Below are 262,132 nucleotides of genomic sequence, written 5' to 3'. Positions count from 1 at the left end.
GAACCTGTTCTGCTTCTTGCTGGAGAGAAAAAAGGAAACACAATTCTAAAAAAAAAGTTTAGTAAACCTTAACCTCACACTGTGGTAGGTAAATGTATTATATACAAAAAATATCACCCTGGAGCGAGGGAATCTCATCGAGAATACAGAAACTGAGAATTTAAAAAATAATAATTTACCAAGATACCTCCCCATGGATTATGTGTAAGAAAATCAGAAATATGTTAATTTAAAATGTGTTTATAATTTAATCACACATATCACACAGAGAAAAATCCCCCCCTTTACAACACACATATACATGCACACACACATTATGTATATATATAATAATATATACACACACATATATATACAACAACAACTTGTATTTATATAGCACCTTTAACGTAGTAAAATATCACTAGGTGCTGCACAGGAGTATTTTAAGACAAAAAATTTGATATCGATCCACATAAGGATAAATTAGGGCAGGTGACCAAAAGCTTGGTCAAAGAGGTAGGTTTTAAGGAGCGTCTTAAAGAAGGAAAGAGAGGTAGTGAGGCGGAGAGGTTTAGGGAGGGAATTCCAGAGCTTAGGGCCCAGGCAGCAGAAGGCATGGCCACCAATGGTTGAGCGATTATAATCAGGGATCCTCAAGAGGGCAGAATTAGAGGAGCGCAGATATCTCGGGGGGCTTTTGGGGCTGAAAGAGGTTACAGAGATAGGGAGGGGGCAAGGCTCATGGAGGAATTTGAAAACAAGGATGAGAATTTTGAAATCGAGGCGCTGCTTAACTGGGAGCCAATGTAGGTCAGCGAGCACAGGGGGTGATGGGTGAACGGGACTGGGTGTGAGTTAGGACATGGGGCAGTGAGCACAGGGGGTGATGGGTGAATGGGACTCGGTGCGAGTAAGGACATGGGGCAGTGAGCACAGGGGGTGATGGGTGAACGGGACTGGGTGTGAGTTAGGACACGGGGCAGTGAGCACAGGGGGTGATGGGCGAATGGGACTGGGTGTGAGTTAGGACACGGGGCAGTGAGCACAGGGGGTGATGGGTGAACGGGTCTTGGTGTGAGTTAGGACACGGGACAGTGAGCACAGGGGGTGATGGGCGAACGGGACTCGGTGCGAGTTAGGACACGGGGCAGTGAGCACAGGGGGTGATGGGTGAACGGGACTGGGTGCGAGTTAGGACACGGGGCAGTGAGCACAGGGGGTGATGGGTGAACGGGACTGGGTGCGAGTTAGGACACGGGGCAGTGAGCACAGGGGTGATGGGTGAGCGGGACTGGGTGTGAGTTAGGACATGGGGCTGTGAGCACAGGGGGTGATGGGTGAACGGGACTGGGTGCGAGTTAGGACACGGGCAGCAGAGTTTTGGATGAGCTCAAGTTTACGTAGGGTGGAATGTGGGTGGCCGGCCAGGAGTGCGTTGGAATAATCAAGTCTAGAGGTAACAAAGACATGGATGAGGGTTTCAGCAGCGGATGGGCGGGGGCGGAGACGGGCGATGTTACGGAGGTGGAAATAGGCGGTCTTAGTTATGCCGCGGATATGTGGTCGGAAGCTCATTTCAGGGTCAAATATGACACCAAGGTTGCGAACAGTGTGGTTCAGCCTCAGACAGATGTTAGGGAGAGGGATGGAGTCAGTGGCTAGGGAATGGAGTTTGTGGTGGGGACCGAAAACAATGGCTTCGGTTTTCCCAATATTTAATTGGAGAAAATTTTTGCTCATCCAGAACTGTATGTCGGACAAGCAGTCTGACAATTTAAACACCGTGGAGAGTGTTTAATCGCGCACATATATGTACACACACATATACATACCCACACATATATATATACATAATACACTCACACATGTATTTATATATATATATATATATATATATATACACACACACACACATATACCTGTTTTTAAATCAATGTGGGAGGAAATTGTATTGATTGGTACTTCGAATGTGCATAATTAATTAATCCCAACAATAGTTTAGGAAAATGGGAGGTGCTGTGGATTATATACAGGGCTACATTTCAAACTCAGCCCAGGCTGATGTGATGAAAGTCTCCCATGTGTGCTGGCACTTAAGGTCTTTTGTGAAATGAATTCACACAGTTCCTAGTGGCCCCGTCAGCCCACAGGATAAGCTGCAACTAATCGGCTCTCAATTAGCAATGGCACTTGGAGGAGGTCATGGGGTGGCTGGTGTGGGAAATAGAAAAACGTGCCCCTGGTGCAGTAGGAGGCGCTGTTGTGAGGCTGGGCCCCAATTTTAACTCCGGGCGGATTCCCCGCTCAAGCCCGAGTTAAAATTACAGTTGGGTCTCAATGATGTCATTGGGCCGCAACATGCATGTGTAAAGAAGGACCCCGTTGGCTCCGGGCGTGTGTCCTTGCTGCCTGCTCAGGACAGCAGGTTAAAATTGCAGATGTTGTGATCATGGCGGCTTTTGGACAGGTAAGAGCCAGGGCGATTTTAACTGCCCGCCCGCCAGGTTTCTTCTGAGCGGGGGCATAGAGGCATCTTTACTCTGCATTGCACAGTACTATATTTGACTTAGGAATGCTTGATGCTGACACTGGGGGCTCGATTTTGACAATGGGGTCAGGCTGGGGCGTGTCAGGTGGTTTTCGTGTCAGGACCCCGACTCCGATGTGAAGTGGGAAAAAAGTGCGATTTTCCCCTAATTGGGCACTTGATTTCCAGCGTGTGGGAACCCCTGGCCCAATTAGTTTTTTTTCATCCTGAAAGTTGCCTCTGATTACGTCATCAGTGCTGCTGGATTTAAGGCCTGCAAGCAGCCTTGCTTCTTCTGGAGACTGGAAAAGCTTTTGACAAAGTCCCGCATAGGAGACTGGTCAAGAAGGTAAGAGCCCATGGGATCCAGGGTGCCTTGGCGCGTTGGATCCTAAACTGGCTGAGTGGCAGGAGGCAGAGGGTGATGGTCAAAGGTTGCTTTTGTGACTGGAAGCCTGTGTCCAGTGGGGTACCTCAGGGATCGGTGCTGGGTCCCTTGTTGTTTGTGATCTACATAAATGATTTGGATGAGAATGTAAAAGGTATGATCAGTAAGTTCGCAGATGACACGAAAATTGGTGGGGTGGTAAATTGCGAGGAGGAAAGCCTCAGGCTACAGGACGATATAAACGGGTTGGTCAGATGGGCGGAAAAGTGGCAAATGGAATTTAACCCTGAAAAGTGCGAGGTGATGCATTTTGGACGGACAAATAAGGCAAGGGAATACACAATGAGTGGTAGGACCCTAGGAAGTACAGAGGGTCAGAGGGACCTTGGTGTATATGTACATAGATCCCTGAAGGCAGCGGAACAGGTAGATAAGGTGGTTAAAAAGGCATATGGGATACTTGCCTTCATTAGCCGAGGCATAGAATATAAGAGCAGGGAGGTTATGATGGAGCTGTACAAAATGCTGGTGAGGCCACAGCTGGAGTACTGTGTGCAGTTCTGGTCGCCTCACTATAGGAAGGATGTGATTGCTTTGGAGAGGGTGCAGAGACGATTCACCAGGATGTTACCTGGGATGGAGCGCCTCAGCTATGAAGAGAGGCTGGACAGGCTGGGGTTGTTTTCCTTGGAGCAAAGAAGGCTGAGGGGGGACCTGATTGAGGTGTACAAAATGATGAGGGGCATAGATAGGGTAGATAAAGAGGAACTTTTCCCCTTAGTAGGGGGGTCAATAACAAGGGGGCATAGATTCAGGGTAAGGGGCAGGAGATTTAGAGGGGATTTGAGGAGGAACTTTTTCACCCAGAGGGTGGTTGGAATGTGGAACTCAATGCCTGAAAGGGTGGTAGAGGCAGGAACCCTCACAACATTCAAGAAGCATTTGGATGAGCACTTGAAATGCCATTGCATACAAGGCTATGGACCAAATGCTGGAAAATTGGATTAGACTGGACAGGGAAGGATGGGCGGCGCAGACACGATGGGCCGAAGGGCCTCTTTCTGTGCTGTAAAACTCTATGACTCTATGACTCTATGACATTGTATGAAGGACTTCATTTACCGACCATGTCCACCAGCAAGCAAAAGTGTGCACCTCGCTTTGATGAGCCCTTCCTCCAAGCTCTGGTGCAGGGAGCAAGATCTAATAAGGAGGTGCTCTTCCCTTCCTCAGGGAGAAAAAAGCCACCACAACAGACTAAAGCTGTGTGGTTGCAAGTGGCCCAGGAGGTCAATGCCATCTCTATGTTCCGCAGAACCTGGCTGCAGTGCAGGAAGAGGTCTCATGACCTCCGCACAGGAAAAGTGAGTATGAATTTCTCATCACCCTCAATAATATCCCCATCGCCTCTCCTCACCAGCACTCTGCTTTGCCAAACTCTTCCTCCATATCCCACTTGACACTGACATCCCTGCACCCTTACCCATTCCCTCTCTCTCTATGGTCACATTCACTTAACTATTCGACCATGCGGCCCTCACACTCCCTATCACTGTGATGCAATGACAACAACTTACAACACACAGGGAGGGCCCTTTGTCTCCTTCTAAGCAACTATGCTATGGATTCTCTACACTGACTCCTTCATTCTCACTCAAACTCCACTTGTGTCCCTCATTGCAGGAAAAGAGAGCCCACAATAAGAGGGAAAGAGCCATGACAGGAGGAGGGCCACCCTCAGTAGCCCAGCTCACCGCCTGGGAGGAGGTGGCCCTGGAAATTGCCGGAGGATTCCCAAGTGGGCGACGGACAGGCGGGCACATCACAGCAAGCTGGTGACAGAATAGTTTGGCATCTCTCTCATTGACATTGCATGAGTCACTGATAATGATTCTGATGCTCTAACAGATTGATGTATGATCATCTGCACAATTCAATGTGCATGCAACCTTTACCTCACATCTCTAACTCTTTCCTTTACTTCCCCACAGGACCATCGAGAGGTCACCTGGTGTATCACAGCTCACAAGTGAGCATCAGCAGATGGTGGAGACAGGGACAGCAGTGGAGAGTCCTTGTCGCAGTGGAGAGGATGCTCCCAGCTCAGCTCCGCTGCATGTCGACCCTGTGCCTCCAGGTCCATCCAGAAGGAGAGCGGTGCTGGAACTCTAGGAACAGGTGCAGGAATCTCTGGCAGGTTTTGTCTCCAGGGTCGCTGCGAGTGTGGAGCGAATGGAGGAGTCCATCGCTAACATGAGCAGAGCCTTTGTGGAGGCGTTGGCACATGAACGCACCACCATGGAAAGAATGGCAACCTCCTTGGAAAGGATGGCTACCTCAATGGTAAGGCTGGCTACGGTAGAGGAGAGGATGGCTATGTCCATGGAGGATCTTAGTCACCAGGGTATAGAAAACATGATAATTGTTCAGAATAGACTGACATCTCTTGAGGAGCAATGGTCAGCTATTGAGTAAACAAACCAGACCTTCATTCAAGTCCTCTGGAGTAGGACTTCCAGTGCAGAAATGGGTCCTCATGGCCCCCCTGCAGTGCAGCAAGTTGCTGTCCAGCCACTTGCTAGCTCTGAAGTGGGGCTGACCAATGAGAAGGATGTTGGTGGCATACAACAAGGTAGTGGGGGCTCCTCTCCAAGCGCTCACACGACCATGCCACTGCAGAGCCCTCGGTCAGAGCCCCACCAGAGTCCACACCCAACTGAGATCGGCATCACAACCCCTGCACAGCTGCAGGAGCAGCAGACTGTTGCCGAGCCCTCACAGGTTCACAACCCCAGAGGAAGCCCGCCAAAGGTGTCGAGACAGGAGCAGCAAGAAAGTGAGCAAGGGGTCTCCACATCTGCTGAAGCCACAGGGGAAGCACCACGTAGGAGCACGCATAAGAGGAAGATAATGCACAAGTAGTCACAAGGGTAGTCACTTGGATGTAATGTTGTGTTTAATTTTGAAAAGCCATCAGTTGCTTATTGTCATAAAAAATTCTGATGGCAAACTGTTGCAGTTGTGGCGTGTGTCATTTCACTAATGGGACTTCCACATTGAGGGCTTAGGGCGACTTGCAATTGTCAGTATGGTGGTCAGAGTGATAGGAATCCACAGGTTCTTGGCCATTGTCGATGGTCTGAAAAGAAGGTGCGAGGCAAAAGTGTTTGATTGTGCAGGCTAAGCAAATCTGGCCAAGATGAGTGCGTCCCTTGCATCCCGGGCAGCAATGTGGTTGCGCGCTGGCGCCTTCTGGCCTGTGCAGCTTCAGGTGGGTGAGCAGCAGCTTGGCGCTCCTGTTGTTGCTGCTGCTGTTGGTGGTGCTCTTGTTCATGGTTCTGCTGCTGCCGCGGTTGGCCTTCATCCGAATCTGATGTCCAGGAGGTAAGGAAATAAATGGTTCCCATACTTCTGGTATGTGCCTCAGTTGAGGAAGTGCTCAGTCAAGGTGGCGAGAGGAGTTTCCCAGGAGGTCACACTGGAGATGAGTGTCAGGTTTCAAACTTCCACAACAATGGGTATGCCTGCTAAAAGTTCCCCCAGACCTGAGACAACAAAGTTCTGCCACCTGCAAATGATGATTGCTGAAAACTCCTTTTTAATGGTGGAGCTGCAGCTGTTAGTAAGCAGTCCACTTGTGAGGCCGCCAGGATTCACTGGCGTGTTCCAGAGGAGACGTGCAGGACGTGGGAAAAGTGGTAAAATCAGAAAGGCCTCTCAAAATGGGATTATAGAGGCTATTAAGTGGTTGTTAAGGGCCTTAAGGGCCTATCCCGCCTCTTGGAGGCGGGATGGAAACGGGATCAGAAAACACACATTTGGGAAAATTGCTTGGAGGCGAGATGGAGGCGGCATTTTTTGCGATTTTACCACCTCACACGCCTCCAATCCCGCCTCCTCGGGCTTGGCAAAATCGAGCCCTGGGTGACTGAAATAGAAAGTGCTCCATTCCTCAGGACAAAGCTCCCTCACTTTGAAGAGCAGAAAGGACCATACAAAATAAATTATTGACTGACATAATAGATGTTGTTAATTTCAACAAATGATCTCTAGAATAACTCTAATTATATCAATGACGCAGATAGTAGTTTAATTCTTTCAGAATCAATAACATTTCTTTCAGGTACACCATGGCTGGTAAATGGGTGAAATAGATGGTGAATCAATTTTTATTTCTGTTCTTTAATGGGGCGAGCTTTAGTGATCATAAAAGGTAATCAGTGCTGCTTGATAGAATATTCTCCCATCGCATTGTCCCATCCCAATACCTGGTAGGACTGGACCACTAAACAGCCCTGTCAGATTGGTGTCATGGAATGTGAGCTCACAGATGTAGTCAATGAAAATATACCATTATTTTACAAAAGCTGGCTGCTTGCACTTTGTGTCATTATCAACAATTCTGATGCAAATGCTGGATCTCAGTGCTCACTAACAAGGAATGCGGGCATCTCCCACCATTGTATCTGAGGTTTAAGAGGGTGTCTGGAGCAAGGTATATTTACTGTATCTGTTTGCCATATATTTCGTTTATGAGGTGCGGCAATATTTCCATGTCGCTGTTCCTACATTACAACAGTGACTACACTTCAAAACTATACTTCATTGGCTGTAAAGCACTTTGGGACGTCCTGAGGTTTTGAAAGGCGCTATAGAAATGTAAGTCTTTCTTTTTTCTTTCTGTAGTGAGATGGAACTCTGTGCAGGCAACAGTGCCCTCATTGTAGCATCATTTGAGGATGTTATTTTAAGGACACTGAAACAGATTCTAAAAATTCAAGCACTTCTGTTATTTTGATTCCGAAAGTATCAGTGGAAGTTAAGCACTGTATTACTCTTTATTTTCCTTCTGTATAAATTTATACCTTACAATAAATACGATGGCCCTGAAAATCCATGGGCCATCCAGTGCTGACCTCGCTTGAGTTTTCGGGGCCACTGGGTAGATACCTCAAGTACAGGCAAGTACAGGCACATCTCCAGTACCTGACTGCCACATATAGCTGGAACATCGAGGGGCACCAAGACCCCCTGGAGGCCCTATTAAGCTCCCCCTCAATCTCCGTGTAAGGGAGGGGTGATCCAAATTTTTTTTTAAAATCCACTAACCTATCTTTGGGGGTCCTGGTTGCTACGTTGGCCAGGACATGTCCCGCTCCCCCCACCAGGTGAGACCCACATGAGCCCATCTGGAGGTTGGGTATGTTTCCTCTGTCTCAGCACAGCAGCCTCCTGTGATACTCTTTTAAACCGGGGAAACCGAGAACTCAGTATAGGAAGTCCCTGCCCTAGCTCTGTCCCCTTGGCTTTGTAAACATAGAAACATAGAAAAATAGGAGCAGGAGTCGGCCATTCGGCCCTTCGAGCCTGCTCCGCCATTCAATATGATCATGGCTGATCCTCTATCTCAATACCATATTCCCGCTCTCTCCCCATACCCCTTGATGCCTTTTGTGTCTAGAAATCTATCTATCTCCTTCTTAAATATATTCAGTGACTTGGCCTCCACAGCCTTCTGTGGTAGAGAATTCCACAGGTTCACTGCCCTCTGAGTGAAGGAATTTCTCCTCATCTCAGTCCTAAATGTCCTACCCCGTATCCTGAGACTGTGACCCCTCGTTCTAGACCCCCCCAGCCAGGGGAAACATCCTCCCTGCATCCAGTCTGTCTAGCCCCGTCAGAATTTTATACGTTTTATACGTAAAAGTGTGTGCAGAGGTTTCACCCTTCCGATGGCTGACTGCGAACTCCCGGAGTCAGTGGGTTCCCGGGATGACCGGGGTTCCCTTCTTTATCCGGTGGGTTCTGCTGCACTCTGACCAGCATTACAGCGTGAGTGTGGCAGAACGCCCGAGGAAATTGAGGGCCAATTTGTAGTATCACATTGCTTTATGTGGGAGCTTGCTGTGCACAAATTGGCTGCTGTGTTTCCCTACATTACAACAATGACTACACTTCAAAAGTACTTTATTGGCTGTAAATACCAGAAGTGACAATCTGGGGACCACATGCTTTAGAAGTCTCAAATCTTGTTGTTTTGACACCATGGAAATTTTCACTAATTTTTCTTTGCTGGCCCTTTAAGTTTGCCCTGTATAACATAGATCCCGTGCCCCTTTTAGTATTGCCATCAAGAGGTTGTCTACACAGACGATTTGGCAAAGCGTTCAACCTTCCCAGGCTTGAAGGCTTGGAAAAGGCTGTTTTTTGATTGGCCTAATCTCGACCAATGAAGAATCAGCATTTTTTTGAACCAATCAGGAAGCAGCCCACTACAATTGTAAAGGTTGAAACTGGCGAGCATGTCCACAGCAATGGAGCGAAAGAATAAAAGAGCCGAAAAAACAGAGGGCAAAGAAGAAAAAGCAAAGAAGCAGGAGGGAACAAACGGTGGCGTCCCAACCAGGCAGTCGAAGAGGATGTCGGGGAGCATAGCATACCAGGCTAGGGAGATCAACAAGGTAAGGAAGGTGCAGTCTAGTGGAGAGGCAGGACAAGTTTAGATTTTTAGTGTTTGGTGAGCATAGTGTTTTGTTGGAGGGAGGGAGGGGGAGGGCGAGGGGGAGGGATTAGATTTTTAGTGCAAGGAGGGCTTGGATTTTTAGTCATGGGGGGCCACTCAATGGCTCATTGTGTGTATCTGTCGCCCTGCTCTGAAGGATTGGATAACCCTGCAATGAGTAATTCTCCTCAGTCCAGTGGGCTACATGGTTTGGGATTTCGGAGTCCAGGAGCAAGATACATTTTACCATGTGATCCATATTGTAGTATAACTGTAGCATGTGATTCACACTGTACAACAACAACTTGTATTTATATAGCACCTTTAACGCAGTAAAACGTCCCAAGGTGCATCACAGGGGCGATTATCAAACAAAAATTTGACACTGCGCCACATAAGGAGATATTATGGCAGATGGCCAAAAACCTGGTCGAAGAGGTAGGTTTTAAAAGGAGCGTCTTAAAGGAGGAGAGAGAGGTAGCGAGGTGGAGTGGTTTGAGGAGGGAATTCTAGAGTTTAGGGCCTCGGCAGCTAAAGGCATGGCCACCAGTAGTGGTGCGATGAAAATCGGAGATGCTCAAAAGGCCAGAATTGTAGGACTATTGTATCATGTGATTCATACTGCAGTCGTATTTTACTATGTGATTCACACTATCGTGGGTTTTACCCTGCATGATTGTATTGCCATTGTACAATATGACTCATGCTGCATTTGTACAAACTGCTGTGGAGGATGGTGAAATAACTCGGTGTCCAGTCAGGTTCCATATCACAGGTACATATACTGTCAGGTCAATGTTCTGGCCCAAATTAATGAAAAAAACTTCACATATACATATCATAAAAAATACTGAAAATCTGGTAGTAATCCAGCCTTGGGTTTCAGCTCACAATCAAAGCACTTAAGCTTTGCTCTCATGGCTGATGAACATTACCTGAACTCTTTATATTGCATTAGTGCTTTGTAATTTACTGCCAGCAGTTATTCTCCATTCATTTGGTTGGATGAACAAGGCAATAACATGGCATTAACGTGTGTATGTGTGTATATATTCTCCCAGTTATTATTTATTTAATAACAGTTTTTTATGCATTGAAGGGGTCCCATTGTTACCGGTGTTTATGTAATTTCTGGGAACATACCAAAAGAAAAGAAAAACTTGCATTTATACAGCACATTTCAAGACCTCAGGACATCCCAAAATGCTTTACAACCAATGAAGTACTTTGTTGAAGTGTAGTCACTGTTGTAATGTAGGAAACGCAGCAGCCAATTTGCGCACAGCAAGATCCCACAAACAGCAATGTGATAATGGCCACATAATCTGTTTTAGTGATGTTGGTTAAGGGATAATAAATATTGGCCAGGATACCTTCAAAATAGTGCCATGGGATCCTCTACACCCACCTGAGCGAGCAGACAGGACCTCGGTTTAAAGTCTTGATCGAAAGACGGAACCTCCAACAGTGCGGCACTCCCTCAGTACTGCGCTGGAGTGTCAGCCTAGATTATGGTGCTTAAGTCTCTGGAGGAGGACTTGAACAGATTTCCACCCCCCACCACCAAATAATATAATTTTTAGGTGGAGGGGCGGGAGTGTCAGTGGGTGCTAAACCTTTCTCGAACCTTGGTTCGACCACACTTGGAGCATTCACAATATATATTAATGAGCGCAGGGTAAGCGCTCTCCCTGAGTCGGTCGGCCCACTCCCGCTACAGACGCTGTGCATTGGCGCTGATGAGCTCGGCGAGTCGGCGGGGAGGCAGCAGAAGCAGCGATGGAGGCCACGACGACCCGCTGTAGCACGGCGGCCGGCAGCTCCTCGGCGGGAGGCACGGAGGTCGAACCGGTAGGAGGGGAGGCGGCCAGCGGACCGAGGGCGGGAAAAGCAGGCCCTGGAAAGTCGGACACCGCGGGAGGCTCGGAGGTCAGACCAGGTGGAAGGAAAGCCAGGGAGAAGCAGGCCCCGGGACGTCGGTACCACGGCGGCTGAAGATTGTCGGGCAGGAGTGCGGGAAAGGCGGAGCGAGGCGAGAGCGGACCCGATTGTGATGGCGCCGATGAAGATGGCTGCCGTCCTTGCGGGCTCCGTGCGTACCAGGCAGCTAAGTGTCCTTTGCTGCTTGGTGCGCTCGGCTCGTTAAGAAAAAAGCATTTCACTGACTGGATTTCATTTGTTGTATTTGGTTATATGACAAATAAAAATTGAAATTGAAATAAAAAAATAAAAATTGAAATTGAAATTGAACCCACAACCATCCTGACTCAGAGGCAAGAGTGCCACCCACTAAGCCACAGCTAAAAGTATGAGATACCGAACAGGGTTAAGAAAAAGTAAATGCCAAATCAATACTTTCAGATTCTCAGCAGACTCTCTGTAGCCTATCCCCAGATTCTATCCCCCTCTCCCACTGCTTGCAGTATTCTATCTGGGCCTTAAACCCCACACTCAGTCCATCATTGGCAATGCTATTTTCCAATTCCACTTGCTTTGGCTCCCACCTCACACCAGCTGCCACTGAGATCCTCACTTCAAGGCTCGATTTCTCCAACACATTCCTGGCAGCATCCCCAGCCCCACTGTAAATAAACTCTAACTCCTTCAAAACTGTGCTGTCTGCTTCCTATCCTGTATTAAATCCCGCTTGCCTGTCACAATTTTCCAATTTCCACTCGTTCCCCATCTCCTACCATATTGACTTCAAAATCTTCGTCCTTCACTACGAATTCTACCATGGCATTACTTCACCCTACTTCTGCAACCATCTGAAGCCCTACACGCCATTTGAAGCATCTGCTCTTCTCAGTCTGGACTGCTGTGTATATCCCCTCCCTTTGCGCTTTAGTGTCATTGCTTTCTGCCATTTTGGCCTTGCCCTCTAGCCCTTGAGATCGATACATTTTTGGATATTAAGCGAATCAAGGGATATGGGGATAGTGCAGGAAAGTGGAGTTGGGGTAGAAGATTAGCCATGATCTTATTCAATGGCGGAGCAGGCTTGAGGGGCCGAATGGCCGAATCCTGCTCCTAATTCTTATGTTCTTAAGTTCTTAGAATTCCTTTCACTCTGCTTTATCCTTGGCTTGTCAAAAGCTAGCTCTTCAATTTCACCTTCAGTTTCCTCCCCTAACTCTGCTCTCAAGCCTGGCCCAGTGTCCGATTCTCCTGTCTTGTGAAGTGCCTTGGACTATTCCGCTACATTAAAGGCGTTTTATATGTGTTATATTTTTACCCCCAATATGCAGTACTTTGCATTTGTCTGTATTGAACTTCATTTGCCATTGATCAGGGCAGATGAAACCTTCCCATTGTAAGATCTTGGCTGCGTCATTTGAGTTCCCATTCCTGGGAATTTAAGTACCTTGCACTGAGACTGAGCTTCCAGGTCATTTATGCATATTAGGAACAGGAGGGGTCTCGGAACTGTTCCCTGGGGCTGAATTTTCCCACCACCCCAGCTTCCTTTATAACTACCATTTACGTCCTTCCCTTTAGCCAGTTACTAATCCATGTCCACGTTTTACCTTTGATACTCTTTTAGTTTGTAAAGGAGTCTCTCATGTTTACTTTATCAAAGGGTCTTTTAGAAGTCTAGGTACATTACACCATATGGCTTTGATTTGGGATGTCACTTCTTCAAAAAGAAACAATGGCGTTGAAATTAGACCGTGAGATACCAGTGCAATGTGCTTGTCTGAAGCTCCTCGCTCCACTCCTGTAGCAGCTGCACTTAAAAATAAATGGGTCAGCACCTTTGCTAAACTAGATTAGAGAGGAATTTCAGAAAGATGTGTTGAGCATTCGAATGCTAGAATCCCAAGGCATTATTTCAGGGCCTATGAAATTAGGATTACATAGATTACACCGGATATACGGCACAGAAACAGGCCATTCGGCCCAACCAGTCCATGCCGGCGTTTATGCTCCACTCGAGCCTCCTCCCGTCTTTCCTCATCTAAATCTATCAGCATAACCCTCTATTCCCTTCTCCCTCATGCTTGTCCAGCCTCCCCTTAAATGCATCTATACTATTCGCTTCAACCACTCCCTGTGGTAGCGAGTTCCACATTCTCACCACTCTTTGGGTAAACAAGTTTCTTCTGAATTCCCTATTGGATTTCTTGGTGACTATCTTATACTGATGGCCTCTAGTTATACTCTTCCCCACAAGTGGAAACATTCTCTCTGTATCCACTCTATCAAAACCTTTCATAATTTTAAAGACCTCTATTAGGTCACCCCTCAGCCTTCTCTTTTCAAGATAAAAGAGCCCCAGCCTGTTCATCCTTTCCTGATAGGTAGAACCTTGCAGTTCTGGTATCATCATTCACTGGGTAAGAGCTACCTCTTCTCAAGCCCGGACAGCTCCCATGTATTAGGTTATTTTCATACTTTGGCTCCATTGCTTTTCTTGAATATGTGAACTGCATTTGACTTTTTCCAATCGGTTGGAACTTTGCCAGTGTTCACGGGACTGTTTAAAGAATGCAATAGATTTAGAGGTTCAGATGATGTCATTTGAGCCCCTCAATGTGTTAGAGTCTTGAAACTGTGATATAGTTTTATAGCTATTATTATATCTGCAAGTTCAGGTGGATGTTAAAGATGCTCTGGCAATATTTCAAGGAAGAGCAAGGAATTCCTCAGTGTCCTGACCAACATTCCTCCATCAACCAATAAACATAGAAACACAAGATTAGCTGGTCGTTCATCTCATTGCTATTGGTGGGATCTTGCTGTGCACAAATTGGCTGCCATGCTTCCCTACATAACAGCAGTGACTGCACTTCAAAGTAATTCGTGTGGCGCGAGATGTGTTAAGGTGCTACATAAATGCAAGCCCTCTTTACTCACCAGACCATGTCTTTATATTGTGGTGAAGTAATGATGGCAAGTCTGAGGGGCTTCACAGTGAGTGGGAGCTGACTAGAGGGAGTGAGCCTCCCCGTAGCCTCAGCATAATGGTATGTCATAGCACCTAACCTTGGGTATTGGAGAGGGTGCAGAAGAGATTTACTAGAATGGAACCAGGAATGAGGGGCTTGAGTTACGTGGAGAGACTGGAGAAGCTGGGGTTGTTCTCCTTAGAGCAGAGAAGGTTAAGGGGAGATTTGATAGAGGTGTTCAAAATTATGAAGGGTTTTGATAGAGTAAATAAGGAGAAACTGTTCCCACTGGCAGAAGGATTGGTAACCAGAGGACACAGATTTAAGGTAATTGACAACAAAGCCAGAGGTAAGATGAGGAGAAATATTTTTATGCAGTTAGTTATTCTGATCTGGAATGCACTGCCTGAAAGGGTGGTGGAAGCAGATTCAATAGTAGCTTTCAAAAGGAAATTGGTTAAATACTTGAAAAGGAAAGATTTTGCAGGGCTATGGCAGAAGAGCAGAGGAGTGGGAATCACTGGATAGCTCTTTCAGAGTCGGCACAGGTGCGATGGGCCGAATGGTCTCCTTCTGTGCTGTATCATTCTATGATTCTACAGTGTAGAACATAAGAAAACATTGAATAAGAAAAGGAAGTTCAGCCCATCAATCCCGCCCTTACACAAACCACAATCTATCCTATCATTCACTCTACCCTACTTAATTAATTTCCCACTGGAAAGGTTCTACAATCACTCTCCGAGACCCCCATTGCCAATATTCAACTTGGGTGGTTCCTTACTCAGATGTCAGCCATGGTCCTCAGGAGGACAAGAAGCAGTGTGCTCTGTAGAGTATTTCAGTCGTTACCAATGTGCACAGAGTTTTCTATAGAGCTGGTTTGCGAGTGTATCACATGTGAGGTACTAGATAGGCTAAAGTGCATTGCAAGGTTGTAACACAATTGAGGGATTCTAATGAGGTTGTAAACTGCCAGTGTTTAGCTTGAGTTCAGTCAGCTGTGGCTCAAGGATACAGTGTGGGAATAAGAAATCTAACACGAGCGCAGTCAGAGATGCCCTTTGGAGTGCAAGGATAAGGCTTGTTGTCAGAGTAATAGAGAGGTGCTGTGAACTGTATCTGACCCAAATTATACAAAAGAGCCTTTCTCTGCTAAATTGATGAATTTTCTTGAATCATTTCTGCCCTTACATGAGGTCCATTGGTTGTTCATGTTAAGCAAGACATAAATGACACACCTTTGATCGAAGTTTTCGAGGTATTAAGGGGAACAGATAGGGTAGGTAGAGAAAAATTATTTTCGCTGGTTGAGGAGTCTAGGACTAGGGGGCATAGTCTAAAAATTAGAGCCAGACATTTCAGGAGTGAAATAACAACAGAAAATGCTGGAAAAACTCAGCAGGCCAGGCAACATCCGTGGAGAGAAATTAGAGTGACGTTTCGGGTCTAACCCTTTTTCAGGAGTGAAATTAGGAAACACGCAAAGGGTGGTAGAAGTTTGGAACTCTCTTCTGCAAACGGCAATTGATGCTAGATTAATTGTTAATTTTAAATCTGAGATTGATAGAATTTTGTTAACCAAAGGTATTAAGGGATATGGGGCAAAGGCTGGAATATGGAGTTAGGTCGCAGATCAACCATGATCGCATTGAATGGCGGAGCAGGCTCGAGGGGCTAGGTAGCCTACCCCTGTTCCTAAGTTCCTTTGTTTGAATACTTATAATGCATTATTATATTAAAGATCAGTTCCAGAAATATTTGCTGAGGTTACCTTCTTAAAATGCTGAGAGATTGATATTGTCAGAACAATTAATAAAATTGCACTTTAACAAAGGTTAGCGGGTGAGCCTGATTTTATAGCTTGCCATAAAGATGAGGAACATTGTCAGGGTTAAAGTGGAGGCAGCTTGGCTCAGTGTCCCATCTGCATTATATAGCATCTGGCCTTGGTGAGCCTGATGCTGTCATTGGGTATAAAAGTGAAATGCGTTGTCTCAGCGATATCCAGGAAGCTCTCCACTGCGGTGATGAGTAACATGAGAAAAGTTGAGCTCCGATTCTGTCTGACCTGTGCTGAATATCAGCTCACCTGGGAGAGCTTGATGCTGTCAGTGGCTCTGATGAGAAAATGTAATCATCTCAGTACCTCAATGAAAGCCCACGTACAAAATAGAGGAAGAGATAGTGGCAGTAAAGGGCTGGAGATGTTAATTTGGAATTACTGGTTCAGTGAGCTATTGAGTAGATGAATTTTAACTCACAGCCACAAGACACCCTTTTCCTATTCTCTAATCATTATTCACAGTCCAGAGAATTTGTTCAATTTAACCAGGTTATTATAATCGCCTTGATCTCAAAAAAAAGTTGAAACATACAGTCATAGAATGGTTACAGCTCAGAAGGAGGCCATTCGGCCCGTCGAGCCCGTGCCAGCTCTCTGCAAGAGCACCTCAGCTAGTCCCTTTCCCCGTAGCCCTGCAAATTTCTTTCCTTCATATACTTATCCAACTCCCTTTTGAAAGCCACGATTGAGCCTGCTTCCACCACCCTTTCAGGCAGTTCATTCCAGATCCTAACCACTCGCTGCATAAAAAGGTTTTCCCTCATGTAGCCTTTGGATCTTTTGCCAATCACCTTGATTCTGTGTCCTCTGGTTCTCCACCCTTCCACCAATGGGAACAGTTTCTCTTTGCTCTGTCCAGGCCCCTCATGATTTTGAACAGCTCTATCAAATCTCCTCTCAACCTTCTCTGCTCCAAGGAGAACGACCCCAGCTTCTCCAGTCTATCTACGTAACTAAAGTCCCTCATTCCTGGAATCATTCTCGTAAATCCTTTCTGCACCATCACTAAGGCCTGAAGAAAAGATTTACAATTCAAGTACTCTCTCTCAATAGATATTTTTAATGAGCTTTTTTTATTTTTAACACAATTTATGCTAGATAGTTAAATATGATTATATGAAATTAAGATCAGAAACAGTAGAAAGAAAGTCTGTAATGGGTATGAAAGTGGTTGGTTATAATCAGACTAGACTCATTTCTAGGATTCTTCTTCTGCCATTTTCCATCTTCATGGCTCCTGTTTCTTTTCCAGATTTTCTTCGGTGTTGCAACTCTTTTTCCTGATGTTCTTCCCAATTTACTCTTCACAACCTCACTGTTACTCTTCCCACATCCATATCCCACTTCATAACCTCGCCATTGTTCTTCTCAACATCCATGTTACTGTTCACTACCTCGCTGTTGCTCTTCTCAACGTCCATATCACTCTTCACAACCTCACTGTTACTCTTACTGGCGTTGCTGTCACTCTTTAGGACATGGCCTGTTACTGCTCCAAGTTACCATTCCTAGTAACCGTGTTACCATTCCTAATGTCCAAGTTATTGTTCTGGGTATTCATGTTACTGTTCCTGAATTGCTGTTACTCCTATATTCCAAGTACGCTTTCCAACATCACTGTTACTCTTCAGAGTGTTGCTGGAACCCTTCCCAATGTCATTCTTACCCAGCTCACCACTCCACTATCAGTAATAGCCTCCCAAATGCCTCTGCCTTTATAGGAGAAAGTAAGCAAGGTTAGCATCCAGTATCAAAAAGAGTCAGCAGAGAGGCTCACGATTTGTAAAACAAACACAGACCAAAATGAATATTTTAAAACCTTACAATTTTTTAATGAACTGTTGTGGTTATGAAGGATGACAGTGCTGGGCAAGGAAATATCTCCTACTTTTGCCACCCAGTGTCAGTATCAAGCACGGCCAGCTGCAGAGTAAAGCTCCCTCTCCTCTGCTCCAGCGAGCTGCCTTGACCTCAAAGGAACATCCCTTAGTGTGAATATTTCAGTTTTCTACATTAATTTTCCACATACCTTGCTTCAGCAAGACACCCCATCTAGCCCCAGTTTGTGCTGAATTATGAGTAGTTTTGTGGTGCAGACCAGTGGGAATCCATGGATGAAATGGCAATTGTACAGGGTTTTGGTGAGACCACACCTGGAGTACTGTGCACAATTTTGGTTTCCTTACTTAAGGAAGGATATACTTGCCTTAGAGGTGGTGCATTAAAGGTTCACTAGACTGATTCCTGGGATTAGAGGGTTGTCCTATGAGGAGAGATTGAGTAGACTGGGCCTATAGTCTCTGGAGTTTAGAAGAATGAGAGGTGATCTCATTGAAACATAAGATTCTGAGGGGGATTGACAGGGTGGATGCTGAGAGGTTGTTTCCCCTGGCTGGAGAGTCGAGGACTAGGGGGCATAGTCTCAGGATAAGGGGTGGGCCATTTAAGACTGAGATGAGAAGGAATTTCTTCACTCAGAGGGTTGTGAATCTTTGGAATTCTCTGTCCCAGAGGGCTGTGGATGCTGAGTCGTTGAGTATATTCAAGGCTGAGATAGAGATTTTTGGACTCTAGGGGAATTGAGGGATATGGGGATCGGGTGGGAAAGTGGAGTTGAGGTCGAAGATCAGCCATGATCTTACTGAATGGTGGAGCAGGCTCGAGGGGCCGTATGGCCTACTCCTGCTCCCAATTCTTATGTTCTTATGTTACAGTCATTTAACATTGGCTCTTAATAGCACAGAGTCTGGGCTGAATTTAGACCTGGGTCCAGATGGTGACGGGATGGTGACCTTACCTACTGTATGTTGCAGTTCTTAACCAAAACAGCTATAAGACAGTCGATGCTTTAGTGTCCTTCTTTATGTCCAAAAATTCATCAATTGTCTAAAATATTTTGGATATATACAAACAATGTTCGCTTTTCTTGGGTGCACGACCCCTCTAACGGGCTGCGCGGCCCATTCAAATTTCCGCGCATGCGTGGTCTTTCTATTCAAAAGCCGATGACCAACCTGCAGGGAACCTCCAGACCTCTGCGCGGCCGTGCAGCTTAACGGGAACATTGTATACAACAACTATATAGAGCCTTTAAAGCAGTAAAACGTCCCAAGGCACTTCACAGGAACGTTATCAAACAAAATGTGACACCGAGACACGTAAGGAGATATTAGGACCGAAAGCTTGGTCAAGGAGGCAGGTTTTATAGTTGAAAAGGAAAAATTTGCAGGGCTGTGGGGAAAGAGCAGGGGGGAGTGGGGACTAATTGGATAGCTCTTCGAAAGAGCCGGCACAGGCACGATGGGCCGAATGGCCTCCTTCTGTGCTGTATCATTCTATGATTCTATGAATGGGACTAATTGGAGAGTTCTTTCAAAGAGCCGGCACAGGCACGATGGGCCGAATGTGCTCCTTCTATGCGTTGTATGATACTATTTTTTCTCTCTTGCTCTCCAGCTCAGTCCAATTAGTCTGTGCTGGAAAATAGTGGGGAACATGAACACAGTGAGACAGATACTTATTAAAAATGGGGGAACATGTAAGCAGAAAATAAATTAAAATACACAAAAGCAGTGTTAAGCCATAACTAACTAGGTTAGTATATTTCAGTGGTGAGGTCAGTCCCTTTAGATCCTATTACTCACTTTCTCTCTTGCTTAAATTGTATTGGTGCCAGTCCTTAATGACCCTTGTCTCTATATTTAATCTCTCACACTCTCACTAGCTTGACTAAATGAGCTGGGCAAGTGCCAGTCTCTTATGAAGCCTGCCTCAATAGGCCCTATCTACACTTAAAAGTTTGACTAAATGAGCTGGGCAGGTGCCAGTCCATAATGAAACCAATCTCTGTAGGCCCCATCTACTCCCTCTCTCACTAGCTGAAGTAAATATGCTGGACATGGTGTTCCCGTCTCGGTGGACGTATTTATTCTCTTTCTCTCTCTGCCTCTCAAACAAACAGGCTGGACAAGTGGGCAAACTAAGAAACCTGTTTTCTAGTTACTCTTAGATGCAGAGCACATTTGCTGCTAGTAATAATAAAAAGCAGAAAGTGCTAGAAACACACAGCATCTGAAAAGACAAGACAGGTCAACATTCTGGGTGTAAGCCTTAGAAAGAAGAAAAGAAAGACTTGCATTTCTGTAGCGCCTTTTGTGGTGTATGTGCCTTTAAGAGCAATTGTGGTGTATGTGCCTTTAAGAGCCCCAGGTGTGCGTACTGCCGGTAATTGCCACTTGGGCTATATAAGCCTGTGTATTGTGTATATCCTTTAGAACCCCCCCCAGACTTGCTTAGTAAATACCTATGAACCAACTCCTGTCTTCAGTGTCTTTATCTACACACGGACACTACAGTGGCGACGAAGTGGAAACGGACTTACCTGCAATTCGGCAGCACCTCAAGGACATCGATTCCTCCAGCGTCCAGAAGACTCAAGGAAGTAATAGAAACTGTGGTTTCACCAGCTGGCCAAGCTGGTGGCAGGTACTGCGCTAATCCTTCCTGGGCGTCAGGCTGGGGCTCCAGCGGCGGGCTCTACAGCTGAGACAGGCAGCGAAATCGGAGGCAAGCAATAACGGACTGGGAGGGTGCACTCGGGAGACGGCCGGCACGGCAAGCAGGTCAGCGTTTAGACCTCCGTCGGGAACGAGTCTCCAACAGTGAATAAACGGAAACCACAGTAAAACAGCGTTGTTATTGGTAGCAGCGGCGGGAAAGCGCAGGAAGCGCCATATCGTTGCTACAGAGAGAAAAAAAAAAAGCGCGGGAAGCGCCATATCTTTCTTGAAATGCCTAAATCTGGCAATATTGATGCTTTTGATAACGAAACAGAGCCTAACTTTGGCAATATTGATGTTTTTGATAACAAGATAGAGGATTGGACCACATATGTAGAAAGAGTGGAGGTGTTTTGCACCGCAAATGGAATAGAAGATGAAAAAAAAGCTTCAGTGCTTCTGGATCTAATGGGCGCAGAAACATACAAGCTGTTACGCAACTTAATCACTCCAGCCGAACCAATGGACAAGAATTTTGAGGAGATTGTTGATACCCTACACTGCCAATTCGAGGCAGGACTGGCAGATTCTCTGCAAGACAAATTCATCTGCGATCCCCTAAGTGTAGAAACACAAAAAAAGGTATCTTCTGGAAAAGATTTAACACTGGACAAGGCTTTCAGTGCAATAGGAGCGGCAAAGATACAGCAAAGGCCACAGGACTTCGGCACCCATGAAATGACACGGGGTTTCGAGAGATGTTATCGCTGCGGCAGATCCAACCATGACCAGAGGGATTGCTGGTTCAAAGAAAAAGCATGCAGGCGATGCGGAAAGATGGGACACATTCCACGTGTATGCCGATCTGAAAATAAAAAATCCACTAACGGGAAAAGAATCAATAAGGAAAAGCACAGAAAGGTACAAATGATGACGGACAGTAGCTCCAAAGACCAGAAGAGCGATAGCGACTCCGGGAACAAGAGACTAAGCTCTCTCAAATTACATAATGTAATTGCCAATGAAGATTACCAGACCATTTGGGTTACCCTCATAATAGCAGGATCCCCAGTTAAAATGGAGCTAGATACAGGATCAGCTCTAACCGTAATAAATCGACGAGATTACGAGAGGCTATTTTCGCATATACCTCTAAAAGACACACCCATTATCTTAAAAACATATACGGGGCAGAAAGTATACCCCAAAGGAAAAATAAAGGTGCCTGTGGTATACAACAGCAAAGAAATACAAAAGTTGTATTTATACATTCTACAAGATGGTGGTCCACTGTTGTTGGGACGTGAATGGATAAGGAAGATACGTTTAGACTGGCACTCCATTCAGGCACTGACGGTGACCAGTAAGGAAAAAAACAATGATGACATCATACCTGAACGATTAAAAGACATCTTGGCCAACGCCAAAGAAGTGTTTCAAGAGGAACTAGGAACCTTGAAAGGCATCACCGCCTCAATAAAAGTGGAAGATACAGCAATTCCAAAAATTTTTAAGGCAAGACCGGTGCCATACGCAATACGTCCGGCAGTCGAGGCAGAGCTGAAGAATTTGGAAAAGGCAGGCGTATTATCCAAAATAGATTGGAGCGAATGGGCAACACCCATCGTTCCAGTCATGAAAAAAACATTGAAAAATAACTCTGAGGAACAGAAAAAAATTCGCATCTGTGGGGACTTTAAGGTGACTGTAAACCCGGTCCTTCACACGGTACAGTATCCTCTTCCGAGGATAGAAGATATTTTCGCCTCACTATCCGGAGGGAAACGACTGGTTTTTGGAATAGCATCAGCTCCAGCTATCTGGCAAAGAGCTATGGAGCAAGTCCTGCAAGGGATTCCGGGGACTCAATGCTACCTAGACGACATCCTTATAACAGGAGAAAACGACAACGAGCACCTTGCTAATTTGGAGCAGGTGCTCACTAGGCTGAAAGAACGGGGCCTACGAGCAAATCGCCCCAAGTGCGAATTTTTCAAAAATCAGATATCATATTGTGGCCACATAATTAATAAGGAAGGGTTGCATAAGTCACCTGAAAAAATTGAAGCAGTTATAAAAGCCCCAGCACCTGAAAATGTTTCACAATTGAGGTCATTCCTGGGATTAATAAATTACTATCATAAATTTTTACCGAACCTATCAACTATTCTACACCCTCTTAATGATCTTCTACACACAGGAGTGATTTGGAAACGGAACGAAGACTGTAAACGTGCCTTCCATAAATGTAAAGACTTAATCACATCCGAGAAAGTTTTGGCTCATTACAGCCCATCACTACCAATCAGACTGGCGTGCGATGCATCCCCTTACGGCATAGGAGCGGTATTGTCCCATAGATTCCCTGATGGCTCGGAACGGCCGATAGCTTTTGCATCACGCTCATTGAACTCAGCTGAGCGTAACTATTCCCAGATAGACAGGGAAGCACTCAGCCTGGTATGGGGAGTGAAGAAATTCAACCATTACCTACACGGACAAAAATTTACCTTGCTGACTGACCATCAACCCCTCATCTCCATATTCAACCCTAAGAAAGGTGTCCCCATTATGACGGCACAAAGACTACAGAGGTGGTCCCTTTTTCTAGGGGCACACCAATACAACATTGAATACAAAGGGTCAAAACAGCATGGGAATGCTGACGGTTTATCGCGCCTGCCGTTGCCAACGATAGAAGAGGCACCTACAGTAGACCCAGTAGAGATATTCCACTCTACCATAGTGGAATGTCTACCGGTGACAAATTCTGCCATTGAAAGGGAGACCAGAAATGACCCTACTCTCTCACGGGTCTACGATTTAACAATGAAGGGATGGCCAGCACATGGCGAACCACTGTTGCCAGCATTCTCGCAAAGAAGAGAACAGCTGTCAGTGTGCCGAGGAACCTTGATGTGTGGATCCAGAGTGGTGATTCCACCCAAACTCCAGGATAAAGTGCTAAAGGAGCTTCACGAGGGGCATCTGGGTGGAGTGAAAATGAAGAACTTAGCTAGGGCGTTTGTATGGTGGCCAGGTATCGATGGAGACATCGAAGACATGACCAAGAGCTGCCTAGGATGCCAGAAGGTCCAAAATGCTCCGCCACAGGCCCCTCTACATCCATGGGAGTGGCCCTCATCTCCCTGGCAAAGGGTGCACATCGACTTTGCTGGTCCATTTATGGACTCAATGTTCTTAATCGCAGTTGATGCACACTCCAAGTGGCCGGAGGTAATAAAGATGTCCTCCACCACCACGGAAAAAACCATCACAGTATTAAGGACCATATTTGCCAGGAATGGGCTGCCGGAACAGATATGTTCTGATAATGGACCGCAATTTGTGTCCGAAGAATTCAGAAAATTCTTAAAGAACAATGGGGTAAAGCACTACACGTCCGCCCCATACCATCCCACCACCAATGGATTGGCTGAAAGGTTTGTCCAGACCTTTAAGAAGGCCATAAAGGCCATGGGTAATGAAGACATAAAACTTCAGCACAAGGTGGATAACTTCTTATTTGCATATAGGAATGCAACACATATGGTTACAAACCAAACTCCCGCCATGATGTTCTACAATAGAAACCTAAGATGCCGGCTGGATTTGGTCAAGCCCAACATCCGAAGGGACGTGGAGAACCGGCAGTTTCAGGGCATGAATGAAAGGCCAACTAGGGCCTTCCAGATAGGCCAACCGGTTTTGGCCCGGGACTACCGTACTGAGAAATGGCAGCCTGGAACTATCTGCACACGACTAGGACCACTGATGTATACCGTGGACGTCGGAGAGAGCATAATAAGGCGTCATGCTGACCAAATCATCAAGTCATCCGAAAAGGGACAACCTACACCACCATGCTATACATCTAACGATGAAGTAGAGATACCCATATCTACCTCCGATCCGGTGATACTGGAACCCGATGAACCCGACACTGGCCTTCAAGCCGAATCAGCCTTACCAGAAGAACCTACTACACCACCAGAAACTACTACACCCCCGAGGCGTTATCCGGACCGAGTCAGGAAGCCTCCTGAGAGACTAACTTATAATTAATTAATACAGCAATGTATATTATTTTGCATATAACATGTAATTAATAATTACTTAAAATATGATGTACTAGTTAGCTAGAAGGGGAGGAATTGTGGTGTATGTGCCTTTAAGAGCAATTGTGGTGTATGTGCCTTTAAGAGCCCCAGGTGTGCGTACTGCCGGTAATTGCCACTTGGGCTATATAAGCCTGTGTATTGTGTATATCCTTTAGAACCCCCCCCAGACTTGCTTAGTAAATACCTATGAACCAACTCCTGTCTTCAGTGTCTTTATCTACACACGGACACTACACCTTTCACAACCTCAGCATGTCAAAAAGCACTTTACAGCCAATGAAGTACTTTTGAACTGTAGTCACTGTTGTAATGTAGGAAACACAGTAGCCAATTTGCGCACAGCAAGCTCCCATATACAGCAATGTGATAATGACCAGATAATCTGTTTTTGTGATGTTGATTGAGGGATAAATATTGGCCCCAGGAAACCGGGGATAACTCCCCTGCTCTTCTTCAAAAATAGTGGCCACGGGATCTTTTACATCCACCTGAGGGAGCAGACGGGGCCTCGATTTAACATCTCATCTGAAACACAGCACCTCTGAGAGTGCAGCAGTCCCTCCCTGGAATATCAGCCTAGTTTTTTGTGCTCAAGCCTCATGGAGTGGGACATGAACCAACAACCATTCTGACTCAGTAGGCAAGAGGGCTACCCAATGAGCCACGGCTGACAACTCTGATTGGACGTATTACCTGAAGGTTTTGCCACATGACCCCCTGCCTCCAACTGCCCCTACCCAATCAAACAGCCCTTCTCCTCCCCACCTTTCTAGTATTATCAACCTCCTTAGAAAGGGGGCCAAAGGGGTTGGAAAATTGTCTTTCAGGGGTGGGGAGGGGGGGAAGGGGAAGGAGGACCAGGCGCTAACCCCACCCCAGGATGGCAGCAGGTGCAGACTGGGAAAATATCTGAGATGCACTCCTAGTGGGACTGGTACCCGTTGGTGTCATGCAGAGTAGGCGCTCACCCCCTCAGAATGGGTCACCACTGGAGGGCATCATTGGGCAGAATATCGCCAAGCAATTCTGGGGCATATTGATGAAGAACATAATAACATAAGAAATAGGAGCTGGAGTCGGCCATTCGGCCCCTCGAGCCTGCTCCGCCATTCAATAAGATCATGGCTGATCTCCATTTTGGTCTCAACTCCATTTTTCTGCCTGTTCCCCATAACCCTTGACTCCCCTGTAGTTCAAATATCTGTCTATCTTCACCTTGAATATATTCAATGACTCCGCCTCCACAGCTCTCTGGGGCCGAGAATTCCAAAGATTCACGACCCCCTGAGAGAAGAAATTCCTCCTTATCTCCGTCTTAAATGGGTGACTCCTTATTCTGAAACTATGCCCCCTAGTTCGAGATTCCCCCATGAGAGGAACCTCCTCTCAGCATCTACCCTGTCAAGCCCCCTCAGAATCTTATGGGGGAAAAATTTGGTTGATTAGCGCCTCCCATTAGCACCCTAAGAGGGCGCTAACGGGGCGCAAAGCAACTAGCGCCCAAGCGTGGCGATGTTTGCGCCGCTCGCAAAATTGACCAGACATTTTGCGGCGGCGTTAAACACTGCCACCACGATCTCCTGCGCCCGCAGATCGTGACGTCAGTTGAGCGTGCAACGCCCCGGTAGCACCCCGGACTGGATATTGAGTCACACCCCCTGCCTTAGCGCCTGTCACTAGGAACGACAGGTAGAGGGGAACGTTATATGTTTCAATAAGATCACCCCTCATTCTCCAATGAGTATAGGCCCAACCTGCTCAACCTTTCCTCAGAAGACAACTCCTTCATCCCAGGAATCAACCTAGTAAACCTACTCTGAACTGCCTCCAATGCAAATATATCCCTCCTTAAATAAGGAGACCAAATCTGTACGCAGTACTCCAGGTGTGGTCTCACCAATGCCCTGTACAGTTGTAGGAAGACTTCCCTTCTTTTATACTCCATTCCCCTTGCAATAAAGGCCAACATTCCATTTGCCTTCCTAATTACTTGTTGTACCTGCATGCTAACATTTTGTATTTCATGTATGAGGTCACCCAGATCCCTCTGTAGCGCAACATTCTGTAGCCTCTCTCCATTTAAATAATATTTTGGTTTTCTATTCTTCCTACCAAAGTGGATAACCTCACATTTTCCCACATTATACTCCATCTGCCAATATTTTGCACGCTCACTTAACCTATCTATATCCCTTTGCAGACTCCTCCTTACAACTTGCTTTCCCACCTATCTTTGTATCATCAGCAAATTTGGCTACAGTACACCCGGTTGCTTCAACCAAGTCATTAATATAGATTGTAAATAGTAGAGGCCCCAGCACTGATCCCTGTGGCACCCCACTAGTTAGAGTTTGCCAACCTGAAAATGACCCATTTATCCCGACTCTCTGTTTTCTGTTAGTTAGCCAATCCTCTATCCATGCTAATATATTACCCCCCAACACCGTGAGTTCTTATCTTGTGCAGTAACCTTTTATGTGGCACCTTATCGAATGCCTTTTGGAAACCCAACTACACAACATTTACTGGTTCCCCTTTATCCACCCTGCTTGTTATATCCGCAAAGAACTCTAATAAATTTGTCAAACACGATTTCCCTTTCATAAAATGATGTTGACTCTGCTTGATTGTATTATGATTTTCTAAATGTCCTGCCACTACTTCCTCAATAATGGATTCCAGCATTTTCCCAATGACAGGTGTTAAGCTAACTGGCCTATAGTTTCCTGGCGGTTTCCTCCAATAATATTCAATGGTATTATGGAGCCTGAGATTCAAGAACTGGAACTTTGGTTGAGGGCACCTGCTACTCTCCTAAACGTGCCTTGGTGAACAAAATGGGAGACGATTCTGACCGTGTCAAGTAAACGCACAAATCCTGTCTTCTGTAGCAATCCAATTGGACCCACCAATGGCAGCTCAGTGAGAGCAATTGGAGATAAAGGCCACGATTCTATGTGTGGAGGCGGGTTGGCATCGGCAACAGAATTTGGCGGGTTCCGGACCCGCTGTCGGCACCAGCCGGCGACTGACACAATTTCGGTTTAATTGGGCTAATTAAGCCTGCCGTGTGGGTTACCCGCCATTGACACAAAGTGCGGGAGTGTTCATCTGATAGCCAACATCATTTTTTTTTAATTCACTTACGAGATGTGGGTGTTGCTGGCAAGGCCAGCATTTATTGCCCATCCCTAGTTGCCCCTTGAGAAGGTGAGCCGCCTTCTTGAACTGCTGCAGTCCGTGTGGTGAAGGTACTCCCACAGTGCTGTTAGGGAGGGAGTTCCAGGATTTTGACCCAGCGACAATGAAGGATCGGCAATATACTTCTAAGTCAGGGTGGTGTGTGACTTGGAGTTGGTGGTGTTCCCATGCGCCTGCTGCCCTTGTCCTTCTAGGTGGAAGAGATCGCGGGTTTGGGAGGTGCTGCTGAAGAAGCCTTGGCGAGTTGCTGCAGTGCATCTTGTAGATGATACACACTGCAGCCAAGGTATGCTGGTGGTGGAGGGAGTGAATGTTTAAGGTGGTGAATGGGGTGCCAATCAAGTGGGCTGCTTTGTCCTGGATGGTGTCGAGCTTCTTGAGTGTTGTTGGAGCTGCACTCATCCAGGCAAGTGGAGAGTATTCCATCACACTCCTGACTTGTGCCTTGTAGATGGTGGAAAGGCTTTGGGGAGTCAGGAGGTGAGACACTCGCCACAGAATACCTAGCCTCTGACCTGCTCTTGTTGCCACAGTATTTATGTGGCTGGTCCAGTTAAGTTTCTGGTCTATGGTGACCCCCAGGATATTGATGGTGGAGGATTCGACGATGGTAATACCGTTGAATGTCAAGGGGAGGTGGTTAGACTCTTGCTTGTTGGAGATAGTCAATACCTGGCACTTCTGTGGCACGAATGTTACCTGCCACTTATCAGCCCAAGCCTGAACGTCATCCAGGTCTTGTTGCATGCGGGCATGGACTGCTTCATTATCTGAGGAGTTGTGAATGGCGCTGAACACTGTGGAGTCATCAGCGAACATCCCCATTTCTGACCTTATGATGGAGGGAAGGTCATCGATGAAGCAGCTGAAGATGGTTGGGCCTAGGACACTGCCCTGAGGAACTCCTGCAGCGATGTCCTGGGGCTGTGATGATTGACCTTCAACCACCAGAGCCATCTTCCTTTGTGCTAGCTATGACTCCAGCCAGTGGAGTGTTTTCCCCCCCGATTCCCATTGACTTCAGTTTTACTAGGGCTCCTTGCTGCCACACTCGGTCAAACAAACGCACAGAAACCTAACAATGAATTCTCTCAGAACACCCAAGTGAGTGCAGTCCACATATCAATGTTAAGTTTCTCATCTTTTATTATGCTGAAATTATTTAATCTTGTATGAACAATTGACATTGTTGCCATTTGTGTGCTGGCAACTTGAGGTGGCACAGTGAAGGGTGAAGGCGCCTTTTATGTCCAGCAATGCAGGTGACAGTAGATATAGAGTGAACACCACATACTTGCAGCCTAAACACAGAATGTGTCTCCCAAATTGTTCAATCACCAACCTCTGACATTTGAAACTGACCAGATTTGAGTGCAGCTTTTAGACTGCGGTTGCAGCTGTGAAGTTTCCAGCTCGTTGGTCGTCCCGATGGGCCGAAGGGCCTCTTTCTGTGCTGTAAAACTCTATGACTTACCTGGCGTGTTCTCCGAACGTCGTGAAACCCGACCCAAAAGTAGGAAAATTGAAAAAATGGTGTCCAAATAGCTCTAAAACAAGCACTTATTAACAAGCAGTTAAGTGCCTTTAACCCCTTACCCGACGCTTGGTGTCGGGTCTGCTATTAAATTGTAGACCCGACACTTGGGAAGTGGTGTGGAGGCGGGTTTGCAACCCGCTGTCAATCATTTTGGAATTAAACCCTGGCCCGCCTCCGAACCCGCCCTCCGAGCATCGGCAAAATCACGGCCAAGGAGACAGAAAGCTAATGAACATACTGTAGATTAAAGCTATCCTAAAGCTGCTGAGTGAACCATAAGAAAAACAATTAGCATCAATAAAAAGACCTACTGAAGTCTAAATGCCCCAGGAATGCTTCATACTGTCACTTGGTGCAAAGAGAATATTTAATTTCCGAGCACTGTCAACCCATTATCTTGATGAGCACAAACGCACAAGGGATAGAGCAAAAAAATTACAGGTCTAGAAATTTTAATTTGCAATCATTGAGTGCAAGAGCTACTTTATTATTCATTGTTTCAACTTGGGATTCACGAGTTTAGCCCAGGTTGGTTTGCCATTCAGAGCATGAAGCATCAGCGCATGAAGAAAGAATGAATGTGCATTTATAAAGACTCTTATCATCATCCCAAAGCACTCCACATCCAATTAATTAATGGCATTTGGTGGACAAACATGGCCACCAATTTTCACACAGCAAGATCCCACAGACAGCAAATGAGTAGCCAGTTAACCTGTTGTTGTTTGTGCCATGGGAGGGTAGAATATTGGCTCGGACAATGTTATCCAATACATTAGCCACTAGCCACATGTGGCTCATTGCGAATCCAGATGTGGTTAATTGCATTTTTGGTTAGTAAATTTAAAAAATGAGTCATAGACATCATAGGCCTTTTAATTGGTGCTAATTATCTTTATTTTGGTACACTCAGCAGCTTTAGGACAGCTTTAATCTATGTACATTTGATTTCATTTTCTCCACCATCCACTGCTTTCGATGAGCTGCCATTAGTGGGTTCAATTGGATCCCGACAGAAGACAGAATTTGAGAGTTTACGTGAAACAGCCCGAGTCATCTCTCATTTTGATCTCCAAGGCAGGCTTAGAAAATATCTCACTGATTAGGCAGAGTAGCAGGGCGTTACACCTGATCCCATGGGAGGCCCGCATGGCTAGGTGAGATTAAAATGACCCCCTTGCTCTTGAAATCCCGGTGACGTCATCCCATTGCTGCGTCTTTCTGTGATTGATGGCTTAGCACATTATCTCTGTTGCTGTATACTCTCACTGTGCTTTGATTGGCAACTGACACTGTCTTTCGGAAGATAGGACAAAGTGTCGAGGGAGTGTACCAATATTTATAGGGGGTTGCTGCGAGTGTCAGTATTTACAGGGGGTCTCTGGGAGTGTGTCAGTATTCACAGGGGGTCCCCAGGAGTGTGTCAATATTCACAGGGGGTAGCTGGGAGTGTGTCAGTATTTATAGGGGGTCTCCGGGAGTGTGTCAATATTTGCAGGGGGTCGTGTGTCAGTATTTACAGGGGATCTCTGGGAGTGTGTCAGTATTTACAGGGGATCTCTGGGAGTGTGTCAGTATTTACAGGGGGTCCTCAGGAGTGTGTCAATGTTTACAGGGGGTCACTGGGAGTGTGTCAGTATTCACAGGGGGTCTCTGGGAGTGTGTCAGTATTTACAGGGGGTCTCTGGGAGTGTGTCAGTGTTTACAGGGGGGTCCTCAGGAGTGTGTCAATGTTTACAGGGGGTCACTGGGAGTGTGTCAGTATTCACAGGGGGTCTCTGGGAGTGTGTCAGTATTTAGAGGGGTTCTCTGGGAGTGTGTCAGTGTTTACAGGGGGTCCTCAGATGTGTCAATGTTTACAGGGGGTCACTGGGAGTGTGTCAGTATTCACAGGGGGTCCCTGGGAGTGTGTCAGTATTTACAGGGGGGTCCCCGGGAGTGTATCAGTATTTACAAGGGGTCCCCGGGAGTGTGTCAGTATTTACAGAGGGGTCCCCGGGAGCGTGTCAGTATTTACAGGGGGGTCCTGGAAGTGCGTCAGTATTTACAGAGGGTCCCCGGGAGTGTGTCAGTATTTACAGGGGGTCCCCGGGAGTGTGTCAGTATTTACAGGGGGGTCCCCGGGAGTGTGTCAGTATTTACAGGGGGGTCCCTGGAAGTGTGTCAGTATTTACAGGGGGTCCCCGGAAGTGTGTCCGTATTTACAGGGGGGTCCCCGGGAGTGTGTCAGTATTTACAGGGGGGTCCCCGGAAGTGCGTCAGTACTTACAGGGGGTCCCCGGGAGTGTGTCAGTAGTTACAGGGGGTGTCTCCGGGAGTGTGTCAGTATTTACAGGTGGTCCCTGGGAGTGTGTCAGTATTTACAGGGGGTCCCTGGGAGTGTGTCAGTATTTACAGGGGGTCCTGGGAAGTTTGTTAGTATTTACAGGTGGTCCCTGGGCGTGTGTTAGTATTTACAGGGGTTCCCCGGGAGTGTGTCAGTATTTACAGGGGGTCCCCGGGACTGTGTCAGTATTTACAGGGGATCCCCGGGACGTGTATGCCAATATGTACAGGGAGTCCGCCACACAGAAAAATCTGAAGCCTACAGAACAGGCTGCCTTTTGGTTGGTGAACAATATGTAGCACAGGAAGGGAAGCCTTGTATAAATGGAAGGGGGAATGAAATGAAGGCAACATTTTATTTCAAAATCAAAGGTGGGAATTTTCTGGGGGGTCAGCGGGCACGATCGGTGGCGGGTCAGGTGGGAACATGGATTTTTTTGACCGTGGGCTGGTACCCCGCTGTCAACCCGCCGCCACACGCCTTTCCCAAATGTCGGGTCTGTCAGCGCTGAGCAGACCCGACTCGCAGCGGTGGGGGAGGCAATTAAGATCATTATGGCCTTGTTAACAGAGCATTAAGAACTATATTTCAGCTCACCTTTAGAGTTTACCAGATCGCCCACGCTGCTCGGGGATCACGTCAGGTAAGCAGGGCGGGAGTTTAATGGTGATTAAATCATCTCATTGCATGACAGCTACAAATGTACTATAAAAGCTCCCATCTCACAGCTGTTCACTTTCCAAGCTCAGAGGCTGTTGCTTACTGCATTTGGTAGACAGATTGAGCTTTGTGCAGGTTGCAAGTGTTTGGAGCAAACCCTCTATCCAGTGTCACCTCATTGGAACAACCTCGCTCACCATTGACAGATCGCTTCTGTCATCTCTACTTCACCTGTCATCTATTCCATCGGAATGGTTATGGTTTATACTGTCTCACCTTGGTCCTCAGAATCTGACCACGATCAGTCACAACACCAGCGGGACCAGGCACACCAGTATCACCAATAACAACACCAACCTTCTCCGCAATCAACTGATGCTGTACAGGACACAGGGCATCACCACCCAACCACATTGCTGCCCGGGCGGCCAGGGATGGCCGCACCATGGCCAGATTTACTTCACTTGACGCTGCACACATGATGCGCCAGGTTGGCACCACCCCACACCAACATCATAAAGCATCCCTACAATCCCCAAGCCATTCCTTTCACACTCATCACCATTGCGGGGGGGGGGGGGCGGGTGGGTACCATTATGTCTCGCCATTCACTGCAACTCGGCCTAGAGAGCTGGAAGAGATACATCTTAACATAATCTATGGGCTGAATTTTGCCGGCGCTCAGAGGGCGGGTTCGGAGGCGGGCCCACTGTCAATATCCAAATGATTGACAGCGGGGCGGTCTCCCACTCTAAACCCGCCTCCTTGTGAGTTTCCCAAGTGCTGGCTCTGCCTGCGCTTTGCAGACATGGCACTAAGCGGTGGGTCATTCAATTGTGCTTGTTAGGAACGTGTTTAAAGTAATTAAATCACCATTTTACCAGTTACAAAGCATTTTGCCAAGTTTTCCATGAGGTTCCCGTTGCTCGGGGAGCACGCCAGGTAAGTATGTCGGGTTCTGAACAACTCTCCATTTCTTTCATTAGGTCACAGCTGCAAAGGCGGTATAAAAGCTACCATTTTACAGCTGGTCACTTTTCAATCTCAGAAGCTTCAGCCTTCAGTATTCGGAACCCATTTTTGAGCTTTATACACTTTGAAGTGTTTGGAGTAATCTCTCTATCCACTGTCACCTCCTTGAAACAACCTCTTTCAACATTGACAGATTACTTCTGTCATCTCAACCTCACCTGCCATCTATTCCATTAACATCGGTGCCCTTGAAAAAATCTCACCTTGGTCCTCAGAATCCTAAAATAATCAGCCCCAACACCAGCATCACCAACATCCACACCAACCTTCTCTGCAATCAACTGATGCTGCACTGGGCACAGGGCATCATCACCCGAGCACATTGCTGCCCGGGAGGCCAGGGATGGCCTCACCATGTCCAGATTTGCTTCATTTAACACTGTACACCCTGGCTGCCATATGATGCACCAGGTTGGCACCACCCCACACCAACACCATAAAGCTTCCTTACAATGTCTAAGCCATTCCTTTCATACTCATCACCATTAGGGGGAGGGGGACTTTCAAAGGTGCACACAAATCTGTTCAAGAACGCAAAGTGTTGAAAATAAAGATTTCAATGTTTGACAGAACATTACCAGAAACTTCACATGAACATTGGCTAAACCACCCAAGTGGCTACCCACTGTGTTGTTAGTTGGTATGCTTGTAGTAGGATGGGGGTGAGTGTGAGGGGTGGCTAGTGAGATGGGGAAGTGATAATGTAGATAGAGAGGGATGGGTGGAGGTGCAAGGTAAGTTGGTGTGAGTAAGGATGTGCAGGAGTAGGGTATGGAAGGCAGAGTGATGGGGATGTGATGAGTGGCACAGCAAGATGAGGTTGAGTGTGGCATGGCAGTAACATTTCGTGATCTACTGAGATCATTGAAAGGTTTATGCCACTGCAGGCTGGTCCTCCTGACCACATCCCTGCTTGTGTCCTCCTGTGCAATGTGCAACCAGGCTGCGCTGGAAGGGAAGAGAACCTTCCTCCGTGCTGTGATTCCTTCCATAAGTAGCTGTGTACCTTTGTGCAGTGCTTGTCAGTGTTTGCAGTACCTCAATGCTGTAGAACACTGACAGCACAAATGCCAATATTAATTTGTGCATGGTCCCTTTAAGAAAACCGGCTGATGATATGTTATCAAATGACATCATCAGACCTGCTTTCTTTAATTGGCCGGCAAATGGGCTGGGCAGGGTTTAACAAGCCCATTCAGGGGAAAATCATTTTGGACAGCGGGCTGGAGCCGGCAGCGAGGCCGGGACCCGTCACCGATGTCGACCACCATGGAGCTGCCGAGGTTGGTAAAATCCAGCCCAAAGTAAAAAACAGTTTCCCATCAAGTCTGGGTCAGAATGAGTTCAGTTTGGAACAGGCCCTTGAACGAACCTGGGAAGTAACCACAGTCCCACCCCTTCCCTCCTACCTACCCCTACTTCACCTCCCTCTCCCACCTCCACCCCTTTCTCCCCCTCCACCTCTTTCTCCCCACCTTTCCCCCTTCCACCTTTCCCCCTCCACCTTCCTCCCTCCCACTTCACCTCCTTCCCCCCTCCACCTTCCCCCCTCCACCTTCCCCCCCTCCACCTTCCCCCCCCTCCACCTTCCCCCCTCCACCTTCCCCCCTCCACCTTCCCCCCTCCACCTTCCCCCCTCCACCTTCCCCCCCTCCACCTTCCCCCCCTCCACCTTCCCCCTCCACCTTCCCCCCTCTACCTCCACCTTCCCCCTCCACCTTCCCCCTCCACCTTCCCCCCTCTACCTCCACCTTCCTCCCTCCACCTTCCCCTCCTCCACATTCCCCCCTCCACCTCCCCCCATTCCAAACTCCATTCCAGATGGAGAATGAAGTAGTTGACTCAGAGACAAGGGTCCTCAGTTTAAATAAAGGAAACTACGATGGTCTGAGGAGCGAGTTGGGTAGGATTGATTGGGGAATGGTACTCAAAGGGTTGACGGTGGATAGGCAATGGCAAACATTCAAAGACCGAATGGATGAGCTACAGAAATTGTTCATCCCAGTTTGGCATAAAAATAAAACAAAAAAGGTGACTCAACCGTGGCTAACAAGGGAAATTAGGGATAGCATAGGATCCAAGGAGAGGACATATAAATTGGCCAGAAAAAACAATAATCCTGAGGATTGGGAGCAGTTTAGGAGTCAACAAAGGAGGACAAAGGGATTAATTAAGAAAGGGAAAATAGAATATGAGAGTAAGCTTGCAGGGAACATAAAAACTGACTGTAAAAGCTTTTATAGATATGTGAAGAGCAAAAGATTGGTGAAGTCAAGCGTCGGTCCCTTACAGTTAGAATCAGGGGAATTTATAATGGGAAACAAGGAAATGGCAGACCAACTAAATACATACTTTGGTTCTGTCTTCACAAAGGAGGACACAAATAACCTCCCAGAGATGCCGGGGAACATAAGGTCTGATGATAGGGAGGAACTGAAAGAAATCAGTATTTGTAGGGAAATGGTGTTAGGAAAATTGATGGGACTGAAGGCCGATAAATCCCCAGGGCCTGATGGTCTACATCCCTGGGTACTTAAGGAAGTGGCCCTAGAGATAGTAGATGCATTGCTGGTCATCTTCCAGAACTCAATAGACTCTGGAACAGTACCCATGGATTGGAGGGTAGCTAATGTTACCCCACTATTCAAAAAAGGTGGTCGAGAAAAAGCGGGGAATTATAGACCGGTAAGCCTGACATCGGTAGTGGGGAAAATGCTAGAGTCTATTATAAAAGATGTAATAGCAGAGCACTTGGAAAGCAGTGACAGGATCGGACAAAGTCAACATGGATTTACAAAAGGTAAATCATGCTTGACTAACCTACTGGAATTTTTTGAGGATGTAACTGGTAAAATAGATAAGGGAGAACCAGTGGATGTGGTGTATTTGGACTTTCAGAAGGCTTTCGATAAGGTCCCACATAAGAGATTAACGTGCAAAATTAAGGCACATGGGATTGGGGGCTAGGTATTGACTTGGATAGAGAATTGGTTGGCGGACAGAAAGCAAAGAGTTGGAATAAACGGGTCGTTTTCCGAGTGGCAGGCAGTGACTAGTGGGGTACCGCAAGGATCGGTCCTAGGACCCCAGCTGTTCACAATATATATTAATGATCTGGACGAGGGAATTGGATGTAATATCTCCAAATTTGCAGATGACACAAAGCTGGGTGGGAGGGTAAGCTGTGAGGAGGATGTCGTAAAACTCCAGTACGATTTGGACAGGTTGGGTGATTGGGCAGAAACATGGCGAATGCAGTATAATGTGGATAAATGTGAGGTTATCCACTTTGGTGGCAAAAACAGGAAGGCAGATTATTATTTGAATAGCAATAGATTGGGAGAAGGGGAAGTGCAAAGAGACCTGGGTGTTCTTGTGCACCAGTCGCTGAAGGTAAGCATGCAGGTGCAGTAGGCAGTTAAGAAGGCAAATGGTATGTTGGCCTTCATAGCAAGAGGGTTCGATTACAGGAACAAGGATGTCTTGCTACAGTTGTACAGGGCCTTGGTGAGACCGCACCTTGAGTATTGTGTGCAGTTTTGGTCACCTTACCTGAGGAAGGACGTTCTTGCCATGGAGGGAGTGCAGCGAAGATTCACCAGGCTGATACCTGGGATGGCAGGAATGACGTATGAGGAGAGATTGTGTCGATTGGGCTTATACTCACTGGAGTTTAGAAGATTGAGAGGGGATCTCATCGAAACCTATAAAATTCTGTCAGATCTGGACAGACTAGATGCAGGAAGGATGTTTCGGATGGCCGGGGAGTCCAGAACCAGGGGTCATAGCCTAAGGATAAGGGGTAAGCCATTTAAGACTGAAATGAGGAGGAATTTCTTCACCCAGAGAGTGGTGAACCTGTGGAATTCTCTGCCACAGAGGGCGGTGGAGGCCAGTTCATTAAATATATTCAAGAAAGAGTTGGATATATTTCTTAAGGCTAAAGGGATCAAGGGATATGGGGGGAGGGCAGGGACAGGGTACTGAATTTGGATGATCAGCCATGATCTCATTGAATGGTGGAGCAGGCTCGAGGGGCCGAATGGCCTACTCCTGCTCCTATCTTCTATGTTTCTATGTTTCTATGACTCCCTGTCTCAGCGGCTGGAGGATGCTGTCGTTAGCCGTGTAAATGCAGGCCCGCTCTGATGCCAGAGTGAAGCTTTGATCACCCAGTTTTGTTGCCAGGCAACGGAGGTTGCCAGCTGTGTATGCATTCGATGTCACCACACCTGTTTCTCCTTGCTCGGTGTCTTGTGTGATTGGAATATCAATCTCTGCAGAGGTCACACTGGTACCTGCAATGAGTCTACAGAGCGGGAGCTAATAGACGCTCCAGACACAGGGCACAGCGTGCACACATAACCGACAAACCGCTCACAATTGGTTCGGTGCAGCTTGTCCCTGGCTCCCGCACAATGCGTCGCCTCACCCGATTAAACTGGATACCGGTAACCTCTGACGAGGGTTGCCGACCCTCCAAGATTGCCTTGGAGTCTCCACGAATTAATGACTAATCTCCAGAACACCGGCCATGCGCAAAGTGTCAGCTGAATCTGAAGGTTGTGGGGTCAAGTCCCACGTGAGCACAAGAAATCTAGGCTGATGCTCCAGTGCTGTGCTGACGGAGTGCTGCACTGTCAGCAGTGCCGTCTTTCAGATGAGATATTAAACCATGGCCCTGTGTGCTCTCTCAGGTGGATGTAAAAGATCCCATGGCACTATTTCAAAGAAGAGCTAGGGGAGTTATCCTCGGTGTCCTGGCCAATATTTATCCCTCAATCAACATAACAAAAACAGATGATCTGGTCATTATCACATTGCTGTTTGTGGGAGCTTGCTGTGCGTAAATTGGTTGCTACATTACAACAGTGACTACACTTCAAAAGAGTACTTCATTGGCTGTAAAGTGCTTTGGGACATCTGGTGGTTGTGAAATGTAAGCCTTTCAAACTCAACAGGAAAAATTTTAATGGCAATAAACAAAAATTGAACACTGGTTATTAGTAATGAAAATGTCTGAGATGGGGGAAAAAGGCTGTTGTCTAACAGACAAAAAATATCTAATTGGGTAATGAAGAGTCTATTTGCATACATACATAATATTTACAGCACAAAAACAGGCCAACTGGTCCATGCCAGTGTTTATGCTCCACATGAGCTTCATCCAACCCTATCAGCATTTGCTTCCATTCCTTTCTCCCTCATGTACTTCCCCTTAAATGCATCTATACTATTCAGCTCAGCCACTCCCTGTGGCAGCAAGTTCACAGCTCTCACTTTCTCCTGAATTCCCAATTGGATATATTAGTGATTGGCTGTGGAATGGCGGTGCACCCCAAGTATGGAGACGTTGGACCAGCGAGGGTTGAGTAACAATCAGCAGGACAAACCCTGGCCTGGTTTAACATAGAAACATAGAAGATAGGAGCAGGAGTAGGCCATTCGGCCCCTCGAGCCTGCTCCGCCATTCAATGAGATCATGGCTGATCATCCAAACTCAGTACCCTGTCCCTGCCTTCTCCCCATATCCCTTGATCCCTTTAGCCTTAAGAAATATATCTAACTCCTTCTTGAATATATTTAATGAATTGGCCTCTACTGCCTTCTGTGGTAGAGAATTCCACAGGTTCACCACTCTCTGGGTGAAGAAATTCCTCCTCATCTCTGTCCTAAATGGCTTACCCCTTATCCTTAGACTGTGACCCCTGGTTCTGGACTCCCCCGCCATCGGGAACATCCTTCCTGCCTCTAGTCTGTCTAGTCCTGTTAGAATTTTATAAGTTTCAATGAGATCCCCTCTCATTCTTCTAAACTCTAGCGAATATAACCCTAATCGACCCAATCTCTCCTCATACGTCATTCCTGCCATCCCAGGTATCAGTCTGGTGAATCTTCACTGCACTCCCTCCATGGCAAGAACATCTCCTAAAACCACGGGCGCCAAAGGCCAATTTCTGAACCTCCACTGTTACCCTAGCTCAGAGCATCTAACGTCGCACACAGAGCAGGGAGTGAAGCCTGAGACCTTTGTGATCTCCGCGGCTCACTACCACAATCAGAAGGTGAAAAGCAAGTGTTAGGCACTGCCCCCTTTACCAGGGCAGGTAGACCGAAGCACGAGACACACCAATGGCTGCTCTTGAGCGCCTCACACTGACGGTCTCAAAGAATGACAACAGCAGAGGGTTGTGAGTGAGTCACCTGGCTTCCCTCTCAATGGTGGGTGGCGGGAAGGGAAATGGAGAGGAAAAATGTTATAAATAGAAAAGATTTATTATATAAAATGACAGGCGCCTCAGAGGGGAGCTTGAAGGGTTAAAAACTCTAACACCGCCTTGGGATTTTAGCTGACATTCGTAAACCACTTGAGCTGAGCTGTCCTCACAAAACATCACCCACCTCCTGTGATTGATTTGCAGCATTGTAATTATCTCCCTGTTAGAAAGTTCGATGACGAGAATACAAATCGAAGAGGGAATTCAGAACTTTGCCATTGTGCCTGAACCAGACAGCTTCACTCATTGAAGTAAATAGCATAATTCACAGGAATAGTCTAAGTATTCCCTGTGCAGATATCTGTCTCTCTGTACATGGTCTAGCTCGCCATCCATCTCTAACACAGTACCACCATATTTGGTCATCTTCCTGTTGTTTCCATAGCAATGTATTGCTATGGTTTACAAAGAAGCAGTTGGAAGCACTGTCTTATGTCATCGCTTATCTAGATTACAATGGCATCATTTTTTAAATCACAGTTTTGTATATTATCCTGGGTATTCCACACTGCATACAGAGAGAATGAAATCTTGCCTGCAGACTGGGTATATATATATAGATATATATATAAAAACACAGATTATCTGGTCATGATCTCATTGCTGTTTGTGGGAGCTTGCTATGCGCAATTTGGCTGCCGCGGATCCTACTTTTCAAACAGTGACCACACTTCAAAAAGTACTTCATTGGCTGTAAAGCGCTTTGGGACGTCCTGAGGTTGTGAAAGGCGCTATATAAATGCAAGGTCCCTGCAGACTCCTGGACAACCCTGGAGGGTTGGAAACAGTTCCTGGGTGGCTGAATTTCTAGGCCTAGGCGTGTGGATGCCAGCCTCAACTGTGGTAACGTAACCCTCCCCACTCTGGGTCCAACAACCTGCCGACACTGACTGACTGCATGAAGAAAGGTTACTTGGGTGCGATACTGCAGGGCACCCCGTGGAATTGTACCCCCAGCAAGGAATCCTATGCCCTCAGGACAGAAGGAAAGAGAAAAGGGGAGTGTTATAAATCTCATCATCATGAAGAAACGACTCATGAAATAACACTGGACGGCCAGCTGGTGGCGCCGTCCAAGGAGTATAAATACTCGGGCGTGGGCCCAGCTTGCTCAGGGACATTTTGTAAGACAGGAACTAGTGAAGTACAACTAGTACAACCATGTTTTGAAACAAGTTGATTAAAGCCTTGCTTTATACTCAAACCAAGTGTGTAGTGAGTTTTATTACATCAGAGAGAAAACTGGGAAATACACTTCTGTGCATACAAAATTGGTTGAGTGTGTGAGGGTTGAGTTACCATTGACACACCAATGCTTTGACCCGTACCCCATGAGAACTATACAGGAAAAAGATTATGCACAACTAAACCAGCAGTTTGAAAATTTCACTGTACTGTGCCTGGGGAGTTCTCCTGGTGCACTGACCAATATTTATCCCTCAATCAACATCACTAAAACAGATGATCGGGTCATTATCACATTGCTGTTTGTGGGAGCTTGCTGTGCGCAAATTGGCTGCTGCATTTCCTACATTACAGCAGTGACTACACTCCAAAAAGTACTTCATTGGCTGTAAAGCGCTTTGAGAGTCTGTGAGGTTGTGAAAGTCGCTATAGAAATGCAAGTCTTTTTTTTTGTATCAGAACTCTATTTTTTACAGCACTCAAAAAAGGAAAAACCATCCTTGGCAGTTAACAAAACGTGCGAGTTCCAAAAGACATGGTCCTAGAAATTTGTCTCGGGTGGTGTGGAAAACGGGCGTATCAGATTGGCCGCCCGCTAGACACAGCGCTGGATATCGAGTTCAGTTGACTGCAATGGAACTGAATATCAGGTGGTGGCCCGTAATGGACAGTCGATCCGATAGTGTCCGTTTTGCGCTATTGCCCAAGACAAATTTCTAGGCCATTCGGTTCTCAAAAGGGTTACTCTGTGCCCTTTCATTTCATTTAGAGTACAAATGCAAGGAAGTTATGATGAACCTTTATAAAACACTGGTTCGGCCTCAACTGGAGTATTGTGTCCAATTCTGGGCACCGCACCTTAGGAAGGATGTGAAGGCCTTAGAGAGGGTGCAGAAAAGCTTTACAAGAATGGTTCCAGGGATGAGGGACTTCAGTTATGTAGATAGACTGGAGAAGCTGGGGCTGTTTTCCTTCGAGCAGAGAAGGTTAAGAGGAGATCTGATAGAGGTGTTCAAAATCATGAGGGGCCTGGACAGAGTAGAGAGAGAGAAACGGTTCCCACTGGCGGGAGGGTCGAGAACCAGAGGACACAGATTTAAGGTGATTGGCAGAAGAACCAAAGGCGACATGAGGAAAAACTTGTTTACGCAGCGAGTGGTTAGGATCTGGAATTCACTGTCTGAGAGGGTGGTGGAGGCAGATTCAATCGTGGCTTTCAAAAGGGAATTGGATGAGTACCTGAAGGAAACAAATTTGCAGGGCTACGGGGAAAGGACAGGGGGAGTGGGACTCGCTGAAGTGCTCTTGCAGAGAGCCAGCACGGGCTTGAGAGGCCGAATGGCCTCCTTCTGTGCTGTGACCATTCTATGATTCTATGATTCTAGTGGTGGGTGCCAGTGGCAAAACACTTGCTTTGGGTGTTTTTTTTTTATTGCAGTTCACTGCTGTCGTGACTCTTTGAACATTCTCCCTTTTTGTCAATTCTGAATCTGTTCCAGTGCCTCAGTGTGGCAATCATTGTTCTAAAGACAAAAGAACCCAGAGTTGGCAAATCACCACAACTTACATAAACATTATTAAATTCATTAGCTTGGACTCTCTGCACCTGTGACACACACCTCACTGAGATAGCCTAGAATCATAGAATGATACAGCACAGAAGGAGGCCATTCGACCCATCGTGCCTGTGCCGGCTTTTAGGTAGATCTATCCAATTAATCCCACTCCCCCTGCTCTTTGCCTACAGCCCTGCAAAGTTTTTTCACTTCAAGTATTTATCCAATTCCCTTTTGAAAGTTACGATTGAATCTGCCTCCACCACCCTTTCAGGCAGCGCATTCCAGATCACAACAACTCGCTTGTTAAAAGAAATGTTTCCTCATGTCGTCTCTGGTTCTCTTGCCAATTACCTTAAATCTGTGTCCTCTGGTTCTCCACCCTTCTGCCACTGGAAACAGTTTCTCCCTACTCGCTCTATCAAAACCATTCATGATTTTAAACACCTCTCTCAAATCTCTTAACCTTCTCTGCTCTAAGAAAAACACCAGCTTCTCCATTCTCTCCACGTAACTGAAGTCCCTCATCCTTTGTACCATTCTATAAAATCTCTTCTGCACCCTGACGTAAGAAAACTACGAGGCACTTGGTCTGAGTATTAAACAAGGCTTTAATCAACTGTTTTACAACATGGAGATCTAGTTCCTGTTAAAGAATGTCCTGAGCAAACTGGGCCCATGCCCGAGTATTTATACTCTGCCTGGACAGCGCCACCAGCAGGCCGCCCAGTATCATTTCATAAGTCATTTCCACATGAATGGCAAGATTCATGTCACACCCTTTCCAAGGCCTTGACATCCTCCCTAAAGTTTGGTGTTCAGAATTGAACACAATACTCCAGCTGAGGCCTGATCAGTGTTTTAAAAGATTTAGCATAACTTTCTTTTGTACTCTATTCCTCTATTAATAAAGCCAAGAATCCCATATGCTTTTTTAACAGCCTTCTCAACTTATCCTGCCACCTTCAAAGATTGGTGTTCATACACCCCACAGGTTTCTCTGTTCCCGCACTCCCTTTCAAATTGTACCATTTAGTTCATATTGCCTCTCCTCATTCTTCCCATCTATAGTGCCTTTCACAACCTCAGGATGTCCCAAAGTGCGTTAGAGCCAATGAAGTAGTATTGAAGTACATGGACCATGTACAGCAGGCACCTCAAAGCACTGGAGAGGTACCACCAACGCTGCCTCCGCAAGATCTTGCAAATCCATAGGCAGGATAGGTGCACCAACATCAGTGTACTTGCTCAGGCCAACATCCCCAGCATCGAAGCTTTGACCACGCTCGATCAGCTCCGATGGACAGGTCACATTGTCCGCATGCCCGATACGAGACTCCCAAAACAAGCGCTCTACTCGGAGCTCCGACACGGAAAGAGAGCCCCAGGTGGGCAGAGGAAATGCTTCAAGGACACCCTCAAAGCCTCCTTGAAAAAGTGCAACATCCCCACCGACACCTGGGAATCCCTGGCCCAAGACTGCACAAAGTGGAGGAGAAGCATCTGGGAAGGCGCCGAACACCTCGAGTCTCTTCGCCGGGAGCAAGTGGAAGCCAAGCGCAAGCAGCGCAAGGAGCGCACGTCAACCCAAAAACCCCACCCAACCGCCCCTTCAACCACCGTCTGCCCCACCTGTGACAGAGACTGTAGGTCCCGCATTGGACTCATCAGTCACCTGAGAACTCATTTTTAATGTGGAAGCAAGTCATCCTCGGTTCCGAGAGACTGCCGAAGAAGAAGAAGAAAAGTATTGCAGTGTAGTCACTGTTGTAATGTAGAAAACGCGGCAGCTAATTTGTGCACAGCAAGCTCCCACAAACAGCAACGTGATATTGACCAGATGATCTGTTTTAGGTGTTGGCTGAGGGATCAAATGTTGGCCAGGATACCGGGGAGAACCCCCCTGCTCCTCCTCAAATAGTGCCACAGGATCTTTTACGTCCACCTGAGAGGGCAGATAGTTTAACATCTCATCCGAAAGACGGCACCTCCGACAGTGCAGCGCTCCCTCAGTATTGCACTGGGAGTGTCAGCCTAGCTTTATGTGTTCAAGTCTCTGGAGTGGGACTTGAACCCACAACCTTCTGACTCAGAGGCGAGAGCGCTACCCACTGAGCCACAGCTGACACAAAACAGTCTCTGATGCGCTGGTAATCTCCTTTTCTAAATCATGCTTTTTATATCTTCAAAACCATGGAATTTCTTACCTCCTCCGTCTTCTCTTGCTATAATCTTCAGGCTTTCACGGCTTAAGCTTGGCATTAACTCAGCGATACTTCTAGATTTACTTCACCTTCTCCCCTCCTCTTTTCACCTTCTCCTGCACTTGTACTCTCAATAATTACAAAACGAAACGGCCTATTGACCAGGAAAGAGAAAATAGAGAGAGGAAAAAAAATCAGTAGTCAATACAATACACGGAATAATTGAGGGACAAGTGCGCACACAGTCTTCTGTTTAACTCATCTTGCGTACCTCTTGGGTTACCCACCCTTCAGAATTGTCTTGGAGTTTTCAGGAATTGAAAATTAATCTCTCGGGCACGACTGCGAGCAACACCCGGGAGAAAAATCATAGGGGCAATAAAAAAAATTGTTTTTTTTTCATTTTCTTTGAACACTTTCATTTATTAGTTGTAAAAATATTGGAGAGGGGGGAAAAAAAAGGCTGTTTCACTAACAGTGAAGGTTAATCCAATTGGGTAACAAAGGGTCTGCTCGCTTTCCAATTGGCCGGAGGGTGGCAGTGCGCCCAGAGGATGGACCAATGGCGAGAGAGCGGGAGGTCATGTGACAAAACCTCCAGGAATACACCCAACCAGAGTTGGCAACCCAATGTGTAACTCATACAAGAAATTGCTGGTTACTGCTCTGTCCTATCCCACACACAAAAGAAAGGAGAAGGTGGTTCTCTGTATCATGCTCCGTCTCCTACCTCTATGATCCTATTAAAGTTTAACTGAAGGTAGCCGAGCAGATCGAACCACACCAACTAAAAATTGTTCGGGCCTGTCGAGCCTCGCAACAAATACCTCCAGCCTCTGAGAACAGCCACCCCACACACACTGAGCAATCTCTGCAGGAGCAATGATTAGATCACTGCCGAGCCCTCCTCCTAATGCCTGACTCACAATCTAGCAGGTTGTGTCAGGGGAATAAGAGCGATATAAAGTTAACTATTTACGTCCTGTGTCCTAACATTCAAGCATCTCTTCATTTTTTTTTGTTGCATTTTTCCCCTTCTCCACTTTGCTCCCCTCCTACTCCCCTGAAGGGACTGACTCTTGGTGGGGTACAGCTCAATGAGAGCTGGTAAACCATGGCCACCTCAGCCCAGTGGTTATACTTTGTGCACGAGCCCAGAGAGTGCCATCAAGCTATTCGACAGCGAGGGCATCAGAAACACACGGTTACCAACGGGAGTCACTGGATAAAGACCGGGAGCAGGAAAATTACATTAATGGATTATACAGAGTGATTTAGATTACATACGAACATACAGATTAGGAGCAGGAGTAGGCCACTCGGCCCTTCGAGCCTGTTCCGCCATTCAATAAGATCATGGCTGATCCAATCACTCCACATTCCCGCCTACTCCCGATAACTTTTTACCCCCTTGCTTACTAAGAATCTATCTACCTGTTGTGTCCATGTGTTAATAGAGACACTGAAGGCAGGAGTTGGTTTCACAGGTGTTTACTAAACAAAGTCTGGAGGTGAACTAACTGATACAACACAATATACAGGCTTATATAGCCCGAGTGGCCATTACCGGCATTACAGTACACAGGGGGCTCTTAAAGGCACATACACTACAATTCCTCCCCTTTTAGCCAACCAGTACATAATATTTTAAGTAATCATTAATTACATGTTACAAGAACAATAATCTACACATTGCTGCAGTTAATCAATTATAAGTTAGTCTCTCTGGAGGCTTCCTGACTCGGTCCGGATAACGCCTCGGTGGTATAGTAGTTTCTGGTGGTGTAGTAGGTTCTTTTGGCAAGGCTGATTCGGCTTGAATGCCAGTGTCGGATTCATCTGGTTCCAGTATCACCGGATCGGAGGTAGATACTATGGGTATCTCTACTTCATCATTAGGCGTATAGAGTTGTGGTGTAGGTTGTATCTTTTCGGATGACTCTATGATTTGGTCAGCATGGCGCCTTATTATGCTTTCTCCAATGTCCACGGTATACATCAGCGGTCCTAGTCGTGTGCAGATAGTTCCAGGCTGCCATTTCTCGGCACGGTAGTCCCGGGCCAAAACTTGTTGACCTATCTGGAAGGTTCTAGTTGGCCTTTCATTCATGCCTTGAAATTGCCGGTTCTCCACGTCCCTTCTGATGTTTGGCTTGATCAAATCCAGCCGGCATCTTAGGCTTCTATTGAAGAACATCATGGCGGGAGTTTGGTTTGTAACCATATGTGTTGCATTCCTGTATGCAAACAAGAAGTTATCCACCTTATGCTGAAGTTTTATGTCTTCATTACCCATGGCCTTTATGGCCTTCTTGAAGGTCTGGACAAACCTTTCAGCCAATCCATTGGTGGTGGGATGGTATGGGGCGGACGTGTAGTGCTTAACCCCATTGTTTTTTTAAGAACTTCCTGAATTCTTCGGACACAAATTGCGGTCCATTATCAGAACAGATCTGTTCAGGCAGCCCATTCCTGGCAAATATGGTCCTTAATACTGTGATGGTTTTTTCCGTGGTGGGGGAGGACATCTTTATTACCTCCGGCCACTTGGTGTGTGCATCAACCGCGATTAAGAACATTGAGTCCATAAATGGACCAGCAAAGTCGATGAGTACCCTTTGCCATGGAGATGAGGGCCACTCCCATGGATGTAGAGGGGCTTGTGGTGGAGCGTTTTGGACCTTCTGGCATCCTAGGCAGCTCTTGGTCATTTCTTCGATGTCTCCATCGATACCTGGCCACCATACAAACGCCCTGGCTAGGTTCTTCATTTTCACTCCACCCAGATGTCCCTCGTGAAGCTCCTTTAGAACTTTATCCTGGAGTTTGGGTGGAATCACCACTCTGGATCCACACATCAAGGTTCCTCGGCACACTGACAGCTGTTCCCTTCTTTGCGAGAATGCTGGCAACAGTGGTTCGCCATGTGCTGGCCATCCCTTCACTGTTAAATCGTAGACTCGTGAGAGAGTCGGGTCATTTCTCGTTTCCCTTTCAATGGCAGAATTTGTTACTGGTAGACATTCGACTATGGTAGAGTGGAACATCTCCACTGGGTCTACGGTAGGTGCCTCTTCTATCGTTAGCAACGGTAGGCGCGATAAACCGTCAGCATTCCCATGCTGTTTTGATCCTTTGTATTCTATGTTATATTGGTGTGCCCCTAGAAAAAGGGACCACCTCTGTAGCCTTTGCGCTGTCATAATGGGAACACCCTTTTTAGGGTTGAATATGGAGATGAGGGGTTGATGGTCAGTCAACAAGGTAAATTTTTGTCCGTGTAGGTAATGGTTGAATTTCTTCACTCCCCATACCAGGCTGAGTGCTTCCCTGTCGATTTGGGCATAGTTACGCTCAGCTGAGTTCAATGAGCGTGACGCAAAAGCTATCGGCCGTTCCGAGCCATCAGGGAATCTATGTGATAATACCGCGCCTACGCCGTAAGGGGATGCATCGCACGCCAGTCTGATTGGCAGTGATGGGTTGTAATGAGCCAAAACTTCCTTGGACGTGATTAAGTCTTTGCATTTATGGAAGGCACGTTTACAGTCTTCGCTCCATTTCCAAATTACTCCTGTTTGTAGCAGTTCATTAAGAGGGTGCAGAAGAGTTGATAAGTTCGGTAAAAATTTATGATAGTAATTTATTAATCCCAGGAACGACCTTAATTGTGAAACATTTTCAGGTGCTGGGGCTTTTATGACCGCTTCAATTTTTTCAGGTGACTTATGCAACCCTTCCTTATTAATTATGTGGCCACAATATGATATTTGATTCTGGAAAAATTCGCACTTGGGGCGATTTGCTCGTAGGCCCCGTTCTCTCAGCCTAGTGAGCACCTGCTCCAAATTGGCAAGGTGCTCGTTGTCGTTTTTTCCTGTTACAAGGATGTCGTCTAGGTAGCATTAAGTCCCCGGAATCCCTTGGAGGACTTGCTCCATAGCTCTTTGCCAGATAGCTGGAGCTGATGCTACTCCGAAAACCAGTCGATTGTACTGGTACAGGCCTTTGTGTGTATTTATCGTGAGATACTTTTTAGAGGCCTCTTCAACCTCCATCTGTAGATATGCCTGTGCCAAGTCAATTTTGGTGAAACGTTTCCCTCCGGATAGTGAGGCGAAAATATCTTCTATCCTCGGAAGAGGATACTGTACCGTGTGAAGGACCGGGTTTACAGTCACCTTGAATTCTCCACAGATGCAAATTTTTCTCTGTTCTTCAGATTTATCATTATTCAACGTTTTCTTCATGACCGGGACGATGGGTGTTGCCCACTCGCTCCAATCTATCTTGGATAATACGCCTGCCTTTTCCAAATTCTCCAGCTCTGCCTCGACTGCTGGACGAATTGCGTATGGCACCGGCCTTGCCTTATAAAATTTGGGAATTGCCGCATCTTCCACTTTTATTGAGGCGGTAATGACTTTCAAGGTTCCTAGTTTCTCTTGAAACACTTCCTTGGCGTTGGCCAAGATGTCTTTTAATCGTTCAGGTATGACGTCATCATCATTTTTTTCCTTACTGGTCACCGTCAGTGCCTGAATGGCGTGCCAGTCTAAACGTATCTTCCTGATCCATTCATGTCCCAACAGCGGTGGACCACCATCTTGTAGAATGTATAATTACAACTTCTGTATTTCCTTGCCGTTGTATACAACAGGCACCCTTATTTTTCCTTTGGGGTATACTTTCTGCCCCGTATATGTTTTCAAGATAATGGATGTGTCTTTTAAAGGTATATGCAGAAATAGCCGCTCGTAATCCCGTCGATTTATGACGGTCAGAGCTGATCCTGTATCTAGCTCCATTTTAACTGGGGACCCTGCTATCGTGAGGGTAACCCAAATGGTCTGGTAATCTTCTTTGGCAATTACATTATGTAATTTGAGACAGCTTAGTCTCTTGTTTCCGGAGTCGCTATCGCTCTTCTGGTCTTCAGAGCTACTGTCCGTCATCATTTGTACCTTTCTGTACTTTTCTTTATTGATTTTTTTTTTCCTGTCCGTGGATTTTTTTTGTCCAGATCGGCATACCCGTGCAGTGTGTCCAATCTTTCCGCATTGCCTGCATGCTTTGTCCTTGAACCAGCAGTCCCTCTGGTCATGGGTGGATCTGCCGCAGCGATAACATCTCTCGAAACCCTGTGTCATTTCATGGGTGCCGAAGTCCTGTGTCTTTTGTTGTATCTCTGCAGCTCCTCTTGCGGCTGCTTCGTATGATACAGCCATACTGAAAGCCTTGTCCAGTGTCAAATCTTTCTCAGAAAGCAGCCTTTTCTGTGTTCCTTCACTTAGGAGACCGCAGACGAATTTGTCTCGAAGATAATCTGCCAGTCCTGCCCCAAATTGGCAGTGCTTTGATAGCTTTCTTAATTCGGTGAGGTAATCAGCGTTACTTTCATTCTTGTGTTGATTCCTCTTGAAGAATTTGAATCGTTCCGCTATCAGCAGCGGTGTTGGGTTTAAGTGCTCCTGTAGGGTATCAACAATTTCCTTAAAATTCTTGTCCTTTGGTTTGGCTGGAGTGATTAAGTTTCGTAACAGCCCGTATGTCTTTGCGCCCATTAGGTTTAGAAGTACTGATGCCTTTTTATCATTTTCTATTCCATTTGCGGTGCAATGTACCTCCACTCTTTCCACATATGTGATCCAATCCTCTATATCGTTATCAAAAGCATCAATATTGCCAGCCTTAGGCATCCTGGAAAACAAATGGCGCTTCCCGCGCTTTTCTTTCTTTCCTGCAGAAAAGATATGGCGCTTCCCGCGCTTTCCCGCCGCTGCTGCCGATGACAACGCTGTTTTCTGCGGTTTAAAAAAAATAATTATTTACAGGTGGAGACTCGTTCCCACCGGACTCTCTCTCTGCTAGGTCCAAACGCCGACCTGCTTGCAGCGCCGGCCGTCTCCCGAGTGCTCCCCCACTGTCTGTCACTGCTTGCCTCCGCCTTCGCTGCTTGCTACAGCCGATGGAGCCCCAGCCCGCCGCCCAGGAAGGATTATTGCAGTACCTGCCACCAGCTCGGCTAGCTGGTGAAACCACAGCTTTTTCTTTTTCTTGCTTTTCTTCGACTTTGGACGTCTGAGGAATCGATGTCCTTGAGGTGCTGCCGAATTGCAGGTAAGTCCGTTTCCAATTCGTCGCCACTGTTGTGTCCATGTGTTAATAGAGACACTGAAGGCAGGAGTTGGTTTCACAGGTGTTTACTGAACAAAGTCTGGAGGTGAACTAACTGATACAACACAATATACAGGCTTATATAGCCCGAGTGGCCATTACCGGCATTACAGTACACAGGGGGCTCTTAAAGGCACATACACTACACTACCTCTGCCTTAAAAGTATACAAAGGCTCTGCTTCCACCGCCCTCTGAGGAAGAGAGTTCCAAAGACTCACAACCCTCTGTAAGAAAAAATGTCTCCTCATCTCTGCCTTAAATGGGCGACCCCTTATTTTTAAACAGTGATCCCTAGTTCTAGATTCTCCCACAAGAGGAAACATCCTCTCCACATCCACCCTGTCCAGACCCCTCAGGATCTTATATGTTTCAATCAAGTCACCTCTTACTCTTCTAAACTCCAGCAGATACAAGCCTAGCCTGTCCAACCTTTCCTCATAAGACAACCCGCCCATTCCAGGTATTAGTCTAGTAAACCTTCTCTGAACTGCTTCCAATGCATTTACATCCTTCCTTAAATAAGGAGACCAATACTGTACACAGTACTCCCGATGTGGTCTCACCAATGCCCTGTATAACTGAAGCATAACCTCCCTACTTTTGTATTCAATTCCCCTCGCAATAAAGGATAACATTCTATTAGCTTTCCTAATTACTTGCTGTACCTGCATACTAACCTTTTGCGATTCATGCACTGGGACACCCAGACCCCTCTGCATCTCAGAGCTCTGCAATCTCTCACCATTTAGATAATATGCTTCTTTTTTATTGTTCCTGCCAAAATGGACAACTTCACATTTTCCCACATTATACTCCATTTGCCAGATCTTTGCTCACTCACTTAACCTACCTATACATATCCCTTTGTAGCCTCCTTATGTCCTCTTCACAATTTACTTTACTACCTATCTTTGTGTCATCAGCAAATTTAGCAACCATACCTTCGGTCCCTTCATCCAAGTCATTTATATAAATTGTAAAAAGTTGAGGTTGAACAGGGAATGGGATCGGAATAAAATCTTCGGATTAAAAAGAAGCCATACAGCTTCGTGACCTGATTAAAATTTTCAGCATTATGAAGTAAATTGACTACGTTTTTCCAGACAAATTGTTCTCAATAGTGAAAGGTATGAATACCAGGGAAGGTTATTAAATCAGATACATTTCTGGAGAGAGAACAGACCGAGGGGCGTGGTGAGAGGGTAGATAGTTGAGTTAATCTGTCGAGAAGGGACAGGCTTATTGGGTCTTATGGCTTTCTCTTGTTCCAAGACATTCTTGTATTAGGTGCTCTCAACAGGGAGAAGCCTCTTTGCCCTAACAGCACTTTAAGGCTGCATATAGTGATGCCAGTATCCCCGGCCAGAATGGAGATTCCCTCATCAATCGCACCTGGAGTAACAGAGATTGATTTTACACACATAATTTGTATGATATTAACTATCCTCCACTCACTGCATTTTGCTGGAGAAATCACCCTGTTTTTATCGGGAGACGTTGCTGTAGTTTCAGTCATGAGTTCTGTTTGCTGTAGTTTGTGGAGGTTCTTTCTAAATAGACACTGTAGACTGGTTGCTGTAGATCGTTGCTTAATCAGACTCTGTTTGCTGTAAAATAGACTGTTTGCTGCGAGCCCTTGCATAAGTCTCACCCCGCCTCCAACTCATTGACTGACACAGTGGTGTTAAGAGACAACTTTGACATTTTAATTAATCGATTGCTGTATTTCTTTGTTAAGGGGAAAATATACTGTGCTGAGCTGTCAAAGGGAGCCATCAGCAATTTTGAAATGTACGGTAGCTTAGGCACAATAGAGACACCTCAGTAAGTGTACAGATATTAAGCTTTTGGGACTATGTGATGGCTCAATGTTTTTCACTTGGTTAGTGACGTAAGAAAACTACTAGGCACTTGGTCTAAGTATTAAACAAGGCTTTAATCAACTGTTTTTCAACATGGAGATCTAGTTGTGTCCTTCACTAGTTCCTGTTGAAGAATGTCCTGAGCAAGCTGGGCCCATGCCCGAGTATTAATACTCTCCCTGGACAGCGCCACCAGCAGGCCACCCAGTATTATTTCATAAGTCATTTCCACATGAATGACAAGATTCATGTCAGTTAGCACCCTCGCCTCAGAAGGTTGTGGGTTCACAGTCCCACTCCAGAGACTCGAGCACAAAACTGTAGGCTGACACTCCAGTGCAGTACCGAGAGTGTGCTGCACTGTCTGAGGTGCCGTCTTTCGGATGAGACGTTAAACCAAAACCCCCGTCTGCTCTCTCAGGTCGACATAAAAGATCCCATGCCACTATTTCGAAGAAGAGCAGGGGAGTTATCGCCGGTGTCCTGGCCAATATTTATCCCTCAACCAACATCACTAAAGCAGATGATCTGGTCATTATCACATTGCTGTTTGTGGGAGCTTGCTGTGCGCCAATTGGCTGCCAAGTTGCTTACATTACAACAGTTACTACACTTCAGAAATACTTCATTGGCTGTAAAGCGCTTTGGGACGTCTGGTGGTTGTGAAAGGCGCTATATAAATGCAGCTCTTTCTTTTTCCATCTAAATGGACTGGGGTGAAAATAATTTGGCCTTGAAGCTCCTAAAACTTGGTTATTTGGAGCCAATGATCTATTTCCAACCCAGGCATTGGTTGGTACACAGATTCTTCCTGGGCTGCAAGGGATCACTCGATGTCGGCTCAAAGTCTCTGGAGTGGGACTTCAACCCAAAACACCCCGGCTGAGAGGCGACAGCACTACGACTGAGCCACGGCTGACACAACAGAATAGAAGGATATGTTGATGGGGTGAGATGAAGAGGGGTGGGAGGAGGCTCGTGTGGAGCATAAACGCCGGCACGGACCAGTTGGGCCGAATTGGCCTCTTTCTGCACTGTAAATTCTACGTGAGATGTAAAAGCAATTCAGCAACCAGATCCTCCTCGCGTAACCTGCGATATCCAGATGCTTCCAAGAACATGCCAACAACCATAACAAATGCTGAATTTGTCATTCATTAAGTTCCGTTTGCACGATTACATTTAGAATAACAAGACCACAGGCCTCGCATCCGCAGCTTCCCTGGGACCCATTCTCTTAAATCCAGGGTTGACAATCTATATCTATATTTCTTCATTAAGGGCTGAAATATTGGCTGACTGCAAATAAAAAGCTCAGCAATGGCATAAATAACCTGGTATTACAGAGCCCGGTGATATTTTCCTTTCATTGGAGCAGCTTTGGGAGCAGAGCGGAGAGCGGCTCCTGCAATCCATCTCCATTACCATCACTGAAATAGGTTCTGCCACTTTACCGTGTAGAGATAATCAATATTTCTGCCTGACCCTAAAGGCCACTCGGCATGTTAATGTGTCTGAACTGAAATTTCAGCGATGGAAACAAACAACCTGTCATTGGCACCAAGGGTGTCTCTGTGTCTGAAAGTAATCTTTATAAAAAAACAAAATGCAGAATATTTCAGATATAAAAAAATTCTATAGTGTCTTTCTTTCTTTCCTTTCCTTTCCTTTCCCGTTCATTCGTCACCCCTGTGCTCGCTGACCTACATTGGCTCCCAGTTAAGCAACACCTCGATTTCAAAATTCTCATCCTTGTTTTCAAATCCCTCCATGGCTTCGCCCCTTCCAATCTCTGTAATCTCCTCCAGCCCCACAACCCCCCCCGCCACCCCGAGATATCTGCGCTCCTCTAATTCTGCCCTCTTGAGCATCCCTGATTATAATTGCTCAACCATTGGCGGCCGTGCCTTCTGTTGCCGAGGCGCTAAGCTCTGGAATTCCCTGCCTAAGCCTCTCTACCTCTCTCTCCTCCTTTAAGACGCTCCTTAAAACCTACCTCTTTGACCAAGCTTTTGGTCATCTGCCCTAATTTCTCCTTATGTGGCTCGTGTCAATTTTTTTGTCTTATAATACTCCTGTGAAGCGCCTTGGGACGTTTTTCTACGTTAAAGGTGCAGTATGAATACAAGTTGTTGTTGTTGTTGTTTCTCTCTCTCTCTCTCTCTCTCCATGGTGTACCAGACACTAGTGAATTGTTCCCTTTTAGCCAGTGTGTAATGCAGTCTGTTAACTGAGTACAGGGACAGGAATCTAAAAGCTCTACATGATTGTGCTGGAGAAACATCTGTTTTTTTTCTCCATCTGAATCTCCTTGAAGGCAGAACAACCAGGGCAGACGGTGAGAAAATCTGCAAATGCCTCTAATAAAGGCTCTGGTAGCTCATGGCGGCTGTCATCACACATCTTTGATATTTCGTGAGATGGAGAATAACCGACAGACTCACCTCTAACCGCAAAAAAATCCTTGCAACCGATCTAACATAGCCTTCCAACCAAGGAAGGAAAAGATCTAGCAAATCAAAGGTCCAGTAAGGTCAGTTCTAGCCATCAGACCTTGTAAATATCAAAAAAGTGACAAAAGAAAAGGTTGAGTCATCAACTTTTTCAAAATGATTTCATGAGGTAAATATTCTTGTACTCAAAAGAAACAAGACATGGGAGAATACAGGAAACATCAAAGTGTCCTGTAGGTATTCTCAAATCTGGTTTTCTAAATATTTCATTAGACCCTTTAACACATGAGTGAAATCTGTTGGATGTGAAATGTTGATACTTTGTAAAAATTGATGATTCAGGGATGTTCATTCTTTTGCTACAGTAGATTAGGATACTGGTTTGTTCTTCATTGAGTCATAGATTGATGAGCGGGCCCTATTTTTTTCTTTATTGTTTACGGCCCCACTGTGTGACATTTACTCTGCACTGGCCCCACATGCTCGACCAACATTTTCCACGTGGCGATGGCTTGACTACGGTTTCCATAATCAGACCAAAGCCCCTAAGAACTGAATCTTGCGACTTGCTTCTCCACTGTGTACGGATTAGCCGGCCTAGGTTTAACAATTGACCCCAGCTCTCGATAAATCACTTGCTGGAGAATACGAACATACGAACAACGACGGACAGGTAAAGACCCCCTGGTCCATCCAGTCTGTCCCACACTATTGCGATACCTTGTGCATCACAATATTTACACTCCACCCCACCCGAAACCCGGTCTCCTGGGAGAGACAGAAAAAAAGATAAAACCCCAGGCCAATTTGGGGAAAAAAAAATCTGGGAAATTCCTCTCCGACCCATCTCGGCGATGGAAACTAGTCCAGGAGATCGCTCTGGTCCTGAATTTCCTGCAGTGCCCACCTTCTGTAAGAGGTGATCTCTGCCCCAGCCAGAAACAGGTCCAGCTCTCGCTTGAAGGTATTCAGCGAATCAGCATCCACCGCACAAGATGGCCGCCTGTTCCAGAGGTCCACTATTCTCTGGGAAAATAACCACCTCCTGACATCTGTTACATCCGTGTATAATCAGACACAGACTGCGGAGAACGGTACAAACGGTGTTTACTCAACGTTATATACAGGTGTGGTCACTGCCAGTACTACAGTATATATGAGCTGTAAAAAGTAGTTCCCCCCCTTAAAGGTACATACATTACAATTCCTCCCCTTTTAGATTAACAGTACCATAACACTCATTTAACAATTAAATATCAAACTAATTACAATTAACACTTTTAACATGCAACATTAGCTGAAAATAGTCTATTTATAAATTCAGTCTTTGGGGAGGCTTCCTGATCCTTTCTGGATAGCGCCTTGCCCGAGTGTCTTGCTCTTGGTGCGGAGGCGATTCTGACCCCCTGTCGTCGGTTGGTTCATCATAATAACAATCATAATCAACTTTATTGTCATTGTTAGTGCACAAGTGCAGTACAACGAAATGTAGGCTTGCGGATCCCGAGAGTGTACATTTAGATTAAGACATTTAAACATTCAACATACATTTGGCTTGTAATACATTAACATAAACATAACCATAATAAAGTGCATTGGCAGATGTGCAGGCTTTAGAGTTTATTTGTGGAGTTCAGTAGGATGACAGCCCTGGGAAAGAAGCTGTTCCTAAATCTGGTCGTATGGGTGCGAATGCATCTGTAGCATCTCCCAGATGGCAGGAGGGCGAACAGACTGTGGCTGGGGTGGGTAGGGTCTTTGATGATGGACCGTGACCTCCGTAAACAGCGTTTCTGGTGTATGTGCTCTATGGTTGGTAGCCGGGTGCCGGTAATGCGTTGGGCAGTTTTGACTACCCGCTGCAGGGCTTTCCGGTCATAGTAGCTACAGCTGCCATACCATACTGTGATACAGTTCGTCAGGATGCTCTCTATTGTGCAGCGGTAAAAGTTAGAGAGGATCAGGGGTGACAGGTTACATCCCTTCAGCCTCCTTAGGAAATATAGGCACTGCTGGGCCTTCTTCACCAGAGAGGAGGTATTGAGGGACCAGGAGAGGTCTTCCGTGATGTGGACTCCGAGGAACTTAAAGCTGTCCACCCTTTCCACCACAGCCTCATTGATGTGGATGGGGGTGTGACTTCCGCCTTTAGACTTCCTGAAGTCCACAATGATTTCTTTGGTTTTCTTGATGTTAAGGGCCAGGTTGTTATCGGCGCACCACTTCACGAGATGCTGGACCTCCTCCCTGTAGGCTGACTCATTGTTGTTGGTGATCTGGCCTACTACCGTGGTATCATCCGCAAACTTGATGGTGGTGTTGGAACCATGAACAGCCACACAGTCGTGGGTGAAGAGGGAGTAGAGGAGGGGGCTCAGCACACATCAGCTTCCGATGCTACTGTTTCTGGGGTAGATGCTACCTGTACGTCGGGTTCATCACCAGGTACGTATGGACGAGGCATGGGGTTGACTTGTTCCTGTGACTCTAGGATCTGGTCAGCATGGCGTCTCACGATGCTCTCCCCAACGTCCACTGTGTACATTAGTGGGCCCTGCCGTGTGCATATCGTTCCTGGCTGCCATTTTTCTGTTCGGTAGTCGCGGGCCAAGACTGGCTGCCCTACATTGAAGCTCCTTGTTGGCTTCTCATGGATGTGCTGGAATTGCTTACTCTCAACATCTCTTCGTACGTTTGGTCTGAGCAAATCCAGGCGAGATCTTAACCTTCGGTTAAAGAACATCATGGCTGGGGCGTGGTTGGTGACTGCATGTGTCGCATTCCGGTAGGCGAACAGGAAATTGTCCACCTTGTGCTGCAGCGGAATGTTGTCATTGTACATAGCCTTTATTGCCTTCTTAAAGGTTTGTACAAACCTCTCAGCCAATCCATTTGTGGCTGGATGATACGGGGCGGATGTGTAATGCCTTACCCCATTCTTTTTCAAGAACCTCCGGAACTCTTCGGACACAAACTGTGGTCCGTTGTCGGAGCAAATCTGTTCTGGCAAGCCATTCCTGGCAAAAATGGTCCGTAGGACTGCAATAGTTTTCTCTGTGGTGGTGGAGGACATTTTGATCATCTCAGGCCATTTCGAGCGCGCATCCATGGCTATTAAAAACATTGAGTCCATGAATGGACCAGCAAAATCAATATGCACCCGTTGCCATGGAGATGAGGGCCACTCCCATGGGTGAAGATGGGCCTGTGGTGGTGCATTTTGGACTTTCTGGCATCCTGAGCAGCTCTTGGTCAGGTCCTCGATTTGTTTATCGATTCCTGGCCACCACACATAAGCCCTGGCTAGGCTTTTCATTTTTACCCCTCCCAGATGACCCTCATGAAGCTCATTGAGCACTCTATCCCTTAACTTGGGTGGAATTACCACTCGGGATCCACACATCAAGGTCCCCCGGCACACTGACAGCTGTTCTCTCCTTGTCGAGAATGCTGGCAACAGTGAGTCGCCATGTGCTGGCCATCCCTTCACCATCAAATCATATACCCGAGACAGTGTCGGGTCATTTCGGGTTTCCTTTTCGATACAAGCGTTAGTTACCGGTAGGTATTCAACTATAGTCGAATGGAATATTTCAACAGGATCCACTGCTGGTGCTTCCTCTGCAGTAGGCAGTGGCAGGCGTGATAGCCCATCAGCATTTCCATGCTGTTTCGTGCCCTTATATTCAATCTCATAGTGGTGCGGCCCTAGAAAAAGTGACCATCTTTGTAGTCGTTGCGCAGTCATCATCGGAACGCCCTTCTTCGGATTAAAAATGGAGACAAGAGGCTGGTGATCAGTCAGCAAGGTGAATTTCTGCCCACGACCCCGGGGAGGGGATCCTATCCCTGACCCTGGGTTCTTTGTATGGAGAGGTGTGGTGTGGGGGGGGGGGCGTCTGATGGTGGGGTGCTTGTTGGGCAGGGGGGAAGCCTGCTCTTCCTGGCCCACAAGCAGTGCTGAGAAGGCCCTTATCTTCTCCCCGAAGCTGTCCTCGCCTCCCTTCAGCTGCCGGGTTTCCCGAGGCCTGGGAAACCCGGCCGCCCACTGTAAAACCTGCAAAGCAGGTTAAATCAGAGGCTGCCAGCCTCATTATCATATTTAAATTGCCAACCTGGCTCCTGGGAGAGGGTTGGCTGCCCGGCCCTTGTCCCGCCTCCGTAAAACCTGGAAGTGGGCGGGTTGGAGGGGGGTTGGGGTCGGGATTGAGACTTTTAACATTTTTACCTCTGACCCATCTGTTTTTGGGTGCTCACCTTGGCCGACATCTGAAGAATGGCGAGATTCTGGTTACTATCCGAGTAACAGTTAGAGGACTGCAGATGACAGAAGCTGGAGGGGGAGGTGAAACAAACTTATAATATAACCAAAGTGTTAGCTGCGACATTTCATTAGGGATCCGGTAGCATGGATGAACGACAAATACTCAAATCTGTTTGTAATGAGATAAACATCATTGTTAAATTACAATTCATTAACAGAAAAAAAACAATTACAGGTTTGAATGCAGGACATTTGAAAGATTAATTATGTAACAACTGATAGGGAGGGCCCATTCACACTGATTATTGCTCAGCGCTAATTCAGATCTACACTTACAATAATTGGTGTCACTGTGCGACCAAAATAATATCCATCATGATCCCGAATCAATGGAAGATGAAGCTTTTAATTCTACAAGGTTATGCAGTGAAGGCAACCAAAGAAATTTCATAAGTTGCCAGAGCAAGTTTGCTGCAGATTGCGTGTCAAGTTATTAACATGTTAATCAAATATTGTAATTTATCAGCTAAGTACATTTAAAAAATATAACAGCAAGCTGGATGAACAGCACAGGGTGTTGGGGTGGGGTGTTGGGGTGGGGGGTGGGGGGGGGAGGGGTGGTAGTCAACGTTCCCCGTAATTTGTTTTTTGGGCCGCGTGGCCCGTTCAAAAGTCCGGGCATGCGTGTTTTTTTCCATTTTCAAAGCGGGCTCGCCGGCTGCACGGGGCCCATGGAGCGCTGCGCGGCCACGCAGCTTAAAGGGAACATTGGTGGTAGTTGTCATGAATCTTACCATTCATGTAGAAATGACTCATGAGATAACACTGGGCGGCCAGCTGGTGGTGCCGCCCAAGGAAAGTATAAATACTCGGGCGTGGGCCCAGTGTGCTCAGGGTGTTTTTATAACCAGGAACTAGTGATGTAACTAGAAACTCATGGTTGTGAAACAGTTGATTAAAGCCTTGTTTTATACTCAAATCAAGTGCTTAGTGAGTTTTCTTACGTCAGTAGTCATACAGTTTTGTTCCTTTAGTGAGAAGTGAAGTTTCTTCAATGTGCTATAAATATTTTTTTACTTCCCTCTTTAGTGAGCAGGGGTAGAGATTTTTGCGCTGATCAGCATGAAAGATACGGAATAGTCAGTAACACAATGCCCCACACCAGGTATACTATAACAATTAGAGCAGAGCTAAGCTCTCTCTATCTCCCAAACCCGTGACCTCCACCACCTAGAAGGACATGGGCAGCAGGCGCATGGGAACACCACCACCTCCAAGTCACACATTATCCCATCTTGGCCATTCCTTCATCGTCGCTGGGTAAAAACCCTGGAACCCCCTCCCTAACAGCACTGTGGGTGTAGCTTCACCGCAAGGACCGCAGCGGTTCAAGAAGGCACCTCACCACCACCTTCTCAAGGGCAACTAGGGAGGGGCAATAAATGCCGGCATTGCCAGCGACGCCCACATCGCAAGATATAATTTTTTTTAAATCTGCTCCAACAATGGAGAAAGATTATAAGTAGAAATACATTCATTAAGAGGAAATCAGTCCCAGATGTACCTTTGACCATAACCTCTGATGTGTGCACTCCAAAGTACTTAGTGTCCCATCTGTACTTTGTGTTCTGCCCTGGAGCAGGTCCTAATTCGAGTCACATACATGAGATTCTTGAGCTCCTTAATGGGGTAGAGTAGCTGAGGTGGTTTCCCATTGCCTTCCTCATGATTTTTTATCTGCAGAGTGGCTTCTCCTAGGGGGGCTGCAGCGAAGGTTAGAAAGCCCTCACCTTCTCTTTACAATGGGGGGGGGAGGGGGAGTGGGCACATGCACCCATCGGCCACAACTACCCTCACTAGACATCAATCATTTTATTTTAGTGGCATTGGAATAGAGCTGCTAATTGCTGGGGGCATTGGTTCCATAGCATCTTGTTAGCCTCGTTGGCAGGAACCTGGCCAGTCAGGACTCACCTGCACTAATACGCATTTTTTGCATCTCAAATGTCTTGGCAGCCACTTAGCTAGTTAAGGCACTTTTAAAGAGCATTACTAGAGCTCCAGAGAGGGAGAAACTGTAGGAAATTAAGCAGAGCAGCAAATATGTCCCATTGGACCCATTGGTTGACCTGACTAGTTCTAGATTTTGAAAGACTGATTTATAAACCCATCACATTAAAACTAAATAGGCGTAAACATTTTTTTTATTCATTCACGGGATGTGGGCGTCGTTGGCGAGGCCAACATTTATTGCCCATCCCTAATCGCCCTTGAGTAGGTGGTGGTGAGCCACCTTCTTGAACCGCTGCAGTCCGTGTGGTGAAGGTGCTCCCACAGTGCTGTTCGGGAGGGAGTTCCAGGATTTGTGACCCGGCGCCAATGAATGAAAAGTGACCCTGAAAATGTCGGATTGTCATAAAAACCCAAATGGTTGATTAGTGTCCTGCAGGGAAGGAAACATGCTGTCCTAAACCGGTTTGGCCCCATATGTGACTCCAGTCCCATACCAACGTGATTGACTTTTAACTGCCCTCTGAAGTGACCTAGCAAATCACAGCCACCTTCTCAGGGCAACTAGGGATGGGCAATAAATGCCAGCCTTGCCAGCAACACCCACGCCCCGAGAATGAATCAAAATCAATTTCAGAAGAAAAGAGTAAACTACAATTCAAGTTTGTATTGAAAATTATATACAGGAATCTCTCGATTTACCGGCACCTAAATAACCGGAAATCTCTGTTAACCGGCAAAATTCAGGAGTAGGTTCAGGTAAGTTTTACTTCATATTAGTGGCCGTTCCTGGATCTGTGGCCGTGTAACCGGGGTTCGTGCACTTGTTGCTAAGCAACAGGGACGCCTGGATCTTGTGGCCAGGGTTCCTGCACCTGTTGCTAAGCAACAGGGAAGCCTGGATATGTTGCTGTGTACGGGGCTCTCGTACCTTTTACTATACCTCTCTGTAATCCGGACTCTTTGATAAACCGGCAGCACGCCGGTCCCGTCGCTGCCGGATAAAAAAGAGTTTCCTGTATTTAGATTAATTTCTCAATTCGTTCTTTATACTTCCAATGATTTGTTTTTAAACTTCAAGATTTTCAATTTCCCATGCAGGTGAATGAATATAGATCTGAGCAGTAATAACAACAGAAAATGCTGGAAAAACTCAGCAGGTCAGGCAACATCTGTGGAGAGAAATTTGAGTTGACGTTTCGGGTTTGACCCTTCTTCAAAACTGGAGAGAAAAGGAACTAGATCGAAGGCAGGGCTGCGATCGGACAAAAGAATAAAAGAACCAAAAGAAGTAAAAGAGATTAGAAGCTAGACGAGATGGTAATAGGCTGGGATTAGGTGTAAAGTGTGCTGGCAGGGCGAAAGATAGCTGCCAGGTGTGAGAGAGAAACAAAAGGAAAGGGGGGGGGGAAGGAAAGGAGTGGAAAAATATAAGTAAAAATGAAATAGGGGCCGAGGTTATGATCTGAAATTGTTGAACTCGATATTGAGACCGGAAGGCTGCAGAGTGCCTAATCGGAAGATGAGGTGCTGTTCCTCGAGTTTACGTTGAGCTTCCGTGGAACAGTACAAGAGGCCAAGGACGGTGAGGTCCGAGTGGGAATGGAGCGGTGAATTGAAATGACAGGCGACCGGAAGCTCGGGGTCACCCTTACGGACTGAACGGAGGTGTTCCGCAAAGCGGTCACCCAATCTGCGTTTGGTCTCCCCAATGTAGAGGAGACCGCATCGTGAGCAGCGAATACAGTATACTAGATTGCGAGAAGTACAAGTAAATCGCTGTTTCACCTGGAAGGGGTGTTTGGGGCCCTGGACAGTGGGGAGGGGGGAGGTATAGGGGCAGGTGTTACATCTCCTCCGCTTGCACGGGAAGGTGCCAGGCGAAGGGGAAGGGCTGTTGGGGGTGATAGAGGAGTGGACTAGGGTGTCTCGGAGAGAGCGGTCCCTGCGGAATGCTGAAAGGGGAGGGGAGGGGAAGATACGTTCGGTGGTGGGATCACTTTGGAGGTAGCGGAAATGCCGGAGGATGATCCGTTGAATGTGGAGGCTGGTGGGGTGAAAGGTGAGGACAAGGGGAACCCTATCGTGGTTCCGGGAGGGAGGGGCAGGGGTGAGGGCAGAGGTGCGGGAGATAGAACTGACACGGTCGAGGGCAGTGTCCACCACGGTAGAGGGGAATCCTCGGTTGCGGAAAAAGGAAGACATGTCTGAAGCACTGGTGTGGAAGGTGGCATCGTCGGAGCAGATACGGCGGAGGCGTACCTTGTGGCCTTTCAATAGTTTACTACATGGTTTCAGCTTATCTCGTAGTTTTCTGCCACTTTTAATGTTCTGCCCACCCCAGCTATCACGGTCATTAAACAGCAGAGTGGAAAATATTCCCATAGCATCAATTAAAGGTGGAACTGCAACCACGAGATACCCATTAATCTGAGCTGGATTCAGACCCTGGATGAAGAGATACAGAGGGTAACTTTCACCTTCACTGCTTGGGTGGTAGACTGACGGAGCAGATCACCCGCCCATTAGAGAACCCCAACGATTTTTATTTCCATTGATTTCAGTATCTCTTTATTCTATCAGCCTTGACTTATTTTGCATTTGCCTTCATAACAACAGCGACTGCACGTCATGAAAAAGTAATTCATTGGCTTGAAGAGCTTTGGGACACCCTGAAGATGTGACAAGGTACTTTATATATGCAAATTCTCCCTTCCTTCCTCTCTCCCTCCCTCCTTCCTCTCTCCCTTTCTCCTCTCCCTCCCTTCCTCCCTCCCTCCTCCTTCCTCCCTTCCTCCTTCCTCTCTCCCTCCCTCCTTCCTCTCTCCCTCCCTCCTTCCTCTCTCCCTCCCTCCTTCCTCTCTCCCTCCTTCCTCTCTCCCTCCCTACTCCCTCCCTCCTCCCCCTCCTTCTTTCTATCTATCTATCTATCTATCTATCTATCTATCTATCTATCTATCTATCTATCTATCTATCTATCTATCTATCTACCAGATTTCCCTCTTGAGTATTGTTACATTTGCTGCTGTTAAACCCAGCATGCTTTAGAGGCTTTATATTATTTACTCTGTAACTCAACATTAAGAGCTGCTGTACTTTCATTCATTGTGGAGCTATAATGTAGTTTCAGAGTACGACAGGGTGACAGCTACGTCTAAAAATATCTCTCACACCGTTCCTCTTTCTTTCAACACAGCTAAGGTTTCATTATAGATTAATACTTATTAAAGCACAGCTCCTCTGTTGCCGTGGTTACGATTGGGACAGTTTCTTTTCATCATCAAGGCTCCCTGTCTGCTTGTGTCAGGAGCAAATGTTTTAATAAAAGCGTGATTACGAGAAATAGCAAGGGAATCAACCCCTCAGCTGCATTCATTGCACAGATATTAGAGGGAGACTCAGACGGATACTATGGGCACACTCAACAGACACTCTCACCTCAGCCATTCCACGCCCTAGAGCTGCCCAATCTACGGACAAACACTGTGCCATTGCTCCAGAGATGGGTGTTGTTTGTTGGTGTGGCTCGTTCCCAGCAGTGAAACCGCAATTAAACGGCAGGATTTAAGGGGTACGGTAGTATAGTGGTTATGGTTACTGGACTAGTAACCCCTGTGTTCTGATGAAAGGTCATCGACCTGAAACGTTAACACTGTTTCTCTCTTCACAGATGCTGCATGACCTGCTGAGTTTCTCCAGCATTTTCTGTTTTTATGTTAGTAATCCAGAGGCCTGGACTAATGATCTGATGAGACATGAGTCCAAATCCCACAAAAAGCAGCTGGGGAATTTAAATTCAGTTAATTAAACAAATCTAGTGACAATGAAACTATCGGATTGTCGGAAAAACCCATCTGGTTCACTGATGTCCCTTAAAGGAAGGAAATCTGCCATCCTTACCCGGTCTGTGACCCCAGACCCACAGCAAATGGAACAGGCTCGAGGAGTTAAATGGCCTACTCCTGTTCCTATGATTTAGGAGTTAGTTTAAAAAAAGTCATCAAATCCCATTTTGATTGAGTCAGACTTTCCCCATTTGGAGGAGTTGAAGTTTTGGAAATGGGGGTAACATGCCGGGCGGGAAACCCATGGGGCCGGGTGGAACGCCGGTGACATGAATCAACTGAGCGGCCTGCGGGTGGCGCTATCCAGGGAGAGTATAAATACTCGGGCACGGGCCCAGCTTGCGCAGGACATTCTTAACAGGAACTAGTGAAGGACACAACTAGACCTCCATGTTGTAAAACAGTTGATTAAAGCTTTGTTTAACACTTAGACCAAGTGCCTAGTAGTTTTCTTACGTCAGCCGGTTTTACACCCGCTGCCCGACATTGCTCTCCATTGTCTACAATGGATGGGGGGGTAAAACCAGCGATGCACCCGATCTCATTAGTCTCCCAACTGGCAAATTAGGGTAAAATTGCCCTGAACTGTATAAGAACATAAGAAATAGGAGCAGGAGTAGGCCATTCGGCCCTTCGAGCCTGCCCCGCCATGCATGGCTGGTCTTTGACCTCAACTCCACCTTCCCGCACTATCCCATTATTCCTTGATTCCCTTAGTATCCAAAAAACTATCGCTCTCTGTCAACGACTGAGCATCCACAGCCCTCGGGATAGAGAATTCCAAAGAATCACAACCCTTTGAGTGAAGAAATTTCTCCTCATCTCAGTCCTAAATGGTCGACCCCTTATTCTGAGACTGTGACCCCTGGTTCTAGACTCCCCAGCCAGGGGAAACATCCTCTCAGCATCTACCCTGTTAAGCCCTGTAAGAATTTTACATGTTTCAATAAGATCAACTCTCATTCTTCTAAACTCTAGGGAATATAGGCCTAGTCTCCTCAATTTCTCCTCATAGGACAATCGCCCCATCCCAGGAATCAGTCTGCAGAACCTTCGTTGAACTCCCTCTGTGGCAAGTATATCCTTCCTTAGGTAAGGAGACCAAAACTGCACACAATACTCCAGGTGTGGTCTCACCAGGGCCCTATATAATTGCAGTAAGACTTCTTTACTCTAATACGCTAATCCTTTTGCAATAAAGGCCAACATACCATTTGTTGTCGCATCGGACCCGCTGATCTGAAGTTCTGTTGTTGAAAACCAGGAATTCTTGGGCAGTTTCACCTCTATAAATGAAGACCAATCCCAGTGTCCCACCATGTCCCTGATTGGTCCTCGATCCAAAGCTTTTTAGCAATAAATATAAATATTTCCTTGTTTTATTTCTACCTCTTTTGTAAATATTATCACTTGTATTCCTTTGTAGAAAGTAGGCACTGTTGTACTTTACACAGCTACCAATGTACTACATACATGAAACATATGTTAAATATAGAACACATAGGCTGGATCATATTCCATACAGGATAACACGTAGCTTGGAATGTGCTAAATGTAGAATATTGTGAATTCCATTTTGCATGTGTATTTATGTTACTAATTAGTGCAAAGTGTACAGTGACAGCTGCTGTGACACTGTGAGGGGAGAACTTATTGAGGTGTATAAAATTATGAGGGGCATAAATAAATTGGATAGAAAGGACCTATTTCCCTTTGCAGAGGGGTCAAAAACCAGGGGGCACTGATTTAAAGTAATTGGGGGAAGGTTTAGAGGGGATTTGAGGGGAAATTTCTTCACCCAGAGGGTTGTGGGGGTCTGGAACTCACTGCCTGAAAGGGTGGTAGAGGCAGGAACCCTCACCACATTTACAAAGTACTTAGATGTGCACTTGGGATGCTGTAACCTGCAGGGCTACGGACCAAGAGCTGGGAAGTAGGATTAGGCTGGAGAGCTCTTTGTTGGCCGGTGCGGACACAATGGGCCGAATGGCCTCCTTCCGTGCAGTAACTTTCTATGATTCTATGATTCTACAATAGGCTTGTTAGCAAAATCGAAGCCCACGGGATAAAAGGGGCAGTAGCAGCATGGATACAGAACTGGCTAAGGGATAGAAAACAGAATTGTGGAGTATAGCTTTTTTTTGACTAGAGGGAGGGATACAGTGGAGTTCTCCGGGGTTCATTACTTGGACCACTGCTGTTTTTGAAATACATTAATTCCCTGGACTTGGGGGGTTGGGGCACAATTTTGAAATTTGCATATGCCACGAAACTTGGAAGTGTATTAAACAGTGAGGAAGATAGTAATAAACTTCAAGAGGACATAGGCAGGCTGGTGGAATGGGCGGACACATGTCAGACGAAATTCAATGCAGAAAAATGTGAGGTGATACATCTTTGAAGGTGGCAGGGCAGGTTAAGAAAGCAATTAATAAAACATTTGGGATCCTGGGTTTTATAAATAGTGGCATAGAGTACAAAAGCCAGGAAGTTATGCTAAACCTTTATAAAACACTAGTTCGTCCCCAGCTGGAGTATTGTGTCCAATTCTGGGCACCGCACTTTAGGAAGGACGTGAAGGATTTGAAGAGGGGGCAGAAGAGATTTACTAGAATGGTTCCAGGGATGAGGGATTACAGTTACGTGGATAGACTGGAGAAGCTGGGGTTGTTCTCCTTGGAGCAGAGAAGGCTAAGAGGAGATTTGATAGAGCTGTTCAAAATCATGAAGTTTAGATAGAGTAAATAAAGAGAAACTGTTTCCAGTGTCTGAAGGGTCGATAGCCAGAGGGCACAGATTTAAGGTGATTGGCAAAAGAACCAGAAGCGACATGAGGGAAAACTTTTTTACACAACGAGTGGTTAAGATTTGGAATGCGCTGCCTGATAGGGCGGTGGATACAGATTCAATCGTAGCCTTCAAAAGGGAATTGGATAAATACTTGAAGGAGAAAAAATTGCAGTGATATGGGGAAAGAGCAGAGGGTAGTGGGGCTAACCGGATTGCTCTTCGAAAGTGCCAGCGCAGACTCGATGGGCTGAATGGCCTCCTTCTGTGCTGTACTATTCTATGATTCTATGAGTGACGTCCACATTGAGATAACCACAAATTTAATCAAATGAAACCCAGCAGAACCAGGATTGTTCCAAATCTTGCCCCCCACCTCCCCAGTGTATGCCCCCGCGGGATATTACCTTCCCAGGCCCTGGAATTTCGGGGTTGGGCTGTGTTGTACATTTTTACGTCCATCACAATTTGTGTGTCATACTTGCACTCCATTGGCTGAAATTTGATATTCAGAAAACAACGTCAAAATCGGAACCAATGTTTCCCGAGAGCGGCGCGTTGTTCTGCGCGGCCTGTTTCTTTTAATGCGCAGTCCCTTCAGATTTCTGCGCATGCGGGGTGTTTACAGTGTGAAAGCTGGAGAGCGGCCCGCATGGGACCTTTCCCGTTACTGTGCAGTTGCACAGCTTAGAGGGAGCATTGGTCAGAACTGCAGACGTACAGAATGTGCCAAGTAGCACATGGCAAATGGGAATGAAAACCACCAATCAGCAATCGCAAAAAAAACCCTCCCAATCAAAAACCGTCAGTCAGCAACCGTTACCAATAGCAAGGAACAGAATAGGAGCCAATCAAATTGTTCATATTTATAGAAACAGGCCATTCGGCCCAACTGGTCTGTGTTTATACTCCACACCAGCCTCCTCCTGCTCTAATTACCTCTTCCCAGCCTGCCCCCTGTATCCCTCTATTCCCTACTTTATGTATGTGTTTGTTTGTGGATCTATATAAAGACTAGTGTTAAAACCGAATCATTACAGTGCTTTAAGTTTTTGGATAATGCTTATTCTTTATTTATATATTAATTAAATTTGAAAGCTGCACTGAGAGTTCTTTTAAATAATTTATTAGTAAGTTATTGTGCTGTCAAGTGTACAAATAATAATCCAAAATCAACAGAATCTATTTCAGACAATCAAATGTGTATTTGGAGCCCGTCATGAAGATATAAGTTTTCAAGGCCTCAAAATTCATGCATTATAAATAGTGAATGTAGGAATCGGTGTATCGATATTTGTGGGCCAAATTATTATAGCAATCAGCTTTGAAGATGTATCTTTCGGAGTGAAGTCTTGCTGTGTATAAAGGGGCAATTGGTGTGGTCTTATTTCTGGTATTGAGGAGAAGTTTCCTGGTTTGTACATTGACGTAAGAAAACTACTAGGCACTTGGTCTAAGCATTAAACAAAGCTTTAATCAACTGTTTTACAACATGAAGGTCTAGTTGTGTCCTTCACTAGTTCCTGTTAAGAATGTCCTGCACAAGCTGGGCCCGTGCCCGCGTATTTATACTCTCCCTGGACAGCGCCACCCGTAGGCCGCTCAGTATTATTTCATAAGTCTTTCTTTCATGAATGACTGATTCATGTCATACACCACAGGGCAAGTTGGAGATCTTGGCTTTCATTCCGCTGTATGCAAATCAGCTGCCACATTTCCCACATTACAACAGTGACTACACTTCAAAAAAAATTAAGTATTTCATTGGCTGTGAAGCACTTTGGGATGGTCACCCATCACCCCTATGCTCGCTGACCTACATTGGCTCCCGGTCCAGCAACACCTCAATTTTAAAATTCTCATTCTTGTTTTCAAATCCCTCCATGGCCTCGCCCCTCCCTATCTCTGTAACCTCCTCCAGCCCCACAACCCCCCAAGATCTCTGCGCTCCTCCAATTCTGGCCTCTTGTGCATCCTGGATTTTCATCGCTCCACCATTGGCGGCCATGCCCCCAAGCTCTGGAATTCCCTCCCTAAACCTCTTCGCCTCTCTCTCCTCCTTTAAGGCGCTCCTTAAAACCTATCACTTTAACCAAGCTTTTGGTCACCTGCCCTAATATCTCCTTATGTGGCTCGGTGTCAAATTTTGTTTGATAATCGCTCCTGTGAAGCGCCTTGGGACGTTTTACTACATTAAAGGTGCTGTATAAATACAAGCTGTTGTTGAGTCATTGACTCATACAGCACAGAAGGAGGCCATTGGAAAGAGCGATCCAATTAATCCCACTCCCCCAGCTCTTTCCCCCAGCCCTGCAAATGTTTCCTTTTGAAGTGTTTATCCAATTCCCTTTTGAAAGTCACTATTGAATCTACTTCCACCGCCCTTTCAGGCAGCGCGTTCCAGATCATAACAACTCACAGCATAAAGAAAATTCTCATAATTTCCCCTCCGGTTCATTTACCAACCCTCCCACCAGTGGAAACAGCTTCTCCCTATCTACCCTCTCAAAGCCCGTCATCATTTTGCACACCTACGCTGAGGTTTTGGGACCTGGGAAAGAATGGTAAGATGCCAGTCTCCCAGACTGTGTGGTGGAATTTTCAGTGGGGGCGCAATCGAGAAGTTACACCCGTAATTACGTCCATCCATTCTCCCATTTTGCCGATGTCAATTTATGCCTAAATTTCCTGCTGATCTCATTAGCATACGCCAGCCGTAAATATCAGTGTGAATGACGGGGGCCTGAGGAAAGGGCTGAACTCACGCCATACGTTCCTCACTTAGAGTCATGGGGTCGATTTTCATTGACCCATGGAGTCGGGATTGGAGGCGTGCGGGGGGTTAAAGTCCCGAATTTGGGGGTCCCGACATCATCCCGTCCCCAACCCGCCTCCATGTAAGTTTCAAAGGAGGCGGGTACCCGCCCCGCACTGGGACCCGCCAACCCGAGGCGGGAAGGGATTAGCGCCAATTAACTGCCTGTTAACAGGTAGTTAACAGGCAGTTTTTAGCCTAATCCCTATTTTAAAGCTATGGGATTCCCGACGGCTCCAAACCACGCCAAGTTAGAGGAGTCGGGCCGTCGGGTTGAAGGACTTGGAGGGGTCGAGATGTCGGTGTTCAGGTGAGTGATGTGTGCATGAGTGCAAAGGTAAGTGTGTTTGGTGTGTCTAAAGTGTGTAAAGAAGTTTAAATTACCTGTACTTACCTTTACAGCCTTCCTTCCTTTAGGTTTCGGGAGTCCATCATCTAATCGGCACAGAAAGCAGAATGGCTGCGATCTGTCAAAAGTGACAGCCTGCAGCTTTCTGTGCCGGTGAGATTTCTAACTAAGTCTGTGTAGAAGGACTCAGGTTAGAAATAAGACTGTCAGTGTTTGACAGCTTCAAACAGCTGTGAAACGCTGATATTTCACCTGTCAAAAGCTCTTGTCAGATGAAATTTCAGTCTGTGATGTCACTTGTTGCTGGGTGGCCCTTAATTGGCCTGCTGAGCCCGCTGGGCGGGCTCAACAAGGTCAATCAAGTTAAAATCGCGTGGATTGGCCGCATCTCGATGGGGGCGGGACTACAACACTGAAAATTGTAGTCCCGCCTCCTTCCCGACTTCTGAATGAAAATCACCCGCATAGAAGCTGGATTTTGTCAATGGAGGCGAGTTGGAGGCGGGACTGCTGCTTGTCGTGTCAATGTCCCGCCTCCATCCTCGTCTGACCATTCACAGGGATTTTCCCCTGATTGAGCTTGTTAAGCCTGCCCTGTGGGCTCAGCAGGCCAATTAGGGAAGAAGTCACTGACAGATCACGTCAATGTCAGACGTGCTGTCTGTCAAGACTTCTTGAAAGAAGAAATGACAGCGTTTGACAACTCTGTGAAGCTGTCAAACACTGACCTTCTCTTGAGTTATATTTGTTTTTGTGGTGAGGACTAAAAATACATTGTAAAAAAGTAAATTTCAGATGTCTGATGGATCGGATGGACCATCAGCCATTACCTGAAATTGACAAGGTGGATGTCCGCTCTCCCGATCCAGCGCGGCTAAAGGCTACAGAAGTAAAAAAAGGTAAGTGAACACTTTTTTAAACTTATCACTCACCTTGCATACTTACCACTCCACACTTGCACCCATCACTCACCTCTACACCTTACTTCCAGGTGCCTCCGACCACTGCAGACCTCCTCCACGTCTCCTCCAACCCGGCGGGGTTCTCCGAGGTCGGGCAGCCTTCACCTGTGAAGGTAAAATGGCACTAATCCCTTTTTCTGCCTGTTAACTACCTGTTAAAAGGCAGTTAAAAGGATTAAAAGCCTTTCCCGCCTCCAGGAGACGGGACCCGAAGCTACACATCCTCCCGCCTCCTGTCAAAAGGGCACGGAGGCGGGATGGGGGCAGTTTTGTCACCCGCCCCCAATTTCTCCGATTTTACGTGCTGTCCCACCTCTATGCCCGCCTCCTCGGGGCTTGGAAAATCGAGCCCATAGAGTCATAGGGTTATACAGCACAGAAAGAGGCCCTTCGGCCCATCGTGTCTGCGCCGGCCATCAAGCCCTGTCCATTCTAATCTCATTTTCCAGCACTTGGTCCGTAGCCTTGTATGCTATGGCGTTTCAAGTGCTCATCTAAATGCTTCTTGAATGTTGTGAGGGTTCCTGCCTCTACCACCCTTTCAGGCAGTGAGTTCCAGATTCCAACCACCCTCTGGGTGAAAAAGTTTTTCCTCAAATCCCCTCTAAACCTCCTGCCCCTTACCTTGAAACTATGCCCCCTGGTTATTGACCCCTCTACTAAGGGGAAAAGTTCCTTTCTATCTACCCTATCTATGCCCCTCATAATTTTGTATACCTCAATCAGGTCCCCCCTCAGCCTTCTCTGCTCTAAGGAAAACAACCCCAGCCTGTCCAGTCTCTCTTCATAGCAGCCTCTGCACCCTCTCCAAAGCAATCACACCTTCCTATAGTGTGGCGACCAGAACTGCACACAATATTCCAGCTGTGGCCTAACTAGCATTTTGTACAGCTCCATCATAACCTCCCTGCTCTTATATTCTATGCCTCGTATGAAAATTCTGAAAATTAAAGTATGAAAATTAAAGTTTCAAGCCATCTAGCCATCGTTCATGCATATTAGGCACAGCACGTGTAAGGACCTGTGATTGTGGCAGCTTTTCATTGTTAATGTGACTCATACTAATGCCATAAAATTGCATTTAAAAGGAACAGAAAAGACAAATATAACTCAGTGAGGAGAAATTATAAAAATGGCAACAAAAAAACCCTGGAAAAATTACAAACTTCGGGCCTAAGTTCCAACCCGTTTTGTACCAGTGTAATTGCAGGAAATTTGCGTGTATGGCACTTTAGCAGAGGCCTTATAATGTCAAGATATGTTCGGGTGCAGGGATTGATAGACGGGCGTAAAAGAGTGAGGAAATTCGGAGGCTGCATAATTACGTGTGCAACACACTTGCACCCGAGTTTCCTTTTTAGCTGGGTATTTGCTCTGCGTCTCGGTTACACGCGTCTCCTATACTAATCTGTCCACCTCCTTTATTGCCTCCAGTATCTCAAATTCGATGTATTCATGCGCTGAGAGCCTATCCGATCATGTTCCGCATCACCTCACAGTCCCTGATGCTAACAGCAAATGGAATTGAAGATGTTTTGGGAATGAGCTGGTTTGAAACTATGCCCCCTGGTCGCCACACTATAGGAAGGATGTGATTGCATTGGAGAGGGTGCAGAGGAGATTCACCAGGATGTTACCTGGGCTGGAGCGCTTCAGCTATGAAGAGAGGCTGGACAGGCTGGGGTTGTTTTCCTTAGAGCAGAGAAGGCTGAGGGGGGGACCTGATTGAGGTGTACAAAATGCATGAGGAGAATAGATGGACATGAGGAGCTGTGACAGCTCCGACTACCTGCCAGCCCATCTGACTAATGCACTGTCTCATCACATAACATGTGCACAGCACATCCCTGGCAATGATCAGACCATAGGGAGCAATCCACTTACAGCAAGTCCTTCTGCAGTGTAAGTTCAGTAACTCCGTAGAATCCTAGTACAGCGCAGGCTGTACAGGAGCCTTTTCAATCACAGGGTACATTAGGATACATGTTTTAGTTGGTTGTTTCCCCTCCCCCCTCCCCCATCCCTCCCCACCTTGGTCAGGTTTCTTTTGTCTCCTCCTGAAGGCACTGACCCTTGCTGGGATACAGTTCCACAGATACTGGCTGCTCCCAGATAACTTGTTTAACTCGCTATTGTTTATGTGTGCACCTAGATACCGGGGCAGGTTGCGGGGTAATTTTGACATGACTCGCCGGGCGGGAAAACCCACGGGATCGGGTGGAGTGCCGGTTTTACACCCCCGCCCGATATTAACCTCTACTGACTTCAATGCAGAGTCAATGCATTTATCTCATTGCTGTTTGTGGGAGCTTGCTGTGCGCAAATTGGCTGCTGCGTTTCCTACATTGCAACAGTGACTAAACTTCAAAAGTACCTCATTGGCTATAAAGCGCTTTGGGACATCCTGAGGTCGTGAAAGGCGCTGTATAAATACAAGTCTTTCTTTCAGGATAGAAGAAAGGAAATAACCCAAAAACAAGGTGAAAAAAAAGTGCGGAAGACAGACCGGCTCATGTCTACATGCCACTATGAGCAGAAAAAAAAATCAGTACTCCATGGGTTAATTGCTAAAAGTCATGTTCATCTTTTTACTTCCAGCAGTGTGGATCGCCCCGTGGGGAGGGGACAGGTTGATGGAGTGAATGCCAATGTCAGTAGAAGGAAGCTTATCTTTGGTTTCCCCTGAAATCTTATCGTTGGAGCCACTTACACAAGCCATTGAAATCCGGTGGGGAGAAGCAATCCGGAACCAGCGGAAGATAACAGGATAACTTGCATTGTGCTTGCTCGGAAATCGCAATTCATGGAACTCAAGGAAGGTCTGATTTAATTTAAATCTGAAAACCAGCCCACACGCGTGACAAAAAACATAGGAGCAGGAGTTGGTCATTCAGCCCCTCGAGCCTGTTCCACCATGCAGTGAGATCATGGCTGATCTGCGACCTAACCCCATCTACCCGCCTTTGGCCCCATATCCCTTAATACCTTTGGTTAACAAAAATCTGTCAATCTCAGGTTTAAAATTAACAATTGATCTAGCATCAAATGCCGTTCGCAGAAGAGAGGTTAGCCAGTTACTAAACGCTCCAGCACACCGAGTTCAGAATAATAGGATCTCATTAGGAATGGAGAAAATAGGAAATGGAAAAAAAAAATCAGATGCGCTCCAAGCCTCAGCCTTGACTGCCACTGGCAATATGACCAATCAGAGAGGACGTGGATGAAACGCCCTTCATTTTATGTCAGGCATATTAAAAGAACCTGTCTTTGAATGAAAGTCACTTTGACCCACTCAGAGGACAGAGGCACCTCAGCAATGTATGCAATATAAAAGTTGACATTGGTACATACCTTGTCTAGTGCCGTCGAGACACAGGGAGACACCCAGCTGCCAGAGACGGTGTAGAGGAGAGCCGCGAGGCTGATCCCTAGTGTGTTGGAGATCTAAGCTATAATGAAAACCTGAAGAGACCAGGAGCCTAGAAATCTGTTGATGCCGCTCTCGTTTTTCAGGTTTCCAATATGGTGGGCGGTGTGCGCAATCACATTCCACGTTGGAAATGTGCCACTTGTTATATTGGTAAAGAAAGAAAGACTTGGATTTATATAATGTCTTTCACGGCCTCAGAACATCCCAAATCGCTTTACAGCCAATGAAGTACTTTTTGAAGTGTAGTCACTGTTGTAATGTAGGAAACGCGGCAGCCAATTTGCGCACAGCAAGCTCCCACAATGTGATCACGACCAGATAATCGGTTTTTTATTGATGTTGGCTGAGGGATAAATATTGGCCAGGCCACCTGGTGGATAAAGGCGGAAATATAGGCACCCACGTGCAGGCATATGCAAATAGGGGGCCTAACGCTTGCTTCAGGACCCCTTCCAGAAATCGGGGTGCCCTGAATGCAGTTAGCACCGGGTCTGCTACATTCAGGATAACCATGTCTACATAACTCACTGCTCTCTGCACTGACTCATTGGACTCTGCTAGTGGATGAGCTATCATCGTCCCTCTCTGCAGGATGTGCGTTGACTTATGAACAAGACCATTGCCATCCATGAGCTTATTGTGGATGATCACATCGGCATCATGGCCTTGATGGAGACCTGGCTGAGGGGCGATGGCACCTTTCCCCTCAAACCGCCGTGATGATCGCACCTTGGTCTGTCTCTCTACTCCTCTGGCAACTTCTCCTCCTTCAAGCATCTCATAAGAACATAAGAAATAGGAGCAGGAGTCGGCCATTCGGCCCCTCGAGCCTACACCGCCATTCATGGCTGATCTTCTACCTCAACTCCATCTTCCTGCCCGATCCCCATATCCCTTGATTCCCTTAATATCCAAAAATCTATCGCTCTCTGTCTTGAATATACTCAACGACTGAGCCTCCACAACCCTCTGGGGTAGCGAATTCCAAAGATTCACCACCCTCTCAGTGAAGAAATTTCTCCTCATCTCAGTCCTAAATGGCTGACCCCTTATTCTGAGACTGTGACCCCTGGTTCTAGACTCCCCAGCCAGGGGAAACATCCTCCCTGCATCTACCCTGTCAAGCCCTGTAAGAATTTAGTGTGTTTCAATGAGATCACCTCTCATTCTTCTAAATTCTAGAGAATATAGGCCTAGTCTACTCAATCTCTCCTCATAGGACAATCCCCCCATCTCAGGAATCAGTCTGGTGAACCTTTGTTGCACTCCCTCTATGGCAAGTATATCCTTCCTTAGGTAAGGAGACCAAAACTGTACACAATACTCCAGATGTGGTCTCACCAGGGCCCTATATAATTGCAGTAAGACGTCTTTACTCTTATACTCAAATCCTCTTGTAATAAAGGCCAACGTACCATTTGCTTTCTTAATTGCCTGCTGTACCTGCATGTTAACTTTCAGTGATTCATGTACAAGGACACCCAGGGCCCTCTGAACACCAGCATTTCCCAATCTCTCACTATTTAAAAAATAGTCTGCTTTTCTATTTTTCCTACCAAAGCGGATAACTTTACATTTCTCCACATTATATTCCATTTGCCATGTTCTTGCCCACTCGCTTAGCTTGAAGCCTCTTTGCATCCTCTACTGTAGCTCAGTTGGCAGTACACTCGTGGGTTCAAGGCCCACTCCAGGGACTTGAGCACATAAATCTAGGCTGACACTCCAGTGCAGTGCTGAGGGAGTGCTGCACTGTCAGAGGCGCTGTCTTTCGGATGAGACGTTAAACCGAGGCCCTGTCTGCTCTCTCAGGTGGACGTAAAAGATCCCACGGCCACTATTTCGAAGAAGAGCAGGGGAGTTAACCCCGGTGTCCTGGCCAATATTTATCCCTCAATCAACATAACAAAAACAGATTATCTGGTCATTATCACATTGCTGTTTGTGGGAGCTTGCTGTGCGCAAATTGGCTGCCGCGTTTCCCACATTACAACAGTGACTCCACTTCAAAAAGTGCTTCATTGGCTGTAAAGCGCTTTGAGATGTCTGGTGGTCGTGAAAGGTGCTATAGAAATGTAAGTCTTTTTTCATCTCAACTCTTCTTGCTCTCGCTCCTCTGAGTTCACTGCCCTCCTTTCCCCCCTAAATTTCTCCCTCCATATAAACTCCCCTCCCCAAATTCACAGCCACCCCTTGACCTCGCCATCTCACGTGGCCTCGCTAGTTCCATCGGCACTATCACAGATAAGGCCATCTCTGATCACTTCAGTGTATCGCTCTCCACCCGCATTCCCCTTCCCCCTCCCAGCCCCACTTATTTCTGTGTTCGCCCTTGGAAAAAACTCTCCCTCAAGTCACTTACTCCTGCCCTTTCAAATTCCAAACTGTCTAGCCTTTGGCCCTCCATTCATCATGACATTTCTGTAGCTACCGATCTGCTCCACCTTTGATGCTCTTATCCCCAATAAAACCATTACTCTCTCTCGCCCTAGTCATTCCCCCGGTACGGCCCTCATCTCCTCTCCCTTAATTCCAAGGGATGCAGACTTGAACGTCTGTGGCGGACAACTGGTTTAACCATCCATCAACAGATCTGGTTGAACCACATAAAGCACTATCGGGTCCTGCTGTTCTTTGCTAAAACTGTTCACTATTCTAAGATCATCCTGGAATACAAAGATAACCCCCGGCTTCTCTTCTCCAAGACAAACCGTCTTCTTAAACCATGCTCCCATGTCTCCTCCATCCTCACCTGCAATAACAACTGCGAGGAGCTCATGGACTTTTTTGTCACAAAGATTGATATGCCTATCAATTAGTCCAATAAAAGGCGACGAGTTAAGAACGTAACTGAAGGTTTTCATTGGCTAAATAACAGAGCCCACCCTCGTGGGTGATCCGATCCAACAGGGAGGAATACTAGCCAGTCAGCTACCTTTATACCTGGGCAGGTAATGGGCGGAGTCGGAGGTGGTCAGCCCAGGTATAACAGTGCGACAAGAGGCGACCTCGTGTAGTGATGTGACAGTGAGAACAGTGAGAACAATATACAGTGATAACTATAACAGTGGTTTACCACATTCACCCCTTGTTTAGATTAGAGTCCGGCGGGGTGAAGTGTATTACCAGCTCTGGTATGTCAGTCTGTCCGGAGGCTTCGTTAGCCTCTCCGATCGTCGCAGCGGCGGTGTTACATTATCCGGTGTTAAAGCTGGTGTCTGCGTAGTCGGCAAAGGCTCGTGGGGTTCCGGCATGCCGTCTACCTCGGCTGGACTCGGGGGGTTGGGAGGGGGGGGTGAGGGTGCGAGGTCTCGTAAGGAGACAGTGTCCTCCCGTCCGTCTGGGTAAGCCACATAGGCGTACTGGGGGTTGGCGTGCAGGAGGTTCACCTTCTCGACCAGGGGGTCCGTTTTATGGGCCCTCACGTGCTTTCGCAGCAAGACGGGTCCCGGAGAGGTCAGCCAGGTTGGTAGGGTGGTTCCCGTAGTCGACTTCCTGGGGAAGACAAACATTCGAGCATGGGGGGTGGTGTTAATGGCAGTGCAAAGTAGTGACCGGATGGAGTGCAGCGCAATCGGGAGGACCTCTTGCCAGCGGGAGGTTGGGAGGCCCTTAGACTTTAAGGCTAAGAGGGTGGCCTTCCATACCGTCGCGTTCTCTCTTTCCACCTGGCCGTTCCCTCGGGGGTTGTAGCTGGTGGTCCTGCTTGCTGCAATACCCCTCTCCAATAGGAACTGACGGAGTTCCTCGCTCATGAAGGAGGCGCCCCGGTCACTATGTATATAGTTCGGGAACCCGAACAAGGCGAAGAGTTTGTTCAGGCATTTAATGACCGTGTTACTGGTCATGTCTGGGCAGGGGAAGGCAAAGGGGAAACGGGAGTACTCATCAACGATGTTGAGGAAGTACACATTACGGTCGGATGACGGTAGGGGCCCCTTGAAGTCGATGCTCAGACGCTCGAAGGGGCGGGTGGCCTTGATCAGGCTTGCTCTGTCCGGCTTATAGAAGTGCGGTTTGCACTCAGCACAGATCTGGCAGTTCCTGGTCATGGTCCTGACCTCCTCGATGGAGTATGGCAGGTTGCGGGCCTTAATGAAATGGTAGAGTCTGGTGACTCCGGGGTGGCAGAGGTCATTGTGGAGGGTCTGAAGTCTATCACTTTGCGCGCTGGCGCATGTAATGCGTGAAAGAGCATCAGGGGGGTCGTTCAGTTTACCGGGCCGGTACAAGATCTCATAATCATAGGTGGAAAGCTCGATTCTCCACCTCAAGATTTTGTCGTTCTTGATCTTGCCCCTCAGCTTGTTATTAAACATGAAGGCAACCGAGCGTTGGTCGGTGAGGAGGGTAAATCGTTTGCCTGCCAAGTAGTGCCTCCAGCGCCGTACTGCCTCCACAATTGCCTGGGCTTCCTTCTCGACCGACGAGTGTCGGGTCTCGGGGCCCTGTAGGGTCCTTGAGAAGAAGGCTACCGGCCTACCCTCCTGGTTAAGGGTAGCGGCTAGGGCGAAGTCGGATGCATCGCTCTCCACTTGGAAGGGGATTGACTCATCCACTGCGTGCATTGTGGCCTTGGCTATGTCTCCCTTAATGAGGGAGAAGGCCGCGCACGCCTCTTCCGTGAGGGGGAAGGATGTGGTTTTCAGGAGGGGTCTGGCTTTGTCCGCATAATTGGGTACCCATTGGGCATAGTAGGCGAAAAGCCCCAGGGTTCTCCTAAGTGCTTTTGGACAGTGGGGGAGGGGTAGCTCCATGAGGGGGCGCATTCTTTCGGGGTCGGGGCCGATGACTCCGTTCTCTACTACACAGCCAAGGATGGCAAGGCGCGCTGTGTTAAACACGCATTTCTCCTTATTGTAGGTGAGGTTCAGCCGTTGGGCCGTACGGAGGAATTTCTCCAGATTCACGTCATGGTCCTGCCGGTTGCGGCCGCAGATGGTGACGTTATCGAGATAGGGGAAAGTGGCCTGTAGTCCGTTCTGGTCAACCATCCGGTCCATCTCCCGTTGGAAAACCGAGACCCCGTTGGTGACACCAAAGGGGACCCTAAGGAATTGGTAGAGGCGGCCATTCGCCTCGAAGGCGGTGTACTGGCTGTCCTCCGGGCTGATGGGGAGTTGGTGGTAGGCCGACTTGAGGTCGATGGTCGAGAATACGCGGTATTGTGCAATCTCATTGACCATGTCCGATATGCGGGGGAGGGGGTATGCGTCCAGCTGGGTGTATCTGTTTATGGTCTGGCTGTAGTCGATAACCAGGCGATTTTTGTCGCCGGTCTTGACTACCACCACCTGGGCACGCCAGGGGCTGCTGCTCCCCTCAATAATGCCCTCTTTCAGGAGTCGCTGCACCTCAGAGCTAATGAAGGCTCTGTCCCCAGCGCTGTACCGCCTGCTCTTAGTAGCGACAGGTTTGCAGTCGGGGGTGAGGTTAGCGAACAGGGAAGGTGGCGGTACCTTGAGGGTGGATAGGCTGCAGGTGTTACGCGGTGGGCGGTTTAACTTTCGCTGGTTGTCGACTGTGAGTGGGGGGAGGGGTCCACCGTATGCTAGGGTTACACTTTGGAGGTGGGATTGGAAGTCCAGCCCTAGTATGATGGCAGCGCACAGCTGGGGGAGTACGAGGAGTTTAAAATTTTTATACTCTGTCCCTTTAACCGACAATGTCACGACACAGTAGCCGCTGATGTCTGTGGCGTGCGACCTCGATGCCATCGAGATGCGGCTGCGCGTTGGCAGGACGGGGAGGGAGTAGTGGCTCACCGTGTCTGGGTGGATGAAGCTCTCCGTGCTTCCGCTGTCGAACAGGCAGGTCGTGGCGTGGCCGTTGACTTTGATGTCCATCATTGAGCTGGCCAGGTGGTGCGGGCGGGCTTGATCCAGGGTCACGGAAGCTAGGGTGTAGATGAGCGCGTCGTTGTCATGACAAGATGGCGGCGAAGATGGCGGCCCCCGTAGTTCACATGAGGCTCTGTTTAAATCGTTTGCCCCGCACAAAGATGGCCGCCCCTGCTGTTCCCATGAGGCTCTGCAGGCTTCGGCTGCCCCGCACAAAGATGGCCGCCCCTGGTTTTCCCATGAGGCTCTGCAGGCTTCGGCTGCCCCGCACAAAGATGGCCGCCCCTGGTTTTCCCATGAGGCTCTGCAGGCTTCGGCTGCCCCGCACAAAGATGGCCGCCCCCAGGGTTCGCATGAGGCACTGCTGGCTTCTGAGGATTTGCTTCTGCAGGCCTTGGAGAAGTGGCCTTTCTTGAGGCAGGTTTTGCAGGTCGAGTTTTTGGCTGGGCAGCGCGACCTCGGATGCTTCTCCTGGCCGCAAAAGAAGCAGCCAGCGGCCCGATCGGGGTTGCCTGATGTCGGGGCCGGTACCGGGGCTAGCGGGCCCGGTCGGATCCGTGATGCAGACGCTGAGGTAGGTCCCGGGGGCAGCGCTGTGAAGGGTGGTGGGGTGGGGGTCGGGCCCGAGTCCCAGGGTCGCGAATAGTACCTGGCAAACGCTTCCTGGTCTTGCTGGGTGGCCTCTAGGGTGAGGGCGAGGGCTTCGGCCTTGTCCAGGTCTATGTCCTTAGCTTCAAGCAGTCTTTGCCGTGTGTAGTCGGAACGTAGGCCTCTCACCAAGGCGTCGCGGACATTGTCTTCCATGTTCGCAGTAGCCGTCACCGCTTTAAAGTCACAGTTCCTGCCGAGTTGTCTCAGCGCTCGTGAAAATTCAGCTATCGATTCTCCTGGCTGTTGCTGGCGAGATCTTAAGAGATGCCTAGTGTACATGTAGTTTACCGGGCTCCGGTACTGCTGTTTCAGTAGGTTGATGGCGTCGTCATACGTAGTCATGTCCTGGATGAGTGTATATACTCTCGGGCTCGCTTGGGCTTTCAGGACTCTTAGTTTGGATCTCTGAGGGACGACGGCTTCCTCCAGGTACGATTCGAAGCAGTCCAGCCAGTGTTTGAAGTCGTTGGCTGAGTTTGGTGCCTGTGGGTTTAGATCCAGGTATGGTGGTTTCAAGGCTTGCAGCCAAGCCGGCTGGTGTGGCCCGTTGTCTGGAGGCCGCTGTTGCTGTGCTGCTGGGTGAGCTCCTTGCTGTTGCTGTTCATTATCAGACATCTTTAAAATTTAGCCAATAAAATTGATATGCCTATCAATTAGTCCAATAAAAGGCGACGAGTTAAGAACGTAACTGAAGGTTTTTATTGGCTAAATAACAGAGCCCACCCTCGTGGGTGATCCGATCCAACAGGGAGGAATACTAGCCAGTCAGCTACCTTTATACCTGGGCAGGTAATGGGCGGAGTCGGAGGTGGTCAGCCCAGGTATAACAGTGCGACAAGAGGCGACCTCGTGTAGTGATGTGACAGTGAGAACAGTGAGAACAATATACAGTGATAACTATAACAGTGGTTTACCACAAAGATCGAAACCATCCAATCAGCTGCCTCTGCCGCTTCCCTCCCTTACCCTAGCCCACCGGGCCAAACTTCCCCTAATGTTCCCTGCTGCCCTAGCCCTGAACTCATATGTTTCTCTAGATTCTATCCCATCTCCTGCCATGCTTGCTCCGAGCTCATCTTATCCATGAGTCCCACCTCCTGCACCCTCGACCCTATTCCCACCAAACTGTAGTGTATGTGCTTTAAGTCAGGACTACTTTTTACAGCTCCTGTATACTGTAGTACCGGCAGTGACCACACCGGTATATAAGCTGTGCGCATGCCTCTGTACCCCAGTCTAGAGATTACTCTCCTCCAGTAAAGACCTGTTATTTGTTTATGTACCCATGGTGTGGAGATGCCAGAGTTGGACTGGGGTGGACAAATGTAAGAAGTCACACAACACCAGGTTATAGTCCAACAGCTTTATTTGAAATCACAAGCTTTCGGAGCGCTGCTCCTTCTTCGGAGCAGCGCTCCGAAAGCTTGTGATTTCAAATAAAGCTGTTGGACTATAACCTGGTGTTGTGTGACTTCTTACATTTGTTTATGTACAGCATCCGTGTAATTATTTATCCACTGAACCACAGATCTAACAGTGGTGACGAGTGTTGATGCGAATCTACCTGCAACATAAAAAAAAATAAAAAAAATAGTCGACTCCAGGAACACGGGCGTCGACCGTGAGCAACCGCCCAGCAGTCAGGCAGAGATCCAACTTCGCTGGGGAGGCTGTGGAGAGCCGGGCTTGGTTCCCCAGCCACAACAAGCAGTAAGAGACCGAGGACAGGTCCAGAGCAGACCCTTCCCGAGCAGCGGCGGCTGGAGCCGACCGACGGCAGAGAGAGAGAGCCGGGCAGCGTCGACGGGGTAAGAAAGAGGGTGAAGAGAGCAGGGCGCAGCCGGGGGTTGATCACCGAGCGGCGTCGAGGAAAAATACTGCAAACCGGAGAGAGAGAGGGTAAGAAACAGCCGGGTTCTAGACTGAGCGGCGTCGACACATATCAAGAGAAGAATGCGCAGAGCACAGCCAGGGATCATGGGCTGATCAGGGCCCGCGGGGCGAAGCAAGGGGAGACGCCATTGAGCCGCGGAGAAGCAGGGAGAGCGCGGGAGATGCCATTGAGCCGCGGAGAAGCAGGGAGAGCACGGGAGGCGCCATTGAGCCGCGGAGAAGAGGAAGAGCGCGGGAGACGCCATTTTGAGAAGCCGCAGCGGAGAAGACAGGCGAGCGCGGGAAGGAAGGAAAGCGCGGGAGACGCCATTTTGTGCCAGCGGAGAAGAAGGGGAAGCGCGGGAGGCACCATTGGTGATAGTTAACGCACAACCAAGGATGCCGAAGAGTGGCAGTATCTCTACGTTCGACAATGAAGTCGAAGATTGGGCGACATATGTGGAACGTATTGAGGTGTACTGCAGGGCGAATGAAGTGCCAGATGCTAATAAAGCACTGGTTCTGTTAAATTCCATGGGTGCAAAAACTTATGGGTTACTGCGAAATCTAATAACCCCAGAGAAGCCGGTAAACAAGAATTTTGAAAGCATAGTAGAAATCCTACAGGACCACTTAAACCCCACACCGCTGCTGATAGCAGAACGATTTAAATTCCATAAAAGGAACCAACACAAAGATGAAAGCAATGCTGAGTACCTAACAGAACTGCGCAAGCTATCGAAATACTGCTAGTTTGGAGCGGGACTAGCAGACACGCTAAGGGACAAGTTTGTGTGTGGGCTACAAAGTGAAGGAACCCTGAAACGGCTTCTATCAGAAAAGGACCTTACGCTGGACAAAGCTTTCAGTATGGCAGTATCACACGAAGCAGCCGCAAGGGGCGCTGCAGAGATACAATGGAGACCGCAAGAATATGGCACCAACGAAATGACCTATGGAACAGGGAAGTGCTATCGCTGCGGCAGAACAACACATGACCAGAAAGATTGTTGGTTCAAGGACCAAGTGTGCAGACAGTGTGGGAAAGCAGGACACATAGCAAGAGTCTGCAGGTCTGGGAAGAAAACCAACAGTAAGAAATCTCCACAGGAGAAGTACAAAAAGGTACACCAGGTGATGGACAGTGGTTCAGACGAACAGAAAAGTGACACAGACTCCGGAAGCAAGGAGCTGGGTTGTCTGAAACTACATAATGTAACCAAAATGGAGGATCACCAGACTATCTGGGTTACACTCAAAATAGACGGAGTCCAAGTGGAAATGGAATTGGACACAGGGTCAGCTCTAACAGTCATAAATCAAAGAGACTACAAGCGGCTATTTTCACACATACCCTTGAAAGCTACAGAGATTGTCTTGAAGACGTATACGGGGCAAAAAGTCTACCCCAAAGGAAAAATAAGGGTGAAAGTGACATATAAAGGTCAGGAAATATCTAAAATGGATATATATGTATTGCCAAATGGAGGACCACCACTGCTAGGACGTGAATGGATCCGGAAGATACATTTAGATTGGCATTCCATACAGGCACTGAAGGTGGAGGCCAAAAAGGATGACGACGTCACAGCTGGACGACTGTCAAAAATGCTAACTGACGCAAAAGAAGTGTTCCAGGAGGGACTAGGAACACTAAAAGGAATAACAGCAACAATTAAAATAGAGGATAATGCAAGCCCAAAGTTTCTGAAGGCCAGACCAGTGCCTTATGCGATCAGACCAGCGGTTGAAGCAGAGCTGGAAGGGTTGGAACGTTCAGGAGTACTGTCCAAAGTGGACTGGAGCGAGTGGGCTACACCCATCGTTCCTGTAATGAAGAGGTCGTTGAGTAATACGCCTGGGGAACCAAAGAAGGTCCGCATCTGTGGGGGTTTTAAGGTGACAGTGAACCCAGTCCTTCACACGGTGCAATATCCGCTTCCACGAATTGAGGATATTTTCGCCTCGCTATCTGGTGGTAAACGCTTCACCAAAATTGATCTAGCCCAGGCGTACTTGCAAATGGAGGTAGAAGAAGCTTCGAAACATTACCTTACGATCAACACCCATAAAGGTCTCTATCAATACAACGGCTGGTGTTTGGAGTAGCCTCGGCTCCGGCTATCTGGAAAAGGGCGATGGATCAGGTCCTGCAAGGGATTCCAGGGACCCAGTGTTATTTGGACGACATCTTGGTCACGGGCGAAAATGACGGTGATCACCTCGCTAACTTGGAGAAGGTGCTCGCCAGATTAAAGGAATATGGGCTACGAGCTAATCGCCACAAGTGCGAGTTTTTCCAGAAACAGATCTCGTAGTGCGGCCACGTCATCGATGAAGAGGGGTTACATAAGTCCCCTGAAAAGATTGAGGCAGTAGTCAATGCTCCAGCACCGGAAAATGTGTCACAACTGAGGTCGTTCCTCGGGCTGGTAAACTATTACCACAAGTTCTTACCAAATTTGTCTACGGTATTACACCCGCTGAGCACCCTACTGCAAACAGGGGTACCATGGAAGTGGGATGACGAACGTAGACGAGCTTTCCAGAAGTGTAAAGAATTGATCACATCAAAAGAGGTGTTGGCCCATTTCAACCCAGCACTACCAATTCGTTTGGCATGTGATGCATCACCCTACGGCATTGGAGCGGTGCTGTCGCACAAATTCCCAGACGGGTTGGAGAGGCCAGTAGCCTTTGCGTCTCGGTCACTAACCTCAGCCGAGCGCAACTACGCCCAGATTGACAGGGAGGCCCTCAGCCTAGTATGGGGAGTAAAAAAATTCAACCACTATCTGCATGGACAGAAGTTCACCTTGCTGACTGACCACCAATCACTTGTCTCCATCTTTAATCCTAAGAAGGGCGTGCCAGTAATGACGGCACAGCGGTTACAAAGATGGTCCCTGTTTCTAGGGGCGAATCAATATGAAATAGAATATAAAGGCACGAGACAGCATGGGAACGCTGATGGGCTATCGTGCCTGCCACTGCCTACTGTGGAGGAAGCACCAGCAGTGGACCCTATCGAGATATTTTATTCGTCGATAATTGAACGATTGCCAGTAACAAACACGGATATAGAGAAGGAGACCCGCAATGATCCGACGCTGTCACGGGTATATGAATTGACGGTGAGGGGATGGCCAACACATGGCGACTCACTGTTGCCAGCATTCTCATCCAGAAGAGAACAGCTGTCAGTATGCCAGGGGACAGTGATGTGTGGATCCAGAGTGGTGATTCCACCCAAGTTAAGGGAGAGAGTGCTAAATGAGCTACATGAAGGTCATCTGGGGGGAGTGAAAATGAAAAGCCTAGTTAGGGCTTATGTGTGGTGGCCGGGAATCGATCAACAAATCGAAGACCTAACTAAGAGCTGCTTAGGATGCCAGAAGGTCCAAAATGCACCACCACATGCCCCTCTACACCCATGGGAGTGGCCCTCCTCTCCATGGCAACGGGTGCACATTGATTTCGCTGGTCCATTCATGGACTCAATGTTCTTAATAGCAGTGGATGCTCATTCAAAGTGGCCTGAGGTGATAAAGATGTCTTCAACCACTACAGAGAAAACGATTGCAGTCCTACGGACCATATTTGCCAGAAACGGTTTGCCAGAGCAGATCTGCTCTGATAATGGACCACAGTTTGTGTCCGACGAGTTCCAAAAATTCATGAAAAGGAATGGGGTAAGGCATTACACATCCGCCCGTATCATCCAGCCACCAATGGATTGTCTGAGAGGTTCGTACAAACCTTTAAGAAGGCGATAAAGGCCATGTGCGATGAGGAAATTCCACCACAGCATAAGATGGACAATTTCTTATTAGCCTACCGAAACGCGACCAGACCCCGGCCATGATGTTCTTTAACCGAAGGTTGAGATCTCGTCTGGACTTGCTCAGACCAAATGTGCGAAGAAATGTTGAGGACAAACAATTCCAGCACATCAACGAGAAGCCGACAAGGAGCTTCAATGTAGGGCAACCAGTCTTGGCCCGGGACTATCGAACAGAGAAGTGGCAACCCAGAACGATATGTACAAGGCAGGGGCCATTAATGTACACAGTGGATGTCAGGGAGAACATTGTGAGATGCCACGTCGATCAGATCTTAGCATCACAGGAATGCGTCAACCCCATGTCTCGAGTACCCGGGGATGAACCCGACATACCGGTAGCATCTACTTCAGACCCAGTAGCAGTGGAACCCAATGAACTACCCGATGAAAGGGGGTCAGAATCGCCTCTGCACCAAGAACAAGAACCTCCGGAAAGGCGCTATCCCGAAAGGGTCAGGAAGCCGCCCCAAAGACTGAATCTATAAATGGACTTTTGTTATTGAATGTACATGTAAAAATGTAATTGTTATTTGAATATTAAGGGGGTATTATTAATCTAAAAAGGGAGGAATTGTAGTGTATGTGCTTTAAGTCAGAACTACTTTTTACAGCTCCTGTATACTGTAGTACCGGCAGTGACCACACCGGTATATAAGATGTGCGCATGCCTCTGTACCCCAGTCTAGAGATTACCCTCCTCCAGTAAATGTTATGTTCATTAATAAATAGACATTCTCATTATGAACACAGCTAGCTTTTGCTAGTTACTTTATTGAGCACATGTGGACTTGTGCAGCATCTTGTTGAGGCTTCCATCTTGACTGCTGCCTTATGGGTAGCCTAGTCTCATGGGTAATGTAGTCTTAATATAATATATAGCTGGGTAGTGTAGTCTTATACATACAGCTATATACAGCTCTACGGCTCCACCTAGTGTCCACTATAGAATGACATGCTATTGATCACTACATCCCCCTTTCTTTGAGGTTTAACAAAATCAATATCAATCAACTTTCAAGAAAACAATAAAGATAATATCAGTAACACTTTTGTTAGTGCTCTATAAACATAAACATTTTCAAAACAGTCAACACATTTTCAAAGCTTTACATTGTACTCAAAGATTAAGTCTATCAGGCTCTTTTACTTCACGTGTGGATCTTCTCAACACGGGTAAGTCTGATGTGTCTTCATGAGATTGTTCTGGCGGTGAATGACAAGATGCAGTTGCGGCATTGTCATCAATCTGGTCTTGAATAGTCTCTTGTATTTTTAGGAGGGAACGGCGGTTCCTCCTGAGAATCTGTCCTTCCTCAGTTCTAACAGTGTATGACCTTGGTCCTACTTCCTCAAGAACTGTAGCTTTCCTGTTCCATGCATCTGGATCCTCAATCCTGACAACATCATCCTTTGTCAATGGTTTTAGAGTTTTGGATGACTTGTCATAGTATGATTTCTGTTTCAGCTTTAACAGTTGAAGTCTCTGTCTCAGTTCCTCACTGTGCTGTTCTTTTGCACAGCAGGGTAGCATGGTGCGCAACTTGTGACCCATTAGTAGTTCAGCAGGTGAAGAACCACAGTCTAAAGGTGAGGCTCGGTAGCTCAGCAGGGCGAGATAAGGATCAGACTTGCTTTCTGTCGCTTTCTTCAGTAGCTGCTTGAGAACTTGAACACCTTTCTCTGCCTTACCATTTGACTGAGCATACAAAGGACTGGATGTGATGTGCTGAAAGTCATAATGTGTTGCAAACTGTTGCCACTCCTTACAGTTGAAGCACGGACCATTGTCGCTAACGGCAATCCTGGGAATTCCATGTCTGGTGAAGATGGATTTCACATGCATTATGACACTGCTTGCTGTGGTGCTTGAGAGCAGCAGCATCTCAGGATAGTTAGAATAGTAGTCAATCACTATTAGATAGTCTTTACCATTTAAATGAAAAAGGTCCATACCAACCTTTTGCCATGCTGCTGTTGGTATGTCAGCTACTATCATTGGTTCCTTTGCTTGTTTGTTTTGGTGTTTCTGACATGTCTCACATTTGCCTATCATGTTCTCAATGTCCTTATTTATGCCAGGCCAATAAACAGTGTCTCTTGCTCTCCTTTTGCATTTTTCAATTCCGAGGTGTCCCTCATGAATCCTTTTGAGCAGGTTTTGACGTAGAGCCTGTGGAATGACTATTCTGTTCTGTTTTAGTAATAGTCCACTTGCGACACTCAATTCTGACCTTATGTGAAAATATTTTGGACAGGAACCTTTTGGCCAACCATGATGAATGTTCTCTATTACTGTTTGTAATACTGTATCTTTTACTGTTTCTTCTGCTATTTGCTTTGATTTTGTGTCTGACACGGGCAGCGCAGCAGTGACCATACTCACATGAACATCCACTTCTTCTTCAGTAGAGCTCACATGACTCATTGTGGGTGCTCGGGATAGTGCATCTGCTAACACTATGTATTTGCCTGGTGTGTAGATCAGTTCAAAGTCATATCTTTGCAGCTTCATCATGAGTCGTTGAATCCTTGGAGACATCTCATTCAGGTTTTTTTAAATGATGGCAACCAGAGGGCTGTGGTCTGTCTCAACTGTGAAGGTGGGAAGTCCATATATGTAGCCATGGAACTTTTCTAGTCCAACTACCAAGCCTAGACATTCCTTTTCAATCTGGGCGTATCGACACTCAGTATCAGTCATAGACCTGGAGGCATAGGCAACAGGCTTCCAATCTTCACCCTCTGCTTGTAGCAAGACTGCACCTAGGCCACCTTTTGATGCAACCGTTGACACTTTGATTCTTTTGGTTGGGTCAAAGAAGGTGAGTACAGGTGTGGTTGTCAACACTGTTTTGAGGTTTATCCACTCTTGTTCATGTCTTTCTGTCCATGCGAACTCATTTGTTTTATGTAGCAGGTCTCGCAGACAGGCTGTCTTGGCTGACAAGTTAGGAATGAACTTTCCAATGAAGTTTATAATCCCCATGATGCGTAGCACTCCTTTTTTATCAGTGGGTTGGGGCATTTTGAGTATGGCTTATACTTTTTCCATATCTGGCTCTATTCCTTTACCAGATAGATTATCACAGAATCACAGAATCACAGAAACCCCACTGTGCAGATAGAGGCCATTTTGGCCCATCGAGCCTGCACTGACACATATCCCACCCGATCCCCGTAACCCCTACGCCAACACATATCCCACCCTATCCCCGTAACCCCACGTATTTAATCCCCCTAACACTAAGAGTCAATTTTATCATAGCCAATCAACCTAACCCGCACATCTTTGGACTGTGGGAGGAAACCGGAGCACCCGGAGAAAACCCACGCAAACACGGGGAGAATGTGCAAACTCCACACAGACAGTCGCCCGAGGGCAGATTCGAACCCGGGTCCCTGGCGCTGTGAGGCAACAGTGCTAACCACTATGCCACCATGCTATCTCCTAGGAAAGTGACTTCCTAGATGCCAAACTGACACTTGGCTTTGTTGAGCTTCAGTCCATTCCGGCGTATGCTCTGTAGCACTTTAGTCAGTCTCTCATTGTGTTCTTTCAGTGTGGAGCCCCAGATGATGATGTCATCAACATAGACCCGAACTCCTTCCAGACCTTCAATTATGTGTTCCATCGCTCTATGAAAGATTTCAGATGCAGATATTATCCCGAAAGGCATTCTGAGGAAACAATACCTGCCAAATGGTGTGTTGAAGGTACAGTATTTGGTGCTCTCTTCATCCAGTTTTAGTTGCCAAAATCCTTGTGAGACATCGAGCTTTGTAAAGTATCTGGCACCTGACATTTCACTGGTGATTTCTTCTCGCTTGGGAATCTGGTAGTGTTCACGTTTTATGTTTGCATTTAAGTTCTTTGGATCCATGCATATTCTTAGATCATTGTTCTTTTTCTTTACACATACCATGGAATTAACCCAGTCTGTTGGCTCTTCGACTTTCCTGATGACTCCTAGTGTGGTCATTCTGTCCAGTTCATTCTTGAGCCGGTCACGCAGGGGTGCTGGAACTCTTTGTGGAGCATGTACCACTGGCTGAGCATCCTGCTTTAGCTGGATCTTGTAAGTGAATGGTAGAACTCCAAATCCTTTGAACACATCCTGGAAATTATTCACTACAGAATCCACCGAGTCATCTGGTCTGCTTATGGCACAGTTTATACGGTAGACTCTTTTGACCAGTTCTAAGTCCTCACAAGCTTTGTCACCCAGTAGTGAATCAAGCCTTTCAGCGACAACAGAAAACATGAGATGATGCACTTTGTCTTTGACTGTCACTTTAAGTCTGCATACACCTCAGCTATCTATTTTCTGTCCATTATAGTCCTTCAGTAGTACTGACTTTTTCTGTATTTTGGGCTTTTCTTTCATATTGTTAATGTCACTCATACTGATTAAGTTTGCTTTTGTACCAGTGTCTAGTTTCAAGGTAACTAATGCTCCATTTACCTGCAGTGGGATCATCCATTTGTCCTCTTTTACTGCATTAGCTTTATGTTCAGCATTGTCCATTTCTGAGGGCTGCACATTTTCTGTATCCTTTTTGATATTGTCACATGACACCATTCCTACAAAAAATGTCTCACTTAAATCAGTGTCCTCAATTACATTAACTCGTTGCCCTTTCTTAGTTTGTACTTTTGAAAAGCATTGTCTGGCAAAGTGATTCTTTCCATTACACTTTGTGCACATTTTTCCAAACGCTGGGCATTGTCTTAACTGGTGTTTGTAACCACAGCGTTTACAATTAAAAATTTAATCCTCCGATTGCTTTTCATTTCTGTTCTGCCCACGTTTCTTCCCCTTGTAGGACACAGCACCGACAGCAGCATTATCACTCATTACATTCACATCATTATTGATTTCACTGAAAGTCTTCGTGTGATTTCGAGCTAGCTCGCTGGCTTGGCATATTTTCACCGCATTTTCCAAATTTAGTTCGGTTTCTCTCAACAGACGTTCCCTGACTTTTTTTATCATGAATACCAAACACAATCTGGTCACGAATCATGGATGCTTTGAGCTCAGAGAAATTACATGTCTGTGCTTTCAGTTTCAGATCAGTTATAAAGCTATCAAAAGTCTCATTTTGTTGCTGTGTCCGAGAACGGAAGATGTATCTTTCATACGTCTCATTCTTTTTGGGAGAACAATGTGCAACAAATTTCTGTAGCACATCGTCTAATTTGTCTCTGTTCTCCGCTGGATTAAATATAAATGTATTAAATACCTCTATCGCCTGTGGGCCTGCAACCGTAAGCAGCAACACTATCTTCCTTGCGTCTGGCTTCGTACCGAATCCGATGGCTGCAATGTAGAGTTCGAATTGCTGTTTAAAATCTGCCAATTGTAGTCGATTTTTTCTGTGAGTTTCAAACGCTCTGGTGTCTTCAAATTCTCCTGTCGCTTTTCACAATTTTCAGCAGATCTTCACCACCCTGGTACCATGTTATGTTCATTAATAAATAGACATTCTTATTATGAACACAGCTAGCTTTTGCTAGTTACTTTATTGAGCACATGTGGACTTGTACAGCATCTTGTAGAGGCTTCCATCTTGACTGCTGCCTTGTGGGTAGCCTAGCCTCATGGGTAATGTAGTCTTAATATAATATATAGCTGGGTAGTGTAGTCTTATACATACAGCTATATACAGCTCTACGGCTCCACCTAGTGTCCACTATAGAATGGCATGCTATTGATCACTACAGTAAAGACCTGTTATTTGTTTATGTACAGCATCCGTGTAATTATTTATCCACTGAACCACGGATCTAACACAAACTGTTGACCACCCAACTTCCTTTCCTTGCCCCCATGTTAGCTGGTATTGTAAATGGTTCCCTCTCCTCAGGTACTGTCCCCCTCCCCAACAAATCTCCCGTCATCATCCCCTCCTCAAAAAAGCCACTCTTGACCCCTCTGTCCTTGCAAACTACCACCCCATCTCCAACCTCCCTTTCCTCTCCAGGGTCCTTGAACATGCTGTTGTCTCCCAAATCCATGCCCACCTTTCCCACAATTCCATGTTTGATTCCCTCCAATCAGGTTTCTGCCCCTGCCACAGTACTGAAATGGCCCTTATCAAAGTCACAAATTACATCCTTTATAATTGTGATCATGGTAAACTATCCCTCCTCATCCTTCTTGACTTGTCTGCAGCCTTCGACATGGTTGACCACACCATCCTCCTCCAACGCCTCTCCACCGTCGTCCAGCTGGGTGGAACTGCCATTGCCTGGTTCCATTCTTGTCTATCGAATTGTAGCCAGAGAATCACCTGCAGTGGCTTCTCTTCCCACTCCCGCATTGTTACCTCTGGAATCCCCCAAGGGTCTATCCTTGGCCCCCTCCTATTTCTTATCTACATGCTGCCCCTCGGCGACATCATCCGAAAACACAACGTCAGGTTCCACATGTACGCTGATGAAACTCAGCTCTATCTCACCACCACCTCTCTTCGCCTTCCACTGTCTCTGATATGTCAGACATGTATTGGACGAGCAGAAATTTCCTCCAGCTAAATATCGGAAGACCAAAGCCATTGTCTTAGGTCCCTGCCGCAAACTCTGTTTCCTGGCCACCATTTCCATCTCTCTCCCTGGCAACTGGCTGAAGCTGAGCCAGACAGTTTGCAACCTTGGTGTTGTGTTTGACCCCGAGATGAGCTTCTGACCAATTATCCGCTCCATCACCAAGACCGCCTATTTCCACTTCCGTATCGCCCGACTCCGCCCCTGCCTCAGCTCATCCTCTGCTGAAACCCTCATCCATGCCTTTGTTACCTCTAGACTTGCCTATTCCAACGCACTCCTGGCCGGCCTCCCATCTTCCACTCTATATAAACTTGAGCTTATTCAAAACTCTGCTGTCCATGTCCTAACTCGCACCAAGGCCCGTTCACCCATCACCCCCTGTGCTCGCTGATCTACATTGGCTCCCGGTCCGGCAACGCCTCGAATTTTAAAATTCGCATCCTTGTCTTCAAATTGCTCCATGGCCTCGCCCCTCCCTATCTCTGTAACCTCCTCCATTCCTACAAGCCTTTGAGATCTCTGTGTTCCTGCAATTCAGGCAGCTTGTACAACCCCGATTTTAATCGCTCCACCATTAGGGCCCAGGCTGTGCCTTCAGCTGCCTGGGCCCTAAGCTCTGGAATTCCTTCCCTCACCCGCTCCGCCTCTCTACCTCTCTCTCCTCCTTTAAGATGCTGCTTAAAACCTCATCTGTCCTGATATCTCCTTCTGTGGCTCGGTGTCAAACTTTGATTGATAACGCTCTTGTGCAGCGCCTTGGGACATTTTACTATGTTAAAGGTGCTATATAAATACGAGTTGTTGTTGTTGTTGTTACATGCGGCCTAACCAACGTTCCTTAAAGGGACCAATGGACCAAAAAAGGTAGTTTTTTTTCAAAACAAATACTTACTTATGTGCTCCTCCTGGCTCCATTCAGGTAAGTGTAGTCACTGTTGTGATATGGGAAACGCGGCAGCCAATTTGCAAGGTCCCACAAACAGCAATGTGACACTGACCAGGTCATCTGCTTTTAGCGATGTTGGTAAACACTTGCCTGAATGTAGAACCGGTCCCTGTTCAGCTCCGAGGGATGACTGAAGTGCAGCCATCACCGAAGGGTTGCCTGTCTAGTGTATTAGTCACGTAAACCCTCATTAGCAGTAACTGTTGCAAAGTCAGTCAGAGCTTAATGTGCTGGGGCCAAAAGAGAAAAGTGTGGCTCTCAAGGGGAGAAAGGGGTGGGGGATGTAATTACAGACTGATCAATAAAACCGTACACACTGAATTACTGCTTCTGACAGAGCTACGCATTCAAAGTGAGTAACAATGAGGTTCTCTTCAAAATAGAGAAGGAAAAATGATCTACAATATTGAACGAAGTTGAAATATAATTCTAGAAAGAAGATGCAACTTCAGTGATTCAAAACCTACTGCAAGATGGAACATAATGGTCAGGGCAAGCTATTTGTTGCAGGGACAGTGATCCCTCGCTTTAGAAGTCTGAGTTATGAGAAAAGGCTGGAGAGACTGGAGAAGCTGGGGTTGTTCTCCTTAGAGCAGAGATGGTTAAGGGGTGATTTAATAGAGGTGTTCAAAATCACAAAGGGATTTTGATTGAGTAAATAAGGAGAAACTGTTTCTGCTGGCAGGAGGGGCGGTAATCAGAAGACACAGATTTAAGGTAATTGGCAAAACAGCCAGCGGTGAGATGAAGAGAATGTTTTCATGCAGCAAGTTGTTGTGACCTGGAATGCATTGCCTGAAAGGGCAGTGGAAGCAGAGTCAATGGTTACTTTCAAAAGGGAATTTGATAAATACTTGAAGGGGGAAAAAATTGCAGGGCTATTGGGGAAAGACCTTCTTCTTCTTCTTCTTAGGCAGTCCCTCGGGAACCGAGGATGATTTGCTTCCACGTTAAAAATGAGTTCGCAGGTGACTGATGAGTCCAATGCGGGACCTACAGTCTCTGTCACAGGTGGGGCAGACGGTGGTTGAAAGGGCGGGTGGGTGGGGTGCTTGGGTTGACATGCGCTCCTTCCGCTGTTTGCGCTTGGCTTCCGCTTGTTCCCGGCGAAGAGACTCAAGGTGTTCGGCGCCTTCCCGGATGCTTCTCCTCCACTTTGTGCGGTCTTGGGCCAGGGATTCCCAGGTGTCGGTGGGGATGTTACACTTTTTCAGGGAGGCTTTGAGGGTGTCCTTGAAGCGTTTCCTCTGCCCACCTGGGGCTCTCTTGCCGTGCCGGAGCTCCAAGTAGAGCGCTTGTTTTGGGAATCTCGTATCGTGCATGCGGACAATGTGACCCATCCATCGGAGCTGATTGAGCGTGGTCAAAGCTTCGATGCTGGGGATGTTGGCCTGAGCGAGAACACTGACGTTGGTGCGCCTATCCTGCCAATGGATTTGAAGACCAGGGGGAGTGGGACTAATTGGAGAGCTCTTTCAACGAGCTGGCACAACCACAGGCACGATGGGCTGAATGGCCTCCTTCTGTGCTCTAAGATTCTATGATTCTATGATATCATTCTATAAATATCGGCTTTTCAGCCAAGAAGGGAGGTGTCTGAGAGATGATCTTATAGAGGTCGCTAAAATTGTTAAGAAAATGGTAATTACAAATCTGATATATTATTTAAAGTGAATCGTTAAAGTAGGACAAGGTTAAACTAATAAAAGGTCATCTTCAGACTGATATCAGGAAGTTCTTCTGCACAGAGAGAGTGATCATATTTGGAACAGACTTCCAGATAGATTGTTGGAGGTGAAAACCCTGCAATGATCTGGAATGCACCTCGTATGTTCCTATGAATCACTGAGGCTAGGGCTGAGACCTTGGTAGGGGAAACCAAAATGGAAGGGGCATGCAGTGCGAGGGTGGGGGTAAGGAGGTAGGAATCAAAGGAAAAATGAAGGGTGCTGAGAAACATACAACAACCTGACCCGACAAGGGTCACTTGATATAGTTTGGAGCAGAGACGAGCATCAAGGATGATATTGGATGTCATGAATGTGGAAAGGTTAAGGAGTTGGGTCTTGTCCTCTTTGGTAAAGACTTTGAGTTGACCTAACTGAAGTTTACAAGGTTATGAAGGAGATTGGCAAAATTGATTCTATAAATATAGGCTTTACAGCCAGCAAAGGAGATGTCTGAGAGATGATCTTATAGCGGTAGATAAAATAATTACGGAAATGGTAATTACAAATCTAGTGCACTATTTAAAGTGAATCGTTAGAGTTGGACAAGGACAAACTAGTAAAGGTACATCAGGAAGTTCAGGCAAACTTTTCACTACAATGAAGGGCTCAAGTAACCTAGGACACAAGATAATATTTAAGAGTTAGAAGGTAAGTCAGGTGGACCTGTTTCACCTGCAGAGTGAAAGCCATTGAAGTCTGTCTGTCTGTCTCTGTCTGACATCTAGCTGTCTATCTGTCTGTCTGTCTATCTATCTATCTATCCATCTGTCCATCTCTCCACCTCTCTTTCTCACACCCCACACATACTAAGAATAGCCAGACAGATTACTCACCTCTTCAAACAGCCAAGCATGCTTTTTATGACCACAGTAATGGCCCATATAATGGGTTAGTGAGAGATACTCAGATAAGCTATTTTGTTTAAATGACTAGTCTTTTGTTCCTAAGCATTATTCAGCATTAGATGAGCAATGTAGAAAATGGGGCCCGCTGCTGAGGCTAGCATTATGGAACATTGTTGGGACAGAGCAGAGTTGGATCTTTACTTTGCAAACAAATGTGCTACAGGATACCAGAGCCAAATTAATGTGCACTGAATCACAAAGGCAGCCTTTAACTGTATATTTAGCTTATTTATATTTTTACTCATCATTTTCGCTACTGAAATGTTTGATGATTATGTGTTCAATCGCATTGGAACTTTCCTCTTGTGTACCTGGGTTGGCTGCGAGTGCTGTTAGTCTGTGCCAAGCAGTGCTCATCAAACCATCCCGTGACTGTGACTGGAAGTTCGGCTAAATCTTTCTAAATCACTGGTTAGGCCTCAGCTGGAGTATTGTGTCCAATTCTGGGCACCACACTTTAGGAAGAATGGAGAGGGTGCAGAGGAGATTTACTAGAATGGTGCCAGGGATGAGGGACTTCAGTTATGTGGAGACTGGAGCAACTTGCATTTATATAGCGCCTTTAACGTAGTAAAACGTCCTTAGAGCAGAGAAGGTTTAATGGAGAGGTTCAAAATTATGAAGGGTTTTAATAGAGGAGATAAGGAGAAACTGTTTCCACTAGCAGGAGGGTCGGTGACCAGAGGACACAGATTTAAGATTAGCAACAGAACGAGAGGGGAGAGGAGGAGAATTTGTTTTACTCTGCAAGTTGTTGTGATTTGGAATGCAGATTCAAAAATAACTTGGATATACACTTGTAAAGGAAAAAAATTGCAGGGCTATGGGGAAAGAGCAGGGGAGTGGGACTAATTGGAGAGTTCTTTCAAAGAGCTGGCACAGGCACGATGGGCCGAATGGACTCCTTCAGTGCTGCAAGATTCTATGATTCTCTGACTGTAAAGGATGTAAAGTCTTGATGGCTCATGAGTCCAGTTGAGAAAGTCCCAATCCTCTCTTGAATTCCAAGGATTCAGTTCCTCCAGTTGTCTTGCATCCTAGTCAAGGTCCACTTGTCCTTGACAGGCAGACTGGGATAGAAAATACAAGGGCTCTATACAAAATGATGGAAGTCTCATCTGTCTGCTGGCTATAAGGATCCTGTGTGAAATAAGTCTGGGCAGTATCAACCCAGTTTCTAGAAAGGTTGAGTCCACAGTGGAGAACTGCCCCTAATTTAGCCCTAATTGGCAATCTTACTCAAAGAGACCACAGGACAGGTGGTAACGTAACTTGAAAAATGTTATTTAACAATTTATATTTATATAGCGCCTTTAACATAGTAAAACGTTCCAAGATGCTTCATCTAGGCTGACACTCCAGTGCAGTACTGAGGGAGTGCTCCATTGTCGGAGGTGCCGTCTTTCGGATGAGACGTTAAACCGAGGCCACGTCTGCTCTCCCAAGTGGACGTAAAAGATCCTATGGCACTATTTCGAAGAACAGCAGGGGTGTTCTCCCCGGTGTCCTGGCCAATATTTACCCCCCAATCAACATCACCAAAATATACCAGATTATCTGGTCATTATCACATTGCTGTTTGTGGGAGTTTGCTGTGCGCAAATTGGATGCGCGCTTCTTACATTACAACAGTGACTACACTCCAAAAAGTACTTCATTGGCTGTAAAGCACTTTGGGACATCCGGTGGTCATGAAAGGCGCTATAGAAATGCAAGCCTTTTTTCTTTTTCACACGAGTGCAATCAGACAAAACAAATTGATATTGATCCAAAGAAGGTGACATTAAGACAAGTGATCAAAAGCTTGGTCAAAGAGGTAGGTTTTAAGGAGAATCTTAAATGAGGAGAGAGAATTGGAGGGGATTAGTGAGGGAGTTCTAGACCTTAGGACCTACACAAATGAAGGCTCGGCCGCCAATGCTGGGTTGAAGGAAGATAGGGATGTACAAGAGGCCAGAATTGGAGGTACACATAGCTCTCAGAGGGTGGTGTGCTCTTCTGATGCTGGGGCTGAGGTACATTGCTGGGACAGGGTCTAGCCATTCTATGCCCGACCTAGAAGGACTGACAGTGGATGCCCAAAATGGAAAGTGTTCCATTTTGCAGCACGAACATCCCTTATATTATTGAGAACAACGTTTTATATAGTCCTCTGTGGCTGTGCCCTGGGCGTGATCTTGCCAGCCCTGGGGAGACGGGTATAGAGGTGGGACTGCCGGGAAAATGGCAGAAACTGGGGGTGGGTGCCCAACCCGCCCCAACCAGCCCCTGTGCCATCTTGCCAGGAGGCGGGTAGCCGACTCGCGCCGGGTCCTGTCTCCTTGGAGGCGGGAAGGGATTACAGCCACTTAACTGCCTGTTAACAGGTAGTTAACAGGCAGATAAGAGGATTATCCCTATTTTACACACACAAGTGCGGGCTTCCCGAAGGCTGCGAACCCCGCCAGGGTCACCGAGGCGAGTAGTGGGTCTGCGGGGGTCTGCGGGGTGCAAAAGTGCACTGTGAAGGTAAGCGATGGATGCAAGTGTGGAGCGGTGAGTATGTGAGGTAAGTGGAAAGTGTTAGAAGAAGTTTACTTACCTTTGTTTCTTCCTGCAGGCTTCAAGAGTTGGGTATGCGGAGAGTCTCGCACCGCCGCGGCAGAGATGACAGATGGCTGTTGCATTCTCTAATGCAGCAACTGTCTAATTTCTGCAAAAGAAAGAGGTTTGATGAGTCTTGAATTCAAGAACTCATCAAACTACAGAGAATGTCAGTGTTTGACAGCTTCACAGAGCTGTCAAATGATGACAGTTAATCTGTCAAAATTTTTTGACAGATGAAACGTCATACGTTGACGTTCTCTGTAACCGGCTTTCCCTTAATTGGCCGGCTAAACCCACTGGGCGGGTTTAACAAGATCAATCAAGGGAAAATAGCGTGGGTTGGCCACAAATCGATGGAGGCGGGACATCGACTCGACAAGCAGCAGTCCCGCCTCCAACGCGCCCCATTGGCAAAATCGCCCCCACTATGTTAAACTTGTATAGAACCTTGGTGAGTACTGTGAACAGTTCTGGTCTCCATATTATTAAAAGGATGTAGAGGCACTGGAGAAGATGCAAAAAAGATTTACTAGAATGATACCAGAACTGAGAGGTTATACCCATCAGGAAAGATAGAACAGGCAGGGGGTCTTTTCTCTAGAAAAGAGAAGGCTGAGGGGTGGCCTGATAGAGGTCTTTAAGATTATGAAAGGGGTTTAATGGGGTAGAAGTAGAGAAGATGTTTCCACTTGCGGGCGAGACCAGAACTAGGGGCCATAAACATAAGATAGTCACTAATAAATCCAATAGGGAATTCAGGAGAAACTTTCTTTGCTCAGAGAGTGGTGAGAATGTGGAACTCGCTACCATGAGTAGGTGTGGTGACCAGCATAGATGTTTTTAAGGGGAAGCTCGATAAACACATGAGGGAGAAAGGAATATATTAATAGGATGAGATGAAGTAGGGTGGGAGGAGGCTTGTGTGGAGCATAAACACGGGCATAGACCAGTTGGGCCGAATGGCCTGTTTCTGAGCTGTAAATACTATAGGGCTAGATTTTCATGGAGCCGTCAGGCGGGGTTTCAGGCGTGTGGGGGGGGGGGGGTGAAATCCCGAATTTGGGGGTCCTGACACCATCCCGCCCAAAACCCCACCCCACGTAAGTTTAAGGGGCGGCGGGTACCCGCCCCGCACTGGGACCCGCCGAAACCAGGCGGGAAGGGATTAGTGCCAATTAACTGCCTGTTAACAGGTAGTTAACAGGCAATTTTTAGCCTAATCACTATTTTGAGGGGTTTCGTGTGGGTTTCCCGATGGCTCCAAACCACGCCAGGTTAGAGCAGGTGGGCCGTCAGGTTGAAGGAGTTGGAGGGGTCGCAGTGTCGGTGCTTAGGTGAGTGATGGGTGCATGAGTGTAAAGGTAAGTGTGTTTGGTGTGTCTAAAGTGTGTAAAGAACTTTTACTTACCTGTACTTACCTTAACAGCCTTTCTTCCTGTAGCCGTCGGGAGCGCATCACTCAGCCGGAACTGAAAGCTGTATGGCTGCGATCTGTCAAAAGTGACAGCCTGCAGCTTTGAGCGCCGGTGAGAGTTCTAACTGAGTCTGTGCAGAAGGACTCATGTTAGAACTCAGAGTGTCAGTGTTTCACAGCTTCAAACAGCTGTGAAACACTGATATTTCATTTGTCAAGAACTCTTAACAGATGAAATTGCAGTCTGTGACGTCACCTGTTGCCGGGTGGCCCTTAATTGGCCTGCTGAGCCCGCTGGGCGGGCTCAACAAGGTCAATCAAGGGAAAATTGCGCGGATTGGCCGGACGTCGAAGTAGGCGGGTCAAAAACCCGAAAGGGGAAGTCCCGCCTTCTTCCCGACAGGTTCGGGAAAATCTACCCCTATGTAACTATGTGACTATGTGACTGGTGCGTTATCTTTCCTTGAGTACTGCGTACAGTTTTGGTCTCCTTATTTAAGGAAAGATATACTTGCATTGGAGGCAGTTCAGAGACGATTCACTCGGTTAATTCCTGAGATGAGGGGGTTGACTTATGAAGAAAGGTTGAGCAGGTTGGGCCTATACTCATTGGAATTTAGAAGAATGAGAGGTGATCTCATTGAAACATATAAGATACTGAAGGGGCTCGACAAGGTAGACGCAGAGAGGATGTTTCCCCTCGTGGGGAAGTCTAGAACTCGGGGGCATAGTTTCAGAATAAAGGGTCGCCCTTTTAGAACTGAGATGAGGAGGAATTTCTTCTCTCAGAGGGTCGTAAATCTGTGGAATTCTCTGCCCCAGAGAGCTGTGGAGGCTGGGTCATTAAATACATTTAAAGTGGAGATAGACTGATTTTTGCAAGATAAGGGAGTGAAGAATTATGGGGAGCGGGCAGGGAAGTGGCTTTGAGCCCAGGATCAGCCATGATCTTATTGAATAGCGGAGCAGGCTCGAGGGGCCAAGTGGCCTATTCCTGCTCCTATTTCTTATGCTCTTATGCCTTGACCCATCTGCAGTGTTTGATACGGTTGATCATATCCTCTTCTTCCAATGCCTCTCGTCTGCCATCGAACTCTGTGAGACCGCCCTTGCGTAGTTCCATTCTTGTCCAACAGATTGTAGCCAGTGCCTCTCCAACTATAGCTTCTTTTCCTTTCCCTTCGTTGTTGCATCGGGTGGATCCCAAAGTTGTCTCCTTTACCCCCTCCTCTTTCTTATCTACCTGCTGCCATGCTGGCATCATCGCCAAGCTTCCACCTGAACGCTGATGGTATCACGCTTCATCTCTCCACCACCTCCCTTCACCTTTTGATTGCCTTGGTGCTGTCAAATTGCTGGTCCAACATCAAGGTTTTGGATAATTCGCAACGTCCTCCAGCTCAACATCAGGAAGACCAAAGGCATCACTGTTATAAATCTCATCATTCATCAAGAAACTACTCATGAAATAATGCTGGACGGCCAGCTGGTGGCGCCGTCTAAGGAGTATAAATACTCGGGCGTGGGCCCAGCTTGCGAGGGACATTTTGTAAGACAAGGAACTAGTGAAGCACAACTAGACCTCCATGTTCTGAAACAAGTTGATTAAAGCCTTGCTTTATGCTCAAACCAAGTGTGTAGTGAGTTTTATTACGTCAATCACCAAAGGCATCAAGGGGTATGGGGAGAGAGCAGGAAGATGGTATTGTGATAGAGGATCAGCCATGATCATATTGAATGGCGGAGCAGGCTCGAAGGGCCGAATGGCCGACTCCTGCTCCTATGTTTCTATCACCTTTAATCACAGGCGGGAGAGTGTAATTACAATGTGACAACTTTACATAGGCAGTACCCATTATAAATGTGGATGTAGGAATTTCTAATGGAAAAGGTGTGTGCGGGTGTACGATTTTTAATATATTATAGGTGTGTTTCCTTTCCTTAAAGAAATTAGGAAATAATATAAATTCAGCCTTGTTCGGTGAAGCAAGGAACCTAGTCAGAGTTTGCGAGAAATTGATGGCAAAATGGCACTGCAGAAATAGACAGAAATTGATTCAAATCTTGTTTCCAAAGCCAATTACTACCCTTCACCCTGTCACCTCCCAACTGTGTACATATTGCACAAAGCTCATTTGGAGCCTGATAATGTTTTCGAATCATTACGAAAGCCAAGGATTTGCACCAACACTCTCCCGTAAATTATTTTAAAGAATTGGAGCTTCAATTTCCAGTAAAATAAGAAGCACGATCCACTCTGAATTTCCATGAGAAAAAGTGGACATTTGAATTGAAGAAACCGACATGATTAGCCTCGCAATCAATTCCACTCAAGCTATCGCAATTGCCAGAATGAAGTGAGGATTTTAGGCTTGATTAAACTAGTCCTGCATCAGAGGTAAAGCAATCCTGAACAAATGTGTTATGTAATTGGATTGTGAATTATCAATGTGCTGTGAAGTTGGCTGGAGAGCTGATCAAAATATTAAATTCACGCAAGCTAAGGGAACTGCTTCCTCTGTGTTCCGGTACTCGGTCAGATTCAACCACGGTTCCTGCTACATGCAACATATCGGATGAGGTGTTAAACCGAGGCTCCGTCTGCCCTCTCAGGTGGACGTAAAAGATCCCTGGCACTACTTCGAAGAAGAGCAGGGGAGTTATCCCCAGTGCCTGGCCAATATTTATCACATTGCTGTTTGTGGGAGCTTGCTGTGAGCAAATTGGCTGCCACGTTTCCTACATTACAACAGTGACCACACTTCAAAAAAGTACTTCATTGGCTGTGAAGCGCTTTTGGGGTGCCCCGAGGTCATGAAAGGCGCTATAGAAATGCAAGTCATTGTTTCTTTTTAGAAGAGTTAACATGGCTTCTCAATGACTTGCGGGTGGCAATACCTTGTCCCTTACTGAAGTCTTCCTTACTGGATGTGTCAGCTGTGGCTCAGTGGGTAGCACCCCCACCTCTGAATCAGCAAGGTCGTGGGTTCAACCCCGCGCCGTGGGCACCACTTTGGGTGCTTAAGTTGCCTCGTAGCACGCAAAAAAAACGGGTGCTACCGAGCCCAATTTCACCCTCATTTTCTCTACGTCTACCCTGCCACAGAATGAATGCATTGTGACTGCTGCCAGGGTACCGGGCATTGACCTGCATGATGCGCTGCCTATGGTCACACACCAGCTGCATGTTGAAGAAGTGAAATCCCTTTCGGTTCAGGTACATGGCAGAGTTGACATGAGACGCATGCAAGGCAAGGCAATGTGCGCGCAGTCAATGGCACCCTGCACCGTGGGGAAGCGTGCAAACCCTCGTGCTCGCTCCGCCGCCTGCTTCTCTCTGACAAGAGGGAAGTGTATGAAGTTGTCTCTCTTTGCATAGAGAGCCTCAGTGACCTCCCTTATGTAGCGGTGCACTGCAAACCAAGAGGTGTTGCTTATATCTCCAGCAGCAGCTTGGAAGGAGCCAGACGCATAGAAGTTCAGAGCAACAGTCACCTTGACAGCCACAGGCAATGCGATCCTCGCCCTGCTGTGAGGTTGGAGTTGTGGCTGCAGCAGGTGGGCAGATTTCAGTGAGGACCTCTTTGGTGAAGCGCAGACGTCTCAAGCATTGGTCATCACTGAAGTTCAGGAAGGAGAATTGCTCCCTAAACACCCTCTGCAGATATGGCACTCCTGGTTGTAATGATCAGTAACCTGTCATTCTAGAATGGTACACTAGATGGAGCTGTAGAGCTGTATGTATATAAGAGTAGGCTACCCACAAGGCAGTAGTCAAGATGGATGCCTGCATGGATGCTGTACATAGTCCACATAGCTGAATAAATGACTAGCTCCAAGCTAGCTGTTCATAATGAAAACGACTAGTTATTAATGAACATAACATGGTACCAGAAGTGGTAATATCTGCTGAATATTGTGAAACATGACATGGAGAATTTGAAGCCACCGGAGGGTTTGAAACTCACGGGGAATGTCGACTGCAATTGGCGGACTTTCAAACAACAATTCGGACTCTACATTGCTGCCATCGGATTTGGTACGAAGCCAGACGCTTGGAAGATAGCTTTGCTGCTCACGATTGCAGGCCCACAGGCGATAGAGGTATTTAATACATTTATATTTGATCAAGAGGAGAACAGAGAAAAATTGGAAGATGTGCTAAAGAAATTTGATACATATTGTTCTCCCAAAAAGAACGAAACCTATGAGAGGTACGTGTTCTGTTCACGGACACAGCAGCAAAATGAGACATGTAATTTCTCTGAATTGAAATCATCCATGGTTCGTGACCAGATTGTGTTTGGTATTCATGATAAAAATGTCAGGGAACGTCTGTTGAGAGAAACCGAACTAACATTGGAAAATGCTGTGAAAGTATGCCAAGCCAGTGAGCTAGCTCAAAAGCACGTGAAGACTTTCAGTGAAATGAATAATAATGCGATTGTAGTAAGTGATAGTGCTGCTGTCGGTGCTGTGTCCTACAAGGGGAAGAAACGTTGGCAGAACAGAAATGCAAAGCAATCGGAGGATGGAATTTTTAATTGTAAACGCTGTGCTTACAAACACCAGTCACGAAAATGCCCAGCATTTGAAAAAATGTGCACAAAATGTCATGGAAAAAATCACTTTGCCAAACAATGCTTTTCAAAAGTACAAACTAAGAAAGGGCAACAAGTCAAAATGATTGAGGACACTGATTTAAGTGAGACATTTTTTGTACGAATGGTGTCATGTGACAATATAGAAAAGGATACAGAAAATGTGCAGCCCTCAGGAATGGACAATGCTGAACATAAAGTTAATGCAATAAAAGAGGACAAATGGATGATCCCACTGCAGGTAAATGGAGCATTAGTTACATTGAAACTAGACACTGGGGCAAAAGCAAACTTAATCAGTATGAGTGACATTAAAAACATGAAAGAAAAGCCCAAAATACAGAAAAAGTCAGTACTACTGAAGAACTATAATGGACAGAAAATAGATACCTTAGGTGTATGCAGACTTAAAGTGACAGTCAAAGACAAAGTGCATCATCTCATGTTTTCTGTTGTGGCTGAAGGACTTGATTCACTACTAGGTGACAAAGCTTGTGAGGACTTAGAACTGGTCAAGAGCGTCTACCGTATAAACTGTGCCATAAGCAGACCAGATGACTTGGTGGATTCTGTAGTGAGTAATTTCCAGGATGTGTTCAAAGGGTTTGGAGTTCTACCATTCACTTACAAGATCCAGCTAAAGGAGGATGCTCAGCCAGTGGTACATGCTCCACGGAGAGTTCCAGCACCCCTGTGTGACCGGCTCAAGAAAGAACTGGACAGAATGACCACACTAGGAGTCATCAGGAAAGTCGAAGAGCCAACAGACTGGGTTAACTCCATGGTATGTGTAAAGAAAAAGAACAATGATCTAAGAATATGCATGGATCCAAAGGATTTAAATGCAAACATAAAACGTGAACACTACCAGATTCCCAAGCGAGAAGAAATCACCAGTGAAATGTCAGGTGCCAGATGCTTCACAAAGCTCGATGCCTCACAAGGATTTTGGCAACTAAAACTGGATGAAGAAAGCACCAAATACTGTACCTTCAACACACCATTTGGCAGGTATTGTTTCCTCAGAATGCCTTTCGGGATAATATCTGCATCTGAAATCTTTCATAGAGCGATGGAACACATAATTGAAGGTCTGGAAGGTGTTCGGGTCTATGTTGATGACATCATCATCTGGGGCTCCACACTGAAAGAACACAATGAGAGACTGAATAAAGTGCTACAGAGCATACGCCGGAATGGACTGAAGCTCAACAAAGCCAAGTGTCAGTTTGGCGTCCAGGAAGTCACTTTCCTAGGAGATAATCTATCTGGTAAAGGAATAGAGCCAGATATGGAAAAAGTAAACGCCATACTCAACATGCCCCGACCCACTGACAAAAAAGGAGTGCTACGCATCATGGGGATGATAAACTTCATTGGAAAGTTCATTACTAACTTGTCAGCTAAGACAGCCTGTCTGCGAGACCTGCTACATAAAACAAATGAGTTCACATGGACAGAAAGACATGAACAAGAGTGGATGAATCTCAAAACAGTGCTGACAACCACACCTGTACTCACCTTCTTTGACCCAACAAAGAGAATCAAAGTGTCAACGGATGCATCAAAAGATGGCCTAGGCGCGGTCTTGCGACAAGCAGAGGGTGAAGATTGGAAGCCTGTTGCCTATGCCTCCAGGTCTATGACTGATACTGAGTGTTGATACGCCCAGATTGAAAAGGAATGTCTAGGCTTGGTAGTTGGACTAGAAAAGTTTCATGGCTACATATATGGACTTCCCACCTTCACAGTTGAGACAGACCACTGCCCACTGGTTGCCATCATAAAAAAAAATCTGAATGAGATGTCTCCAAGGATTCAACAACTCATGATGAAGCTGCAAAGATATGACTTTGAACTGATCTACACACCAGGCAAATACATAGTGCTAGCAGATGCACTATCCCGAGCACCCACAATGAGTCATGTGAGCTCTACTGAAGAAGACGTGGATGTTCATGTGAGTATGGTCACTGCTGCGCTGCCCGTGTCAGACACAAAATCAAAGCAAATAGCAGAAGAAACCGTAAAAGATACAGTGCTACAAACAGTAATAGAAAACATTCATCATGGTTGGCCAAAAGGTTCCTGTCCAAAGTACTTTCACATCAGGTCAGAGTTGAGTGTCACAAGTGGACTATTACTAAAACAGAACAGAATAGTCATTCCACATGCTCTACATCGAGACATGCTCAAAAGGATTCATGAGGGACACCTCGGAATTGAAAAATGCAAAAGGAGAGCAAGAGACACTGTTTATTGGCCTGGCATAAATAAGGACATTGAGAACATGATAGGCAAATGTGAGACATGTCAGAAACACCAAAACAAACAAGCAAAGGAACCAATGATAGTAGCTGAATTACCAACAGCACCATGGCAAAAGGTTGGTATGGACCTTTTTCATTTGAATGGTAAAGACTATCTAATAGTGATTGACTACTATTCTAACTATCCTGAGATGGCGCTGCTCTCAAGCACCACAGCAAGCAGTGTCATAATACATGTTAAATCCATTTTCGCCAGACATGGAATTCCCAGGATTGCCGTTAGCGACAATGGTCCGTGCTTCAACTGTAAGGAGTGGCAACAGTTTGCAGCACAGTATGACTTTCAGCACATCACATCCAGTCCTTTGTATGCTCAGTCGAATGGTAAGGCAGAGAAAGGTGTTCAAGTTCTCAAGCAGCTACTGAAGAAAGCAACAGAAAGCAAGTCTGATCCTTATCTCGCCCTGCTGAGCTACCGAGCCTCACCTTTAGATTCTGGTTCTTCACCTGCTGAACTCCTAATGGGTCGCAAGTTGCGCACCATGCTACCCTGCTGTGCAAAAGAAAAGCAGAGTAAGGAACTGAGACAGAGACTTCAACTGTTAAAGCTGAAACAGAAATCATACTATGACAAGTCATCCAAAACTCTGAAACCATTGACAAGGGATGATGTTGTCAGGATTGAGGATCCAGATGCATGGAACAGGAAAGCTACAGTTGTTGAGGAAGTAGGACCAAGGTCATACACTGTTAGAACTGAGGAAGGACAGATTCTCAGGAGGAACCGCCATTCCCTCCTAAAAACACAAGAAACTATCCAAGAGCAATGCCGCAACTGAATCTTGTCAATCACCACCAGTACAATCTAACACAAACACATATACAGGCTCTCATGAAAACACATCAGACTTACCTGTGCTGAGAAGATCCACACGTGAAGTAAAAAAGCCTGATAGACTTAATCTTTGAGTATAAAGTAAAGCTTTGAAAATGTGTTGACTGTTGTGAAAATGTTTATGTTTATAGAGCACTAACAAAAGTGTTACTGATATCATCTTTATCGTGTTTCTTGAAAGTTGATTGATATTGATTTTGTTTAACCTCAAAGAAAGGGGGATGTAATGATCAGTAACCTGTCATTCTAAAATGGTACTCTAGGTGGAGCTGTAGAGCTGTATGCATATAAGAGTAGGCTACCCACAAGGCAGTAGTCAAGATGGATGCCTGCATGGATGCTGTACATAGTCCACATAGCTGAATAAATGACTAGCTCCAAGCTAGCTGTTCATAATGAAAACGACTAGTTATTAATGAACATAACACTGGTGAGAACCCTTCTGCCCCTCCTCCTCCTCCTCAGCAGCTTGTCCTGCTCTGCGTGACATAGAAACATAGAAACATAGAAGATAGGAGTAGGAGTAGGCCATTCAGCCCCTCGAGCCTGCTCCGCCATTTAATGAGATCATGGCTGGTCATCCAAATTCAGTACCCTGTCCCTGCCTTCTCCCCATATCCCTTGATCCCTTTAGCCTTAAGAAATATATCTAACTCCTTCTTGAATATATTTAATGAATTGGCCTCCACTGCCTTCTGTGGTAGAGAATTCCACAGGTTCACCACTCTCTGGGTGAAGAAATTCCTCCTCATCTCTGTCCTAAATGGCTTACCCCTTATCCTTAGACTGTGACCCCTGGTTCTGGACTCTCCCGCCAACAGGAACATCCTTCCTGCATCTAGTCTGTCTAATCCTGTTAGAATTTTATCCGTTTCAATGAGATCCCCTCTCATTCTTCTAAACTCTAGCGAATATAAGCCTAATCGACCCAATCTCTCCTCATACGTCATTCCTGCCATCCCAGGTATCAGTCTGGTGAATCTTCGCTGCACTCCCTCCATGGCAAGAACATCCTTCCTCAGATAAAGTGACCAAAACTGCACACAATACTCAAGGTGTGGTCTCTTCATTCTTCCAGTCACGCTCAATGCCAAGAGGAAGGCCCACCTAGCCATCCATGTCTGGGAGCAACTGGTCTAAGCAGAAACCTTTAAGTCAGCAATAAGGCATTTCAGCACCTGCCACATCACACCCTGTAGACTAGTGAAACGTTACCCAACTATAGAAAGCACCCAAAACTTGTGGAATTGCAGCAACAGCCAGCAGAAATAAACCAGCAACTAACCTGTAAGTAGTTGATGATCCCTTTAAGTATCGCTGGTGGGGGTGGTCCTGCATGCTGCTTACCATCGTCCTCAGTTGTGTGAGGTCAAGAGAGGTCATCGGCTGGCGAGTTGAGTTCCAAAATGGCAGCGCTGGTGTCAAATTAACATTGCACGCTGATTGACGTCATGCTCTGCCTGCTGCCAGCAGATGCGAGGTGTGCACGCGCTAACCTCTTTACTATTATGGCGTCCGGCGCACTTCCCGTCGGATGTGTGCGCGCGTGGGCCGCGGACGCCATTTAAAACGTTTAAGAGGCCTCATAGCAGCCAAAAAAATGGGTGCTACCGAGTCCAATTTCGCCCTCATTTTCTCGATGTCTAACTTATCAAACTCTTTCATAATCTTAACGACCTCTATCAGGTTACCCCTCAGTCATCTCTTTCCTAGGGAATAAAGCCACAGCCTGTTCAGCCCTTCCTGATAAGTATATCCTCTCACTTCTCGTGAATCATACATATTCTATGAGAAAATAGTGGGATACAGATCTTCCGATTGCAATTAACCCGCTCTCTCCCTTAAAGTGCTATATTCTGAGCTGAATTATGCTCCAAACGTGCTTTTAGGAACACAGCAGAGTTGTTCCCCTATTCCTGCCTCTCTTGAGTTCTCCCTTTCCAGCAAATGCACTAACACGAGGTAGCGTTGAATCTAAGGTCATTGCACCGCCTCCTGCTCACTCTTTCCAAGGACTTCAAAACTGTGGAACTCCTTGCCTCCCTCAGTCCTCCCTTCATCTTACAACCTACAGGGATTTAAAGCTTGAGTCATCTTGATTTACCTCATCATATGTGTCAGCTGTGGCTCAGTGGGTAGCACTCTCTCGCCTCTGAGTCAAAAGGTTGTGGGTTCAAGTCCCACTCCAGGGACTTGAGCACAAAAATCTAGGCTGACACTCCCAGTGCAGTGCTGAGGGAGCGCTGCGCTGTCGGAGGTGCCGTCTTGACGATGAAACAGTAAACCGAGGCCCTGTCTGCTCTCTCAGGTGGATGTAAAAGATCCCATGGGCACTATTTCAAAGAAGAGCAGGGCAGTTCTTTCCTGTGGTTCTGGCCAATATTTATCCCTCAACCAACCTCACTAAAGAAACAGATTAACTGGTTATTATCACATTGCTGTTTGTGGGAGCTTGCTGTGCACATTTTGGCTGACCTGAAACAGTGACTACACTTCAAAAGTAGTTCATTGGCTGTAAAGCGCTTTGGGACGTCCTGAGGTTGTGAAAGGCGCTGTAGAAATGCAAGTCTGACTATCTTTTCCACTCTCGTATTCTTTTGAAACCTTGGTGATGTCCTGCTTCTGGGTTCCTTACTGAACAAAGGTGACCACGTCAGCCTCTGAGAGCAAGTAACTTTTCTGTTCCCCCCCCCCCACCTTTCCCCAGTCCCAACAAGGAACAAAGAAGCTCTTAGCTGCAGTTTAAGGTATTTTTATTGACCTGCACTTTTTCAAGAAAGCAGTATCTGCCCTGAGGTATTGGATTCTTGTTCAGCATTCATTCAAGCAGCTGCAATTAGTAGGGTCGCTATAGCAACTCGCAATCAGCTCTCCCGTTTTATACCTTCAAAGTTATTGCCATTCAGAACGGACCTTACATGCCGTGCTCTGCGAAATCATAAAGGTGATCGTAGTAACTGTTGCCAAGGAAACTACACATGGGTTAAAGGGCCACTGATAGACCTGGTGTCGAAGACGAGGGGAAGAAGGAGAGAGGGGGGTCGGAAGAAAGCTTGACTGACCGGGAAACCATTTAACATACAGTTTGATCCTTAATCATTTTATGTAGGCGGGGGAAAAGTCTCATCTCCGACAGCTAATCGATTCCAATATTTTGACCACAATATTTTGATTACAAAGAAGAAGAATCTATGACCTTATGTAGAAATGGTAATAATCCCTTGTTACTGTTGGCTTCAATGTTATTTTTGGGATAAAGGTCAACTTTCCTGTATTCATAGATTAGTTGCCTGGCTGACAATCGGGAGGCAATGTATATTGCTGAGGCACTAATGAGGTCTTGCCGAGTTTTATACACAGTTTATGGGATCCTCCTAACAAGAGGCAATTAAAATTTCCCTGCTCGTGCTTGGCAAGGCTCCAGAGGCTGCACTCTGTCATCCGCTCAGTATCATGGCTAACAGTCCCATAAGAACATAAGACGTAGGAGCAGGAGTAGGTCATTTGGCCCCTCGAACCTGCTCCGCCATTCAATAAGATCATGGCTGATCTGATCTTGGCCTCAACTCCACTTCCCTGCCCGCTCCCCATAACCCTTGACTCACTTACCATTCAAAAATCTGTCTATCTCCACCTTAAATATATTCAATGACCCAGCCTTCACAGCTCTCTGGGGAAGAGAATTCCAAAGATTCACGACCCTCTGAGAGAAGAAATTCCTCCTCATTTCCGATTTAAATGGGTGCCCCCTTATTCTGAAATTATGCCCCCTAGTTCTAGATTCCCCCAGGAGGGGAAACGTCCTCTCTGCATCTACCCTGTCAAGCCCCTTCAGAATCTTATATGTTTCAATAAGATCACCTCTCATTCTTCTAAACTCCAATGAGTATAGGCCCAACCTGCTCAACCTTTCCTCATAAGACAACCCCTTCATCTCTGGAATCAACCTCGTGAACCTTCTCTGAACTGCCTCCAAAGCAAGTATTTCCTTCCTTAAATAAGGAGACCAAAACTGTACGCAGTACTCCAGGTGTGGTCTCACCAAGGCCTTGTACAGTTGTAACAGGACTTCCCTACTTTTATACTCCATTCCCTTTGCAATAAAGGCCAACATTCAGTTTGCCTTCCTAATTACTTGCTGTACCTGCATGCTAACTTTTTGTGATTCATGTACACAGACCCCAAGATTCCTCTGTACCTCAGCATTTTGTAATCACTCCCCATTTAAATAATAATTTGCTTTTTTATTTTTCCTACCAAAGTGGATAACCTCGCATTTTCCCACATTAAACTCCATCTGCCAGATTTTTGCCCACTCACTTAACCTGTCTATATCCCTTTGGAGATTCTTTGTGTCCTCCACACAATTTGCTTTCCCACCTATCTTTGTACCATCAGCAAATTTGGTTACATTACACTCGGTCCCTTCATCCAAGTCATTAATATAGATTGTAAATAGTTGAGGCCCCAGCACTGATCCCTGTGGCACCCCTCTAGTTACAGTTTGCCAACCTGAAAATGACCCATTTATCCCGACTCTCTGTTTACTGTTTGTTAGCCAATCCTCTATCCATGCTAATATATTACAGGTACACTATCCCTTATCCGAAAGCCTTGGGACCAGCTGAGTTTCGGTTTTCGGAATTTTTCGGATTTCAGAAGGTATTATTAGAAGACTGGGAAATTTGTATTTAATATAAATTTTAAAAGTTCAGGCTACCTCTTGCGACTGTTCCGTGTCTCATTCCCCTTCCTGCTTCTCTGGAAAGCCGGATATCGGCTGACTCCTACTAAGCTGGCCCGCAAATCAGGTCGGGGGTTGGGTGGGGGGGAGAAAAGAATATCGGACGGGCCGCGGTTCAGGCCAGGGGGGGGGGTCGGAGGTCGGGGGTCGGCGGGGGGGTCGGAGGTTGGGGGGTCGACGGGGGGTCGGGGGTCGGCGGGGGAGTCGGGGTCGGGGGGAAAATAATATTGGACGGGCTGCGGATCGGGTCGGGGGGGGGGAGAAAAGAATATCGGACGGGCCGCGGTTCGGTTCGGGTCGGGTCGGGGGGAGAAAAGAATATCGGACGGGCCGCTGCAGCTATCGGACGGGCCGCTGTATTGTTGGGTTCACTCTCCCGGTATCTCCTTCACACTGCCCGGCTCGGCCTGCAATCTCCTACCCAGGTGGGAACTCTGTGACCCTCTGCCCTGCTCAGCGTAAGTCGTGCACCACTCTGGTCATGTCGTGCGCACGACTTACGCTGAACGAAAAAACTTTCGGTTTTTAGAGGTTTTCGGTTTTCGGAAGTTCGGATAAAGGATAGTCTAACTGTACCCCCAACCCCATGAGCTCTTATCTTGTGTAGTAACCTTTTATGTGGCACCTTATCGAATGCCTTCTGGAAATCCAAATACATGACATCTACTGGATCCCCTTTATCCACCCTGCTCGTTACATCCTCAAAGAATTCCAGCAAATTTGTCAAACATGATTTCCCTTTCATAAAACCACGCTGACTCTGCTTGACTATATTATGATTTTCCAAATGTCCTGCTACCACTTCCTTAATGGAGAGCAGTCACTGTAGGATCAAACAGCAGTACACTAAAAGACAGAATGAGGAATGAAGGCTAGATTAATCCCTCCCTTTAGAGTAGAAGATTAAGGGGTGATCTTATTGAGGGGCTTAAGATGATTAAAGGAGTTGATAGGGTAGAGAGAGAGAAACTATTTCCTCTGGTGGGGGGTCCAGAACAAGGGGGCATAACCTTAAAATTAGAGCTCGGCCGTTCAGGGGTGATGTCAGAAAACAATTCTTCACACAATGGGGAGTGGAAATCTGGAACTCTCTCCCCCAAAAAGCTGTTGAGGCTGGGGGTCAATTGAAAATGTCAAAACTGAGATTGATAGATTTTTGTTAGACAAGGGTGTTAAGAGTTATGGAACCAAGGCGGGTAGATGGAGTTAAGATGGAGATCAGCCATGATCTGATTGAATGGTGGAGCAGGCTTTGAGGGGCTGAACGGCCTCCTCCTGTTCCTATAACGGAGAAGAAACAAGCTCCCGCCATAGTTCGGTCGGCCCGAATTCTGTGCCATGTGGAACTGAGCCATTCAGATCAAGGCTCAGTCATGGTCTGGACTGAGTTGTAATGGCAGACGTGGTACAGTTGGTCTTAGTACCCCCTGAGCTAGTGAAGAGACAAAAACATGATCCTGCTCCTTTTCGCTATCCAGCGATTACTGTTGGAAAGTGTGTGTGTGTGTGTGTGGATACTGGGTAAGGACAATATTGTGCCTCGACTGTGATGCCCTTCACGGTGGAGTTGCCTGCCACCACTTGCGTATGAGAAATGACCACTTGGGCAAGGTAGCAGAGGACAGCCGGTGGCCGTGGCACCATATCCCAGCAAAGGGTATGGTAGCATAGTGGTTGTGTTACTGGACTAGTAATCCCGGGGCCTGGACTACTGATCCACAAACATCAGTTCAAATCCCAGCACAGCAGCTGGGGAATTTAAATTCAGTTAAATAAATCTTGAACTTTAAAAAAAAAGCTAGTATCAGTGATGGTGACCATGAGATTACTGGAATGTTGCAAAAACCCATCTGGTTCACTAATGTCCTTTAGGGAAGGAAATCTGCTGTCTTGGTCTGGCCTACATGTGACTCCAGACCCACAGCAATGTGGTTGACTGGTCTAGCAAGGCTCACCACCATCTTCTCAAGGGCAATTAGGGATGGGCAATAAATGCTGGCCTTGCATCCTGTGAATGAATAAAAAAAAGTGGTGGGGAGGAGGAACACAAATCAACTATGACAGGACAAACATTGAGGGAGGATTAAGGAACAAATAGTGAGAAACTAATCATTCTGGAGAAACAGATGTTGGGGTATCCCACTTTCCTCGCAGGAAACACTGTGATCTGTGCCTGCCTGGTATGAGGCAAGTTGTAAGGAGGATCTCCTGACCCGGCTGGTAGGACCCTTGCGTTCCTAACACCATAATGCCTGAGACAGAGAATGATCATCTGTAACAATCCCAATAAATCACACTGTTCCACTCAAGGCAAATAATGCATCAGCGCACTTAATGAAATGTGAGGGCCTTGCAACACCTAATCGCTCTCAGCTTATCAGTCGGCTAAGGTCATGTACACTGACGATGAATCTTAAATGTGTAACAGTGAGCTATTCTATGTCATTTCCCACTTTATTCACTAGGCTTTTATTGGCCTCCTGCGCATCCCCGATTTTCATCGCTGCACCATTGGCGGCCGTGTCTTCAGCTGCCAAGGCCCTAAGCTCTGGAATTCCCTCCCTAAACATTTCTGCCTCTCTTTCCTCCTTGAAGATGTTCCTTAAAACATTCCTCTTTGACCAAGCTTTTGGTTACCTGCCCCAATAGCTCCTTCTGTGGCAAATTCTGTTTGATAATCGCTCCTGTGAAGTGCCTTGGAACGTTTCACTACGTTAAATGGGCTATATAAATGCAAGTTGTTGTTGTAATGTATTATTTACTCCCACTTTTTGAAATCTCCCCCCCCCCACCCCTCTCAGTAAGAACTATACCCCCAATTTTATTTTATGTTCATTAAATAGCAAATAAGTCGTCAATTCTGAACGAGACCACAAAAATAGCTGGTTGAAATTCTGGACATTTTACACTGAGAAAGATTGGGTCCTCATTTGAGTTTGGGGTTCAGATGCGTTAATGGGGCACTGTTGGAAGAAGAGCAGGGGAATTCAATAGTAACTTTCAAAAGGGAATGGGATATACACTTTAAAAAGAAAAACTTGCAGGGCTCTGGGGAAAGAGCAGGGAGGAGTGGGACCAATTGGAGAGCTCGTTCAAAGAGCCAGCACAGGCACGATGGGCCGAATGGCCTCCTTCTGTGGCTCAGTGGGTAGCACACTCGCCTCTGCGTCAGAAGGTTGTGGGTTCAAGTCCTACTCCATGGACTTGAGCACAATAAAGCTAGGCTGACACTCCCAGTGCAGTGCTGAGGGAGTGCTGCACTGTCGGAGGTGCCGTCTTTCGGATGAGACGTTAAACAGAGGTCCTGTCTGCTCTCTCAGGTGGACGTAAAAGATCCTGCGGCCACTATTTCGAAGAAGAGCAGGGGAGTTATCCCCGGTGTCCTGGGGCCAATGTTTATCCCTCAACCAACATCACCAAAAACAGATTATCTGGTCATTATCACATTGCTGTTTGTGGGAGCTTGCTGTGCGCAATTTTGGCTGCCGCGTTTCCCACATTACAACAGCGACAACACTTCAAAAGTACTTAATTGGCTGAAAAGCGCTTTGGGACGTCCGGTGGACGTGAAAGGCGCTATAGAAATACAAGTCTCTTCTTCTAAGATGCAAGTTATTTCATTATTTCAATGCAGCTCCCAGTGTCCTACTGGTGGAGACTAAGGCAGCAGCAGTATCTAAACATGTTTCCTGTCTCTGGCAATCGTTCTTATCTTTGTTATATTGACATTACTGTGGTCATTACTCTGGCTCTTTCTAAGCTCTAATTCAGCTGCTCTCCTCCCCGCGGCCTCAGTGGTTTGAAGTTAAGGCTCATCACATCACCTTTAACTCTTACTCATTAGCTCTCACCGAACCCCAAACTATCAAACCCATAGCTCCCGCAGTCTGCCCTTCCAACATTCCCGCTAAGCTGCGTGGTCTGGAGGTCCCGCGCGAGTCGCTCACTGGCTTTCAAATGGGAGAAACCGCACGTGCGCAAAATTTTGAATGTGTTGCGCACACTCACTTAAAGGGACCGCGCACCCAAAAAGAATTAGAGGGAACATTGCTCCCTTCCCCGTCAAAGCACAAGCCATTTTACAAACCTAAGCACTAGCTCTTGATTTATATTCTTTCCTCTCACATGGTTCCCTATCCCTGGTGGTGTTTTACACTAACCCCATATTTCTCAATTTAAAAAAAACTCTTGCAATAAAGACATCAAAGTGGCAGACTTACCATAGAATGATACAGCACAGAAGGAGGCTGAGATGGTGGCAGGTAGCATGCTGTGGGATGGAGTTGAGGACACTCGTGTCGAAGACAGAGTCGTGGGCAGACGTCGGTCGCCTGAGGAAGAGTGTGTTTGAAGACCGGGACCTCAAACCCGGCACTAAGCTCATGGTCTACAGGGCAGCAGTGATACCCACCCTGCTGTATGCCTCAGAGACATGGACCATGTACAGCAGGCACCTCAAAGCCCTGGAGAGGTACCACCAATGCTGCCTCCGCAAGATCCTGCAAATCCATTGGCAGGATAGGCGCACCAATGTCAGTGTTCTTGCTCAGGCCAACATCCCCAGCATCGAAGCTTTGACCACGCTCGATCAGCTCCGATGGACGGGTCACATTATCCTCATGCCCGATACGAGACTCCCAAAACAAGCGCTCTACTCGGAGCTCTGGCACGGCAAGAGAGCCCCAGGTGGGCAGAGGAAACGCTTCAAGGACACCCTCAAAGCCTCCTTGAAAAAGCGTAACATCCCCACCGACACCTGGGAATCCCTGGCCCAAGACCGCACAAAGTGGAGGAGAAGCATTCGGGAAGGCGCCAAACACCTCGAGTCTCTTCGCCGGGAGCAAGCGGAAGCCAAGCGCAGGCAGCGCAAGGAGCGCACGTCAACCCAAGCACCCCTCCCACCCACCCCTTCAACCACCATCTGCCCCACCTGTGACAGAGACTGTAGGTCTTGCATTGGACTCATCAGTCACCTGCGAACTCATTTTTAATGTGGAAGCAAGTCATCCTCGGTTCCGAGGGACTGCCTAAGAAGAAGAAGAAGAACAGAAGGAGGCCATTTGGCCATCGTGCCTATGCCGGCTCTTTGAAAGAGCTCTCCAATTAGTCCCACTCCCACCTGCTCTGTCCCCAGAGCCCTATAAATGTTGGGGGAAAAATTCAGTTGATTTGCGCCTGCAACTAGCGCTTGGGCGCAGCGCCGCTAATGCCTCCCGCGAAATTCAACGGGAGATTAGCGGCGGCGTTAACCGTTAGCGCCCTGTGGCGCTGTGTCTCCGGCGATGATGTCATCACCGTGCACAGCACCCAGCTCACACCCCGGCCGCGATCTTCGGTAGCGCCCCCTGACTTACCGCCAGACGCTATGTCCGACACGGTGAAGGGGGCCAACCTGCGGCCGGGGCGGTGCAAATTAAAGGGGAGGAGCCGGGCGGGCATTTTTGCTGCTGCGTCCGTTGCTGTCCCCGGCCTCCTGAGCAGCCCCCTCGCGGGGTGCCGGCTGCCTTCCATGAGCCTGGCACTTCTCTTGCGTGCTGGGCTCTTTTGCTGGCACTCTGATCCCTGGTGGTCCAGCTGGGCCCTGGGATGCGCTGCGCTAGGCCCCTTCCCTTTAATAAGGGGAGGAAGACCTGCAGTACCACAGCGTGACGTGCCACAGAGCGTGGCGCTGCCGCACGTAGCGCCACGATATTCACTTGCAACGCCCCAAGAGGGAGACAGGGTGCTTCCAGTAGCGCCCCACTTCCCTCTTGGGACGCTACCAGTTAATTTCGGGCACGGGGGCGCTATCTTTTTCGGGGTGCTAAGAGTAGCGCCCCGGCGAAGTTAATGCCCCAAAGGGGGCGCGACCCAACTTTGCCCCCGTTATCTTTTCAAGTATTTATCCAATTCCATTTTGAAAGTTATTGAATCCGCTTCCACTTCCCTTTCAGGCAGCGCATTCCTGATCATCATAACTCACCACGTAAAAAAAATCTTCTCATGTCTCCCTCTGGTTCTTTACAATTATCTTCAATCTGTGTCCTTTATCCAATTCCTCAAATTCTTCTCAGGCACAGGAGGCTAAAGGACCCAAAAGAGAGGCAGTAGAAGTGACCTCAAAATGGACACTGGCAACCTGTAGAAATTAACTCAACTCAACGTAGGAACTAATAATAATTGGTGTCAGCTTGGCTCGGTTGGTTGTATTCCTGTCTCTTGGTTATGCAGTCAAAGAAAGATTTACATTTCTACAGCGCCTTTCACAACCTCAGGATGTCCCAAAGCGCTTTTCAGCCAATGAAGTACTTTTTGGAGTGTAGTCGCTGTTGTAATGTAGGAAACGCAGCAGCCAATTTGCGCACAGCAAGCTCCCACAGAACAGCAATGAGATAATGACCACGTAATCTTGTTTAGTGATATTGGTTCAGGGATAAATATTGGCCCAGGACACTGGGGAGAACTCCCCCGCTCTTCTTCGAAGTAGTGCCGTGGGACTTTTTAACATCCGCCTGAGAGGGCAGACGGGACCTTGGTTTAACTTCTTAAAAAAAGACGGCGCCTCCGACGGTGCAGCACTCCCTCAGTATAGCGTCAGCATAGATTATGTGCTGAAGTCTCTGGAGTGGGGCTCAAACCCACAGCCTTCTGACTCAGAGGCGAGAGTGCTGCCCACTGAGCCACTTTGGCAGTGTGGTCGCTGTTGTTCAGTAGGCAAATGCCGCAGCCAGTTTCCGCACAGCAAGGTCCCACAAGTAGTAAGTGAATGACCAGATAATCTATTTTTGCAGTATTTATCCAATTCCATTTTAAAAGTTATTATTGAATCCGCTTCCACTGCCCTTTCAGGCAGCGCATCCCTGACCATCATAATTCGCCACGTAAAAAAAAAATCTTCTCATGTCTCCCTCTGGTTCTTTACAGTTATCTTCAATCTGTGTCCTTTATCCAATTCCTCAAATTCTTCTCAGGCAGAGGAGGCTAAAGGACCCAAAAGAGAGGCAGTAGAAGTGACCCCAAAACACTGGCAACCTGTAGAAATTAACCCAACTCAACGTAGGAACTAATAATAATTGGTGTCAGCTTGGCTCGGTTGGTTGTATTCCTGTCTCTTGGTTATGCAGTCAAAGAAAGATTTACATTTCTACAGCGCCTTTCACAACCTCAGGATGTCCCAAAGCGCTTTTCAGCCAATGAAGTACTTTTTGGAGTGTAGTCGCTGTTGTAATGTAGGAAACGCAGCAGCCAATTTGCGCACAGCAAGCTCCCACAAACAGCAATGTGATAATGACCACGTAATCTTGTTTAGCGATATTGGTTCAGGGATAAATATTGGCCCAGGACACTGGGGAGAACTCCCCTGCTCTTCTTCAAAATAGTGCAGTGGGACTTGTAATGTAAAACTGAGAGGGCAGATGGCGGGGGTGGGGGGCCTTGGTTTAGCCAATAGTTGTGCGATCCACTTCCATTTTATCCCCTATTCCTTTTGCAAGGGAACTACAAAAACAACTGATGGATACAACTTTAAACCCTTACAGCACAGTTCTGACTAAACTATAATTCTGACTGAGCACGGCGGGGAAATTAAAGCTGCAGCTCTCTCTGTTGGTTACAGAAGGGAATGACAAAGAATGTTCTTGTAGAACCATACAGAGATATTTCTCCCTGGTTTGTCCGGGATAAATATAGTTTACAAACTCTGTTCACTCCCAGATTTGTATTCCCCGGTGCCCGAGTACCTCAACCCATGGGAGGAAGGGGACCCTGCAACAAGTGAGCCACTGAGATGTTGGGAGTGCCAATGTTGAAGATTTGCCCCTACCCACTGGGCCGCTCATAGACTTGTCGATCTGGGTGCAATTGCCATCTGGTTGAAGTGGCCACTGGTGTTTGGCAATACTTTCCCACAGAACCCCTGTAACAGTCTGAAATGGGGCGGTGGTTAAAATGGGCATAAACTTTCAAATGCAAGAGTTTTTAATTAGTTTAGAAACTAAATTTTTCAAGGAGATTTTCTCCTGACATTAAATGAATTGTTATTCAGCATGTTTAGAGCTAGTGTCTTGTGAAAGATCACACCAAGCATGCTTTATAACTGGGTCATGTCTCTATATTACTTCTGATTTATCTCTGTTCTCCATCTCTCTCCCTTTTAGTTTGAAGTGCCTGTTTGTTGTCCTCCTTCTGTTCCTCATCTGACTGTCTGCTTGAAGAATGAGAGGTGATCTTATTGAAACATATAAGATACTGAGGGGGCTCGACAAGGTAGATGCAGAGAGGATGTTTCCCCTCGTGGGGAAATCTAGAACTAGGGGGCTTAGTTTCAGAATAAAGGGTCGCCCTTTTAGAACTGAGATGAGGAGGAATTTCTTCTCTCAGAGGGTCGTAAATCTGTGGAATTCTCTGCCCCAGAGAGCCATGGAGCTGGATCTATATAATAAAAGGATCCGTCCGTCTGTCTGTCTGCGTGTCTGTCTGTCTGTGTATATGTATGTCTGCTATACACTCAAAAGTTATAGAGCGTACCTACACATATGTTATATCAAAAGAAAGCTTATGATTAGGGGAGTGTCATAGGCATATTTACTTTTTGGTCAGACAAAAATTGTTCGGACTGTATACAAAAAACCTTCAAAAACCTGATGCTTGACCAATCCTACGGGGGAATCCGCTCATTAGCATTGATTGACTTGATGGTTGACCAATCCTATGTGGTGGATGGGGCCTAATCCTTCAAACTGCCGTTTTACAAAAATGCCTTGGCAACGCCGGGCCCCCCAGCTAGTTAAATATATTTAAGGTGGAGATAGACAGATTTTTGCAAGATATGGGAGTGAAGGGTTATGGCGAGTGGGCAGGGAAGTGGCTTTGAGCCCAAGATCAGCCATGATCTTATTGAATGGCGGAGCAGGCTCGAGGGGCCAAGTGGCTTATTCCTGCTCCTATTTCTTATGTTCATATGCTCTTGCAAGCCCGTCATTGTTCTCTCTCTCTCTCATTACTTTACCAGTCCTCTGGTTCTGTTCCTCTCACCATTCTTTACCCAGAGAGTGTTTAGAATATGGAACTTGCTACCACATGGAGTGGTTGAAGTGAATACCGTTTAAGGGGAAGCTGGATAAACACAGGAGGGAGAAAGGAATAGAAGGATATGCTGATGGGGTTTGATGAAGTAGGTGGTGGGAGGAGGCTCGTGTGGAGCTGTTTCTGTGGTGTACAATTCTATGTATTTCTATGTCTCTCTCCCACTCATTCCCGGTTTCTCTCGTTTTCTCTCTCTCTCTTGCTTTCTGCCTCTCAGCTGCACTGTCACGTCGGGTTTGATTTTAACTCCCGGGGTCCCATGGCAGAGTGAGCAGCAGGCCCGGCTGGGAACGGTAGCAGGGTAGGCCTGGACCACGAGCGACTAAGAAAGACTTGCATTTCTATAGCGCCTTTCACAACCTCAGGACGTCCCAAAGTGCTTTACAGCCAATGAAGTACTTTTGAAGTGTAGTCACTGTTGTAATGTAGGAAACGCAGCAGCCAATTTGCGCACAGCAAGCTCCCACAAACAGCAATGAGATAATGACCAGATAATCTGTTTTAGTGATGTTGATTGAGGGATAAATATTGGCCCCAGGACACTGGGGAGAACTCCCCTGCTTGTCTTTGATATAGTGCCATGGGATCTTTTACGTCCACCTGAGAGGGCAGATGAGGCCTCGGTTTAATGTCTCATTGACCTGGACCGGGAGCGGGAGGAGGGTGGGTCTGGATCGGGAGTGGAGGCACGATAGTTCCAGAGACTTGAGCACAAAAAGATCTAGGCTGACACTCCCAGTGCAGTGCTGAGGGAGTGCTGCACTGTCGGAGCTGCCATCTTTCAGATGAGACATTAAACCGAGGCCCCGTCTGCTCTTTTGGGTGGACATAAAAGATCGCACGGTACTATTCGATGAAGAGCAGGGGAGTTCTCCCCGGTGTCCTGGGCCAATATTTATCCCTCAACCAACATCACTAAAAAATATCTGGGCATTGTCACATTGCTGTTTGTGGGAGCTTGCTGTGCGCAAACTGGCTGCCGCGTTTCCTACTTTACAACAGTGACCACACTCCAAGAAGTACTTCATGGTCTGTGAAGCCCTTTGGGCCGTCCCGAGGTCGGGAAAGGCGCTATAGAAATGCGAGTTATTTCTCTCTTTGCAGTGCCATCTCGTTTCCAGCAACAAGACCGCCATCTAGTGTCTCACTGAGCAAATGTCGACTGACCTCTGCTGCCCTTTGCCCTGACGATGTGATGTTTACGCTGTCGCTGTCTACCTGTCCCGCTGCCTCTCACCCTCCATTCCTGAGACCCTCGAGTCCTTCATGAACCCGATCCTTTCCTTCTCATCTGTTGCCGCTCTTGCCTCCCACTGACCCAGTTCCTCCTCTCTGCCCAAAGGTAGATTTAATTTAATTCCTTTTTTTTTAAGAACACATTTTTTCAGGTTACACAGCTGAATGAACATTTTAACTAAAAAAAATAATAATTCGTACAAGTTCACAAATTGGAAATAAACAAATTTTAAAAACAATCTTTTGCAGCCACAGAGCGGTGAAGCTTGCTCCACGAGGAATCACAAGATTGCAATTTTTGGGGTTTTTGCCAAACAGGTAGTGAGCAACAAAAAAATAATTAAAGTTGCAACCAAGATGGATGATTATTGACAGGGTGATGAGAGAGAGAGAGAGAGAGACAGACAGACAGTGTGGGTGATTCTCAAATGCCTCCCACCTGTTTTCTGATGACAATATGGGTGTTAGTCCCTGTTCAGTGCCAGTAGATGCCGTTGTCAGTCAGGCTTCCTTTTGTGGGCAAGCAGCATACCCGCCTGAAGTGGGCAAGCGGGGGTCACTAGCTGGCAGGCTGTTCGGTATTGAGGGCTGGGTATCAGGTGACCAGAAGAGACCATTTGGGTGTCCTCAGTACACGAATCACAGAAAGTTAACATGCCTTTGTTGCAAGGGGGTTTGCAGTATAAGAGTGAGGATGTCTTGCTGCAATTGTACAGGGCCTTGGTGAGACCACACCTGGAGTACTGGGCACAGTTTTGGTCCCCTTAGCCAAGGAAGGATATACTTGCCTTAGAGGCAGTGCAATGAAGTTCACTAGATTGATTCCTGGGATGAGAGGGTTGCCCTATGAGGAGAGATTGTGTAGAATGGGCCTATACTCTTTGGAGTTTAGAAGAATGAGAGGTGATCTCATTGAAACATATAAAATTCTTACAGGACTTGACAGGGTCGATGCTGAGAGGCTGTTTCCCCTGGCTGGAGAGTCTAGAACCAGGGGTCACAGTCTCAGGATAAGGGGTCGGCCATTTAGGACTGAGATGAGGGGAAATTTCTTCACTCAGAGGGTTGTGAATCTTTGGAATTCTCTATCCCAAAGGGCTGTGAATGCTCAGTCATATATTAAAGGCTGAGATATAGATTTTTGGACTCCAAGGGAATCAAAGGGATATGGGGATCGGACGGGAAAGTGGAGTTGAGGTAGAAGAACCGCCATGATCTTATTGAATGGCGGAGCAGACTTGAGGGGCCATGTGGCCGACTCCTGCTTCCATTTGTGTCAGCCGTGGCTCAGTTGGCAGCACACTTGCTTCTGAGTCAGAAGGTTGTGGGTTCAAGTCCCACTCCAGCGACTTGAGCACATGTAGCTAAGCTGGCACTCCCAGTGTAGTGCTGAGGGAGTGCTGCATTGTCGGAGGTGCCGTCTCATCGGATGAGACATTAAACCAAGGCCCCGTCTGCTCTGTCAGGTGGATGTAAAAGATCATATGGCGCTATTTTGAAGAAGAGCAGGGGAGTTATCTCCGGTGTCCTAGCCGATATTTATCTCTCAATCAACATAACAAAAAACAGATTATCTGGTCATTATCACATTGCTGTTTGTGGGAGCTTGCTGTGCGCAAATTGACTGCCGCATTTCCTACATTGCAACAGTGACTCCACTTCAGAAGTACTTCATTGGCTGTAAAGCACTTTGAGACGTCCGGTGGTCATGAAAGGCGCTATAGAAATGCAAGTCTTTCTATTTCTTACGTTCACTGCGGATCAAGTGATTGTGATCATGCCATTGCCCTTCTGGTTGTGTATCCAGCAATTGCTGAAAAAATGACTTCGAACAGTCTTTTTTTCGAAGACAACATGACGATGCTCGAACTAGGACACTCGGCCAAGCAGTTTGTTGGTGCAGAAGAAGCAGTGTCTCCAACCAATTCAGACTCAATCTCTCCTCAATGACGTATGAAGAGAGATTGGGTCGATTGGGCTTATACTCGCTGGAGTTTAGAAGAATGAAAGGGGATCTCATTGAAACTTATAAAATTCTAACAGGACTAGACAGACTAAGTGCAGGAAGGATGTTCCCGATGGCGGGGGAGTCCAGAACCAGGGGTCACAGTCTAAGGGTAAGGGGTAAGCCATTTAGGACAGAGATGAGGAGGAATTTCTTCACCCAGAGAGTGGTGAACCTGTGGAATTCTCTACCACACAAGGCAGTAGAGGCCAATTCATTAAATATATTCAAGAAGGAGTTGGATATATTTCTTAAGGCTAAAGAGATCAAGGGGTATGGGGAGAAAGCAGGGACAGGGTACTGAATTTGAATGATCAGCCATGATCTCATTGAATGGCGGAGCAGGCTCGAGGGGCCGAATAGCCTACTCCTGCTCCTATCTTCTATGTTTCTATGTCTATATTTCTATTAATACCCAGGGTCGCAGAACAAGTGCAATCGTCTCCCATTGACCTGCTCATCATTTTTCCTTCTGGGGTATTACATTTGTGTTACTGTGACTTGAGAGAAGTATTAAATAATACTATAAAATGACATCACATGGAACATGTAGAGTGTCTGGGGTTTGGAAGGGGGTTTAAGCAACTGCTGGGGTGACAGAATGGGAAGGACTAATCATAGGTAGTGGGAAGAAATAACCACTTACTGTTATTGCCGTATATTAAGTGGTAAGATGCTGAATTCCTCTTGATGCACTGTTTGTGTTTGAGAGCAGTTCCTGAGGGAGAGAATGACCTTGTGGAGTGCTCCCAGGCCTGTGCCAATAAGATTAGCCTCTACAAAGTATGCAAAGGCAGCCTGGGTTACTCTGATGACGTTTGCTGTCATCCTTGGGGAGAAGCATTTAGCCTCCACGTGCTATCTTGAGGCTAAGAATTACTGACATGAAGATAATTCCCAGAACTCCTACCACAGAAAATTGGTACGGCGATGCATTGTGCCAATGGGTAGTTTCATTGCTGCACTGTCGGAGGTGCCGTCTTTCGGATGAGATGTTGAACTGAAGTCCCATCTGCCCTCTCAGGTGGACATAAAAGGTTCCAGGGCACTTTATGAAGAAGAGCAAGAGAGTTCTCCATGGTGTTCTGGTCAATATTTATTCCTCAACCAACACCTAAAACAGATGATCTAGTAATTTATTTAATTGCTGTTTGTGGGAGCTTACTGTGATCAAATTGACTCCCACGTTTTCTACATTACAAAAAAAAGTACTTCATTGGCTGTAAAGTGCTTTGGGACGTCCGGAGGTTGTGAAAGGCGCTATAGAAATGCAAGTCTATATTTTTTTCTTTCACTGTTTAAGTCTTCTGGTACCTCATCTATTGTTCACATGCAAGCTTAGGCAGTCAGCGACAGCAACAACCTGCATTTATATATCAGCTTTCACGCAGACAAGTATCCCAAGAGAGGAATTGAGGAGAAATGGAAGCCAAGCCAAAGGAGCGATTAGGGAGGGGTGACCAAAAACATGATCAAAGAGGTGGGTTTTAAGGAGGGCCTTAAAGGAGGAGAGAGAGGTTGAGAGATGGAAGGTGACATGAATCAACTGAGCGGCCTGCGGGTGGCGCTGTCCAGGAAGAGTATAAATACTTGGGCACGGGCCCAGCTTGCACAGGACATTCTTAACAGGAACTAGTGAAGGACACAACTAGAACTCCATGGTGTAAAACAGTTGATTAAAGCTTTGTTTAACGCTTAGACCAAGTGCCTAGTAATTTTCTTATGTCAGAAGGGTTACGGGAGGGAATTCCAGAGACTGGGAACTAGATGGTTGAAGGCACGGATTTTTTCCCCCATGAAAGGCATCACAGAAATGTGCAATTTCAGCTGGATCAGCACGAGGGTCAGGATTTAATTCTGGCAGATTTTTCTTCCTCTTCCGAGCTTGGGAACACAGGGGCTAATTGAACCACCCTTACTACTGCCTAGGCTAAGATCCACTAACTCCGCCCAGACTGGAGATTGTGGGCGCGAAATTCGGTTGCGCCCCATTTGGGGGGCGGTAACCGAGTTAAGGCCGGACATTTAGCGGCCGGCATGGAAGTACCGCCCCGGCCGCTAAATTCAGCTTACCGCCCCGCACAGAAAGTGGAGCACAATGTTGGGCGTTCCACTTCCTGCTGGGGCGGTAACCGAGGCGATGTCGGGGCGCGATCGGCGGCGCTCGGCTGAGGCTCCGTGTTTCAACGCCCCTCCCCCTCAGTTAAAGGGGAGGGGCCGCTGCGCACTCTGCAGGGCCGCCGATGGCCCCGACTCGGCCACCAGGGCAGCGTGGTGCCAGGCTGCGTGATGGCGGCTAGGACGACGTCACAGCCCACCGCCAAGGCCCAAAAAAAATGGCGGCGCGGGTTGTAGCCGCACCTCCCCTTTAACTACCGCCCCCTCTCCCCCGCCCCCCCCCCCGAGTGGAGGTCAGCCCGGTTCGCGACCCACGGGGCTGGCGCTGACACCGCCCGCGGCAGCCTCACGGGGTGCAACCGAATTTCTGCCGCGGGGCCGCGGTGCACGGTGATGACATCATCGCCGGTGGCGCAGCAGCCTGGGGCGCTATTGGAGGCATTAACGGCAGGCGCAAAAGGAGGCTAATTTCTAGCCCTGTGTCCTTAACAACCGATTGAGACATAAAAAGGGGTCCTGAAGTTGAGCCTCATAAAGGTGCTAAACTGACCAGATCGAGGGCTGGGTACTTTACACCGCAACTACTTAGCTGTAGAGCTCACTGACTCTAAGTGTGAGCAGGTTTAGCAAGTTGGGAAGAAATATGCTACGAGTTTGTTCTGCAGATGAAATATGTGACACACCCTTGCTGATGGAATCTGTTGTGTTGGAGATCTAACTCTCTGGGACTTTGTCACACACTCTGTGCATACACAGGTGGCTCACGGAGCAGGAATAGTTACTGCAGTGACACACAAGCCTCTCCCGCCTTCTTCGCCATCTACATGATCATGTCAGAAGCCCAGGGCCTCAAATTCCAACGAGCCAACTATCACCACATAATTCTGAAAGAGGAAAACCATTCGGCTCGTCTTAATTCATCCATCTAGAAAGTTGTTTCCCCCCCCTGCAACCCCACCCCCGCCACCCGCCCCGGGCCCAGCCCCATTGCAGCATCTGATTGGTTCTTAAATTCTTTTTTTTAAACATAGGATTTACGGCACAGAAACAGGCCATTCGCCCCAATGCCGGTGTTTATGCTCCACTCGAGCCTCCTCCCATCCTTCCTTATCTAACTCTATCAGAATATCTTTCTATTCCTTTCTCCCTCCTGTGCCTATCTAGCTTCCTCTTAAATGCATCGATGCTATTCGCCTCAACCACTCCTTGCGGATGCGAGTTCCACATTCTCACCACTCTCTGAGACACAGCACAGTGTCAGCTGTGGTTCAGTGGGTAGCACACTTGCCTCTGAGGCATGAAGGTTATGGGTTCAAGTCCCACTCCAGGGACTTGAACACATAAAGCTAGGCTGACACTCCCAGTGCAGTGCTGAGGGAGCGCTGCACTGTCGAAGGTGCCATGAGGTGCTAAACCAAGGCTCTGTCAGGTGGATGTAAAAGATCCCATGGCACTATTTCAAAGAAGAGCAGGGGAGTTATCCCTGGTGTCCTGGTCAATATTTATCCCTCAACCAACATAACAAAAAACAGATGATCTGGTCATTATCACATTGCTGTTTGTGGGAGCTTGCTGTGTGCAAATTGGTTGCCGTGTTTCCCACATTACAACAGTGACAACACTTCAAAAGTACTTCATTGACTGTAAAGCGCTTTGAGACGTCCGATGGTCGTGAAAGGCGCTATAGAAATGCAAGTTTTTCTTTTATTCTCCTGAATTCCCGATTGGATTTATTGGTGGCCCCTAGTTTTGGACTCCCCCACAATGGAAACATCTTCTCCATTTCGTATGTTGTGACTGGCTATTCAGTATCTCAGGAGATCCTGCTGTTATCTAAACATATATGGCGGATAAATTAAAATTCGTTGACGGGTTTTCTGTTCGGATTTGTGCGCTGACGTTCCTATTGTAAGTTTCTGGCAATCTACATGATTTCTATACGGGCACCATATTTGAAGGGAGGAACATAACGATTAACAAGAGTTAATTATAGATCCTGCCATCAAGATCAGATAAATACGGTACATTTCCTGTTTCACTGGGCTCTGCTGCCGAGGGCCTTCCTCAGGGTTACAGAAACACAGTCGTGAGCTTTCTGTTCAGGCTCCAGATGTAATAGTAAAGGGGAGGCTGGGTGACACACAAACTGGTCTTTCACCTCGGGAACCTGGGCTCACATCTCGCCCAGATCGTTGGAACAAAAGTCTGTTGGATGTAAAGGTCCTATGTGAAATCAGTTGGTGTTTTCTTAACTGAGATCCATGTGGCCAAGAGGGCCTACAGCACAAGATGTCTCCTACTTTGGCTCTAAATCGAGAATTTTACTTAAGAGGGTCCACAGGCTGGCTGTTGTGGTAAGTGGACAAACACCCATAGGTGCAGGAGAGAAGGCACCTCCGAGGTGAAGTTACTATTGAATCTGCTTCCACCACCCTTTCAGACAGTGCGTTCCAGGTCATAACAACTCACTGCATAAAAAATGTCTCCTCATCTCCCCTCTGGTTCCTTTAACAATTACATTACACTCGCTGTGTAGACTGTCCGATCAAAATATACATTTATATAAAGGCATTTATATAGTGCCTTTAAAGTAGTAAAACATCCCAAGGCACTTCAGAGGAGCGATTATCAAACAAAATTTGACACCGAGAAGATAGTAGGACAGGTGACCAAAAGCTTGGTCAAAGAGGTAGGTTTTAAGGAGAGTCTTAAAGGAGGAGGGAGAGGTGAAGAGGTTTAGGCAGGGAATTCCAGAGCTTAGGGCTTAGGCAGCTGAAGGCACGGCCGCCAATGGTGGAGCGGTTAAAATCGCGGGATGCTCAGAGGCCAGAATTAGAAGAGCGCAGAGATCTCGGGGGTGGGTGGGGGGGATGTAGGGCTGGAGGAGGTCACGAGGCCATGGAGAGATTTGAAAACTAGGATGAGAATTTTGAAATCGAGGCGTTGGCGGAGCGGGAGCCAATCAGCGAGCACAGGGGTGAACGGGAATTGGTGCGATTTAGGAAATGGGCAGCAGAGTTTTGGGTGTGCTCAAGTTACACAAATATGTACCTGAGACATGGACACTGAGAGGATGAAAGAGCTGGGAACTGGAGTCTGGCCTTACAGTCCAACAGCCTGTCTACATTTTTCCCAGCACAGTACGGGAGGGGGGTGGGGGGGTCGGGGATATTATGCCTTCTGAGTGCTGTGTGGCTTGTGTTCTGGCCCCTTTCAGTATTTTTGGTCAGCAAACAGGCTGTTTCTGTCTGACTGAGAGACAGCCAGCAGCTTGAAGCTCAGGCTACCGGAACACTGCAGACATTTTGTGAAAGATTTGGCAGAGCATGTATGAGGGGTGGAGAGAGAAGAAAAAAAAAACCCCAAAGGAACAACACACACACAGGACTGGTGAGGGGACAGGAACGAGCTGCTGCGAGACTGACAGCAGGCTGGATCAAACAGCCTGGGGAATGTGGAGCAGAGAGAGAGGCGGAGTCCGGGCTAATATCAGTGCTTAGTGTTGATGTGATCTGTGCTATCATCAGACCATGAAGTATGTGTGCGTATGATGCTCTCTAAAAGGAAGCTCCCGGGCAGCTAAAATCCAGTGTTACTGAACCACAACTAGCTGAAATCTAGTCTCTTCTTGTTAAAGTCTGTAAGTGGCTGCCTTTTAAAAAAAAATATTGTGCTCGGAATATTCTAGAAGTAATTTTACAAGTCTTGCTTTGATTCTGTGACATTGCTGTAAGTATCTAATGATTTATAGAGATTGCTGTAATTAGCAAAAACCTGCGACATGACTGTTTAATAACCCAACATATTTCTCAAGCGTTTAGACAACAGATCCTGCTATGGTGCAGGGGGGGTATGTGTTTTTTTTTATATTGCGTCTTTATACGAGAGAAGGTTATTCAGTAAGATTTAAGTGTGTTGCAGACACTCTGCTCAACGCCCCTCCTGGGACTGCTGCACACCGCGGGGCAGTGAAGAGAGAGTTCATCTGTGTGGTTTTACTGCTGAATAAGGGAGCTGTAAACAATGGCCATGACATCGAGGGGATGTGCTATCTCGCACAGTGCTGAGGGCTGAGGGCTGTAGGATTTGTGCAGCGTGGGCACTGTTGATTTCATCTTAGAAGTGGAAATCTGGAACTCTCTCTGCCAAAGAGCTGGTGAAGCTTGGCCTGGGGGACGGAGGTTGGGGGGGGGGGGAGATCAATTGATAATTTCAAAACTGAGATTGATAGATTTTTGTTAGGCAAGGGTATTGAGGGTTACGGAACCAAGGCGGGTAGATGGAGTTAAGATACAGATCGGCCGTGATCTCATTGAATGGCGGAACGGGCTCGAGGGGCTGAATGGGCTCCTCCTGTTCCGATGTCCTGTGTGCTCCTATGTTCGATTTTTGGCACCGGGTGTGGGGTGAACTCAGTACCAGGTGGTACACACTGGCATTGCGGACCTGACCCCCGAATCCAGGCTTAGACCCGTAGCTGTAGAGAGATGATGGGAAGAGGCCAGATGGAGAGAGCAGAGAGTGGGGGGGGGGGGGGTTGCATATCGGATGGTCGCGGGGCAACTCCTGGGCACTGCCAGGCAGCCGTCTCGAAAGATGCTCAGACGGAGGATCGAGACCAGCTGAATAGGAACATCAGCAGCAGGAAAGGTACCTGGAAAAGCACGATTGAGGTCCCTGGTTAGAACTATCAGGGAAGACTGAACAGGCTAGAAAAGAGAAGGCCGAGGGGTGACCTGATAGAGGTCGTTAAGATTATGAAAGGGGTTTGATAGGATAGACGGGGAGAAGATGTTGCCACTTGTGGGGGAAAACCAAAACTAGGGGCCATAAATATAAGATATCACTAATAAATCCAAAAGGGAATTAAGGAGAACTTCTTTACCCAGAGAGTGGTGAGAATGTGGAGCTCGCTGCCACAGGGAGTGGTTGAGGCGAATGTTTCCTTTAAAGTTTTTTGGGTGTGCGGCCCATTCAAAATACCGCGCAGCGCGCTTTTTCCCATTTAAAAGCCGGTGAGTCGGCTGTGCGGGAGTTGCAGAGCGCTGTGCGGCCACAGGGCCACACAGCTTAAAGGGAACATCGGTGGAGGCGAATAGCATCGATGCATTTAAGGGGAAGCTAGATAAGTACATGAGGGAGGAAGGAATAGAAGGAGATGCTGATAGAGTGAGATGAAGCGGGGTGGGAGGAGGCTCGTGTGGCGCATAAACACTGGCACGGACCAGTTGGGCCGAATGGCCTGTTTCTGTGCTGTACATTCTATGTAATCCTATGTAAAAATAGATTTTATTTTCCTCCCCTCCTCTTTTGGAGGCACGGACTCCTGCTGGGCACAGTGCCACGGTTCGCCGTCTCTCTCCAGTACCTCAGCCAAGTGATTATCTCGCGTGCGATCCCCAACGGTGTGTGTCAGCAGGCTATTTGAACATTACAATTGACCCCAATCCTCTCTGACCTAGCAGTAGCCACTCGGCAGTAATCTGGAGCAGGAACAGTGGCTGATTTTACCCCTTCCGCAGGGATTTTTCCCCTTTTCCCGAAGGAAGGTTCTGCATCAATACTCCCCGATTCCCCAAAGGAAATCAAATAAAATTCCAGACTGTTTGTCGGTCAGCCGTGGCTCAGTGGGTAGCACTCTCGCCTCTGGGTCAGAAGGTTGTGGGTCCCAGTCCCACTCCATAAACTTGCGAATATAATCCAGGCTGACACTCCCAGTGCAGTGCTGAGGGAGTGCTGCGCTGTCGGAGGTACCATCTTTCGGATGAGAAGTTAAAGTTAAACCGAGGCCCCGTCTGCCCTCTCAGTGGACGTAAGAGATCCCATGGCACTATTTTGAAGAGGCGCAGGGGAGTTCTCCCCCGGTGTCCTGGGGCCAATATTTATCCCTCAACCAACATCACTAAAAACAGATGATCTGGTCATTATCTCATTGCTGTTTGTTGGAGCTTGCTGTGCGCAAATTGGCTGCCACGTTTCCCACATTACAACAGTGACTACACTTCAAAAGCACGTCATTGGCTGTAAAGCGCTTTGGGATGCCCAGTGGTTGTGAAAATAAATGCAAGTCTTTCTTTTCTTTCATCCTCAGCTCCACTATTCAACCTTGGTCTGCTGGCCCCCAGACAGAAAGGCTTGTAGAAATCTGGTACTCACCACCTAAAAGGCTGTGGACGCTGGGGAGCTTTCAAAGTGATAGAGTTTTGTTACGGTAAGGGTATCAAGGGAAATTAAGTCAAGGCAGGGTAAATGGGGTTGACCTGCAAATCAGCCATGAGCTAACTGAATGGCGGAACAGGCCCGAGGGCCCGAATGGCCTCCTCCTGTTCCTAATGTTGCTATTGAACTGGGGGTGAGCGTAGTGCGCCTTCCTGGTCTTAGGCACTCACTGCCTTATTTTGAGCCCCCACACCACTACTCCTCACCCCCCCCTCCCCGCCCCGCACAGCCAAAGCCCGGCAATGGATGGCAGACTGCCACAATGAAATGCGGAAAACTGTTGCTGTATAATATGGTTTGAAGCCCGTATAAATCAAGTTTCATTTCACTGCATATTACAGGGAGCTGCACTCTCCCAGTGCACCGTATTTAAGCGTTTTCCCTATTACTCTCTGACAGACAGATTCTTCAAGATTATAAAAGCAGGCAGTTGCTGGTAGGAACAATAATTCTTTTCCAAACTATGTGTTTATGTAACCTAGAGCAACAGTCTTACTGCTTAGCAACCGGCTGAAAAAATGCATCCGGGGGTAAGATGGCCCCCGCTGGCTCATTTGGTGCGTACACTGCCCCGCGTGACTCTGAGCTGCACAGACCAGGCCGAGGGCGCCATTCCTGGTCTCTGCTGCCTAAATATCTCTGAGCTAAGGAGGCAAAACAAATCTGCTCATGATTATAATCATGGGATTTTTTTTTGTCTGATAACACACCTGTGAAGCGCCTGGGTTCGCTTCGCTACCTTAAAGGTGCTATATAAATGAAAGTTGTTGTCAAAAAGGTTCCAGGTCGGATCGCTGGTCCATTTGAAGGGAAATCTTACAGCGGAGAGCGTGCTTTGTATGTCATAAAGATACAGATGTGGCCCCCCACCCCCCGCCCCTTAATAACATCTCAGTCTCTCCGGGCATTTGTTTAGGTGTTGAATTAGGGTGTTTTGCACGCAGGCTTCCACACCTAGTTCAATGCCATGATTTACAGTGCTCATATTTGTAAATGATACTTTGCAATAATTCGCAACACTTTTTTTAAATCAGACTGTTGAAGTGAATTATTTATCTGCATTATTATACAATGACATTATAACTGCCCTGGGGTGGAGTGACAGATTGTGGTGTCAGCCATGGTTCTATGGGTTAGCACTCTCACTGAATCAACAACAGCTTGTATTTATATAGCGCCTTTAACGTAGTAAAACGTCCCAAGGCGCTGCACAAGAGTGTTATCAGACAAGATTTGACAGACCAACCAGGCCACGAATGGAGAGATTAGGACAGGTGACCAAAAAAGCTTGGTCAAAGAGGTAGGTTCTAAGGAGGGTCTTAAAGGAGGAAAGAGAGGTAGAGAGGTGGAGAGGTTTAGGGAGGGAATTCCAGAGCTCGGGGCCCAGGCAGCTGAAGGCACGGCCTCCAATGGCGGAGCGATTAAAATCGGGGATGCGCAAGAGGCCAGAATTGGAGGAGCACAGAGATCTCGGAGGGTTATGGGGCTGGAGGCGGTTACAGAGATAGGGAGGGGCGAGGCCATGGAGGGATTTGAAAACAAGGATGAGAATTTTGAAATCGAGGCGTTGGTGGAATGGAAGCCACTGTAGGTCACCGAGCACAGGGGTGACTTACTACAGTACTACACTGGGCAGTGAATTTACCCACTATGCTTTCAGGGGCCCACGAAGTGTTGCTAATTTTTGGCACAGTCAAGATTGGTTGATTCGAATAACATGGCAGCTTGTCCAATCGAGATAAACGGACTAATTGCTCGCAGGCCAGTCACGGTGCTCCGGTATATTTTTGATCCGTGACATTTTATTTTCTTCACTCGCGCAACCAAACGACTTCTGATACAAAAACTTTGGCTGGCAGGAGTTCCCAGGGAAATGGTGAGATAAGAATCAGGAAAAGGAGTCTGAAAACTGACAGGGATACAATCCTATGACAAGCCCCGATATCTTTTTGTTTGAGGAACTCCACCGACACAGCAGTTGTAAAATATGACACTATTTACCAATCCTGATTTGTCGTTTCTATAGTCCAAAGTCCAAAGCTGTAATTTGTAAGCATTTATTTCCACTCCAATACTTGCACATGTTACACAACCAGTCTCATCCAAACTGGCGTAACCGTGGTGATAGTGGAATAAGTTGCTGGGAGCAGTTACAGTTGTGCTCATAAAGCTCTCACCGTTCTTGATAATGGGCCGGAATTTGCTGGAGTGGGGCATCTTGCGGCGTGCCATGTTAGTTAAACTTCCTCCCATCATCCTTTCAGCTTGAAAAAATTTGTTTTTGCCCTGCAAGTTGCTGGAAGTGCGAGCTGATAAAGGCGCGGCGGGCAACATTCCCTGTCATTTTGTTTTCGGTGGGCAGGCCCTTTAACTGTCTGCGTGGCCCATTCGATTCATCGCGCATGTGCGGTTATTACCATTGTGAAGCCGGTGAGCGGCCTGCGCGGGACCTCCGGACCGCTGCACGGCCACGAGGCCTCAAAGCTTAACGGGAAGCCTGGGACCTCAGTGAGCGATGGGGCCCCTCGGGACCTCGGTGAGCGACGGGCCCTTCGGGACCTCAGTGAGTGACGGGGCCCCATGGACCACAGTGAGCGACGGGGCCCCTCGGGACCTCGGTAAGGGACGGGGCCCCTCGGGACCTCGGTGAGGGACGGGGCCCCTCGGGACCTCGGTGAGCGACGGGGCCCCTGGGACCTCGGTGAGCGACGGGGCCCCTGGGACCTCAGTGAGGGACGGGGCCCCTGGGACCTCAGTGAGGGACGGGACACCTGGGACCTCGGTGAGTGACGGGGCCCCTCGGGATCTCGGTGAGCGACGGGGCCCCTGGGGACCTCGGTGAGCGACGGGGCCCCTCGGGACCTCGGTGAGCGACGGGGCCCCTGGGGACCTCGGTGAGCGACGGGGTCCCTGGGACCTCGGTGAGCGACGGGGCCCCTCGGGACCTCGGTGAGCGACGGGGCCCCTCGGGACCTCGGTGAGCGACGGGGCCCCTCGGGACCTCGGTGAGTGACGGGGCCCCTCGGGACCTCGGTGAGCGATGGGGCCCCTGGGACCTCGGTGACTAATGGAGCCCCTAGGACCTCGGTGAGGGATGGGCCCCTGGGACCTCAGTGAGTGACGGGGCCATTCGGGGCCTCAGTGAGCAACGGGCCCCCTGGGACCTCAGTGAGTGACGGGCCCCTGGGACCTCAGTGAGTGACGGGCCCCTGGGACCTCGGTTAGGAATGGGACATCTGGGACCTCGGTGAGCGACGGGGCCCCTGGGACCTCGGTGAGTGACGGGGCCCCTGGGACCTCAGTGAGTGATGGGGCCCTTGGGACCTCAGTGAGTGACGGGGCCCCTCGGACCCACAGTGAGTGACGGGGCCCCTGGGACCTCGGTGAGCGACGGGGCCCCTCGGGATCTCAGTGAGTGACGGGGCCCCTGGGACCTCAGTGAGCAACGGGGCCCCTCGGACCCACAGTGAGTGACGGGGCCACTGGGAGCACAGTGAGCGACGGGGGCCCTCGGAACCTCAGTGAGGGACGGGGCCAACAGTCTACCTCCTTAACCAATGAGATTTAAAGATTGAGAAACAGAGAAATGATGGAGAAGGAAATAGGGTGAATTAGAGTCCAATCAGGTACAGAAAGAGAAATAAAGAGAGGGAAAGAAAGACTAGATCAAGTGAGAGAGGAAAAAAAAGAGACAGAAAGGAAAAGTAAGAAAAACAATTAAAAATTTGAATTTTGACATTTTTAAAAATCTGCAACAATTCACAGCCTGAAGGAATCCTTGCTTATAATTGTTCACTTTCTGGGCCAGAGCGGCTGATTGGCAGTCATTAACAATTATCACGTCGTTAAAAGGGTGCTTACGCTGCTAATTACCAGACTTAGCTTTCTGCGGTGAGTTTAACGGGTAATTAATATGCAAACGCGGCAATTTCTGGAAACTCACCGGGTGGTTGAGGGCGAGATGCCATTTTCGCGAGGCTAATGGCGGAATGGCACAAGTCGTGGCGATTCGCAATTCACGGTGTATCTCTTCCTCGCCACAAGCTGCCGGACAATCTGCACATCAATAACGGCGATAACGCCATTTATTATTTTTTCGCCAACTGTTGAAGGAAGGCCTTCAACGAGAATTGTGACTTATTTTTAGACTCTCATCCTCATTCCTGGTACAAATGGACAATGAAGGCTCTTTCTGAACAGTACTAGTCCTTTGAACTGGTATGAATTTAGGCAGTGAGGGGAGCGCAAGCTAATGAATCCACAATCCTTAATGATTTGTGAGAACTATTTTTTAAATAGACACTGATAACATAAAGAAAAGAAAGATTTTGCATTTCTACAGCGCCTTTCATGACCTCAGGATGTTCCAAAGCACTTTACAGCCAATGAAGTACTTTTTGGAGTGTAGTCACTGTTGTAATGTAGGAAACCCAGCAGCCAATCTGCACACAGCAAGATCCCACAAACAGCAATGTGATAAATGACCAGATAATAATCAACCAAATAATCATTGAAGGTGGCAGGGCAGGTTGAGAAAGCAGTTAAAAAAAAGCTTACGGGATCCTGGGCTTCATGAATAGAGGTATAGAGTACAAAAGCAAGGAAGTTATGATGAACCTTTTATAAAACACTGGTTCGGCCTCAACTGGAGTATTGTGTCCAATTCTGGGCACCGCACCTTAGGAAGGATGTGAAGGCTTTAGAGAGGGTGCAGAAAAGATTTACGAGAATGATTCCAGGGATGAGGGACTTCAGTTACGTGGATAGACTGGAGAAGCTGGGGTTGTTCTCCTTAGAGCAGAGAAGGTTGAGAGGAGATTTGATAGAGGTGTTCAAAATCAAGAGGGGTCTGGACAGAGTAGATAGAGAGAAACTGTTCCCATTGGCGGGAGGGTCGAGAACCAGAGGACACAGATTTAAGGTGATTGGCAGAAGAACCAAAGGTGACATGAGGAAAAACGTTTTTTACCCAGCAAGTGGTTAGGGTCTGGAATGCACTGCCTGAAAGGGCGGTCGAGGCAGATTCAATCACGGCTTTCAAAAGGGAATTGGATAAGTATCTGAAGGAAAAAAAATTGCAGGGCTACAGGGAAAGGGCGGGGGAGTGAGACTAGCTGAAGTGCTCTTGCAGAGAGCCGGCACAGGCTCGATGGGCTGAATGGCCTCCTTCTGTGCTGTAACCATTCTATGATTCTGATTCTATAATCCATCTTGGTGGTGTCTGAGAACAGGATTGGACTTAGCGCGAAGCTCCCCCTCCACCGCCACAGTCAAATAGCCATCCACACACAATGCTTATACTCACAAATGAAAAATGGCAACTTGGAAATGGTAGGGTAGCCATTAGGGGTGGGAACCTAATTTTTTTTTCTCTGTAGCCTCCAGACACTAAAGCCAAATATAACACCCTTATAACATGTAAGATTATGAGGGGGATTGACAGGGTAGATGCTGAGAGGTTGTTTCCCCTGGCTTGAGCTCATCCAAGCTCAGTATCCGAACTCGCACCAAGTCCCGTTCATCCATCACCCACTGTGCTCGCTGACCTACATTCTAATCCTCGTGTTTAATTCCCTTCATGGTCTCACCCCTCCCTAACTCTATAACCTACACCAGCTCTAAAACCCTCCCTCCAAAACTCTGCATTCCTCCAACTCTGGCCACTTGTGCATTCTCCCCCTTCCTTCGCTGCACCATTGCCATGCTGTGCCGTCTGGCCGTCTAGATCCCATGCTGTGGAATTCCCTCCTTAAACCTCTCCACCTCCCTCTCCTCCTTTTAAACCCCTCCTTAAAAGTCTTTCGGATGAGACGTTAAACCGAGGCCCCGTCTGCTCACTCAAGTGGATGTAAAAGATCCCATGGCACTATTATGAAGAAGAGCAGGGGAGTTCTCCTCGGTGCCCTGGCTAGCATTTATCCCTCAATCAACATCTCAAAACAGATTATCTGGTCATTATCACATTGCTGTTTGTGGGAGCTTGCTGTGCGCAATTTGTCTGCTGCGTTTCCTACATTACAACAGTGACTACACTTCAAAAAGCACTTCATTGGCTGTAAAGTGCTTTGGGACATCCTGAGTTCATGAAAGGTGCTACAGAAATGTAAGTCTTTTTCTTTAAAACCCACCTCGTGTTTGTCGTCACCACTTCGCATGTGTCCTTTTTTTTTTAACTCGACCTCCATAATTGTCATTCCACCTCACTGATAGAGCGATACAGAGTGTTTCCACTTGTGGGGAAGAGCATAACTCGAGGCCAGCGATACAGAGAGAGTGTTTCCACTTGTGGGGAAGAGCATAACTAGAGGCCATCAATAGAAGATAGTCACCAAGAAATCCAATAGGGAATTCAGAAGGAACTCCTTTACCCAGAGAGTGGTGAGAATGTGGAACTCGCTACCACAGGGAGTGGTTGAGGTGAATAGTAGAGATGCATTTAAGGGGAGGATAGACAAGCATATGAGGGAGAAGGGACTAGAGGGTTATGCTGATAGATTTAGATGAGGAAAGACTGGAGGAGGCTAGTGTGGAGCATAAACGCTAGCATGGACTGGTTGGGCCGAATGGCCTGTTTCTGTGCCGTATATCCGATGTAAGTGCCTTGAGGCGTTTATTTCTATGTTAGCGACACTCTTTAAGTGCAAGTTGTTTTTTTTCAGTAGCCACCTGTGGTAAAGGAGCCAGTGCTCTGTGTGTGTGTAAAAAAAACTCTTCTGACTTTCCCCTTTGAAGTTGGACCTGGGAGAGTGCGACATTTCAAATCCCCCCCCCCCCCAAAACCGGCCACTTTTATGGCCTCTCTCAGGGAGATTGACAAATTTCGAGCTATTTATCCGAATAGTGTACTCAGTGAGGGACCGCTTCCCCTCTCCTCAATGACACTCTGATCTCTGCCAAATACTCGGGAGCTGCTGCATTCGCTAATTCCCCTTTCACTTGTGCGGGGAGAGAAAGATTCTGGCTTGACCTACACTAGGGGACAACATCGCTTATGAAACGATTGGCTAATTACTAACAAAAACATTCCGCAGCGAGCCACTTGTGGTGATGGTACGATTGGGTTTTTTTTTTAAAGGGATTGATTGGTTGTTGAATTCCACTCGGGAGGGTGCTGTGCTTTTTTTTAAACATGTTTTTTTTCTGGTGTTTTTCTCTCTCTCTCTCCTGATGTTTCCCTGGTTACCACCTCGCCACTGAATAGATGCTGAGTTTTGACACTCGCTCCAATCAGTGTTTTCCTCCCCACCCCCCATTAATTCATTAACATGCGAGAGCAGCGGGCCCCTCCGTGTCCATTGCTCCGAAGCCCGGCTTGTTCCAACTGCTTGTACAAGAAGTTGTGACATTTGCCGTCGAGCCGAGATATCTCGCCCACTGTGCGGTTCTGTTCACAAGGGGAAGCGCTGTGATCATCCATTCGCTCCCCTCCCTGACTCTGGGTGCCACAGAGTGGGTGGGGGGGACTGTTCTGGTGGGAATCGACTCGTGACAAATCACTGCAGGGCTAATTCTCCTCTTAGCCATATTTAAAGGGACTTGAACTGCTGGCACTAAATTTTGCATGTAGCATCCTCCCTGACAGCTTAATATTTGTTGTGATGTTACTGGAAACAAGCTTTGCAGCATTTATCTTTAAAAAGCATTTTCATTATTCGCAGGTTTATTTTAGAAGCTAGATGTGCTCTGATAAGTGCAGAAACTCAGAAGACTCTTCAAATCAAACTACTCAAAACCATTCAGAGAAGGTTCACTAGGTTGATTCCTGAGATGAGGGGGTTTGTTGTATGAGGAAAGGTTGAGCCTATACGCGTTGGATTTTACAAGAGTGAGAGGTGATCTTGTTGAAACCTATAAGATTCTGAGGGGGCTTGACAGGGTAGATACTGAGAGGATGTTTCCCCTCGTGGGGGAATCTAGAACGAGGGGGCATAGTTTCAGAATAAAGGGTCGCCCATTTAAAACGGAGATGAGGAGGAATTTCTTCTCTCAGAGGGTTGTGAACCTTTGGAATTCTCTTCCCCAGAGAGCTGTGGAGGCGGAGTCACTGAATATATTCAAGGCAGAGATTGACAGGTGTTTGAGCTACAGGGGAGTCCAGGGTTGTGGGAAGCGGGCGGGAAAGTGGAGTTGAGGCCAAGATCAGATCAACCATGATCTTATTGAATGGCGGAGCAGGCTCGAGGGGCCGAATGGCCTGCTCCTGCTTCTTATGTTCTTATATAGAATTTCCATTTACACACATGTGTGTGTATATATAACAACAATAACTTGTATTTATATAGCACCTTTAACGTAGTAAAACGTCCCAAGGTGCTTCACAGGAGCGATTATCAAACAAAATTTGACACTGAGCCACATAAGGAGATATTAGAACACAAAGAGGTAGGTTTTATGGAGTGTCTTAAAGATGAAAGAGAGGCGGAGAGGTTTAGGGAGGGAATTCCAGAGCTTAGGGCCCAGGCAGCTGAAGGCACGGCCACCAATGGTGGAGCGATTAAAATCAGGGATAGTCAAGAGGCCAGAATTGGAGGAGTGCAGAGATCTGAGGGTTGTAGGGCTGGAGGAGGTTACAGAGATAGGGAGGGGCGAGGCCATGGATGGACTTGAAGACAAGGATGAGAATTTTAAAATTGAAGTGTTGCCGGACTTGGACACAATGTAGGTCAGCGAGCACAGGTGATGGGTGAACAGGACTTGGTGCAATATGTGTACATGTATGTATATGTGTGTGTGTGATAATAATGAATGTTTGATTGAAGAAGGAAAAAGCTTGCATTTATATAGTGCCTTGCATATCCTTGAAATGTCTCAAAATGCTTCCCAGCCAGTTAATTATTTTGTAGTGTAGTCGCTGTTGTTAGATAGAAATAACTTGCATTTATATAGCACATTTCACGAGCTCAGGATGTCCCAAAGCACTTTACAGCCAATGAAGTACTTTTTGAAGTGTAATCATTGCTGTAATGTAGGAAACGCAGCAGCCAATTTGCACACAGCAAGCTCCCACAAGCAGCAATGAAGTAAATCTGTCTTGGTAGTGTTGCCAGGGAGAAAGCCCTGCCTTTCTTTGAATAGTGCCCTTGGATCTTTTACATCCACCTGAGAGGCTCATCCGAAAGACAGCACCTCGGACAGTGCAGCACGCCGTCAGCACTGCACTGAAGTGTCAGCCTGGATCATGTGCTCGAGTCCCCTGGAGTGGGACTTGAACCCATGACCTTCTGACTCAGAGCTGCGCGAGTGCTACCCACTGAGCCAAGCTGACCACCAAACGGAGGATCGGAGACGCCCACTCTGTGGGGTAACAGGCAGGGTTCTTGCTCATGAATGAGCAAATGAAGGTTCTCCTGGTAGGCGAGCAATATGATTAAAATGTTACTGCATTTGACTACTTTGTAATGTCTGATTGTTGTCATGTGATGAGTTAAGTCTAGTGGTCATGAGGAAGATCGCAAGAAAAGGAATTCAATTATTTCAAGCCATAATCCTGTTGTGCACTTAGGTGCGAAGATTGTCAACATTTTCTTTTACTTCTTTAAGTAAGTTGGTTTACACCAAACGAGCTCGGAGAGGAAAATGCCCCGGGATGGGCGACTAGCTTGCAGTTTTTGCATCAGCATCTGAAGACTGCCGAGGAAGATTGTAAGCTCATGTGTGTTTGGGGCTCAAGCATTCCGCACATAACGCTTCATCCTGAAATATTACCCTTGAGACTGTTTTTCAGGAAGCTGAGGAACAAGAGAAGGCTTGTACGATCTATCCAAAGATACTGTTCCATTCCAAGAAAAAGTTGATGGCCGCAGTTGCCACGATCTCAAGATAGGCGCACCAACGTCGAGAAAGATCAATGAGCTCCCTGTGGGCTTTTTCCAGTTGCCCTACACAGATAATGTGCCGCATAATATCTTGCCTGTCTTTTCTGCTTCTGCGAATCACTTTTGTTCTGCGAGTAAATTTGGAGAGTAGCTTAGCCTGTACAGACTGGTCGAACGCATGGGTGATGGGGCAATTGACATTTTCAAGACAGAGCGATAGATTTTTCTTGGGGAAGGGCGTCAAGGGATACAGAGCAAAGGCGGGTAAATGGAGTTGCGTGCAGATCGGCCATGATCTCATTGAATGGCGGAGCAGGCCTGAGGGGCTGAATGGCCTACTCCTGTTCCTATCGCTAACTGTTTTTCCACCTTCTGAATTGGCATTCTTTATTAAGCAGTTTAAGTAATTTACCATGATCAGAGCTATTTATTGGACCTGGGTAACACTTACTCAATATAGCAGAGTAAGGAAAATACGCAGGTAGCAGCTTGTAGATGAGATAATCTCACCAAAACTGTCAAGCTGTTTATATGACAAAAAAAGTGTTAGAAAAAGTGTTGGTTGAATGTGAAACTCGATACCACAGGGAGTGGTTGAGGCGAATAGTATAGATGCATTTAAGGGGAAGATAGATAAGTACATGAGGGAGAAAGGAATAGAAGTTTATGCTGATAGGGCTACATTGAATCTACAGCACAGAAACAGGTTCTTCGGCTCAACTGGTCCGTGCTGGTGTTTATGCTCCACACGAGCCTCCTCCCAACCCCTCTTCATCTCACCCTATCAGCAGATCCTTCTATTGCTTTCTCCCTCATGTGCTAATCCAGCTTCCCCTTAAATGCATCTATACTATTCGTCTCAACCACTCCCTGTGGTAGCGAGTTCCACATTCTCACCACTCTCTGGGTAAAGAGGTTTCTCCTGAATTCCCTATTGGATTTATTAGTGATTATCTTATATTTATGACTCCTAGTTTTGGACTCCCCATAAATGGAAACCTTTTCTCTACACCCTATCACACCCTTTCATTATCTTGAAAACCTCTATCAGGTCACCCTTCAGCATTCTCTTTTCTGACGAAGTCGGGGTGGGAGGAGACTCGTGTGGAGCATAAACACTGGCAGAGACCAGTTGGACCCGATGGCCTGTTTCTGTGCTGTAATTTCTATGTGAGAGCCTGATTGGTAACTGGGGACACAGCCCGCTTATCTAAGCCCAGAGATTGTAGACGCAGGTCAGCAAGAGCCTAGCCTTAGGGAGCCTTGAGTACGTGTAAGAGAATCGCTGGAGGTTATCCCGCTAAAACCATGTACCTCATCAGCACGTAGTGTTAATAGACATCCTCTGCCTGCCCCAGCTACGACCACTGTATCCACTGGGGCATGGGCTTGCAGGGTTACCTGGAGCTTCTAGGACCCGTCATGAGCCTGGAGTAGTTGGGTCTTTCTGTGTCAGGAATCTAGTCGATCACAAAGGATCATCTTAGTCTTGTTGGTCACCTTGTAGCTACTTTGCCCAATGATACCCTGCTTATCTCTCCCCCCCCTCCCAAAAAGAAGGAACACTCACTAGTTAGGTACAGTCACAGTCTTGGGATGGTGGCCATGTAGGATATTTATGTATTAATATAAAGATACACAGACAGGTACAACTGAATTAAAAGGTGGCTGCCATTTTATTGGAGACAGGTGTCCAAAAGCTTGGTCAAAGAGGTAGGTTTTAAGGAGCGTCTTAAAGGAGGAAAGAGCGGCGGAGAGGTTTAGGGAGTGAATTCTAGAGCTTAGGGCTTAGGCGGCTGAAGGCACGACCGCCCGTGGTGGTGAGAAGAAAATCAGGGATGCTCGAGGCCAGAATTGGAGGAGCGCAGAGATCTCAGTAGGTTGTAGGGCTGGAGGAGATTACAGAGATAGAGAGGGGTGATAATATCTTCTTCTTAGGCAGTCCCTCAGAACCGAGGATGACTTGCATCCACATTAACAATGAGTTCTCGGGTGACTGATGAGTCCAACGCGGGACCTACAGCCTCTGTCACAGGTGGGGCAGACGGTGGTTGAAGGGGCGGGTGGGTGGGATGCTTGGGTTGACATACGCTCCTTCCGTTGTTTGCGCTTGGCTTCCGCTTGCTCCCGGCGAAGAGACTCGAGGTGTTTGGCGCCTTCCCGGATGCTTCTCCTCCACTTTGTGCGGTCTTGGGCCAGGGATTCCCAGGTGTCGGTGGGGATGTTGCACTTTTTCAAGGAGGCTTTGAGGGTGTCCTTGAAGCATATCCTCTGCCCACCTGGGGCTCTCTTTCCGTGTCGGAGCTCCGAGTAGAGCGCTTGTTTTGGGAGTCTCGTATTGGGCATGCGGACGATGTGACCTGTCCATCGGAGCTGATCGAGCGTGGTCAAAGCTTCGATGCTGGGGATGTTGGCCTGAGCGAGAACACTGACGTTGGTGCGCTTATCCTGCCAATGGATTTGCAGGATCTTGCGGAGGCAGCGATGGTGGTACCTCTCCAGTGCTTTGAGGTGTCTGCTGTACATATTACCATATACAGCAGGTGATAATATATGCAAGGGGGCATAATACCTAATTTAGTTGGCCACCTTGAACGCCTAAAAAAAAAATGGGCCCAGCAAATTTAGCAGTGGCCCGAATGCCTGCAAAGTTTGGGCCCCAGGCTGTCCACTGCCAAGTTGGCCAATGTTGAGCCCGTTTTACACCCGTGGGCAACCCGAAAATAAATATAAACACCGAGATATTAATTTTTACATTAAAAATTAGCAGCGCTAATCGTGTCTTTGTAGCCTTGTCTATTTAAGTGCAAGATGTTGCCACGGCCACGCAGCCTCTTTAAGACAGATGCAATCACGACAGAAGTGGAATGTGTTGGGACAGTTAATTTACACTTTTGTAGAGGCACGATGTGTCTAGCAAGTTAAAAGATTGTACGTGTGATCTTTAAAAGCCTGAAAGTATTACGTGAATTTAAAGACCTGTGTTAATCTGCCCAAAGTAGAATTAGAGTAGAGCAAATGATTTTTAAACTATTTTCTGACGGTCGGTATGAGCTAATAATGTAAATTGTTTATAAAAGAAAAAATTATTCGAGGTTAAATTCCCTTAATTCTCCTGATAACCTAACTCCGCACAGGCCGGTGATGGAACCTGAGAGTCTCCTAGTCTGTACAGGTCCGTAGTCGATGAGTTATTGGGAATGCGCCATTAGCAACTGTTTAATCGTTTGGTTTTACCTCACGGTAAAACAGGCCTTGTTATGGTAAATCCCCTGGGAGAAGCACCTTTGTCGACCCTTGTCTAAATATCGTAAAGTGATTTCAAACAAAAAATAGGAATTCCCGGGATGTGGGCGTCGCTGGCAAGACCGGCATTTAACGCCCGTCTCTAGTTGCCCCGAGAAGATGGTGGTGGGCCGCCGCCTTGAACCGCTGGTAGCGATTTGATACAACTGGCCGGTTTGCTTGGCCACTTCAGAGGGCAGTTAATTGTCAACCACGTTGGTGCTGGACTGGAGTCACCTACAGGCCCAGACCGGGTAAGGACGGCAAGTTTCCTTCCCTAAAGGGCCATCAGTGAACCAGTTGGAAGGTTTCACGACAATCCGACAGTTTCAGGGTCATTCTTACCGATGCCAACTTTTTATTTCCAGATGATTTTTTAAAAACTGAATTCAAATTCTCAAAGGGCCATGGTAGGATTAGAACTCGTATTCTCTGGATTATTAGTTTGGGGCTCTGGATTACTAGCATAACCAGTAACATAACCACTACACCACTGTAGCCTGATTTGGTGCCCTGGAAATCTCTACGCCCATTGGTGCCTTTCGTCACTGGATTTTGTGGCAGTCAATGGGAGGGCATCTAAGAAGCATTAGGCTGGTGAGTGCCCGTGTCAATATGCCTTCCCCATGCTGTTGGTAAATCCAGTGCCCTGTTCTCATCGGTGGCAGGGGATGCATTCTCTGGGGCTTTCCCCTGGAGACCTGATGAAGCCCCTTCTTGACCCTCTGTGTAAGGGGGGCTGATCCACAATTTCTGCAAAATAAATATTTTATTTTTGGGCGGGGTGGTGGGGGGTGGGGTTTGAGACTGCTTAACCACCCCCCACCTCCTGCCTTGGTGGGGCCAATTCACACCCTTCTGGTGACTGATGCACCTCATCGCACATGGCTATGTTGGAGGTACCGTCTTTTGGATGAAACGTTAATCCGAGGCCCTGCCTGCCCTCTTGGGGACATCAAAGATCCCATGGCCACTATTTTGAAGACCAGCAGGGGAGTTCGCCCCGGTGACCTGGGCCGATAATTATCCCTCAACCAACGTCACCTAAAAAAAAAATTACCTGGTCATTGCTGTTTGTGGGATCTTGCTGTGTGCAAATTGGCTTCTGCATTTCCCAACATTACCACAGTGAATACACTTCTAAAAGTACTTAATTGACTGTGAAGCACTTTAGGACGTCCCCGAGGTCGTGGAAGGTGCTATATAAATGCAAGTCTTTCTTTCTTTCATACTGCACTCCTGGCTAATGCCGAATCTTAGAAAGTGGGAATTCCCGGCATTGGGGGCTTGATGTCATGGGTCTTGAAAGGAGCAGGCAGAGATTCCGCCCCTCATAAAGCCAACTGCAAACTATCCAGGCTCCTGCTTGCTTCTGAGTTAGGAGAGTTGACTGAAAGCATGATCAAAAAGGTAAGTATTTAAGGGGGCTTGTTAAGGCTGGGAAGAGGTCGTAAGGTGGAGAGTTATGTCCCAATAAACACTCAGGTTGGTTGGGTAATGTACTGGCTGCTTTTATTTCAGACTCTAGAACATTCCCTCTCTTGATTTAACAAGGTGTGTAAGAAGAGACCTTGGAGAATAATTGCTACAATGTGCCTACTCCCATAATGGGGGGCCAGTAGTGCTCAATTAACATCAAGCAGCTACACATCAGAGAGATTCAGAGAGCAAGTTCCAAAGCGTAGGGCTGAGGTGGCACAACTGATATAGAGTGGGGGGGGGGGAGGAATGTCTAGGAGGTCAGAGTTCGGAGGACTGAAGGGCACAGGCAATGCTGGTTGTAGTGTAGGGTTGGACGAGGCCACGAAAGGAATTGTAAAGGAGGACGAGAATTTCAAGTTCAGTGTGTTGGTTGCTTGGGAGCAGATGGAGGTTGGCGAGGATGGGTGGGCAAGGCCGTGTCTGCTCACTCAGGTGGATGTAGAAGATCCCATGACACCATCACCTTTCACGTCCTCGGGGCGTCCCAAAGCACTCCAAGGTCAAAAAATTGGTTTTTGAAGTGTCGACCCTGTTGTTATGTGGGCAACAGCCAGTTTGCGCACAGCAAGGTCCCACAGCAATGAGATAAATGAACAATTAATCTGTTTTAATGGTGTCGATTGAGGGATAAATGTTGGCTGGGACACCAGGATAACTCTCCTACTCTTCTTCAAATAGTGCCACATAATCTTTTACATCCACCTGAACAGGTACTTGTTTCACTATCTCATCTGAAAGACGGCACCTCCGACAGTGCAGCATTCTCTCAGTACTGCACTGGAGTGTCAGCCTAGATTTTTGTGCTCAAGGTCTGGAGTGGGACTCGAACCCACAACCTTCCTTGATTCAGAGGCGAGAGTGATCCTCGCTGAGCCACGGCTGACATTGCCCACTGAGTCGAGTGGAAGTTTAGGCACGCGGTGGCACGGGCGCATACATTGCGCTTCAAGCGCCCGGTCTCGCTTTGTCCATCCGCGGCAGTTCCTTCAATTATTTGTGGCACTGAGTTGCTGACCAAGGGGGCCATGGAGGTGCCACTCAAAGCCTGTGACGTCTCTCTCCAGCATACTGCCATCACCAATCTCAAGGAACCTCGATCCCCCGACCCTAAAAAGGGTTTCCTCCTTCTAGCTGACTTTCTCTCGGAGCACCTCCACCTCCCCATCCATGGACCTGGTTGAGTTGCATTCCGTTGTGCCTTTGAGGTCGCTCCTTATTGCCTCCAAAAACCTTGCTGCTCCATTTCATCTGTCCAGAATCCTCCTCGAACTCCTGCTCAGCAGAGTCCAAAAACAGCCTCCGCCGCCTTTCTTTTTTTTTCATCTTCTTGCTCCAACTGCAGCAGCAAACGGTCAAGAACGATGAAGGTCCCAGGAGATACAGCCGCACTTTAAATGCTGCTGCACCACTGCGGTTTCCGTCCCCGCCCTCTCTAGTGTCTGTACCCCGTGTCCTTTAGGGAAGGAAATCTGCCGTCCTTACCCGGTCTGGCCTATACGTGACCCCCCAGACCCACACCAATGTGGTTGACTCTTAACTGCCCTCTGAAATGGCCTATCAAGCCACTCAGCTGTACCAAACCGCTACAAAGAATTATAACAGCACTGTGGGGGGTACCTTTGCCACATGGACTGCAGCGGTTCAAGAAGGCGGCTCACCACCACTTTCTCAGGGGCAACTAGGGATGGGCAATAAATGCTGGCCCTGCCAACGACGCCCACATATCCTGCGAATGAATAAAAGTAAAATCGGCCTGGGTTTTTATCTGTTTTTTAACCTCTTGCAGGAGATCACATGGTTTTGGGTGGGGTGGGGAGTGTATATATTGTGATACACAAGGTATCACCATTGTGTGGTACAGGCTGGATGTTCCAGAAAGAATGACAACAACATGCATTTATATAGCACCTTTAACGTAGTAAAACATTTCAAGGCACATCACAGGTGCGTAATCAAACAAAATATAGCGCCGCACCACTTAAGGAGACATTAGGACAGGTGACCAAAAGCTTGGTCAAAGAGGTAGGTTTTAAGGAGCGTCTTAAAGGAGGAGAGAGAGGTAGCGAGGTTTAGGGAGATAGTTCCAGAGATTAGGGCCCAGACGGCTGAAGGCACGGCCGCCAGTGGTGGGGCGAAGAACAGAGATTAATGTTGTACTGAAATCAAAGCAGAAAATGTTAGGAATACACGATCAGCATCTGAAAAGAGAAAAGGCAGGCAGGCCAGCGTTTCAAGTAGAGAGCCTTCATCAACCTGAGTTGGCTTTCCGTGCCAGAGATCAAAGCCGTTGTGTAGGCCGCCTCTCTTGTCTAACAGCTGCTTAGAAGATGCAAAAAAATACTTCCTGCAAATTGATTCAACGAACAGCTCTGCAAAGTGCCTTTTTCTTCGCCTTTAATGGGAACAGAGCTGACTGTTTGATCTAGCGCCTGTTGAACAAATGGTAGCTCTGTCTCTCACTTGCTCTCTCACACTCTCACTCTCTCTCACTCTCTCTCTCTCTCTCTCTCTCCCTCTCTCTCCCACTGACCACCGAACCCATAGCAACCAACACTTCCTCGGGCACCGTGTTGCATTCGACATCAGGCTGGGAAAATAATAACCGACGAGGAAAATGAATCAGGAAATCCATAAATATTCCGCGTGAAAAGCCAGATCCAGAGAAACCCCCCAATAAAGTCTTCAAGGTTTTTGTCACAATATATTGACTGATTCTGTAAACTGGGATTCTCCATATTATTTATGGAATATCATTGCCTCTCTTCAGCCAAAATATTATCTTATTTTTAAATGATTCTGGTTTCCCAATGCTGAATTGTCACCAATATCTCCATATTGGGCGACGTAAGAAAACTACCAGGCACTTGGTGTGAGTATTAAACAAGACTTTAATCAACTGTTTTTCAACATGGAGATCTAGTTGTGTCCTTCATTAGTTCCTGTTAAAGAATGTCCTGAGCAAGCTGGGCCCATGCCCAAGTATTTATACTCTCCCTGGAGAGCGCCACCAGCAGGCCGCCCATAATTACTTCATAAGTCATTTCCACATGAATGACAAGATTCATGTCATTGGGCATATCTTGCTTTTGTGTAATTAGGAATGTACAGCCCTGGAAAGGAACAGTGCAGTCCATCTAGTCAGTCCTACTCGCTAGGAAATATCATCATCGCTCACTGCGAAGCGCCTCGGAACGTTTTTACTACATTAAACGCAAGTTGTTGTTGTTGATGATCGCCGACCAGGCTCATATAACAGAGGTCTGCAGGTGTCCCCATGGCCGAGGTCACCGTCTGCTCTCTCGGGTGGACGTAAAGGATCCCACGGGCACTATTTCGAAGAGGAGCAAGGTGGCGGGGGGGGGGGGGGTGTGGGGGGAGTTATCCCCGGTGTCCTGGGCCAATATTTATCCCTCAATCAACATCACTAAAATAAACAGTTGTCTGGTCATTATCACATTGCTGTTTGTGGGAGCTTGCTGTGTGCAAATTGGCTGCCGTGTTTTCCTACAGTGACTGCACTTCAACAAGTACTTCATTGGATGTAAAGCGCTTTGGGACGTCCAGTGTTCATGACAGGCACTATTGAAATACAAGTCTGCCTTTTCTTTACGGCTAGATGAGGGTTTAACACATTTGGTGCAACATCAACGCATTTGTGTGACGTTAATATGTTTGTACGATGTTAACTTGTTCGTGCAACATTGATGTGTTTACGACATTAATGCCTTCAAAAAGTACTTCATTGGCTGTAAAACGCTTCAGGACATCTTGAGGTCGTGAAAGATGATGCAGAAATGCAAGTTTTTCTTTTCTAGCTAACTAGATCCTTCAGGACAGAGATTTGGAAAAAATAAGAAAACAATTCACAGCAAGCAAACAAGTTACAAACAGCTAAAGAAAAGCTATGTTTGACTCTTTGTAATCTCTCTCTCTCTCTCTCTCTCTTATGGGAAGCCATTCACTGGTATTTGTAAATTTTATAGACAAAGTTTCAGCAACAGAAAGACATTGTGCTCTCTGATTTTCTTCCCTTCTCTGTTGAGATGCTGACTCTTGCTCAGGTCACGTGGGTTTCACAGGAACTGGTAGTCCTTTGGTTCCCATGGAGCACTTTTCACGTGTGACCCTGGACGCTGAGTGCCGGCAGGTTAAGCAATCCCAGTCGAGCTCACCCAGTGTCCACGCCAACACGCATTCAGCAGCGGTTACTGGACATTGACCAGGAGCAGGAACCTTGACCTTGTCTGACGCTAATCACAGTGACCCTACCCACCACCATGACAGATAACTCAGCACAGACGAAGGGTCAACCCTGGGGTATTTTATTTTTGGTGTGTCTAGCTCAGTTTCAGGTGTCCCAGCTTATACACAGAGGCGCCAAGAGATACAACCGAGTGTGGAGACACATTAAGAGACTTGCCTGCATTGCCTCGCCCTTTCCTATCTCTGTAACCTCCTCCAGCCCTACAACCTCCCTCCCACACATTCTTCGACAGCACCTCCCAAACCCATGACCTCTTCCACCTAGAAGGACTAGGGCAGCAGGTGCATGGGAACTCCACCACCTCCTAGTTCCTCTCCAAGTCACACACCGCCCTGGCTTGGAAATATATTGGCCGTTCCTTCATCGTCGCTGGGTCAAAATCCTGGATCTCCCTCCCTAACAGCACTGTGGGAGCACCTTCACCACACGGACTGCAGCGGTTCAAGAAGGCGGCTCACCACCACCTTCTCAAGGGAAATTAGGGATGGGCAATAAATGCTGGCCTTGCCAATGACGCCCACATCCCATGAACGAATAAAAAAAATCTCTACATTGCTCTGCCTCTAGACTCTTGTGTATTTTACCCTCCTTTTTCCACACCATTGGTAGCTGTGTCTTCAGTCACTGAGGCCTCACACTCTAGAATTCCCTCCCTAAGCTTTCCCACCTCCCCCTCGTTCATCAAAATCATCCTTCAATCTGTAAGACTAGGCCCTTTACGGTATCCCGGTCTGACAGTTACTTAGGCTGCGATTTTCTCGATCGATGCGGCTTGGGAGTGGGTCAGATGGTTTCTGGGTTCCAGTCCTGCCCCCAACTACATCTGGCCCACAGATGCAATTTTACATCAATTGGCCTTGTTAAGCCCGGCTTGCCGGCCAATTAAGAGGGAGCCGGTCTGATGACGTCATTTGATGATGCGTCATCTGCCGGTTTTCTTAAAGGGACCAAACACAATATTTTTTTGACAGCTGATTTCTCAGTGTTTGACAGCACTGAGGTGCTGCAAACACTGACAATGACTGTTCACAGGTGAGCTCTTGCACCCAGGCTCTCCAGTGACTCCCTCCTTAGGCTGGAACAGATGGCAGCTGCAGGTGAGGTTACAGAAGCAATCTGTCACTGGTGAGAGAGGTTCTCCCAATGAGGTGGGACTAGACATACAATTCAATACCTGTTACCTACAGAAAAGTCTAAATGCATTAAAAATGAATTTCCCTGCATTACCTTGCCTCTGAAACTCACCAGTGCACCATTGGATCCTTCACACCACTTCTGTAGCTGTCATCAATGCAGAAACATTACAGCAGACTCACAACATGTCACATTTACCTGGCGTGGTGTCCAGACGTCGGGAAGCACGAAGTAGAAGTGTCAAAATTGGAAAAAAGAGCCTGTTAACTGCTTGTTAACAACCTGTTAACAGGCTGTTAAGTGGCTATAATCTTCTTCCCGCTGCGAGGTGTCGGGTCCACGCGCAAATTGGGGACCCAACACTTGGGAAGATTGATTGGAGGCAGGTTGACAGTGGGTTTCTGCCCCGCTGTCAATCTTTGCAATTTTTGCCAGCGGTCCCGCCTCCAACTCCGCCCCCGTAGCGCCGGCAAAATTCCGGCCTTAGAGTTTGGACCCGAACCAGAATAACGACAATGAGACAAAGATTTCAGGGTAACTACTTCACTTAAAATCAGTCAAGTTTACACGCAAGCATAAGCTTCAACGAGCAAGCATAAGCGTACATACGTACTAACACCGGCGAGTGACCAGTTTGGCGGTGACCAGTAGGCCCTTCTTTCTGTGCAACCGGTCAAGTCGCCCGAATCACTGCGACATTCCCAAGCATTCCCGCACTGTTTCCTTTATACCCAAAGCTTGGCAGGCCTCCCAATGCGTCCACGTCCCAGACCACGTTGACGATTGTTCAATCATGGGTATCTCTTCCCCTTATCTGTAGTCAATGGTCCTCAAGGCCGCTTGCGCCATGTCTGAAGGGGCTGCAGGAGTTCCTCATCGTTCAGTCAGCGTAAAGGTTTGTTTTACAGAACTCTCGAGGTCCTGTCTGATGAGGTTGCAGAAGTTAACTAAATCTGTAGGCGAGGGGCCGCTCACGCCATATCTAAACGGGTTACAGAAGTTAACTAAATCTGTTTAACGGTTTGTTTGCAGAACTCTCGAAGCATGCTGGTACAGTAAATTCAGCCAAGTCACAACGAACAGCGAATTATATTTTACAAATCTCACTTCACCCCTCCGAATCTTTATGTTCCTTTGGTTTTGGTGTCCATTTCTTCCGTACACCTCTGTGAAGTACCTTGGGACGTTTATCTACATTAAAGGTTGTTGTTTGTTGTATTAATGCCAGGTGGCGTGGCCCCTTTAACTATGTCGTGATGAGACCGTACCCCCACCTCCCAGGAGTAGTTTCACTGTTTCTATTTTGCTAACAAATGTTGTGATTGTGTTGCTCTCTGAGGCAGCATTAAATTGTGCAGAGATCACATGCTAACGGTCTGAGACTCTGGCTATGAAAGCCCGTAATTGTAAATCGAAACCTTTTCACAGCAGCTGTGACCCGGGAAGTTACTGACTTACTCTCCGTGTAATGACAGGGTGTAATTTAAACAAGAATCTCCCTGTTGAAAGAAAGAACTTGTTCTTATTCAGCAACTTTCACAACCTCTGGACGTCCCAAGGCGCTTTACAGCCAATGAAGTACTTTTGAAGTGTGGTCACTGTTGTAATGTGGGAACCGTGGCAGCCAATTTGCGCACAGCAAGCTCCCACAAACAGCAAAGTGATAATGACCAGATAATCTGTTTTTTGTTATGTTGATTGAGAGATAATCTGTTTTGGTGATATTGATTGAGAGATTAATGCTGGCCAAGACACTGGGGAGGACGCCCCTGCTCTTTGAATAGTGCCATGGGATCTTGTACATCCACCTGAGCGGGCAAACAGGGCCTCAGTTTAACATTTCATCCAAAAGATGGCATCTCTGACAGTGCAGCACTCCCTCAATACTGTACTAGCGTGTCAGCCTAGATTTTGTGCTCAAGTCTCTGGAGTGGGATTTGAACCCATAATCTTCAGGACTCAGAAGCATGCGTGCTACCCACGTTTTTTTATATATTATTTATTGAACATTAAAAACACTTACAACATCGTGTTCATTCCATTGTAGCATACAAATCCATTCCGCCGCTCTGCACAGCCATTCCTCCACCACATATTAACATCAAAATCTGAAGTTAATTTGTCTCCCATAACATATACTAACCTATTGTACTTTAAAAATTGATCAGTAATCATGGCTCCGAATAAGGGAAGTGTGCCTGATATTCCCCCCATCATTTAATCTCTGGTATTTCTCTCCTCTCATGCTCCTTTCCAACTTTTCGGGCAGCTGTTGCTTTCTCCTGCAGCCTCCAGCTCTTTTTCACCTCCTGTTTGAACCTTCCCTGCAGTTTCAGCCTCTTCCTTACATTAGGTTTGGGCTGAGGAGCTGCCCCTTTTCCCTCCTTCTGCCCCTCACTAACCTTTCCCTTTCCACACGATGCCACCCCACCTCCCACTTCCATGTTTCTGTCCCCCTCTGACTCCTCACTCTCGAGCTCTTCTGTAACCTCCCATCCCTGCTCCCTGTCAGATACATAATCTCCCTTAGAGAGTCTTCCTGCTATCGCGGTTTCTCCAACAATGCCACTCCCTTGAGCCTCATCGCCACCACTGACCTTTGCTCCCTGTTTCTTCTCTCTCTGGGACAATGGCACATCCGCACCTATCTCGCTCCCTTCTGGCGTCTTTGTCTCCCCACTCCCGTCCTGCTGCCCCTTTAAGGCACCTGCCTCTTGCAGCCTCTCCTTGTCTTGCCCCCTCCTGCTCCCCGAGATGTCTGACTCCCTGTCTTTCTTTGGAGCACTTACACTTACACCGCCTCCTCTCCCCCCGCAGACACCAGATTCTTTAGGGAGAGCCGAGCTGTATTATGGCTCGACTCTGCTCTCGACCCGTGCTGCCTGCTGCTGTCTTTGTCCTTTTCCACTGTACTTGGTGTGTTTTCCACCATCTACATCCTGTTCTCTGCTCTGCAATTTTCTGCCTCTTCCTGCGCTCTTTTCTCCTTCCATTCACCAGCTGTGTCCTCTGCCTGCTCCGCTCCTCCAGCCGCTTCACTCACACCTCCTGCTCCTTCTTCTCCTCCCATCTCCTCATCACTCAAGGGGCTTCCTTCTGCCACACATTCACAATGGGTGGGGCCTTTGTGACACACCCCACAGCTCTCCGCCTTGCAGCTCCGAGCGATGTGTCCAGACTCGCAACAGTTATAACAGTACAAGTCTGGACAGCTTCTTACAAGATGGTCGTGTCCAAGACAATAATAACAAACCTTCACCTGGTTATCATGCAGTAACCGGAAGTACTGCACTCCTTCCATTGTCTTGAATTTCATGCTATACGGCAATGACTTCACCCACTCTTGGAACCGCACTTTACATAACGGGTTCCATCTGCTACCCGCGTTCCTGGATAGTATTTCCTCTTTATTGCCGAGCAAATTTTAATGTCCCACGACTCCAACTTTTTGATTAGCACATCGTCCTCAATATAAACCGACAGGTTTAAGAATGAGACCACCACCTCTTCCGAATATAGCAGAGATACCTCCAAGAACTTATCTCCAACCTTCAAACTCAGTAAAAGTCTTTCCACCTCCTCTCGGCCACTGATCGTCACCTCGAACCCAACATTTGGCTTTGGTCGGCAAGCAAAGAGGCTTCCCTCGCCGCAGTCCTCATGTACCGCCTGGATAATATCCCAAGCTCGTATCTCCTTATCCTCCCACTGAACCACCACCATGTTTTCTTTTCCAAACCTCTTGGGGTCTCGGCCCAAATCTTTGGGCCTTTTTTTCTTCCTTCCCCCAACATTTTCTCCCCTGAATAAATTCATCCTGGGAACCTTGTCTTCTGAGGGGCCCGGCACTCCGGACCCAGCACCCCGGGCCCGGCACTCCAGGTCCCTCAGCAGACATCTGGCCACCTGGCTGCTGTTTAAGTACCAGAAAGGCCCTAAAACCTGAAAAAAACATCAAAAACCCACCCCCAACTTTTTACAAACTCACTCCAACTCCCTGCAGTAACCAAGCACCTGCTCACTCATAGCCCCTCCCACCTAGAGAGTGCTGCCCACTGAGCCACGGGCTGACACCTTATTTGAATCCTAGGTCTCTCTGTTCATCGACATGCTTCAGCATCTTTCCATGGTGTGTAGATTCCCATTTCTTGTTTTTCCTCCCAATATATATTACCTCACACTTATCCATATTAAATTGCATCTGCCACCTGTCTGCCCATTTAACTAACCTGTCTACATCCGCTTGATGTTGTTTAAGAGGGTAGATAGAAGACCCCAGTCTCTTCTAGGACCATAGAGTGCAGTGCATCTCTCACATCTGAGACCCTGGATCAATCCAGCCACGGGGCAATGGGGGGAATGGAATGGCCTCCTCCTGTTCCTATGTTCCTTCAGTTCTCCTTGCTGTTTGCCAGACCCCTACTGTTGTGTGGTGAATCTGTAATTAAATCCTGCTGCAGAATCCAGTCAGGATTTCCTCTGAGGTCTCTGAGGAACCTTCACAAATTAAGTACATTGGAATAATTTAATGTTGGAATCTATTTTGCTTCCTTGTGATTTTATGGCAAGCAATGGGGAAGCATTTCTTCAGAAATAACAACAGAAAACGCTGGAAAAACTCAGCAGGCCAGGCAACATCCGTGGAGAGAGAAATAGAGTCAACGTTTCAGGTCAAAGACTCTGTTGACTCTCTTTCTCTCTCCATGGATGTTGCCTGGCCTGCTGAGTTTTTCCAGCGTTTTCTGTTGTTATTTCGGATTTCCAGCCTCCGCAGTATTTTGCTAAAGCATTTCCTCAGCTCACACAGTCCCATTCTTTTCTTGCAGTTACATCGCTTGGAACTAGAATAAATAAAATGAAAAAGTTTAAGCGTCGTTTCTCACTGTCAGTGCATCGGACGGAGACCATTGAAGAGTCACTCGCGGAGTTTCAGGAACAGATCACAAACCAGATAAACAACAGGAGGAACGATGGTGAGTGACTGAGTATCCTCTTAGACTGTAAACTGACTACCCAGTACACTGTTAGACTGACTGACCACCCAGTACCCCCATAGACTGTCCAGTCAGTACACTGTTAAAAGAACTTGCATTTACATAGCGTGTTTCACCACCCCTGGACAGCCTAAAGTGCTTTACAGCCAGTGAATTACCCTTTGAAGTGTAGGAATTGTGGCAGCTAATTTGCGTACAGCAAGATCCCACAAACAGCAATGAGATAATGTCCAGATAATCTGTTTTAGTGATGTTGGTTGAGGGATAAATATTGGCCAGGACACTGGGGAGAATGTCCCCTGCTCTTCTTCAAAATAGTGTCATGATAGACTGTTAGATTACTGACTGATCGATCAATCCCTGTTAGATTACTGACTGATCGATCAATCCCTGTTAGACTACTGACTGAGCATTCAGTATCCTGTGGGCCTTGACACTTCACATAGGTTACTCAATAATATATGTATATATTTTAAATCAGTGGAGCCACCAAGCAGTAGAAACAGTGAAACTTTGTGATATTTGAATTTTGCACCCAGATAGCCGCTGGATCTCCACTGGATCCAGTGTCAGCCGTGGCTCAGTGGGCAGCACCCTCGCCTCTGAGTCAGAAGGTTGTGGGTTCAAGCCCCACGCCAGAGACTATGAGCAAAAAATCCAGGCTGACACTCCAGTGCAGTGCTGAGGGAGTGCTGCACTGTCGGAGGTGTCGTCTTTCAGATGAGACTTTAAACCGAGGCCCAGTCTGCTCTCTCAGGTGGATGTAAAAGATCTCGTGGCACTATTTCGAAGAAGAGCAGGGGAGTTATCCCTGGTGTCCTGGCCAATAATTATCCCTCAATCAACAGATTATCTGGTCATTACCACATTGCTGTTTGTGGGAGCCTACATTACAACAGTGACTACACTCCAAAAGTATTTCATTGGCTGTAAAGCACTTTGAGATGTCCAGTGGTCATGAACGGCGCTATAGAAATGCAGGTCTTTCTTTCTTTGATGCCGGGAAGGTTGAGTACGCCCCTGGCAAGGCCTCAGCGAGAGCTGAATTCCTTGTTCTTGATGCTTGGTCATATACATTTCAGGAGCAGAAATTATCCAGCAGCTCAGTTGGTGATGCCCGTGTGTAACTGGGTCATACAGTCCATGAAGGTCTGAGGCCTGATCTCCTGCCTGAGCTAGGTTAGCTACTCTCCGCCAAACCATCAGCCGGGAAGCGGCAAATTTCTTCACTCAGAGGGTGGTGAATCTTTGGAATTCTCTAACCCAGAGGGCTCGGGATTATCAGTCGTTGAGTATATTCAAGACTGAGGCCAATAGATCTTTGGGCATTAAGAGAATCAAGGGATATGGGGACTGGGCGGGAAAGTGGAGTTGAGGTAGAAGATCAGCCATGATCTTATTGAATGGCGGAGCAGGCTGGAGGGGCCGAATGGCCGACTCCTGCTCCTATTTCTTATGTTCTTATGTTCTGTCATCGGTAGGGAACAATCGGGCAAGCTATCTGTTTGAAAATGTGTGTCTGGATGTCAGGGTGGGCAGGATCAAGCTTGGCAGTTATCCACCTCAGTATTCAAAGCTCTCAAGACCCATATGTGTGATGTCAGCTGTGGCTCAGTGGGTAGCACTCTCTCTCACCTCTGAATCAGGAGGTTGTGGGTTCAAGTCCAACGCCAGGGACTTGAGCAAAAAAATCTAGGCTGACACTTCAGTGCAGTACTGAGGGAGTGCTGCACTGTCAGAGGTGCCAGCTTTCGGATGAGATGTTAAATCGAGGTCCCGCCTGCTCTCTCAGGTGGATGTAAAAGATCCCATGGCACTATTTCGAAGAACAGCAGCAGAGTTCTCCCCGGTGTCCTGGGCCAATATTTATTCCTCAATCAACATCACTAAAACAGATTATCTGGTGATTATCACATTGCTGTTTGTGGGAGCTTGCTGTGCGCAAATTAGATGCCGTGTTTCCCACATTACAACAGTGACTACACTTCATAATACTTCATTGGCTGTAAACGCTTTGGGGCGTCTGGTGGTTGTGAAAGGCGCTATAGAAATGCAAGACTTTGGGGTTTTTTCCATAGCTTTTTGGGTCAGAGTATTCCAGATTTCCACTACCTGTTGTGTGGAAAAGTGCTTTCCTCAATTTACTCCTGAACAGCCTGGCTCTAATTTTAAGGTGATGTTATTATAACATTAGAGAAAGGGGGCCACACTGTGCTAATCTAAAGCGCCATTAATGACTCATTTGTATTCTTAATTTACAGGATCGTATCTAATTAACACCAACAGATATCGTTGACTCCATCCCTTGTGTCTGTATTCACAAAGCAATATTTTCTTTGGTTGCTATTTGTCCAGCAACTGCCTGGCAAAGGCCTCCTTCAACCTGTGTGTCATCCCTGCCCAAATCTACGCTTTCCCGTTACTACACTTACCCTCAAGGCATCTGTTACCACTGTCTCGATCTTCATGGGCCTTCACCAAATACTGTATAATTAAACCATTAAAATCATAGACAATTGAGTTGAACCTTAGGGAAGCTAAGAATGAATAGAGAAGAGTTAATGCAGTGCACATAATGAGAACTAGACTCAAGGTGCTGGCAGAACTGGCCGTTACTTCTCCCCATCCTTCAGATTTGTGTAGCATCGTTTTGACATTAGCTAGACACCGTGTCTTTCACGTGGCTCATGAATGGATAGCTGGGGCCCTGAACAAACGGCTCATCTTCTCACTCTGCTGAGCATCACGCAGTGCTTTTATCAGAACAAGATTGATGTGACAGCCCTATCCTGTTATCCATGTTGCAGCAGTGCCATTCTTGCTCAAAGGACACGGCCAGAACATAGCTTGCATTTATATAGCGCCTTTAACATAGTAAAACACCCCAAGACTGACATGCGTAGTAGGGAAAATGCTAGGATCTATTATTAGGGATGTGGTAACAGGGCACTTAGAAAACCACAACATGATTAGGCAGAGTCAACACGGATTTATGAAAGGGAAATCGTGTTCGACAAATCTATTAGAGTTTTTTGAGGGTGTAACTAATAGGATAGATATGGGGGAACCAATGGACGTAGTATACTGTATTTGGGTTTTCAAAAGGCATTCAACAAGGTGCCACACAAAAGGTTGTTACACAAGATTAGGGCTCATGGGATTGGGGTAATATATTAGCTTGGATTGAGAATGGTCAGAAAACAGAGAGTAGGAATAAATGGGTCATTTTTGGGTTGGCAGGCTGTAACTAGTGGGGTGCTGCAAGGATCAGTGCTTGGGCCTCAGCGATTCACAATCTATATCAATGACTTAGATGAAAGAACCGGGTGTAATGTATCCAAGTTTTCTGACGATATAAAGCTCGGTGGGAAAGTAAGCTGTGAGGAGGATGCAAAGAGGCTACAAAGGGATATAGACCGGTTAAGTGAGTGGGCAAGAAGATGGTAGACTGAGTATAATGTGGGAAAATGTGACATTATCCAGTTTGGTAGGAAGAATAGAAAAGCAGAATATTTTTTAAATGGTGAGAGACTGGTAAATGTTGGTATTCAGAGGGACATGAGTGTCCTTGTACACGGATCACAGAACATGCAGGTGCAGCAAGCAATTAGGAAAGCAAATGATATGTTGGTCTTTATTGCAAGGGGGGTGGAGTATAAGAGTAAGGAAGCCTGCAGCAATTATATAGGGCCTTGGTTAGACTACAGCTGGAGTACAGCAAAGTGTGTTGATGGTGACGGGATTGGGCTTAGCTGTCATTGGCCTCAGGAGTTTAGCGGTTCACTGGTAATCACAGCACAGCCCACAGTAACGAATAATAACCTGCATGAAGTGCCAGGTAGTTGTCACAGTGAAGGCTTATCAATCTGGGTATGAGCAATTAAGCAAGTTTCCTTAACATTAGTAAGTAGTGTATCAAAGTTGCAGTTAGATCCAGACTGGACAAGTCAGGCAGTCTGCAAGATGAAGTTTGTGAAGAGAACATGGTTCCTTGTAGATTTTGTGATGATGTCAAACATGTTATTAACGTTCACTTTATCTGTGCCCCTTAGAATAGCTCAACAGGTTCTGGCTTAAGCCTTCTGTCCTGCAGTGTAAACAGCCTTGGTTTCCATCCTGTCTTGTCACAGTACAAGTGCCTAACTTAAGACGTTACTTTAATTGGCCTTCATTGCACCCTCTTTAATGCTGTGATATTACCGGTGTAGTGTAGCGGTGAGAAGGGTGCACAGTACTCCAGGTATGGCTGGTCCAGTGTTGTTTACAAGATCATCATCACTTCCTGGGCCTTATGGCCTAGGTGTCAGCCATGACTCAGTTGGTAGCACTCTCGCCTCTGAGTGTGGTGGTTTTAAGTCCCACTCCAGGATACTTGAGCACAAAATCTGGGCTGAGACTCTAGTGCAGTACTGAGAGAGTGCTGCACTGTCAGAGGTGCCGTCCTGTGGATGAGAGGTTAAACCGAGGCCTCATCTGTCCTCTCGGATGAGCGTAAAAGATCCCATGACACTATTCAAAGAAGAGCAGGGGAGTTCTCCCCGGTGACCTGGCCGATATTTATCCTTCAACCAACATCACTAAAACAGATTATCTGGTCCTTATCTCATTTCTGTTTATGGGAGCTTGCTGTGCGAAAATAAGTTGCTGTGTTTCTTACTGTACAACAGTGATTACACTTCAAAAAAGTAATTAATTAGTTGCAAAGAGCTTTGGGACGACCTGAGATTGTGAAAGGTGCTATATTAATGCAAGTCTTTCTTTCTGTATGTTCTACTGATGCTCTACATCTAGATGTCTTGAAGATACTTTGTCAATTTGATATAATACAAGTAGTTAGTAAATGCCTCGGGGACCTTTAGTGGCAAAACATGAGTATTGGTCCAACCACAACACTTATCTCATTGATATATATATATATATATATCTAAGATTCTGAAGGGGATTGACAGGGTAAATGCTGAGAGATTGTCCCCCTGGCTGGAGAGTCTAGCACTAGGGGCCATAGTCTCAGGATAAGGGGTCGACCATTTAAGACAGAGATGAGGAGGAATTTCTTCACTCAGAGGGTTGTGAATCTTTGGAATTCTCTACCCCAGAGGGCTGAGTCGTTGAGTATATTGAAGGCTGAGATCGATAGATTTTTGGACTCTAGGGGAATCAAGGAATATGGGGATCGGACAGGAAAGTGGAGTTAAGGTTGAAGATCAGCCATCGAATGGCGGAGCAGGCTCGAAGGTGCCATATGGTCTACTCCTGCTCCTAATTCTTATGTTCTTATCCCATTGGTGTGCTGTGAAATGTATTTGGACCTTTCTCTGGTGACCTGTAGTAACTGCAAATGTCAAAATCCAACGCCTAGATCCAACATCAGCCTCATCACAGGAGACTGTACATATTCAATCCGGTTGCTGACTTCAACTGAGGTTCTATGACAATGGTTTTGATGTAAAAAGACTACTAAGCGCTTGGTTTGAGTATAAAACAAGGCTTTAATCAACTGTTTCACAACCATGAGATTCTAGTTACATCACTAGTTCCTGGTTACAGAAACATCCTGAGCAAGCTGGGCCCACGCCCGAGTATTTATACTCCTTGGACGGCGCCACTAGCTGGCCGCCCAGTGTTACTTCATGATTCATGATAAGATTCATGACAGGTTTGAAAGCTTGATTACAAGCTTTTTGAATGTCCCCCCTCCACAAAAAGGGCATTGTATTCTTACCACTTATTTCCACCTCCCGGTGTGGAAGTGTGTCCCCCATCCCTCACATTGTGCCTGAGATCAGAAACTCATTTGGGTGGTGGTGTCAAATGTGTGATATTGAATTATCCGCCTAGTATACACCACGCTCGCTCCTCCTCTCTACTGCAGTCAATAGAAGGGAAAATAGCGCACGGCGCATAACAGGCGGACAATTCAATATCGACCATGTTACATCACCGCCCATAGTTAACATTAACCCCACCGGGTGATAAATTGCCGCCATGACCTTGAATCCAGCAACTCCACGGTATAATGTCTCTCGCTACCTGTGCACTCTCTCGCTACCTGTGCACTTCTCCAACACACTTGATTCTCTAACATAATCTAACCTTGTGATGAATATTACCAGCTGTGACAGTGTGGAACATTCCTCCCTGCTCACAAAGTAAATTGGGCAAATGTGCGCTCCTGGTATGGAGCCTCATTTCCAGAGGAGAGCGAGTCGCAATAGGTCCCTTGGCTAAAGGTCCAATTCTGCGACTTGTGCTATGGTTGAGTGAGTCCCTGGACTGGGAGGCACAGCATCGAGGGACTTGCCCTCAAATTCTCCCACTCTAGCTCATTCTCTCTCACGACCTCAGAAACTGTGGAAGTTCTCAATCTGTCATTCTTCCTTCTGTCTACAACCCTTTCTATCCAGCTACAACCCTAGAGGCTGTTCCAAGCTTGACTTTATATAACACCTCCTTGATTCATCTCATCTTCTCTCCCACTCTATTCCACCTTGGTGATGTGCTACACTCTGGGCCTTAGCCTCTTGTCTAGGTTTTTAAAAATCCGTTCATGGGATGTGGGTGTCGCTGGCAAAGCCAGCTTTTATTGCCCATCCCTAGTCGCCCTTGAGAAGGTGGTGGTGAGCCGCCGCCTTGAACCGCTGCAGTCCGTGTGGTGAAGGTACTCTCATAGTGCTGTTAGGGAGGGAGTTCCAGGATTTTGTCCCAGCGACAATGAAGGAATGGCAATATACTTCTAAGTCAGGATGGTGTGTGACTTGGAGCGGAACTTGGAGGTGGTGGTGTTCCCATGCACCTGCTGCCCTTGTCCTTCTAGGTGGGAGAGGTTGTGGGTTTGAGAGGTGCTGCCGAAGAAGCCTTGGCAAGTTGATGTAGTGCATCTTGTAGATGGTACACACTGCAGCCACGGTACGCCGGTGGTGGAGGGAGTGAATGGTTAACGTAGTGGATGGGGTTCCAATCAAACGGGCTGCTTTGTCCTGGATGGTGTTGAGCTTCTTGAGTGTTGTTGGAGCTGCACTCATCCAGGCAAGTGGGGAGTATTCCATCACACTCCTGACTTGTGCCTTGTAGATGGTGGAAAGGTTTTGGGGAGTCAGGAGGTGAGACACTTGCTGCAGAATACCTAGCCTCTGACCTGCTCTTGTTGCCACAGTATTTATGTGGCTGGTCCAGTTAAGTTTCTGGTCAATGGTGACCCCCCCCCCAGGATGTTGATGGTGGGGGATTCGGTGATGGTAATGCCATTGAATGTCAAGGGGCGGTGATTAGACTCTCGCTTGTTGGAGATAGTCATTGCCTGGCACTTCAGTGACGCCAATGTTACCTGCCACTTATCAGCCCAAGCCTGAATGTCATCCAGCTCTTGCTGCATGCGGGCATGGACTGCTTCATTATCTGAGGAGTTGCGAATGGCGCTGAACACTGTGCAGTCATCAGCGAACAGCCCCATTTCTGACGTTATGATGGAGGGAAGGTCATTGATGAAGCCGCTGAAGATGGTTGGGCCGAGGACACTGCCCTGAGGAACTCCTGCAGCGATATCCTGGGGCTTTCACAATTAGAAAAATGTTGGTCCCTGGCACGGAACGGGTTAAAGTGTTGGGCTGTGTGTGGGACAAGTGTTAATCTTCAGGATCAAAGGGAGGTGGGCAGAGAGAATAGCCTTTGAATTCTGAAAGCTTTTTGGCAGCACCTGTGTGCAGTTCCACATCCGTTTCCTTTGATATCCCAATTCCTATTATTCTGCTTTACAAAAATAAGCCCATTAATAAACAGCAGAAAGACAATTAAAATAAATCACTCATGCATCCCATGTGGCGATGAAATGACAATCATTAGCATTCACCTGCTAACTGCGGTGAATCTCTTGGAAGGTTCACTTCTGTTAAATTTTGCACCACCCCCCCACCACCTCCCCGCCCCCATCTCCATTTCGCTGGCCACACGAGCAGTCGCTTTTGCAGATCGTCCTTCCCCTGTTCCACCTCCACCTCTGTCTTTCACACTCCAGCTCCAGAGTTTCCCATTTCTTTTCTTCACTTTCATAAGAACATAAGAATTAGGAGCAGGGGTCGGCCATTCGGCCCTTCGAGCCTGCTCCACCATTCAATAAGATCATGGCTGATCTTCTACCTCAAGTCCACTTTCCTGAACTATCCCCATATCCCTTGATTCCCTTAATATCCAACAATCTATCGAACTCTGTCTTGAATATACTCAACGACTGAGCCTCCACAGCCCTCTGGGGTAGAGAATTCCAAAGATTCACCACCCTCTGAGTGAAGAAATTTCTCCTCATCTCAGTCCTAAATGGCTGACCCCTTATTCTGAGACTGTGACCCCTGGTTCTAGACTCCCCAGCCAGGGAAAACATCCTCACTGTATCTACCCTGTCAAGCCCTGTAAGAATTTTGTATGTTTCAATGAGATCACCTCTCATTCTTCTAAACTCTAGAGAATATAGGCCTAGTCTACTCAATCTCTCCTCATAGGACAATCCCCCCATCCCAGGAACCAGTCTGGTGAACCTTCATTACACTCCCTCTATGGCAAGTATATCCTTCCTTAGGTAAGGAGACCAAAACTGTACACAATACTCCAGGTGTGGTCTCACCAGGGCCCTATATAATTGCAGTAAGACGTCTTTACTCTTATACTTAAATCCTCTTGGAATAAAGGCCAGCATACCATTTGCTTTCTTAATTGCTTGCTGTAGCTGCATGTTAACTTTCAGTGATTCGTGTACAAGGACACCCAGGTCCCTCTGAACACCAACATTTCCCAATCTCTCACCATTTAAAAAATTCTATTTTTCCTACCAAAGTGGATAACTTCACATTTCTCCACATTATATTCCATTTGCCATGTTATTGCCCACTCACTTAGCCTGTCTATATCCCCTTGAAGCCTCCTTGCATCCTCCTCACAACTTACAATCCCACCTAGCTTTGTATCATCAGCAAACTTGGATATATTACATTTGGTCCCCTCATCCAAATCATTGATATGGATTGTGAATAACTGAGGCCCAAGCACTGATCCTTGCAGTACCCAACTAGTTACAGCCTGCCAACCCGAAAATGACCCGTTTATTCCTACTCTCTGTTTTCTGTCCGTTAACCAATCCTCAATCCATGCTAGTATATTACCCCCAATCCCATGAGCCCTAATTTTGTTTAATAACCTCGTATGTGGCACCTTCTCACATGCCTTCTGAAAATCCAAATACACCACATCCACTAGTTCCCCAATCTATTCTACTAGTTACAACCTCAAAAAACTCTAACAAATTCTCAAACATGATTTCCCTCTCATAAATCCGTGTTGACTCTGCCCAATCCTATTATTATTTTCTAAGTGCCCTGTTACCACGTCCTTAATAATAGATTCTAGCATTTTCCCTACTATTGATGTCAGGCTAACTGGTCTGTAGTTCCCTGTTTTCTCTCTCCCTCCTTTCTTAAATACTGGGGTTACATTTGCTACCTTCCAATCCACGGGAACTGTTCTAGAATCAATGGAATTTTGGAAAATGACAACCAATGCATCCACTATCTCTATAGCCACCTCTTTCAAAACCCTAGGATGTAGGCCATCAGGTCCAGGGGATTTATCGGCTTTCCGTCCCATTAATTTCTCCAGTACTATTTTTTTACCAATACTAATTTCTTTCAGTTCCTCATTCTCACTAGACCCTTGGTTCTCCACTATTTCCGGGAGGTTTTTTGCATCTTCTTCCGTGAAGACAGACACAAAGGGGTTGATTTTCAGTGTGCCGTGGAGCTGGGATTGGAGGCGTGCGGGGGGTTAAATTCCTGAATTCAGGGGTCCCGACACCATCCCGCCCAAAACCCGCCTCCATGTAAGTTTCAAAGGAGGCGGGTACCCGCCCCGCACTGGGACCCGCCGACCCGAGGCGGGAAGGGATTAGTGCCAATTAACTGCTTGTTAACAGGTAGTTAACAGGCAGTTTTTAGCTTAATCCCTATTTTGAAGGTTGTCGTGTGAGATTCCCGACGGCTCCAAACCACGCCAAGTTAGAGGAGTCGGGCCGTCGGGTTGAAGGACTTGGAGGGATCGAGATGTCGGTGTTCAGGTGAGTGATGTGTGCATGAGTGCAAAGGTAAGTGTGTTTGGTGTGTCTAAAGTGTGTAAAGAAGTTTAAATTACCTGTACTTACCTTTACAGCCTTCCTTCCTCTAGGTTTCGGGAGTCCATCATTCAGCCGGCACAGAAAGCAGAATGGCTGCGGTCTGTCAAAAGTGACAGCCTGCAGCTTTCAGTGCCGGTGAGATTTCTAACTGAGTCTGCGTAGAAGGACTCAGGTTAGAAGACTGTCAGTGTTTGACAGCTTCAAACAGCTGTGAAACACTGATATTTCATCTGTCAACACGTCTTGACAGATGAAATTTCAGTCTGTGACGTCACCTGTTGCAGGGTGGCCCTTAATTGGCCTGCTGAGCCCGCTGGGTGGGCTCAACAAGTTCAATCAAGTGAAAATTGTGTGGATTGGCCACATCTCGATGGAGGTGGGACTACAACTCCGAAAGTTGTAGTCCCGCCTCCTTCCCGACTTCTGCATGAAAATCACCTCCAAAGTATTTTAATTTTTCTGCCATTTCCTTATTCCCCATTACAATTTCTCCTGTCTCAGCCTATACGGGACCCACATTTACTTTCTCTAATCTTTTCCTTTTTACATACCTATAGAAGCTTTTACAATCTGTTTTTATGTCACTCGCTAGTTTACTCTCATTCTATTTTCCCTTTCTATAACAATTTCTTGGTCATAGAAGATAGGAGCAGGAGTAGGCCATTCGGCCCCTCGAGCCTGTTCCGCCATTTAATGAGATCATGGCTGATCATCCAAATTCAGTACCCTGTCCCTGCTTTCTCCCCATATCCCTTGATCCCTTTAGCCTTAAGAAATATATCGAACTCCTTGAATATATTTAATGAATTGGCCTCAACTGCCTTTTGTGGTAGATAATTCTACAGGTTCACCAGTCTCTGGGTGAAGAAATTCCTCCTCATCTCAGTCCTAAATGGCTTACCCCTTATCCTTAGACTGTGACCCCTGGTTCTGGACTCCCCCACCATGGCTGATCTGAATCTTAACTCCACCTACCTGCCATGGTTCCATAATCCTTAATACCCTTGCCTAACAAAAATAAGGGGGTGTGATTCTCTTTGCTCTTCTCCCGAAGGTGCTGGCTCAGGTTGTGCTACACATAGCGGCCACAGCATTTCCGCCCCATCATCCTGCCGTGGACCAAAGCCGTGAATTGTGCACTGCCCAGGATTTTAACCTCTTTTCCCTTTTAATGGGTGGAGAATCCAACTGCTTTTCCCCAAATAGGCGCTGTTGACAGATGAGGCACCAGGCGAGGAGGCGGCCCCTCAGGAAATTCACCCCTAAAGCAACAATGCAAGTGACACCTCAGACTGATAGAACGACGATTCTAATAGTAAGCGAAGTGACCTTTCAACTTATCAACAGTAATTATAGTCAGAAAGGCGTTCATCCAACACTAACGCCATCCCACCGCTGACCAAACATCGGGCTGACAGGTAAAATGTAAACCGAGCAGACTTCTAGAAGAAAAGGATGTGCAAACTGGTCAGTCATTGTCTTCTAATATGGTTAATTATTTTCTTTTTCTGCATGCTAGTCAATCTCCCGTGGAATTGCACACAAGAGTTAAAGCGGGGGAGATAATTGGCCCAGGGTACGCAGAAGTAATTCAGCCCCATTTTAAAACCATTCTGTCTTTGTATTTCCATTATACATTCCTGTGTCCATGTTTATTTTAGTCATTCGCAGGATGTGGGCGTCGCTGCCCTTAACTGAGTGGCTTAGCTAGAGGGCTGTTCAGAGTCAACCACATTGCTGTGGGTCTGGAGTCACATATAGGCCAGACCGGGTAAAGACAGCAGATTTCCTTCCCTAAAGGACATGAGTGAACATTACAACAACCTGATAGTTTCATGGTCATCGTCGCTGATACTAGCTTTTTATTCCAAATTTATTTAATTAACTGAATTCAAATTCCCCAGCTGTCATGGTGGGATTTGAACTTCTAGTCCTCCAGATCATTAGTCTGGGCCTCTAGTTGATTACCACTATGCTACCATTCCCTTAAATGGAAAGTTTATAATGGAAAGTTTATAATGGAGAGTGTCTATGTAAACTTGTCACGCTGTATTTAAACCCTCCCACCACCCTGTGGCACTACAGTATCTCCACTGCTCGGGGTGGGGGAGGAAAATCTGCCCCATGCTCCCAGGATATTGCTGTTCTTGGAGTCTGAGTGAGCAGACCTGTGGGAGGAACGGAGTTGGAGACCGGGGACAAAAGCAACGCGTAGCAGAGACCTGGGAGTCTGAGTAAGCGGACTACCTGCGAGGGAGACAGTCGGCAAGTGACACAATGAAGGAGTGACGTCAGAATTCATAGGTGTCGCTGGCACAAGGGAGCTGAGAGGTGAGTATCAGGTGAGTATTTGTGGTAAGTTTTTTTTTGTCCTGTTTTAAGTATATTTCTGTTAAGTAGTTCATAGCCTATCTAATAGAGGGAAGTGCTGCTTGGTGGGTAGCTGTTGAGTGTTTCTTGTAAAGTTTTAAGTTTATTTCTGCTAAATTACCTCCATAGTCTGGTAAATAGAGGCATGGCAGGGCAGCTCAGTCCCGTGATTAGCACATCCTGTGCCATGTAGGAAATCCTGGATGCTTCTTGCGGACTGGACGACCACGTGTGCAGGAAGTGTCGCCAACTGCAGCAACTCGAGCTCTGGGTTTCGGAGCTTGAGCGGCTGCTGGAGTCACTACAGTGCATCCGCGAGGCTGAGAAATACCTGGAAAGCATATTTCTAGAAGTGGTCACCCCGCAGCCTCAGAATGTGCAGGCAGAGAGGGAATGGGTGACCGCCAGACAGAGGAGGAGGACCAAGCAGGTAGGGCAGGAATCCCCAGAGTGCATCTCGCTCGCTAACCGGTTCACAGTTCTGGAAACTGGTGGGGGTGATGGCTCCTCTGGGGAGAGCAGCCAGAGCCAAGGCCACGGCACCACAGGTGGATCAGCTGCACAGGGGGGGAGGAAGAAGAGTGGAAGAGCAATAGTGATAGGGGATTCATGATGAATGTCAGGTGAATTCTTCAAGGGAGAACCAGACCAAATACAATAAGTTGAGAGGGGAAGTGAAGATGAAAATAAGATTGACAAAGAGAGAATATGAGAGTTGAATGGCGGTTAACATAAAAGGGAACCCAAAAATCTTCTACCGGCATGTAAACAGTAAGCGGGTAGTAACAGGCGGGGTGGGGCCTATTAGGGACAGAGAAGGTGATATATGCTTAGAGGCGCAGGGCAAGGCTAGAATACTCAGTGAGTACTTTGTATCGGTGTTTACTGAGGAGGTGGATGCTGACAAAACATCGGTAGAAGTAGAAAAGGTAGAAGCAATGGAAGGGGTGAAAATTGATAGACAGGATGTACTAGAAAGGCTGGGTATGCTTAGAGTGGATAAGTCACCTGGCCCAGATGGCTTGCATCTCAGGTTGCTAAGGGAATTGGGGGAGGAGATAGCGGAAGGGCTTGCCATAATTTTCCAATCTTCCCTAGATGCGGGGGAGGTGCCTGAGGATTGGAAAGTGGCAAATGTGACACCATTGTTCAAGAAAGGGTGTAAGGACAATCCTAGTAACTACAGGCTGGTCAGTTTAACATCAGTGGTGGGTAAAGTTTTAGAAACAATAATCAAGGAAAAATTAACGGGCACGTGGAGAGGTTTAAGCTAATTAAGAAGAGCCAACATATATTTGTAAAAGGCAGATCGTGTTTGACTAATCTAATTACATTTATATATGAAGTAACAGGGAGGATTGATGAAGGGAATGCAATGCATGTTGGCTATATAGATTTTTGAAGGCGTTTGACAAAGTATCACATAGAAGGCTGGTTAACATAATCGAGGCTCATGGAATAGGTGGGTCAGTGGCAGCTTGGATAAGGATTTGGCTTAAGGACAAAAAACAGTGAGTTGTGGTAAATGGCTGTTTTTCAGACTGGAGGATGGTAGACAGTGGTGTTCCCCAGGGGTCAGTGCTGGGGCCACTGCTTTTTTTGATATATATAAATGACCTGATATTGCAATACAGAGTAGAATTTCTAAATTTGCCGATGACACCAAACTTGGGGGTGTGGCAAACAATGAGGATGATACCAATTGACTGCAACAGGACATAGAAAAGCTAGCAGGATGGGCAGACAAGTGGCAGATGGAATTTAATACAGAGAAGTGTGAGGTGATGCATTTTGGCAGAAGTAACAGGGAGAGGCAATATACACTTAATGGCACAGTTTTAAAGAGTGTGCAGGGACAGAGGGACCTGGGAGTTAATGTGCATAGGTCCCTGAAGGTGGCGGGACATATTGAGAGAGTGGTTAGCAAAGCATATGGGATCTTGGGCTTCATAAATAGAGGTATCGAGTACAAAAGTAGAGAAGTTATGCTGAACCTTTTTGGTTCGGCCACAACTGGAGTATTGCATCCAGTTCTGGTCACCACACTTTTTAGGAAGGATGTGAAGGTCTTTGAGAGGGTGCAGAGGAGATTTACCAGAATGGTTCCGGGGATGGGGGGTCTTAACTACAAGGACATGTTGGAGAAGCTGGATTTGTTTTCATTAGAGCAAAGGAGGTTGAAGGGTGATTTGATAGAGGTGTACAAGATTATGACTGGTTTGGATAGGCTAGATGGGGAAAGGCTGTTCCCACTAGTTGATGGTACAAGGGGACACAGATTTAAGGTTTTGGGCAAGAGATACAGGGGGGATGTGAGGGAAAAACTTTTTTACACAGCGAGTGGTGACGACCTGGAACTCGCTGCCGACGGAAGTGGTGGAAGTGGAGACACTCAATGTTTTCAAGGGGAGACTGGATAGGCACTTGAGGGAAATAAACTTACAGGGCTACGGGGATAGAGCGGGGGAATGGGACTGACTGGATTGTTCTACAGAGAGCTGGCACGGACTCGATGGGCCGAATGGCCATCTTCTGTGCCGTTATGACTCTATGGGGTACAAATTTGGTAGTGCTACCTTTGTCAGGGCGCTATTTTTAGCGCCCCCAAAAAGTTAGCGCCCCCGCAGCCAATTTTCCCAGGTAGCGCCCCGCGTCCCTCTTGGGGCACTGTGAACCAAAACCGCGGCGCTGCGGCATGTCGCGCCATGGTACTGCAGGCCTTCCTCCCCTTCTTAAAGGGGAGGGGCCTGGTGCAGCGCATCCCGGCGCCCAGCTGGACCACCAGGGATCGGGATTGCCGGCAAATGAGCCCGGCACGAGGAGTGCCAGGCTCACGGAGAGCAGCCGGCACCCCACGGGGGGGCTTCACGGGGGCCGGGGACAACAACGGGGGCAGGTGCTGGCAGGCGGCCAGCACCAAAAATGGCCGCCCGCCACCTCCCCTTTAACTAGCGCCGCCCCGGCCGCAGGTAGGCCCCCCTGACCCCGTCGGACATAGCGTCCGGCGGTAAGTCGGGGGCGCTACCCAATATTACAGCCGGGGCGTGAGCGGGGCGGTGCACACAGTGATGACGTCATCGCCGGCGGCGCTAACGGTTAGCGCCACCGCTAACCTCCTGCTGAATTTCACAGGAGGCATTAGCGGTGCCGCGCCCAGGCGCTAGTTGATTTGCGCTCCGTTTGCGCCCTCTTAGGGCGTTAACGGGAGGCGCAAATCAACCGAATTTAGCCCCCTATAACTCTTGTCCTTCTCAGTAATAGAGGCCATGGGGCTGAGAGGTACTGTTGAAGTAATCTTGGTGAGTTGCTACAGTACATTCTGTAGATCATATATACTGCAGCCACAGTGCGCCAGTGGTGGAGTGGACAGATACTGAGTCCAGTGGCAGGGACGCTGAACAAATCAGTTCTCAATGGAGGCTTCAACTTGTTTATTTTAAATTGGGTTAATGCTGCCTCTAAAATAGCAGTGAGAGGAATTCGATTGGAGAAACTAGAGAAGCTGGGGTTGTTCTCCTTAGAGCAGAGAAGGTTAAGGGGAGATTTAATAGAGGTGTTCAAAATTATGAGGAGTTTTGATGGAGTAAATAAGAAGAAGCTGTTTCTAGTGGCAGGAGGGTCATAACCAGAGGACACTGATTTAAGGTAATTGGCAAAAGAACCAGAGGGCAGATGAGGAGAATTTTTTTTACGCTGTGAGTTGTTGTGATCTGGAATGCGCTGCCTGAAAGGGCGGTGGGAGCAGATTCAATAGTAACTTTCAAAAAAGGGAATTGGATAAATACTTGAAGGGGAAAGAATTGCAGGGCTATGGGGAAAGAGCAGGAGGGAGTGGGAACCAATGTTCCCCCTAATTTATTTTTGGATGCGCGGTCCCTTTAACGGGCTGCGTGGTCCGTTCAGAATCTCGCGCATGCGCGCAATCTCACACTGAAAAGCCGGTGAACGGCCACCTCAGGACCTCCAGATGGCTGCGCAACCGTGCAGCTTAGCGGGAACACTGAGTGGGACTAATTGGAGAGCTCTTTCAAAGACCCAGCACAGGCATGATGGGCCGAATGGCCTCCTTCTGTGCTGTGTGATTCTATGTACAGGAGTTGACACTCAGGCACATACAAGCTGTAACAGATAAGAATCAGGTGCATAGTCTCATTATTTAATGCACAAAACCTGTGGAGTCGTTACTATCCTCCTCCTCGCAAATATAAATTCAAATATTGAATTAATAAAGTTGAAGTTTAATCAGCCTCCTCTAAGAAGTTCAATTATGATGCCTCCCCCACAGGTCATCGAAACCAGCCTCTGTCGCGCTAGGTGGGTGGAGAGGCCTCGGGTAATTTAGCGCAGTTTCCTTTCAAGCTGGGAACCTCAGTTTGATTCTATCCCGAACTGATGCCGATGTGGGTCCAAAGTGACAGGGACTTGAGGTAATTTCAGTCCAGTTCCCAAGTCCCTTCAGGATTGGCCTGGAGTCTCCAGGAATTAAAGATTAATCTCCAGGATACTTCTGCGAGCAAAAACCCGGGAGAAAAATTCATCAAGGGGGGGGCATTTAAAAAAAAAATTTTTTTTTTTCATTTGCTTTGAACACTTCTGTTTATTAATGATAAAAGTGTTGGAGACGGGGAAGAAAGGCTGTTTGACTGACAGCCAAGGGTCATCCAATTGGGTGATGAAGTCTTTTCGCTTCCAGTTGGTGTGGGAAGGCGGGGCTACCAAGGATGTACGTGTCGGGCCATCAATGGCGGGGGGTGTGGGGGCGGGGCATTTGGGCACTGGAGGTCATGTGCGGAAACCTTCAGGAATGCGCCCAACCAGAAGTTGGCAACCCTACTTCCGAGTGCGCGCAAGTCTACTCTACACAACTGCTCACAATACTGATCACAACTGAATTGACAAGTCGGCGAGATTACCAGGACATCTAATATGGGAAATGGAAAATGTGCCAGTGCCGTCACGAGTGATCATTGACTGACATCGGGATGAAGCCACATTGTTGGGAAGAGGCGAAGGAGCCTTGCATTTGCATCCAACCTGTGTTGTACCCAATCTGGGAGCGCTTGAGGGTGACAATGAACGAAGGACCTTATATAGCACCTTACACCACTCTCAGGAACATCTCAAAGTACCTCAGACTCAGTGATTTTTTTTGGTGATTGAGGGGGAAATGTTGACCAGGAGATGGGGGAGGGCCAAAGGTCCTTACACATCTTTGAACAATGCCATGGGATCCATTCACCTGAACCACCGGGACAGGCAGGCGGTGCCTCGGTTTACCACCTCATCCAACTGAGGGCGGGAAACGCAGAAAGATAACTTCAGTAACTAAATAACTTTACCTTCTGATTCACTGTACTCAAAGAAAGAAATTGCAATTATTTAGCACCTTTCACAACCTCAGGATGTCCAAAAGCGCTTTACAGCCAATTAAGTATTTTTGAAGCGTATTCACTGTTGTAATATAGGAAACGCGGCAGCCAATTTGCACACAACAAGGTCCTACAAATAGCAATGTGATAATGACCAGATCATCTGTTTTTTATAATTGATTTTGTTTGAGGGATAAATATTGGCCAGGACACCGGGGAGAACACCCCTGCTCTTCTTCAAAATAGTGCCATGGGATCTTTTACATTCACCTGAAAGGCCAGACGGGACCTCAGTTTAATGTCTCACCCGAAAGCTGGCACCTCTGACAGTGCAGCACTCCCTGAACGTCAGCTCTGGAGTGGGACTTGAACCCACAACCTTCTGACTCAGAAGCATGGGTGCTACCCACTTTTTTTAATATATTATTTATTGAACATTAAGAACATTTACAACATCGTGTTCATTCCATTGTATCGTACAAATCCATTCCGCCGCTCTGCACAGCCATGCCTCCACCACATATTAACATCAAAATCTGAAGTTTAATTTGTCTCCCGTAACATATACTAATCTATTGTACTTTAAAAATTGATCAGTAATCATGGCTCCGAATAAGGGAAGTGTGCCTGGTAATCCCCCATCATTTAATCTCCGGCCCTTCACTCCTCTCATGCTCCTTCCCAACTTTTTGGGCAGCTGGTGCTTTCTCCTGCAGCCTCCGGCTCTTTTTCACCTCCTGTTTGAACCTTCCCTGCTGTTTCAGCCTTATCCTTACATTAGGTTTGGGCCGAGGAGCTGCACCTTCTCCCTCCTTCTGCCCCTCACTAACCTTTCCCTTTCCACACGATGCCACCCCACCCCCCACTTCCATGTCTCTGTCCTCCTCTGACTCCTCACTCTCGAGCTGTTTTGTAACCTCCCGTCCCTGTTCCCCATCAGATATAAGGGCTCGATTTTGTCAATGGGGAGCTTTTGGAGGCGGGACTCCCACTTTTTGGGTTGTAGTCCCGCCTCCATCGACTTGTGGCCAACCCACGCTATTTTCCCTTGATTGACCTTGTTAAGTCCGCCCAGCGGGCTCAGCAGGCCAATTAAGGGACACCTGGTTACTGGTGACGTCAGCGATTGACATTTCATCTGTCAAGAGCTTTTGACAGATGAAAAATCAGCGTTTGACAGCTCTGTGAAGCTGTCAAACACTGACCATCTGTCTTCTAACTTGAGTCCTTCTACTCAGACTCAGTTAGAGATCTCTCCAGACCAGAAAGCAGAGGCTGCAGCTTTTGACAGTTCAGCGGCCATTCTGCTTTCTGTGCCGGTGAACTGAGGGACTCCAGAGACCTGAAGGGAGGAAGCCTGCAGGAGAAAGTAAAGGTAAGTAAAACTTATTAAAACACTTTACACTTACCTCACACACTTACCTCTGCACACATGCACCCATCACTCACCTGCACAACGGACATCTTGACCCCTCCAACCCCTTCAGACCGACGGTCTGCCTCGCTAACTTGGCGTGGTTCGGAGCCGTCGGACAGCCCACACTTCAGGGCTAAAAATAGGGATTAGGCAAAAAACTGCCTGTTAACAACCTGTTAACAGGCAGTTAATTGGCACTAATCCCCTTCCCGCCTCAGGGAGGCGGCTCACAGCACTGGTCGGGCACCCGCTTCCTGGGACATTGTCACGGAGGCAGGTTGGGGGTGGGATGGGTTCCTGCCCCCCCCCGATTCTGCAATTTTCCCACCGCTCCCGCCTCCAAACCCGCCTCCTCGGAGCTTGGATAATCGAGCCCATAATCTCCCTTAGAGAGTCTTCCTGCTATCATGGTTTCTCCAACAGTGCCACTCCCTTCGGCCTCATCTCCACCACTGACCCTGGCTCCCCATTTCTTCTCTCTCTAGGACATCTGCACCTATCTCGCTCCCTTCTGGTGCCTTTGTCTCCCTGCTCCCGTCCTGCTGCCCCTTTAAGGCTCTTGCCTCTTGCACCCTCCTGATCCCTGAGATGTCCGACTCCCCGTCTTTCTTTGGAGTACTTACACTTACCCTGCACCCCACTCCCACCTCCTCTCCCACCACAGACACCAGATTCTTTAGGGAGAGCCGAGCTGTATTACGGCTCGACTCTGCCTTTGACCCATGCTGCCCGCTGCTGTCTTTGTCCTTTTCCACCGCACTTGGTGTGTTTTCCACCAGCTCCATCCTGTTCTCTGCTCTGTAATTTTCTGCCTCTCTTCCTGTGCTCTTTTCTCGTTCCATTCACCAGCTGTGTCCTGAAAAGAAAAACACCACCAACTTTTTACAAACTCACTCCAACTCCCTGCAGTAATCTAGCACCCAGCAACACCTGCTCACTCCTAGCCCCTCCCACCTAGAGAGCGCCACCCACTGAGCCACAGCTGACATCTTGGTCATAAGGCACAGGAAGTGATAATGATCTTGTAACAGGCACTAGTCCAGCCATACCTGGAGTACTGTGTACCCTTCTCACCACTGTATTACACCCGTGATATCCCAGGATTAAAGAGGGTGCAATGAAATTAACATCTTAGATTTGAAGTGTGAACCTGGATTTTGTGCTTCAGTCTCTGCAGTGGGATTCAAACCCACAACCTTCTGAGTCAGGCAAGAGTGCTACCACTGAGCCATGACCAACACTCAGCAATGTAATTATGTTGTGGGGTGCTCCTGACAGTCTTCTTCTTAGGCAGTCCCTCGGAACCGAGGATGACTTGCTTCCACACTAAAAATTAGTTCTCAGGTGACTGATGACTCCAATGCGGGACCTACAGTCTCTGCCACAGGTGGGGCAGACGGTGGTTAAAGGGGTGGGTGGGTGGGGTGCTTGGGTTGACGTGTGCTCCTTGCGCTGCCTGCGCTTGGCTTCCGCTTGCTCCAGGCGAAGAGGCGCGAGGTGTTCGGCGCCTTCCCGGATGCTTCTCCTCCACTTTGTGTGGTCTTGGGCCAGGGACTCCCCACGTGTCGGTGGGGATGTTGCACTTTTTCAAGGAGGCTTTGAGGGTGTCCTTGAAGCGTTTCCTCTGCCCACCTGGGGCTCTCTTGCCGTGCCGGAGCGCCGAGTAGAGCGCTTGTTTCAGGAGTCTCGTATCGGGCATGCAGACGATGTGACCCGTCCATCGGAGCTGATCGAGCGTGGTCAAAGCTTCGATGCTGGGGATGTTGGCCTGAGTGAGAACACTGACGTTGGTGCACCTATCCTGCCAATGGATTGGCAGGATCTTGCGGAGGCAGCGTTGGCGGTACCTCTCCAGTGCTCCTGACAGTACAATATTGGGTACAGTCAAATGGAATTTCCACAGGGGTTTTCCGATGGGAGATTGGCGGAATCCTCAGAGAAACAGCATAAACATTGGTTCACCATTAAGAAATAGATTCATTGGTCATTCATCTCCTTGTAGTGAGATCTTGCTGTGCGCAAGGTGGCTGGTGCATTTGCCAATCTGACAGTGGCTGTAACTCTTTGCGAAGTGATTTGCGATGATGCTGAGAGATGTGATAAGGTGTTAATGTAGGAGCAAATTCTTTCTTTGAAGTTCTTCGAATAGTTGGGCATAACTTTAAGATTAGAGCTAGGCCGTTCAGCGGTGATGTCTGGAAACACTTCTTCACACAAAGGGTAGTGGAAATCTGGAACTCTTCTCCCCCCAAAAAGCTGTTGAGGCTGGGGGGTCAATTGAAAATTTCAAAACTGAGATTGATAGATTTTTGTTAGGGTATTAAGGGTTACAGAACCGAGGCGGGTAGATGGAGTTGCGATACAGATCAGCCATGATCTAATTGAAGGCGGAATAGGCTCGAGGGGCTGAATGGCCTCCTCCCGTTCCTATGTTCCTGCGAGAGAACCATCGCCACTTTTAAGAAACACTGCTAAATCCTACACGGATATGAAGTACATTTACCTGGATTGTGTGTAAGGTGTTTTCTACTAAAATGTGTGCATGTGGCTAAAATAATGGGCTGGATTTTGTACTGGAGGCGTGTAGGAGGCGGGACTACAACTTTTGGGGTTGTAGTCCCGCCTCCATCGAGTTGTGGCCAACCCACGCGATTTTCACTTGATTGACCTTGTTGAGCTCACCCAGCAGGCTCAGCAGGTCAATTAAGGGCCACCCGGCAACAGGTGACATCACAGATTGCCATTTCATCTGTCAAGAGGTTTTGACAGATGAAATATCAGTGTTTGACAGCTGTTTGAAGCTGTCAAACACTGACAATCTGTACACTAAGTTAATTCCTTCCTCTCAGGCTGATTTAGAGATCTCTCCAGAACAGAAAGCAGAGGCTGCAACGGTTGACAGCTCACGGCCATTCTGCTTTCTGTGCCGGTGAGATGAGGGACTCCTGAGACCTGATTAAGGAAGGCTGTAAAGGTAAGTAAAGGTAAGTAAAACTTATTTAAACACTTTACACACACCAAACACACTTACCTCTGCACTCATGCACCCATCACTCACCTGAACACCGGACATCTCGACCCCTCCAAGCCCTTCAGCCTGACAGTCCGCCTCGCTAACTTGGCGTGGTTTGGAGCCGTCGGGAATCCCACACTTCAGGAATAAAAATAGGGATTAGGCAAAAAACTGCCTGTTAACTACTTGTTCACAGGCAGTTAATTGGCACTAATCCCCTTCCCGCCTCGGGGAGGCGGGTCCCAGCACAGGTCGGGTACCCGCCTCCTTTGAAACTGGCATGGAGGCAGGATGGGTTCGTGCCCCCCTGATTTCGCGATTTTAACCCCCCATGTAGTGTATGTAACCGTTCTACCTTTAAGAGAACTATTGTATGTAACCGTCCACCTTTAAGAGAACTATTTTAGGTGTTGCACTACTTTATCTTGGCTGCTGTATACTGTAATACCGGGAGTGACCACACCGGTATATAAGTGCTGTGTAAGGATTTATTGGGCAGATTCGCCCTGACCTTCGAATAGTAAAGTCCTGTTAAAGTTACTCTTGTAGTCTGTGTATTAATTCACCATACAACCCACAGACTTTACAGTGGCGACGGGTTCGATCTTACCCTGCGGCAGCGACACACCCGAAGCAGTTAACGAGCGTCGAGAAGAGGCACCCGCCCTCGTCGTTCGGCTGAGAGAAGACTCGAGTCTGCAGAGCAAGGAAGAAGGAAGGATTCAGACACGAAGCCTTCCATCAGCAACAGGCTGTTATTGTCCCTTCTGCCACGGCGGTGAGTGAGCCGATCAGCCAAGAGAAGCAAGTCGGCCACGTTGACTGTGAGTAGGGGGAAAATAAAAAGAAACGGAGGATAAGGGCGGTGAACTCGACCGCGGTCGGGGGAAAGGAGCCGGACAGAAGTCGGGCCCAGAGGCGCTGAGACTGGGGCAGCGTAGGGCACGGAAGCCGCGGTACAAGCGGGAACGCAGCCGGTGTGAGAGACCGGGCTACAAGCGGGCTGGGAGACGCAACAGCGTCGTGAGACAGCTAGACCGCGACCGGCGAAAAAGGCCGGGCAGCTACCGAGGCCACGAGGTGCTGCGACCGGGATCGTAAGGCGCGGGAAGATATAAAAATAAATAAAACCACGGAGAACTCAGCCGCAGCCGGGGGAGGAAAGGACCGGACTGCGAGAGGGCTGGGAGGCGCGATTGGAAGCCGCTGAGGGAGAGACAGAGCCCGAGTGAAGGGGGAACAGGACCGAGCGAGGGAGACTGAGCGAGATTCCGCCCAGTGGCTGGAACTGTTCGCCACCAACGGGTTGTCCCCAGCGCCGGTTGCCGGCCGAGAAAAGGGAACAAGGAACGCACTGAAGCCGGCGCGCAGGCTGCGAACTCCGAAAGCCAGCGGTCGTCGCCCGAAGGAAAGCTTACCCCTCCCGCCAGGGGAAGAAACGCGGGAAGCCGCCAGTAGGCGGGGAAGAAGACAGAAGCGGGAAACCGCCATTTTGAAAGTGGGCGGGGAAGAAGACAAGCGCGGGAAACCGCCATTTTTGGGAAAAAAAAGTAACGAACAAATTCGTTGTGGTTTCTCAAAAAGATAGTGAAGATGCCTAAGCATGGTAACATCAACAACTTCGATTCCGAGGTGGAAGATTGGGCCACGTACGTAGAACGCATCGAGATATATTGTGAGGCCAATAAAATAGCAGATGATGATAAAGCTCTCACCTTATTAAACGCAATGGGGGCGAAGACATACGGGCTATTGAAGCATCTTCTATCACCAGCTAAACCGACGGATCAGACTTTCGCTGATATTGTTGCTGTCCTGAAGGATCATTTGAACCCCACACCGCTGATGTTGGCGGAACGATTCAAATTTTATGCGAGAACGCAACGGAAAGAGGAAAGCAACGTGGAATACTTGGTCGAACTGCGTAGACTAGCGAAATACTGCCAGTTTGGGGAAAATCTGACAGAGGCATTGAGAGACAAGTTCGTGTGCGGGTTGTCGAAGGAAGGAACACAAAAGCGACTGCTCGAAGAGAACGATCTTACACTTGACAAGGCTGTCCTTATTGCAGCATCACACGAAGCAGCCGCGAGAGGCACTGCGGAAATGCAGCTGAAGGCAGCGGTACTCAGCGTGGATCAAATGACTTCGGGTACAACAAAATGTTATCGTTGTGGGAAGACAACACACGACCAGAACCAATGCTGGTTTAAAAACCAGGAAGGTAGAAAATGTGGCAAGCTTGGTCACATAGCTAAAGTATGCCGGTCAGGAAAGAAGACCAACAACAGAAAAAAGTCACCGCAGGAAAAGTACAGCAAGGTACACAAGGTGGCTGAGAAGAGTTCAGATGAACAGAATTCGGATTCAGACCCGAACGGCCAGGAACTGGGTAGTCTGAGAATTTACAATGTGAGTAAGGAAGCTGACCTACAAACTATCTGGGTCACACTAAAAGTAGCCGGAGTCCAAGTGAAAATGGAATTGGACACAGGATCAGCCCTATCAGTCATAAATCGAAGGGATTACAACCGGCTATTCTCACATATACCCTTGAGAGATACCAAGATCGTATTGCAGACATACACGGGGCATAAAGTATACCCCATGGGAAAGATACAAGTCAAGGTGAGAGACAGGGGCAAAGAACACCAAGGAATGGACTTATATGTACTACCTGAGGGAGGTCCACCACTTCTGGGACGGGAGTGGATCAGGGAAATAAACATGGAATGGCACTACCTAAAAGCAATAACGAGTGAGAACTCGGTGAAGACAATCAGCTCAGACTCTGAAACGGATGACGACAAGACCAGCCCAGGTGCGAAAGACAAGTCTAAAATGGACTTGCTGACTAAGGTTGGAAAAACGAAGGAGTGCATAAATACTGATGCTTCAAAGGAGAACAAAGTTTCAGAACAGAATTCCACTGAACAACAACAACATAGTTTGGCAGAGAATTCTGAGTCTGTCCAGTTTACAGACATGCACAAGTCTGAGGAACACTGGGCTCGAACTCAACTCCATTTCAAATTACAACAGCAATTAGAACAATTGAGTTGCCGTCTCGAGCAAGAGATAAAAGCAATGAAAACGTTCTTTGACACAGAGTGGGAGAATCTGGAAAGACAACAGAAACAGCTGAGGGAGAAAAGGGAGCAGGAGCACACAAACCGTCTGCGCAAGGAGGCCAAACGAATCAAAGCTGATTCGGTTTCTGAAGGTGCGTGCTCTAATCTGGTGGAGCAAGATGTTCAGCAACTGAAGGCGCTTGTTAGCAGATTGCAGGCAGAAAAGGCTGAGTTGGTCGCCATGAATTCCGAGCTCCTACTGAAGTTGGGTGCAGCATCACCGGACGATTCATTTGTGGAAATTCGAATGGTGGAGGCTGCGGATGATGGTGAAGTAGAAACAGCAAAGGAGCCCCAGGGCAAGGTTATAAACAGCCCTGCAGCTACTGGGAAACGGATGAGGTCAGAAGAGTCAACGGTCAGCCAACTCCTTCATATGCTGAGGGACAAGACTCTGAAATGGGAACAATTTGGACATGAGTCTAAATCTTCAAAGGAGAGGGGTTTGGAGCTCCCAAAAGTTATTGGAATAGCTGAGGTTGCAACACAGACTGAGAAGATGGCAGCAGAGCAAACCTTGGATGCCAAAAGTACGCTGATTCACGTCAATGTTGAACAACAGAATGCTGAAACAGCTGCTCCAGTAGAGGGATTGAATAATACAATCAATCAATCTCCCAATGAAGTTGAAGTATTGAAATCACGAATGAGGTCAGTAGTAAAAGACTTGCAGGAAGCCCAGAAAAAGCTGGATGAAACTGAACGCATGAAGAAGTCTCTTCAGGAAAGATGTCTGGATTTGGAACAAAAGCTGGCTAACGTCCAGCTGGGTATGGAGGAAATAGAAGACCCTCTCGCTGGCCTAGCTCAGGACGACACCGAATATTACCATGACCTGTTGGACGACACCGAATATTACGATGACCTGCTCTGCCCAGCTTGTGATGAAAACTCCCAAAGTGCAGAAACCATGAAGAATCACCTAAAGTCTAAGGAACATCTGGAGATGGTGGCGCTACTACGGAAAAAGGAGGACGAGAAGGAGGAACGGTGCATGCAGCTGGCAGCTGACAGTGGAGCCCAGAGAGTCTCCAAGAAGCAGAAAAGGAAAAGACGAAGCAGAAGATGATGACCATCTGAACCATTATCACCTCTACCAGGTCACGCACGTGGTCTCTCCGTACGGAGCCAAATCAGTTTGGAAGTAGAAAAACTTCCCAAGGTACTCAAGCTTTTAGAAGTCAACAATGCTGGTTCAGAAGTGATGGAAGTTCAAGCTGTTAAGTCCAGTGAAGGACTATTGGATGAGTCACTCCAGCAACGTGAACCGACTACACCGAGATTGAATCTGTGAACTGTTTTCCGCAGAGACTGAATCTGTGAACTGTTTCCCGCAGAGACTGAATCTGTGAACTGTTTCCGCAGAGACTACATCTGTGAACTGTTTTTACATGAAGTTGGATATATGTTATGTTTAATGGGGAATAAGTATGTTGTAAGCTAAAAAGGGAGGATTGTATTGTATGTAACCGTCCACCTTTAAGAGAACTATTTTAGGTGTTGCACTACTTTATCTTGGCTGCTGTATACTGTAATACCGGGAGTGACCACACCGGTCTATAAGTGCTGTGTAAGGATTTATTGGGCAGATTCGCCCTGACCTTCGAATAGTAAAGTCCTGTTAAAGTTACTCTTGTAGTCTGTGTATTAATTCACCATATAACCCACAGACTTTACACCCCACACGCCTCCAATCCTGCCTCCACGGCCCAATGAAAATCCTGCCCAATGTCTCCGTCGCCACACCTGTGACTAGTCAGCGATTTCTATTGTACAACACGGCTACACCCTTACCCGTCTGGTTTCTATGAACATTTTTGGACCCTCTTGCTGGGATTGTGTTCTTTGTCAACTAAAATGATGTAAAGTATAATCTTCAATTTCCTTCGCCCTGCCATCGGTGGCTGTGCCTTCTGCTGCCTGGGCCCTAAGCTCTGGAATTCCCTCCCTAAACCTCTCCGCCTCGCTACCTCGCTCTCCTCCTTTAAGACGCTCCTTAAAAACCTGCCTCTTTGACCAAGCTTTTGGTCACCTGTCCTCATATCTACCTTATGTGGCTCAGCGACAATTTCTTTTGTCTGATGACGTTCCTGAGAAGTGCCTTGGCGAGGTTTTACTACGTTAAAGGCGCTATATAAATACAAGTTGTTGTCCTGAATCACATCAGCTGTGGCTGTAAGAGAAAAAAATCACAGGCTGCTTGGCAGGTAGTCGGTTTGAGCTGAGCATGTTTAATAAATCGTTGCCTCAAAGCTGGCGGCTCCCTCCTACATACCAAACCCCTCCACAAGCAATGCCCACATCATCAGACACGATCCAGATCGAGTGACTTGCTTTTCAATGTTTCTCATTTTTCAATACCGTTAATATAAAAAGGGCAGGCAGCCAATTAGCAGTGCCACTTTGCTCCGATTAAAGCATGACTTGCTCACCAAACAAACTGTGTGATAGCACACCCTAGGTGGAAAGTAATCACATCTGTCTAGTGCTGCAATCTATTAATAGCATCAGCTGTGCGATCCTTGTGAGCTTCCTCTTCAGCCTTTGAAACTGAAAGTAATTTACAGCACGCAAAAATTGAATGGGTTTCTGAAATGTATGCTCAATAAATTGGACAGTGTACAGATTACACAGAGTGAATCTTTGGAATTCTCTACCCCAGAGAGCTGTGGATGCTCAGTCGGTGAGTATATTCAAATTGAGTATTTTGGGGGAATTAAGGGATATGGGGATAGTGCGGGACGGTGGAGTTGAGGTGAAAGATCAGCCATGATCTTATTGAATGGCGGAGCAGGCTGGTGGGGCCGTATGGCCGACTCCTGCTCCTATTTCTTATGTTCTTATGAATATTGACACCGCTGTGGCAGCCAGTGATTTCGAGGCGCGGGTGAGTCTTGTGGTTTTAATTTACAGAGTCTTCGAACTCATGACCGAAACTACAGCAAACGGAGTCTCCCGACAACAGCGGGATTATTTCTCCAGCAAAATGCAGTGAGTGGAGGGTAGTTACACAATGCAAATTATGTGCGTAAAATCAATCCCAGTCACTTACAGCAGGATTGACGGGGCCCGGGCCTTGTGGTGTAAGTATATATAAGCAGCCCAGATTATATTCAATGTGACTGATTTCTCAGACAAGCTCTTGGTGTGGTGTCTTTCCCCTTGGAAGTGCAAGGTGTGTTCCTCGCAGTTTATCATTCATATGAAAGGTATATTTGAGTAATGCACTGTCTTTTAACTTGAAGAAAGACTTGCATTTCTATAGCGCCTTTCCCAACCTCAGAACGTCGCAAAGTGCATTACAGCCAATTAAGTATTTTTTGAAATGCAGTCACTGTTGTAATGTGGGAAACACGGCAGCCAATTTGCACACAGCAAGATCCCACCAACAGCAATGTGATAATGACCAGATGATCTGTTTTAGTGATGTTGGTTGAGGGATAACTATTGGTCCCAGGACACCGGGGAGAACTCCCGTACTCTTCTTTGAATAGTGTCGTGGGATCTTATACATCCACCTGAGAGAGCAGACAGGGCCTCAGTTTAACGTCTCATCTGAAAGACGGGGGGAGGGGTGGTGGGGTTGATTTTTTAAATTCACTCATGGGATGTGGGCATCGCTGGCAAGGCCAGCATTTATTGCCCATCCCTAGTTGCCCTTGAGAAGGTGGTGGTGAGCCGCCTTCTTGAACCGCTGCAGTCCGTGTGGTGAAGTTACTCCCACAGTGTTGTTAGGGAGGGAGTTCCAGGATTTTGACCCAGTGACAATGAAGGGTCGGCGATATACCTCTAAGTCAGGATGGTGTGTGACTTGGAGGTGGTGGTGTTCCCATGCGCCTGCTGCCCTTGTCCTTCTAGCTTTCCTCTGATTTGATATTTTAGCCAGTTCCTAAAATGCAAATCCTCATGAATGTATTTACAGTCCCACTTGTTTCCCGTTCACTGATTTGTGCTTCTCTTTGTTTAGATATTGCACATGAAAATCTTCCACTGACCTTGAATGTGCACACGGACCGGGTGACGTCAGAAGATGCTCATTCTCCAAATCCCCTGCGTTACAGGAATCACCGACAGCGCAGGTTCTCGATGGAGGTACAGCACCGTCTCTCACTTTAGATCAGGGTGCTGATAACCAGCAGGGGGCATGGTCGTGTTAGTAGTGTTGACTATTCCAACGCGCCCCTGGCCAGCCTCCCACCTTCCACCCTCCGTCAACTTGAGCTCATCCAAAACTCTGCTGTCCGTGTCCTAACTCGCACCAAGTCCCGTTCACCCAATCACTCCCTGTGCTCGCGGACCTACATTGGCTCCCGGTCCGGCAACATCTCGATTTTTAAATTCTCACCCTTGTGTTTAAATCCCTCCGTGGCCTCGTCCCCTCCCTATCTCTGTAACCACCTACAACCCTCTGAGATCTCTGCGCTCCTCCAATTCTGGTCTTTTTAAAAATTTGTTTACGGGATGTGGGCGTTGCTGGCAAGGCCAGCATTTATTGCCCATCCCCTCATTGCCCTCGAGAAGGTGGTGGTGAGCCGCCTTCTTGAACTGCTGCAGTCCGTGTGGTGAAGGTGCTCCCACAGTGCTGTTAGGGAGGGAGTTTCAGGATTTTGACCCAGCGACGACGAAGGAACGGCCGATATATTTCCAAGTCAGGATGGTGTGTGACTTGGAGGGTAACTTGGAGGTGGTGGACACCTGGGGATATTTTACTATATTAAAGGCGCTGTATAAATACAAGTTGTTGTTGAGATTCATTCTTAAAATTTGGATTTGGATTGCGACAGGAGAATTACATAGAATGTACAGCTCAGAAAGAGGCCATTCGGCCCAACTGGTGTTTATGCTCCACACGGGCCTCCTCCCTCCCCTCTTCATCTCACCCTGTCAGCATATCCTTCTATTGCATTCTTCTTCATGTGCTTATCTAGCTTCCCTTTAAAGGCATCTATGGTAGTGAAATTAAATTGATTGCATAGGATATGCAGCACAGAAAGAGGCCATTCGGCCCAACCAGTCCATACCTGTGTTTGTACTCCACTCGAGCCAATTGTGTTCTGTCTTTCTTCTCGACCCTCCCCGTCCCCTCACCCCCAGGACTTGAGCAAGAGACTGTCACTGCCGATGGACATTAGGCTACCGGAGGAATTCCTACAGAAGCTGCAGCTGGAGAGCCCACCCCTTCCCAAGACCCTGAGCAGGACGTCCCGCAGGGCTTCATTGGTGAGTCGGCCGCGGGAAGCAGCCGGAGTCTCCTGCCTTTCAAGAACACAGGAACAGGAGTAGGCCATTCAGCCCCTCGAGCCTGTTCCGCCTATTAGGTATAGCGACGCCATAAACCATTTGTCTTAGGAGGGAGGAAACCTTCTTCCCCGCTGCGATAGAAGGTATCCGCGTGGCTGGAGTTTGTCGAGAGCGTCAGATACCAACTCGGACAAAGGCAAAACCCTGCGGATGCTGGAAATCCAAAATCTAAACAGAAAATGCTGGAAACACTCAGCAGGTCAGGCAGCATCTGTGGAGAGAGAAACAGAGTTAACGTTTCAGGTCGATGACCCTTCGTCAGAACTGGAAAAAGTTAGAGATGTAACTGGTTTTAAGCAAGTACAGGGGCAGGGAAAGGGGGGAGGGGAGGAAAGAACAAAGGGCAGGTCTGTGATAGGATTGAAGGCGGGAGAGATTAAAAACATCATCCCTTTTGTCTTTTAATCTCTCACCCTATCACAGACCTTCCCTTTTCTTTCTCCCCTCTCCCTGCCCCTGTACTTGCTTAAAACCAGTTACATCTCCAACTTTTTCCAGTTCTGACAAAGGGTCATCGACTTGAAACGTTAACTCTGTTTCCCTCTCCACAGATGCTGCCTGACCTGCTGAGTATCTCCAGCATTTTCTGTTTATATTTTGAGGCACCAACTAGGCTTGTGCTCCCGTGAGTATAGAAGATTAAGGGGTGATCTAATTGAGGTGTTTAAGATGATCAAAGGAGTTGATAGGAGGCACTAATGAGGTCTTGCTAAGTTTTATACACAGTTTATGGGATCCTCCTAACAAGGGGCAATTAAAATTTCCATGCTCGTGCTTGGCAAGGCTGCACTCTGTCATCCGCTCAGTATCATGACTAAGTCCCAAGTGGAGAGCTGTCACTGTAGGATCAAACACCAGTACACTAAAAGACAGAATGAGGAATGAAGGCTGGATTAATCCCTTCCTTTAGTGTAGAAGATTAAGGGGTGATCTTATTGAAGGGTTTAAGATGATTAAAGGAGTTGATAGGGTAGAGAGAGAGAAACTATTTCCTCTAGTGGGGGGAGTCCAGAACAAGAACCTTAAAGTTAGAGCCAGGCTGTTCAGGGGGTGATGTCAGGAAACACTTCTTCACACAAAGGGGAGTGGAAATCTGGAACTCTTTCCCCTAAAAAAGTTGTTGAGATTGGGGGTCAATTGAAAATTGACAAAACTGAGATTGATAGATTTTTGTTGGGTAAGGGTATTACGGGTTACAGAACCAAGGCAGGTAGATAGAGTTAAGACACAGATCACGCATGATCTGGTTGAATGGCGGAACAGGCTCGAGGGGCTGAATGGCCTCCTCCTGTTCCTATGTATCTCCCCAGGCTCTAGTAGCTTTCATTCAGTGGCAGCACTCTCGCCTCTAAGTCAATGGAAATAAAAATCAGGAGAGATGTAAATCGGGCTGCCAATTCGTTACCACTGGTTACACAGTCAAAATCTACCTCTAAATCTCGTTCCGCACTAATTCCAAACCAGTGGTATAGGTTGCCACCAAGTGGTGATTTCCACTCACTACATAGTTTATAGAATCACAGGCGGCTTCGATAGTAACTCCCCCTCACCCAGCCAGAATGGTGCCTGTGGGAGGGGATCACGTTCAGGCCTACCCGCCCGTTATAGGCACTGGGACTCCATCCCCTGCCTCACTGAAAGCCCCGGTAATCTCAGGCCTGTGTTAAAGGGGGATGGAGACCCATTGTCATGACATCGGCCTTTAATTCCTGTCATTAGGATCCGTGGAGCAACGTTTGTTGTCAGTTGTGGCTCGTCTCTGAGTCAGAAGGTTGTGAGTTCAAGTCCCACTCCAGAGACTTGAGCACAAAATCTAGGCTGACACTCCCAGTACAGTGCTGAGGGAGTGCTGCACTGTCGGAGGTGCCGTCTTTCGGATGAGACGTTAAACCAAGGCCCCGTCTGCACTCTCAGGTGAACGTAAAAGATCCCACGGCCACTATTGGAAGAAGAACAGGAGAGTTCTACCCCGGTGTCCTGGGCCAATATTTATCCCTCAACCACCATCACTAAAACAGATTATCTGGGCATTACCACATTGCTGTTTGTGGGAGCTTGCTGTGCGCAAATTGGCTGCCGCGTTTCCCTACATTACAACAGTGACTACACTTCAAAAAAGTTTGACACCAGAGATTTTCGCTGCCACTCACATTCGTGAAATGTCCTTCTCTGTGAAGCTGTTTGTATTGATTTGTCTTTCAATCTCTGCAGTCAGACATTGGATTTGGGAAGCTGGAGACTTACGTCAAACTGGACAAGCTGGGAGAGGTGAGGTTGAACCCATTCGCTAGACTGACAGTAAGCTCTTTCACCCTCTTTCCATTCTCGGGGTGGGTTACTCGCTGGGAAATCTCCTCAAAGGGTAAGAAATGGGTTAATACTGATTAATTTCTTTTAATTTCTGGCTTTTGCCTGCCGTGAGTTTCAGTGTTCAGTGGGAAGAAAACACGACCAGACGGAGGCCTAGAAACTTGCCTCGGGCGGTGAACGCAAAAACAGGCGGTCATCTGATCGGCCGCCCATTATAGGCCGCGCCACCGATATTCATACGATAGCAAAATACTGCGGATGCTGGAAATCCGAAATAACAACAGAAAACGCTGGAAAAACTCAGCAGGCTAGGGCAGCATCCGTGGAGAGAGAAACAGTTAACGTTTCAGGGCGAAAGCCGCTGATATTCAGTTCCATTGACTGTGTAAAACACAGGGCGGCAGATCCAAGACGAATTTCTAGGCCAGAGACTTTATCTGATAACTATCCAGGCACAAGTCATCTTTGTCCCAGGCCCATTGTTATCTCTGCTGCCCTCCTGGGGATTAACTCCTCCAAGGACACATCGGAGCAAGGACAAGCGATCACTCGCCCATGGGAGAACCTTGGGTCCCTGTAACTGCCTCCAGTTGATTGTTTGATTGACAGTTCAGTCAAAGGTGAAGGCTTGGCGACTGATTCTTGTTAAAACTGGCAGCTAATTGGATGGGGTTAATGTAGAAACATACGGATTCTCACGTAGCCAGAGTGAAAGAACAGTTTAAATGGTGGGTAATTGGAATGGATTCTTCAGAACTTAACAAATTCTTCGGCAGCACCTCCCGACCTTCACCACCTAGAAGGACAAGGGCAGCAGGCGCATGGGAACGCCACCACCTCCAAGTTCCCCCTCCAAGTTACACACCATCCTGACTTGGAAATATATCAGCTGTTCCTTCATTGTCGCTGGGTCAAAATCCTGGAACTCCCTCCCTAACAGCACCTTCACCACACGGACTGCAGCGGTTCAAGAAGGAGACTCACCACCACCTTCTCAAGGGCGATTAGGGATGGGCAATAAATGCTGGCCTTGCCAGCGACGCCCACATCCTATGAACGAATAACGAAAAAAATCCTGGCCAGCCATTCCCCTCAAGCTCAAAACCTGTGGCGCGGTGAATTTTCCGATAATTCGTTTTTACCATAAGTGTGACCTTAAGTATATGTGTAATTGCGATCAGTGTATACATATTTCCTATTGGTAACCAGAGGGCACAGATTTAAGGTAATTGGCAAAAGAACCAGAGGCGACATAAGGAAACATTTTTTTACGCAGCGAGTTGTTGTGATCTGGAACGCGCTGCCTGAAAGGGCGGTGGAGGCAGAGTCAATAGTAACTTTCAAAAGGCAAATTGGATAAATACTTGAAGGGGAGAGATTTGCAGGTCTATGGGGAAAGAGCAGGGGGGGAGTGGGACTAATTGGAGAGCTGTCTCAAAGAGCCGGCACAGGCACGATGGGCCGAATGGCTAGCTTCAGTGCTGTATCAGTCTATGATTCTATGAAAGCCAATAAATGCTTTAAAAGCCTATTCACTTGGGGTATTACTTATAAACTCATAGGTAGGAACATCCATTCCCTAACCGGACACTCACTCAATCGACAAAGGCATTGTTTATCCGGTATATCCCGGGGGAATTCCGCATATCTTCCTGGGCTTATGACAATAGGACCCACCCACCACCCACCCACCACCCCGCCCTCCTGCCCACCTTGTGCTCTCACCTGAATATCCTGTCCTCACGTACACTGCTTCCCAAAGGTGGACTGAAACACCGGAGTGAGACGAGGCCGGATACTAGTCGTATATTACAGAGAGCGAGCGAATGCACAGAGTAACAGTCGCTCAGCCAACTTTGAGCCATCCACCTTCAAAGCCTTCCTTGAAACAAGGAAGATTATTCAAACATACAGCATGCTATCCTTATTTATGGACTTAATAAACAACTTTTCCTGACCTGCCATTAATATGTGTAAAACCACTGCAGTCGGACGGTGAATGTACTCCCACAATGTAGTTAGGTAGGGAGTTGACAATGAAGGAACGTGCACACGTACACGCACACGCTCACGCACACACACACGCACGCACACACGTATGCACACACACACGCATACACACACACACACGCATACACACACACGCATACACACACACAAGTGCACACGCAGGTATATGCATGCACACACAATCACACACATGCGCACACACACATGTAGGCTCAAGAGACTGAATGACGGGCTCCTGTCCCTATGTTCCTGTGACGCCCCCCCCCACCCCCCCCGTGAAATGTGCCCATGTCCGGTGTGAACAAGACCAGGCTCAGCTGCGATGAATAGAGGCAAAGACACCTGAGGATGAATCTTCTCACCTGCCGAGAACGTGTATAGGAAATTCGGGCACACGTTAGACGTAATGTTATGACCATCGCGCGCACCTGAATTTCTGAGACTTGGTCTTGCAGGGTGAGGCCTCCCAACAGCGGGTAGGAAGTTGGTGAGTGACATCTTTGCAGTCTAGACTTGGGCATAAAGCCAGCTGGTGCCAGTGGAGCCACATTCAGTGTGAGCCAGCCCTGCAGGAGAGGAGGAGAGTGAAATAGGAGGGCAGGGGCGGGGAGAAATACGGGAGACAATAAATAATATTTTGACAGCCTGAGTTTGAATTTTCATACCTGCTCAATAACTAAATGAGGGTGTCTGATCGGACAGGGTAAGACAGAGGGGGTATCGCTGGATCTTATAGAATCATAGAACGATACAGCACAGAAGGAGGATATTCGGCCCATCGTGCCTGTGCCAGCTCTTTGAAAGAGCTCTCCAATTAGTCCCACTCCCCCCTGCTCTTTCCCCAGAGCCCTGCAAATTTTTCCTTTTCAAGTATTTATCCAGTTCCCTTTTGAAAGTTACCATTGAATCTGCTCCCACCGCCCTTTCAGGCAGCGCTTTCCAGATCACAACAACTCGCTGCATAAAAAGAATTCTCCTCATCTTCCCCTTCTTTCTTTTGCTAATTATCTTCAATCTGTGTCCTCTGGTTACTGTCCCTTCTGCCAGTGCCAACAGTTTCCCCTTATGTACTCTATCAAAACCTTTCATAATTTTGAACACCTCGATTAAATCTCCCCTTAACCTTCACTTCTCTAAGGAGAACAATCCCAGCTTCTCCTGTCTCTCCAGCATCTCTACATTATTCTTTCAGGGAACCTACGCCACAGTGTTTAAGGGCAGAAGCAAGTTAACAGAAAACCTGGTGGCACTAAAGGAAATCCGACTGGAACATGAAGAGGGGGCTCCATGCACCGCAATACGAGAAGGTACAGTCCAATCCCTGAACTCCACTCCACATCTTAGTAGTGTTAGCTCTGGTGGGAGGCTGGCTTACTGTGTGCAGTGGGCGAATACAGCCCCGGGGGGGGGGGCAATCCTCAGCCCTACAGTGTCAGCTGTGGCTCAGTGGGTAGCACTCTTGTCCCCGAGTCAGGAAGGTTGTGGGTTCAACGACCTGAAGGTAAGCATGCAGGTGCAGCAGGCGGTTAAGAAGGCAAATGGTATGTTGGCCTTCGTAGCGAGAGGATTCGAGTACAGGAGCAAGGATGTCTTGCTGCAGTTGTACAGGGCCTTGGTGAGACCGCACCTTGAGTATTGTGTGCAGTTTTGGTCGCCTTATCTGAGGAAGGATATTCTTGCCATGGAGGGAGTGCAGTGAAGATTCACCAGACTGATACCTGGGATGGCAGGAATGACGTATGAAGAGAGATTGAGTCAATTGGGCTTATATTCGCTGGAGTTTAGAAGAATGAGAGGGGATCTCATTGAAACTTAAAAAATTCTAACAGGACTAGACAGACTAGATGCAGGAAGGATGTTCCCGATGGCGGGGGAGTCCAGAACCAGGGGTCACAGTCTAAGGATAAGGGGTAGGACATTTAGGACAGAGATGAGGAGGAATTTCTTCACCCAGAGAGTAGTGAACCTGTGGAATTCTCCACCACAGAAGGCAGTTGAGGCCAATTCAGTAAATATACTCAAGAAGGAGTTAGATATATTTCTTAAGGCTAAAGGGATCAAGGGATATGGGGAGAAGGCAGGAACAGGGTACTGAGTTTGGATGATCAGCCATAATCTCATTGAATGGCCGGACCCGGCTCGAGGGGCCGAATGGCCTACTCCTGCTCCTATCTTCTATGTTTCAAGTCCCACCCCAGGAACTTGAGCACATAATCCAGGCCGATACTCCCAGTGCAGTACTGAGGGAGTGTGGCACTGCCGGAGGTGCCGTCTTTCGGATGACACGTTAAACTGAGGCTCAGTCTGCTCTCTCAGGGCAGCACGGTGGCATAATGGTTAGCACTGTTGCCTCACAGCGCCAGGGACCCGGGTTCGAATCCGGCCTCGGGCGACTGTCTGTGTGGAGTTTGCACATTCTCTCCGTGTTTGCGTGGGTTTCCTCCGGGTGCTCCGGTTTCCTCCCACAGTCCAAAGATGTGCGAGTTAGGTTGATTGGCTATGATAAATTGACCCTTAGTGTTAGGGGGGATTAAATACGTGGGGTTACGGGGATAGGGTGGGATATGTGTTGGTGTAGGGGTTACGGGGATCGGGTGGGATATGTGTCGGTGCAGGCTCGATGGGCCGAAATGGCCTCTATCTGCACTGTGGGGTTTCTGTGATTTCTCTGTGAACATTAAAGATCCCATGGCAGTATTTTCAAAGAAGAGCAGGGGACTTCTCCCTGGTGTCCTGGCCAATATTTATTGCTCAACTAACACCTGAAAACCGATATAAAAACAGAAAATGCTGGAGAAACTCAGCAGGTCAGGCAGCATCTGTGAAGAGAGAAACAGAGTTAACGTTTCAGGTCGATGACCTTTCGTCAGAACTGGAAAAAAGCAGGAAATGGAACAGATTTTTAAGCAAGTTTAGGGACTGAGAAATGGGGGAGGGGAGGAAAGAACAAAAGGGAGGGTCTGTGATAGGATAGAAGGCAGGAGAGGTTAAGAGACATTGAGAGATATTCAAGGCAAGAGGAGGTGGTAATGGGACAGGTTAAGAAACAAAGGATGGCTCTAGACCTAAAAAGCGATGATCTGGTCATTTATCACATTGCTGTCTATGGGAGCTTGCTGTGCGCAAATTGGCTGCCCCGTTTCTTACATTACAACAATGACTACACTTCAAAAGTACTTAATTGGCTGTAAAGTGCTTTGGGATGTCCTGAGGTCGTGAAAGGCGCTGCATAATTCCAAGTCTTACTTTTTTACAGGATAGCCCCAGTTTCGATCACTCATGGTGGGGCTCTGTTCTGCGAGACCGAGACCCTCTGGTGCCTCACCCAGGTGTTTATTCTGGATGGATGTGTGATACCTGGACAGTGAGTGGCAACACGCTGTTCAACCATTGAGGGCGTCACAATTACGCTCTTATCCCGACACCTGTATACACGTGCCTCCCATGGGCATCACCGGGTCGTGATCAGGAGCGAGTAACTCAGCTCATTTCCTCCTCCTGGTCTCGAAAACCCTCTAGCCAATTGATCAGCACAGACCAGCGATTGATCCTGGGATCTTCCTGTTCTGTGCGACTCAGTCTCCACACTGGGCTTGGCATTTACCAACTTGCCTTAGAGGCGGTGCAACAAAGGTCCTATGAGGAGAGATTGAGTAGATTGGGCCGATACTCTCTGGAGTTTAGAAGAATGAGAGGTGATCTCATTGAAACATACAAGGTTCTGAGGGGGACTAACAGGGTAGATGCTGGGAGGTTGTTTCCCCCTGGCTGGAGAGTCTAGAACTAGGGGGCATAGTCTCAGGATAAAGGGTCGGCCGTTTAGGACTGAGATGAGGAGAAATTTCTTCACTCAGAGGGTGGTGAACCTGTGGAATTCTCTACCCCAGAGGGCTGTGGAGGCTCAGTCGTAGAGTATATTCAAGGCTGAGATCGATAGATTGTTGGACTCTGGGGGAATCGAGGGCTATGGAGATCGGGCGGGAAGGTGGAGTTGAGGTAGAAGATCAGCCATGATCTTAGTGAAAGGCGGAGCAGGCTCGAGGGGCCGTATGGACTACTCCTGCTCCTAATTCCTATGTTCTTATTTTGTGTGGAAATGTGAAAGGAATTTTGTGTCATTTTTATCAGCCAGTAGGTGGCGGTGTTTCACAAGTCAATGGTTAATGCGCAGCAGCACTGACTTGGATTTATATATAAGCAACTTTCATGTAGAAAAACGTCCCATGGAGCTTCACAAGGAGGCACCAGGGAGAAAGAAAATGGACACCAAGCCAAGGTAAGAGGGCATAGCAGGAGCAGCCCGAAGCCTCGTCAGAGGCGGTTTTAAGGGGCATCTTGAAGAAGGAGGTGGAGAGGTTTAGGGAGGGAATTCTCAGACATGGAGCCTGGACGGCTGAAGGCGCAGTGCTGATGGTGGACATGCAGAAGAGGCTGGAGTTAGAGGAGCGTAGAGTTTCGTGCAGAACTAAGATGGGGACAAGGCCGAGAAGGGATTTAATCGCAAGGATGAGTATTTTAAATCTCAACTGGTTGGGGAGCAGGTGTCAGTGGAATGTAGGGAGGACAGGGAGGATGGGCGAGAGGCCAGAGCGGCCAAGGGCAGCATCCTCCATCAGCCGCACTGCCTCCTGCGCGGCCCGCCTCCCCCAACGCGCGGCCCGTTCAAATTCTTGCCCGTGCACGATATCCATAACGTAAAAGCCGGTGAGCGGCCTGCGCGGGACCCTGCAGGTGACCGCGCGACGGGAACATTGGCCATGGGCTTGAAGGGGGTAAATTGAAACCTAATCGGCGGAAACAATATTTCAGTGAACGAGCGGTCAATCTGTGGAACAGGCTCGCCAGGGAGAGGGTGGAAGCAGTTCATGTTGATTCATTCAAATACAAATTGGATAGATTTCTTTCAGAAAATAATATTCTATGAGTAATCTGAGACATGATGTGTGGTGAGCGTAGCGAGCTCGGGAGGAACAGGTGACTTTGGACCTCTGGTTCCCAAAGCTCTCCACCACTGGGGGTTTTCCTCGAATCATGTCTGGCTCTGTTGTAGACTCATTGATTGCTGTGATTAACCAACAACTCTATTATCGTCGTATCATGGGACTACCAGGATGGTAGAAGGCGGACTAAATGGACCTTTGGTCTTTTCTCGTCCAGCAATTCCTAAGTTCCTACGTAAGGGAACTTGGGTGATCAACAATACAGGTTGCAAGTGAGTGAGAATGTGTGAGTGTGTGAATGAGCGTGTGTGAATGCGAGAGTGTGAGTGTGTGCGTGTATGTACGAGTGTAGGTGTGTGTTAGAGTCTTAGTGTGTGCGTGTGTGTTAGAGTGTGAGTGTGAGTTTAAGTGTGTACGAGTGTAGGTGTGTGTGTGTTGGAGTGTGTGTGTGTTGAGTTTAAGTGTGTGTGTGTGTGTGTGTGTGTGTATCTGGCTGAACCAGACTAATTCTACCTCTGTAACACCGCCCACCTTCACCCCTGCTTCAGCCCATCAGCCGGCGAAAGCCCCATCCATGTCTGTCATCTCCAGATTTGATTATTCCGCTGCTCTCCTGGTGGGCCTCCAATCCTCCACTCTCTGTAAACCTCAGCTCGTCCAAAAACCTCCGCTGCCCTCATCTGACCCCGCATGAAGTCCTGCTTGTTATGGGTGGCACTTGCATATTGTGAACTGAACACTGGATGGGAATAAGGACATTATAGAAATTGCACTGCAGCGTCTATTCTTGTGTTGCTTTGTGATTCTTTGACGGAATGTTCTGTAGGATCTGAAATAACAGCAGCCAGTTATTACCACACCGATTTGAGTAGTTATTCAGACAGAACAGTGGCAACAAACTCATTGCTAAAAAGATTGAATACTGGACATCTTTGTTACTTAAGTAGTGGTCCACCTCGTAACTGAAATATATTTTTTATCACATTGGGCATCAGTTGTAAAATTGGAGAGTATCAAATGGGATAGAGCTGGAGTAAATATGTAGAAAGACTTCATTTTTATTTTATGGCAAATGAACTTGCAACAGAGGCCAAAAAGGAAGCAGTTTTCCTCACTATTTGCAGACCTGCAACTTATACATAGATTAATAATGTGATTGCTCCCGCCCAGCACGCGTGTATGAGTTTGTGCGTGTGTGCAAATGAGTGTGTATGTGTCTGTGAGAGAGTATGTATGTATGTATGCCTATTTGTGTGTATGTACCTGTCTATGAAAGTGTATGTGTGTGTATGAGAGTGAGTGTGTGTATCTGTGTGTGAGAGTATATAGGGGTGTGTGTGAGAGTATATAGGGGTGTGTATGAGAGTGTGTATAGGTGTGTATGTGAGTGTGTGTGTATCTGTGTGTGAGAGTATATAGGGGTGTGTGAGAGTGTATAGGTGTGTATGAGAGTGTGTGTGTGTATCTGTGTGTGTAAGTATCTGTGTGTGTAAGTATCTGTGTGTGTAAGTGTCTGTGTGTGTATCTGTGTGTGTATCTGTGTGTGTGTATCTGTGTGTGTGTATGTGTGTGTGTCTGTGTGTGAGAGTATATAAATGTGTAATAGTTTCTGTCTGTGAGTGCATTTGCATAGATGTACTCCTTAAAGAGAAGGATTGAAAGTTCAGACCTCTGTTTGAGGCATGTTTGATGTAAATATTTCCTGGAACCCATCCATGTGAGTACTGACAAAACAGTGGAAGTGTGTGAGAGCAGGAAATATGCACCGTGCGCTGGCTGAGTGAGATAGTACCGGATTATTACAACGTTCCGCTCTTGGGTACCACAGGCTGACGGTGGTAAGACCGTGAGATATCCAGTCTTGAAACCATGATCCATCAGCAGTCCCAAAACACAGCGTACAATAATTTTCTCATTCAATCGTGACACAGTCTAGGCTTCCAAATTCTTTTCTGTCGATTTCTCTCCTGCTCTCCTGACTGGGCAGGATTACAATTCTCTCGGTCGAGCAGTCATCCTAAGTGGCCTCTCTTTCTGTGTGAGACGAGATGCGTCGGCAGCCTTGTCAACCATGTTAGGAACCATAGCCGAGGCTGACCTTGCCTTCACCCAATGCCCACGTGCGTGAAACGGGTTTTGTTGCTGGATTAAGAATCCAGAGAACGTCAGTTCAAATCCCACTATTGTATCAGTCGTGGCTCACTTGGTAGCACCCTTGACTCTGAGCCAGAAGATTGTTGGTTCAAATCCCACTCTAAAGACTTGAGCACTAAAATCTAGGCCGACACTCTCAGTGAAGTGCTGAGGGAGTGCTGCACTGCCGGAGGTGCCGTCTTTCTGATGAGACGTTAAACCGAGGCCCAGTCTGCTGTCTCAGGTGGACGTAAAAGATCCCACGGCACTATTTCAAAGAAGAACAGGGGAGTTATCCCTGGTGTCCTGGTCAATATTTATCCCTCAATCAACATCACTAAAACAGATTATCCGGTCATTATCACATTGCTGTTTGTGGGAGCTTGCTGTGCGCAAATTGGCTGCTGCGTTTCCTACATTACAACAGTGACTGCAGTTCAAAAAGTACTTCATTGGCTGTAAAGTGCTTTGGGACGTCCGGTGGTCACGAAAGATGCTAGAGAAATGCAATCTTTTTTTTTATTGGCTCCTTGAAATGTGAATTCAGTTTAAAAAATTAAAATTAAAATAAACCTGGAAATAAAAACTCTGCTATCGGTAAAAGTGACTGTGAAGATTGTTGTAAAAAACCAACTGGTTCAGGGAAGGCAGCCTGCCGTCCTTACTCTGCCTGGCCTTTGTGTGACTCCAGTCTCACACCTACGTGGTTGACTCTTAACTGCGCTCTGGAGCAAACCTAGGGATGGGCAATAAATGCCGGCCTTGCTCATATCCTGAGAATGATTCCACTTGGCCACTGGATAGTGATGAAGAGTGGGAACTCTGACTGAGGTCTTCCTCGCTCCAGCCCATGGGCTAATTGTATTGTCCCTACCGTTTCCCTGCCTCCGGTCAGCTGACACAGTGCGGAGCGCTGATCAAACCTGCGACCGTTTTAGTCCATTTGGCTCAATGGCTTTGTAAACAGCAAGTTAAGGGACTTCAACTACAGCACTCTGTTGCACCTTGTGGGGAAGAGCATAACTAGAGGCCATCAATAGAAGATAGTCACCAAGAAATCCAATAGGGAATTCAGAAGAAACTTCTTTACCCAAAGAGTGGTGAGAATGTGGAACTCGCTACCACAGGGAGTGGTTGAAGCGAATAGTATAGATGTATTTAAGGGGAGGCTGGACAAACATATGAGGGAGAAGGGAATAGAGGGTTATGCTGATAGATTTAGGTGAGGAAAGACGGGAGGAGGCTCGAGTGGAGCATAAACGCCGGCATGGACTGGTTGGGCCGAATGGCCTGTTTCTGTGCTGTATATCCTATGGAATCCTATGAATCTATTAAACACACTGCTCTCAGCTTTTGAATTGACTCTTGCAAATGGATTGTAACTATTAAACATTTCCTCTTGTGTTACACGATTACCTAAACACTAAAAGGTTGGCTTGGGGAAAGCACGTAGCTAAGGCCAGGTGACATGGCACCTGGAGGGACTGACCAATCATTAACAGGTGTGACTCCTGTGCCAATATGTCGGTGAGTGTGCGAGGGATCCTGAGCTTAAATTCAGGTGTTGCATTCCTGCAGACTGCTGTTTATCCCTGTATTTATTGTGGGAGACAGAGAGAAAGCGTGTGTGAGAGTGACAGCAAGTGTGAAAAGGACAGGGAGTAAGAAAGGCAGACAGTGTGAGGGAGACGGAGAGAGTGTGAGAAAGGCGGACTGTGTGAGGGAGGCGGAGAGAATGTGAAAGAGATGGTGAGTGTGATAGGCGGTGAGTGTGAAAGACAGAGCGTATGAGACATACAGACTGTGAGAGACAGGGTGAGAGAGAAAGTGTGTGTGAGAGAGGATGAGAGAGCGTGTGTGAGACAGTGAGAGAGATGGAACATGTGAGAGAATCAGTGTGGGTGATTTTACCTTGGGCAGTAAATGAAATTCTGGCGGGTTTATAACGGGAGGGCAAAAATGACCACCAGCATGTGTGAGAGGGAGGCAACGTATGAGAGGAGGGTAGTGTGTTGCATGTGAGAAAGAGTGTGAGGCAGAACGAGAATATGTGAGAAGGACAGACAGAGTGTGCAAGAGAGGGAGAGCGGGTGTAAGAAATGGACGGAGTGTGTGAGAGACAGAAAGAAATAAGATCATAGTGTGAGGAGTTGGTGAGAGAATGTGTGTTAGTGTGGGACAGAACCCGTTATAGAGAGACTGAGGGGGAAAAATTGGGTTGCTTTGTGCCTCCCGTTGGTGCCCTAAGAGGGCGCTAACAGGGTGCAAAGCAACTAGCGCCTGGGTGCGGCGCTGCCTGGGCCTCCCGCGCAATTCAGCGGGAGGTTAGCGGCGGCGCTAACCGGTAGCGCCCTACGGCGCTGCACCGCTGGCGATGACATCATCGCCGTGCGCAGTGCCCCGGCCGCGATCTTCAGGAGTGCCCCCTGACTTACTGCCGGACGCTATGTCCGATGGGGTCAGGGGGACCTATCTGCGGCTGGGGAGGCGCTATTTAAAGGCGAGGTGCGGGGCGGCCATTTTTGTTGCTGGCCGCTTGCCAGCACCTGCCTGTGCTCCCGTTCCCGGCCTCCTGAATGTCCCCCCCCCCCCCCCCCCCGCCGAGTGCCGGCTGCGCTCCGTGAGGCCGGCACTTCTCTTGAGTGCCGGGCTCTTTTGCTGGCACCCCTGATCCCCGGGGACCCAGCTGGGCCCCGGGTCGCGCTGCGCAATGCCCCTCCCCTTTAAGAAGGGGAGGAAGGTCTGCAACACCGCGGCACATAGCACCGCGATGTTGACTCGCAGCGCCCCAAGAGGGATGCGCTTCCGGTAGCGCCCCGCTTCCCTCTTGGGGCGCAACCACTCAAGTTCCAGCGCGGGGGCCCCGGCGAAGTTATGGGGCGCTGATCAATTTTTAACCTTGACTCTGCTACACTGACATGGGAAGTGTGTAACTAGGCTATCACTGAAGTGCGGAGATGTGTCCGATTAACTGCTCTATTCTTTCTCCACAGTCTCACTGCTAAAGAATCTGAAACATGCCAACATCGTCACTCTGCATGACATCATCCACACTGACCGCTCACTCACCCTTGTCTTTGAGTATCTGGTAAGACAACAAACTGTGACCACTCACTCACAATTGTTCTTTTCATTCTAAAAAAAGGTTTTTGTAATTCTGTCCTCAATACGGCATTAATTTTGCACCTAGAGTCCCATCAAACACTCCCAGGGCAGGTACAGCATGGGTTAGATACAGAGTAAAGCTCCCTCTACACTGTCCCATCAAACACTCCCAGGGCAGGTACAGCATGGGTTAGATACAGAGTAAAGCTCCCTCTACACTACACTGTCCCATCAAACACTCCCAGGGCAGGTACAGCATGGGTTAGATACAGAGTAAAGCTCCCTCTACACTGTCCCATCAAACACTCCAGGGCAGGTACAGCATGGGTTAGATACAGAATAAAGCTCCCTCTACACTGTCCCATCAAACACTCCCAGGGCAGGTACAGCACGGGTTAGATACAGAGTAAAGCTCCCTCTACACTGTCCCTTCAAACACTCCCAGGGCAGGTACAGCATGGGTTAGATACAGAATAAAGCTCCCTCTACACTGTCCCATCAAACACTCCAGGGCAGGTACAGCATGGGTTAGATACAGAATAAAGCTCCCTCTACATTGTCCCATCAAACACTCCCAGGGCAGGTACAGCACGGGTTAGATACAGAGTAAAGCTCCCTCTACACTGTCCCATGAAACACTCCCAGGGTAGGTACAGCATGGGTTAGATATAGAGTAAAGCTCCCTCTACACTGCCCCATCAAACACTCCCTGTACAGATAGAGCAGTTAGTTGTCTCAAAGCTTCACCAGTACTGCTATTAACCCAACTGCTCGTGGGTGCATGACAGCGCAGTATCGCTGACTCCTTCTCAAACTAGCCCGCGATCTTTGGACAAGCATGCAGACTCTGCTCAGCGTCTCCTCGCAGCAGCAGTGCGCCTGAAAAGGCAACTCGGCACAATGCCAGACTGAAGGGGTAAACACACACATCACGGCAGCACTGGCCCAACATTTCCCTTACACGTAAAGCATTTCCTAGCATTAGATGTGATTTATCGTTCTGTGTTTTTTGGGGGTATAGAAAGCACACACAGGCCAGGCAATCTGGGCTGAATTGAAGGTGTCAGCCATGGCTCAGTGGGCAGCGCTCTCGCCTCTGAGTCAGAAGGTTGTGGGTTCAAATCCCCACTCCAGAGACTTGAGCACAAAAAGCTAGGCTGACACTCCCAGTGCAGTGCTGAGGGAGTGCTGCATTGTCAGAGGTGCCGTGTTTTGGATGAGACATTAAACTGAGGCCCCCGTCTGCTCTCTCAGGTGGATGTAAAAGATCCCATTTTGAAGAAGAGCAGGGGAGTTCTCCCCGGTGTCCTGGGTCAATATTTATCCCTCAATCAACATCACTAAAACAGATGATCTGGTCATTATCACATTGCAGTTTGTGGGAGCTTGCTGTGCGCAAATTGGCTGCCGCGTTTCCCACATTACAACAGTGACTCCACTTCAAAAAGTACTTCATTGGCTGTAAAATGCTTTGGGACGTCCTGAGGTCGTGAAAGGTGCGAGAAACGCAAGTCTTTCTTCTTTCGACATGACCCTCCAAAAGTGAAGCTTAAGGGTGTGAGAGTTGCAGAACCGACCTCCCTCCACCTGATGTCACTGTACCCATTTTCTTTGCAGGACAGCGACCTAAAACAGTACATGGACAACTGCGGGAACATCATGAGCATGTACAACGTCAAGGTGAGAAGTATTCCCAAACCCACTACGTTTGAGCCATTTGAGAATTGTTGCCAGTAAAGAACAGAGCTCAAGGTTCGGCTTGAAGACTTTTATCTGTAAAGTTGCCAACTGGTTGGTCGTATTCCTGGAGGCTTCATCACATGACCTCCCGCCACGAATTGCCCCACCCACACACTCCCGCCATTGGTCCATCCTCTGGGCCTTCCCAAGCCAATTGGAAAAGGAACGGACTCTTATTACCCGATTGGATTAATCTAGTCTGTCACTCAAACAGCCCTTTTTTCCTGTCCCCCATCTCCAAAATTTTTGATCACTAATAAATGAAGTTTAAAGAGAATGAAATGAACACAATTTTGTTTAATGCTCCCTAAGCTCGCGCCAGTGTCCTGGAGATTGACCTTCGATTCCTGGAGGGTTGGCGACCCCTCGTTGAACCCAAGTGTCCATTCTTTTGCCTAGGATCATAGGAACAGGAGTAGACCATTCAGCCACTCGAGCCTGTTCCGCCATTCAATTAGATCATGGCTGATCTGCGATCTCACGCCTTTGGCCCATATCCCTTAATACCTTTGGTTAACGAAAAGCTATCAATCTCCGATTTAAAATTAACAATTGATCGAGCATCAATTGCCGTTTGCGGAAGAGAGTTCCAAACTTCTACCACCCTTTGTGTGTAGAAGTGTTTCCTAATTTCACTCCTGAAAGGTCTGGCTCTAATTTTTAGACTCTGCCCCCTAGTCCTAGAATCCCCAACCAGCGGAAATAATTTCTATTTACCCTATCTGTTCCCCTTAATATCCTGAAAACTTCGATCAGATCAACCCCTTAACCTTCTAAATTCTAGGGAATACAACCCTAATTTGTGTAATCTCTCCTCGTAACTTAACCCTTGGAGTCCGGGTATCATCCTGGTAAACCTACGCTGCACTCCCTCCAAGGCCAATATATCCTTCCTAAGGTGTGGTGCCCAGAACTGCTCCCAGTGCTCCAGGTGTGGTCTAACCAGGGTTTTGTACAGCTGCAGCATAACTTCTACCCCCTTGTATTCTAGTCCTCTAGATATAAAGGCCAGCATTCTATTAGCCTTTTTGATTATTTTCTGTACCTGTTGATGGAATTTTAATGACCTATGTACCTGGACCTCCCTAAACCTCTCCGCCTCTCTCTCCTCCTTTAAGACCCTTCTTAAAACCTACCTCTTTGACCAAGCTTTTGTTTGATAATCGCTCCTGTGAAGCGCCTTGGGATGTTTTGCAACGTTAAAGGCGATATATAAATGCAATTTGTTGTTGTAAAAGATACACATACATTACAATGGTGCGAAGACAGTGCACAGAGGCTGCTAGCTGTGGAAGATGTATCAGCGAAGGCATTCGCTCAGTTTTTCGAACATGAATTTTCCCTTCACGGCTTTATTTTAAAATGTATTTCTGGTATTTTTCCCTGCTTCCTCTCACTGGGACGGTCTCACGGGCCAAGGCTGCCCCCTTTGCTATGTTAATAAGGTGGCCACTGCTCCTGGGCGACCCTGCACAGTGAGTGCTGGCAGGCTATTCCACCACGGGGGCCGTCGCGGTTGATCGCGATCCTGTACAGCCGTTGAGAGCTGGAATCTTTCCGGACAAATTCTCCCCCCTCCTCCCTAACGGGTCGAGTAATGTGACCAACTGTAGCGCCCCTTGGATGAGATTAGCAGGGAATCAGGAATCTAACCTCTGACCCCACTTTTCTGTACGTCTCTTTTAGACTTTCCCTCCGGCTCTTGTGGGGGAAGCAAGCAGTTCCCCCCCCGCCCATCCCCTCACCCCCCTCCAAGATTTTCACCCAGAAAACATGTTATTTACATCTTTCTTTCCCCATGATTTTAAATAGGATTTGATTATTAGAAATTGTTGGACAATTTTTAAAACATATATAAAGAGGGAAGATGAGGACAGGACAGCGAAACACTCCCATCTGGTGGCACAGAGGGGCTGTAGTCAATTATCCATTACTTTGTGACATAATAAAACTGGAATGTGGGGGGAGACCAAAACTAGGGGCCATAAATATAAGATAGTCACTAATAAATCCAATAGGGAATTCCAGAGAAATTTTCCCCAGAGTGGTGAGAATGTGGAACTCGCTCCCACAGGGAGTGGTTGAGGCGAATAGTGTCGATACATTTAAGGGGAAGCTAGATAAACACATGAGGGAGAAAGGAATAGAAGGATATGTTGATGGGGTGAGATGAAGAGGGGTGGGAGGAGGCTCGAGTGGAGCATAAACACCGGCACGGACCAGTTGGGCCGAATGGCCTGTTTCTGTGCTGTACATTCCATGTAATTCTACGTAGAGCAGAGATAGAGACTTGATTCTGCTCGGTATTCATACGATCCGACCACACATCCGCGGCAACACTAAGACCACCTATTTCCACCTCCGTAACATTGCCCGTCTGCGCTCTTGCCTCAGCTCATCTGCTGCTGAAACCCTCATCCATGCCTTTGTTACCTCCAGACTTGACTTTTTTTAAATATTCATTCATGGGATGTGGGCGTCGCTGGCAAGGCCAGCATTTATTGCCCATCCCTAGTTGCCCTTGAGAAGGTGGTGGTGAGCCGCCTTCTTGAACCGCTGCAGTCTGTGTGGTGAAGGTGCTCCCACAGTGCTGTTAGGGAGGGAGTTCCAGGGTTTTGACCCAGTAACGATGAAGGAACGGCAGATATATTTCTAAGTTAGGATGGTGTGTGACTTGGAGGGGAACTTGGAGGTGGTGGTGTTCCCATGCGCCTGCTGCCCTTGTCCTTCTAGGTGGAAGAGGTCGCAGGTTTGGGAGGTGCTGTCGAAGAAGCCTTGGCGAGTTGCTGCAGTGCATCTTGTAGATGGTACACACTGCAGCCACGGTGCGCCGGTGGTGGAGGGAGTGAATGTTTAAGGGGGTGGATGGGGTGCCAATCAAGCGGGCTGCTTTGTCTTGGATGGTGTCGAGCTTCTTGAGTGTTGTTGGAGCTGCACTCATCCAGGCAAGTGGAGAGTATTCCATCACACTCCTGACTGGTGCCTTGTAGACGGTGGAAAGGCTTTGGGGAGTCAGGAGGTGAGATACTCGCCACAGACTACCCAGCCTCTGACCTACTCTTGTTGCCACAGTATTTATGTGGCTGGTCCAGTTAAGTTTCTGATCAATGGTAACCCCCAGGATATTGATGGTGGGGGATTCAGCGATGGTAATGCTGTTGAATGTCAAGGAGCGGTGGTTAGACGCTCGCTTGCTGGAGATAGTCACTGCCTGGCACTTGTGTGGCGCGAATGTTACCTGCCACTTATCAACCCAAGCCTGAACGTTGTCCAGGTCTTGTTGCATGCAGGCATGGACTGCTTCATTATCTGAGGAGTTGCGAATGGCGCTGAACGCTATTCCAACGCACTCCTGCCTGGCCTTCCATGTTCTACCCTCCATAAACTTGAGGTGATCCAAAACTCTACTGCCCGTGTCCTAACTCGCACCAAGTCCCATTCGCCCATCCCCCCTGTGCTCGCTGACCTACATTGGCTCCCGGTTAAGGAACGCCTCGATTTCAAAATTCCCATCCTTGGTTTCAAATCCCTCCATGGCCTCGCCCCTCCCTATCTCTGTAATCTCCTCCAGCCCGACAACCCCCCGAGATATCTGCGCTCCTCTAATTCTGCCCTCTTGAGCACCCCTGATTATAATCGCACCACCATTGACAGCCGTGCCTTCAACTGCCTGGGCCCTACCTAAACCTCTCTCCCTCTCTACCTTTCTTTCCTCCTTTAAGACAATCCTTAAAACCTACCTCTTTCACCTGTCCTAATTTCTCCATATGTGGCTCAGTGTCAAATTTTTTGTTTGATAATATTTTCCTGTGCAGCGCCTTGGGACATTTTACTACGTTAAAGGCGCTATATAAATACATGTTGTTGTTGCTGTTGATGCAGCTGTCGCCAGTTTGAAAGTGTGACCAAAGTATCCTGCCCGTTTCAACAACAGCTTACATATACAGAGCGATATCAATAAAAACATTTTTAACACCGAGCCACAAAAGGAGATATCAGGACAGATGTTTGGTCAAAGAGGTGGGTTTTAAGGAGCATCTTAAAGGAGGAGAGAGAGGCGGAGAGGCGACAGGCCCCTTTTTTAAATGTGGAAATCGAGGTCGTGTGACGTAAATACGACCCCGATTGCCATTTGAGGTTGGAGCTAGGTCGGAACCTGCATGTTACACACTCCGACCAGCTTCACAGACCATGGAGCTTGAAGAGGGCCGGTCAAAGGTGAGTGTTGAACATAAATACTGTGGCAACAAGAGCAGGTCAGAGGCTGGGTATTCTGCGGCGAGTGTCTCTCCTCCTGACTCCCCAAAGCCTTTCCACCATCTACAAGGCACAAGTAAGGAGTGTGGTGGAATACTCTCCACTTGCCTGGATGAGTGCAGCTCCAACAACACTCAAGAAGCTCGACACCATCCAGGACAAAGCAGCCCGCTTGATTGGCACCCCATCCACCACCTTAAACATTCACTCCCTCCACCACCGGCGCACCGTGGCTGCAGTGTGTACCATCTACAAGATGCACTGCAGCAACTCGCCAAGGCTCCTTCGGCAGCACCTCCCAAACCCATGACCTCTACCACCTAGAAGGGCAAGGCAGCAGGCGCACGGGAACACCACCACCTCCAAGTTCCCCTCCAAGTCACACACCATCCTGACTTGGAAATATATCGGACATTCCTTCATCGTCGCTGGTTCAAAATCCTGGAACTCCCTCCCTAACTGCACTGTGGGAGTACCTTCACCACACGGACTGCAGCGGTTCAAGCTGGTGGCTCATCACCACCTTTTCAAGGGCAACTAGGGATGGGCAATAAATGCTGGCTTTGCCAGCGATGCCCACATCCCATAAACTAATATTTAAAAAATGTTTCCATGGGCCCCGGAGGAGCAGTAGCGCTAAAAATAATCTGTGCCACTGATAGCAGCGACTCTCACACTGTGCGATCGTGACAGCTCCCCCCGACTCCACCCCTCCCCCCCCCCCCCCCCCCCCCGACCCACCTGATCTCGAGGACTCAGTCCAGGCCAGATTTACTGCGGTCACCTGTCTGGCTCACCGCGGCTCGCCTGGCCAGATTTAGATGAGGCTGAGGCCCTGAAAGTTGTCGGGCGCTGGGGCTCGTCGCCCCTGGAAAGTGGGGGGCCGATTACCGCGCTCCCCCTGGTCGCTTGTACAAAAATCAAATTAGACCCCATGGAATTCTCGATAAGGTGGGTGGGGGGGGAAATTAATCATTAACACAGAAATAAAATAATAAGAAAAGTGCTGTGATCCTTGTCAATAATGTGATGCTTCTGCTGACACAGATATTCATGTTCCAACTGTTGAGAGGGTTGTCCTATTGCCACAAGAGGAAGGTTCTGCACCGAGACCTGAAACCACAGAACCTGCTCATCAACGAACGGGGAGAATTAAAATTAGCTGATTTCGGTAAGATTTTCTTTTTCATCCTCCTCCTTCTTTCAAGATCCCGCTTTACCTTTTTTTTACGTTTTGCCCGCATCTCTGAAACAGGCGGTTACCGTCACGGGCGGGCGAATCCAGAGTTGGGAAACGCCGGTCCTTTGTGTGCCAGCCGCATTTAAAAGTAGGCGATTCACTCACGTGTGGCACTGTGTAGCTGGTAGTGACATTAACTGGGCAGGGAGACGGGATCTCATGGGCTATTGCGTATTATCTATCAATGGGTGGAAAATCTAGCCCCATTAGGCAAGGGCTGCAGGGAATTGTCTCAGAGAGTGCCCTCGGGATGTGCCCATGGGAAAGCTAGCATGCAGGTACAGCAAGCAATAAGGAAGGCAAATGGCATGTTGGCCTTTATTGCAAGGGGGTTGGAGTATAAGAGTAAGGAAGTCTTGCTACAATTGTACAGGGCATTGGTGAGACCACACCTGGAGTACTGTGCATAGAAATATAGGAGCAGGAGTAGGCCATTCGGCCCTTCGAGCCTGCTCCGCCATTCAATATGATCATGGCTGATCCTCTATCTCAATACCATATTCCCGCTCTCTCCTCATACCCCTTGATGCCTTTTGTGTCTAGAAATCTACCTATTTCCTTCTTAAATATATTCAGTGACTTGTCCTCCACAGCCTTCTGTGGTAGAGAATTCCACAGGTTCACCACCCTCTGAGTGAAGAAATTTCTCCTCATCTCAGTCCTAAATGTCCTACCCCATATCCTGAGACCCCTCGTTCTAGAGCACCCCCAGCCAGGGGAAACATCCTCCCTGCATCCAGTCTGTCTCGCCATGTCAGAATTTTATACGTTTCAATGAGATCCCCTCTAATTCTTCTAAACTCTAGTGAATATAGGCCTAGTCAACCCAATTTCTGCACAGTTTTGGTCTCCTTATCTAAGAAAGGATATACTTGCCTTGGAGGCGGTGCAACGAAGGTTCACTAGATTGATTCCTGGGATGAGAGGGCTGTCCTATGATGAGAGATTGTGTAGAATGGGCCGATACTCTCTGGCGTTTAGAAGAATGAGAGGGGATCTCATTGAAACATACAAGATTCTGAAGGGGATTGACAGGGTAGATGCTGAGAGGTTGTTTCCCCCTGGCTGGAGTGTCTAGAACTAGGGGGCATAGTCTCAGGGTAAGGGGTCAGCCATTTAAGACTGAGTTGAGGAGGAATTTCTTCACTCAGAGGGTTGTGAACCTTTGGAATTCTCTGCCCCAGAGGGCTGTGGATGCTCAGTCTTTGAGTATATTCAAGGCTGAGATCGATAGAGTTTTGGACTCTAGGGGAATCAAGGGATATAGAGATCGGGCGGGAAAGTGGAGTTGAGGTCGATGATCAGCCATGATCTTATTGAATGGCGGAGCAGGCTCGAGGGGCCGTATGGCCGACTCCTGCTCCTATTTCTTATGTTCTTATGTGTGCACAGGCTAGTATTGTAGAGAGTGCCAAGGGGAGATACTTTACGGGGAAAGCTAAGCAAAGACCTATATATAGAGCAGGACATTACTAAGTTTGTAAAGTCTGTAAGGGTGACCCTGAGCTTCTGGTCGCCTGTCACTTTAATTCTCCGCTTCACTCCCACTCTGATCTCTCCGTCCTCGGCCTATTACATTGTTCCAATGAAGCTCAACGTAAGCTCGAGGAACAGCACCTCATCTTTCGATTAGGCACTTTACAGCCTTCCGGACTCGATATCGAGTTCAACAAATTCAGATAATAATCCCTGCCCCCATTTTTCATGCTGTATGATTTTGCCATTCCCATTTGCAACATTTTCACAGTACAGGAAACTTTGTGCTATCCGGCACCGACGGGACCGAGCTGTTGCCGTTCCCTCAAAACTGCCGGACAAACCAGCGCTGATGTTGAAACATACGGAGATTTTGAGCTCCGTATCTGGCAACAAACCCTGTTGCTTAGCAACAGCTTCTAAACAGTCCAAGTGTCTCTGTAGCGTCTCTGTAGCTTAGCAACAGCTTCAGCGAGACCTTGCAGAGCGCTTGACTGTTGCGAAAAAAGCAACAAAAAGAAAAAAAACCTAACGAAACGGCTCCTGATTTTTGCCGGTGGCTCGAGCATGCCGGACAGTTAGCCTCCGGATAACACAAAGTTTCCTGTATGTTCTTTCAATCCTTCCTCCCCTCCTAACCAACGCCCCCCCCCCCGTCTCTGCACCTGCTTAATATCTGTTACATCTCCAGCTTTTTCCAGTTCTGATGAAGGGTCCCAGACCTGAAACGTTAACTCTGTTTCTCTCTCCATGGATGCTGCCTGGCCTGCTGAGTATTTCCAGCATTTTCTGTTGTTATGTTAGATTTCCAGCATCCGCAGTACTTTGCTATTGTAAAGAATGATACCTGGGCTCCAAAGGTTAAATTACGAGGAGAGATTGCACAAACTAGGGTTGTATTCCTTGGAATTTAGAAGATTAAGGGGTGATTTGATAAAAGTTTTCAAGCTATTAAGGGGAACTGATAGGGTAGATAGAGAGAAACTATTTCCGCTGGTCTGGGCACGTCGCACCGCGGTATTGCAGACCTTCCTCCCCTTCTTAAAGGGGAGGGGCCTAGCGCAGCGCGCCCGGGGCCCAGCTGGGCCACCAGGGATCAGAGTGCCGGCAAAAGAGCCTGGCACTCGAGAGAAGAGCCGGGCTCTTGGAGCGCAGCCGGCACTCCACAGGGGGGTGCTGCAGAGGAGGCCGGGGACGGCAACGGGGGCAGGTGCTGGCAGGCGGCCAGCAACAAAAATGGCCCCGGCACCTCCCCTTTAACTAGCGCCGCCCTGGCCGCAGGTAGGACATAGCGTCCGGCGGTAAGTCAGGGGACGCTACCGCACGGCGATGATGTCATCGTCGGAGGCGCAGCGCCGCGGGGCGCTAACGGTTACTGCCGCTGCTAATCTCCCGCTGAATTTCGCGGGAGGCGTTGGCGGCACCATGCCCAGGCGTTAGTTGCTTTGCGCCCTCTTAGGATGCCAACGGGAGACGCAAAGCAACCGAGTTTTTAGGCCTAAGCTTTTATCTATGGGGCCGGGAGAGGGGGGTAAGCAGGAAGGAGAATCGTCCCTGGTGAACCTTCTGGCAGCTGGTCCAGAGTGGAATTAATGGCCACAGGGAGCAGGTTAATCTCCTGATCTCAAAGATGTCCATAACCTATCGAGATCAGGGGGACTAAGGAATAAAAAAAAACTGTATATAGAGGAGGGCAATACTGCGAGATCCGTGAACAAGTATAGTTACCACATTCAAATGATATTAACTATTTGTCTTTCAGGTCTGGCAAGAGCAAAATCTGTTCCCACCAAAACCTACTCCAATGAGGTGGTGACCCTGTGGTACCGACCGCCTGATGTCCTCATTGGCTCCACGGAATACTCAACACAAATCGACATGTGGTGAGAGTGGCTGGCAGAAAATAAAAATGATTACATCTCTCCAAACCTTTAGATTTCACCGACAAGACATTTCCAGTACACGATGGGATAGCATCAAAACATATGCAGATAACAGTCCTTAATCTGAAGTTCAATCCCTTTGTATCAAAGGAAGAAAGACTTGCATTTATACAGCGCCTTTCATGACCTCAGGATGTCCCAAAGCGCTGTACAGCCGAAGGATTATTTTTGAAGTGAAGTCACTTGCACAGTCATTTGCGCACAGCATTGCCCAACAAACAGCAATGTGATTGTGTGTGGGAGCCGCATCTCCCTACTTTACAACAGTGACTACACTTCAAAAGGTATTTCATTGGCTGTAAAGCGCTTTGGGATGTGCTGAGGTAGTGAAAGGCGCTGTAGAAAGACAAGTCTTTCTTTCAGAGCCACAGTATTATTTCTGTAATTGCTCCATTGAGAACAGCTGGCTTCCACGTCACATATGCCTCCTGGCATTCTAATGTAAGAATCTGGGTTAAAACATAAGAACATAAGGAATAGGAGCAGGAGTCGGCCATACGGCCCCTCGAGCCTGCTCCGCCATTCAATAAGATCATGGCTGATCTTTTACCTCATCTCCACCTTCCCGCCCTATCTCCATATTCCTTGATTCCCTTAATATCCAAAAAACTATCGATCTCCGTCTTGAATATACTCAATGATTCAGCATCCACAGCCCTCTGGGGTAGAGAATTCCAAAGATTCACCACCCTCTGAGTGAAGAAATTTCTCCTCACCTCAGTCCTGAATGGCCGACCCCTTATTCTGAGTCTGTGACCCCGTGTTCTAGATTCCCCAGCCAGGGGAAACATTTTCTCAGCATTAACCCTGTCAAGCCCCTTAAGAATTTTCTATCTTTCAATAAGATCACCTCTCATTCTTCTAAACTAAACAGCTTTTACAGATGGCTGTTCACCAAAGGTTAAATTTGTAATACTTCTCCGCCAGCGTGAGAATTTCCAACCATTTTGATGTTTACTTCACATAGCATGGTACAATATTACACCTCTGATCTTTTCTAAGCTGTCTTGCGCAGTGACAATGACACAGGGAGCATAGTGCCTCGGGCATAATCAGCAACATAGCATTACATGAGTGCTGTTCTGCGCATCCATGTAATCCGTGCAATATTAACCTGCTGTAATCTGCGCCTTGTGAGTCAGTCAAGTGACCTCTCAGAGTTCTGGGACAAGGCACCAATAGACAGCAGCCAGTATGTTTGAGCAATAGATCAGATTTATTAAGCTTACAGTGTAATCAATACTTAACATTAGGCGATAGTCAAAATGAATAGCTCGCAACCCTTGGTCTCTGGAGCCCTTCGGACACGGGCAACATCGTCGTAAGTCTGTTCCTTTTCTTTGCAGCAAATCTCTGTGCAAAGTTGTTCTTTGAGTATCGAGGTTTTAACCCTTTCCTTATCAACAGTTCGTTTGGCCAGTGCCCATATATGGTCTTTAACAAAATCACCTTCTTTAATTGGTTCTAATGGTCAAAATATCATTGTCACTCACGTTAGGGCTAGTAACCTGGCCACTCCTTTTCCAGTACATTTCCACAACCCTAATCCTGCTGTTTTGTTATCTTGTTTCTAGTTTTTCACCCCATTGGAATTTACCCTATCTCTTTCATTTCATAGCCTCCCTGGTACAAGGCCTTTATACCAAGGGCCCATATCAGCGCTGTTTTGAGGTATCCAGACTATCTCACTTTAATCTATCAGATAAATACCATAACTTCCATGATCTCTCTCATTTTATGTCCTTATACTAATTATCCTTTAAATATCGTTGCAATTAGTTTTAAGTGAAATCTAAGTTCTATTCAGCATTATAATATATTATTTAATGATTTGACCTTCACTTGCAGCCTTTAGCTGTTTGTTATCAAAGCTTAGTCAAAACTGCTTTTGACCGTCCTTGTAGCTGCATTCTGAACAAATCTTAGCTTTTTAGTTACCCCGGAGTAATTATGGGTAATATTATTTGGTCAATGGCTACACTTGAAGTTATACATATATGATTCTCGTCTACTAAATATCTTTAAATATCAGCCTTTCCTACAGCCTGTAGTAATGGATGGACCTACTATAGACTGATCCTGCTGCAGTTAATAGCTCTGTCCTAGAATGAACTTGTTAAAATGTGTAGACCTGCTCTAGACTGTGCCTATTACAATGTATATCTCTGTTCTAGACTGAGAATGTGCCACTGGATAGATGGCTATGTGATCATTTCAATATCCTTTGCTATCCTCTGTGAGTGTTGGCCGTGGCTCAGTGGGTAGCACCCTCGTCTCTGAGTCAGAAGGTTATGGATTCAAGTCCCACTCCAGAGATTTGAGCACATGATCTAGGCTGACACTCCAGCGCAGTACTGAGGGAGTGCTGCACTGTCGGAGGAGCTGTCTTTCGGATGAGACGTTAAACCGAGGCCCCGTCTGCTCTCTCAGGTGGACATAAAAGATCCCATGGCATTATTTAGAAGAAGAGCTGGGGAGTTATCCCCTGGTGTCCTGGCCAATATTTATCCCTCAATCAACATCATTAAAAACAGATTATCAGGCCATTATCACAGTGCTGTTTGTGGGAGCTTGCTGTGCGCAAATTGGCTGCCGCGTTTTCTACATTACAACAGGGACTACTCTTCAAAAGTACTTCATTGTAAACGCTTTGGGACGTGTGGTGGTTGTGAAAGGCACTATATAAATGCAAGTCTTTTTTCTGTGTTTCCAGGGGAGTTGGTTGTATTCTATATGAAATGGCTGCTGGGAGGCCATTGTTCCCTGGTTCCACGGTGAAGGAAGAATTACACTTAATTTTCAGGCTCTTGGGTGAGTGGAGCATTGATAGACTGTGATTGAGACACCAAGCCGGTCCCACCCAGTCCCCCAGGTCCTGAAGTGATCAGCATGCCTGGAGTTTATACTGTGTTAGTGTGTTCTGGGCAAAGAGGTTAGCTCATTTGAAGGCTTTTGTTAAGAAAGCAAAATGCACCCCCTAATAAGCTGAAAAAGTCATTACAAAATATGGTAAAGGCTCTGTGGCTGGGTGGTCACATTTCCCACTGTAGTAATTGTGAATTCAAGTAAATTCAATCTTTTAACTAATGTTTATATTTTTGAGAATGATACATTATCTTTTCTGTTGGTTTGGTTTGATATGGTTTTGGGTTGGTTTAGTTTCCGACTAGCCTCATCTCATCATTTCTAGCTTTATCTTCAGAAATCCTCTCTCTCTTGACCTCTCCCTCCCTCCATTTACCTCTCCCTCCCTCCATTTACCTCTCGCTCTCTCTATTGACCTCTTCCTCCACCTCTCCCTCTCTCCATTCACCTCTCCCTCTCTCCATTTACCTCTCCCTCTCTACCTCTGTATATTTATTATCCACTCTTCCTCTCCATAGAATACAGTTAGCTCTAGAAGGTAAAGCATAGAGTTGACCAAGAACCTATTGATGTATTGGAATATACCACAACTAATAGTTTCTTCCTAGTCCTCCTGCGCCCAGTGCACCCCTCCCTTCCCCCAACCCTGTGGTGTTTCTTTACTTGAGGACTACTGCACGCTGTTGTTGTTGTTGATTTTATTATACTTGTGTAACCCTGGCCATGTGGGCCTTCTATACCCGTGAAACCACCAACTGCTTATCTACAACCTTCCATCTAAAATCCAGTCTCCAGAGGTAAATACAGAATGGATCTAACCGCTCGGCTCCTCAATCAGTAAATCATTTGTTGTGCAGTTAATTATCTTTATTTTCAGTATGAATCATACAACTGTCTTGCTCCAGGTACGCCAACAGAAGACACATGGTCGGGGATAACATCCAACGAAGAATTCAAGGCTTACAATTTCCCATATTACCGACCCCAACCGATGATAAACCACGTTCCCAGGTACATTGGTAAACTATCCTCCTTATTCCCCCCCCTTACTGTAAATCATGTGTTAAAGTGAAGTATATGTTACCTGTATTACAGTATGCACAGGGTGTCACCCGTGGCTCAGTGGGCAGCACTCTCGCCTCTGAGTCAGAAGGTTGTGGATTCAAGGCCCACTCCAGAGACTTGAGCACAAAAATCCAGGCAGCACCTCCAGTGCAGTTTTATTTTATTCGTTCCTGAGATATGGGCGTTGCTGGCAAGGCCGGCATTTATTGCCCATCCCTAATTGCCCTCGAGAAGGTGGTGGTGAGCTGCCTTCTTGAACCGTTGCAGTCCGTGTGGTGAAGGTGCTCCCACAGTGCTGTTAGGGAGGGAGTTCCAGGATTTTGACCCAGCGACGATGAAGGAACAGCCAATATATTTCCAAGTCAGGATGGTGTGTGACTTGAAGGGGAACTTGGAGGCGGTGGTGTTCCCATGTGCCTGCTGCCCTTGACCTTCTAGGTGGAAGAGGTCGCGGGTTTGGGAGGTGCTGCAGAAGAAGCCTTGATGAGTTGCTGCAGTGCATCTTGTAGATGGTACACACTGCAGCCACAGTGCACCGGTGGTGGAGGGAGTGAATGTTTAAGGTGGTGGATGAGGTGCCAATCAAGTGGGCTGCTTTGTCCTGGATGGTGTCGAGCTTCTTGAGTGTTGTTGGAGCTGCACTCATCCAGGCAAGTGGAGAGTATTCCATCACACTCCTGACCTGTGCCTTGTAGATAGTACTGAGGGAGTGCGGCACTGTTGGAGGTGCTGTCTTTCAGATAAGATGTTAAACCTTCTGCCCTATCAGGTGGATATTGTTCTTTCTTTAATAGATTGTGTTCTTGTGTCGTTCCTCTGTTTGTTATTTCAATGCGATATTAACACCTGTCTTTTAAATGGGTAAACACTGCCACTAAAACTTGGGCAGAGTAATTTCAGATGCATGCTTTAAGCATTCATCCACCAATAGCAGCAACAATTACTTCTCGACTATGTCTATTTAAATCGTTATCTATGACAAGATTTCGATCTCCTTGTCCAGCTGAAAATGCTTTAATTTCTGTGTGTTTTTCTAGGTTGGATGCTGAAGGTCTAGATCTTTTTGCCAACCTTTTATTGGTAAGCAGCGAAATAATTGAAGTCTTAGAACTGGATTTGTCTTTACAAATTTCTCTTATTGTCATGGCAACGTGTTTTGTAAGTTGCTTTATTTACTATGTCTCCCCACCAAGGAGAATGTAATGATGCAATTTGTAATCATAGTTGTTATTTTTATTCATTCTCGGGATGTGGGCGTCGCTGGCAAGGCCAGCATTTATTGCCCATCTCTAGTTGCCCTTGAGAAGGTGGTGGTGAGCCGCCGCCTTGAACCGCTGCAGTCTGTGTGGTGAAGGTACTCCCACAGTGCTGTTAGGGAGGGAGTTCCAGGATTTTGACCCAGCGACGATGAAGGAACGGCCAATATATTTCCAAGTCAGGGTGGTGTGTGACTTGGAGGGGAACTTGGAGGTGGTGGTGTTCCCATGCGCCTGCTGCCCTTGTCCTTCTGGAAGTCGCGGGTTTGAGAGGTGCTGCCGACGAAGCCTTGGCGAGTTGCTGCAGTGCATCTTGTAGATGGTCCACACTGCAGCCACGGTGCGCCGGTGGTGGAGGGAGTGAATGTTTAAGGTGGTGAATGGGGTGCCAATCAAGCGGGGCTGCTTTGTCCTGGATGGTGTTGAGTGTTATTGGAGCTGCACTCATCCAGGCAAGTGGAAAGTATGTTCCAATGTTATTCCTGTATATGACAGGATTGTGTATTGGGAACACAGATGTGGGGAATGATGGAAAATTGTGCGGGATGAGCTGGATTCTTTGCCTGAATTACTGAGATGCATTCACATCGCACGATGTTCTGTGTCAAGAACCCTGATTTGTAGAATCTCCCTCAAGATAGTGCAGGGAAAATACAGGAAAAACGTAAAGTCCGCAGGATGTCGATCGTGTTCTGGGAATCAGTTGGAGTATGGTGTCGCTGGTAAGGTCAGCGTTTATTGCCCATCCCTAGTTGCCCCTTGAGAAACTTGAGAATCAGAGAAGTTATGCATTGGGTTTCAATGTCAGCCAAATACAGGTATTGGGGCCAAACCTACTGTGTGGGCTGAAACCTAACAGTCGGCCTTCTATAGCACTTTCTTACTGTCTCCTGCAATCGATGGCTTTGGTGCCTTGACTGATGGGTGTAGCTAATCAATTGCATCACGTGCAATCTCAACACGTGCAATTTCAACAATTAGTACAAGATTGGGTGCTGGAGGGGATAACACCTGGAAGCTAAAGAGTAAATACAATTGGTTTCCATGTGGTTATTTGTTCATTCTGAGGCCTTTGTTCTGTCTGGGTTACCGTCTTTGCGGGATTTGGGAAGTCTCATTTCGAGCTCAAAGGGGGCAGAATTGGGTCACACCCCCTTCGGGGCACTAACTTCGCCGGGGCGCTACTTTTAGTGCTCCGAAATAGTTAGCACCCCCGCGCCCGAAATTCACTGCTAGCGCCCCAAGAGGGAGGCGGAGCACTACTGGAAGTGCCCCACCTCCCTCTTGGGGCGCTGCAAGTGAATATTGTGGCGCTACGTGCAGCAGAGCCACGTGCTGTGGCACGCCACGGTACTGTAGGCCTTCCTCCCCTTCTTAAAGGGGAGGGGCCTAGTGCAGCGTGACCCGGGGCCCAGCTGGGCCACCGGGGATCGGAGTGCCGCCAAAAGAGCCCGGCACTCAAGAGAAGTGCCGGGCTCACGGAGCACAGCCGGCACTCCGCGGCGGGGGGGGGCGGTCGGGCTTCACAGGAGGCCAGGGACAGCAACGGGGCAGGCAGCCAGCAACAAAAATGGCCGCCCGGCACCTCCCCTTTAATTTGCGCTCCTCCAGCCGCAGATAGGCCCCCCGACCCTGGGTCAGGGGGCGCTACCGAAGACTGCGGCCAGGGCGTGAGCGGGGTGCTGCGCACAGCGATGACATCATCGCCGGAGGCGCAGCGCCGCGGGGCGCTAACGGTTACCGCCACCGCTAACCTGCTGGTGAATTTCGCGGGAGGCGTTAGCGGTGCTGCGCCTGGGCGCTAGTTGCTTTGCCCCCCGTTGGCGCCCTCTTACGGCACTAATGGGAGGTGCACATCAACTGAATTTTTCCCCCCAAAGTGTTTCCAAAAACGATATGCCTGCCAATGGAAGTTTGGACTCAAGTCAACCATCAGTGGGAGATTGGCAATCAGATACCTGAATCAAGCAAATCTCCACTACTTTGAGGCCATGTTGATGATTGACCAGTTAACATGGCTCACTACTGGAATGCAGAAGGGTAGCCCTGTCACAGAGAATGGCTGTGATTCTTCCAACTCATGTTCAGATAACACTGCAAGCCAGTGCCCAAATGAGTTGTGTTATAAATCTCATCATCATCAAGAAACTACTCATGAAATAACGCTGGATGGCCAGCTGGTGGCGCCGTCCAAGGAGTATAAATACTCGGGCGTGGCCCAGCTTCCCAGGGACATTTTGTAAGTCAAGGAACTAGTGAAGTACAACTAGACTTCCATGTTCTGAAACAAGTTGATTAAAGCCTTGCTTTATACTCAAACCAAGTGTGTAGTGAGTTTTATTACGTCAAGTTGCATACCTGAACTGGACAAACAACAGGAAGCTTAGCAGTGCTCTGTACTATAAACTGCATGGATTTCGCTGGAGCCCTCAAACAATGGCTCTGCCAACCTGTACTTAAGCTACCTGGACTGAGGTAAGTGGGAGGAGGAGTCTCTATGGTGAGGGAGCGTTCACTCGGTATTGGACAAATAGAAATGTCTAGGTTTCACAGTCGGTTGTTTTGGAGACTCGTAAGCATCATGATGGGTTTTCACACATATTAGATGCCCTAGTGAGCAAACAAAAATTTAAATCTGGGTGCAAACTGGAATCTTGCAAGGACGAGAGATTTTCATCCCATCATCTGTCTCTTCCTTGCCAGCCCAAACTTCAAAGCTTACGATTGCAACAAATCCCACATCTGAATCACAGACCAGAATTTGCCCTACCTGGGCAGGTCCGGTGTGGGCGGTGACCGTGGTGGGTCGCGACCCCGTTGCTGGTTCCATCCCGCTCCACAGAACGACTTTACGTTAATAGGGCCCTATTAAGCCCACCCTGCTCGTTACCCGGCCCAATGAAATGGTGCCGTTCTGCTGACATCATTCATGACGTGTTTTCAGCCATAATCTTTAAAGGGGCCATGGCCACATTATATTTGAAGGTTAATGTAACATAGTGCTGTCAGTGCACTACAGCATTGGAGTGCTGCAAACACAGACAATGACTGCACAGAGGCAGAGGGCTGCACCCAGGTTCCCCGATGGCTCCCTCCATATATTGTCAGAGCTCGCAGGGAGGTCCTCTTCCCTTCCGATGGGCGGAAGAGACCTCCCCAGGAGAGCAAAACAGCCTGGTTGGAGATTGCAGAGGTCACCAGCAGGGATGTGGTCAGGAGGACCTGGGTGCAGTGCCACAAACGTTTCAATGATCTCATTAGATCAGGAAACGTGAGTGCAAAGCCACACTCAGCTTCATCTTGCTGTGCCTCTCATCACATTCCCATCACTCTGCCTTCCCTACCCTACTCCTGCACATCCTTACTCACACCAACGTACCTTGCACCTCCACCCATCTCTCTCTATCTACATTATCACATCCCCATCTCACGAGCCACCCCTCACACTCACCCTCATCCCAGTGCAATCATACCAACTAACAACACACAAGGAGCCCACTTGGCTTTGGAACCCTACTCCATCATCATCACCCTCTAAAGATCTAACCTACTCAACCTTCTCTTCTTTCTCTCCTTGCAGGAAAAAAGAGCCCAAAATAAGAGGGAGAGGGGGAGAACCGGTGGTGGCCCTCCATCATAGGCAAATCTTACAACAGTAGAGGAGGCTGCTTTAGGAATAGCTGGAGTTGCCGAGCAGCTGGAGGTGGGAGACGGAGAGAGGAGGACATCTCAGCAACCTGGTGACAGAGTACAGCTAAATGGCATACATCAGTCACTCATATGGGGACTGATGTCAGCAGCCATTGAATGGTCATTATGTGCATAATGGTATCTGTACTCAATTTACATATGACATATCTAACTCATCTCTTGACTCTCCCACAGGTCTATCAAGAGCTCCCACCACTGTCCAGGAGCAAGAGAAAGACGACTCCTCAGAGGAGCCTCCAGCCTCTGAGGGCACACCGTCACCAGACAGAAGCGCACCCAGCACCAGCGCAGAAACGTACATCTCGGTGGGTCCCTTGCAAGATAGAGTAGTGTTGTCACCTGACGTCTCACAACTCACAAGTGAGCAAGAACAGACGGTGGAGACAGGGACAGCAGTGGAGAATCCTCGCCGGAGAGCGCAGGATATTCCTAGTTCTGCTCAGCTGCGTGCAGACGCTGAGCCTTGGGGGCCATCCAGAAAGAGGACGATCCTGGAGCTGCAGAAACAAGTGCAGGAGGCTCTGACAGGTTTGGCGAACGCGATGAGTGCAAATGTTCAGAGAATGGGGGAGTCCATCTCCAACATGAGCACCACTGTGTCGCATGCGATGGCGACTATAGGTTCCTCCATGGATAGGATGGCCACCTACATGGAGCAGCTAATGCACCACTCACAGGAGCACATGGTCTCTATGGAGGATAGATGGCTATGTATGGAGAATAGATGGCAGAGGCTCATAGACCTCCTCTCTAGGAGGAATGTCAGTATCATGGCCTCACTGATTTGCAGCAAGGTGCTCTCCAGCTCCTTGGCAGTAGGGAAGTGAGCAGGCTGCTTCTGCCTCTGCTGAAACTACAGGGGTAGCACCTTGTAGAAGCACTCAGAAGAGAAAGATAACACACAAGTAGATTCACAAGGGTAGCCACTTGGGTGTTTTATCCAAAGTTTATGTAAAGTTTCCGTTAATGTGCTGTCAAACATAAAAAATCTTTACTTTCACCACTTTCCGGTCTTGGACAGATTTGTGTGCACCTTTGAAAGTGGCTTAGTGAGTTGCAGTGAATGGTGAGACATAACGGTACCTCCAGCAATGGTGGTGAGTGTGAAAGGAATGGCTTGGTCATTGTAGGGATGCTTTATGGTATTGGTGTGGGATGGTGCCAACCTGGCGCATCATGTGGCAGCCAGGGTGTACAGCAGCAAGTGAAGTAAAGCTGGCCATGGTGAGGCTATCCCTGGCAGTAATGTTCTCAGGTGCTGATGCCCTCTGTCCTGTGCAGCATCAGGTGATTGCGGAGAAGTTTGTTGTGCTGCTGGTGTGCCTGGTGCTGCTGGTGTTGGGGCTGATCGTGGTCCGATTCTGAGGACCAAGGTGAGACAGTATAAACGGCACCAATGTTGATGGAATAGATGGCAGGTGAAGTTGAGATGACAGAAGCAATCTGTGAATGGTGAGAGGTCCTTACAATGAGGTGACACTGGATGGAGATTTTGCTGGAAAGACTTGCAGCCTGCAGAATCTGTGCTGGGAATGTAGTGAGCAATAGCTTCTGCCTGAGGAAAGTGATCATCTGTCAGGTGGGAGCTTTTACTGTACATTTGATGCTGTCAACTAATCAGCTGGAGCAATGGCCACTGAACTCCTGCCTCAGGCTGACAGATGTGGTTCCCGAGCTGCATGAATCCCGTGGCCATGCAGGGAAATTTAAAATGTAGGGGGGGAAAAGGCTCTAAGTGTCTGTAAACAAGATTATAATGATTTCAATTAGGCCACCCACCTCTGCTGGACGGGTCGCTGCCGCACCGGCAAACGCGCCCGAGGGAAAGGCACGTGGGGGCGGGATGACGGCGGGTTCCTGACCCGCTCCCACTTTTTTCAAATTTCCCACCCGACCCGCCTCCATTCCCGCCCGCACGGACCCCAGAAAATCCCGGCCATAGAATCTTACAGCACAGAAGGAGGCCATTTGGCCCATCGTGCCTGTGCCGGCTCTTTGAAAGAGCTCTCCAATTAGCCCCACTCCCCTGATCTTTCCCCATAGCCCTACACATTTTTCCCCCCGTAAGTATTTATCCAATTCCCTTTTGAAAGTTATTATTGAATCTACTTCCACTGCCCTTTCAGGTAATCCATTCCAGACCATAACAACTCGCTGTGTAAAAAAATCCTCCTTATTTCCCCCCTGGATTTTTTGCCAATTATCTTAAATCTGTGTCCTCTGGTTACCAACCCTCCTGCCAGTGGAAACAGTTTCACCTTATTTAATCAATCAAAACTCTTCATAATTTTGAACGCCTCTATCAAATCTCCCCTTAACCTTCTCTGCTCTAAAGGAGAGCAACCCCAGCTTCTCCAGTCCCTCCACGTAACATCGATCCCGTTTACACCGAGGTCCAGAGGGTTTGGCCGAGTCGCCCAAGGCGGATTAGCCACAAACCCTGCAGGATTGCGGAGTCTCTTTCGGAGTTCCAAAACTCTGAGGCAAGAAAGAAAACACCGTGAAGTCGTGGCTGGAATCTGCTAAGTGCACAAAGACGTTCCCTCCTGCCATGCCACAGACCAGCAGTGCCGCAGTATTGACAAACTTGGGGTGAGCAGTAAAGTATCAGATCAGTCTGCTGTGCTTTTGAGGTTTCGCCTCCTGCTGATCATGACCGAGTTCATTGCAAGGCGGCAGGGAAATCAGAATGTTGTAGTGGCGAGTTTACAAGCGAGGCCTGATTAGAAACAGACTTACTGAATTTTCCTTTTTGAACATTCCTGTTCTGACTCACGTTGTGGCGAGTTAAAATGCAGGGCTTTCTAGCAGAACCTGACTGACATTTCAATTCATTTCTCTGTGTCAGTACGAGGCCAAGAAGAGGATTTCAGCGGAAGACGCTCTCCAGTACGTCTATTTCAAGAGCTTGGGAGAAAGAGTCCACCTCATACCAGACAGTGAGTTCCTTTTCAATGTGGGATCATTGCCCTCTCTGCCCTCCCTTGTGTTTTGCCGATAAACTGCCCGCGACGTTCGAAGCTCTGCTGGTGTCACCGCGGCCTTGGAAAATGCCACCTGCGCCTGTACAGGGGCTAACGCTAGGATGTGTTTAGAAAAAGGTGTCAATTGTGGCTCAGTGGGTAGCACTCTCTCTCTCTCTCGTCCCTGAGTCAGAAGGTCGTGGGTTCAAGCCCCACTCCAGAGATTAGAGCACAAAAATCTAGGCTGACACTCCCAGTGCAATACTGAGGGAGTGCTGCACTGTCAGAGGTGCCGTCTTTCAGATGAGATGTTAAACCAATGTCTGCTCTCTCAGGTGGATACAAAAGATCCCATGGCACTATTTCGAAGAAGAGCAGGGAGTTCTCCCTGGTGTCCTGGCCAATATTTACCCCTCAACCACTATCACAAAAACAGATTATCTGGTCATTATCACATTACTGTTTGTGGGAGCTTGCTGTGTGCCAATTGGCTGCTGTGTTTCCCACATTACAACAACGACTACACTTCAAAAAGTACTTCATTGGCTGTAAAGCACTTTGGGACGTCCTGAGGTCATGAAAGGCGATGAAGAAATACAAGTTCTTTTTCTTTTCAAGCCTCAGTGACTGATTGCCCTTTATCCATGGTCAGGCATTGATACTGAGGATGATGGGGACAAAGCTATGATTGGCCTATAGTGCACCCTTGCCCAAGGCCTCGCCCCTGCCCCGATCTGCCAGCACAGACTGGAGTAGCCAGTAAATGCTCCTCTAGGATTCGTCTGAGGCCGTCCCAATAAGCTCTGATTCATTTCAAAAGTTTAAAACCTTTAGGGGGAAAAATTGAGTCGCAAAGGGGGCGCTAACTTCTCCGGGGCGCAACTTTTAGCGCTCTGGAAAAATTAGCGCCCCCCGCAGCCGAAATTGAGTGATAGCACCCCAAGAGGGAAGTGGGGCACTACTGGGAGCGTCCCGCCTCTCTCTTGTGGCGCTGCGAGGGAATATTGCGGCGCGACGTGCTGCAGTGCCACACTCTGTGGCACGCCGCACCGCGGTATTGCAGGCCTTCCTCCCCTTCTTAAAGGGGAGGGGCCTTGCGCAGCGCAACCCGGGGCCCAGCTGGGCCACCGGGGATCGGGAGTGCCGGCAAAAGAGCCCGGCACTCGAGAGAAGTGCCGGGCTCACGGAGCGCAGCCAGCACTCCGCGGTGGGGCGGGTCAGGAGGCTGGGGACGGCAGCGGAGGCAGGTGCTGGCAGGTGGCCAGCAACAAATATGGCCGCCCGGCAGCTCGCCTTTAAAGAGCGCCGCCCCGGCCACAGGTAGGTCCTCGTGACCCCGTCGGACATAGCGTCCGGCGGTAAGTCAGGGGGCGCTACCGAAGATCATGGCCGGGGCGCGAGCGGGGCGCTGCGCACGGCGATGAGGGCATCGCCGGCGGCGCAGCGCCGCGGGGCACTAACGGTTACCACCGCCGCTAACCTCCCGCTGAATTTCACGGGAGGCGTTGATGGCACCGCGCCCGGGCACTAGTTGCTTTGCACCCCATTAGGGCGCTAATGGGAGGCGCAAAGCAAACACATTTTTCCCCCTTAGGTTCTGAAGGTAAGAAATCTATGCTAACCAACCCCCCCTCCGGGATCTATTACACTTAGGAACATAGGAACAGGAGGAGGCCATTCAGCCCCTCGAGCCTGCTCCACCATTCAATTAGATCATAGCTGATCTGTATCTTAACTCCATTTACCTGCCTTGGTTCCATATCCCTTAATTACCCTTGCCTAAAAAAATTCTATCAATCTCAGTTAAGACATTTTTAATTGACCCCCAACCTCAACAGCTTTTAGGGGAGAGAGTTCCAGATTTCCACTGTCCTTTGTGTGAGGAAGTGCTTCCTGACATCACCCACGAACGGCCTGGCTCGAATTTTAAGGTTATGCCCCCTTGTTCTGGACTCCCCCCACCAGAGGAAATAGTTTCGCTCTATCTACCCCATCAACTCCTTTGATTACCTTAAACACCTCAATTTGATCACCCTTTCATCTTCTATACTCGAGGGGGTACAAGCCCAGTCTGTGCAACCTGTCCTCGTAATTGAGCCCTTTTAGCCCCAGTAATGGTATGGGGGTTTTTCCAAGTGGGCTCGTGTTTACCCTATTCCGCTGGGGGTTCTGGACCCCCTCCCACCGAGGTTACACGGGACAGGCCCAGAAACCCCCCCCCCCCCATGTCACCCCCCCACCCAACCACCCAAACCCCATCCTCCCTCCCAACCCGCGGCGGAAAATCCATCCCGACTGTTTCGAGCAAAATTAATACAGGTTATAATTCCTTTTTAAGTATAAAAGCAGTTGAATACAAAAAGCCCCTTTACTTACAATACCAAACAGACAGACTGTCCTGTACGATGTGTATAATGAGAGCTTAGAATTGCAAATATCTCTGCTTAATGTTACTAAACCGTTCTGGCTAAATCAACACGTCTCAGTGTTCCATTCACACTCCCCAGCCTCCCCCCGCCACCTTCAAAATGAATAATAACGCATTCAAACCACGATTCCTATCGGTGTGAAGCTCGTTCTGCTCTATTGTTTGTGTTCTCCCTTAGATACATATAAATAAGCGAAAGGTGGCTGCTCAAACCATTTAAAATACTTCTGAATGTCACGTAAACATTAAAAAAATGATAAGGTATCAAAGAGCTTCTCGCCCACGAGTGTGCAGATCAGGCGGGGAAAGAATTGGACCAGGCTGTGATGCCTTCCATGTGCGACTAGCCTTCCCGCGCTCGCAGCTTAGATTCACTGGCGTTAGATTTTGACTTTGTGCGACTGTGTGAACCGGGGCTGACAACTCGCTATCCTCCGTTTTACACTATCGCACAAAGTCAAATCCAGCCCATAATGTTCAAAATACATTATTCCCTGAAAGGGTGACTGCAGGTAGAGGAAGAAAGAAAGAAAAACAAAGACTTGCATTTCTATAGCGCCTTTCACGACCACCGAACGTCCCAAAGCGCTTTACAGCCAATGAAGTACATTTTGAAGTGTAGTCACTGTTGTAATGTAGGAAACGCGGCAGCCAATTTGCGCACAGCAAGCTCCCACAAACAGCAATGTGATAATGACCGGATAATCTGCTTTTTGTTATGTTGCTTGAGGGATAAATATTGGCCCCAGGACACCGGAGGAGAACTCCCCCTGCTCTTCTTCGAAATAGTGCCATGGGATCCTTTACATCCACCTGAGAGGGCCTTGGTTTAACGTCTCATCCGAAAGATGGCACCTCTGACAGTGCAGCACTCCCTCAGCACTGCACTGGGAGTGTCGGCCTAGATTTAGGTGCTCAAGTCCCTGGAGTGGGACTTGAACCTACAAGCTACGAAGAGAAAGGTCTTTTGTGTTTTCTAAATGGCTGCATATATATATAGTGATACCACAAGACCTGGCCAGACTGGAGATGATTGGGTAATTCCCCCCATCAATCACGCCTGGAGACCGCACTGCTGTAAGTGACTGGGATTGATTTTTCCGCACATCATTTGTAGTCTGTAACTACCCTCCACTCATTGCATATTGCTGCAGAAATTGCCCTGCTTTAATCAGGAGACTCTGTTTGCTATAACAACAGCAACAACTTGCATTTATACAGCACCTTTAACATAGTAAAACATCCCAAGGCGCTTCACAAGATCATTATCAAACACAATTTGACACCAAACCGCATAGGAGATATTAGGACAGGTGACCAGAAGCTCGGTCACAGAGTTAGGTTTTAAGGAGCATCTTAAAGGAAGATAGAGAGGCGGGGAGGTTTAGGGAGGGAATTCCAGAGCTTCGGGTCCAGGCAGCTGAAGGCACGGCCAACAATGGTGGAGGGATAGAAATCGGGGATGCGCAAGAGGCCAGAACTGGAGGAGCGCAGAGATCTTGGAGGGTTGTAGGGCTGGAGGAGGTTATAGAGATAGAGAGGGACGAGGTCGTAGAGGGATTGGAAAACAAGGATGAGAATTTTAAAATTGAGGCGTTGCTGGACCGGGAGCCAATGTAGGTCAGCGAGCACAGTGGGTGACGGGTTTCGGTCATGAGCTCAGAGACTCGGTAAATTAAAACCACAAGCCCCGCCCTGCCTCCAGCTCATTGGCTGACACAGTGGTGTCAATATTTACTCTGTTTATAAATAGGGGCGTAAAGAGGTAATAATGAGCTCCTACAAAACACTGGTTAGGTCAAATTCTGAGGCCGTGTGCAGTTTCAGTACCCCCTTATAGAAAGGGCATTAAAGCTATGGAGAGCGTACAGTGATACCACAGAAAGGAAACAATAGTTTTGTGGAGAGACTTGAGATACCGGGTCTGTTCCCACTGGAGCAGGAAGAGTTAAGAGGAGATTTAATCGAGGTTTTAGGAATTATGAGGAGTTTTGATAGGATGGAAGATTGTTCCCTCTGCTTGTGGAGTCAGTGACAAGAGGTCATTAATATAAATTTGTCTCTAAGAGAGAGGTTAGGAGAAGTTTCAATTCAAGAAAATTCTTTAAAAGAAAGCTGTGTCTTTTATACAGCGCCTTTCACAACCTCAGGACATCCCAAAGCATTTTATAGCCAATTAAGTACTTTTGAAGTGTCGTCACTGCTGTAATGTTGGTTGAGGAATAAATATTGGCCAGGACACCGGGGATAACTCCCCTGCTCTTCTTCGAAATACAGGAAACTTTCTGGTATCCGGCACTGACTGGACCGAGCTGGTGCCGTACCATCAAAACTGCCGTAGAAACCAGCGCTAATGTTAAAACATAAGGAGCTTTTGAGCTCCGTGTGAATCAACAAACCCTGTTGCTTAGCAACAGCTTCAAAACAGTCAGCCGCAGCTTAAAAGCGTCTCTGTAGCTAAGCAACAGCTTCAGCTAGACCTTGCAGAGCCTGACTGGAAAAAAAAAGCAACGAGAAGTAAAAAAAACTTATAGGAAACGGCTCCTGAATTTTGCCGGTAGATAGAGCTTTCCGGACATTTAACCTCCGGTTAAACGAAAGTTTCCTGTAGTGCCATGGGATATTTTACATCCAGCTGAGAGGGCAGATGAGCCCTCAGTTTAATGTCTTGTCTGAAAGACGGCACCTACTGACCGTACAGCACTCCCTCAGCACTGCCCTAGAATGTCAGCCCAGATTTTGTGATCAAGTTTCCTGGAGTGGGACTTGAACCCACAACCTTCTGACTCAGAGGCGAGAGAGAGTGCGACCCACTGAGCCACAGCTGACACGAAAGAAAGTGCTGAGATTGTGGAACTCGCTACCATATGGAGTAGTTGAGGCGAATAGCACAGATGCATTTAAGGAGAAGCTGGATAGACACTTGAGGGAGAAAGGAATATGCTGATAGGATTGAGATGAAGTAAATAGAGTGGGAGGAGGCTCATGTAGAGCATCATAAACACCAGTTGGTCCAAATGGCCTGTCCCTGTGCTTTAAATGCTACCTAATTCTATGTAATCAACCTACTTGGTACCTAAGGAGACACCATTGAAAAGTAGGGAAGTTATGCTAAACCTGTATCGAACCTTGGTTAGACCACACTTGGAGTACTGCGTACAGTTCTGGTCGCCATATTATAAAAAGGATATAGAGGCACTGGAGAGGGTGCAGAGAGGATTTACAAGGATGATACCAGAAATGCGAGGGTATACCTATCAGGAAAGGATGAACAGGCTGGGTCTCTTTTCTCTTTAAAAAAAGAAGGCTGAGGGGTGACCTAATAGAAGTTTATAAAATTATGAAAGGTTTTGATAGAGTGGATACAGAGAGAATGCTTCCACTTGTGGGGAAGAGCATAACTAGAGGCCATCAATATAAGATAGTCACCAAAAAATCAAATAGGGAATTGAGAAGAAATTTCTTTACCCAGAGAGTGGTGAGAATGTGGAACTCGCTACCACAGGGAGTGGTTGAAGTGAATAGTATAGATGCATTTAAGGGGAGGCTAGACAAGCACATGAGGGAGAAGGGAATAGAGGGTTATGCTGATAGAGTTAGATGGGGAAAGACGAGAGGAGGCTCGAGTGGAGCATAAACACTGGCATGGGCTGGTTGGGCCGAATGGCCTGTTTCTGTGCCATATGTCCTATGTAAGGTCCCCTGTTCGATGACAGGCAGTGCTCTGCAAACTGGCAGGACAATGCCCCCCGTTATACATTTCTGAACTCCTGGGAATGACCCTGGTGATGCAATGCCTCTTCAGGAGCTCTGGTTTAGCCGGAGGACTTTATGCAATGAGTACAACAGTACAAAGCAAGCTTTAATCACAGGTCTGATTGCTCCTCTATTTCCTCCTGTGCAGATATCAGTATTTTTACTTTGAAAGATATCCAATTGCAGAAGGACCCAGGTTACCGAGGCTCTTCATATCCCCAATCCGGTAAGTTTGACCAGGATACCAGCCCGGTGAAATGGTGTCCATTGACGGGGGCAAAGAAAATTCAACAAGACGTTTATTACATTGATTAGTGAAGGAAGGTACAGTGATTCATTCATTTGAATAAAGCAACGTATCACTGGAGCGGTGTAGAACAGGCTCAGGGTTTTCCTGATGTAACTGGGATCAGCGCGCTGGTTTTGTCCAGAGTAACTGGGATCAGGGTGCTGGATTTGTCCAGAGTAACTGGGATCAGGGTGCTGGATTTGTCCAGAGTAACTGGGATCAGGGTGCTGGATTTGTCCAGAGTAACTGGGATCAGCGCGCTGGTTTTGTCCAGAGTAACTGGGATCAGGGTGCTGGATTTGTCCAGAGTAACTGGGATCAGCGCGCTGGTTTTGTCCAGAGTAACTGGGATCTGTAGGGGGTTTTGGTTTGGGGTTTTTGTCTGGTCAGTCAGTCGTGTGCCTGAGCTGCCCCAGCCCCGTGCGGTTCGAATCGCTTCCCCCTTTTAGTTCTGAGCACTGGACTTATTTACGAGTAGCGATACAGACAAACAAGACCAGTGGTTTGGTGCAAAGAAAACCAATGTTTATTAAAATAGAGAAATAATTATTATACAGAGAAAATCACTATGGATGCAACACAATTACACTTAGCGGGGGAGGAGAAAACGGACACATCAAGGGAAAATGACTAAAATGACAATTTTAGCAATCCCCTTAACTCCCACCCTTTACACCTATCTAGGCTGTCTTGTGATGGGCCAGAAAATTGATGCTCACTAGTCTAGGATGTTGGAACGCCTGCTCCGTGCCCCGCTGCCTGCCGATGTCTTTAGGTTTTCACCGCCCCAGAGCAGAGATACCCCAGTAATTCAAACGTAACTGCGGGTGTCCTACTTCCCTGGATGGGCTCTTTGTCAACAATCCTCTCGCTGGGTTGATAATACGGCAGTGCACTGGAGGCGAGGCGAGAGAGATGGCTTCCCGAGGGACTAGTTATACCCCTCCTGGGAGTCCTTATCTCCCGCCAGATCAGCTTGTTCCTTTGTCTGACCTGGACGTGTTGAAGCTTATACAAAGGAAACCGATCTGGGCCCATCGACCTGGATGGCCGGTTAAGCAGTTTTTGAACGTCTCATAAGTGTTTCCCTTTGTCCCACTGGTCTTGTGATGGGGCCATTCTAGTTTGAATGCCCCGTTGATCGTTTGCAAACGGTGCTGATGTCCTCTAACAAAGGTCTGAACGCAGCTATTACATATTGATTGACTGTGCAAACGGTCTTGATGGGTTTTAATCAGAGGCCCGAATGCCACTGGGTTTGCTTCTCATGCATAAATGCAGAAGGTTTGTCTGCCTTCTAATTTCTGGAAAGTTCCTTCTTTGTCAGCCCAAACTGAAACTTACAGGCCTTGGCCATGAGGTTGACCACAGCCATCTTGTTGAGCCCTGGAGCCCTGGATTTTAAACTCAGTCCAGCCAGGGTTTCTCCAATAAGCCAAAAGTAAATCTTCGGGGAAGACATGAAATTTGCAAATCCTTTCAGATCAGGGCGCTGGTTTTGTCCAGAGTAACTGGGATCAGGATGCTGGTTTTGCCTCAGTAACCGGCAGCCCATACTGTTGTGTATGGACCTGTGGAGACAGCCAACATTGCAGCCATCTTCTGCTCTGGACTTTAGATGACGCACTCAGTAACCACCCCACCCCCTCTCCCCACCCTCCTCTGAATGCAGAGGTGAAGAAGAAAAATTCTTAATGTAATGAATTAAAGGGATTGATGAAAGAATGTGGAACTCGCTACCACAGGGGTTAGTTGAGGCGAATAGTATACTTGCTGACGTAAGAAAGCTACTAGGCACTTGGTCTAAGCGTTAAACAAAGCTTTAATCAACTGTTTTACAACATGGAGGTCTAGTTGTGTCCTTCACTAGTTCCTGTTAAGAATGTCCTGAGCAAGCTGGGCCCATGCCCGAGTATTTATACTCTCCCTGGACAGCGCCACCTGTAGGCCACTCAGTATTATTTCATAAGTCTTTCTTTCATGAATGACCTGATTCATGTCACTTGCATTTAAGGAGAGGCTAGATAAGCATATGAGGGAGAAGGGAATAGAGGGTTACGCTGATAGAAGTAGATGAGGAAATACGGGAGGAGGCTCGAGTGGAGCATAAACACTGGCATGGGCTGGTTGGGCCGAATGGCCTGTTTCTGTGCCGTATATTCCGTGTATTTGAAGGATCTGACTGGCGGTTTTCCATTTTCCAGCCCGGGGGAAGAATCGAAGGCAGAGTGTTCTATTCTAGATGGACCCGTGCTTCTGCCGACTCACCATATTACGAAGGAGCAACAGCTCGTGGCCGTTTTGTGATGGCGGGGCTTCATATTGCAACGTGTAACGGGTCTAGGTGAGGCTCCGCCAGTCAAACAGGCCAATGGCTGCATGAGATTAACGTCATCAAAATATGATGAAAGGCCATCGAACAAAATCACTAGGAACAGGAGGAGGCCATTCAGCCCCTCGAGCCTGTTCCACCATTGAATTAGATCACGGCCGATCTCTATCCTAAGTCCTCCTACCTGCCTTGGTTCCGTAACCCTTAATACCACTGAAGCTGTTTGTGTTCAATCCTCACATCATGATCTGCCCTATTGCCACAAACTGACTTAATTGCCAGAGTGCCCGGTTATGACATCTCCTGATGGTGAGGTGTCTGCACTCGGTTCCATACCACATCCTAACATAACAGATTAACCCTTGAGTAGAAGCGCTGTTCCCATCAGTGTAGGACTAGCCAGCATTGACATCCCTACATTGCAGGGACAAAAGAATACTGCTGGTAAATTTGTTTTCCTCAAAATTACACGTTAAAAACAAGTTTGCGTCTTTGTTCACCTGGCCCAGGGGGCGCGGGGTCACAGCGGGATCAGAGGGCACGGGTTCAGAGCAGGCCCGGGGGCACAGGGTCACAGCAGGATCAGAGGGTACGGGGTCACAGCGGGATCAGAGGGCATGGGTTCAGAGCAGGCCCAAGGGGCACAGGTTCACAGTGGGATCGGAGGGCACGGGTTCAGAGCAGGCCCAGGGGGCACAGGATCACAGCGGGATCAGAGTGCATGGGGTCACAGCGGGATCAGAGGGCACGGGGTCACAGCAGGCATGGGGTCACTTTCTTTCTCTCTTTCTTTCGCTCTTTCTTTCTTTCTTATCTCAGAGTGAATGGCAGAGCGATCTGCCGGCTACACTTGGGATGACCGTGCTTAATTCTTGGCCAGTCTGCCAGGTGAGATCCCTCGGGTCCTCCCAGCGCAGAGGTGAAAGTGGAAGCACTAACCGGCCCAGTGTAACCTACAGCAAGGGTGACTCCCGCTGGTGGAACGCGGAATAGCACAGACACATGGAAAAGTTGCGCCAATCCTGCGCAGTGTGGTGACGGAGGCTGCGGAGAGGCGAAAGGCCGGAATGGGGGCAGAGGAACAAGGAAACTAATTTCAGGAAAAGATCAATCTCAATCAGACAAACTATTTGTGTGACATGTTTTGACCGCGATTCGCCTGACTTTGGGCACAGAAATATCATTGTTGGTCGAACTTAGCAAAAAACAAAAACATGATTAAATTTGGAGGTGGTTGTGAGTAACTCACTGAACATCAACCGCTTACCTCTGCTGCCATGTACCAGAGTTAGAATTAGGAATACTAAAACATTTCGCCATCAACGAGTTTGTAATGGGAACTTTTTTTTTAAAGTCTGTGTGTGTTCTGGGCTAATGTTGTTTGAACTGGTTAACAGCCTATCCTGGTACAGTGAGCTCCCATATCCTCCCGATTTAAAGTGTCCTATTGTTTCCTGTTTTCCAAACTTGTTCCTGGGAAAATAATGGGAGAGAATCTGAATTTCAAACGACAATGGCTGAAGCAAAATCATGTAGATAACATTGTTGCAATAGAGTCAAATCCATTTTCTGTATTCAAGAGAGAAGTGTTTTTGCAATACCCTAACACTCTACCATTGACTGTGAGGCCATCCTAACTTCTCGTTATGATATGTCTGAATAAAGTCTGATCGCTTCTCTGCCTTTGCCTGACCCTTGGCCGCCTTTCGGACGAGAGCTAAAATCCGTCTTTCGGACGAGACATTAAACCGAGGCCCCATCTGCCGGGTGGATGTAAAAGATCCCACGGCACTATTCTCCCTGGTGTCCTGGGGCCAATATTTATCCCTCAATCAACTTCACTTGAAAAAAAAACAGATTTGGTCATTGTCACCAAACTCTGACTGTTCTCCTGGTGACTCTGGCAGGTATTGTGAAGTCGATACGCTAAACGTGTACATGTTATATTCAGCTATTGTAACACAAGTGTCACTTTACAGGAAAGCTCTGAGCTCCAAACAATTTCTACTTACTCTGTAAATCATTCCTCCGACATCTAGTCCCAGCCAATCATTTTTTTTAAAATTCGGTTATGGGACGTGGGCGTCGCTGGCAAGGCCAGCATTTATTGCCCATCCCCTAATTGCCCTTGAGAAGGTGGTGGTGAGCCGTTGCCTTGAACTGCTGTAGTCCCGTGTGGTGAAGGTGCTCCCACAGTGCTGTCAGGAAGTACCTTTCTTAAATAATTTCACAGGGGTGGGCAAGTTTCAAAGTGACCATTTCCCAAGGACTGAGAGCAACTATTTGGGGTGATTTCTGTTATTATTCATGTGCTTCTGCCATCAGAGCATGGTGTTGAAGATCTTGCTGCCTCTGGAGAGGGTGACTAAGTAGTGAAAGGGTTGCCCTGCTGATTGTGTGTAATCTCCGCACCCCCCCCTCAACCCGTGGAGATAATTAGGAGCAGGGCTTTTTGTTATTAGAAGGTTTACATAAAACAAATGTTTTTCACGATGATTCAAAGGGTTACAGAATTCCTTAAATCTTGTAAAGGGAGTGACGTAAGAAAACTACTAGGCACTTGGTCTGAGTATTAAACAAGGCTTTAATCAACTGGTTTTCAACATGGAGATCTAGTTGTGTCCTTCACTAGTTCCTGTTAAAGAATGTCCTGAGCAAGCTGGGCCTATGCCCGAGTATTTATACTTTCCCTGGACAGCGCCACCACCAGCAGGCTGCCCAGTATTATTACATAAGTCATTTTCACATGAATGACAAGATTCATGTCAGGGAGATTGCTAAATTCCTACTTGGTCCTTTCAAGTGCTTGGTTTTTTCCGTGTTAAAAGGAGGGTGACGTAATAAAACTCACTACGCACTTGGTTTGAGTATAAAGCAAGGCTTTAATCAACTCGTTTCAGAACATGGAGGTCTAGTTGTACTTCACTAGTTCCTTGTCTTACAAAATGTCCCTGGCAAGCTGGGCCCACGCCCGAGTATTTATACTCCTTGGACGGCGCCACCAGCTGGCCGTCCAGCATTATTTCATGAGTAGTTTCTTGATGATGATGAGATTTATTAACAGAGGGTTTCAAAAAAAACATTTGGGTGGAAATTCGGCAGCGATGACTTTTGGGCGAGGGGCGTAGGGAGAGCGCAGGGTCCAGTCACTGCGCCTGAATGGTGAGGCCCGAGAGCCCTTGGATATTGTGGCTCGGGTCTCACTTCCACCAAGTTGGCAAGGCAGCCGATGAAGCATCAGTGAAGATCTGGCCGCTGCCACGCTAATTGTTAGGTCGTTAGGTAAGTGAGGACCGGGTCCAGGGTGGGGGCGGTCGGAGAGGATGGGGGGCGGGGGAATCGGTGAACGGCAGCGATCGGTGGGGGCTGGAAAACGCAGGAGTGCTCTTCCTGGCTCCACATTCAGGCAACGACGGTTTCAGTCGTGGGCCCTAGGCATTGATTTATTTTTGTTCTTTCCCAATAGAGCGGGTGACGCACTTCTGGCTGGAGAAGTGGGTGCCCGCTTCCTGCCCGCCATATTGCGAGCTTAGTAGGCCAGTTAGCGCCTGAAAAACGGGCACCATTGGAAGAATTTATAGGCAAGAGTATTTAAAATCTTCAAATATAAAGGGACACAAGCTAATCATTAAAAATTTAGGAGTAAAAAATAAAGGGGCATTCAGGGGAAGGATTTTTACCCAAAGGTAATCGAGTCGGGGAATAAATTACCAGGGACGGGCATTGAAGCTGATAATATAAAGAGGTTTAAGAGGCAAGTCAATGTATTTGTGGAGAGTGAAGGGATTGAGACTATGGTGAGAGGTTGGGTAGATGGAGTTGGTTTGGAGTTTGGTTGGTGGGGTTGGTCTGGAGGTTGGGTAGATGAGGTTGGTCTGGAGGTTGGGTAGATGGGGTTGGTCTGGAGGTTGGGTAGATGGGGTTGGTCTGGAGGTTGGGTAGATGAGGTTGGTCTGGAGGTTGGGTAGATGAGGTTGGTATGGAGGTTGGGTAGATGAGGTTGGCCTGGAGGTTGGGTAGATGGGGTTAGTCTGGAGGTTGGGTAGATGGGGTTGGTCTGGAGGTTGGGTAGATGAGGTTGGTCTGGAGGTTGGGTAGATGGGGTTGGTCTGGAGGTTGGGTAGATGGGGTTGGTCTGGAGGTTGGGTAGATGAGGTTGGTCTGGAGGTTGGGTAGATGGGGTTGGTCTGGAGGTTGGGTAGATGGGGTTGGTCTGGAGGTTGGGTAGATGGGGTTGGTCTGGAGGTTGGGTAGATGGGGTTGGTCTGGAGGTTGGGTAGATGGGGTTGGTCTGGAGGTTGGGTAGATGGGGTTGGTCTGGAGGTTGGGTAGATGGGGTTGGTCTGGAGGTTGGGTAGATGGGGTTGGTCTGGAGGTTGGGTAGATGGGGTTGGTCTGGAGGTTGGGTAGATGTGGTTGGTCTGGAGGTTGGGTAGATGAGGTTGGTCTGGAGGTTGGGTAGATGGGGTTGGCCTGGAGGTTGGGTAGATGGGGTTGGTCTGGAGGTTGGGTAGATGAGGTTGGCCTGGAGGTTGGGTAGATGGGGTTGGTCTGGAGGTTGGGTAGATGGGGTTGGTCTGGAGGTTGGGTAGATGGGGTTGGTCCGGAGGTTGGGTAGATGGGGTTGGTTGGGTAGATGGGGTTGGACTGGAGGTTGGGTAGATGGGGTTGGTCTGGAGGTTGGGTAGATGAGGTTGGTCTGGAGGTTGGGTAGATGAGGTTGGTATGGAGGTTGGGTAGATGAGGTTGGTATGGAGGTTGGGTAGATGAGGTTGGCCTGGAGGTTGGGTAGATGGGGTTAGTCTGGAGGTTGGGTAGATGGGGTTGGGTAGATGAGGTTGGTCTGGAGGTTGGGTAGATGGGGTTGGTCTGGAGGTTGGGTAGATGGGGTTGGTCTGGAGGTTGGGTAGATGAGGTTGGTCTGGAGGTTGGGTAGATGGGGTTGGTCTGGAGGTTGGGTAGATGGGGTTGGTCTGGAGGTTGGGTAGATGGGGTTGGTCTGGAGGTTGGGTAGATGGGGTTGGTCTGGAGGTTGGGTAGATGGGGTTGGTCTGGAGGTTGGGTAGATGGGGTTGGTCTGGAGGTTGGGTAGATGAGGTTGGCCTGGAGGTTGGGTAGATGGGGTTGGTCTGGAGGTTGGGTAGATGGGGTTGGTCTGGAGGTTGGGTAGATGAGGTTGGTCCGGAGGTTGGGTAGATGGGGTTGGTCCGGAGGTTGGGTAGATGGGGTTGGTCCGGAGGTTGGGTAGATGGGGTTGGTCCGGAGGTTGGGTAGATGGGGTTGGTCTGGAGGTTGGGTAGATGGGGTTGGTCTGGAGGTTGGGTAGATGGGGTTGGTCCGGAGGTTGGGTAGATGGGGTTGGTCTGGAGGTTGGGTAGATGGGGTTGGTCTGGAGGTTGGGTAGATGAGGTTGGTCTGGAGGTTGGGTAGATGGGGTTAGTCTGGAGGTTGGGTAGATGGGGTTGGTCTTCAAAAAAGTGAAGGGTTTGCTAGGCCTAATGCTCCTATATTCTCATGTGTCCACTGACAGTAGTTTCTATGGGTCTAGCTTTAGTTTAAACACATTCTACCAAGGATGATTTGACACACACGTGTATAAGGCAGTGTGTGAAAACCTCTTCTTCACTATACAAATAGGAAAGGATAAAAAGCCGATGACCCTGTGGAACTGCTCTGTTTATCTTGCAGAATCTTTCTGTGCTGCCTGCCTGAGCTCTGAAGCTATATCACGTCACTACATCCCAAACATAAAATAGAGGACCACGTGGTGCAGTGGGTCAGGACCCAGGCTTCTATCTCTGGGACCCGGGCTCATTGTAGGAGCAGAGTAGAGTAGAGAGCGAGTGTTGCACCTGACTTGGGGACACTTGATGCTGACACTGGGTGCTGGGAGTGGGAAGTGCTCCATTCCCTAGCGCTAACATCCCTTACCCACATGAGCGCAACATTCACAAACTCGATTTTAAAATTCGTTTTGAAATTCCTCCATGGCCTATCTCTGTAATCTCCTCCAGCCCCACAACCCACCCCCCCCCCGCCCCGAGATCTCTGCGCTCCTCCAATTCTGGCCTCTTAAGCATCCCAGATTTTAATCGCAACACCATTGGCAGCCGTGCCTTCAGCTGCCTGGGCCCTAAGCTCTGGAAATCCCACCCTAAACCTCCCCGCCTCTCTACCTCTCTCCTTAAAACCTACCTCTTTAACCAAGTTTTGGTTACCTGTCCGAATATCTCCTTATGTGGCTCGTTTTTCAAATTTTGTCTGATAACGCTGCTGTGAAGCGCCTGGGAACGTTTTACTACGTTAACGGCGCTGTATAAACACAAGTTGTTGTTGTTGTATAATGGAGCCTTGGGTAGTTTAGATAGAAGCATCGCCAACACTTGGTCCCAAAAGGACACTTCTGACTTCCAACCAGAACAGTTAATGAGTGCTCTTAGTATGTGTAAGCACCACTTTGAAAACTGTTTTTGTGCTAGATATTAGGAATAGGAGGAGTGTTCCCTATATTAAATCAAAGCTCTCTGGAGCTCAGAGCTTCCTTAGATTTTTCTTCTGTGCATTCTAGGTGAATGTTTGATAGCACATCCTGTACCATAACTGTACTATAAATTATAGAAAAAGAAGGAAAATGTAAAATGGTTTCACTCCTGAAGTTTATTAAATGTTTATTAAAATTTGCTTTAAAAGAATTGTAGATTGGGCGTGTTCTTCCTGTGGTGGTTTGCAGCCAACTTCCAATGTTTGAACCGGTGTGGGTTATTTTTTTTACCAGATTTTCCCCTTAAAGGTTTGGATCAGGATTTTCGAAGAACACTTATTGATCTCTGGTGGCATTGCTGGGTGGATTGCTCATGGTGTGGAGCTGTGAACCTGACCTCTGTCCCTCTAAGGTGACTCCTCAGCGACTCCTCCGAGACAGTGGTTTAAATAGATCTCGAGGTCAGTCAGAGTTGAATTGGAGCACTCACCGCTGAGTCGAAAGCTCGTGAGATCAAGTCCCACTCCAGAGACTTAATCTAGGCTGACACTTCAGTGCAGCGCTGAGGCAGTGCTGCACTGTTGGAAGTGCCGTCTTTTGGATGAGACATTAAGCCCGCTCAGGTGGACATAAAAGATTCCACGGCACCATTGTGAAGAAGAACAGGGGAGTTCTCCCCGGTGTCCTGGACAATATTTATCCCTCAAGCAATATCACTAAAACAGATTATCTGGTCATTATCACATTGCTGTTTGTGGGAGCTTGCTGTGTGCAAATTGGCTGCTGAGTTTCCTACATTACAACAGTGACTACACTTCAACAGTGACTACCAACGTTCCCTCTCATTTTTTTGGGGGCCCTTTAACGGCTGTGCGACCCATTCAAAATTCTGCACAAGCGAGATTTTTTTCCCATTTAAACGGCAGTGAGCTGGCTGCACGGGAGCTGCAGAACGTTGCGCGGGAGCTGCAGAACGCTGCGCGGGAGCTGCAGAGCGCTGCGTGGCTGCGCAGCTTAAAGGGAGCGTGAGTGATATACTTCAAAAAGCACTGCATTGGCTGTAAAGCACTCTGGGACGTACCGAGGTGGCGGAAGGTGCTGTAAAAATCAAGTATTTTCTTCTGTTTTCTTTTCGCAAGCAGACCTCGGCAAAATGAACATTTCACTCTGATCGCTAGCAATATCAAACCCGCAACATCAGTCTAAACCAGTGGGGCATGGAGTTAGAGCGGCTGGTGGAGGGATTGGAGGGGAGTTGAGGAGAACTTTTTTCGCCCGGAGGGTGGTGGGGGTTCCGGAGCTCGCTGCCTGGAAGGGTGGTGGAAGCGGAGACCCTCATCGCATTTGGGGGGCACTTGGGGCGCCGTGGCCTGCAGGGCTATGGACCAAGAGCTGGGGGGAGGTGGGGGGTGGCGGTGGGGGGCTGAAGGGCTCTTTTCTCGGCCGGCACAGACACGACGGGCTGAATGGCCTCCTCCTGTGCCGTACATGTCTATGATTCTATGAAAGGATCATTTCAGTGGCTAAACTAATGAAGAGGAAAGTTGTTCCGTTCATTATCCGAGGCACATTAGCAGACGTTTGCCCGCTGATGCTAACTAGTGAAGATACTCTCGAAAGGCACGGGGAGGTGGGACTTTGCTACGTTAGTGATCTAAGTTAGCCGTAAAATCGAGAGTAGAAAGGACTCAAAAACATCGCAGCAATAATAGTGTTCTGTTTTCAAGTTAAATGAGAGACTTGATCCGCCGGTTTATGAAGAAATAAAGGGGGAATCTGCCCTGCATTGATATTTTAAAAAATTCAATTAAAGTGAATTCGGAATACATTTATAATTTTCAATATCTTTTTTGTATGTATTTGTTTTTTTTAAATTATTTAAACATGAACCATTGATAATCCCATTGGGGGAACTGGGTTTGGAGTCTTTAAGGCAGACAGTGCCAGGGAGTGGATATAATGTTAACACTTGTGGGGAAGAGCAAAACTAGAGGTCATCAATATAAGACCAAGAAATCCAATAGGGAATTCAGAAGAAACTTCTTCACCCAGAGAGTGGTGAGAATGTGGAACTTGCTACCACAGGGAGTGGTTGAAGTGAATAGTATAGATGCATTTAAGGGGAGGCTAGATAGGGAATAGAGGGTTATGCCGGCATGGACTGGTTGGGCCGAATGGCCTGTTTCTTTGCTGTATATCCTATGTAATCCTATGTAAAATTACTATTGACTCAAACCCGTGTGGTTGCTTCTATCACTGACAGCAGAAACAACTCACATTTATATTGGTTCACCACAGAAGAGAACCTTCGAAATAGTGCCGTGGGATCTTTTATGTCTACCTGAGGGCAGGATCTGGGTTTTTCCCTCGAAATATTGATCCCCCCCACCCCTGGCCCAGATGATGCAACTTTCATCCCAAAAAACTGGAGGAATTTCAAGGCCTTTCATTGTAAACAGGAGCCTATCATAGAGTCATAGGGGGCGATTTTGCCAGCCCTGGGGAGGCGAGTTTGGAGCGGGGACTGCCGGGAAAATGGCAGAATCTGGGGGCGGGTACCCATCCCGTCCCCAACCCGCCTCTGTGCCATCTTCCCAGGAGGCGGATACCCGACCCACGCTGGGAGCCGCCTCCTTGAGGCGGGAAGGGGATTAGTGACAATTAACTGCCTGTTAACAGGTAGTTAACAGGCAGTTTTTTTGGCTAATCCCTATTTTGAGCCCTGAAGTGTGGGATTCCCGACGGCTCCGAACCTCGCCAGGGTCAGCGAGGCTGGCCGTGGGTCTGCGGGGGCCGGAGGGGCCGAGATGTCCTGTGTGCAGGTGAGTGATGGGTACATGTGTGCAGAGGTAAGTGTGTGAGGTGTGTGTAAAATGTTTTAATAAGTTTTACTTACATTTACTTCTTCCTGCAGCTTCCTTCCTTCAGGTCTCGGGAGTCCCTCAGCTCACTGGCACAGAATTGCCAGTGTCAGTGTTTGACAGTTTCACAGAGTCGTCAAACGCTGACATTTCATCTGTCAAAAGCTCTTGACAGGTGAAACATCACTCGCTGACATCACCTGTAACCGGCTTTCCCTTAATTGGCCTGCTAAGCCTGCTGGGACCAATATGAAATGCTCCAAAGGACCCAATCTTGTGATCTGGAATATACCAGTAATTGTGTAATAGAATCTTACAGCACAGAAGGAGGCAATTCGGCCCATCGTGCCTGTGCCGGCTCTTTGAAACAAAGAAAGACTTGCATTTATACAGCGCCTTACACGACCACCGCCTTTATTGCAAAGGGAATGGAGTATAAATGTAGGGAAGTGCTGATACAACTGTACAGGGCATTGGTGAGACCGCACCTGGAGTACTGTGTACAGTTTTGGTCTCCTTATTTAAGGAAGGATACATTTGCATTGGAGGCAGTTCAGAGAAGGTTCACGAGGTTGATTCCTGGGATGAAGGGGTTGTCTTATGATGAAAGGTTGAGCAGATACTCATTGGAGTTTAGAAGAATGAGAGGGGATCTTATTGAAACATATAAGATTCTGAAGGGGCTCGACAGGGTAGATGTTTCCCCTCGTGGGGGAATCTAGGACTAGGGGGCATAATTTCAGAATAAGGGGGCACCCATTTAAATCGGAAATGAGGAGGAATTTCTTCTCTCAGAGGGTCGTGAATCTTTGGAATTCTCTTCCCCAGAGAGCTGTGGAGGCTGGGTCATTGAATATATTTAAGGTGGAGATAGACAGATTTTTGAACGATAAGGGAGTCAAGGGTTATGTGGAGTGGGCAGGGAAGTGGAATTGAGGCCAAGATCAGATCAGCCATGATCTTATTGAATGGCGGAGCAGGTTCGAGGGGCCAAATGACCAACTCCTAATGTACCAACATCTCAAAACGACAATGAAATACTTTTGAAGTGTAGTCACTGTTGTAATGTGGGAAACGTGGCAGCCAATCCGCGCACAGCAAGCTCCCACAAAGAGCAATGTGATAATGACCAGATAACCTATTGTTTGGTGATGTTGGTTGAGGGATAAATATTTGCCAGGACGCCAGGGAGAACTCCTCTGCTCTTCTTTGAATAGTGGCCATGGGATTTTTTACGTCCACCTGAGAGAGCAGACGGGGCTTCGGTTTAACGTCCCATCCGAATGACGGCAGCTCCTACAATGCAGCACTCCCTCAGCACTGCACTGGAGTGTCAGCCTAGCTTTATGTGCTCAAGTCTCTGGGGTGGGACTTGAACCCACAACCTTCTGACTCAGAGGTGAGGGTGCCACCAACTGAGCCACAGCTAACACTCCAAAGAGTGAGCAAAAGAGCTATTCAATTAGTCCCACTCCCCCCTGCTCTTTCCCCACAGCCCTGCAAATTATTCCCCTTCAAGTATTTATCCAATTCCCTTTTGAAAGTTGCTATTGAATCTGCTTCCACCGCCCTTTCAGGCAGCGCGTTCCAGATCACAACAACTCGCTGTGCAATCTTTTTTCCTCATCTCCCCTCTGCTTTTTTGCCAATCACCTTAAATCTATGTCCTTTGGTTACCGACACTTCTGCCACTCTGGAAGTCCTTTTGCCCTTGAAATAAAGTTGCTTAAAGATTGGGACCAACCCTGAAAATAAATGAATAATTAAGGCCAAGAACCACAGAAATGATGGTGTCAACAGAGCGCAACCAGATCCCTGCTGTGAAACCACAATCTTGCTGTGACTCGAGACATTGACTTGCACTTACATTAGCAACAAAAAGCTCCTGTGGTTTTTTTTTCCATCTTTAATTGTTTATCTTGTTTAACAGTTTCCTGGCCAATATTTATCCCTCAACCAACATCACTAAAGCAGATTATCTGGTCATGTATCTCGGTTTGCAGGAGCTTGCTGTGTGTGAATTGACTGTCGCATTTCCTACATTACAGTAGTGACTACACTTCAAGAAGAAAGACTTGCATTTATATAGCGCCTTTACTGACCACCGGATGTCTCAAAGCGCTTTACAGCCAATGAAGTACTTTTGAAGTGTAGTCACTGTTGTAATATAGGAAACACGGCAGCCAATTTGCGCACAGCAAGCTCCCACAAACAGCAACGTGATAATGACCAGATAATCTGTTTGTTTTTGTTATGCTGGTTGAGGGATAAATATTGACCAGGCCAAAAAGTACCTCATTGGCTGTAAAGCACTTTCGGGCGTTCTGAGGTCATGAACGGCACCGTAACAATGCAAGTCTTTTTGTTTTATCTTAATCGCCTGTGTCAATTTCCAGCAAATTGACTTTGGCATCAACAACATGTGTCAGGACCTTGCTGCATGGGTCAGTGAATATAAAGCTTTATGTGAGGTGAGAATGCTTAGGAGTGTGAAAAATTCAACCCTGCGAGACACCTCAATGGATTGGTGGGTAAATGCAACACTCAGCGTGATGCTGAGCTACACAGACCAGGAGGTTTGTTTTAACGGGTCAATCCCTATGTCCAGGTTAAGTCAGCTGATCTCAACGAGGGGCAATTGGCGCAGTGCCAGCGGTTGCGATGCTCTCCGGAGTCAAATATCAACAACAACACCTTGTGTTTATGTAGCGCCTTTAACGTAGCAAGAACGTCCCAAGGCGCTTCACAGGAGCGTTATCGGAGGAAACTTGACACCGAGCCACATAAAGATATTAGGACAGGTGACGTAATAAAACTCACTACGCACTTGGTTCGAGTATAAAGCAAGGCTTTAATCAACTTGTTTCAAAACATGGAGGTCTAGTTATCTTTCACTAGTTCCTGTTTACAAAATGTCCTGGGCAAGCTGGGCACACGCCCGAGTATTTATACTCCTTGGACGACGCCACCAGCTGGCCGTCCAGTGTTATTTCATGAGTCTTTCTTCATGGATCATAAGATTCATAACAACAGGTGTGCAAAAGTTTGGTCAAAGAGATAGGTTTTAAGGGACGTCTTAAAGGAGGAGAGAGAGGTGGAGACACCTGCGCAGATGGTCTCACTCTTAGAGAGAAAGAATTCCGTGAGTGCTTCACACTTTGTGTTCGAGGTGGAAGCCGAGGGAGTTCAGGACAGAGGATAAAGGAAGCTGTTAGATATGGAGAAAAGGACCTTGGGATGGGACCACCCAGCAGCCACTCCAGACACAGATATATACATATTTACAAGATGCACTCCAGCAACTCGCCAAGGCTTCTTCCATAGCACCTCCCAAACCCACGACCTCCACCAGCTAGAAGGACAAGGACGGCAGGCGCATGGGAACACCGCCACCTCCAAGTTCTCGTCCAAGTCACACGCCATCCTTACTTGGGCATATGTCGGCCATCCCTTCATCGTCACTGGGTCAAAATCCTGGAATGCTCTCCCTAACAGCACTGTGGGAGCACCTTCACCACACGGACTGCAGCGGTTCAAAGAGGGCAGCTCACTACCACCTTCTCAAGGGGCAACTGAAGTTGGGCAATAAATGCTGGCCTTGCTGGTGACACCCCCATCCCAAGGATGAATTCTTGTTAAATTGAGGGAACATGAACTTAGTCACATTTAACAATAATAATAACACACCATAAGAGCAGGCCATGAATGTTACAGGCACTTGGATCCAACCCTTTAACACATGGCCTTTAGTACGTACACAGTGTACCAAGGTTTAATCTTCTGTGAGATACTTAGTAAAGAAGAAGTTCCAAAATAGATGGTTTCTAATGTGGACTAAAACCTATATTAACCTGGACAGAACTGGGAGATAATGGTTCGGACACACATATGCTTTAGAGAAGAAATATGATTACATGCTGTTGCATCTAGGCAGGCGATAGGCTGCAAATTGCAATTAGGGGAACTGGCAACCAGTCATTTGTAATTGTAATTAGAGCTTGGCATGGCTCCCATATCTGCTGCGTAAACGACTATCAGCACCTGGCACGGAAGCCCAATCGGAATCGGGGATTGTCATTTGGAGCTGGCATGGCCCCCAATCACCGGCACCCAATCCATCATAGGCACTATAATCAGGAGTTGCCATTGACTTGGGCTCGGTAATAACCAGCTGTCATACAAAGTTACAATTACAAAATATCACAATTACAGTTTTCTGGCATGAAAATTGAATCATCTGGAGCGGGGGGGGGGTCAATATTTTGGGGGTAGAACCCATTTCGATTCTGGCTGTAACAGATCATTCATCTGCCAGTTCCTCGTTAGTATAGTGGAGAGTATCCCCGCCTGTCATGCGGGAGACCGCAGTTCAATTCCCCGACGGGGAGATTTTTAACCAGGAGTCACAGTCTAAGGATTAGGGGTAAGCCATTTAGGGCAGAGATGAGGAGGAATTTCTTCACCCAGAAAGTGGTGAACCTGTGGAATTCTCTACCACAGAAGACAGTTGAGGCCAATTCATTAAATATATTCAAGAAGGAGTTAGATATATTTCTTAAGTCTAAAGGGATCAAGGGATATGAGGAGAAAGCAGGGACAGGGTACTGAATTTGGACGATCAGCCATGATCTCATTAAATGGCAGAGCAGGCTTGAGGGGCTGAATGGCCTACTCCTGCTTCTATCTTCTATGTTTCTATGTTTCTCTTTGCTGCCTTCAGGTGAACTTAAAAATTTCCGTGGCACTAGAGCAGGAGAGTTCTTCCCGGTGCCACGGTTTATTCCTCAACCAACGCCACTGAAAAAAAGCAGATCATCTGGTCATTATCATGTTGGTGTTTGTGGGACCTTGCTGTGCGCAAATTGGTTGCCGCGTTTCACCTACATTACAACAGTGACTACACTTTAAAAGTACTTCATTGGCTGTAAAGCGCTTTGGGATGTCCTGAGGTCGTGAAAGGCGCTGGAGAAATTGCAAGTCTTTCTTCTTTTCATACACAACGGGCCAGAAATTAGGATCGGGGGCTTGCCGCGCGTGCAAGCCCCCGATGTGCACTCACCCGGTGCGCCGACATCTTAAGCCTGGGCCTGCTTGGAATTCCTGTCACTGGCCTGGTTCAGATGTCGGCGCGCTGTGCTTGCCTGATCCAGCGGCGTAGTTAGTGCGACGTGCCGGCTGGGATCAGGTGAGCACTGTGCAGCCAATCAGGGGAGGTTGATAGTAAGAACTGTCAAACTCATGAAAAGTACGGGCGCCCAAAAGACTAGTTTAACTTTAAATAAAATTTAAAAAAACATCCCAATAATTAAATAAACTATAAATAACTTTAAAAAACTATTTTAAACAATCAAATTTTTGAAAAAATTTTTTTTTAAAGAAATCGGGTCTAAAAATAAACTTACCTTACTGTAAAGTCCCTAAAAACAATAAAGCTGTGGAAAAAATGTTATAATTTTAAATAATAGACCACTTACCTTCAAGAATCCAGTCCTTACGCCTCCTTTTTATATGTCTAAAAAGTTCAGGCCCTTGCACACGGGCAAACCTGTCAAAAAGAAGGAAGTTCAACGCGTGCGCGCAGAGTCCTGCGCGCACGCATTGGACCTCTGAAACCCTTGGAGGAAATGCTGGTTTCCCGCGCATGCGCTGTGCATGCTGAAATCCGGCACTTCCAACGGGCCCACGCGTGAGTACCCCGTCCGTACTCACGCGTTGGGACCGGAATTACTGGCCCATTGTTATGTTATGTGGGGAATGAGCAATATTCAGGCCATTGCCCCAATGGGGAAAGAAGTCTGCAATTGCAACCTGCTGCACCTGTCACACAAACACCCATTGCTATAGTCAATCCTATTCTTTGCGCAATTTGTCATCATATGGACAGTCCAATTATGAAGGTACACTCAGTCCTATAATGCGCTAGTCTGATTATCAACAGTTCTTGTGTCAATCTTGAACTATTGCATACAACAGGAATCCACTCATTGTGTGTTTACTAGAATTGGTAGAATATTAAATAGCTGCTCTGTCAAATGCCGGTTAGCTATTCCCATTCATTACTGTTTGAGGTACACAGTACATAATGTTCCAGTTAGTGATTAGTCAGTCGGGTAAAGGATTAAGGGGTCCCTGCAACCCTTCAGGAATACAGTTAGTTATAATGAAAGATAACCAAACAAGGAATTCCTCCTTACAATTGTTAAGAGTGATATTCGCGCATCTTTTTTACACCTAACTGAATGCTGAATGGTTCCTAAATCAGACTAGGTATAGCTCGGTGTAGAAGCTATGGGCTTGCCAACTTATATTGGTGGGTCGACTGGTCCATTCTGGTAGGTTTGTTGACATATTATGGCGAATCCTCAGAATTCTGGTTATTTGGCGCTGCATATTAATCGCTCCACCATTGGCGACCGTGCCTTCAGCTGCCTGGGCCCTGAGCACTGGAATTCCCTCCCTAAACCTCTCCGTTTCTCTACCTCTCTCTCTCTCTCCCCTCCTTTAAGATGCTCCTTAAAACCTACCTTTTTGGCCAAGCTTTTGGTCCCCTGTCCTACATTTACAGTGGATACCTGGGAGTGTGTCAATATTTACAGTGGATACCTGGGAGTGTGTCAATATTTACAGTGGATTCCTGGGAGTGTGTCAATATTTACAGTGGATACCTGGGAGTGTGTCAATATTTACAGTGGATACCTGGGAGTGTGTCAATATTTACAGTGGATACCTGGGAGTGTATCAATACTGGCACGGGGATCCCTGGGAGTGTGTCGATATTTTCAGCGGATCTCGGAGGGTGTGTCAATATTTATAGGGGGTTCCTGACCGATGTTTCCTGGACGCAGCGCTTTGCTCCGCACGGCCTGTTTCTTTTACAGCGGGCCCCTTTAGATTTCTGCGCATGCGGGGTGTTTACAATGGAAAAGCCGGTGAGTGGACTGTGCGGGGCCTTTCCCATTAGAGGCAACATTGTTCCTGAGCATGTGTCACCATTTGTCGAACAGGGTGTACTGGGGCGTTGGAGGTGCTGTCTGACTGGAGATGTCATCTCTCTGCTTGCGTGGACATTTAAAGATTCCACTGCACTATTTGAAGAAGAGCAGGGCGTTGTCCCAGTGTCCTGGCAAACATTCCTCCCTTAGACAATACAATCCAAAACAGATTAACTGGCCTTAATAACATCTTATTTCGTGCCTGCAGGAAGAGAACAGAAAATAGAAATCTTTTTCCATATTTGAAACTTGGCCCTGCCAGTGACCTGTACAGTAACAGCTCGTGTTCATGCAGTGCCTATCCTGGAAAAAGAATGCCTGGGTGGAGCAGAGACACCAAGCAACAAGTAGGACAGAGGTTGGGGGGCCAGTGGGAGTAGGGAGCGACCCAAACCACAGTTGAAGAGTTAGATTTGAAGGAGGGAAGAGAATTACAGAGAATGTACAGCACAGTCCGGGCCATTCAGCCCAACTGGTCCGTGTCGGTGTTTATGCTCCACACGAGCCTCCACCCACCCCTACTACATCTCACCCCATCAACATATTCAGCTGTGGCTCAGTGGGCAGCACTCTCACCTCTTGAGTCAGAAGGGCAATGGGTTCAAGTCCCACTCCAGGGACTTGAGCACATAAAGCTAGGCTGACAGTGCAGTAGTGAGGGAGTGCCGCACTGTCGGAGGTGCCGTCTTTCAGATGAGACATTAAACTGAGGTCCCATCTGCTCTCTCAGGTGGATGTAAAAGATCCTGTGGCACTATTTTGAAGAAGAGCAGGGGAGTTCTTCTCGGTGTCTTGGGGCCAATATTTATCCCTCACTCAACATCACTAAAACAGATTATCTGGTCATTATCACAGTGCTGTTTGTGGGAGCTTGCTGTGCGTAAATTGGCTGCCGTGTTTCCCACATTACAACAGTGACTACACTCCAAAAAACACTTCATTGGCTGTAAAACGCTTTGAGACGTCCGGCGGTCGTGAAAGGCGCTACTGTATATAAATATGTCTTTTTTTTATTCCTTTCTCCCGCACATGTTTATTTAGCTTCCCTTTAAAGGCATCTATGCTATTCGTCTTAACTACTCCCTGTGGTAGCGTGTTCCACATTCTCACCACTCTCCGGATAAAGAAGTTTCTCCTGAATTCCCTTTTGGATTTATTAGTGACTAACTTATATTTATGTCCTCTAGTTTTGGACTCCTCCACAAGTGGAAACATCTTCTCTGCGTCTACCCTATCAAACCCCATCATAATTTTAAAGGCCTCCATCAGGTTACCCCTCAGCCTTCCCTTTTCTGGAGAAAAGAGCCCCAGCCTGTTCAGTCTTTCCTGATAGTTATAAACTCAGTTCTGATGTCATCCTTGTAAATCTTTTTTTGTACCTTCTCCAGTGCCTCTATATCCTTTTTATAATATGGAGACCAGAACTGTGCACCGTACTCCAAGTGTGGTCTCACCAAGCTTCTATACAAGTTTGACATAACTTCTTTGCTTTTCAATTCTATCCCTCCAGTGCTTTGTTTGCTTTTTTTATGTTAGCAAGGAGGGGATTTGTGAGGTTGGGAGGAGGTGGGTGGTTGCTGTCCCAGGGGTTTAGGGGCATGGTGGATGAAGGGGGATATCGACGGGGGATCAAATGGGAGGAGGCGCTCAAAGTCGACCAGGGCCCGTAGAGCCAATCAAGTCATGCTGGGAATAATAACACAATCTAATTTACAAATGCCCTTGAGCTCTACATTAGTATTTGGTTAGCTTTGTTGATAACAACATTAAGTTGACTGAAACCTTCAGTGGATAGTTGGCCAACACGCCTGAATCCTTGCCATTTTTCACCTGAGTTAGAAGATACCTTTTCACCACAGTTTCCTGCTCTAAATTGCATCTTTTTATATTCATCTTTATTAAACTGCGGCTGCCCAGCCCATCTGTTTAATTGCTCATAAGCCCTTTGAATGTTGCTCATCTCATTCACATTTTTCGTTTGCCACTGATGTCATCAGCATTGTTTATACTATCAGAATAATTCTTTTGCGGTAATACAAAAAGAAAATACTGCAGATGCTGGAAATCTGAAATAAAAACAGAAAATGCTGGAGAAACTCAGCAGGCCAGGCAGCATCCGTGGAGAGAGAAACAGAGTTAACGTTTCAGGTCGATGACCTTTTTTCCAGTTCTGACGAAAGGTCATCGACCTGAAACGTTAACTCTGTTTCTCTCTTCACAGATGCTGCCTGACCTGCTGAGTTTCTCCAGCATTTTCTGTTTTTATTTTTAATTCTTTTGTGGGGTGGGAGGTGGGGTGTGGAGGGAGCAGATCCTGTTTAGTGAACGTATTACATGGATTTACAAAAGGTAAATCGTGCTTGACTAATCTACTGGAATTTTTTGAGGATGTAACTGGTAAAATAGATAAGGAAGAACCAGTGTATTTGGACTTTCAGAAGGCTTTCGATAAGGTCCTGCATAAGAGATTAGCATGTAAAGTTAAGGCACATGGGATTGGGGGCAAGGTATTGACTTGGATAGAGAACTGGTTGGCAGACAGGAAGCAAAGAGTTGGAATAAACGGCTCTTTTTCCGAGTGGCAGGCAGTGACTAGTGGGGTACCGCAGGGATCGGTCCTTGGACCCCAGCTATTCACAATATATATTAATGATCTAGACAAGGGAACTAGATGTAACATCTCCAAGTTTGCAGACGACACAAAGCTGGGTGGGCGTGTGTGCTGTGAGGAGGATGCCGAGAAACTCCAGGATGATTTGGACAGGTTGGGTGATTGGGAAGAAGCATGGCAGATGCACTATAATGTGGATAAATGTGAGGTTATCCACTTTGGTGGCAAAAACAGGAAGGCAGATTATTATCTGAATGGCAATAGATTGGGAGAAGGGGAAGTGCAACGAGACCTGGGTGTCCTTGTGCACCAGTCGCTGAAGGTAAGCATGCAGGTGCAGCAGGCGGTTAAGAAGGCAAATGGTATGTTGGCCTTCGTAGCGAGAGGGTTTGAGTACAGGAACAAGGATGTCTTGCTGCAGTTGTACAGGGCCTTGGTGAGACCACATCTTGAGTATTGTGTGCAGTTTTGGTCGCCTTATCTGAGGAAGGATGTTCTTGCCATGGAAGGAGTTCAGCGAAGATTCACCAGGGATGGCAGGAATGACGTATGAGGAGAGATTGGGTCGATTGGGCTTATACTCGCTGGAGTTTAGAAGAATGAGAGGGGATCTCATTGAACTTATAAAATTCTGACAGGACTGGACAGACTAGATGCAGGAAGGATGTTCCCGATGGTCGGGGAGTCCAGAACCAGGGGTCACAGTCTAAGGATAAGGGGTAAGCCATTTAGGACAGAAATGAGGAGGAATTTCTTCACCCAGAGAGTGGTGAACCTGTGGAATTCTCTACCACAGAAGGCAGTAGAGGCCAATTCATTAAATATATTCAAGAAGGAGTTGGATATATTTCTTAAGGCTAAAGAAATCAAGGGGCATGGGGAGAAAGCAGGGACAGGGTACTGAATTTGGATGATCAGCCATGATCGCATTGAATGGCGGAGCAGGCTCAAGGGGCCGAATGGCCTACTCCTGCTCCTATCTTCTATGTTTCTATGTTTCTATGTTTCCCATAATCAGATTGTATAAGCCGATTGGATGGTTAGCCCCATGACAGTGGAAGGGTTTTAGGGATCTCATAACCCATCAATGAGGGGGAGGGAGGGAAGGAGGCACCCTATACTCCAATGTTCCCTGTAATTTTTTGTGGGGCTGCGCAGCCCCTTTAACAGGCTGCCCGGCACAAGGCCCGCACATGCGCGTTTTTTTTCTATTTCAAAGCCGGCATGCTAGCTACGCGGGACCCCTGGAGCGCTGTGCGGCCACGCAGCTTAAAGGAAACACTGTCACCCACCAGTCGCGAGTATCCCGCTGGAAGCCAACCCAGAATTTGGAACCAGAGTTCCAGCTTCCCCTCGCCAGGGCTGCCCAGGGTAGAGTTCGATCCCTGCACCACCTGACTCATTACAAGAGTTGCTATCTCTTTCTGAATAACAGGAGCATAGGAACAGGAGTAGGCCTTTCAGCCCCTCGAGCCTGTTCTCCACTAATGTTCTCCCCCCGCCCCTGCACCGCCACGCCCCAAAGAGGAGGACATCCTTACTGGGATACAGCTCAGCCATCCTGGTACCTTGCGCATGTGCCTAGCATACTTGTATGAGGCTTGACAGTGCCGGCGGGACATCCAGCCACGTGGGGCATCAGAGCCCAGCCTGGGCCTGTCACTCCCTTAATGCAGAGATAGGAACGTAGGAACAGCAGGAGTCCACTCAGCCCCTCTAGTCTGTTCTGCCATTCAATTAGATCATGTCTGTCTCCATTTATCCACCTTCGCTCCATATACCTTGATACCCTTACCTATTAAAAATCTATCGTTTTTAGTCTTGAAAATGTCAATTGTCCCCCAGCAACCAGAGCCTTTTGGGGGAGAGAGTTCCACTTTTTCCACGCTGTGCGAAGAAGATTTCACTCTTAAGCGGCCGAGCTCTAATTTTAATATTGCGCCCCCTTGTTCTGAATTCCCCCACCAGAGGAACTATTGTCTCCATATCTACCCTGTCAAACCCATTAGTTGTTTTACAGACCTCGATTGGAGAAGGTTACCCTGGAGCATCTTAAAGGCAATATTCACTGGAGTAGATTTTATTTTAGTGCATTTACCCCCCCTAGGCGTTACGCTGCATCTGGACAGAGCGCAGACAGGACAATCAGGAGGAGGGGATTGCATTTCCATAGCCCATAACTGGACAGGAAATCAGGCCGGGTCTGTTCTGGGTGTGCGACCCGCCCAGCAAGAATTTCCTTTCTGCATTCCACCCGGATGATGCTTAACACCCAGGAAGTAAAGACAAACACCTAGCCCCGTAAGAAAGACATGCATTTCTATAGCACCTGTCACGACCTCAGGACGTCTCTAAGCGCTTTACAACCAATGAAGTACTTATTTGAAGTGTAGTCACTGTTGTAATGTAGGAAACGCGGCAGCAAAATTACTCACAGCAAGCTCCAACAAACAGCAATGTGATAATGATCAGATCATCTATTTTAGTGAGATTGGTTGAGGGATAAATATTGGCCAGGACTCCCCTGCTCTTCTTCGAAATAGTGTCCTGGGATTTTCAGAAGGCATTCGATAAGGAGCCACACAAGAGGTTATTAAACAAAATTAAGGCTCATAAGCTCTTACTGCAATTATATAGGGCCCTGGTGAGACCACACCTGGAGTACTGTGTACAGTTTTGGTCTCCTTACCTAAGGAAGGATATACTTGCCATAGAGGGAGTGCAACGGAGGTTCACCAGACTGGTTCCCGGGATGGGGGGATTGTCCTATGAGGAGAGATTGAGTAGACTAGGCCTATATTCTCTGGAGTTTAGAAGAATGAGAGGTGATCCCATTGAAACATACAATATTCTTACAGGGCTTGACAGGGTAGATGCAGGGAGGATGTTTCCCCTGGCTGGGGAGTCTAGAACCAGGGGTCACAGTCTCAGAATAAAGAGTCGGCCATTCAGGACTGAGATGAGGAGAAATTTCTTCACTTAGAGGGTGGTGAATCTTTGGAATTCTCTACCCCAGAGGGCTGTGGAAGCTCAGTCATTCAGTATATTCAAGACAGAGATCGATAGATTTTTGAATATTAAGGGAATCAAGGGATATGGGGATAATGCAGGAAAGTGGAGTTGAGGTAGAAGATCAGCTATGATCTCATTGAATGGCGGAGCAGGCTCGAAGGGCGAAATGGCCGACTCCTGCTCCTATTTCTTATGTTCTTTATGTCCACCTGAGAGAGCAGACAGGGCCTCGGTTGAAGGTCACATCTGAAAGATGGCACCTCTGACAATGCAGCACTCCCTCACTACTGCACTGGGCGTGTCATCCTAGATTTTGTGCTCAAGTCTCTGGAGTGGGACTTGAACCCACAACCTTCTGACTCAGAGTGCAACCAACTCAGCTATGGCTGACGCATTTGGATGCAGATGGCAGATGTCAACTGGTGGAACTTCGGTTTGACTCATTATATTACCTGAACCCCTCGACTGGACTAATTTCTTGCATTCACTGTCTTCCTACCCATTCTGATTCTCTATAAACATGCTCTTTTCTACCGCCATTTCCCCCTCCCCCAACCTGTCCCAGTTTGTCTTCCGCATCCATATTGTGTTCTTTGGTCAGCAGAACAAGTCAGTTTGGCCGATTGACCTTAACTTACTCACAATGTAATGGCTCAGCAAGCCGTGATAATTATTTGTTGAACTATTTATGTCGGAGCATGAATTTCTTTGCAAGGATCAGCTTGGATTTATAAGAAGTCTCAAGTCAGCACGTTCAGTGTAATTAGTTCCGCTCAGTAATTTATTGTGAAACTGCGGAGGTGTCCCTGAGAAAACATTGCCAATTAAAAACACACACACACACACACACGTACTCACACACGTACTCACACACGTACTCACACACACACACACATACTCACACACACACACACACACACACATACTCACACACACACACACACACACACACACACACTCACACATACTCACACACACACACACATACTCACACATATGATCTAGACGCGGGAACTAGATGTAATATCTCCAAGTTTGCAGACAACACAAAGCTGGGTGGGCAGATGCATGGCAGATGCAGTTTAATGTGGATAAATGCGAGGTTATCCACTTTGGTGGCAAAAACAGGAAGGCAGATTATTATCTGAACGACAATAGATTGGGAGAAGGGGAAGTGCAACGAGACCTGCATGTCCTTGTGCACCAGTCGCTGAAGGTAAGCATACAGGTGCAGCAGGCGGTTAAGAAGGCAAATGGTATGTTGGCCTTCGTAGCGAGAGGGCCTTGGTGAGACCACACCTTGAGTATTGTGTGCAGTTTTGGTCGCCTTATCTGAGGAAGGATGTTCTTGCCATGGAGGGAGTGCAGCGAAGATTCACCAGACTGATACCTGGGATGGCAGGAATGACGTATGAGGAGAGATTGGGTCGATTGGGCTTATACTCGCTGGAGTTTAGAAGAATGAGAGGGGACCTCATTGAAACTTATAAAATTCTAACAGGACTAGACAGACTAGATGCAGGAAGGATGTTCCCGATGGCCGGGGAGTCCAGAACCAGGGGTCACAGTCTAAAGATAAGGGGTAAGCCATTTAGGACAGAGATAAGGAGGAATTTCTTCACCCAGAGAGTGGTGAACCTGTGGAATTCTCTACCACAGAAGGCAGTTGAGGCCAATTCATTAAATATATTCAAGAAGGAGTTAGATATATTTCTTAAGGCTAAAGGGATCAAGGGATATGGGGAGAAAGCAGGGACAGGGTACTGAATTTGAATGATCAGCCATGATCTCATTGAATGGTGGAGCAGGCTCAAGGGGCCGAATGGCCTACTCCTGCTCCTATCTTCTATGATTCTGTTTCTCACACACACACACACTCGCACACATACTCTCACACATCTCTCCACTTCACCTGATGAAGGAGCAGCGCTCCGAAAGCTTGTGATTTCAAATAAAGCTGTTGGACTATAACCTGGTGTTGTGTGATTTCTTACGTTTGTCCACCCCAGTCCAACACCGGCATCTCCACACCACACACACACACACACACACACACACACATACTCACACACACACTCTCACACACACTCTCGCGCACACACTTCTTCTTAGGCAGTCCCTCAGAACAGAGGATGATTTGCTTCCACACTAAATATCGTCGTGAAGCAGGCGGAGGATGGTGACAAACTTTTGAGGGCAGCCAAATTTGAGGAGGACGCTCCATAATCCCTCACGATTGACAGTGTCGAAGGCCGTTGTGAGGTCAAAGAAGGCCATGTACAGCGGTCGGTGCTGTTCCCTGCATTTCTCTTGTAGTTGACGCGCGGTGAAGATCATGTCCATTGTGCCCCTTAGTGGGCAGAATCTGCATTGCGACTCTGGGAGGAGCTCTTCAGCCACAGGGAGAAGGCGATTGAGGAGGATTCTTGCGATGACTTTCCCGGTGGCAGACAACAGGGAGACTCCTCTGTAATTACCGCAATCGGACTTGTCACCTTTCTTGAAGATGGTCATGATGATGGCGCCTCTAAGGTCCCCTGGCATGCTCTCCTCCTTCCAAATAAGAGAAATGAGTTCATGTATTCGCGCCAATAGTGCTTCTCTGCCATGTTTTAGCACCTCGGCGGGGATTCCTCATGCAGGGCTGGGGCTGTGCTGAAGTGCTGGCGGGTAGCATGCTGCGGGATGGAGTTGAGGACACTCGCGTCGAAGACAGAGTCTCGGTTAAGGAGATCTTTGAAGTGCTCCTTCCAGCGGGCACTGACTGCCTCTCTGCCCTTGATGAGTACCTCTCTGTTCTTGGCCCGCAGTGGGGTAGGACCTTGGGTGCTTGGGTGACCTAAAGAACAGATGTTGGGTGGGGAAAGCGCAGGAGATCCAGCAGCTAGCCAACAACCACGACCTGCGTGAATTCTTTAGCGCAGTCAAGACCACCTACTGCCCAAGCACCCAAGGTCCCATACACACGCTCACACACAAGAACAACTTGCATTTATATAGCACCTTTGACATAGTAAAATGCCCCAACGTGCTTCACAGGAGCGTTCTCAAACAGAAATTTGACACCGAGCCATGTTAGGAGATGTTAGGACAGGCTTGGTCAAAGAGGCAGGTTTTAAGGGGCACCTAAAAGGAGGAGAGAGAGGTAGAGAGGCGGAGAGGTTTAGGGAGGGAATTCCAGAGCTTAGGGCCTTGGCAGCTGAAGGCACAGCCGACAATGGTGGGCCAAAGAAAATTGGGGATGCGCAAGAGGCCAGAATTGGAGGAGCGCTGAGATCTCAGAGGGTTGTAGGGCTGGAGGAGGTTACAGAGATAGGGAGGGGTGAGGTCATGGAGGGATTTGAAAACAAGGATGAGAATTTTAAAATTGAGGCATTGCTTAACTGGGAGCCAGTGTAGGTCAGCGAGCACAGGGGGGTGACGGGTTTCGGTCATGAGCTCAGAGACTCG

The 262,132-nt window shown here is 47.5% G+C and overlaps 1 protein-coding gene and 1 pseudogene across 1 annotated transcript; both read left to right on the top strand.

Annotated features, from left to right (window-relative positions):
* Positions 1 to 132,296: 132,296 nt before the first annotated feature.
* LOC147105031 (cyclin-dependent kinase 18-like) lies at positions 132,297 to 240,925 on the top strand. Its single transcript, XM_086011052.1, has 16 exons — positions 132,297 to 132,599; positions 159,985 to 160,131; positions 189,573 to 189,697; positions 190,700 to 190,825; positions 193,118 to 193,174; positions 196,419 to 196,533; positions 205,293 to 205,387; positions 207,022 to 207,084; positions 212,449 to 212,572; positions 215,880 to 216,000; positions 218,774 to 218,871; positions 219,831 to 219,936; positions 221,028 to 221,070; positions 227,806 to 227,896; positions 234,253 to 234,330; positions 236,598 to 240,925. The coding sequence occupies exons 2-16, from the start codon at positions 160,014 to 160,016 to the stop codon at positions 236,633 to 236,635; spliced, it is 1,398 nt and encodes a 465-aa protein (XP_085867178.1). The 5' UTR covers positions 132,297 to 132,599; positions 159,985 to 160,013; the 3' UTR covers positions 236,636 to 240,925.
* Positions 221,957 to 225,740, top strand: LOC147105032 (uncharacterized; annotated as a pseudogene).
* Positions 240,926 to 262,132: the final 21,207 nt, after the last annotated feature.

Source organism: Somniosus microcephalus, chromosome 18 (genome assembly GCF_052327205.1).
Source record: "Somniosus microcephalus isolate GS21.2 chromosome 18, FLI_Smic_1.0, whole genome shotgun sequence".
NCBI lineage: Eukaryota > Metazoa > Chordata > Chondrichthyes > Squaliformes > Somniosidae > Somniosus > Somniosus microcephalus.
Note: the sequence above shows the minus strand (reverse complement) of the source record. Positions and strands in the feature narration are given on the sequence as shown.

Bases quoted from the DNA above. Each gene is read 5' to 3' on its own strand.
- LOC147105031 (XM_086011052.1), top strand. From the start codon at position 160,014: ATGAAAAAGTTTAAGCGTCGTTTCTCACTGTCAGTGCATCGGACGGAG. The intron at 190,826-193,117 runs GTGAGTCGGCCG...CAATCTCTGCAG, and splicing joins CGTCCCGCAGGGCTTCATTG to TCAGACATTGGATTTGGGAA. The intron at 219,937-221,027 runs GTACATTGGTAA...GTGTTTTTCTAG, and splicing joins ATGATAAACCACGTTCCCAG to GTTGGATGCTGAAGGTCTAG.